The 278,946-nt window shown below is 52.6% G+C and overlaps 8 protein-coding genes and 2 long non-coding RNA genes across 16 annotated transcripts; 3 read left to right on the forward strand and 7 right to left on the reverse strand.

The window, feature by feature from the left end:
- Window positions 1-47,060: 47,060 nt before the first annotated feature.
- BAK1 (BCL2 antagonist/killer 1) lies at window positions 47,061-54,814 on the reverse strand. 2 transcript variants are annotated; one of them, XM_030803487.1, is made up of 6 exons: window positions 54,562-54,814; window positions 52,057-52,157; window positions 50,295-50,430; window positions 49,800-49,943; window positions 48,535-48,715; window positions 47,061-48,408 (listed from the first exon to the last, which is right to left on the reverse strand). In XM_030803487.1, the coding sequence occupies exons 2-6, from the start codon at window positions 52,124-52,126 to the stop codon at window positions 48,304-48,306; spliced, it is 636 nt and encodes a 211-aa protein (XP_030659347.1). In that variant the 5' UTR covers window positions 52,127-52,157; window positions 54,562-54,814; the 3' UTR covers window positions 47,061-48,303. The 2 variants fall into 2 exon arrangements, with proteins under 2 accessions (XP_030659347.1, XP_030659348.1); XM_030803488.1 differs by having other exon boundaries at window positions 50,295-50,368; window positions 54,562-54,813.
- A 1,219-nt stretch (window positions 54,815-56,033) lies between these two features.
- Window positions 56,034-61,594, forward strand: LOC100584476 (putative gametogenetin-binding protein 1). Its single transcript, XM_003281544.2, has 6 exons — window positions 56,034-56,368; window positions 57,024-57,133; window positions 57,511-57,660; window positions 58,186-58,317; window positions 59,267-59,385; window positions 61,544-61,594. The coding sequence occupies exons 4-6, from the start codon at window positions 58,221-58,223 to the stop codon at window positions 61,592-61,594; spliced, it is 267 nt and encodes an 88-aa protein (XP_003281592.1). The 5' UTR covers window positions 56,034-56,368; window positions 57,024-57,133; window positions 57,511-57,660; window positions 58,186-58,220.
- Window positions 58,704-65,934, reverse strand: LOC100585019 (putative uncharacterized protein encoded by LINC00336). The gene is made up of 2 exons (XM_003281546.2): window positions 65,593-65,934; window positions 58,704-60,437 (listed from the first exon to the last, which is right to left on the reverse strand). The coding sequence occupies exons 1-2, from the start codon at window positions 65,930-65,932 to the stop codon at window positions 60,181-60,183; spliced, it is 597 nt and encodes a 198-aa protein (XP_003281594.1). The 5' UTR covers window positions 65,933-65,934; the 3' UTR covers window positions 58,704-60,180.
- A 27,468-nt stretch (window positions 65,935-93,402) lies between these two features.
- Window positions 93,403-168,645, forward strand: ITPR3 (inositol 1,4,5-trisphosphate receptor type 3). Its single transcript, XM_030802735.1, has 58 exons — window positions 93,403-93,845; window positions 112,855-112,925; window positions 127,793-127,914; window positions 129,953-130,039; window positions 130,685-130,843; window positions 131,035-131,133; window positions 131,480-131,563; window positions 134,537-134,683; window positions 134,910-135,005; window positions 135,500-135,550; window positions 135,734-135,876; window positions 136,864-136,963; window positions 137,048-137,208; window positions 137,834-137,975; window positions 139,137-139,298; window positions 139,790-139,962; window positions 140,526-140,645; window positions 140,984-141,166; window positions 142,326-142,577; window positions 142,672-142,816; window positions 143,144-143,285; window positions 144,009-144,208; window positions 145,554-145,683; window positions 146,171-146,228; window positions 147,665-147,830; window positions 148,749-148,913; window positions 149,017-149,091; window positions 149,505-149,630; window positions 150,366-150,488; window positions 150,584-150,784; window positions 151,836-152,087; window positions 152,246-152,371; window positions 152,472-152,597; window positions 154,443-154,563; window positions 155,127-155,317; window positions 155,940-156,088; window positions 156,276-156,384; window positions 156,517-156,607; window positions 156,693-156,862; window positions 157,260-157,434; window positions 157,544-157,728; window positions 157,954-158,154; window positions 158,311-158,421; window positions 158,940-159,035; window positions 159,173-159,274; window positions 159,609-159,695; window positions 160,187-160,297; window positions 160,369-160,561; window positions 160,786-160,911; window positions 161,368-161,540; window positions 162,164-162,328; window positions 163,046-163,238; window positions 163,739-163,843; window positions 163,925-164,052; window positions 164,849-165,014; window positions 165,625-165,785; window positions 167,009-167,170; window positions 167,793-168,645. Exons 1-58 carry the CDS (start codon window positions 93,757-93,759, stop codon window positions 167,859-167,861), a joined length of 8,016 nt encoding a protein of 2,671 aa, XP_030658595.1. The 5' UTR covers window positions 93,403-93,756; the 3' UTR covers window positions 167,862-168,645.
- Window positions 103,403-105,908, reverse strand: LOC105739039. The gene is made up of 2 exons (XR_001114905.2): window positions 105,528-105,908; window positions 103,403-105,177 (listed from the first exon to the last, which is right to left on the reverse strand). It is a non-coding gene; the product is annotated as an uncharacterized LOC105739039 (long non-coding RNA).
- Window positions 166,380-183,837, reverse strand: LOC100586250 (ubiquinol-cytochrome-c reductase complex assembly factor 2). 2 transcript variants are annotated; one of them, XM_030802736.1, is made up of 4 exons: window positions 183,641-183,809; window positions 173,479-173,553; window positions 172,551-172,728; window positions 166,380-169,837 (listed from the first exon to the last, which is right to left on the reverse strand). In XM_030802736.1, the coding sequence occupies exons 1-4, from the start codon at window positions 183,776-183,778 to the stop codon at window positions 169,740-169,742; spliced, it is 489 nt and encodes a 162-aa protein (XP_030658596.1). In that variant the 5' UTR covers window positions 183,779-183,809; the 3' UTR covers window positions 166,380-169,739. The 2 variants fall into 2 exon arrangements, with proteins under 2 accessions (XP_030658596.1, XP_003281597.1); XM_003281549.4 differs by having other exon boundaries at window positions 169,650-169,837; window positions 172,551-172,620; window positions 183,641-183,837.
- Window positions 183,838-193,695: 9,858 nt separating this feature from the next.
- On the reverse strand, window positions 193,696-218,896 carry IP6K3 (inositol hexakisphosphate kinase 3). Of its 2 annotated transcripts, XM_030803008.1 has the most exons (7): window positions 218,669-218,896; window positions 211,046-211,174; window positions 207,262-207,639; window positions 200,113-200,326; window positions 198,755-198,930; window positions 197,466-197,641; window positions 193,696-195,221 (listed from the first exon to the last, which is right to left on the reverse strand). In XM_030803008.1, exons 3-7 carry the CDS (start codon window positions 207,458-207,460, stop codon window positions 194,754-194,756), a joined length of 1,233 nt encoding a protein of 410 aa, XP_030658868.1. In that variant the 5' UTR covers window positions 207,461-207,639; window positions 211,046-211,174; window positions 218,669-218,896; the 3' UTR covers window positions 193,696-194,753. The 2 variants fall into 2 exon arrangements, with proteins under 2 accessions (XP_030658868.1, XP_003281595.2); XM_003281547.2 differs by lacking the exon at window positions 211,046-211,174.
- A 24,323-nt stretch (window positions 218,897-243,219) lies between these two features.
- LEMD2 (LEM domain containing 2) lies at window positions 243,220-261,159 on the reverse strand. The gene is made up of 9 exons (XM_030802868.1): window positions 260,364-261,159; window positions 258,714-258,754; window positions 256,325-256,400; window positions 253,049-253,125; window positions 252,064-252,143; window positions 250,248-250,393; window positions 249,147-249,248; window positions 248,963-249,065; window positions 243,220-244,779 (listed from the first exon to the last, which is right to left on the reverse strand). Exons 1-9 carry the CDS (start codon window positions 261,097-261,099, stop codon window positions 244,629-244,631), a joined length of 1,512 nt encoding a protein of 503 aa, XP_030658728.1. The 5' UTR covers window positions 261,100-261,159; the 3' UTR covers window positions 243,220-244,628.
- Window positions 261,135-273,934, forward strand: LOC115832354. Of its 2 annotated transcripts, XR_004027825.1 has the most exons (3): window positions 261,135-261,204; window positions 272,381-272,821; window positions 273,388-273,934. It is a non-coding gene; the product is annotated as an uncharacterized LOC115832354 (long non-coding RNA). The 2 variants fall into 2 exon arrangements; XR_004027824.1 differs by lacking the exon at window positions 261,135-261,204 and having other exon boundaries at window positions 272,084-272,821.
- Window positions 266,639-274,905, reverse strand: MLN (motilin). Of its 3 annotated transcripts, none has more exons than XM_003281551.2 (5): window positions 274,854-274,905; window positions 271,961-272,084; window positions 270,034-270,150; window positions 267,470-267,572; window positions 266,639-266,802 (listed from the first exon to the last, which is right to left on the reverse strand). In XM_003281551.2, exons 2-5 carry the CDS (start codon window positions 272,075-272,077, stop codon window positions 266,792-266,794), a joined length of 348 nt encoding a protein of 115 aa, XP_003281599.2. In that variant the 5' UTR covers window positions 272,078-272,084; window positions 274,854-274,905; the 3' UTR covers window positions 266,639-266,791. The 3 variants fall into 3 exon arrangements, with proteins under 3 accessions (XP_003281599.2, XP_003281600.2, XP_012358709.2); XM_003281552.2 differs by having other exon boundaries at window positions 266,640-266,802; window positions 267,491-267,572; window positions 274,854-274,897; XM_012503255.2 differs by having other exon boundaries at window positions 266,640-266,799; window positions 274,854-274,897.
- Between the last annotated feature and the right edge of the window lie 4,041 nt (window positions 274,906-278,946).

Below are 278,946 nucleotides of genomic sequence, written 5' to 3' on the forward strand. Positions count from 1 at the left end.
CACCACTGCACTCCCGCCTGGGCAACAGAGTGAGACCCTGTCTCAAAACAAATTAAAAAAAATTTTTTTTTCAAAGAACAGAATAATCAAGTACAGCAAAAAGAGGACAGTTACGGTATGGCACTTATCTTCATAACCCTTAATAGTAAGAGTAGGGATTGGCCCAGCACTTTGGGAGGCCGAGGCAGGTGGATCACCTGAGGTCAGGAGTTTGAGACCAGCCTGGTCAACGTGATGAAACCCCACCTCTACTAAAAATACAAAAATTATCTGGGCATGGTGGCAGGTGCCTGTAATCTCAGCTACTTGGGAGGCTGAGGCAGGAGAATTGCTTGAACCCAGGAGGCAGAGGTTGCAGTGAGCCGAGATCGCGCCATTGCACTCCAACCTGGGCGACAAGAGCAAAACTCCATCTCAAAAACACACACACACACACACACACAAACAAAAAATGGCCGGGCGCAGTGGCTCACGCCTGTAACCCCAGCACTTCTTTGGGAGGCCAAGGCGGGCAGATCACTTGAGGTCAGAAGTTTGAAAACAACCTGGCTAACATGGTGAAACCCCATCTGTACTAAAAATACAAAAAAATTAACTGGGTGTGGTGGTGGGCGCCTGTAATCCCAGCTACTTGGGAGACTGAGGCAGGAGAATCACTTGAACCCAGGAGTCGGCAGTGAGCAAGATGGTGAGCCGAAGTGGCAGTGAGCCGAGATCGTGCCATTGCACTCGAGCCTGGGCAACAAGAGCGAAACTCTGTCTAAAAAAAAAAAATAGAGTAGGGATTGGTGTCAGAAATGAAACCCTCCGCTGGCAGACAAGGGCAGTTGAGAATATTGGTAATGTATGAAGGAGAAAGGGGGGAACAGAGAGGCTAGGAGGAGGCACTGGGGAATAAGTAAGGCTGTCATCTGGTGTGTAAGATGAAGTCAACCCCTAAACGGAGAGAGGTAAGAAAACCAAAAAAGAGGAAAAGGGGAATGGCCATGAGTGTGGAAGGCCTTGCTTCTTCACCACAGGCAGCAGACCAAGCAGAGGCCACCACGTCAGGAAAGGAGCATGCCTCCTTTAGGTTTGCAATTGGGTTTCCGCCTGGCAGCTTAGAGACCAAGAGAGAAAACAAGGACTCCACAGTCTTTTTCCCTGAGCTCTTCAGCATTTTTAATGTTGCAGGGAAGGAGCTGCAACAAGGAGATGCTACAACTTCTCACTCACCCATGCAAGTGAAGACTTCTGTCCCCAGCTGCCTGCAGATCTGGTACCATGATCTTTCCCCCAACCCATCTATCCTAATGCAGCATGATTAGTTTAGATTGGAAAAAATAAAATTCTGTTCATAGCGCTGAAAAGAGGAAAGGGAAGATAATGAACCCAACGCAGTCTGAGCCTTTCTGTCTCTGGGAAACAGACATGGCCAGGCAGACAACTAAAGAACTTGGTGGCAGGCCTGGCATGGTGGCTCACACCTGTTAATACTAGCACTTTGGGAGGCTGAGGCGGGTGGAACACCTGAGGTTGGGAGTTTGAGAACAGCCTGGCCAACATGGAGAAACCCCATCACTACTAAAAATACAGAATTAGCTGGGCGTGGTGGCACATGACTGTAATCCCAGCTATTTGGGAGGCTGAGGCAGGAGAATTGCTTGAACTTGGAAGACAGAGGCTGTAGTGAGCTGAGATCACGCCATTGTGTGTCAGTATTGGTGGGTTCTTGGTCTCACCGACCTCAAGAATGAAGCCGCAGACCCTTGTGGTGTTACAGTTCTTAAAGGCAGCATGTCTGGAGTTTGTTCCTTCTGATGTTCAGATGTGTTCGAGTTTCTTCCTTCTGTTGGGTTTGTGGTCTCGCTGGCTCAGGAGTGAAGCTGCAGACCTTTGCGGTGAGTGTTACAGCTCTTAAGGCGGCACGTCTGGAGTTGTTTGTTTCTCCCGGTGGGTTTGTGGTCTCACTGGCTTCAGGAGTGAAGCTGCAGACCTTTGTGGTGAGTGTTACAGCTCAGAAAAGCAGTTTAGACCCAAAGAATGAGCAGCAGCAAGATTTATTGCAAAGAGTAAAAGAACAACGCTTCCACAGTGTGGAAGGGGACCCTGACAACCTGCTGGGTGGGGCAGCCTGCTTTTATTCTCTTGTCTGGCCCCACCCACATTCTGCTGATTGGCCGATTTTACCTCTGTAAAATGGTTGGTCTGTTTTACAGAGAGATTGTTTTGTCTGTTTTACAGAGAGACCAGCTGATTGGTCTGTTTTACAGAGAGCTGATTGGTCCGTTTTGACAGGGTGCTAATTGGTGCGTTTACAATCCCTGAGCTAGACACAAAAGTTCTCCAAGTCCCCACTAGATTAGCTAGATACAGAGTGTCAGTTGGTGCATTCACAATCCCTTAGCTAGACGTAGGGTGCTGATTGGTGTGTTTACAAACCTTGAGCTAGATACAGAGTGCTGATTGGTGTATTTACAATCCCTTAGCTAGACATAAAGATTCTCCAAGTCTGCAACAGACTCAGGAGCCCAGCTGGCGTCACCCAGTGGATCCCGCACCAGGGCCGCAGGTGGAGCTGCCTGCCAGGCTCGCGCCATGTGCCCGCACTCCTCAGCCCTTGGGCAGTCGATGGGACTGGGCGCTGTGGAGCAGGCAGCTGCGCTTGTCAGGGAGGCTCAGGCTGTGCAGGAGCCCACGGCGGAGTGGGAGGCTCAGGCATAGCGGGCTGCAGGTCCCAAGCCCTGCCCTGCAGGGAGGCAGCTAAGGCCCAATGAGAAATCGAGTGCAGCACCGGTGGGCCAGCACTGCTGGGGGACCCGGCGCACCCTCTGCAGCTGCTGGCACGGGTGCTAAGCCCCTCACTGCCCAGGGCCGGCAGGGCTGGCTGGCCGCTCTGAGTGCGGGGCCCTGAGCCCACGCCCATGCGGAACTCGCACTAGCCCGCAAGCGCTGTGGGCAGCCCTGGTTTCCACCCACGCCTCTCCCTCCACACCTCCCCACAAGCTGAGGGAGCCAGCTCCGGCCTTGGCCAGCCCAGAAAGGGGCTCCCACAGTGCAGCGGTGGGCTGAAGGGCTCCTCAAGCACGGCCAGAGTGGGCACTGAAGCCGAGGAGGCGCCGAGTGAGTGAGGGCTGCCAGCACGCTGTCACTTCTCAGTTGCACTCCAGCCTGGGGAATAAGAGCGAAATTCCATCTCAAAAATAAATAAATAAATAAAATAAAATAAATAAATAAATAAAAAGAGCTTGGTGGCAAAGCACAGACAGGGCTACTCTGTAATGGGACAGGAAGTAAAACTCCACAGGGCAGGGCTTCAATAGGAGCAAAAATCACTGGGGTGCCAGGAGGTGACAGTCAAGACTCAGCACAAGAAAGTAAGAAAGCTTCCCATTTCCAGCAAGGGAAATAGCAGGACCCAGCATTAGTGGGAAGGATGAATAGCCCACTTTTCATATGGAGGGACCATGCAGCTTGCATGGATTTAGAAACTAAAGTCAACAAAACTGGAACCTTTAGACCAGACCACTACCAACAATGGGCAGCACTAGTGATTTTTGAGACAGTCTCAGTCTGTTGCCCAGGCTGGAGTACAGTGGCACAATCTCAGCTCACTGCAAACTCTGCCTCCCGGGTTCAAGCAATTCTCCTGCCTCAGCCTCCCAGTAGCTGGGATTACAGGCACCCACCACATGCATGGCTAATTTTTGTATTTTTAGTAGAGATGAGGTTTCACCACATTGGCCAGGCTGGTCTCTGCCTGCCCACCTCAGCCTGCCCAACTGACAGGATTATAGGCAGAAGCCACTATGCCCAGCAGCAATGATTTAGTTAGCAATGGATGAATTTAGGGTCAGAGAATCCCTAACATGGCCAGATCATACTGTGTCCAAAATTGGTGGGTTCTTGGTCTCACTGACTTCAAGAATGAAGCCACAGACCCTAGCAGTGAGTGTTAACAGTTCTGAAAAATGGTGTGTCCAGAGTTTGTTCCTTCTGATGTTTGGAAATGTTTGGAGTTTCTTCCTTCTGGTGGTGGGTTCATGCTCCCGCTGGCTTCAGGAGTCAAGCTGCAGACCTTCACAGCGAGTGTTACAGCTCTTAATGTGGCACACCTGGAGTTGTTTGTTCCTCCCAATGGGTTCATGGTCTTGCTGGCCTCAGGAGTGAAGCTGCAAATTTTCACAGTATTACAGCTCATAAAAGCAGTACAGACCCAAAGACTGAGCAACAGCAAGATTTATTGCAAACAGCAAAATAAAGCTACCACAGTAACAAAATGGACCTGAGTGGGTTGCCATTGCTGGTGCCGGCAACCTGCTTTTATTCCCTTATCCGACCCCACCCACATCCTGCTGATTGGCCCATTTTACAGAGAGCTGATTGGTCCGTTTTACAGAGAGCTGATAGGTCCGTTTTGACAGGGTGCTGATTGATGCGTTTACAATCCCTGAGCTAGATACAGAGTCCTGATTGGTATATTTTACAATCCTTTAGCTAGACACAAAAGCTGTCCAAGTCCCCATTAGATTAGCTAGACACAGAGCACTGATTGGTGCATTTACAAACCTTGAGCTAGACACAGAGTGCTGATTGGTGCGTTTACAAACCTTGAGCTAGACACAGAGTGCTGATTGGTGCGTTTACAAACCTTGAGCTAGACATAAAAGTCCTCTAAGTCCCCACTAGATTAGCTAGACACAGAGTGCTGATTGGTGTATATACAATCCTCCAGCTAGACATAAAAGTTCTCCAAGTCCTCACCCAACTCCAGAGCCCAGCTGGCTTTACCTAGTGGATCCCATGCCAGGGCCGGGGATGGAGCTGCCCCCCAGTCCCACAATGTGTGCCTGCACTCCTCAGCCCTTGGGTGGTTGATGGGAGCAGCGCTGCAGAGCAGGGGGCAGTGCCCCTCTGGGAGGCTTGGGCCACGCCCGGAGCCTACTGCCAGGGAGGGGTTCAGGTATGGCGGGCTGCAGGTCTGGAGCCCTGCCCCACAAGGAGAAGGGTGAGGCCTGGTGAGAATTTGAGTGTGGTGTGGGTGGGCCGGCAGTGCTGGGGGACCGGCGCCCCCTCCGCAGCTGCTGGCCTGGGTGCTGAGTCTCTCATTGCCCAGGGCTGGCCGGCCATTCCGAGTGCGGGGTCTGCCGAACCCGTGCCCACCCAGAACTCGAGCTGGCCTGTGAGTGCCGCACGCAGCCCTGGTTCCTGCCCTCGCCTCTCCCTCCACACCTCCCCACAAGCAGAGGGAGCTGGCTCTGGCCTTGGCCAGCCCAGAGAGGGGCTCCCACAGTGCAGCAGTGAGTTGAAGGGCTCCTCAAGCCTGGCCAGAGCGGATGCCGAGGCCGAGGAGGTGCTTAGAGTGAGCGAGGGCTGCCAGCACGTTGTCACCTCTCAATACCACCTTCCTGAAATTCTTTATCATCACATGCTGTGGAGATTCTTCTCGGAGGGGTGAGATAGTGCCATTCCCCATGAGTGGGGTGAGATAGTGCCATTCCCCATGAGTGAAGTACACAAGCACATCCTCACACACCTCAAAAATCACCCAATCCTGAGACAGATGATTTCTGCAGCTGCCAGAGAAATAATCCCTGAGGAGCACAACCACCTTCCCCAGAGTAAAAGGGCCAGCTTCAAGTTTGTGTTTAGTGTCCAGTGAGCAAGAAGAGCTGCAGAACAAGAGGCCAGCAACCAAGCCTAGGGAGACATTCCTCCAGCGGGAAGGGGACAGTCAGGGCTGCCAAGGGAAGCAAACAGGCTCCGCAAATGCCACTAAGTACACATTATGTGGCATTAAGTACATTCACTTGCTTGCACAATGGTCACTACCATACATCTTCAGATGTTTTCTTCCTTCCCAAACTGCAACTCTGTACCCATTAAACAGTAACTCCTGTTCAAAGAAAAACTTAGACAAATTAAATTTAACAGAGTCTAACTGAACAAAGGATGATTCCTGCATCGGCAGCCCCCAGAACCACCAGAGGTTCAGAGGACTCCATGCTGCCTCAGTGGCCAGAAAGGACGAGGGTGTATGAACAGAAAAAAGAAAGTAGCGTGCAGAAAGCAAAAGTGAGGCATGGAAACAGCTGGATTGGCTACAGCATGGCATTGGCCTTGTTTGAACCATTTGAACAGCTGGCTGCTTCTTATTGGCTAAAACTCCATGATTGGTACAAAACTCCATGATTGGTACAGGCTGTTTACACATCCAGTTAAGTTACAGTTCACTATGTACAGAGAAACCTTTTTTTTTAATTTTTATTTTTTTATTTTTTGAGACGGAGTTTCGCTCTTCTTACCCAGGCTGGAGTGCCATGGCACGATCTTGGCTCACTGCAAACTCCGCCTCTTGGCTTCAAGCGATTCTCTTGCCTCAGCCTCCGGAGTAGCTGGGATTACAGGCATGCGCCACCATGCCTAGCTAATTTTGTACTTTATTTAATAGAGACAGAGTTTCTCCATGTTGGTTAGGCTGGCCTCAAACTCCCAACCTCAGGTGATCCACCCACCTCGGCCTCCCAAAGTGCTGGGATTACAGGCATGAGCCACCACGCCCAGCCAGAGAAACCTTTATGCCAAACTTATACTGTAAGGAGGCAGCTTTAGGCTAAACTGAATACTCTTCATTCCCTTTCCCCAGCCCCTGGCGACCACCCTTCTACTTTGTGTGTCTATGAATGTGACTACTCTAAGTACCTCATGTAAGTGGAATCATACAATAATTTTGTCACAGGCTTATACCATTTAGCATAGTGTCTTCAAGGTTCATCCATGTTGTAGCATGTGCTAGAACCGCCTTCCTTTTTAAGGCTGAGTAATATTCCATCGCATGCACATGCCACATGTTTATCCATTCATCCATCAGTGGATGCTTGGGTTGATTCTGTCTTTTGACTATTGTGAATAATGCTGCTATAAACATGGGTGTACCAATATCTGAGTCCCTGCTTTCAATTTTTTTTTTTTTTTTTTTTTGAGATGGAGTTTCTCTCCTTTTGCCCAGACTGGAGTGCAGTGGCACAATCTCAGCTCACTGCAACCTCCGCCTCCGGGGTTCAAGTGATTCCTCAGTCTCCTGAGTAGCTGGGATTACAGGCGTCTGCCACCACGTCCGGCTAATTTTTTGTATTTTGAGTAGAGACGGGGTTTCACCATGTTGGCCAGGCTGGTCTTGAACTCCTAACCTCAGGTGATCTGCCAGCCTCGGCCTCCCACAGTGCTGGGATTACAGGCCTGAGCCACCATGCCCGGCCTCAATTCTTTTGAATTCTTTTCAATTCTTCTGAGTACATACCCAGAAGTGGAATTCCTGGATCACGTTGTAATTGTACGTTCAGTTTTTTGAGGAACCGTCATACTGTTTTGCGCAGTGGCTTGTGATATTGTGAAATATATATTTGCTCTCCTTGCATATAACTCCTAGAAACCTTGTAATCTTCAAAGTACAGTGTCTTTTTGTATGCTAATAAGTTGGCTGGTAGCTGGTAGCCCCTAGGTAGCTTCAGGATGGGGATTGGTCACCGGAAAGACCAAGGCATGGTTAGAAGTTTGAGACTTTTAGCACCACCCCAAACTTCCAGGGAGGGGAGAGGGCTGAAGGTTGAGTTGATCACCAAGGGCCAAAGATTTAACCAATCGTGCCTGAGTAATGAAGCCTCCATGCTGAACACCTGGAGGTTCTTGGAAGGGTGGGGCACCTGGAGAGGGCATGGAAGCTCCACATTCCTTCCCTCATACCTTACCCTATTCATCTCTTCATCTTGTGTTCATCAGTATCCTTTGTAATATCCTTTGTAAGTGAGAAAGAAACTTATGTGAGGAATGCCAGCCCCCTTTAAATGATCAGTTCCAGCCCCGGCACAGTGGTTCACGCCTTTAATCCCAGCACTTTGGCAGGCCCAGGTGGGTGGATCACTTGAGCCCAGGAGTTCAAGACAAGCCTGGGCAATATAGTGAGACCCCATCTCCACAAAAAATAGAAAAAAATAGTCAGGCGGGGTGGTGCACACCTGTAGTCCCAGCTACTCAGGAGGCTGAGGCGGGAGAATCACTTGAGCCTGGGAAGTAGGGGCTGCAGTGAGCAATGATCACACCACTGCATTCCAGCCTGGATGACAGAGTGAGACCCTGTCTCAAAACAAAACAAAAAATTAATTTGAAAAATTATCAGGCTGGGCGCAGTGGCTCACATCTGTAATCCCAACACTTTGGGAGGCTGACGCAGGTGGATCATGAAGTCAGGAGCTGGAGACTAGCCTGGCCAACATAGTGAAACCCTGTCTCTACTAAAAATACAAAAATTATCCAGGCGTGATGGCACGCACCTGTAATCCTAGGTACTCAGGAGGCTGAGGCAGGAGAATCACTTGAACCCAGGAGGCAGGGGTTGCAGTGAACCGACATCGTGCCATTGCACTCCAGCCTGGGTGACAGAGCGAGACTCTGTCTCAAAAAACAAACAAACACCCTCTCCTTTGTTCTCTGGGCCACTTCCCAGTGTTTCCCAGGCTGCAGTCCTCAACCTTGGCCCAAATAAACTTTCTATATCTATTTTGCCTCAGTTTCTTTCCTTAGATCAACATAATAAACTGGTAAACATAAACATGTGTTTCCCTGAGTTCTGTGAGCCACTCAGCAGATTAATAGAATGCAAGGAGAGGGTTGTGGGAACTCTGATTTATAGCCCCGTGGCTGGAAGCACAGGCTAGACAACCTGGAGCTTACAATTGGCATCAGAAGCAGGGGGCAGTCTTGTGGGACTGAGCCCTCAACCTGTGGGACCTGCTGCTATCTCCACAAAGACAGTGTTGGAATTGATTTGGAGGACACCCAGCTGGTGTTTGCTATAGAATTGATTGATTGGTTACTAGTAGGGAGAACTCTGCATGCACTTCTTAGTGACCAGAGGCCACAGAAGTCTTCTGTGTTGATCGTCATGAGAGAATAGCAAAAACAGTTTGGTTTGGTTTCTGTACCTATATTCTCAGAGGCTGTGTCATTTTACAGTTCCTTCGCTCATGACCAGCAATACACAAGGGTTCCAATCTACATCCTCAACACCTGTTATTTTCTGGGATTCTCTTTGTTTTATAACAGCCATCCGGGGCTGGAAGTGGTGGCTCACACCTGTAATCCCAACACTTTGGGAGGCTGAGGTGGGAGGATTGCTTAAGCCCAGGAGTTCAAGACCAGCCTGGGCAACATGGTGAAACACCGTCTCTACAAAAAATAAAAAAATAATTAGCCAGGTGTGGTGGCGCACCTGTAGTCCCAGTTACTTGGGAGGCTGAGCCAGGAGAATCACTTGAGCCCAGGAGCACAAGGCTGTAGTGAGCTATGATTGCACCATGCACTACAGCCTGGGCAACAGGGAGGGAGAGATGCAGTCTCAAAAAAAAAAAAAAAATAGCCATCCTAACTGTTGTGCAGTTAGTATTTTAACCAGGTCGCTTTTTATTTTTGTTGGATTGTAGGAATTCTTTATATATTCTGGATATCCTTGAATTTTTTTCTTGAAAAAAAAAATCAGATTCATAAAAGAAAGCAAACTGCACAGTCATAAACCTCCTGTCATTCCTGTTTCATCTATTGCCCTTGATGATCAAGAATGTCTCAATCTTTTACTGTTGGATCAGGAACCCGAAGATTTTTTTTTTTTTTTTTTTTTTTGGAGATGGAGTTTCGCTGTTGTCTAGGCTGGAGTGCAATGGCACAATCTCGGCTCACTGCAACCTCCGCCTCTGGGTTCAAGTGATTCTCCTGCCTCAGCCTCCCAAGTAGCTGGGATTACAGGCACGTGCCACCATGCCCGGCTAATTTTGTATTTTTAGTAAAGAGGGGGTTTCTCCATGTTAGTCAGGCTGGTCTCAAACTCTCGACCTCAGGTGATCCACCTGCCTCGGCCTCCCAAAGTGTGCTGGGATTACAGGTGTGAGCCACCGTGCCCTGCCTCCTGAAGATTTTTTTAAAGCTTTCTTTCTTTCTTTTTTTTTTTTTTTTTAAGACGGAATCTCTCTCTGTCACCTAGGCTGGAGTGCAGTGGGGCAATCTCGGCTCACTGAAACCTCCACCCCCTGGGTTCAAGCGATTCTCTTGCCTCGGCCTCCTGAGTAGCTGGGATTACAGGTGCCTGCCACCACACCCAGCTAGTTGTTGTATTTTTAGTAGAGACGGGGTTTCACCATGTTGGTCAGGTTGATCTCGAACTCCTGACCTCATGATCCGCCGCCTCAGCCTCCCAAAGTGCTGGGATTACAGGCATGAGCCACCGTGCCAGCCAAAGCTTTTCATATGGGTATAATTGTAGAGCTACAGGATCTTGGAGGTTTATATGTGGAGTTAAAAACCACCACAAGCTGAATATGAAGAATACATGCAAGACCAAGCCAGGGGACGAGTCTTTCTTAGCCCTTCAGAACATTACCCTAGCCCCTCTCACAGGCCACTGCAAGGGAAAAAGAGTTTTCAGTTTTCTTTCTTGAGATGGGGTCTCGCTCTGTTGCCCAGGCTGGAGTGCAGTGGCGTGATCTTGGCTCACCACAACTTTCGTCTCCCGGGTTCAAGCAATTCTCCTGCTTCAACCTCCCAAGTAGCTGGGACTACAGGCATGCACCACCATGCCAGACTAATTTTTGTATTTTTAGTAGAGATGGGGTTTCACTATGTTGGCCAGGCTGGTCTCAAACTCCTGACCTCGTGATCTGCCTGCCTTGGCTTCCCAAAGTGCTGGGATTACAGGTGTGAGCTACCATGCCCAGCCGAGTTTTCAGTTTTCTTCTATACTCTCACTTGTGACACACAATACTTCCAAACCATGTCACTTTTTTTTCTTTGAATTATTTTTTCCTCATCTTCTTTGTGAGATATCATTTCAGACATCAGATTTGGGAAGTGGAGTGGTCCCCACACCAAGCAGTTTTCCAGTTTTCTGTGGGTACCAAGAATTTGGTTATACGATACCATTTTAGCCAATGAAATGAGAGCAGAAGTCACTGAGCAGGGCTTCCAGAAAGTTCTTTAAAGCCTTGTTACTCCAAGTGTGGTACTTTGTTAGAAATGCAGAATCTTGGGCCCCAGCCCAGACCTACTGAATCTGAATCTGTATTATAACAAGACCCCCTGTTGAGTTACACATGTTGAATTAAAGTTGGAGAGTGATGCTTTAAGGGGAGCTGACTTAGCTTCCTCTTTCTTCCTGACTGGAACGTGGATGTGATGGCTGGAGCTAAAGGGGCCATCTTCCACATGTGATGTGACCTTAAGCCACAGGCTGAGGATGGCAGTGGAAAAAAAACAGAAGGATCCTGGGGCACTGATAGCCTCAGGGAGCCACCACACTGCCTGGAAATGAGCCTCCAGACTTCTTTAACACAAGCAAACCACCTCTACTGTGTACACTTACTACGAAGAAGGCCACTCCAGATGTACAGACTCAAAGAGAAAGCCCGAAGCAAGAGCAGACCACCCTGCAGGCTGGCTGTGGCTCTGCGCGCTTCTTAGCCTGCAGCTGGGGCCAAATCTGACCTTTCTTCACAGTCGTGTTTCAGATCAACAAGAATCCTAGGAAACGGGAGTTCAGATACCATTTTGTAGTATGAGAATTGGTAAATATGATATATTCTAGTTTTACATTATTTCCTGTTTTATGTAACATATTATTCTTTTCTAATTTTAGGTAAACGTGGACATGTTTTCCATCTATACAGAATGTCAGCCATTTAAGATGTCCTAATGAGTCACACGCTGATACACTTTCTGGAGGCACTATGCTTTAAAAATGTGTTTATTTCTTATAATACCTTCTGTCCCATATTACAAACCATTCCCTTTTATGCCAAAACATATATATTTTTTTAAATCACCGTGCTGTTTTGGGAGTTAAGATATCTAAACCCTGGAAATAATCTGGAATAGGTCAAATCTCAGACATACTCAATAAACAGTGTTCTGCTATGTTTTCAGAAATGCTTCCAAAAATTTGTTATATAAAGAATTTGAGAACAGGCACGGTGGCTCATGCCTATAAAACCAGCATTTTGGGAGGCAGAAGTGGGAGGATCACTTAAGCCCAGGAGTTCAAGATCAGCCTGGGCAACACGGTGAGACCCCGTCTCTACAAAAATTACAAAACTTAGCTGGGCATGGTGGTGTGTGCCTGTAGTCCCAGCTACTTGGAAGGCTGAGATGAGAGAATCACTTGAGCCTAGGAGGTCAAGGCTGCAGTGAGTCATGATTATGCCACTGTACTCCAGCCTGGGCAACAGAGTGAGACTCTGTCTCAAACAAACAAACAAAAACAAGAGGCAAGGCCAGGCACGGTGGCTCACGCCTGTAATCCCAGCACTTTGGGAGGCCGAGGCGGGCAGATTGCGAGGTCAAGAGATCAAGACCATCCTGGCCAACATGGTGTAACCCTGTCTCTACTAAAAATACAAAAATTAGCGGGGCGTGGTGGTGCGCGCCTGTAATCCCAGCTACTCGGGAGGCTGAGGCAGGAGAATCACTTGAATCCAGGAGGCAGAGGTTGCAGCGAGTTAAGGTCACACCACTGCACTCTAGCCTGGTGACAGAGCGAGACTCCATTTCAAAAAAAAAAAAAAAAAAAAGAGGCAAATTCATTATTTGCAGATATCTAATTATCTATACAGAAAATCAACCAGAATTGGGCCAGGCGCGGTGGTTCATGCCTGTAATTCCAGCACTTTGGGAGGCCGAGGCAGGCAGATCACTTGAAATCAGCAGTTTGAGACCAGCCTGGGCAACACCATGAAACCCCATCTCTACTAAAAATACAAAAATTAGCCAGGTGTGCTGGTGCCTGCCTGTAGTCCCAGCTACTTGGGAGGTGAAGATTGCAGTGAGCTGAGATCGCGCCACAGCACTCCAGCCTGGGCAGCAGAGTGAAACTCCATCTTAACAAAAAAAAAAAAGAAGAAAATAGGCTAGGTGCAGTGGCTCACGCCTTTGATTCCATCACTCTGCGAGGCCAAGGTGGGCGGATCACTTGAGGCCAGGAGTTCAAGACCAGCCTGGCCAACATTGTGAAACCCCATCTCTACTAAAAATACAAAAATTAGCCAGGCATGATGGTAGGCACCTGCAATCCCAGCTACGCGGGAAGCTGAGGTGGAAGGCTCACTTGAACTGGGGAGGCCGAGGCTGCAGTGAGCCGAGATTGCACCACTGCATTCCAGCCTGAGTGACAGGGTGAGACTCTATCTCAAAAAAATAAAAAAAGAAAAATAAAGAAAGAAAATAAACCAGAATCAACAACAATAAAAAAAAGATTAGAGAAAAATTATTATTGCTAATAAGAGAATTCAGCAAAGTAGCTGGATAAAAAATCAACCAATAACATTTATTTCCACATCAGCAAAAAATCAACTAGAAATATAACCCCCCCCCAAAAAAAATATTCTATTCACACTAGCAAAACTAAAAAATATTGACTGGGTGTGGTGGCTCACCCCTGTAATCCCAGCACTTTGGGAGGCTGAGGGGGGTGGATCACCTGAGGTCAGGAGTTGGAGACCAGCTTTACCAACATGGTGAAACCCTGTCTCTACTAAATACAAAAAATTAGCTGGGCCTGACAGTGCATGCATGTAGTCCCAGCTACTTGGGAGGCTGAGGCAGGAGAATCACTTGAACCCAGGAGGTGGAGGTTGCAGTGAGCCAAGATTGCGCCACTGCACTCCAGCCTGGGCAACAGAGTGAGACTCCATCTTGAAAAAGAAAAAAAGAAAAGAAAAGAGAGGCTAGAGACACATATGTGGGAGCTTAATACAGAATAACAGTGGCAGCACAGATCACTGAGACAGGGACGGACTGTTCGGATATAGTGCTAGAAGATTAGCTCACTATCCAGAGACACATAAAACTGGATCCTACCCAACACCATGTACAAGAGGAAACCAGATGGATTAAAAACTTAACGGCCGGGCGTGGTGGCTCACGCCTGTAATCCCAGCACTTTGGGAGGTTGGGATCACGAGGTCAGGAGATCAAGACCATCCTGGCTAACACGGTGAAACCCCGTCTCTACTGAAAATACAAAAAATTAGCTGGATGGTGGCGTGTGCCTGTAGCTACTCAGGAGGCTGAGGCAGGAGAATCGCTTGAACCCAGGAGGCAGAGGTTGCAGTGAGCTGAGATCGCGCCACTGCACTCCAGCCTGGGCGACAGAGCAAGAATCCGTATCAAAAAAAAAAAAAAAGGCTGGGCGCAGTGGCTCACGCCTGTAATCACAGCACTTTGGGAGGCCAAAGCAGGCAGATCACAAGGTCAGGAGATTGAGACCATCCTGGCTAACACGGTGAAACCCTGTCTCTACTAAAAATACAAAAAAAATTAGCCGGGCTTGGTGGTGGGCGCCTGTAGTCCCAGCTACTCGGGAGGCTGAGGCAGGAGAATGGCATGAACCCAGGAGGCAGAGATTGCAGTGAGCCGAGATCACGCCACTGCGCTCCAGCCCGGGCGACAGAGCAAGACTCTGTCTCAAAAAAAAAAAAAAAAAAAAAAAAAAAAAAAAAAAAACTTAAATGTAAGAGAAAATAAAAAATAATATTTTGGGTTGTGGTGGCTCACGCCTATAATCTCAACACTTTGGGAGGCTAAGGTGGGTGGATCACTTGAGCTCAGGAGTTTGAGACCAGTCTGAGCAACATGGCAAAACCCCATCTCTATAAAAAATACAAAGCTTGGCTGGTTAGGTATAAGCTGACAGACAATAACAAAACTAAAAAAAAAAAAAAAAAAAAAAAAGGCCAGGCACAGTGGCTTGTGCCTGTAACCCCAGCACTTTGGGAGGCCATGGTAGGTGGATCACCTGAGGTCAAGAGTTTAAGCCCAGCCTGGCCAACATAGCGAAACCCCATCTCTACTACAAATACAAAAAAAATTAGCCGGGCATGGTGGTGGGCGCCCATAATCCCAGCTACTCAGGAGGCTGAGGTAGGAGAATTGCTAGAACCCTGGGGGCAGAGGTTGCAGTGAGCCGAGATTGTGCCACTGCATTCCAGCCTGGGTGACAGAGCGAGACTTGGTCTCAAAAAAAAAAAATTAGCCAGGCATGGTGCCATGTGCCTGTAGTCCCACCTATTAAGGAGGATGAGGTGGGGGACTATTTGAGCCCAGGAGGTTAAAGCTACAGTGAGCCATGATTGTGCCACTGTACTCCAGCCTGGGCAAAATAGTAAGACTCTGTGTCGAAAAAAAAAAAATCGTTAATATTTTTGTCACTTAAGAGTAAAGAAGTTCTTAACCAGAAATGCAAAAGTACAGATCATAAGAAAAAGAAACATAACTGAATTTTATTGTATCAATATTAAAGATTTCTGTTCAATGTAGATATTGTGGACAAGATACTTGATGCTGGGGGGAAAAATGAAATATTTAAAACTAATAAGGAACAGCTGGGCATGGTGGTGCACACCTGTAACCCAGCCACTTGGAAGATTGAGGCAGGAGGATTGCTTGAACCCAAGAGTTCAAGGCTGCAGTGAGCCATGATCGTGCCACCGCACTCCAGCCTGGGTGAGAGAGCGAGACCCAAAAGGCCGTATACTGTGTGAGTCCATTTATATAAAATGTCTAGAATAGGCAAAATGGTAGAGACAGACAGTAAATTAGTGGTTTCCAGGGTTTCTCTCCTGAGGCAGGAGAATCTCTTGAACCTGGGAGGCAGAGGTTGCAGTGAGCGGAGATCTTGCCATTGCACTCCAGCCTGGGCAACAGGTGCAAAACTCCATCTCAAAAAAGAAAAGGGGACGAGAGGGAGTGGCTGCTAGTGGGTACATGACTTCTTTTGGAGATGATGAAAATGTTCTAAGATTATGGTGATGGTTGCACAACTCTGTAAATAAACTTTAAAACCCCACTGAATTGTATATTTTAAAAGGGTGAAGGCCAAGTGCAGTGGCTCACACCTATAATCCCAGCACTTCCGGAGGCCGAGGCAGGAGGATCGCTTGAGCCTAGGAGTTTGAAATCAGCCTAGGCAACACAGTGACACTCTGTCTTTAAAAAAAATAAAAAAACAAATTTCTAGAAAGGGTGAATGTTTTGGTATATGAATTATATCTCAATTAAAAAACTGACGAGAGATTAATATCTAGAAGCTCTCACCAATTAACCAGACAAGAACAACTCCAATGGGAAAATCGGCAAAGGATATGAACAGGCACTCTATAGATAAGGAAACCAAAAAAGTTAATCAGCAAATAGAGATACTCAAAATCATTAGTGATTAGAGACATGCAAAATTAAAATGAGATCCACTTTATATCTATGAGAATGGCGAGTTAGAAAGTGGGATGGTGCCGTACACTGGGGAGAATATGGGAATGCAGGGCCCTTCCGTGCTCCAGTGGGAAGGGAGAGCTGACTCAGTAACTAAAGTAAAATAAGTACCCACAGGCCCACAGGCCCTGTGACCCAGCAAGGCCACACCCAGGTACAGGGCCTAAGGGCACGTGTTGGGTTTTGCGGGTTTTTTTTTTTTGAGACAGGATTTCACTGTTGCCAAAGCTGGATTGCAGTGGCTCAATCACTGCTCACTGCAGCCTCAACCTCCCTAGGCTGAAGTGATCCCTCCTCTTTAGCCTCCCAAGTAGCTGGGACTACAGGTGTACACCACCACACCCAGCTAATTTTTTTTATTATTTATTTATTTATTTATTTTTCGTAGAGATGAGGTCTTAACTATGTTGCCTGGGCTGGTCTCAACCTCCTGGGCTCCAAATGATCCCCTCGTCTCGGCCTCCCAAAGTGCTGGGATTACAGGCGTGAGCTGCCCGGCTGGGAACTTGTTTGAATAAGTTGTAGCTTTGGGATAGGGAGTTGGAACGATCTTGGCACCCTGTCTGTTGTCCTGGAAAGAAGGTGGGTAAAGGAAGGAGGATATTTGCTGTGAAACACTTTACAGCAGTTAGAAACATGGGAAGGATGAACACAGAGCAACAAGGATTTTTTTTTTTAAACCACTTACCCTCAAATTCTGTGGGATGGTTCTCAAAGATGCAGTACTTGGGCAGCTGCAGCGGCTCATGCCTGTAATCCCAGCAAGTTGGGAGGCTGAGGCAGGAGGATCACTTGAGGCCAGGAGTTCAAGACCAGCTTGGGGAACAGAGTGAGACTTCTATCTCTAAAATAAAATTTAAATTTTTTTTAATACAGTACTGAGTGAAAAAGAGAAATGAGATTTATTTATTTATTTTTCAGAGACAAGGTCTCATTCTGTTGCCCAGGCTGGAGTGCAGTGGCTCACACCTTAACCTCCAACTCCTGGGCTCAAGCCATCCTTCAGCCTTAGCCTCCTGAGTAGCTGGGACTACAGGCGTGCCACCATGCCTGGCTAGTTTGTAAAATATTTTGTAGAGATGAAGTCTTGCTATGTTGCCAAGGTTTGCCTTGAACTTCTGGCCTCAAGTGATCTGCTTGCCTCAGCTTCTCAAAGTGTTGGGATTACAGCATGAGCCACTGCAACCAACATACTTAATATTTAAGAAAACTGTAGCGTCCTGTTGTGTATGTGTCCTTTTCCTCTTGTCTTCTTACTCTACTCTCCACGCTCTTCATACATAAGTAGAAAATTTTGGCCGGGCGCAGCGGCTCACGCCTGTAATCCCAGCACTTTGAGAGGCCGAGGCAGGCATATCGCCTGATGTCAGGAGTTTGAGACCAGCCTTGCCAACATGGTGAAACACCGTTTCTACTAAAAATACAAAAATTAGCTGGGTGTGGTGGTGGGCACCTGTAACCCCAGCTACTTGGGGGACTGAGGCAGGAGAATTGCTTGAACTCGGGAGGCAGAGGTTGCAGTGAGCGGAGATCTCGCCATTGCACTCCAGGCTGGGCAACAAAACCAAAACTCTGTCTCAAAAAAAAAATTTTGTGTATTGTTATTTATTTTATTTTTGAGACAGGATCTTGCGAGGTTGCCCAGGCTGGAGTGCAGTGGTGTGATTATAGCTCAGTGCAGCCTCAATGTCCTGGGCTCAGGCAATGCCTTCGCCTCAGCCTCCTGAGTAGCTGGGACTACAGATATGTACCACCACGCCTGGGCTCAAGTGATCCTCCTGCCTCTCCTCCCTATGTGCTGGGATTACAGGCATGAGCCACCTTGCCAGCCAGAAAATTTATTTAATAAAAAAAGCCACACTATTTAAGCTATCTTGTAAATATAGCTAAGTTAAAATGTCTGTGCCACAGTCCAAACTGGCAGACCTCACTGAAACTGGAATAAGAGTATGGCTAAGCAGATGCTTGTATATTGATACCACACAGTGAAATCCAACAGTACCCACCCTCTAGAATTTAAACTCATGAGGGCAGGGATTTTTGTTTTTTATTTTTTTGTTCACTGATGATCCCAAGCATCTTAGAACAGTATCTGGCACATATTAGGTGTGCAAGAAAAAAAAAGTCTGCTTAGGTCTGCAAAGTCACCTTGATTTAAAAAAAAAGAAAGAAAGAAAAAGAAAGAAAGAAAGAAAAAGAAAGAAAGAGAAGAAAGAAAGAAAGAAAGAAAGAGAAGAAAGAAAGAAGAAAGAAAGAAATAAAGAAAGAAAGAGAGAGAGAGAGAGAGAGAGAGAAAAATACACAGGCCGGGTGCAGTGGCTCACGCCTGTAATCACAGGACTTTGGGAGGCCGAGGTGGGCGGATCATGAGGTCAGGAGTTCGAGACCAGCCTGGCCAAGAGACCAGCCTGGCCAATATGGTGAAACCCCGTCTCTACTAAAAATACAAAAATTAGCCAGGCGTGGTGGTGGGCACCTGTAATCCCAGCTACTCGGGAGGCTGAGGCAGGAGAATTGCTTGAACCTGGGAGGCAGAGGTTGCAGTGAGTTGAGATTGTGCCATTGCACTCCAGCCTGGGCGACAGAGCGAGATTCCGACTCAAAAAAAAAAACAAAACAAAGACATACGTTAAACCATTTTGTAAACGCTTCCAAGAAAAAAGGATACTGAACAGGTTCCCACTAATCTATACATTCATCTAATAGTGTATAAAGCTGCTACAGTTTGTCAATTGAATACTGAAATGGTACAAAGATATGGATTCTTTCCACAGAAGGAAATGAGATGTAATTTATGGGGGAAAAGATTACAAGGTAGTGTGTATACACAAAGGACAAGTATGTAAGATGTGTAGGTGTCAGTCCATGGGGATGATGGTGAAGGGCACTCAGGACCCTGAGAGTGGTGAAGAGAGAAGATTAATCACCAGCAGAACCCATTCAGCTCCAGCTATCTCTAACGGTGTGGAGGAGGAGAACTGACATGATTAGGGCGTTGTCTTTGTTGTCTTTGATGTAATTTGGAAGGCTGCAATGTAGATAATGTTATCAGAACATATGTCCAAATACAATATTAACAGGCTACGACACAGCTTCTTGACTCCAGTTACTAGGATCAATCAATGCCCCTTTTTGAATTCTGTGATAGTTAGATTTTCTACATCCTTTCTCATAGGGAAAAGATGTGTGATCAACTTGCAGAATAGTCTTATTTACTTGCCAGATACATTTCTCATCGAAAATTGGCATGCTGGTTAATAATAACAGCTTGGAAGTTACATAAATGTCCAACAATTGGGAATCAGTTAAGAACAAAATTCATCGCAGTACATATATATATATAATACAAGACTTTGCAACCATTTAAAAACGATATAAAAGAAGCTGGGGTGGAGTGCTGCATGCCTGTAGTCACAGCTGCTCGGGAGGCTGAGATGGCAGGATCACTTGAACCCAGGAGTTCAAGACCAGCCTGGGCAGAAACATAGCAAGACCATGTCTCTAATTTTAAAAATAATAATAGTAATGTAAAAGAGCAGAACATACCATGGGAAAATAGAAGGCATTTTAAAAATCAGGATGCAAAACAGATGTGTCAAACGATCCCAGCTGTGTTTAGAAATACATATACTCAGGAAGAAAAAAAGGCCTGGAAGAGCCCTTACTAAATATGGGATTATATTTCAGGGTGGAAATAGAGATAACTTGTTTTATTTTGTAATTTTGCAAATGTATGTCTTTATTTTTCTGTACTTTCCAACTTTTCTATAATGAACAATTACTTCTATAATCAGAAAATAAGGCCGGGCGCAGTGGCTCACGCCTGTAATCCCAGCACTTTGGGAGGCGGAGGCGGGCGGATCACGAGATCAGGAGATCGGGACCACCCTGCCTAACACGGTGAAACCCTGTCTCTACTAAAAACACAAAAAATTAGCCAGACATGGTGGCGGGCACCTGTAGTCCCAGCTACTTAGGAGGCTGACGCAGGAGAATGGCGTGAACCCGGGAGGCAGAGTTTGCGGTCAGCCGAGGTCGCGCCACTGCACTCCAGCCTGGGCGACAGTGCCAGACTCCATCTCAAAAAAAAAAAGAAAAAATCAGAAAATAAAGAGCAACTTTTTTTTTTTTGAGATGGAGTCTCGTTCTGTCGCCCAGGCTGGAGTGCAATGGCATGATCTTGGCTCACTGCAACCTTTGCCTCCTGGGTTCGAGCGATTCTCCTGCCTCAGCCTCCAGAGTAGCTAGGACTACAGGCGTGTGCCACCATGCCCAGCTAATTTTTGTATTTTTAGTAGACAGGGGGTTTCACCATGTTGGCCAAGACGGTCTCGATCTCTTGACCTCGTGATCTGCCCACCTCAGCCTCCCAAAGTGCTGGGATTACAGGCGCGAGCCACCACGCCCGGCCAGCCACTTTCTTTACCTATAAAATGGGGATAATAAAAGCACATTCCCCTTAAGGTTGTCAGCAGGAAAATGCCTAGAATAGTGACTGGCAAGTAGGAGTTACTTAGTAAAGGTTAGCTAATATCACTGACATCTTTGCGAATAGGGTGGTTTGAGCCTTAGGGTCAGGCCTGTCTTACCTGTGGTGATCCCTCTTGCAAAGCCAACCTGAGCGGCTGGCAGGCTTTCCTTCAAGCCTTTTCCATTCATTCCAGCGTGAACAATAGGTAACAAAGACAGGAAGGGAAATTTAGAGCTGAGTTCACAAACTCAGAATTTTTAGGCACCAGGCGGGAATGGTAAACTGAGTGAAGCAGCTGGGAAAGAAACGAAGGGAGCTGTGGCTCCTGGAGAGGGAGCCTCTCTGGAAGCACTGTCATCGCCCTGTTATGACAAGGACATGTTCTGAGAAATACATTGTTGTGCAAACACCACAGGGTGTCCTTACTCACACCTAGCTGGTACAGCCTACAGCACACTTAGGCTAGATTGTCTAGCCTGTTGCTCCTAGGCTACAAACCTGTGCAGCACTGTACTGAATACTGTAGACAGTTGTAACACAATGGTATTTGTGTATCTAAACATAGAAAAGGTACAGTAAAAATATGGCATAAAGGATTAAAAAATGGTCCACCTATATAGGGCACTTAAGATGAATGGAGCTTGCAGGACTGGAATTTGCTGTGGGTGAGTCACTCAGTGAGTAGTGAGCGAATGTCACGGCCTGGGACATCACCATACACTACCACAGACTTTACGAACACTGTGCACTTAGGCTACACTAAATTTGTAAAGAAATTAAATGGCTGGGCACGGTGGCTCACGCCTGTAATCCCAGCACTTTGGGAGGCCGAGGTGGGTGGATCATGAGGTGAGGAGTTCGAGACCAGTCTGGCCAACATGGTGAAACGCTGTCTCTACTAAAAATACAAAAATTAGGCCAGGCCTGGTGGCTTGCCTGTAATCTCAGCACTTTGGGAGGCCAAGGCAGGTGGATCACTGAGGTCAGGAGTTTGAGACCAGCCTGGCCAACATGGTGAAACCCTGTCTCTACTAAAAATAGCAAGTCAAATTCTGTTTAGAAACTAAATCCAGGCTGGGTGTGGTGGCTCATGCCTGTAATCCCAGCACTGTGGGAGGCTGAGGTGGGCCGATCACTTGAGGTCAGGAGTCCAGCCTGGCCAACATGGTGAAACCCCAGCTCTACTAAAATACAAAAATTAGCCAGGCATGGTGGCAGGCGCCTGTAATCCCAGCTATCCGGGAGGCTGAGGCAGGAGAATCGCTTGAACCCTGGAGACAGAGGTTGCAGTGAGCCAAGACTGAGCTACTGCACTCCAGCCTGGGCTACAGAGCAAGACCCTGTCTCAAAAAAAAAAAAAAAGAAAGAAAAAGAAAGAAAGAAAAAACCAAATCCAGTAGAGTCCATCCTTATTTCCATTCATTTTCACCTCCATACTCTTATGAGGAGAGAGGTTGGTTGTTAATAATGAGCCTCTCCTGGTTTAAATGAAAAACCACACCTTCCAGAAAGCAGCATATCTATTTAAATAGCGTTTCCAGGACTACAAATCATTAAGAAACCTATCAGCATTGCCGACTTTTTAGAAGTCAGAGGTTACTTTCCCTGGACATAGTAGCAATCTCTGAAGTCTCAGAGTCTTGAAAGACTCTTTAAAAATAACCTCAGCAAGAGCAGTTTTATGACATTGAATATTTGCTTTCTGCAATTGTAGGAGAGGAGAGAATTTTTCCCCTTGTAATCTTGATGAGATTTTTCACTAGCATTTACGAAAGCCTGGCTTGGAATTCCGTTAATTAGTACCAGAGAAGGGAAAAGAGAGGCAAATCTGACAAGCTCAAGTCTCATAACTTGAGAAAAGGTCTGGATGGAATAATTATCTTTTATTTTTTATTTTATTTATTTTTTTGAGACATAGTCTTGCTCTGTCACCCAGGCTGGAGTGCAGTGGCGTGATCTCGGCTCACCACAACCTCTGCCTCCCAGGTTCAAGTGATTCTCCTGCCTCAGCCTCCCAGGCACACACCACCACACCAGGCTGATTTTTTGTGTTTTAGTAATTTAAGTAGAGACAGGGTTTCACCATGTTGGCCAGGCTGCTCTCGAACTCCTGACCTCAAGTGATCCGCCTGCCTCAGCCTCCCGAAGTGCTGGGTTATAGGCTTGAGCCACCACGCCTGGCCTTGGATGGGATAATTATCAAACAGAACACAGGAATATTTATAGATTAATTTTTTCTGCACTCTCCAGTTTTGGCTTTTATTTAACATTGACTATGTAATACTCTGATACTACCACATGCTTACAACCCAGAAAGGTATACTTTTATATTAGTGTCTATAAAGACGGATTTAAAATGTGTATTTTAAACACAGCAGTTGAGCTGAGTGCATTTTATATAATATGCTGAGGTTTACCTATTCTACTACAAATTCTCAATTCCCAAGAACACGGGAATACAGTGGAGTCACGTTTTCTGCCTGTAGAATCTGCAGGATGCGTGTTAGGTAGAACACACATCAAATGTAAGTTGAACTTACTTCAAGACCCTGGGCTGGCCTAATAACCCACATTGGCCCTGAAGCTGCCCTGAGTTTTGTCTTAACGTAGTCAGAAATAAAAAACAAGTTAAAGTGATGACAACTCTTCAGGAAGTTGCACAGGACAGCCACTCAATGCTCCATCTTCCTCAGGGTGCTTACAACTGGGATTCATCTATTTTTCATCATTCCTTTAGGCAGGAGGTAATTAAAGTATATGGTTTTCATCCTCACATAGCATCACAGGCCACAGTAATGACAGAAGCCAATTACATAACCAACCTGTGGTGAAAAGGGCTTCCTGGGCTGCACAGTTGAGGGGTCCTGAAGGTAAATTAGTGGGACTGGGTAAGTCAGAGAGAGAATGACTGGGGAGGGGGTTCAGGGAGCAGGAACCAAGACCAGGGCAAATGAAATCTATCCTAGAATTCCAGTGACCACATGGCTTACGGTTCCAATGGAGCTACTTCTAAGAATGAAAGGGAGTAGTATTAATAATTACACTTGGGTATACATAGGCATCGAGAAAATAAAAATAATTACACTGGCACATCGGGTCTTAACCGGCATTGTCTCCAGACAAATTGGGACATATGGCCACCCTACTAAAATGAAAGTGTTCCCAAAGGCTAGTGTAAATTCCAGCGCTTCACCTGAAAACTATCTACTTACGTGGCAGAAATAAATCTTCAAACCACCGTATGCTATTAAATAATCCAGAAGACCTATTTCAAGGGCTTGCTACACACAGGAGCTTAGAATTTTCCTCTCCGGGATCCTGAACAGAAAGCAGGAAAGCCTCTACAGCCAGGGCAAGGGCACTGGTTCGCAGAGACAGGGAAAAGCGTTTGAGAAGGAAACGGAGTAGAAATGAGTTCATCTTTGGCACACAGCCCCTGGTCCCTCTCTACAGGAGTGATACCACACCAGCCCTGAGCTCGGGAACTGTTGTCTGAGCAGTCCACTTGGAATGAACTGGGCCTGGGGCTGTCCCACCAGCCAGCTTCTGCTCCCCTTTCTTCATGGGACCCCAGGGGTTACTGCTTGGCCTTTGGCCCAGGAGCCACCTGTGTGGCAGTGACAGTGAGAGGTGACAGTGTGCTGGCAGTCCTCACTCGCTCTCGGTGCCTCCTCTGCCTGGGCTCCCACTTTGGCGGCACTTGGGGAGCCCTTCAGCCCACCACTGCACTGTGGGGCCCCTTTCTGGGCTGGCCAAGGCGGGAGCCGGCTCCCTCAGCTTGCGGGGAGGTGTGGAGGGAGAGGCGCAAGCGGCAGCCGAGGCTGCCTGCGGCGCTTGCGGGCCGGCTGGAGTTCCGGGTGGGCGTGGGCTCGGCGGGCCCCGCACTCGGAGCACCCCCGGCCCCGGGCAATAAGGGACTTAGCACTCGGGCCCGTGGCTGCAGAGGGTGTACTGGGTCCCCCAGCAGTGCCAGCCCACTGTCACTGCGCTGGATTTCTTGCCGGGCCTTGGCTGCCTTCCTGCGGGGCAGGGCTCGGGACCTGCAGCCCACCATGCCTGAGCCTCCCACCCCTCCATGGGCTCCTGTGCCGCCCGAGCCTCCCCGACCAGTGCCGCCCCCTGCTCCACGGCGCCCAGTCCCATCGACCACCCAAGGGCTGAGGGGTGCGAGCACACTGCACGGGACTGGCAGGCAGCTCCGCCTGCAGCCCTGGTGCAGGATCCACTGGGTGAAGCCAGCTGGGCTCCTGAGTCTGGTGGAGATGTGGGGAACCTTTATGTCTAGCTCACGGATTGTAAACACGCCAATCAGCACCGTGTGTCTAGCTCGACTGTACCAATCGACACTGTATCTAGCTGCTCTGGTGGAGATGGGGGGAACATTTATGTCTAGCTCACGGATTGTAAACACACCAATCAGCACTCTGTATCTAGCTCAAGGTGTGTGAACACACCAATCAGCGCCCTGTCAAAACAGACCACTCAGCTCTACCAATCAGCAGGACGTGGGTGGGGCTAGATAGAGAATAAAAGCAGGCTGCCCGAGCCAGCAGCAACGACGCGCTCGGGTCTCCTCCCACAGTGCGGGAGATTTGTTCTTTCACTTTTTGTAATAAATCTTGTTACTGCTCACTGTTTGGGTCCACACTGCTTTTATGAGTTGTGACGCTCCTTGCAAAGGTCTGCAGCTTCACTCCTGAGCCAGCAAGACCATGAACCCACCAGAAGGAAGAAACTCTGAACACATCCAAACATCAAAAGGAACAGACTCCAGACATGCTGCCTTTAGAACTGTAACACTCAACTGCGAGGGTTCATGGCTTCATTCTTGAAATCAGTGAGATCAAGAACCCACCAATTCCAGACACAACAAGAGTCTGTGATTACAGGCCTAAGGGACACATGAGCGGCTGGGACCAGCTGAGACTCAACTTATTTGATGTGTGTTCTACCTAACACGAATCCTGCAGATTCTACAGGTAGAAAACGTGACTCCACTGTATTCCCGTGTTCTTGGGAATTGAGAATTTGTAGTAGAATAGGTAAACCTCAGCATATTATATAAAATGCACTCAGCTCAACTGCTGTGTTTAAAATACACATTTTAAATCCGTCTTTATAGATACTAATATAAAAGTATACCTTTCTGGGTTGTAAGCATGTGGTAGTATCAGAGTATTACATAGTCAATGTTAAATAAAAGCCAAAACTGGAGTGTGCAGAAAAAATTAATCTATAAATATTCCTGTGTTCTGTTTGATAATTATCCCATCCAAGGCCAGGCATGGTGGCTTAGGCCTATAACCCAGCACTTTGGGAGGCTGAGGCAGGCAGATCACTTGAGGTCAGGAGTTCGAGAGCAGCCTGGCCAACATGGTGGAACCCTGTCTCTACTTAAATTACTAAAACACAAAAAATCAGCCTGGTGTGGTGGTGTGTGCCTGGGAGGCTGAGGCAGGAGAATCACTTGAACCTGGGAGGCAGAGGTTGTGGTGAGCCGAGATCATGCCACTGCACTCCAGCTGGGTGACAGAGCAAGACTATGTCTCAAAAAAATAAATAAAATAAAAAATAAAAGATAATTATCCCATCCAGACCTTTTTTCAAGTTATGAGACTTGAGTTTGTCAGATTTGCCTCTCTTTTCCCTTCTCTGGTACTAATTAACGGAATTCCAAGCCAGGCTTTCGTAAATGCTAGTGAAAAATCTCATCAAGATTACAAGGGGAAAAATTCTCTCCTCTCCTACAATTGCAGAAAGCAAATATTCAATGTCATAAAACTGCTCTTGCTGAGGTTATTTTTAAAGAGTCTTTCAAGACTCTGAGACTTCAGAGATTGCTACTATGTCCAGGGAAAGTAACCTCTGACTTCTAAAAAGTCGGCAATGCTGATAGGTTTCTTAATGATTTGTAGTCCTGGAAACGCTAAATAGATATGCTGCTTTCTGGAAGGTGTGGTTTTTCATTTAAACCAGGAGAGGCTCATTATTAACAACCAACCTCTCTCCTCATAAGAGTATGGAGGTGAAAATGAATGGAAATAAGGATGGACTCTACTGGATTTGGTTTCTTCTTTCTTTCTTTTTCTTTCTTTCTTTTTTTTTTTTTTTTTTTTTTTTTTGAGACAGGGTCTTGCTCTGTAGCCCAGGCTGGAGTACAGTAGCTCAGTCTTGACTCACTGCAACCTCCGTCTCCAGGGTTCAAGCGATTCTCCTGCCTCAGCCTCCTGGATAGCTGGGATTACAGGCGCTGGCCACCATGCCTGGCTAATTTTTGTATTTTAGTAGAGCTGGGGTTTCACCATGTTGGCCAGGCTGGACTCCTGACCTCAAGTGATCGGCCCACCTCAGCCTCCCACAGTGCTGGGATTACAGGCATGAGCCACCGCACCCAGCCTGGATTTAGTTTTTAAACAGAATTTGACTCTCTAATGTTTAAGTTAACTTCATAAGCAATAAAGCCTTAACTGTTTACATGTCTGGTGACTGAGGTTATTATGTGGCCTTTAGCAAACCCATGGAGAGAACTGACCCAAGAGGCCTGGATGATGGGGTTCACATCAATACTGTACTGTATCAGGCCCCAACCTCAGCAACCAGGAAAGTGTAGAAGAGTCCTGGGCTCCTGGCCCCCCAAACACAGGAGCCAGGGAAGGTCTTCATCTTCAAGAGGGCAAAACAGGCCAGGCATGGTGGCTCATTCCTGTAATCCCAGCACTTTGGGAGACCGAGGCGGGCAGATCAATTGAGGCCAGAAGTTCAAGATCAGCCTGGCCAACATGGCGAAACCCCATCTCTACTAAAAATACAAAAATTAGCCGGGTGTCGTGTTGCACGCCTGTAATCCCAGTGTCTTGGGAGGCTGAGGCATGAGAATCGCTTGAACCCAGGAGGCAGAGGTTGCAGTGAGCCAAGATCATGCCATTGCACTCTAGCCTGGGAGACAAAGCGAGACTCTGTCTCAAAAAAAAAAAAAAGGGGGCAAAACAGCTTTTTCTGTTGGGACAACTGCCTGGATTGTCTTCCCAGTCCCTAGGAATTCACTAAGGCACAGATGAGGAAGGAGGTTTGGAGGTCCCATTGCCATCACTCAGACACCCTTTTCTCAGTCTCAATGCCAGAAGAGGGGCCCCTGGATTCAGAGCGGTGCTTACTGAACATGAGAGTTTTTTAGAATTTGGAGGTTCCAGATCCAGAGTCCCATTCTCTACACTTCTTCCATTTCCAAAAAAACAAAGACACAGATACTAAACAACAAGAACTGTGAGAACGACCCTCTGCTCACTTTGAAATCCCAAGTCCACTGAGAACTGGGATTCCACCTGATGAAGGTGGAAAGAAACTCATCCTAAACATTTTCATTTAATTTTATTTTTTTAGACACAGGGTCTTGCTCTGTTGCCCAAGGCAGAAGTGCAGTGGTGCAATCATAGCTTACCACAGCCTCAAAATCCTGGACTCAAAAATCCTCCTGCCTCCTCAGCTTCAGGAGTTGCTGGAACTACAGGCATGCGCCACCACGCCCAGCTAATTTTTAAAATTTTTTCTAGAAAATGAGTTTCACCATGTTGTACAGACTAGTCTCAAACTCTTGGTCTCAAGTGATCCTCCCACTTCAGCCTCCTAAAGTGCTGAGATTACAGGCATAAGCTACCCCACCTGACCAAGAAACCCATCTTTTTCTTGTTTTTTTTTTTTGTTTGTTTGTTTGTTTTGTGATGGTGTCTCACACTGTCACCCAGGCTGGAGTGCAATAGCAGGATCTTGGCTCACTGCAAGCTCCGCCTCCCGGGTTCACCCAATTCTCCTGCCTCAGCCTTCCGAGTAGCTGGGATTACTGGCCCACACCATCATGCCTGGCTTACTTTTTGTATTTTTAGTAGAGATGGGGTTTCACTATATTGGCCAGACTGGTCTCGAACTCCTGACCTCGTGATCCACACACCTTGGCCTCCTAAAGTGCTGAGATTACAGGCGTGGGCCACCACACTCGGCCCAAGAAACCCATCTTAACCTTCCTTCATCGTAACCCTGAATCAGAACAAGGCCTGAGAGTGAAAGAATAATCACTGGTAATTGTAAAATCAATCAGGAAGACAAAACTAATTAAAATGAGCTTATGCTCTTAGCAATAACTCAGAAGCTTTTACAACTATTTGCCTTGATTAGTACAAGTCGAAAGTGGAGCAGACAGGGCCCCAGAGGCCTTCCTGCGTTTTCCTGTCTGGCTATCTCTTGGCATTGTGTCTGGTGTGGCTTTGTCAAGCCTAGATACACGAGACCTCTCCTTTCCAACTGGTTTATCACCTCAGGTTTATCAACTGAAAATCCTATTTGTGGACAAGGAAAAGGGTCTGAGTGTTAAGAACAGGGATCTCAGGCCAAATCTCTGCTGGTTAGCCCCTTCACTCCTGGCCCCACGAGAACTAGGTGTGATCTTTTCTGCTCCCACCCCTTAGCCCCTTCCCCCTGGTTCTAGACACTCCATTTGCTTCCTTAGGGGTGGAGCTACCCCAACCAATTATTTCAGGATTCCTTCTCCCCATGATGAGCCAAAGACTCCCTACCGCTCCACTTTCTTCCAGTCTAGACTAGCCTAAAAGGACTTCTCGGATAAACATTTTTCTAGCCTGGGCGCAGTGGCTCACGCCTGTAATCCCAGCACTTTGGGAGGCCGAGGTGGGAGAATCACTTGAGGTCAGGAGTTCAAGACCAGCCTGGCCAACATGGTGAAACCCTGTCTCTACTAAAAATACAAAACTGGGCGTGGTGGCTTGTGCCTGTAACCCAGCTACTTGGGAGGCTGAGGCAGGAGAATTGTTTGAACCCAGGAGGCGGAGGTTGCAGTGAGTCGAGATTGCACTACTGCACTCCAGCCTGGGTGACAAGTTAGTGAGACTCCATCTCAGAAAAAAAAAAAAAGTTTTTCTCTTAGTGACCACAGAAATACCGACAATGGCCGGGCGCGGTGGCTCACGCTTGTAATCCCAGCACTTTGGGAGGCCGAGGCGGGCGGATCACGAGGTCAGGAGATCGAGACCACAGTGAAACCCCATCTCAACTAAAAATACAAAAAATTAGCCGGGCGTGGTGGCGGGCGCCTGTAGTCCCAGCTACTCGGAGAGGCTGAGGCAGGAGAATGGCGTGAACCCGGGAGGCGGAGCTTGCAGTGAGCCGAGATCGCGCCACTGCACTCCAGCCTGGGCGACGGAGCGAGACTCCGTCTCAAAAAAAAAAAAAAAAAAAAAAAAAAAAAAAAAGAAATACTGACAATGGGTAGTTAAAGCTGAATCTGTTTCCTGCTTTCATTTTTAGATGATATCCTGAGAATCTCTTTTCTATCACATTCATATCAAGGGTGGAGTTAACCCCCACACCATCCTTTCATCCTTTTGTCCTTTCTCCAACAATAGGAAGACTTCTCTTTGAACTACAAAGTGTGAGGGGCTAGCAAACTGTAGATGGGAGTCTTCCACCTTAACGTCCCCCCAATTTTAATCTAATTAAATCATTCCAATACAAGAGTAGAGTGACAAAAAAGAGCTAAAAAATCATTTCATCTATTTGAGGAAGTTGGAGAAATAAGCTCTCTCAGGGCTCAGACTATACTCTGAGGTCTGGAAAACAATATAGTCCTGCTGGGCACGTCCTTCTTGTGTGTCTAGGATGACCTGAAGGACAGTGGCGGTGAGCGGCCACCCTGGAAGCCTACAGTCAGTCCCAGGGCTGGGCTCCTGCTGTGCAGACCACCCACAGAGACTCCAGGTGTGAGAAAAGCAAGCAACATAGTCACGCACCCCATTACCGTTTTGGTCAGTGACAGAAGGTGGTCTTATAAGATTATAATGCAGTATTTTTACTATACCTTTTCCATGTTTAGATACACAAATACCTACCATGGTATTATATTCAGTATTTATTTTTATTTATTTATTTATTTTTGAGACGGAATCTCCCTCTGTCACCTAGGCTGGAGTGCAGTGGCGCGATCTCAACTCACTGCAACCTCTGCCTCCTGGGTTCAATGGATTCTCCTGCCTCAGCTTCCCGAATAGTTGGGACTAAAGTCGTGCGCCACCATGCCCAGTCAATTTATAAACCTTTATAGAGACGCCTCTTCCTATGTTGTAAGTCCTTCCTGTGGTCTTGAACTCCAGGGCTCAAGCAATCCTCCTGCCTTGGCCTCCCAAAGTCTTGGGATTAAAGGTGTGAGCCACTGCACCTAGCGAGAATTATGGAGTAAGGACTTTCCTATGACTCACAGCCTCTGACTGGAGGACTTATCTGCAGTTTCTTACTAGCTGTGGGCTCTTCCCCATTCTTCCTCCCGCATGTTGTAGGATGTGTCAAACAAGACCTCTTAGCTTGTTATCTTAGTAAGCAGTCTTATTTCTGTGTCAGACAAAAGGCTTAGAATTTGCCTGTGCCAGGTCGGGCGTGATGGCTCAAGCCTGTAATCCCAGCACTTTGGGAGTCCAAGGCAAGTAGATCACTTGAGGTCAGGCGTTCGAGACAAGCCTGGCCAACATGGCAAAACCCTGACTCTACTAAAAATACAAAAATTAGTTGGGTGTCATAGTACATGCCAGCTACTCAGGAGGCTGAGGCAGGAGAATTGCTGGAGCCCGGAAGGCAGAGGTTGCAGTGAGCTGAGAGTGCGCCACTGCACTCCAGCCTGGAGGCTGGAGTGACAGAGCAAGACTCCATCTCAAAAGAAAAAAAAACAGAGACCTTCCCTCCCTCCCTCCCTCCCTCCCTCCCTCCTTCCTTCCTTCCTTCCTTCCTTCCTTCCTTCCTTCCTTCCCCTCTGTGACCCACGCTGCATGTAATCTACTCGGCTCGCTGCTGCCCCGCACCGCGGACTGCCTGGGACTGCCAGCGCTCGCCAGCCTCCTTTTTCTCCTTTGGCTGCAGGCGCCGTTTCGCCATGTTGGCCACGCTACTCTCCGGCTCCTGACCCCGAGTGCTCTGCCCGCCTCGGCCTCCCGAAGTGCTGGGACTGCGGGCGGAGTCTCGCTCACTCGGTGCTCCGTGTGGCCCGGGCTGGAGTGCGGTGGCGTGGTCTTGGCTCGCGGCAGCCTCCGCCTCCCAGCCGCCTGCCTTGGCCTACCAGGGTGCTGGGATTGCAGCCCCTGCCCGGCCGCCGCCCCGTCTGGGAGGTGAGGAGCGCCTCTGCCCGGCCGCCCATCGTCTGGGAGGTGAGGAGCGCCTCTGCCCGGCCGCCCATCGTCTGAGAGGTGAGGAGCGCCTCTGCCCGGCCGCCCATCGTCTGGGAGGTGAGGAGCGCCTCTGCCTGGCCGTCCTGTCTGGGAAGAAGTGAGGAGCGCCTCTGCCCGGCCGCCCCGTCTGGGAGGTGAGGAGCGACTCTGCCCTGCCGCCCCGTCTGGGAAGAAGTAAGGAGCGCCTCTGCCCGGCCGCCTCGTCTGGGAAGTGAGGAGCGCCTCTGCCCAGCTGCACCGTCTGGGAGGTGAGGAGCGCCTCTGCCCGGCCGCCCATCGTCTGGGAGGTGAGGAGCGCCTCTGCCCGGCCGCCCATCGTCTGGGAGGTGAGGAGCGCCTCTGCCCGGCCGCCCATCGTCTGGGAGGTGAGGAGCGTCTCTGCCCGGCCACCCATCGTCTGGGACGTGAGGAGCGCCTCTGCCCGGCCACTCATCGTCTGGGAGGTGAGGAGCGCCTCTTCCCGGCCACCCATCGTCTGGGACGTGAGGAGCGCCTCTGCCCGGCCACTCATCGTCTGGGAGGTGAGGAGCGCCTCTGCCCGGCCACCCATCGTCTGGGAAGTGAGGCGCGCCTCTGCCCGGCCACCCATCGTCTGGGAAGTGAGGAGCGCCTCTGCCCGGCCGCCCCGTCTGGGAAGAAGTGAGGAGCGTCTCTGCCCGGCCGCCCGGTCTGGGAGGTGAGGAGCGCCTCTGCCCGGCCGCCCCGTCTGGGATGTGGGGAGCGCCTCTGCCCGACCGCCCCGTCTGGGAGGTCTACCACGGAGGCCAGAAGCAATCTGGGGGCTGGATGTGGTGGCTCACGCCTGTGGTCCCGGCACTCTGGGGGGCCGAGGCGGGTTGATCACTTCGGGCTAGGAGTTCGAGACCAGTCTGGCCAACATGGCGAAACATGAAAAATACAACAGACAAACCAACCAACCAACTCAGTGACAACAAAACAGGTCTATCCTGGAGTCATACTCTAATTTTTTCTATTTTCCTCCCTTTCTGATCCTTTATCCCACTTTCTTTTTCTTCCTCTTCCTTCTCCTTCTTCGTCAAATAGAGGATTGAGTTATTATCACTGATCCATATAAAGTCCCTCTCTTATTTATTTTGATTCCCACTCCCCATTTCTATTCCCTGTCTTCCCATGTGCAACCTTCCTAATATGTTTGATACGCATCTTTTTGTTTGTATGTATTTTTAGAAAATGTTTATTGTTTTTGTGTGCAAAAAAAATTTTAAAAAAAATGAAAAAAAATGAAAAAAAAAGAGAGAGAAAGAGAATTTGCCTGTGCCCCTGTGCCCCTTATTGGTATGGCAAGCCCTCTGTTGGCCAGAGCACTGGTGGTTAGAGCTGTTCCTGAACCCCCTATTACCTGGGAGAGCCTTGAGGTCCTAGTGGTAAGATATTATTTCTACTTCTATACTCATGTCTGATTCTTTTTTTGTTTTCAGACAGATCTTGCTGTGTTGCCCCAGCTGGAATGCAGTGGCTCTTCTCAGGTATCTTAGGTATGATCACAGTACACTACAGCCTTGAACTCCTAGGCCCGAGCAGAGTCCTCCTGGCTCAGCCTCCTGAGCAGCTGGGACAACCTCATGACTAATTCTTATCTGTTGAAAGAGGGCAGTTCTAAGGCATCTCAGCTACAGTTGTGTGTTGCTTAATGATGGGGATACATTCTCAGAAACGCATTGTTTTATTTTATTTATTTATTTATTTTTAGACGGACTCTCGCTCTGTTGCCCAGGCTGGAGTGCAGTGGCCTGATCTCGGCTCACTGTGACCTCGGCCTCCTGGGTTCAAGCGATTCTCCTGCCTCAGCCTCCCAAGTAGCTGGGATTATAGGGGTGCACCACCATGCCTGGCTAATTTTTGTATTTTTAGTAGAAACGGGGTTTTGCCATGTTGGCCAGGCTGGTCTTGAACTCCTGACCTCAGGTGATCCGCCCACCTCTGCCTCCCAAAGTGCTGGGATTACAGGCGTGAGCCACTGCTCCTAGCCCCGAGAAATGCAGTGTTAAGGGAATCAGTCCTACCAACATTATGGAGTACACTTATACAAACCTAGCTAGTATAGTCTACTACACACCTACGCTATTATGGTAGACCTGTTGCTCCAAGGCTACAAACCTGTATAGCATGTGACTACTAAATACTGAATATAGGTGGGGCACGGTGGCTCACGCTTGTAATCCCAGCACTTTGGGAGGCCAAGGCAGGTGGATCATCTGAGATCATTGAGACCAGCCTGGCCAACATGGTGAAACCCGTCTCTACTAAAAATACAAATAATAATAATACAAAAAATTAGCCGGGTGTGGTGGCAGGCACCTGGAATCCCAGCTACTGGGGAGGTTGAGGCACAATAGTCGCTTGAACCCAGCAGGTGGCGGTTGCGGTGAGTTGAGATCAAGTGACTTCCTCTAGCCTGGGCAACAGAGGGAGACTCTGTCTCAAAAAAAAAAAAAAAAAAAGAAGCCGGGAGCGGTGGCTCATGCCTGTAATCTCAGCACTTTGGGAGGCTGAGGTGGGAGGATTACCTGAGATCAGGAGTTCGAGATCAGCCTGGCCAACAAAGCCCTGTGTCTACCAAAAATCCAAAAAGTTAGCTGGGCATGATGGCACTCGCCTGTAATCCCAGCTGCTTGGGAGTCTGAGGCAGGAGAATTGCTTAAATCTGGGAGGCGGAGGTGGCAGTGAGCCAAAATTGCAGCATTGCACTCCAGCCTGGGTGACACAGCCAGACTCTGTCTCAAAAAAAAAAGAGAGAGAGACAGTGTCTTACTCTGTCACTCACGCTGGAGTACAGTGGCACAATCACAGCTCACTGCAGCCTCAACCTCCTGGGCTCAAGCCTTCCGCCTACCTCAACCTGAGGAGTAGTTGGGACTACAGTCGCACACCACCCATGCCTGGCTAATTTTTGTATTTTCTGTAGAGACAGAGTTTCATGATGTTACCCAGGCTGATCTTGAACTCCTGAGCTCCACTGATCCTCCCGCCTCGGCCTCCCAAAGTGCTGGGATTACAGGCTTGCACCACTGCCCCTAGCCTAAATTAATCTTCAGTTAATGTTGTCAGCTTAAAAACAGATCTTCTTAGGTTTTTAAGTTTAACTTCCATATCCTGATATTCTATTTAGAAATCTTGCAGGTTTTGGATAAAAATAAGAGCAATAACTTGTTCTTTGATTAATACACAATTAGCCCATGGGCTTGACATATTTAATTTGCTTGAACATTACTCATAGCATTTACAAACTGAGTTAATTAAATTCTCTTAAATATTTAAACTACATTTACAAATTTAATATACTTGACTTTTTTTCCCAACCACTTCCAATTCCTCATAGGGTAGATTTACAAGTCAAACAAGAAGAAAGTACTCAGCATGTAAATAATTATCATAAACCTAATAATTCAGACTCTTAAATGCGGCAAGTCAAGTTATCTTAAAGATTCCAGGCCGGGGATAGTGGCTCATGCTTCTAATCCCAGCACTTTGGGAGGCCCAGGCAGGCAGATGACGAGGTCAAGAAATCGAGACCATCCTGCCCAACATGGTGAAACCCCGTCTTTACTAAAACTACAAAAATTAGCTGGGCGTGGTGGTGGGTGCCTGTAGTCCCAGGTACTCGAGAGGCTGAAGCAGGAGAATCGCTTGAACCCGGGAGGCAGAGATTGCAGTGAGCTGAGATTGCGCCACTGCACTCCAGCCTGGCAACACAGCAAGACTCCGTCTCAAAAATACAAAACAAACCAAACACACACACAGAATATCTCAGTCTTCCAAAATCTCTTTTCTAACCTTTACATTAAAAAAGTAACATATGGGCTGGGCGCGGTGGCTCACGCCTGTAAGCCCAGCACTTTGGGAGGCCGAGGTGGGTGGATCACGAGGTCATGAGTTCAAGACCAGCCTGGCCAAGATGGTGAAACCCCATCTCTACTGAAAATAAAAAAATTAGCTGGGCGTGGTGGCAGCCGCCTGTAATCTCAGCTACTCGGGAGGCTGAGGCAGGAGAATCACTCGAACCCGGTAAGCAGAGGTTGCAGTGAGCCGAGACCTCGCCATTGCACTCGAGCCTGGGCAACAAAGCGAGGCTCTGTCTCAAAAGAAAAAAAAAATAAAAGTAACATTATGCTGGGCTCAGGGCTGTGTGCCTGTAGTCCCAGCTTAAAAAAAAGAAAAAAATCTTGTGGTTTTTTTTATTTGATCATTTCTATTTTCCTTCCCAAAGTAATAAATTACTTTCAGTTCATATTTTTCTTGCCATAATTCTACAATGATCTTATTGATTTACCCCTACAACTAAAAAGAAGTCTGATAATTACCTAAATGAATTTTAAAATTACTTTTTTTTTTTTCGTCAGAGACAGGGTCTCCTTTTGTTGCCTAGGCTGGAGTGCTGTGACAGGATCATAGCTCACTGTAACCTTGAACTCCTGGGCTGAAGGGGTTCCTCCCACCTCAGCCTCCCAAGTAGCTAGTACTACAGGCATGCACCATCATGCTCGGCTAAGTAAAAAAAAATTTTTTTGTAAAGATGGGGTCTCACTATGTTGCCAAGGCTGGTCTCAAACTCCCAGCCTCAAGGGATCCTCCTACCTCAGCCTTCCAAAGTGCTGGGATTATAGGTGTGAGCCACTGACCTCAGCCTAGTTTACATTTAGAAATTTACATTTCTAAAAAAAATAAAATCTCAGAGTCTCTTCTTAGAAAGTGGGAGAAGGGGCTGGGCGTGGTGGCTCATGCCTGTAATCCCAGCACTTTGGGAGGCCAAGGCAGGCAATTCACCTGAGGTCAGGTGTTCGAGACCAGCCTGGTCCAACATGGTGAAACCTGGTCTCTACTAAAAATACAAAAATTAGCCGGGCATAGTGGCATGCACCTGTAATCCCAGCTATTCAGGAGGCTGAAGCAGGATAATTGCTTGAACCTGGGAGGCAGATGTTGCAGTGAGCCAAGATAGTGTCACTGCACTCCAGCCTGGGCAACAGAGCAAGACTCCATCTCAAAAAAAAAAAAAGGAAAGTGGGAGAAGGGAGGCATTTTTTGTTTTTGTTTTTAAGTAGTGCAGTGTCACAGTCTCAGCTCACTGCAACCTCCGCCTCTCGGGTTCAAGCGATTCTTTCTCCTGCCTCAGCCTCCAGAGTAGCTGGGATTACAGGCGTCTGCCACCACACCTAGCTAATTTTTGTGTATTTAGTAGAGATGGGGTTTCACCGTGTTGACCAGGCTAGCCTCAAACTCCTGACCTCAAGTGATCCACCCATCTTGGCCTCCCAAAGTGCTGGGATTATAGGCGTGAGCCACCGCGCCCAGCCTATTTTCTTTATATTAAAATATTTTTGGCTGGGCATGGTGGCCTGCACTTGTTATCCCAGTACTTTGGGAGGCTGAGGTGGGAGGATTGCTTGAGTACTGGAGTTCAAGACCAGCCTGGGCAACATCAGGAGACCCCATCTCTATAAAAAATTTAACCAGCCAGGCGAGGTGGCTCACGCCTGTAATCCCAGCACTTTGGGAGGCCGAGATGTGCAGACCATGAGGTCAGGAGTTCAAGACCAGCCTGGCCAACATGGTGAATCCCCGTCTCTACTAAAAATGCAAAAATTAGCTGGGCGTGGTGGCGGGCACCTGTAATCCCAGCTACTCAGGAGACTAAGGCAGGAGAATAGCTTTAACCTGGGAGGCAGAGGTTGCGGTAAGCCAAGACTGCACCGTTGCACTCCAGCCTGGGTGACAGAGAAAGATTCCATCTCAAAAAAAAAAAAAAAATAGCACGCCACCACCCATGGTTAAATTTTTTTTTTTTTCACAAAGGCAGTAAGTGGCAAAGCTTGGATTTGCACCCAAATATTTGGTGTCTTTAACCACTTGGATGTCAGAGTATAGCAACTAGAAGCCATTTCTTTTCTTTTTTTTTTTTTTTTTTGAGACAGAGTTTCACTCTTGTTGCCCAGGCTGGAATGCAATGGTGCGATCTTGGCTCACCGCAACCTCCGCCTCCCAGGTTGAAGCGATTCTCCTGCCTCAGCCTCCTTAGTAGCTGGGATTACAGGCATTCACCACCATGTCCAGATAAATTTTGTATTTTTAGTAAAGACAGGGGTTTCACCATGTTGGTCAGGCTGGTCTCGAACTCCTGACCTCATGATCTACCCCCCTCAGCCTCCCAAAGTCCTGGGATTACAGGCGTGAGCCAACACGCCTGACCGCTAATTTTTGCCCCACTAATTTTTGCCTCAGGAGGCTGAGACAGGAGGATTGCTTAAGCCCAAGAGGTCAAGGCTGCAGTGAGACTTGATTGCACCAGTGCACTCCAGCCTTGGTGATAAAGACCCTGTCTCCCAAAAAAATACTAGTAATAATCGCTGGGCGTGGGGGCTCATGCCTGTAATCCCAGCACTTTGGGAGGCTGAGGTGGGCAGATCACCTGAGGTTGGGAGATCGAGACCAGCCTGACCAACAAGGAGAAACCCTGTCTCTACTAAAAATACAAAATTAGCTGGGTGTGGTGGTGCATGCCTGTAATCCCAGCTACTGGGGAGGCTGAGGCAGGAGAATTGCTTGAACCGGGGAGGCAGAGCTTAGAGTGAGCCAAGATTGTGCCATTGCACTCCAGCCTAGGCAACAAGAGCAAAACTCCGTCAAAAACAAAAACAAAAACACACACAACAGATACACTCAGAGATTGTGCCCTGAAGTCATATACTGCACATGACAAGTACAAATACCGGAGCTAAATCCTAATACTCTCCCCATTCTATTTGAGTTTGTTTATTGAGGTTTCAAGGCACTCAATAAATGTTTGCTGATTGAATGAAAGAGAGCCAGAATTCTCATTTGATTTCATATTAGAGGAATTGGCCCTCAAACTATTTAAGAGGCAGACTTAAACTTATACACAGGTCCCAAAACTTAAGCCATGTCAAAGGACAACATTACAACAAATTTAGCTTAAAGATCTTAGTTGGCTTTATTTTCGATTCTAGAATCAGGCAACACTTCATTCCGTAAAATAGAATAAATGTTCCATGGGCTCAGCAGAAGAGGTTGGCTTTTTTTTTTTTGAGACGGAGTCTTACTCTGTCACCCAGGCCAGAGTGCAGTGGCGTGATCTCAGCTCACTGCAACCTCCATCTCCTGGGTTCATGCGAAGTTCAGGCGATTCTCCTGTCTCAGCCTCCCAAGTAGCTGGGATTATAGGCGCATGCCACCATGTCCAGCTAATTTTTTTTCTTTTTTGGATGCAAAAATAAATATTATTGTCCTCCTCATCCTTCTTTTGGCCTTCCAGCCCGCCCTCCCTTCTCCAGGCCAAAAAGCTCAGAATAATCACATACACAGGGTTAGGGTGCCTGAGGGTGTTTACTGGGAGTGGAGGTCTTAGAGGCCAGGCCTGGGTTGATCACACTTTTCTGGTGATGCTTTTGGGGGTGGCAAGCTCATAGAGGCGAGGGGACGCCTGGGCCACCAGGGAGGCTGGGGAGATGTAATAGGGGTTGTATCCCTCGTTGAGGACCTTGCGCACTTTGGGCTTGGCCAGGGAGGTGATCCGGGGGCTGGCCACCACCTTCTTGGTGACATCCAGCACCTCCCAGCGAGGATCTCGGTCGGGAACGCACTTGTCCGACTGAGCTTTGGGCCTGGCCAAGTGAAGGAGGCGGTTATAGTCTGACACATGTGGCTTGGGTTTTGGCATGGGGTCCCACTCTTCCAACAGGGTGGCTGGGGCCTTCGGCTTTGAAAACTGGAGGATCCGTGAGCTGGGGACTGCCATTTGGGCTGCCCTGGATACCTGGGACACCTGGGTGCAGGTGGGCTGAGTCTGAAAAGAGAGTCAGCCATGTCCAGCTAATTTTTGTATTTTTAGTAGAGATGGGGTTTCACCATGTTGGCCAGGCTGGTCTCGATCTCCTGACCTCAGGTGATCCACCCACCTTGGCCTCCCTAGGTGCTGGGATTACAGGCATGAGCCACTGCACCTGGCCTGAAGTTGGTTTTATAAAGAGAGAAGAGCTGAAGACAGCAGAAGTAAGGAAGAATGTATTAAGTTACTTTTCAAAGTTTTTTCTTTCTCTTTCTTTTTTTTTTGAGATGAAGTTTCTCTCCAGGCTTTGTTGCCCAGGCTGGAGTGCAATGGCACAATCTTGGCTCACTCCAAGCTCCTCCTGCCTCAGCCTCCCGAGTAGCTGGGATTACAGGCATGCGCTACTACGCCCGGCTAATTTTGTATTTTTAGTAGAGACAGGGTTTCTCCATGTTGGTCAGGCTGGTCTCAAACTCCTGACATCAGGTGATCTGCTCAACTTGGCTTTCCAAAGTGCTGGGATTACAGGCATCAGCCACCGCGCCTGGCCTTCTTTTTCTTTTTCTTAGAGGTAGGGTCTTGCTTTGTTGCCCAGCCTGGTCTCAAACTCTTGACCTCAAGCAATCCTCCCACCTCAGCCTCCCAAAGTGCTGGGATTATAGGTGTGAGCCACCACACCCAGACTTCAAAGTTATTTTTTTCTTGTAAGGTGGGGAAAGGGAAGCAAAACAATTGAAAAACAACTGATTAGTTAACATCGGGTTTCTTCAGGTTCTTTAATCCTTTTTTTTTGTTTAAGGATTAAAACAGAGAGAACTTCATTATCATGTGGTTAAGGATTTAAACTGATCGGCCGGGCGCGGTGGCTCACGCCTGTAATCCCAGCACTTTGGGAGGCCGAGGCGGGCGGATCACGAGGTCAGGAGATCGAGACCACGGTGAAACCCTGTCTCTACTAAAAATACAAAAAATTAGCCGGGCGTGGTGGCAGGCGCCTGTAGTCCCAGCTACTCGGGAGGCTGAGGCGGGAGAATGGCGAGAACCCGGGAGGCGGAGCTTGCAGTGAGCCGAGATCGCGCCACTGCACTCCAACCTGGGCGACAGAGCGAAACTCCGTCTCAATAAATAAATAAATAAATAAATTGATCTTTTTGAGAAATTGGCTATTATCCGTCTCTCCTTATTTTTCAGAAGGTTGGATAACAACTTAGTTTAGCATGGGTGACTCCATCTTGAGTTTTAGTTCTATCTGTTTTGGCCTAGTGCAGTCCTGTCCCTCCCTTCCTTCCTTCCTTCCTTCTCTCCCTCTCTCCCTCTCTCCCTCCCTCCTTTCCTTCCTCCCTTCCTCCCTCCCTCGCTCCCTTCCTTCATTTGTCTCATTCTGTCACCCAGGCTGGAGTGCAGTGGCACAATCACGGCTCATTGCAGCCTTGAACTCCTGGGCTCAAGCCTTCCTCCCCCTCAGTCCTAGCTAGGACTACAGGCATGCGCCACCATGTTTGACTAATGTATTTTTTTTTTTTTTGGTAGAGAAGGGGGCGTCTCACTGTGTTGACTAGGCTGATGGCTTTCTATAATTTTTATTTAATAAATGAAATGCTCTTTCCAACTCAACAAGGCCATTAACTGGCCAATGAGTGGATCAGATCCCAAGGGCCATTGGTGTTGAGAAGGGGAGAGACTGACCCACAGGGAATTAGCATTGGATGTTAAGAAATGGGAAAGCACATTGAAACAGAAAGGAGATGAGTCAGAGGAGACATTCCAGGTGAGAAGCAGATCCTGTAAAATGTCCTGTGGGTTGAGAGGAGGGGAGAGGTGGAAGGAGCTTGGGAGAGCCCAGAGTAGTGCCTGGACCATCTGGCTGTAGCAAAGGCAGGAGTCAGAAAAAAGTCTGGAAAGCCACCGAGAAGGCCTTGAGTGCCTGCCTGAATATGTTGAGTTTGTTCAAGGCAATGGTTTACATGTCCCCTACTCTGACAAGCCTCCCTGGGTACTCCCAGACCAGGCCAACCTGGCACATTTTTTCTGGGGCACCAAATTCCCTGCATCCCACTCAGATTACTGCTTGATGCCTCCTCCTCCATGGCTGTGTAAGCTGCCTGAGGGCAGACCCTTCAACACTCCTGTGCTCCCACCAGGGATGGGCAAGGAGGAGGCAAATGTAATGAATATCATGCACCTCATGGATTTTCAGTGGGGATCAAGACGAAGTTGAGAATACACCCCACAGCCTTGGCAGTGGCAATGGGAAGGCAGAGATGGGCAGCTAAGGAGTGACCGTCTACAGGAGCGGCCTCTGACTCAGGGTGGCCATGAGCAGAGGGAGGCACAGTGGCTTCGGAGACTGGTGAGCAGCAAGGAAGAGAAATTCATGTGAGGCAGGGACCTGCCTCCTCCCTGCCCAACCCTGTGTGCGCTCAGCTCTTCCTCCTCTACTCTCTACAAGTTACTTTTCCCACGGGACAGCACCCTTCGGGGTCTCTCCGTCAGGCACCTGGGTTTGAGACAAATTCCACAGCGTGACACAGCCTGGGAATGGGCTTTATTGGGGGAAGAGAAAACAACAAATCATCAAGAAAAGCAGCATGGGTTCCTTGACCCTCCTCTCATCACCCTCCCCACCCTGCGGGGGGTGGGGGTTTGCGGAGAGGGTGGGGAGGGCCCTGAGCCAGAGCAGCTGGGCGCTTTTCCAGTGTGCATTCCAGTGGGAGGGCATTCCTGCCATCATGCTGCCTTTGTGTAGAGCTGGCATGAAAAAGCAGCTTTGTCAGTGGAGGTACACCAGGCTGCTTGGCACCATGCAGTGTAGATTTGGGGTGCCAGCCCATTACAGGAGCTGTCTGAGAACACTAGCATTTGAACACCCTAGTCCTGTAGACGTCGCAGTGCCTCCCACTGGTGGAGGGGGCTGGGGAGAGGGAAAAGCATGCATGGAATACTCAGAAGAATCCCTAGTCTCCTGGTGAACTGAGCGTGGATGTGCCCCCTCTTGCCAGGAAAAGGAAGGGCTATTCCTGGTTAGCCCATTCTGCAGGCCACCCAGAATGAAAGTCCAAGGTCACGTTAAGACACTCATCCGGCCGGGCACGGTGGCTCACGCCTGTAATCCTAGCACTTTGGGAGGCTGAGGGACGGATCAGTTGAGGTCAAGGGTTCAAGACCAGCCAGGCCAACATGACGAAACCCCGTCTCTACTAAAAATACAAAAATTAGCCTGGCGTGTTGGCGTGAGCCTGTAATCCCAGCTGGAGACTGAGGCAGGAGAATCACTTGAACCCAGGAGGCAGAGGTTGCAGTGAGCCGAGATCGTACCACTGTACTCCAGCCTGGGCAACAGAGTGAGATTCCATCTCAAAAAAAAAAAAAAAAAAAAAAGACACTCACCCATTCTACTAGGCATTACAACCAGGGGGATCCCCCATGCCCTTACTAGGATAGCACTCGGCTTTTAACCTGCCCACAGCCGCTCTCACACATAGCCTGGTAGTAGTGTTATTTAGGTTCCTGCAAATCTGTTTTTTTGTTTTTTTTTTTTAGCAGACATGGTAACCAACATCTAAGTGCCTCTTGCACTCTAATTCACAGCTTCCAAATTTCAGAGACACCAGACATGCTAAATGCATTTTGCCTTTCCTCAGTATGGCCCACCTGAGACTTTAGCAAGAAAATATTCACACTCTTGAGGAAGCCTAACCATCCGCTGGAAATTAATTGGATAAGCTGCCCTCAGTGGGGTCAGAGGTCAGGTTAGAACAGGTCAGGTTAGAACATGAGAAGGTTGGTGAGCCCAGCCCCACAGAGCCAACCATCACAAAAGTCTGTGCCATGAACTTCACAGAGTAGGTTCACCTCAAGGTTCAGTGGAGCCTTCAGTGTGTCCTTAGCCAAAGCTGTTTGGAAAAAATTGTGACATTGGACACCAGGAATGATTCCAAGATTGCAAAGGAAGAGCTGAGATAAATGGAGCTAAGAGATGTATTGATTCATACTTTGATTCCAACAACCAATGCCCACTCACGTTACTCACCAGATGCCACATACACACTTAGCCACATGCACGTTCACACTCTCACATGCATCCATTTGGTGCCTGCCCACGTCCATTGCCAAATCCCATACTCCAGGTAAAGGGAGATTGTATGGTTTCAGTCTCTTCAGCTATGAAGTGGCTTTTCCTAGAAAGGTCCAGTTTTTGCCTGTTAGTCCATCACCTGATCTTGGTAATGGGGGCGGGGTGCCCCTTCACTGGACCACTCAGACAATATGCCAGGGATCTGCTTCAGTAGGCCAGATCATTACTTTCTGTTCTCTCTCTTTTTTTTTTTTGAGACAGAGTTTCGCTCTTGTTGCCCAGGCTAGAGTGCAATGGCACGATCTCAGCTCACTGCAACCTCTGCCTCCTGAGTTCAAGCGATTCTCCTGCCTCAGCCTCCACAGTAGCTGGAATTAGAGGCATGCACCACCATGCCCGGCTAATTTTTTGTATTTTTAGTAGAGGTGGGGTTTCTCCGTGTTGGTCAGGCTGATCTCGAACTGCTGACCTCAGGTGATCCGCCCGCCTCGGCCTCCCAAAGTGCTGGGATTACAGGCGTGAGCCACCAGGCCCGGCCTGTTGTATTATTATCTAGTGAACTGAATCCCCTCTCCTCTCACATCTTACTTTTATATCCCAGGAGTCTAGTGTTCACCTTTAACGTGTACAGCAACTGCTCAACACACCCCAGGAGAAGCTGGGTTTTGCTGATTCTGGTTCCTGACCTTTGGGCATCTCCAGCAACCTTCGATAACTCCCTTCTCTCTCTCTCTCTCTCTCTCTCTACACACACACACACGCACGCATGCACACATATACACACACACACACAAAATCATGATTATCCTTATCTGTTCAGCTCAGATAGAATTAAATCCACATTTGGGCCGGGCACGGTGGCTCAGCCTGTAATCCTAGAATTTTGGGAGGCCAAAGCGGGCGTATCATGAGGTCAGGAGTTTGAGACCAGCCTGGCCAGAATGGTGAAATGCCATCTCTACTAAAAATACAAAAAAAAAAAAAAAAAAAAATTAGCCGGGCATGGTGGCACGTGCCTGTAGTCTCAGCTACTTGGGAGGCTAAGGCAGGAGAATCGCTTGAACTCGGGAGGCGGAGGTTGTAGTGAGCCGAGATTGCGCCACTGCACTCCATCCAGCCTAGGCGACAGAGCGAGACTCTGTCTCAAAAAAAAAAAAAAGGAATTAAATCCACAATTTTACAAGCATCTTACAAAATGGGGCCTCTACATCAGAAGTGCATACAACTGGAGCAGGAGGGGCACATTTTTGTCACAAGTGAAAAAAACAAAACAAAAACAAAAAAACAAAACTAGTGGGTATGGTGGTTTAAGTTTAATGAATACATGTAAATTTATTTTAATGCATTCAGGTGACTATGTCATAATAACCTGTTCAATATACTGAGTGATTTTAGGCTAAGGAAGGATTTTTTCAAATGAAAGGGTTTGGATGGACACTCGGTGACTCTCTCAAATATACTCTTCAGAGGAGGTAAAAACAAATACGTGAAGGTAAAACGGCAGTGTGGGGGAGGGGAGAATGTGAAGCTGTTGTGTGCAAGGAAGGGCGGGTATTCATACTGAAACTGCAGAACTAAGCAGGTGACAGCTGCACACCGCTCCTTTCCCTGGCTGGGCTGCCCCAGCTCAGTGACATCACAGACTGTGACGAACCCAGACGTATTTGGTGGAAACCAAGCCACAATCTCAGAAGCAGCGCACAATTTGAGTAGAAATGAGTTTTTTTGGTTTGTCTTCCCTAATACCCGCAGAGCCCCTACTCCCGTTATCCTCGCAACCCCTGGCCGACTGTGTCCGACCTGACTTCTCACCACCTGGTTTCAGAACATCCTGGCAGCGGAATAGAGGGCGTTGGGGGGCGGTGCAGGCCAAAACTTTTTGGGCTGCCCCACCCATGCCTTTCCGGTTAGCGTTGCAACTCCTTAGACGAGTAGGCTAACCACAGCCCACCCGCCTTTCTTCCAGCGATGCAACGATCTGTTCGCCAGTCAATGCCGCATGCTGTTCAAAGCCCAGAGGCTGGAGCGGGTGCGCCCCGAAGGCCCCGCCCAAGGAAGGGCACGCTTGCGTGCTCGCGGCGGCGGCCATCTTGGACTCGGGCAGCCGCCCACCTCTATATGGCATCGCTCGGGGGTGGAGGCGACCCCGCACTCTGGGCCCCCTAAACCTGTGCTCGCGAGCCCCACATTTCCCTCTGGCCTCCACGTAAGACTCGAGCCAGTTTCCTGGTGGCAAGTCCTCACTCCTTGGGTGACTGAGAAAGCACCCGTTTCCTTATCTGTAAATAGTAGTTTGAGTACCCCCACCCTCGTCTCCTACCTATTATTTGGGCAGATGATGAACTCTCAGCATAAAGCCTGGCACACAGTATGTGTTCTATAAATGTTGTCTGTGAGCTTTTCCTGTACACTGCGGGGTGCCTTGTAGCAACCACCTTCCAGCCACCACTGCCTGCAGCTCCGCCTTCTCCCTTTTCCAAGATCGCGTCTGTACTAGACTCTGAAGACCTTGTGGAGGGAAAAGGGGCTTGGCAAGCCCACCCCAGGAGGGTGAAAGTGAAGTTCACGAGTTCTCTTGGACTTACATGTGACCGTTCTGGAAGGGCGTCAGAAACACAAACCAGGGTGCCCAGGACTGGAAAGACTGTAGATTTTGGAACATTTCAACGCCCCCATGCTTGTTATTTTTATCACCCCTGGCTGGGTCCCCATAGGGACTCCCAAGCAGCATAAAACTAGAATGAAAGCCCTGCGTGTGTGCTGACTGTGGAGACATCAGGAAGGGGGAGCTGGGACATTGTGTCCCAGGCAGAGCTAAATGTGGGGGAGAAGGGCCTTTTGGACCAGCGTGGGTGGTAGCCCCAGGGTGGGAGAAGAATTCAGCCCAGGTCAGAGGTGGCCTGTGGGGGTCCTCAGATATGTGCAGCTGCTCCACCAGCTCCGTAGTTAAAGGACCTCCCAGACTTCCTCAAGGGTGGGAAACTGCATGAAACCCAAAGAGATGAGAGAAGTGCATGGGGAGGGGCGAAGGCCTTCCATCGGGCTGGGGGCTGCAGAACCATACTCAGACCTCTATGGGATTCTGGAGGCCTAGTGTGAGGTGTTATTCAGTAATAAGCCAGATGCATGCCAGGCACGCCCAGGTTCCCACAGTCTGGCCTGATGGAAAGAGGGGTAGCAGAGAATACAAAAACTACTAAGTCAGGGTGAGGGGATTGCACAGTTTATTTCCAAACACTCAAGAGGATAGGGGGTGGCCTATGGGCTCCATCTGCCTCCCCTCCCTGCATTTGACTAAATCAAGAACTTCTTCCCCCTCACCCCCAAGACCCTAGGCTGTGCCCAATAGAGAAGGCACTCTCACCCCCACCCTGAGGAGACCTAGACAGGTGAGGAGCATGGAGGGTGGGGGGACAGAGTTCAAGTATTCACAGTTCCCCCATCTACACCCCTGGATTACACTGTGCCACAGCCGTGAGGGAGGATCCCACCTCAGGGATTCCTAGTGGTGTTGATAGTCTTTCTCCCACTTAGAACCCTCCAGATGAACTCCCTACTCCTTTTCCCTGAAATAACAAACCAAGTCCTAAGCCCTGTAGTCTGGGCAAGGAGGGGCCTTAGCAGGTCACTCACCCAAGGGATGGGGGTGAGAGCCTTCACCTGTAGTGAATGGGTTGGGAGCAAGTGTCTATAAGGAGAGAGGAAGGGAGATAACTGAGAGGACCTTGGGAGGCAGGCTTGGAGGCCTCTGACACGTGAGTTCAGACAGCTCTGGTCTGCGACTCCACCCTACCCCACACCCCAAGCCCAGAATCCCTGAGAGTCCAACTGCAAAGGCAGTATGGCCGGAGGGAGGAATGGGAGCAGGGGGAGAGTTGAGCAGGACCTTGGCCCCCCTCTCCTAGTAGGTCCTGCTCCTGGGACACATGATGCTTAGGGAGGGCCAGGACCAGGCTCAAGTCCTAGTCCCATCTCTTAGGGTGCTGATCTTCCAGAATAGCTGAATCCTGGGGAACATAGACCCACCAACCCCCACATCCCAGACGTCCTGGCCTCAGGTAGAATGGTGGGAATGGGCTCTCACAACGGTATTATAAAAAGCTAAAACCGTTAAACACTTTCTGGGGAGAAGTGGCTCCCAGTCTCTTGCCTCCCCAAGTTATCAGTCTCCCCAGTGCCTAGCAGACAGGGCTAAGGAGGTCCCAGAGAGCCGAGGGAGGAGGCCACAGCCCCTGGGCCCAGAGAGAGGGCCCACTAGCACCATGCAATGTTGAGGTGCCTCTGCAGCCTGACTGGCCCCCATGCAGGGGCCCTCCGAAGCTGGAGTGCACACTTGCTAAAGCTTCTGTACTCTCGAGGGGGGACCCCTGCAAGGGAGCGAAGAAGGCAAAGATTTGGCTTAAGTCCAGGCAGGGGTCTGAACTGGGACCCCAAAGGGCACCCTTGGTAGTCATGATTTGAAGAATCTTCGTACCACAAACTGGCCCAACAGAACCACACCCAGAACCACCAGCACGATCAGGATGGGACCATTGCCCAAGTCCAGGGCTGCCACCTGCCGGGAGAAACAAGGTGGTCACAGAGAGGCTGGCAGAAGATATAGGAACCCAAGGAAGGGGTGGGGCCTGGGAGAGAGGCAGCCCCAACAGCAGGGAGGACATTGCAATCCTTGGATACTCACCCAGCCACCCCTCTGTGCAATCCACCGGGCAATGCAGCGATGCAGCATGAAGTCAACCACGAAGCGGGTCACCTGGCCCAGGAAGCCAGTCAGGCCATGCTGGTAGACGTGTAGGGCCATACGGTAGCCGAAAGCCAGAAGAGCCACCACACGGCCCCAGTTGATGCCACTCTCAAACAGGCTGTGGGCAGAGCATCCCATACCATTGGTGGAGAGCCCCCAGGAAGCCCTTCAGACTGCCTGGCCTCTCCCACCCCTCTCCCAGCTGGAACCTAAATAGCTTAGCTGTGAATTAAGGCCGCAGAGGCTGCCCCAACCTGGCCTGTATTTGGGAACAACCTGGGTCTCTGCGAAAGGAGAAAGCTCAGGGGCAGATGAGCTGGATGCCACTGCTGGGGTTTACGCTCAGGTGCAACGGGGCACAGAGAGGGCAGAGGGCAGAGCAAGTGGATGGAGTCAGCGGGGAGATTACCTGTGGGTGTTGCTGCTGGCCTGGCAGCCCGAGGGACAGCAGAGAGAAAAGGACAGAAAGGATTAGGGTAGTTCCTGTCATCACAGTGGTATGAAGGCTGGCCTCTAAGTTCACGGACTGGATATTTTAGCTCTGAGCACTAATTCTAAAATCTATTACTTACTCCTACCTTCACCTCCAGCTTCAAATCTACCCCGACACTGACCTCCCTAACTCTGGTGGTAGCAATGGCTAACACTTTGTAAGGTGGACACTGATCTAAGCATATTTTCCCTATTTTACAAACCAGGAGACTAAGGGCTAGGAAGCTTCACGAAGGCAGTAAGTGGCAAAGCTTGGATGTGCACCCAAATATTTGGTGTCTTTAACCACTTGGATGCCAGATTATAGCAACTAGGAGCCATTTCTAGGACCTGGCAGAGGTTAGCACCCTCACCATCTTCAGTGTGATAGGTGGTTGGTTTCAAATTGGAACCACGAAGGACAGCTGTGTCCCAGCTGGGCTGGGAAGCTGTGGGGGACGTCCCCACCTCAGGCCCCCTCTAGAGTCCTGATCTAACCAGTGAAGACCTTGGAGTCAGAGCTCAAAACAGCTGTGAGCTAATGCCCAAAATACAAGTCTGGGACCCCGAAAGAGAAAAATAGGGGGCCGAAACCACATGTGAGTTCACAGCAGACATTGGACACTGACAGAAGGCATCTCCCCATGCCGAGAGTGCATCATGCAGGCAGGGTATGGTGTGGTTGTGACACGACAGAGTGACTGGAGCTGGCAGGGAGGTGGCTGGGGTACCTGGAGGCAATCTTGGTGAAGTACTCATAGACATTCTCTGCCGTGGGCTGCAGGTGCTGCAACATGGCCTGGAACTCTGAGTCGTAGCGTCGGTTGATGTCGTCCCCGATGATGGCGAGCTGCCGTCCCACCTGCCCCATGGTGCTGTAGGAGCAGGAGGCACGCAGGTGAGCCGGTAACCAGGCAGTCGGTGCCAGGCCCTGGCTCATGGCAGAGGGGTTCTGCCTGAGCTGTCCATGGCCCTGTGCACCCCTTCTTGGAGGTCCCCAACAGTGTTCTAAGACATGAGTGCTGGGCTCCGGGACAAGGGGCAGGCATGGGCTAAAAAGGATACAAGGTCCTGGATGGGGGTGGGAGCCCAACATAAAAGAGGAGCAACCATGAGAGAAGGGCAAGACCCCCCGGGCCTCCCCAGCTCCCAGGACCTGCACAGAGACCCATGCGAGCTACTGCCTCCCTGAAGATGTCCTTGTGGGCCCAGCGGTTGTGGCTCACCTGCTGGGTTGCAGAGGTAAGGTGACCATCTCTGGGTCGGCAGGGGCAGCTGCCCCTTCAGCCTCCTGTTCCTGCTGATGGCGGTAAAAAACGTAGCTGCGGAAAACCTCCTCTGTGTCCCGGGCTACCTGCTCCTCTGAGAATCAAAGCTGGGAGTCAGGGAGACAGGGCCGAACCCTGGCAGCCCCATGCCTCATAGGGGGTTCACTCTTCCTAAGGCCATAGCCGCCCTCACCCATGGAAAGAAATATCCCAGCCAGGCACGGTGGCTCATGCCTATAATCCCACCACTTTGGGAGGCCGAGGTGGGCAGATCACCTGAGGTCGGGAGTTCAAGACCAGCCTGACCAACATGGAGATACCCTGTCTCTACTAAAAATACAAAATTAGCCAGGCGTGGTGGCACATGCCTGTAATCCCAGCTACTCAAGAGGCTAAGGCAGGAGAATTACTTGACCCCGGGAGGCGGAGGTTGCGGTGAGCCGAGATTGCGCCACTGCACTCCAGCCTAGGCAACCGAGATTGCGCCACTGCACTCCAGCCTAGGCAACAAGAGCGAAACTCTGTCTCAAAAAAAAAAAAAAAAAAATGGCCAGGCGAGGTGGCTCATGCCTGTAATCCCAGCACTTTGGGAGGCCAAGGCGGCCGGATCACGAGGTCAGGAGATTGAGACCATCCTGCCTAACATGGTGAAACTCTGTCTCTACTAAACAAAATACAAAAAATTAGCCAGGCGTGGTGGCGGGCGCCTATCGTCCCAGCTACTCGGGAGGCTGAGGCAGGAGAATGGCGTGAACCCAGGAGGCGGAGCTTGCAGTGAGCCAAGATCACGCCACTGCACTCCAGCCTGGGCAACAAAGCGAGACTCCATCTCAAAAAAACAAACAAAACAAACAAACAAACAAAAAAAAAACAAGAAAAGAAATATCTCTACTTCAGCACCTTAGCCGCCCCTAGAGCTTATGCTGTGTGGAGAGTCGTTCTGGCACTTGCATTGAGTCCTCACAGTAGCCCTGGGAGCAGGCAATCCCCAGCTGGCAGGGGAAAATGGCACAGGGTGTCTAAGTAGCATGTGCAAGGTCATACAGCCGGAACAAGCCGGGGAGCCAGGACAGTCCCGGGCATTTGGGGTCCTGAGTCTACGTTAGTACATCTCAGCTCCGCAGCCCTTTGCATGCAGGGAAATGTGGGAAACAAAATCTGAAATTGTAGCCGAGGCCCAGAAAAGTCACACAGGGAGATAGTGACAGACCTGGGACCTGATTCCCAAGTCCAAGGAACAGCCCGCCATGAGGTGTGAGCTGGGGCTTCCCTGGCTGTCCCCTGGGAAGAGGGAAGGAGGGCAGCTATCTTACTTCCTCTCCAAGTCACAATAATTGCATTCCCTGTTGAGCAGACCTGACTGGGTGATTGGCCAGCTTACTTCCTTATTTCTCCCGCTGGAGGGATACAGCAGCCAGCCCCACTCTGCTTCCTGCCTGCCTCGCCCGTGACCCCGCCCTCTGCCCTGGTGGCACTGTGCCCACCTTACACTCACTTCCTGGCCTCTCCCAACCTCCAGGCCCTCCCCAGTCCAGACTCCTCCCCCTCCCAGGCTTAACCTTGACAGCAGCTCTAGCCTCTGAGCCCGTGGGTGGGGAATACTCTTCCCCACCCACAGTGGGTGAACCCAGGCGAAGGAGCCTGCCTGACTCCTGCTCCTTCCATCCTCACGACAGCACTCATGGTTATGGGATGGGCAAGGGGGCAGGAAGACCCTTACCAGAAGCAGAGGGCAGGGCAGGCTCTCCGCACTCCTGCCTGGGAGGACCTGGGCCTTGCCCCGAAGCCATTTTTCAGGTTTCAGTGGAGGAAGGGATCAGCCTGCGGGGATGGGCAAGAAAAAGCAGAGATGGGGGTGAGCACAGACCTGTGACTGGGGACCCCATACAGGTTGCCATGTCCACATAGGAGAGAGGATCCCGCATTCCCAGAAAGGCCCTCAGTCCTCTGGGACTTTGGCCAGGCTGGTCTCAAACTCCTGACCTCGTGAGTCTGCCTCGGCCATCCACAGTGCTCGGATTACAGGCGTGAGCCACCGTGCCTGGCCTCCTCTGGGACTTTTTATTCTTACTCCAGCATGGGTCCCAGTGAAGTCTGCTGGGAGGAAACAACTTACTGAACACTTCACTGGTGACCCTTCGAGGGAGGCAGGGTAAGAAGGTGAGGCAGCCAAGGGCCGACTGAGTATCTGCACCATTGAGGAGGGTGTGGCTGCAGCAGTGCCGGCTGGCTCTCAAGTTCATGCCACTCCTGGGGCAAGAGCCTGGGGGGTTTTTAGCGGTTTCTGGGGCCTCCTGCAGCCCACCCAGCAAATGCTTATTGCAAGTGAGCCACTGACCAGCCAATGGCCCATGAAGGCCGCCCTCAGAGGCCCTACTTCCCTCTGGCTGGCCAGAACACATCTGTTTTTTAACTCTGGGCTGTTAGCTGCAAATATTTCCTGAGAGCCTAAGATATACTCTCCCACTTAGGAGCTCTCTGTGGGTGTTGAACACTGAAAACTCACATGAACCCAGCAGGGTGAGTGCCATCATACCCACTTTACAGGCAGGAAAAGTGAGGCACAAAGAGTTGAGTGCCCGAGGTCACATCATTAGTCACAGAAAGTCAGGTTGTTTGTCTGAATCTCCGTGAGTCCATGTACTCAACACGCATGTAAGATTTCTTTTCCAGTTTGTGGACCTCAGAGGGTGTTCTTTCTCAGGGCAACTTTCCCTACTTACCTCCTGTCTGTGCCTTCCCCACTCCTGCCTTGCAGTGACCGGAGGGAGCCCTCAGGGTCAGGGCCTTCTTCGAAGCCCCATAACCTGCCTCGTACTCCCACCACACACCTGGCCTTCTGTTCCCAGCCCCAATTTTCCTCCTTGCCTGGTCCTGACCGCAGCCCCAACCTGCTGTGACCCCTCATCAGGGCGAGTGTTTCCTGGATGTCAGCTGTTTCACTTTCAGTTTGCAGCCCTCCCAGAGCCCCATTTCCCCAGGCAGCCTCCAGCCTGCAGCCTTCAGAAGGAGAGCGCCCTCCTCCTATCCCAGAGGGAGGGGGTGTGCAGCCCCACCCTGGGCCAAGCACACAGCCCCACCCCCACCGCCCAGGGCCTGGGGACCTTCGCCCACCCTCCTTCCGCTAGGCCTGGGAGTGTTTTCGAAAGTGCCCCAAGAGCTCTCAAGAAAGGGTGGAAGAGGGCTGGACCACCTGTGCCCTCACCCAGCTCCCCACTCCACCTCTCTGCCGGACAGGGACAGGGCGAAGGCAGACCCTCCTCTCCTCCACCTCTAGGGGCAAGGCCTTGTTAAAACAGAACTTTGCAGCCGGGCACAGTGGCCCACGAGGTCAGGAGTTCAAGACAAGCCTGGCCAACATAATGAAACCTTGTCTCTACTAAAAATACAAAAATTAGCTGGGCATGGTGGCGCGCGCCTGTAGTCCCAGCTACTCGGTAGGCTGAGGCAGGAGAATCGCTTGAACCTTGGAGGTGGAGGTTGCAGTGAGCCGAAATCTCGCCACTGCACTCCAGCCTGGGCAACAGAGCGAGACTCCGTCTCAAAAAACGAAAAAAAAAAAAAAACAGACCTTTGCTTGCCTCCCACCCCCCGTAGCTCCTTAAATAAGATGGCCTTCCTTCTTCCCCAGTCTCCAGGACCTGGCACCCCTAGGATAGTAGGGCTGGAGGATGCTGACTGCACCCCCAACTCCCTCTACCAACACCCCAGGCTCTACCAGCAGGTAGAGCCTCAGAACACCCCCCAAGGCCAGCAACCTATGCTGACTCAGGCCTAGCTCTGCCCCCCATCCAAGTGGCCTAAATTCCCGGTGAAGGGAGCCACCCCTGACTTCCTGGGCTTGCTGGGCCCTGATGAATGTTCCCCAGGGATAAATGCCTGGCCAGGCCCTGGACCCAGTCTAGGGATGTTGGGCAGCAGGAAGCACTGAGAAAGTTCTCTCTCTGCCCTTGACCTTGGCTCTGACCTCCACTCCCATCTCCCAGACTGTTAAAAGACCCAGTTCTCACAGTTCTCCAGCATCCAGGGCTGGGGCAAGAGGGGAAGCTGTGAGGGGCAGCCAGAGGCAGGCATGGCACGATCAGGTCCCCAGCTGGGGCGGCAGACCTGCCCAGGCAAGCCTTGAGCTTCCCCTTCCCCACCCGGCTCCCGGCAGGCTCCCTGCCCCACCCTGGGGCTGGGGCTGCTGAGATCTGGGAGGATGAACAGGACCCTTCCAGCTTACCTGCCGGGATCCTGGCCCAACCCGGGTGGCTCAGCAGGGCAGAGATGGAGGTCCCGAGGGGCGGGCGGCTGCTGCTCCCAGGGGCTGAGTGGGAGCCCGGCTTCCAGGAACGGGCATCAGTGCATTCCTGGCATCTGGATGTAGCCTTTGCTTGTCCCTGTGCAGCCCAAGGGACCCGCGAGACTCCAGTGATCATAGAGGTGCCAACGGCACCCGGCTCCAATCAGCTCCCTCTAGAGGAAGTTGCTCTGTGGCCACCGGATGCAGACGCACAGGCCGACAGCCTGTAGGGGTGATCTGGGTGGGCCAGGCCCAGGAGCAGCTCCCGCCCACTTTCCCCACCCCACCTCCCAGCCAGGCAGAGCAGTGTCAGTGGCTCACTGCTTTTCCCATCCCTGATTCTCAATCCTTGTCTTTGATCTTCTCCCCCACCTCTACATCAGTCGATACAATAAAAAACCCAGGGTGAGAAGTTTCTTAAGCACTGCTGCATGCCTGGCACTTTAGCAACTATTGTCTCATTGGATCTTCTCAACAACTTTTGTAAGTGAGTGCTTTTGACAATACCCATTCAGATGAACAGAGGCTCAGCTGGTTTAAGGTGCTCTCTCAAAGTCACTGAGCTGGGTTAATAATCAGTTCTGGGCGGGGCGCAGTGGCTCACGCCTGTAATCCCAGCACCTTGGGAGGCTGAGGCGGGTGGATCACGAGGTCAGGAGATCGAGACCATCCAGGCTAACATGGTAAAACCCCGTCTCTACTAAGAATACAAAAAAGTAGCCGGATGCCGTGGCAAGCGCCTATAGTCCCAGCTGCTTGGGAGGCTGTGGCAGGAGAATGGCGTGAACCCGGGAGGTGGAGCTTGCAGTGAGCCAAGATAGCCCACTGCACTCCAGCCTGGGCGACAGAGCGAGACTCTGTCTCAAAAAAATAAATAAATAAAAATAAAAACAAATAAATAAATAGACTTAGTGGGGTCTGTGCTACCACCCGGACACATAAAACCTGGATGTTGAGGCAAGACAGATACTGTCTGGCTGCTGGGAGTGTTCTTGAGGACAGAACAAACCCAGGAAGGACAGAGGTGTGTGCAGTCCTCAACAGCCCCTGCCCTCAGGGTTCAGTTCCCTTCCTGCCTCTCCCTGTTTGCTCCCTGCCAAGCTTCCTGGGGCTGTCACATCTTCTCCTCCAAGTCTCCACCCCCTTTCCCCCAAACCCCCTGCCTGCCCCCCACACCTCCTTCCCTGCTTCCTCAAACCCCTGCCCCCTCTACCTCCAACTAATCTCCCCCAACCCCCTGTCCTCCCCAGTCTTTGCCTCCCAGAATTCTGGGAAGTTTCCAACTGGAGGTTTTAATTTGAAAACTCCTCCTGTTCTTAAGCAGTTGGTCCTGGGGTGGCTGCTACAGGATCTGAGTTGGGGACCTTCTCAGGATGGAGGCCCCAGCTCCGAAGCCGCGATCATGAATTTCGGGCTGCTCCTCCATGTTCCGCTACCAGGGTGCCATTTCCCTGATGATGAGCCGAGCGGGACGTGTGGGGAGGAGGGGGCCAGGATCATCTGCCTTGCTGCCCCATGCCTTCTCTGTGGTCGTACCCAGGGGCTTCTCAAAACTGTCACGGCAGCCTCCCTCAAAGCTGGGCATGGGGGGTATGGTGACCTACACCCACAAGAGCAAGAAAGCTGGGGGCAGAGAGGTGAAGTTAGTTCTGCCCATAGCAAGCCCGGAGGTGTCGGGCAACCTGCCTGAGAAGGAGGGGAAGGAGCCAGCAGGGGACGCCTCTGGGAAAACAGGGGCCTCAGACAGGTGAGGGGCTGGAATTGGGGGGTACCCAGGTGGGCAAGGCCTGGGACAGAGGTACTGAGAAGAGGCCTGGACATGAGATGGGGGAAGGGCATGGGCCTGAGATGGGGGACCCATGCTGGGGAGGGTCTGGGGAGGGAGGCCTTGGATGGGTAAGGGCCTGGGACAGGGCACCTGGTGGGGAAGGACAGGGAGATGTGGGTGGGGCCAACGGACAGAAGCGTCTGGTGGGGAGGAGGCTGGAGATGGGGGTTTGGGTTGGGGAGGAGGCAGAGATGGGGTCCTCCCACAAGTGAGGGGTTGTTGATGGGGGATACCAGATATGAAAGAGGACAGGCTAGGGAGTAGAAAGGGAATGTGCCAGGGCCGTGGGGGCGGGGGGTCCTGTTGCTCCCAGCTCCTTCTGCAGGCCTGGCAGCCATCCCCTGTGAGACAGGGACCCACCTCTCTCTCTGACCCCCACTCCCTCATCACCCTACTTTTGAGAGCGATAATCCCCCTCTATGATGACCCCAGATGCAGAGCAGGGGGTGATGGGAGAGGAAGGCTGGAGAGGGCTGGCAGACCTGTGGGTGAGCCCTGCGGGGAGGTTTAGGGGGTCTCTGCCACATCTTTGAGCCCCACTTGCCTCCCTCACCTGACTGTGCTTTGGGATTAGCAGCCACTTTATCCAGATCCTGCAGTTGAAGGAAGAAAACCTGCAGAGAGCCACAAGGCCCCGTTAGGTCAGCCCTGAGGCCTCCACCAGAGAGGAGTGTCTGCTTGAAGGTGAGTGTGGTGGCCATAGGCATAGGGCAAGCACCAGAAACAGACCCTCTTCTTGTAGAACTTCTTAGGGGTGTGGGGCCTGGCAGGACACGGGACACATTTTGAGGGACTGCTGGAGTCGGACTGCCTGGGTTCAAATGCCAGTTCTAACATGCTGAGCCGTGCGATAGGTGGCAGCTTGCTCAACCTCTCTGCGTCTGTTTCCTCGTCTTTAAAGTGGGAATATAATAGTAGCTATCCTTAAAGGAAGTTGCAAGGATGAACTGAGATACTCTTTGTAAAATGCCCAGAGTGGTGTGTGGCACACAGTAGGCATTTGCTAAAGAAAACAGGGCAACCCCACCCACAACTCAGCCCCCGTGTGCTTGCCCTCTGAGGCCTGGACCACCCCACTTGCTGCCAGCCTGTCAGTGAGCACCACCCCATTCACAGGAGACCTTGTGTTGGCCTCTTCCAGGGTAGAGGCGACTCCCTGGAACCACTTCCACAGTTTGGACAAGGAGCTTCAAAACTCGGCCATGGCCAAGGTCTGTGGGTGATGGGGGCATGAGGCGTGGGTTGGGGCCTTTCCCACATCAGGCTGGGCCCCAGAATATGTGGCCTGGGCCCAGAAGGAGCAGTCCCCTTTCTTTTTTTTTTTTTTTTTTTGAGACGGAGTCCAGGTGGGAGTGCAGTGGTGTGATCTGGGCTCACTGGAAGCTCCGCCTCCTCCCGGGTTCACGCCATTCTCCCGCCTCAGCCTCCCGAGTAGCTGGGACTACAGGCGCCCGCCACCACGCCCAGCTAATTTTTTGTATTTTTAGTAGAGACGGGGTTTCACCATTTTAGCCAGGATGGCTTCGATCTCCTGACCTCGTGATCCGCCCGCCTCGGCCTCCCAAAGTGCTGGGATTACAGGCGTGAGCCACCGCGCCCGGCCGCACTCCCCTTTCTTAACCTTTTGGGACATGCTCCCTCCTGCTTCCTGTCTTGCCTAGGGGTGGGGTGGGGCTGCAGGCCTGGGGTCCTGGGCCTCCTCACGTGCTCAGAGACTGGCTGGACTCCTCTCCAAGGTTTGCCCAGTGAGGAGAAAAGCTAGGAAGAGAAAATGAAGGAAGAGGACAGCTCATTCAAGCTCTGTGTCCCAGGCATTGTTGCCCTCCAGTCGCCACTGAACAAGGCTTTCAGATCCACAGACACAGTGGGTAAGGGCTTCCGCCCCTCCCCTCCCACGTGCCCCCAGGCCCAGGAAGCCTCTCTTAGGCCGGCGGCTCAGGGGTGCAATACCAGCAGGTACCACCAGATGGTACCAGAGGACCTAAGATGACCACCCGAGACCGGGGAGCAGCGTGTGGCTGGGCTGGAGGCCACACTAGGTGTAACTGGGGTCTTCCTCAGGGTTTGGGAGGTGGTGACTGCGGGGGTGGTACTACTCAAGCACCACCCTTTCCCCCAGCCCAGAGGCTTCTAACGCCTTCAGTGGCTGCCTCCATCCCTGGTTTTCCCATCATGCACTGCTGTGACAGAGCCCCACAGGGTCCTCTCTCCCAGTAGAGCCCCGGGCAGCCCAGACATGGACAGCAGCTGGGTTAGTGATGATAGCATACATAATATGATGAAAATCGTGGTTCACATTTACACAGCCATTAATAGGGCAGACCCTCTTTAAGCACTTTTCATAAAATACTGCATTACGACTCTGAGGTAGGTCCTATTGCCATCTCCAGTTCACGGTGAGAACTTGCCCCATGTCACACAGCTAGTGATGGGCAGAGCTGGGACTTGAGTGCAGGCATTTTGGGTTCCAGATCCAGGCTCTTGAGTTGGCTGGTGGTGGGGGCAAATACCTGCCCCTCACATGCTGTCCCCAGAGGGTGAAGATGCAGGCTCTCATGCTGCTGCTGCCGGAGAAGGCCCTCAAAGAGTGAGCTTCCTGGGGAAGGCAGGGGCGAAGGAGGGGTGGTGCCTGGCTGGCTCCATGTCCTGGAAGAAGAAAGGGCTGTGGCTGAGGGTGAGCAGGAACCACACAGAGCTGGGATGAGGCTCAGGGAGCGGTTGCACCTCTGGGTCCTTGGGTTCCCAGCAGGCTACTCCACCCTACTCCTGCCTGTCCCCTGCCATCTCCCTGTCCCCTGCCATCTCTCTGGCTCTCAGGTTTCCTGGAGTCAGAGTTGAAGAAGCTTCTGGGAATGCAGCAAGAGTCCCACCTCTGGAAGCTAGGCAGCCAAGAGGGCCGAGAGCTGCTTACCTGGCCAGAGATCACCCTGGTGGAGGTGAGCACTGTGGATGGCCAGGTACGCTTGGCCCATGCCAGACCACCAGCTCCATCCTGGAGAAGGTGGGGCTGGAGGCTTACCATCCCTTCCAGGCCCTGGGCCCTGGCTCCAGCCCCCACTGTCTGGGTAGGGTAGGCATAATGCCTTCTTGGTGGTAGTATTTCTGAATTCAGGACCCTGGCCCCGTGAGTGAGCGCACACTGCATGCACATAAACACACACACACACACACTCTTCTCCATCAGTCTTTCTGTTTCTCACTTGACTCAGAGTCACAATGTCCATTTTTTTTGTCTGAACTTTGCTATTCATTTGCTATGTGGCCTTGGGCAAATCCCTTCCTCTTTCTGAGCCTCAGTTTCCTCATCTGTAACATGAGTGAATTTGTCTAGACAGGCTGTAAGCTTTCCTGTGCATCTGTAATTCACATGATGCTGCTGTTTTTCTAATCTGTCTCCCATTCTCGTCCATTCCAAACACACATAGGCTCAGGGGAGCGACCCCGCTGGGTCAGACCGAGTACCATCCTGCTGCTCCCCTTCCTTGACATCCACCTTTAAAGGTTAGGCCTGTCTCAGCTTCTCTGAGTGCACATTGATGGATCTGTTGAAAATGTGTCAATGACCTTTTTGGTTAATTTCCATCTATTCATCATCTCATGCTTTTATTCAGTGGACATTTGCCCTGACAGTCTATGTAGCTTACAAAAGGAAAGGGCATGGGGTTTGGAGGCCAGAGGTTTTAGTCTGGCATTAGCTTGCTCTGTGATGTTGAGTAGAGGCCTCAGTTTCTTTACCCGTGAAAGGGGACTGTTGCAAGGACCTCCTGAGATGACGAGTGTGCAGCTGTAAGCTGCAAAGGCACTCCCTTGCGGGGGCTTAGCACAGTGTGATTCACTTGGGAGCACTGCCTGTCAGAAAGACTTGCCACCTGGGGCTGGGTGCAGTGGCTCACGCCTATAATCCCAGCACTTTGGGAGGCTGAGATGGGCGGATTGCTTGATCTCAGGAGTTTGAGAAAAGCCTGGGCAACATGGCGAAACCTTGTCTCTACAAAAAATACAAAAATTAACCAGGCATGGTGGTGTGCATGTGTGGTCCCAGCTACTTGGGAGACTGAGGTGGGAGGATCACTTGAGCCCCGGCAGTAGAGGCTGCAGTGAGCTCTGAGAGTGCCACTGCACTCCAGCCTGGGCAACAGAGCGAGACCCTGTCTCAAACAAAAAGAAAAACATGCCTGCTGGGCACTGACGGGCATCCTTCTGATTGCCCCAAGCCCGCCTGCATGCCCATGTCACAGGAAGCCCCTGTGTCACCTCATCCATAGCCACATAGGTTGTCAGCACCTGGCAGAGCCCCTCACTTTTGTCTTTTCACATCGAAGGGTTTGAATCTTGGGATCTGCCCTCTCTGGTGCCTCCCTCTTCTTCCCATCCCCTCCCCAGCCAGCCTGCCCTGTCCCAGGAGTCACAGTCCTGGGGTTGCCTGAGTACCGCTGAGAGGCCTGGGTCATTTCTGGGTGGTGGCAAGTAAGGGCTCAGCCCAGTCCTCACTTTGGGGACAGAGCTGCCTGAAGAATACCTTTCCCCAGTGGGTGGTTTTTTTTTCTATTATCTTAGGTTTATTATCTTCTCAGTATTATCTTTATTATTTAGGTTCATTGCCTTCTTTTTTTTTTTCTCATTATTATACTTTAAGTTCTAGGGTACATGTGCACAACATTTTAAAGGTCCTGTCCTCATCACCATTCCCATCTCCCCTTACTGCCCTCAGGGACACTGCGCTGAGGTGGAAGGAGGCTACCCCCAGCCTTTGGGGAATGCTGGGGACCTACGGAGGGGCACAGAGGAAGCAGCAGCACCACCTTGGGCTTGAGGAGAGGCCGCAGACCCCCCTTGGGGTGGTGTCCAGAAGTGAGGGAGGGGAGAGACTGGCTGCGGTGCTGACTCCTGGGGCTTCCAAGGAACCCCCAAGTTGGAGGGAGAAGGGATTCTCCATTTTGTGGCAGGGAGGTGGCTCAGGGTTGGTGGAGCTGTGCCAGCCGAGGGGAGGTGGGGGAAAGGTGTCCTCGGGTGCTTGTCTCTGGGGGGCAGGGGGAAGGTTATGAGGTGCAGAGAAGACTGAGGCATCTTCCTTCACCCATTTCTGCCCCCCAGTGCCTGCTTCTTGAGGAGAAGGATGAGATGGGAAACTGGCATCCGGAGTGAAGCCGGTGCTGGCCCTGAGTCTGCCCTGCCCAGATCCCTGGAGCTAGTACATGGGGGTATCTCTCTTCTTAGGGTACATCTAAGGAGCCCCTGTGGCCAGCGGGTCTTGAGTCACAGTGTCCATGTGTCTGTAGGATGGGCCTGCCTCAAATTCTATCCCACCCAGCCAACTCGGGCCTGTGATGTTATTAATAAAAATCTGCTTGACTTTGGCCTCACTGTTGGCTGTCTTTGGACCCCGCCCCCCAATCTTCAACCCTGGAGCAAGCCCAATCTATCTGAGGTCTTGATCTCATCCCCAGTCGGTGCCCATGGGGCTGCTAGGGCTGCCCTCCTGCAGAGTGGAGGGGTCGCAGCAGGGCATCTGTGCAGAGAGGGCAGGAGGTCTGGTTGGCCTGACCTGGGGCTGGGGAAGGACCCAGGGCCCAGAGTGCCAGGGGACCCTGCTGCCCACAAGCCCTGCCCCTGTTAGGAGGGGTGTCCCTGACTTCCCTCCCTCCCTAAGTTCCCAGGCCATGCTGCAGCCTCCTAGGGAGGATCCGGGAATTCTCCAGCAGGAAGTTCCTGCCTAGCCAGCCCAAGGACAAAGCCAGGAAAGAGGCCCTGGGATGGGGGATCTGCCTCGGGAGGGCGGGCCTGGGTAGGCCAGGGGTCCCTGGTGTCCAGTGTTGCCTAATCTCAAAAGTAAGGGTGGGCTTGGGATGGGGTGCATAATGATGGGCCCTTACTGGCCAGGGACGGAGACCGACACACCTGGCTTCCCAGAGATGAGATGGGCAGCAGGGCCAGGCCTAGTTTGGACACCAGGAGGTGCTGTTCACCAGAAGGTCCTGCTGGCTTCCCTGTGGGGGTCCCCCGTTCCTTCTTTCTGCCTGGGTCCAGGCTCTGAGACCCTTCAGCAGATGTATGAGAAAAAGAGCTCACTGTCCCCAACTCTTTTCAACATGACTGCTATCCATGGACACTTGTCTGATGGTCCCCATGGGTCCCCACTATGTCTAGCCTGAGGCCTGTTGCAGAGCTGAACTTCAATATCAGAACGTGATGGCTATTCTTAGTAATCGCTGTGATTGATAACAACAGCTGTTGGTTGGATGGCCGGCCCTGTGGCCACAGACTTGGCGTGGGGAGACAGAAACTGTAGCAGCCTGGTCCCCTGCCCTGGCCCAGGCCAGCCCAGTGAAGGTGGGAGTCCCTGCCTCTGTCCCCCGGCCTGCAGGGTGTGGGTGGAGCCTGGAGAGGGCAGAGGGCTTTCTCCTGGATTTCCTGGCCAGAGCCCATGGAGTCCTTGACTCAGACTCTGAGCTGGGGCCGGGTGGAAGGGCCCATCTGGACTGCCCCCCTGAGTCAGCCAGGAGGCGACCTTGTGACCAGATGATTCACCTGTGCCCTAATTGCCCTGTTAATCATTTCCTCCCAGAGTGTTCTCTGTTGGGAAGGGTGGGGCCTTGCAGGGCTTCCCTGGGAGCACCTGGATGAGCGGGGAGGGGCGGAGGGGGGCAGAAACCTTGGTTCGGGGTGTGGGACCTGGGCTGGTCACCCTTCCTCTCTGTTCCTCATTTTCCCTGTCTGTCCAGTGAGGCCCATGGCACCTTCTTGTCCACTCCTGGGATTCCTCTGAACTGCGGGGGTCTGTGAGGCTGGGAAGTGTGGTGTGCTGGCGCTGTCCCTGGAGCAGGAGGGGGTCTGTGTGCTGGAGTAGTCCTGAGGGCCTCTTCCCAGACACACAGCATCCTGGGCTGGTTTCTGTGGAAGGGCCTGGCTTGACATTTCTGGGTGGTGAAGGCAGAGGTGACCCAAGGACCTGCTGTCGGGGAAGGCCCCGTGGGTGAGTGCAGAGGGCTGGACTCCGGTCAAGGCCAGAATGGTGAGAGCCCAAGCGTTCCTGAAAGGCCTCAGAGAACACTGCAAGGGCAGGCCTGTGGGGTGGGGCTGAGGACTGGGGATCCTGAAAGGCCTCAGAGAACACTGCAAGGGCAGGCCTGTGGGGTGGGCCCGAGGACTGGGGAGCATTGCAGCATTGCCTTCTCCCCCTTGCAGAGAGACATCTGGGGACAGCTTCCACGGACCCTCCTGCAGCAGCTCACTCACTCGGCCTAAGGGCCGGCAGGACTGAAGCCCAGCCCATCACACTCACTCACCAGGCCCTGGGAGGGGTAGCATCCCCCTGGAGGGTACCTTTCCTAACTTGCTCAAAAGAGACAATGGGCTGGCAGTGGTCCTGATTAGGTCCATGAGGTTTGGAGCATTGCGAAGGGACTTGCCATGTCTCTGTCACTCTCCTGGTCTCTCTCTGTTGGTATATAAGTGTGTCTCTGTGTGTGTGTTTCTGTCTCTGTCCCTGTCTCCCCCTGTCTCCCAGTGTCTCTGTCTCTCTCACTGTATCTCAGGTGGGATGAAGGCAAAAGCAAAGCAAAGAGGCACCCAGGTCCATTCTGAGAGAGTTTAGGGACTCAGTGGTGGCTGAAAGGAAGGCAGTGGGTTGGGTCATTTAGGAGCTGGGGGTCAGAGTGGGTGGTCCCAGGAAAATGTGGGCAGGGCCAAAGATGGGCCTGTCCACCTCAGGAGACTGTATGATCCCCCTCCTGTGGCCCCCTGGTCAAGACCTCCCAGGGAGATGGTGCCTCAGGACCTGCCTGGGGTAACTGGGGGTCAGCCTCGCCTACACTAGGGTGAAGGGAGGGCAAAACTGGAGATTTTGCTCCCCTTCTCAACTGGGAGATGAGCTGGAAAGCAGAGAGGCAGAGGGGAGAGACTCAGCTGGGTTGAAACCCGGCTCCCACTGCAGCAAGCTTCATATCATATGAAGGCAAACAAGTCTCATATCTCTCTGAATCTCAGTCTCCACATCTGTGCAATGGGTGAATCATAGGCTTCTCATGTGAGCTGAATGAAGAGCTGCTTGGCTCACAGAAGATTCTCAAAGAATCCGTGGGGCCGGGCACAGTGGCTCACGCCTGCAATCCCAGCACTTTGGAGGCCATGGCAGGTGGATCACCTGAGGTCAGGAGTTCGAGACCCACCTGGTCAAAATGATGAAACCCCATCTCTACTAAAAATACAAATAAATTAACTGGGCATGGTGGCGGGCACCTGTAATCCCAGCTACTCAGGAGGCTGAGGCAGGAGAATCACTTGAACCCGGGAGGCGGAGGTTGCAGTGAGCCGAGATCGCGCCATTGCACTCCAACCTGGGCGACAAGAGTGAAACCCCGTCTAAAAAATAAGAATCCATGGAACCATTTTTATGAAGCATCTACTACATCCTAGTCCTGTTCTAGGCACTGGGGAATAGAGCAATGAGCAAGACATACACAACTCCACTTTGGGGGACTTACATTATTGCTAGTGAGATAACAGATACTTCAGGGTGAGAGGTGCTATGAAGAAAGCTGAGACTGGATAGTTGGGGGGATATCACAGAGGGATGGGGAGGCCTTGCTGAGGAGGTCGTGTGCCGGAAGCCAGGGAGGGAGCCATCTGGGGGAAGGGCAGCCGCGGGCACAGCAAGTGCGTTGCCCTGAGGCAGGAGCAGGCATGGTGGGTTTGAGGAAAGGGATCCCTGGAGCTGGAAAGGCATAAGTGGGAGGGGGTGGGACAGGAGGTGAGGTCAGAAAGGAAATGTGGAGATGTGCTTTGCTGATCAGAGGTTTGGGGGTTTGTTTCTTTCTCTTTTTTTCTCTGTCGCTCAGGCTGGAGTGCAGTGGCGCGGTGACAGCTCACTGCAACCTCCACTCCTGGGCTCAGGCGATCCTCCCGCCTCAGCGAGGACTGCAGGCGCGCGCCACCGCACCAGGCTTGGGTTTCTCGGATCCAGTGTGGAGTGATGCGATGTGGTTTGCATTTTTAAAGCTCCCTGGGCTGCCGAGGAGGGAAGGCTGTAGGGGGCGGGGCCTGAAACAGGGTGGCAGGTTCCGAGGCTGCCGCAGACGTGGGGCGGGGTCGACTGGCTGTGACTTACTGCAGAGGGTATGAGGGGGAACCAAGAGGGTACTTACCACTAGGGGGAGCGCCTTGGCCAGCACCTCTGCTCAGTGGGGAGCCAGGCCCCGCCCCAGGTGGTACCTTCCCCCTTGCCCCACATGAGGGGCTTGTGGGGGACTTCGTCTCCATCATCCGCAGGGTGCAGCGGGGCGGCCTGGGACCTGGAGTCCGGGAAGAGTCGAAGGCCTGTGGGCGGCCGAGGTCACGCGTGGGCGCCTGCGGGGGGAGGGCGGAACCAAGAGGTTGGCACCGCAGTGCCTGTGTGCCCCGAAGCTCAGCAAACACGTCTGGGCCACGACTGCCCGGCCACCCCAGGCTCCAGCGGAGCTTGCGTACCCGGGCAGGCGCTCGCATCTGAGAACTGCCGAACCGTGCCACATTTCCGTTCCTTCTGGCCTCGCCCTCAGGGGTCGACCGGCGGCGGAGCGCGGGGTCTCCTGTGCTGAAGGCAGCTCCCTGGCCTCCAGAAACTCACGGTCAGTGGTGGGAGGGCCAGAACAGACACGCGCAGTTAAGAACCAGATGTCTATTATTTACAGAAATCACCCTGTGTCTTAATTTTACCTACTTGCTTGTTGGATGCTTGTCTTTATGTATTTTTCCACTTTGCTCTAGTGCTCTGATGCTGGGCAGCCATGCAAATGTCAGAACTACTTTTTATTGATGTCAGTTTGGAAAGGGGATATCTAAAATAGCATATATTCTCAAAGTTTTGTGAAGTTACAATAAACTTCTTCCCTATTAATATATTAAAAAAAAAAAGAACCAGATGATGATGTTGCTGTAGTACAGTTTGGAGACTGCAGAGAAGGAAGCAAGCAATGCCAGCAGGGAGGAATCCAGAAGGCTTCCAGGAGAAGGCACCATTTATGATTTGGGCTTGTATCAGGAGGAGGAAGTTGACAGGTGAAATAAGGGGAGGGCATGCCTGCAGGCGAACAGTCTGTGATTAGGAAGTGTCCAGTCTGCCCCATGACCCCACTGTCCACCTTCCTGACCAAGTAGGAACCATTTGGACTCCTCTATTGTCCTGGGCCTCCTTGTTTAGTCCACCCTTTTATTTTATTTTATTTTATTTTCATTTCATTTCATGAGATGGAGTCCCGCTCTGTCGCCCAGGCTGGAGTGCAGTGGCGCGATCTCGGCTCACTGCAGGCTCCCCCTCCCAGGTTCACGCCATTCTCCTGCCTCAGCCTCCCAAGTAGCTGGGACTACAGGCGCCCGCCACCATGCCTGGCTGATTTTTTGTATTTTTAGTAGAGATGGGGTTTCACCGTGTTAGTGCGCCTGGCTAATTTTTGTATTTTTAGTAGAGATGGAGTTTCACCATGTTGGCCAGGCTAGTCTCGAACTCCTGACCTCAGGTGATCTGCCCTCCTTGGCCTCCCACAGTGTTAGGTTTATGGGCGTGAGCCACCACACCCAGCCCACCCATTTATGTTTAGCTTATTTTCTCTCCGCCATCTGTCCCACTCAACACCCCCACTCTCACTGCCTTTGCTGGAGCCCTAAATCACTGCCCTAGCCTTCTGTCCTCTCACTGCATCTGCCTCACCACTGCCAGGGTGTTGTTGGCTCTCTTCCTCTCTCCCCCTCTATAACCCCTACCCATCCTGTACAGCTCAGCCATGGCACCTACTCCAGCCCTGGTTTCCTCACAGCTCCCCGGTTTTAGGGCTAATAGGATTCACTGCATTTCTTTACTTGCTCTCCCCACGGGAGACAAACACAGCATGAAGGCAGGCCCTGGGGGTGCGGGCAGGGGTTTCGGGGGAGCTTTGTTTCCATTGTCTGCAGTGTCCAGCATGGTGTCAGGTTCAATATATGGCACTAGACTGAATGAGCAGAGGGTGGCTTGCAGAAGGACGCTTGCGAATAGGGGTGGATGAGAGCTGGAGAAGCAGGCAGGGGCTGGATTACATAGGGCCTTACAAGCCAACTTAAGCAGCTTGGCATTCATCCTCAGGGCAATGGGAGTGAGGGCTGGAGACCTGGGAGAGTGGCCTGGTAAGATGTACAGCGAGGGGGCAGGGGCTAATGTGGAGGCCTTCACAATGGTCACAGTGAGAGAGGAGTGGACCTGAGCTGGGACAGTGGCAGGTGGAGTGGACAGGAAAACAAAGAAGTGGTTCTCAACTGGGGACAATTTTACCCCTGCCCCTCGAAACATTTAGCATTGGACAGCCCCCCATGACAAGGAATGATCTGGCATAAAGTGTCAACAGCACTGAGGGTGAGAAACCCTGCCCTAGAGGAAAACCCAGAGAATTGCCTGCTGGATGGAGGGAAATGGAGCGCATCTCAGCCTGAACTCTCGGAGCCACGCTGAGGCCTGGCTCTTCTGTATTTTAGCCATGTAACAACCCTGTAACAACTCAGCCTCTTTGCACATCAGTTTCCTCGTCATTTTTGGGGGGTTTTGTTTGTTTGTTTGTTTTTGTTTTTGTTTTTTCTGAGACGGAGTTTCGCTCTTGTTGCCCAGGCTGGAGTGCAATGGTGTGATCTCAGCTCACCGCAACCTCCGCCTCCCAGGTTGCAGCAATTCTCCTGCCTCAGCCTCTCAAGTAGCTGGGATTACAGGCATGCACCGCCACAACCAGCTAGTTTTGTATTTTCAGTAGAGATGGGGTTTCTCCATGTTGGTCAGGCTGGTCTCTAACTCCTGACCTCAGGTGATCTGCCTGCCTCGGCCTCCCAAAGTGCTGGGATTATAGGTGTGAGCCACTGCGCCCAGCCGGTTTCCTCACCTTTACTTTTTTTATTATTTATTTATTTTTTTATTTTTTTGAGACAGAGTTTCGCTATTGTTGCCCAGGCTGGAGTGCAATGGTGTGATCTCAGCTCACTGCAGCCTCTGCCTCCCGAGTTCAAGCAATTCTCCTGCCTCAGCCTCCCGAGTAGCTGGGACTACAGGCATGCACCACCATGCCTGGCTAATTTTGTATTTTTTTTTAGTAGAGATGGGGTTTCTTCATGTTGGTCAGGCTGGTCTCGAACTTCCAACCTCAGGTGATCCGCCCACCTCGGCCTTCCAAAGTGCTGGGATTACAGGCGTGAGCCACCGCACCGGGCTTTCCTCATCTTTAATAAAGGTATTGGGAGGATTAAGTGGTTGAATGCATGTTCAGTGCCTAGGAAGGAGACTGACACATAGTAAGCACTATGTCCCTGAACTACTGTGATTCTAAAGCATCAGGCCTCTGTCCAGACTCCTGCACTGACTCCACGTCGCCCCAGTCCTTCAAGGGCTGACAAGGCCCCTGGCATCTGGCTCTCCCTACGTCTACGACCCCATCTCCTATTGCTCTCCTTCTTGTTCTATGTGCTCTGTCCACCCTGGGTTCTTTTTTTTTGTTTTTTTTGAGATGGAGTCTCACTTGCTCTGTTGCCCAGGCTGGAGTGCAGTGGCACAATCTCAGCTCCTGGGTTCTGCCTCCGCCTCCTGGGTTCAAGCAATTCTCCTGCCTCAGCCTCCCAAGTAGCTGGGATTACAGGCATGTGCCACCATGCTTGGCTAATTTTTGTATTTTTAGTAGAGATGGGATTTCACCATATTGGCCAGGCTGGTCTCGAACTCCTAACCTCAGATGATCCACCCGCCTCAGCCTCCCAAAATGCTGGAATTACAGGTGTGAGCCACTGTGCCCAGACGCACTCTGGGTTCTTTGCTGTTCCTTGCCCACACCCAGCTTACCCTGCCTCAGGGCCTTTGCCCTTGCTGTTCCCTCTGCCTTGGAGGCCCTACCTCTGGGAGTCTGTGTGATTCACTACCTCACTTCCTGAGGCCTCTGCTCAGCTGTCACTTTCTAAGGGGGTATTTCTAAACCACATAATATTTTAAAAAAATAAATAAATAAGGCAATGGGTGCCGTGGCTCACACTTACAATCAGTCCCAGCACTTTGGGAGGCCAAGGTGAGTGGATCGCTTGAGCCCAGGAGTTTGAGACCAGCCTAGGGGCAATGAGGTGATTTTTTTATTTTTCAACAGCTAATTTTTGTATTTTTAGTAGAGACAGCATTTTGCCACATTGGTCAGGCTGGTCTCCATGCTGGCCAGACTGGTCTTGAACGCCTGGCCTCAAGTGATCTGCCTGCCTCAGTCCCCTAAAGTGCTGGGATTACAGCATGAGCTACCGTGTCCAGCCCATTTTGCCCTGCTTTATCTTTCCTCAGATCACTTTCATCATCTAACATATTATATATTTAATTTATTTATGTGCTTATTGTCTGTCTCTCTTAACTGGAATGTAAGTTTCATGAGGGCAGGTATTGTTGCCTGTTTTGTTTGCTGCTGTGAGCCCGGCTGCCTAGCCTTTATAAAGTTTTCCTTAAATAGAGCCAGGCATGGTAGCTCGCATATGTAGTCCCAGCTGTTTGGGAGGCTGAGGCCAGAGGATCACTTGAGCAAGACCAGCCTGGGCAACATACCAAGACCCTGTCTCAAACAAAAGTCAAACATAAAATATTCCTTAAATAGTGCTTGAATGAATGGAGTGAGTGAAAAACTCTACTAGGAGTCAGAGAAGTAGGAAGAGAATGGAGAGAAGATAGGATGGTACAAAGGAGTGCAGGGGCTGAGTGGACCCTGAGAGAGGCTAGGGTCCTGGCCTGGCCTGGGGCACGGAGCCTCAATCGTCTGCTTTCCCCAGGCCCTTCCAGCCAGGTCTGCTCTGCTTACCAGCTCCTAGACATGGCTCTTCCAGCCCAGGCAAATGGCCAGGCCTGAACAGAGTGTCCTTTCCCCTCTGATAAGCTGCCTCCTTTCATGGGCACGAAGGGCAGGACGTGTCCTGCTACTCAGGAAGTGCCCAAGGGCCTGGGTGGGCCCCTGGAGTGGGCAAGGGGCTGGGCATTTGCCACCTTGGCAGCTACCCTGGGTGGAGGCAAGGCAGAGAGGAGCAAGGGGCAGGGGCCAGGGCAGATCCCTACTCCTCTCCAACATGCCCCACTCCTCATTCAGTCAACAAATCTCTATTTTAATTTTTTTTTTTTTGAGACAGAGTTTCACTCTTGTCGCCCAGCCTGGAGTGCAATGGAGCGACCTTGGCTGACTGCAACCTCTGCCTCCTGGGTTCAAGCTATTCTCCTGCCTCAGCCTCCTGAGTAGCTGGGATTACAGGCGCCCCCCATCATGCCGGGCTAATTTTTTGTATTTTTATTTATTTATTGAGATGGAGTTTTGCTCTTGTTGCCCAGAATGGAGTTCAATGGTGCAATCTCGCCTCACCACAACCTCTCCCTCCTGGGTTCAAGCAATTCTCCTGCCTCAGTCTCCTGAGTAGCTGGGATTACAGGCATGCACCACCATGCCTGGCTGATTTTGTATTTTTAGTAGAGATGGGTTTTCTCCATGTTGGTCAGGCTGGTCTTGAACTCCCAACCTCAGGTGGTCCACCTGCCTCTGCCTCCCAAAGTGCTGGGATTACAGGCATGAGCCACTGCACCTGGCCAACAAATCTCTATTGAGAGGCTGTTGGGAGTACAGCTGTGAACAGTCCCTGCCCTAGCTGGGTTTCTATGATTGGCTGCAGCTCAGCTTCTTTTGAACCTGAGAGACCAGGTGTAGGTTTCCAGCCCCCCTCACCCCAACAGGCCTTTTTTTTTTTTTTTTTTTTTGGATACAGAGTCTCAGTCTGTCGCCTAGGCTGGTAGGCTGGAGTGCAGTGGCACAGTCTTGGCTCACTGCAACCTCCGCCCCCTGGGTTCAAGCAATTCTCCTGCCTCAGCCTCCTGAGTAGCTGGGATTATAGGCACCTGCCACCACACCTGGCTAATTTTTGTTTTTTTTTAGTAGAGACGGGGCTTTGCTCAGGCTGGTCTGGAACTCCTGACCTCAGGTGATCCACCTGCCTCAGCCTCCCAAAGTGCTAGGATTACAGGTGTGAGTCACCGTGCCCGGCCCTGAATACAATTTAAATGCTATGTAAATGGTTGTTATACTGTACTGTTTTAAAATTTGTGTGTTTTTTTTTTTTTTTTTCCCCAGATATTTTCAAACGGAAGTTGTTTACATCTGTGGATGTGGAGCCACAGATACAGAGGGCCGACTGTAGTAAGCAGAACATTGCCTCAAAGCCCTTCCCGGTTCATTCCTTAGTCCCTGCCTACCATGGCTCCTAGGCTAAACCCTTGCTGGACTGGACCCAAAGCTGGGCCATGGCTCACTGGGCTCTGAAAATACAATGAGGGAGTGAGGCAGGCTGCCCATCATTCCTCCAGCCCCCAGGGGGTAAACAGAAAGCACTTGGCCAACCCTGGTGGCAGTGAGCAGCCACGCACCTGACAGATGAGCTGCTAGCAGCACGTCCCACCCCAGTCCCTACTGTTTGGCCAGGACCAATATGTCCCTGATGTTTGCCTTTGTGCCCATGCTGGCCGTTAGCCAGGCCCTGCCCTCAGCCTCTGGCACCCCACGTCTCCAAGGCCTGAGATCCTATCCTTGGCCTACTGGCTGAGCAGGGTGAGAGCCGGATGAAGACAGGATGAGCCGTCACCAAGGATCCGGGCCTCAGGGAACTGAGGCCTTAGATGTGGCTGGGGCTGGAGTAAACACTAGAAAGACTGACTGGCAAGAGAAGGGCATGTGGGAGGGAGGCTGGGAAAAGGGCTGCCTCTAGAGGGAAGGGAATGTCTGGGGCTGATGGAGGGAGGAGATGTTTTTCTGTCTACTTTTTTTTTGAGATGGAGTCTAGCTCTGTTGTCCAGGCTGGAGTGCAGTGGCATGATCTGATCTCAGCTCACTGCAAGCTCCGCCACCTGGGTTCACGCCATTCTCCTGCCTCAGCCTCCCGAGTAGCTGATACTACAGGCGCCCGCCACCAGGCCTGGCTAATTTTTTTGTATTTTTAGTAGAGACGGGGTTTCACCGTGTTAGCCAGAATGGTCTTGATCTCCTGCCTGGTGACCTGCCCGCGTCGGCCTCCCAAAGTGCTGAGATTAGAGGCGTGAACCACCACTCCCAGCCTGTCTGCCTTTTTGTTGTTGTTGTTTAAGACGAAGTCTTTCTGTGTTGCCAGGCAGGAGTGCAGTGGCGCGATCTTGGCTCACCGCAACCTCCGCCTCCCAGCTTCAAGTGATTCTCCTGCCTCAGCCTCCTGAGTACCTGGGACTACAGGCGCGTGCCATCACTCCCAGCTTATTTTCGTATTTTTAGTAGAGACAGGGTTTCACCATGTTGGCCAGGATGGTCTCAATCTCTTGACCTCATGATCCACCTGCTTCGGCCTCCCAAAGTGCTGGGATTACAGGCGTGAGCCACCACGCCCGGCACCCTGTCTGCCTTTTTACCACTTGAACATTCCTTGTGACTGTGAAACTTGGTCCAAATACACACATACATGCTTACATGAACACGAAGATAGATGACAGCTGGGAGATAGCTGCCGCAGTTGCCCTGGATGCCCTGCCTGCATCCCTCAGCTTTCCTCTGCACCTATGAAGCCTGTTTACTGAGCTCTTTGGCAACTCTCTGCCCGAAGGTCTTTTTTCTGGCTGTGGGAGGTTGGCTGGTCATGGCCACAGGGCAGGCTGGAGGTGCCAGGGAGTTAAGGCCCCAGAAGCAGCCTTCAAGCAATGATCAACCAGCAGTTGATGAAAAACCCTGCTGGGCACGGTGGCACGTGACTAATCCTAGTGACTCGGGAGGCTGAGGTGGGAGGATCACTTGTGCCCAGGAGTCCAAGGCTGCAGTGAGCTATAATCCTGCCACTACACTCAGGCCTGGACAACAGAGCAAGATCTTTTTTTTGAGACTGAGTTTCACTCTTGTTGCCCAGGCTGGAGTGCAATGGCATGATCTTGGCTCACTGCAACCTCTGCCTCCCAGGTTCAAGCGATTCTCCTGCCTCAGCCTCCTGAGTAGCTGGCACCGGCTGGGCACGGTGGCTCATGCCTGTAATCCCAGCACTTTGGGAGGCCTAGACAGGCAGATCACCTGAGGTCAGGAGTTTGTCAAAGACAAGTTATTTATTTCCCAGATACAACGGTAGTACAGGCATTGGGTAAGCATTCTTATTCCCAAAGAGAGAAATTTACCAAAAGAAAGGGTCAAGACACCCCACACAAGTCCTAAATCCAGCAGGGCAGTCATTAAATTTTTTTTTTTTTTTTGAGACAGAGTCTCGCTCTGTCCCCCAGGCTGGAGTGCAACGGTGCGATCTTGCCTCACTGCAAACTCCGCCTCCCAGGTTCCAGCCATTCTCTTGCCTCAGGCTCCCAGGTAGCTGGGACTACAGGTGCCTCCCACCACGGCCGCTAATTTTTGTATTTTTAGTAGAGACGGAGTTTCACCTTTTTGGTCAGGCTGGTCTCGAACTCCTGACCTCAGGTGATCACCACCCTCAGCCTCCCAAAGTGCTGGGATTATAGGCATGAGCTACAGAACCCGGCCCAGTCATTAACTCTTAAAGCTCTGAAATAATCTTCTTTGACTCCATGTCCCATATCCTGGGTAGCTCTGCCCTTGTGGCTTTGGAGGGCGCAGCCCCTGTGGGTGCTCTGCATTGAAGCTGAGTGCCTGCAGCTTTTCCAGGCTCAGTATGCAAGCTGCCCGTGGCTCTACCATTCTGAGGTCTGGAGCATGGCAGCCTCCTTCCCACAGCTCCACTAGGCAGTGCCCTGATAGGGACTCTGTGGGGATTCCATTTCCACATCTCTCCTCCCCTGTGGCAGGCTGTACCTCTGTGGCAGGCTTCTGCCTGGGCACCCAGCCGTTCTCATACATTCTCTGACATCTAGGGGAAAGCTGTCAAGCCTCCTTCATGCTTGCACTCTGTTCACATGCAGACTTAACACCACATGGAAGCTGCCAAGGCTTACGGCTTGCACCCTCCAGAATGGCAGCCCAAGCCATACCTGGTGCCCTTTGAGCCACAGCTGGACATGGAGCAGCTGGGATGTGTGCAGCACTGTCTCAAAGCTGGGCAGGGCAGCAGGACCCTGGGCCTGGCCCAGGAAACCAGTCTTTCTTCCTAGGCCTCTGGGTCTGTGATGGGAGGGGCTGCCTCTAATGGTTTCTGAAATGCCTTCGAGGCCTTTTTTTTCCATTGTCTTGGATATTAGCACTTGGCTCCCTTTTATTCTTGAAATTTTCTCTAGCAAGTGATTGCTCCACAGCCTGCTTGTATTCCTCTTCTGAAAATGCTTTTTTCATGAGCCGGGCACAGTGGCTCACGCCTGTAATCCCACCACTTTGGGAGGCTGAGGTGGGTGGATTGCCTGAGATTAGGAGTTCGAGACCGGCCTGGCCAACATAGTGAAACCTTGAGTCTACTAAAAATACAGAAAGTTAGGTGGGTACCTGTAATCCCAGCTACTAGGGAGGCTGAAGCAGGAGAATTGCTTGAACCCGGGAGGCGGAGGTTACAGTGAGCCAGGATCATGCTATTGCACTCCAGCCTGGGCAACAAGAGCAAAACTCCATCTCAAGAAAAGAAAATAAAATGCTTTTTTTTTTTTTTTTTTTTTTTGAGACGGAGTCTCACTCTGTCGCCCAGGCTGGAGTGCAGCGGCGCAATCTCGACTCACTGCAAGCTCTGCCTCTCGGGTTCATGCCATTCTCCTGCCTCAGCCTCTCTGAGTAGCTGGGACTACAGGCGCCCGCCACCACGCCTGGCTAATTTTTTTGTATTTTTAGTAGAGACGGGGTTTCACCGTGGTCTCGATCTCCTGACCTCGTGATCCGCCCGCCTCGGCCTCCCAAAGTGCTGAGATTACAAGCGTGAGCCACCGTGCCTGGCCGAAAATGCTTTTTTTCTTTCTCTGCCACATGGTCAGGCTGCAAAATTTCCAAACCTTTAAGCTCTGCTTCCCTTTTAAATGTAAGTTCCAACTTTAAGTCATTTATTTGCTCCCATATCTGGTTATAGGTTGTTAGAAGCAGTCAGGCCACATCTTGAATGCTTTACTGCTTAGAAATTTATTCCATCAGATGCCCTAGTCATCACTCTTAAGTTCAAACTTCCACAAATCCCTAGAGCGTGGAGACAATGCAGCCAAGTTCTTTGCGAAGGCATAACATGGGTGACCTTTGCTCCAGTTCTCAATAAGTTCTTCATTTCCATCTGACACCTCATCAGCCTGGCATTCACTATCCATCTCACTATCAGCATTTTGGTCACAACCATTTGACCAGTCTCTAAGAAGTTCCAAACTTTCCCTCAACTTCCTGTCTTCTTCTTAGCCCTCCAAACTCTTCCAATCTCTACCCATTATTCAGTTCCAAAGCCACTTTCACATCTTCAGGTATCTTTATAGCAATGCCCCACTCTTGGTGCCAATTTTCTCTGTTGGTCCGTTCTTGCATTGCTCTAAAAAAATACCTAAGACCATGTAATTTATACAGAAAAGAGGCTTAATCAACTCACAGTTCTGCAGGCTGTACAGGAAGCATGGCACCAGCATCTGCTCCTGGTGAGGGCCTCAGGAAGCTTCCAATCACGGTGGAAGGCAGAGGGGGAGCGGGCATACCACATGGTGAAAGAGGAAGCAAGAGAGAGAGCAAGGAGAGAGGTGCCACATTTTTTTTTTAAACAACCAGATTTTGTACAATACCCAGAGTAAGAACTCATTCATTACCATGAGGAGGGCACCAGTCATTCAAGAGGGATCCACCCCCTTAACCCAAACACCTCCTACCAGGCCCCACCTCCAACATTGAGGATTACATTTCTTTCTTTTTTTTTTTTTTTGAGATGGATTCTAGCTCTGTTACCCAGGCTGGAGTGCAGTGGGACGATCTCAGCTCACTGCAACCTCTGCCTCCTGGGTTCAAGCAATTCTTCTACCTCAGCCTCCTTAGTAGCTAGGACTACAGGTGCATGCCATCATGCCCGGCTAATTTTTGTATTTTTAGTAGAGACAGGGTTTCACCATTTTGGCCAGGGTCTCCAACTCCTGACCTCGTGATCTGCTCACCTCGACCTCCCAAAGTGCTGGGATTACAGGCGTGAGCCACCGCGCCTGGTGAGGATTACATTTCAACATGAGATATCCAAACCGTGTCAGTCCTCTACAGTTGTTACTTCATAATCCCCACTTGACAGATAAGAAAGCTGATGTTTAGAGAAGGCTTTGTTCAAGGTTAAGAGCTATACTGGCCAGGTGTGGTGGCTCACACTTGTAATCCCAGCACGATGGGAGGACAAGGCAGGTGGATCACAAGGTCAGGAGTTCGAGACCAGCCTGGCCAACATGGTGAAACCTCGTCTCTACTAAAAATACAAAAATTAGCCAGGCACAGAGGCAGATGCCTGTAATCCCAGCTACTCAGGAGGCTGAGGCAGGAGAATCGCTTGAACCTGAGGCGGAGGTTGCAGTGAGCCAAGATCATGCCACTGCACTCCAGCTTGGGTGACAGAGCAAGACTGCCTCAAAAAAAAAAAAAAAAAAAAGAGCTAGGCAGTGGCAGGTTTGCCTGGAGAGCCTAGGCTCCAAACAGGGGTGGTCCCTAAGCACTGACTGCATTGTGGAGAGCAGAAAAGAGAGAGGCTAGAGGTCCTTGGCATGACCTTTCAGGAAGGAAGACATTTAAGCTGAGCCTTGAAGGATGGGCAGACGTTGGGAAGATGAAGAGTCATGTGGAGGGCCTTCGGCCTCAGTTTTCTCATCTGTCAAGTAGGCCTAATAATAGTACCCTTTCCATAGGGCCATTTGGGGATTAAGTGAGTTGATATAGACATAAAGAGCCTGTAGTAACTGTTCACTAAATGCTAATTATTATTGACTATGAATGGGAACAATGTGAGCTGTCGGGTGTGGTCCTGGTTGGAGGTCTGAACAGGTTCCAGAGGCAACCTTCCAGTTCCCGATCCCAGCACCCAAGCCCTGAAGGGAGAGAGCTGGAAAGGCCAAAAAAAAAAAAAAAAGGTTAATCACTCTGGAGAGTCTGGAGCCCCTGAACTTAGGATTTTAGTCAGGCAGGCTGCATTCCTGCATTTTCCTTTTTCAAAGAACATCACAACCTCTGTCACCCAATCTTCACATCTCCATTCCCAACAACCTGGAAGTCCTCCCTGCTGTCTAACCTCTTGGCTTCCTCCTGTGCATTTTGTCTGTGGGGCAAAGGGAGAGCTAATGAATTTCAGTGATTGGCAGTGGAGTTGGCTGGAAGCAGGGCAGGTGGAGCTTGTGTGTGGTCCACAGACTGTGGTGCCAGAGAAAACTCACCCTGGGTTCAAAGGCCTGTCTGGCTCAGGATGGAGGGAGTGGGCCAGGGGCCGCCACCGGAAGGTGGAATCAGAGATCTTGGAGGCAGCTGCAGGTGGAGGCTGGAGACAGGCTTGGTGAAGTCTCTGTCCCAACTTCGAGGCTCCTCCCAGCCACTGCTGGGGAAGTGTTTGGGGCAGGATCTGTGAGGGGTCCTCTGCCAGGCTGCTCTGCCTTTGTCTGGGCATAACTCTTGAGTGAAAAGAGATTCTCCTCCCAGATTCCCCAGCTGTGACCCTTCTGCAGCATGGAGGTGATGCCTCCAGGCTCTGGCGACAAGCAGACCCAAGTTTGAGTCACAGCTCTGTCACTTATTAGCTTGTGACATTGAGCAAACCCCTTCACCTCCCTGAACTTTCCTTATGTGAAAAATGAGGATGCCTTGCTGGCTATACAGCCTTCACCAACCTGTTAAACAGCTGAGTCTCCATTCCCCATCTGGAGCATGGGAATGATCCATTAGCTGTTTGATCAGCAGCAAGTCCCAACAGCTTGGTAAGCCTCAGTTTCCTCATCTGTAAAATGGGGACTAGAACGAGTTGACTAAGCACCAACACACCTAAGTACCATGGCACCACCTAGGGGTGGGCATCGGGTGTTGGAGATGGTTGGTTATTTGTTCCTCCTTTCTGAATCCTCCCCATGTGCCTCACCCTGGGTAGCTTTCCTCTCCGCTCTCCCAGCCAACTCTGGACAAACACAGAGAGCTGCTGGTATGCTGGGGTCACTCCTGGGAGTGGCTACATTTTGAAATAGAGCATAGAATGACAGCAGTGCCAACCACAGGAAGGAGCTGCTGATGTTTAGCTTGGCCCAATCCATGTCTATCACAGGCTTGCAGGGGGTCAGGAGCTGGGTTGCAACTGGGGGTCATGGCAACCAGGGGCACCAAGGCCCTTGGGGAGTCCTCCCCCTCATGCCCCTGCTTTGGCTGGGAGGGGAGAGGAGACTGCCGGCCCAATGGTTCTTCAGGGTTGGTTCACCCAGGGACTCAGGCTGACTGGGGGCAGTGCTTGGCAGGAATCCATCTCTGTCTTCTGGGAACCACCCTTTGGAGCTGAAGGAGACTGATCACAGGCCCTTCCATCCCTGGGGACCCCCTTCCAGGGACCCTGAGATTCCACACTTTGCTGCTTCCTGCAGCAAAGTGACAGGGATCCCAATGTTTCCTGTGAAATGAGCCCTGCACAGGGCTGGCACACAGCAGGCCCCCACTGAGGGTCTATGGGATGAATGAGTGATTGGAGATGCGGAGGAAAAAGCAGAGGACCTAGTTTGGCCCTCAGCGCCCCTCCGAGTCCTTCCATGGGCTCTGCTAGGCTGCTCCTCTGTCCTGGGCTTCCTCCCTCTCCACAGGGACATGGGAATGCTGGGATTAATGTCCCCAGTACTACCCTCAACCAAGAAGCACAGGAGTTAGTGGTTAAACAACCTGCTCCCCACCTTGGCTCTCCTGCCCCTTGGTGGGACAACCTGAAGCTGGAGGGCACAGCCCCTGAGAATGTCGCCAGCTGGGTAGAGCCCCTGTGCCAACCAGGCTTGTGCTTCCCAGGATCTTCTCCCAAATAAACTGTTATCCCCAAGTCCTGGCCTCAGCGTCCACTTTAGAGGAACACAAATGAGCCTGGGATCCCAAGCTTTGCTACTACCAGCTGTGTGACCATGAACAAATGAAATAACATCTCTGAGCCTCAATTCCCTCACTCATCTGGTGTCTCTATGATGGCTGCTCTCCACCGTGGTGAGGGTAGCAGGATAGCATTGCCTGGAAGGGTGGGGTGCAGTCTATGGACTGAGAGCACCTGGTTGGTTTCCTCTGGAATTGCTCTCCTGGGGTGGTGAAGCTGTCTGCATACTGTAAAAATGGATGCATGACATTGCACATTTTTCAGAAGCCATGGAACTGCACAAAATGAAAAATGAGCCCTCATGCAAACTGTGGTGTTTCATTAATGATAATGTTTCAATATTGGTCCCACAGTTGTAACACACTTATCACACCAGAGCACCAAGGTAATCATAGGGGAATCTGTGAGAGGGTGAGGGGGGTATATGACAACTCTACATTATCTGCTCAATTTTTCTGTAAACCTAAAACTGTTCTGCAAACTAAAGTCTCTTAATTAAAAAGAAAAAGAGCAATCTGTGGGCAGCCAGTGCAGGGCTTTCTTCAGAGTTGCTCTCCCAGGAGCCCCACCCACCCTGGATGAGGGTCAGAAGGGAGGAGGACGTTGGCTGGCCTGCCACATGCATCAGCTAATCAGCAGGATGATTAAGCCAGTGGACTCCTTCCCTGCCTGGGATTCCAGGAGGGACTGGCCTGGTCACAATGTGGACTCAGGAGGTTAGAATTTTCCTGTGAAGCAGGCGGATGCCCTGCCCGTCCCAAGGCCCTTGGGAGGCTGAGGAGGGGAAGCAGGTGTGGAGAGAGAATGAAAGCCACCTCCCCAAGCATGACAGCCTGTCTGGTTCTATCAGCTCCTACACTGTGACGTGCCCCATCACCCCCTCAGTCTAGGGGCCCCAGAGGGCAGAAAAGTCACCCTCACACCCCATATCCTGTCATCTCCAAGGACCGCTGTAATTTGCTCTTGACTCCCTTGAATCTGCCCACTTCTCTCCTTTCCTGTTTCCCTCCCCAACACCCAGCCCCAGCACCTGCTGCCTGGACCCTGTGGCAGCCCCTCCCAACAGTGCTGCACTCAGAGACTGGGAGTGGGCTTCAAAACCCAGCTACCAGCCAGTCCTCCCAGGCAAAAGCCCTCCATGGCTTCTCATTGCTTAAGACAAAGACCAGTCCCTTCCTGTGGCTCCAAGTCCTGCCTGGCCTTGGCCCCATCTCTTGCCGGGGCCCCTCCTGCTCCATTACAGCTGCGCTGCTTGCTCCTTCCTGGAGCATGTTCACTGTGTTCCTTCCTGCCTCTGGGCCTTTGCACTTTCCATTCCCCAATGCTTAGAATGTCAGTTCAAGTGTCACTTCCTCAGGGAATCCCTCCTGCCTCTCCCTGCCTCCCCACCCATCCCCTACTGCTCTAGCCTCCCTTGGGAGAGCTCCAGTCTTGTATCATCACACCCTACTCTCCCACAGCACATGGCAAAGTTGGAATATAATTTAGGTAAGTGATTCAGACCTGCACTCAAACTTGAATTCCAAGAGGGCAGGGCTGTGTCTACTTGGGGTCACTATGGTACCCCAGCATCCTGTACAGCAGTTGGCACACAGCGCAGACTCAATAAATATTTGTCAAGTGGCAGAATGCAGCCCTCCACACCAGACTGCTTGCCTCGAAAGTTAGAGGCTGGGTTTGGTCAACCACAGACTGGAGAGCCCCTTCCAGAGAAAACCTGCCCAACTTTGAAGGCCAGACTCTGAGGATTTTTGCAGCGCCAGGGCCTCAGGAAGGCAGCATTGCATTCAGCGCCTGGGGATGCTTCTGAGTGCCCTGGTTGCCTCGGCATTCTGATGCCTGGCCGGGGGTTGGGGGTTGCGCTTCTGCAGACCTCAGTCAGGTCTCCTCTGTTCTTAGGCTGGCCCGGCAGCCGGTGGGGCTGTGGGAGGAAGAGGCCGACTTCTCAGGCCAGGCCTGCTCTACATCTGGCCAGCAGCCTCCCCCGCTGCCCCAGGACAAGGGCCCCAGTGTCTGCTCAGCTTTTACAAACAGCAGGCCTTTCTCTCCCTCTCCACTCTGGAGCCTCAGCTGTGACCCCTCCCTGCCCCCTCGGAAGGCACAGCCCTGGATGCATGACCTTTTCCTTCTGAATGATTCGGAAACAGAGGCTGACAAACCCGGCGCGGGAGCAGGCCCTGTATAGTGGGTGAACCCCTCTATTTCATCTGTTCCCAGCTTTGGCTGGGCAGCCAGGGCAAGGACTGGCTGGGAGGGCCTTAGTCCTGCCAAGGTGGGGTGGGGTGCGGCTAGAGGCCAGGCCCAGCCCAGGTGGACTTGACGTCATGCTTTTCACCTCTGTCTCTGTCAGACAAAGCCTGCTCCTTCCTGCCTGGCCCTGCCCTGGGGGAAGTTTTCCATGCTGCTCTCCTTTCCCAACAGGATCACAGGGCTGATGCTTCCCCTCCCAACCCACCTTTCTTGTTGGCAGGTGAAGTGCCAAGATCTGGGCACACTCACAGAGACCTGCACCGCTTCCCTCCTGGTGCAGGGTCCCCCTTCAGAGTCTGGAGACAGGAAAAATGGCCAGAGGCCACCTCCTCTTCTTGGGAGCTCCTGCCAGGATGCCAACCTGGGCTTCAGGATGGGATGACCTCAGAGGGCAACTCCGAACTGTAATTAGCCTCCACTGTAATCCCCGCCACTCCCAACTCAGACTCAGAACTCGGGGGCTTGGCAGCTCAGCCCAGCCCCCCAGCTTCCTCCTCCTAGCCAACAGGTGTAACAGGCACTCAAAAACTGATTACTAAACAGGGAAGGGGACTTGGAGGCCTGATTTGTGGAGATCTTGATAAAATCTTGCCTTATACATGTCCTATTCTTGGTCATCCATACAAAACAAAATTCCAGCGTTAGATGGTCATTCCTTTAGATCTACACGCACTTGTCTTTTTTTTTTTTTTAGAATCCTCAGGTCTAGGCAAATAATGGCAATTACAGACAATATTTGTTGACTGAGCGAGGTGTTTTACAAAGTAGTTACTTATGCTAGATATTTCTATCTGCCCCTCCAGCTCCTCTGCCCACTCTTCTGCCCTGGCTCTGTGCCCCAAGAGGCTGACCTTTGTGGCCTGAATCACCCAGCTCCCTTGCCCTCTGGTTTCCCATTAAGCTGTGCCAATGGGAGGCACTGGTAAGAGACTGGAGGGCGGAGGAGAGAGAGGTGGGGGTATCTGTTCCATCAGGTCCCCGCTTCCAAGGCCAGGCTGGCAGTGTCTGGGCCTTGCCCTCTGGAAGGCTGTATTCCCCTCCTTCGCATTTTCAGGCCTGAGTTGTAACAGATTCCTGCAGTTGCCAGCTCCAGGGTGCTGCACTACCCTTGGTGCCCACACCTCTGCAAGTCCATCCATTCACTAACCTCTTTTTTTTTTTGAGACAGTCTCACTCTGTCGCCCAGGCTACAGTGCAGTGGTACGATCTTGGCTCACTGCAACCTCCGCCCCCTGGGTTCACACTATTCTTGTGCCTCAGCATCCTTAGTAGCTGGGACTACAGGCGTGCACCACCACGCCTGGCTAATTTGTGTATTTTTAGTTAGAGACAGGTTTTCACTGTGTTGGTCAGGGTGGTCTCGAACTCCTGACCTCAAGTGATCCACCTGCCTCGGCCTCCCAAAGTGCTGGGATTACAGGTGTGAGCTACCATGCCAGTCCACTAACCTCTCTTTAATCACCTGTTGGGGGTGTGTTGCCAACTTCCTGCCAGGACCTGGCAGATACAGGTCTACATTTTTATTTTACATAGAAGGAAATGGAGACCCAGAGAGACTGGGAGCTTCTCTACCCAGTTAGTGGCTGGAGCTAGGACTCCAGTAATTTTGCTCCAGGACTTGTTTTTCCCTCCCTCCCTCCCTCCCTTCCTTCCTTCCTCCCTCCCTCCCTCCTTTCCTTCCTTCCTTCCTTTCTCCCTCCCTCCTTCCTTCCCTCCCTCTCTCTCTCTTTTTTTTTTTTTTTTGACAGAGTCTTGCTCTGTCGCCCAGGCTGGAGTGCAGTGGAGCAATCTCGGCTCACTGCAACCTCTGCCTCCTGGGTTCAAGCAATTCTCTGCCTCAGCCTCCTGAGTAGCTGGGATACAGGCTCCCGCCACCACACCTGGCTAATTTTTGTATTTTAGTAGAGATGGGGCTGTTGGTCATGGCTGGTCTTGAACTCCTGACCTCATAATCCACCCACCTCATTCTCCCAAAGTGCTGGGATTACAGGTGTGAGCCACCGCGCCCAGCCCAGGACTTGTTTATCACTGTGACTGTGAAGGTGCCCTGGGAGATGCCATAGGTTACCTACCCTATGACCTATCCTCTCAGGGGAGAGGAGAAGGGGGCACCTAGTAATGGAGCGTTAGCCTGGGGAAGACCTGGAGTAGAGGCCCCTTGGTTTCAGGACTCCAGCACCAGGGGGCTTATTCCAAGGCCAACACCAGAAGAGGGCAAGGGGCAGGCTTTCTTCTGTGGCTGGTGGGAATCTCGGCAGCGGCTGGCTTTCATCTTTTGCTTCATCAAGCTAGGACCACGTGTTGGAGTTAGCTGGCTGCATTCCTCCAGTCCCTTGCATGTGGTAGGTGGTTAGCAAATATCTGAAAGAAATAGATGTGGCATTGATGACTGGGGCATGGGGGTGGGGGTGAGGAAAACAGAACAAGTTCTGTCTCCTTTCTGGCCTTCCCAAGAAATCGGGTGTGCCAGTGTGTCTGAGTATGTGGATGAGAGTATGTGAGTGAAAGTGTTGGTGTATGAGTGTGAAAGTGTGTAAGGGTGTGTGTGTGTGTATGTAGGCTCCTGGGGCAGGAAGCCCTGTACACTCTCCCTGGCTGTGGCTAAATGGTTACTGTGGGCTGGGGTGCCTGCCCAGGGCTGCTTATGGCATGGGGAAGGAATTCTCTGGGAACCCCAGCGGGCCTGGATTGGCACCCCACCCACAGCGGGTGACCCAGCCGGATGGCTGCTACACTGAGTCAGGCCTTCTGGCCCAGCCTCGCCCCACCCTGCTTGGCCCTGCTGTTAAATCAGGACTGAGGGTCAGAGGAGCCCTTGAGAACTCCCTATTATCTGCCCACAACCACGAGACTGTCTGCACAGCCAGCTGCCATAAAGAGGGTGTTCTCCTACGCCTCCCTATCACAGTCAGAGAGGGCCAGTCAGAGCTTAAAGAACAGTCAGAGCTAAGGGTGGAATATGGGAAGGTGATGTGAACCCTGTTTACAACGAGGTGGACACTGAAACTTAAGAGAGGTCTGATCCTTGTGCAAAGCCACACAGCAGAGCTGAGAGCAAGTCTCTAGAAGGTGGAGGGGAAAGAAGGACATTGGTAGAGGACGCCCAGGTTCAGAGCTGCTTGCCCCTCCCCAGATCCCAGTCCCTTTCCCCCGCCCCAGTGTCCTCTTCTGAGTCAGGGAGAAGGTCTGGGCACTGCCCGCCTTCCTTTCCTTGTCTTCTCAGTCCCAGGGTGGATGCAGCGTTTAGGAGGAGGGTTTCCTAGGGGCGTTCTGCTGGCACTTGGAGCTTGGGGGTAGTGCTTTGAACATCTTTATTTGTATCTATTTTTGGTTATAGGTTATACAGCCATATAGTCTGAAATGTAAAAGTTTTAAAGCCAGGTGTGGTGGCTCACACCTGTAATCCCAGCACTTTGGGAGGCTGAGGCAGATGGATCACCTAAGGACAGGAGTTTGAGACCAGCCTGCCAACATGATGAAACCCCATCTTGGCCGGGCGCAGTGGCTCACGCTTGTAATCCCAGCATTTTGGGAGGCCAAGGCCGGCGGATCACGAGGTCAGGAGATCGAGACCACAGTGAAACCCCGTCTCTACTAAAAATACAAAAAAAAAATTAGCTGGGCGTGGTGGCGGGCGCCTGTAGTCCCAGCTACTCAGAGAGGCTGAGGCAGGAGAATGGCGTGAACCCGGGAGGTGGAGCTTGCAGTGAGCCGAGATTGCGCCACTGCACTCCAGCCTGGGCGACAGAGCGAGACTCTGTCTCAAAAAAAAAAAAAAAAAAAAAAAGAAAGCCCATCTCTACTAAAAATACAAAAATTTTTTACAAAAAATTAGCTGGGCTTGGTGGTGCACGCCTGTAATCCCAGCTACTCGGGAGGCTGCGGTAGGAAAATTGCTTGAACCCAGGAGGCAGAGGTTGCAGTGAGCTGAAATTGTGCCATTGCACTCCAGCCTGGGCAACAAGAGCGAAACTCCATCTCAAAAAAAAAAAAAAAAGTTTTAAAAAGAGATAGGGTAAAAAGTGATCCTTTCACCAGTCTCTGGCCCCCAGACCTCCCACACAGAGACCCCTAAAATCACTGGCTTCCTGGGAATCCTGATGAGAGCTTCTTATTCCCTTTGGGAGGTGGGGCTAGTGGGTGCTGGGAGATACCCAGCCATTGAGGTTGGGGCCTGGGCCGGGCAGACTGGTCATGAAGGGGATGATGGTGACCTCCTTCCTGGGCCTGAACTTGGCCCCAGCTTAACAGCATTCCACTCAAGCCACTCAGAAGAGGTGCAGCCCATCAGTTCTTCCCAATTCCTTAGAGCATCTCTGGGAGCTCTGTATTCCCCACCCAGGGGACCCAGGCATGTGACACCCTAAGCTGGGGCTCCCACAGTCTCCTTGTGTATGTATCTCCTGGTGTAGTTTATATACTTTCCCCACTTCTTCCTCCTTGACAGTTCAATTCTGCACAGATTTATTAAACACTTACTATTTTCTTTTTCTTTTTTTTTTGAGATGGAATTTTGCTCTTGTTGCCCAGGCTGGAGTGCAATGGCACGATCTCGGCTCACTGCAACCTCTGCTTCCCAGGTTCAAGTGATTCTCCTGCCTCAGCCTCCCAAGAAGCTGGGACTACAGGCACCTGCCACCACACCCAGCTAATTTTTGTATTTTAGTAGAGACAGGGTTTCACCATGTTGGCCAGGTTGGTCTCGAACTCCTGACCTCAAGTGATCCACCTGCCTCGGCCTCCCAAAGTGCTGGGATTACAGGCATGAGCCACCACACCCGGCCTAATTTTTGTATTTTTATTTTTTATTTATTTGTTTATTTATTTATTTGAGACGGGAGTCTTGCTCTGCCACCCAGGCTGGAGTGTAGTGGCACAATCTCGGCTCACTGCAAGCTCCACTTCCTGGGTTCACACCATTCTCCTGCCTCAGCATCCCGAGTAGCTGGGATTACAGGTGCCTGCCACCATGCCCGGCTAATTTTTTGTATTTTTAGTAGAGACGGGGTTTCACCATGTTAGCCAGGATGGTCTCGATCTCCTGACCTCAGGTGATCCACCTGCCTTGGCCTCCCAAAGTGCTGGGATTACAGCTGTGAGCCACTGCACCCTGCCAAGCAAGCACTTACTATTTTCCTGACTTGGTCTGGAGACACGAAGTGAATTGGACATAGCTTCCTTCATCTAGCTAACAGTTGGCTCAGGAAGCCCAGAAAGAACAGAGTGTTTCAATCCAAGATGGCTCATGGTATGTTCTCTGATAGTGGGGGAATAAAGAAATCTCATGTTTTCTGTGTTGGTGAGGATACGGTTCACTGGGCACATTCCCATGTGAGGAGGAGGTTGACAGTGCACCTTCTCTATAATCCAGCAATTGTACTCTCTAAGTTTATACTCTAGAGCAGGGCTTTTCAGGCTTTTTGACAAGTATCCTCAATAAGAAATATATTGTGACCAACAGCACACATGCCACACAACAGACAACTTTCACCCTACTAGTTACCCTGATGATGTGTTACAAACATTGATATTTGCTAGTCAATTTTTAGTTTTAAAAATGCTTATCTTGGCCGGGCATGGTGGCTCATGCCTGTAATCCCAGCACTTTGGGAGGCTGAGGCAGGTGGATCACGAGGGCAGGAGATCGAGACCATCCTGGCTAACGTGGTGAAACCCCGTCTCTACTAAAAATATAAAAAATTAGCCAGGCATGATGGCGGGTGCATGTAGTCCCAGCTACTCGGGAGGCTGAGGCAGGAGAATGGCGTGAACCCAGGAGGTGGAGCTTGCAGTGAGCCGAGATCATGCCACTGCACTCCAGCCTGGGCGACAGAGCGAGACTCCTTCTAAAAAAAAAAAAAAAAAAAAAGCTGATCTTCACCCAATCCACTAAGTTGATTTCCTAACACATTAATGGGCCTCAATCCATAGTTTGAACAACACTGCCCTAGAGACATGCATGTCTGTGTATAAGGAGACAAGAATGTTTATTGCAAAATTGTTGCAATAGCAAAACTTTGATAAGTCTTTATCTGAGACCTGTCACCAGCAAAATGGATAAAGCGATTGTGATGTGGTCAGGAAGTAGACCATCACACAGTACTATGTATCAAAGGATGCACACAGGGTGATAACATTTATACAAAACATAAGACCCTGCAAAGTGATATTGAGAGGTGACAGTGTGCTGGCAGTCCTCACAGCCCTTGCTTGCTCTCGGCGCCTCCTCTGCCTGGGCTCCCACTTTGGCGGCACTTGAGGAGCCCTTCAGCCCACCGCTGCACTATGGGAGCCCCTTTCTGGGCTGGCCAAGTTGGGAGCCGGCTCCCTCAGCTTGCAGGGAGGTGTGGAGGGAGAGGCGCGAGCGGGAACCACCGGGGCGGCGCGCAGTGCTTGCAGGCCAGCTGGAGTTCTGGGTGGGCGTGGGCTTGGCAGTCCCCCACACTCGGAGCGGCAGGCAGGGCAGTGAGGGGCTTAGCACCCAGGCCAGCGGCTGCGGAGGGTGTACTGGGTTCCCCAGCAGTGCCGACCCAGCGGCACTGCGCTCGATTTCTCACCGGACCTTAGCTGCCTTCCTGCAGGGCAGGGCTTGGGACCGCCATGCCTGAGCCTCCCACCCCCTCCATGGGCTCCTGTGCGGCCAGAGCCTCCCCGACGAGCACCACCCCCTGCTCCACAGCGCCGAGTCCCATCAACCACCCAAGGGCTGAGGAGTGCGAGCACACGGCGCAGGACTGGCAGGCAGCTCCACCTGCAGCCCCGGTGCAGGATACACTGGGTGAAGCCAGCTGGGCTCCTGAGTCTGGTGGAGATGTGGAAAACCTTTATGCTTAGCTCAGGGATTGTAAATACACCAGTCAGCACCCTGTGTGTGGCTCAGGGTCTGTGAGTGCACCAATGGACACTCTGTATCTGGCTGCTCTGGTGGGGCCTTGGAGAACCTTTATGTCTAGCTCAAGGATTGTAAATGCACCAATCAGCACCCTGTGTCTAGCTCAAGGTCTGTGAATGTACCCATCAACACTCTGTGTCTGGCTGCTCTGGTGGGGCCTTGGACAACCTTTGTGTCTAGCTCAAAGATTGTAAATACACCAATCGGGCACTCTGTATCTAGCTCAGGGTTTGCAGGCACACCAATCAGCACCTTGTGTCTAGCTCAGGGTTTGTGAGTGCACCCTGTATCTAGCTGCTCTGGTAGGGCCTTGGAGAACCTTTGTGTCGTTACTCTGTATCTAACTGATCTGATGGGGAAGTGGAGAACCTTTATGTCTAGCTCAGGGATGGTAAACACACCAATCAGTGCCCTGTCAGAACAGACCACTCGGCTCTACCAATCAGCAGGACGTGGGTGGGGCCAGATAAGAGAATAAAAGCAGGCTGCCCAAGCCAGCAGTGGCAACCTGCTTGGTTCCCTTTCCATGCTGTGGAAGCTTTGTTCTTTCACTCTTTGCAATAAATCTTGCTACTGCTGACTCTGGGTCCACACTGCTTTTATGAGCTGTAACACTCACCGTGAAAGTCTGCAGCTTCACTCCTGAAATCAGTGAGACCACGAGCCCACCGGGAGAAACAAACAACTCTAGTCGTGCTGCCTCAAGAGCTGTAACCCTCACTGAAGGTCTGCAGCTTCACTCCTGAGCCAGTGAGACCACGAACCCACCAGAAGGAAGAAACTGAACGCATCTGAACATCAGAAGGAATGAACAACTCTAGGTGCACCACCTTAAGAGCTGTAACACTCACCGTGAGGGTCCGTGGCTTCATTCTTGACGTCAATGAGACCAAGAACCCACCAATTCTGGACACAATATCATACACTGTTTATGGATACACTGAAATGCAACAGACATAACCTGCATGAAATGTAAACCCACCCAAATCAGGATAGTGGCTGCCTGGAGAGAGAGAATGTAAGGGGGCATAAGGAACTTCAACTGATTTTTTTTCTTTTTAAGACAGGTTCTCACTCTGTTGCCCAGACTGGAGTACAGTGGCATAATCATGGCTCACTCACTGCAGCCTCCTTGACCTCCCTGGGCTCAGGTGATTCTCCACCTCAGCTTCCCAAGTAGCTGGGACTACAGGTGCACACCACCATGCCTGGCTTTTTTTTTTTTTTTTTTTTTTTTTTTTTATAGACAGGGTTTTGCCATGTTGCCCAGGCTCTTGGGCAAAAGTGATCTTTCAGACTCGGCCTCCCAAAGTGCTGTGATTAGATGTGAGCCACCTTGCCTGGACACAACTGAAATTTTTTAAGTTTTAATTTTTTTTTTTTTGAGATTGAATTGCACTCTGTTGCCCAGGCTGCAGTGCAGTGGCATGATCTTGGCTCACTGCAACCTCCACTTCCTGGGTTCAAGTGATTCTCTTGCCTCAGCCTCCCGAGTAGCTGGGACTACAGACATGTGCCACCATGCCTGGCTAATTTTTGTATTTTTGGTAGAGATGGGGTTTCACTATGTTGGCCAGGCTGGCCGTGAACTACTGACCTCAGGTGATCTGCCTGCCTTGGCTTCCCAAAGTGCTGGGATTACAGGCATGCGCCACCGTGCCTGGCCTAAATTTTAATTCTTTAAAAAAAAAAAAACCAAATTTGGCAAAATAGAAAGATTTGACAAAGCTAGAGGAAAGATAACAGGGCACTCACTGTATTTTTATCTATTACTTCTTAAAATATTTCATAATAGCACTTAAGAGATTGGTGCTCCAGTACTTTAGGGAAGAAGACTTTATTCTGACCACAGGAAATTGAAAAGGGGAAGTGCTAGAGAGAGCCACAGGAGCCCAGGCACGGGTGTATGAGTGGATGAGGTCCTGGGGAAATGAGAAGGGACACACTGAATCCTTCCTGCCTGGGATGCTGTGCTGACGTGTTGGTATGGTACTCTCTCCATTTAACAGATAAGCAAATAGGCTGAGAGAATGCCTGCTAGAAAGTGGCAGGGCTGGGACTAATCCAGGCCTGTAAGAGTCAGAGTCCTGGCCGGGCGTGGTGGCTCACACCTGTAATCCCAGCACTTTGGGAGGCCGAGGTAGGCGGATCATGAGGTCAAGAGATTGAGACCATCCTGGCCAACATGGTGAAAACCTGTCTCTACTAAAAATACAAAAATTAGCAGGGTGTGGTGGTGGGCACCTGTAATCCCAGCTACTCGGGAGGCTGAGGCAGGAGAATCGCTTGAACCTGGGAGGCGGAGGTTGCAGTGAGCTGAGATCGCGCCACTGCACTCCAGCCTGTGACACAGTGAGACTCCGAGTTAAAAAAAAAAAAAAAAAAAAAGAGCCAGAGTCTGCACTCTTGGCCAGTCCACAGCATGGATCCTTGAGGAGCAATTGTGTTTTCTGCAGAGGGTGGGAGGACAGCAAGACTTGAGGGTCCAGTGTGCTGGGCTCAGCTCTGTAGACTTCTGTGGGCAGTGAGGAGGCATAGGAAGGCTTCAAGCAGGAAGCAGGGGAGGGAACTCACTGGAGCTGTACCATCTGTTTCTTAAACTTTGGTCTTCGTTGTTGTTTAACCAACAGAACCTTTCTTGAAACAAATTCTAACTCAGAATGCAGGTATATAAAATAGCTTACAGTAGAGCTGATTTGGAAGAAGCAGGTGACAGGGGCCCAGAGCCCTCATCTCCGAGACCTCCTGGTTGGTGGAGAGACAGAGGCTCTAAGTACTCCTAGGATGGAGAGGGGTGGGGAGAACCAAGGCCATGTGCTTTAGTCCAGAGAGACCCAAAGTGAAGTGACCTTCATTCCTGGCTGCTACACCTTGGCTGAGTTATGGAACCACCTATATGGATGTCAGGGGAGGAAGGAGGTGGATTCCTGGGTGTGGCTGTGGCACAAGTTCTGAATGCAGCCACTGGAGGCAAGTTTTCAACTTGTCCCTCTTCATCCTCACGGTCTGGGGAAGGGAAAAAGGCAATTGGGCCCAGGCTGACAGCTTGATCAGAGCCTGGTGCCCAGCAGAGGCCTGACATAACGGGCCTTCAATAAATGCTTATGGAATGAAGGCATATTTTTCCCTTCTAACTTTTGGGGAAGATACAGGAGGCCTGACTCCTGGGAGCAAATGAAATTGTCCCAAGGGCTGCCCCTTCTCAGTGAGGTTCCAGTGACCCATCGCTGTGGCTCAGTTGGTGTGGGGTAATAGGAGAATACCGGGCTAAAAATCAGAGGCTTGGTTGGCTTCTGCCTCCAGTTGCCAGGAACCTGCTGTGTGCCCTTGATGGGTGGTGTTCCTTCTCTGGGCTTTGGTCATCTCTTTTTGGCACAGTGGACTGGATGAGGTTTTTTAAACTGCAGTTTGCAACCCATTTGGGACATTAAAAAAACCAATTCAGTGGGTTATAATCAGCATTAAAGCAACAATAAGAACACAACTGAAATAGAATAGAAAATATCAGCGTGCATCAAAGGTCATAAGAGTAACTATTGTTTGGGGAACTATTGTTTTGCTTATATATAGATGAAGGTGTGGACTGGTCTGCTGTAAAACTTGTTACTGTTTGCCCTGGTGAAAAAACAAAACAAAACTGTAAAACATGGTACTTAGCGATCCTGGAGGTGTCCTTCCCTCCCACATCTTTCCTGGAGTCTTCGTACAACAAACAAACAAACAAACAAACAAAACAAAATAACAACAACAACAAAAAAACCACTGCCTGGGGCTCTTCTCCTCCCAGGGTCAGCAGCTGTCTCTTTGCTTTTAGCTGTCTCCACCCCTCCCCTAGCCTCTCTTCTTCCTGCTTCAGTCACCGAGTCCCCTCCTCCCTTTCTCCCAGGGACAAACGCCCCCCCACAACTCGGGAAGTGGGGTTGGGGGGTCCGAAGGCAGCAAAAGTGATCGAATGGCGGTGGCAATGGGCACCCTATCTTAGGCGTTCAAATAAAGGACTAGGAAGCAAACACCCAAGCACCGGGGAACAGAACAGAAAGTAAGCGAGCCGGGGACGCGAATTTGAGGGCAGGACTTCGGGAGCCAGAGTCTGGCGGCGCTGCCGCAGCGGGTCACTCCCAGGGGGCCGGCACCCAGACTTGGCATCGTTAGCGCTTGGGTGCGCTATCAGCTAGCGAAGGTAATTTTCATCCCTGCTTTTTTTTTTTTTTGAAAGGAAAGACGGAAGGAGCCAAGAGTTTTGGAGCCAAGTCCTGGAGAGGGAGCGGCTGAACTGATTCGGAAGTTGGATCTCTTTGTACACAGGAATGCGGAGAGAAAAAAAACAAAACCCACCCCATTGCTTCATTTCCCCTCCAAGCCTGAGCACTTTCTATTGTGCAATGAAAAGGCTTTTCACGTTGAGAAAAATGAATCCCGAATTTGCTCTGCAAAGGGATGAGCGCGCCTCTGGGCGCCAGCCTGCTCTCAGCTGGGCGCGGAGACCGCGCGGTGGCCGCAGGGCGGCCGCGGCCAGGGCGCTCCAGGGCGCGTCCTCAGCGAGCGGCTCCGGGGTGACGCCAGCCGGAGAGCTGGACTCCCCCTTCCGCGGGCGCCTGCACTGGCTCTTAGCCAGCCGAGGGCCCGGGTGCAGATAGTCCCGGAACCCCGAGGGCGGAGAGCTCCCCACTACGCCTGGGCCTCCCAGGGATGGCAGTTCCGAGTGTCCCCTAGACCCGGTGCCGTGCAGGACGCCTTTGGGAATCAGGAGGGCTGGTGGCGCATTCGGCGTCCGGGAGGCCGGGCCCCGGACGCGCGAGGAGCGCGGGGCGCAGGGAGGCGGGCCGGTGCACATGGGTGCCGGCGGGCGGGCTGCGGGGGAGGGGGGGTGGGGTGTGGCCTCCCCGCCTCCCGGGCGGGATTTGCAAGTGTGTGGTGGCCCCAGACTTCCTGCTCCTTCTACGCTGCAGGTACGCGCGGGCCGGGCGGGGCGGGCAGGCGGCGGGCGCGCCAAGACGTGGGCACCTCCTCACCCGGACCCCGGGCCCCGCCGCGCCGCCTCCTGGCTCCCCTGGCCGCCAGCCCGCCCCGGCCGCACCGAGCGTCGGGCTCCGAGGTGGGAGCGCACCCCTCCCCGCTCCCCGGACGCCTCAGTGCTCCGCACTGAGCTTGGCCACGCGCCCCTCGGCGCCCCCCACACCCTGGGCCCCGGAGGGCCGCAGCCATGAGTGAAATGTCCAGCTTTCTTCACATCGGGGACATCGTCTCCCTGTACGCCGAGGGCTCCGTCAATGGCTTCATCAGCACTTTGGGGTGAGTGAGCCGAGCTCCAGAGGGGCGCGGGTAAAGAGGGGGCGCCGTGGGCTCTGGTGCCAGCTGCGTGCGTCCAGCAGCCGCCGTCCCCCGACAGAGGGCCTGGACGTCCCCCTAGTCTCAAGGAGCGGGAACGGCTCGCCTCCTTCTTTTAGAGAAAGGAAGTGAAGTGTTTGCTCAGGTAGGACTCGGGCGCCCTACTGGAGTTGGCAGGAGGAGCCCCCCTCGGCGCAGCCTCTACCCTCCCGCGCACGCCTTTGGAGGGGGCGGAGGGGCCGAGGCTTCCTTTGCAGGTGGTCCGGGGGGCGGGCAGGTGGGTGGCTGGAGGCTGAGTTGGGGAAGGGCAGCCGGGCCGAGACGTGCCCGGCTCTGAGGGTAGGGCGGAGCTGTCGGGAGTGGGCAGGCTCAGCTTGGAGCCCGTAATCCTCTATTACCGATCCCGTGGTGCCTTTGAGGGGTCGCACCTCCTCACAGCTCTGTCCCTGTTCCTCCCAGCTTTAGTAGGAGTGTCTTCTTAGCCCTCCCCTTCCAGGCTTCAAGGTCCTGGCCAGCTGCCCCTTCTCCCCGCCTCTCCCATTCAATTTCCTGCGCCGGTCATCTGGCGCCCTTGGGTCCTTGGTTCTAGCTTCTCTCCAGCACTTCACAAACATTAATTAATTCTGGCCGCCACCTCCCAGGGTCTGGATGAACAGGGAATCAATTCACGTCCCTGGAGAGGGCTAGGCCTGTAGCAGGGAGAGGGCAGGAGAGAAATTAGGTAGAGAGGATGGGTTTATCTTCAGAGGAGCAGCTGGGTGATTCGCTGGATGGGAGCATAGGTGGTTTCTCCAGCCAGACTCCAGGGCAGGGTTGGCTACCTTTGTCCCGTTTTCAGTCTGGGGGCCTGGGTTAAATTGTCTCATCCTCCCAGCCACACATGGCTGTCCTCTAGGGTACACCCACCCTCCTCTGCTGATCCACTCAGTGGGACCAGCCAGCCGTGTGGTGCCTTCTCTCTGATGGCCTTGGAAGACAACCTGGCACCCTCAGCTCAGTACTGATGCTGGACAGGGCCTGGCTCACCCCAAGCCTGGGAGGTGAGGGGTCACTGGTCTCTCCCAGGGTTGCTGGGAGTTTAGCTTTCATCTCGATGTAAAGGGAATGGATTGTGGGATTGGAGGGCTGGCTCTGCCAAGCAGGGAGTTCTCACCTGGCATTCCAGGTGCCCTGCTCGCCTTCTTGCAGAACCATCCAGGTCCCTACTGGTGCCCTCCCCTTCACACGTGGAATCCCTGGTTATTTGTCCCCACTTCCACTAGATCTGACTTCTTCCCAGCTCCCTAGAGGATGGGGGTGGAGCCACATCTGGGCCAGCATCTGTGCAGGCCTCCTCCAGAGAGCAGTGACTAGGCCCTGGCTGCCCTGAGGCCAGGGCTGCCCACAGTAGGTACAGAGTAAACACCTCTGATAAAGCTGAGGGAAGGAGGAGAGGGTGTGGGGGCTGGGAGGGACATAGGGAGATATCGTGGAAGTCCCCTTCTAGTGTCTGAAGAGCACCAGGGACTTTTGGGAAGTGACCACCTCTGTTGCTTAGTGCCTGGCTTGGGGCGGAACACATGATGATTTTCAAGCGCCTGTGAGTTTTTTTAGACAAGGTCTCACTTTCTCACTCAGGCTAGAATGCAGTGATGCAATCTCGGCTTACTGCAGCCTCGACCTCCGGGGTTCAAGCAATCCTCCTGCCTCAGCTCCCAAAACTAGCTGGGACTACAGGCACATCATCACACCCGGCTAATTTTTGTATTTTTTTTTTGTAGAGACTGGGTTTCACCATGTTGCCCAGGCTGGTCTCCAACTCCTGAGCTCAAGCAATCCACCCACCCCAGCCTTCCAAAGTGCGTGAACCACCATGCCCTGCCTAGCACCTGTGAGATTTAACAAAATCAGGGAAAGCATCTTATTGCTGCTTCCCCTGCCCTCGTGCAGGCCTCACTCCCTCCCAAAGGATTCCCTGTGTTGCCTCCACAACTTCCTCCCACCTTGGCCCTTCCCGCCCCAGGAACTGCTTCCTCCAGTCCACCTTGATCCTGGGGCAGATACTGGTGACCTCTAGAAAGCCCTTCTATGCCAGGGTGCCCCTTCCCTGTGCAAACACCTCCAACATCTCCTGATGTTCCACCAGCGGACGTCCACCCTCCTAGCGTGGCTTTCTAGCATCGGCCTGTGCAGGTCTGCCTCATAATTTTCTGGGGCTTTTTCACCTTCCCACACCTGGAACTCCAGGTGCACCACATGACTGCAACCTGTCGAGCGCTCTCAGTCTCTTTACCTTTGCTCTTGGGTTGTTCCCGCCCTTTAGCAAGTCTCCACCTGGGTAAATCTGTCCCACCCTCTAAGGCTTAATGCAAAGTGGCCTCTTTTGAGAAACCCAGCTTCCCCTACCCCAGGGCAGAATTAACCCTTTGTACTCTATGCTTTTGAACTGCTTTGTACAAACCACTCTCTGGTGTTCCACACATTGGAGGCTTCCCTGTAGGCCCATCTAATGCTGGGCACCTTGCCAGGATTAACACCATTCATATATTTAGCAGGTCCACAGGCACTGTACTGGGTGCTGGGGACTTGGTGGTGATTAAGGGAGCTGTGCTTCCTGCTTCCTTGGAAGTTAAGAGTCAAAGAAGGAATGATTTGTAAGTGCTGTAAGTAATAGTCCAGCAGCTTCAGCGTCACCAGGAAGCTTGTCAGAAATGCAGAATCTCAGACCCCATGCCCGTCCTACTGAATGAGAATCTGCATTTTATTAAGATCCCCAGGGCACTGGTGCGTTAAAGTATGAGGAGCGTTGCTCTGAGTGATTTTCTGTCTGCCCCATCCTCCTCAGAATCCTTCTGCCTTCTTTCTGAACTCTGCTCCCCTCTGCTTTTCCCGAGGCTGTTGGTGCCCATGTCTGTGAACCCACAGGCTGATTTGACTGAATTCCTGGGCTAACCCAGTGCCCAGTGTGTGGGCCCCAGGAGGTATCCAGTAAGGGCTGGATAAAAATGAATGTGTTGAAGGCAGGGGTGGCCTTGGTGGGCAGATGGGCCAGGTCACCTGGGAGATGGGAAGGGGGCATTGGTTGGGGAGGGAGGCAGAGGCAGCATTCAGATTCTGGCCAGAGCTCTTCAGTGCAAAGTGGAGGAGGCCAATTAGAGCCTCCTGGAGAATTTGAGGTCCTGGTGAAGATTGTACATTAACTCTAGGTGGGAAGGACAGGAGGGGTCTGGGGAGTGGATCCAGGAGCAGTTGAGACTGCTGGCCGGCAAGGGAAAGCAGGCCCACGCCTGTTCTTGGCAGGAGAGCAAGGCCAGTGCCACTGCTTTGTCCCTCACCCTAGGTGGGAGCAGCAGAGGCCAGGGCTGGAGTAGCTGATTAGGGCCAACAAAAAGTGGAGGATTGAGTGTGTCCTCAGGCCAGTGGCCAGGGAGAACTGGCCGTGGGTACACAGGGTGGACCCGTCAGGATCTCAAGTCATCTCTTGAAGATCTCTTTTTTTTTTTTTCTGAGACAGAGTTTCACTCTTGTTGCCCAGGCTGGAGTGCAATGGGGTGATCTTAGTTCACCGCAACCTCCGCCTCCTGGGTTCAAGCGATTCTTCTGCCTCAGCCTCCCAAGTAGCTGGGATTACAGGCATGCGCCTCCACACCCGGCTAATTTTGTATTTTTAGTAGAGACTGGGTTTCTCCATGTTGGTCAGGCTGGTCTCAAACTCCCGACCTCAGGTGATCCGCCCGCCTCGGCCTCCCGAAGTGTTGGGATTACAGGCGTGAGCCACTGCTCCTGGCGAAGATCTCTTTTGAGTACCTGGAGAGGTGGCCCCAGACCCACAGAAAGTAAACTGGGGGAGTGCAGGTGAACTGGGTCTTGGAGCTGAGCTTTCAACATTTGTCAAAGTGCCTCTGCCCACCCATGGCTCGGCCTTGGAGCCTCATTTGGAGCTGTCGGGGCCTCTGGACCTGGATCACCCAGGGTGGGTAATCATAGTGAGTAGGAGACGCTGCCTCTTACCCATGGGGTTCCCTGTCTACCTGCCAGCCTGACCTGCTTCACTGGAGGTCAGGACCCAAGAAGTATGGGGGTGAATATGGAGGAGCATATAGAGCATATAGAGGTGAATATAGAGCAGGTCTCCAGGCTCAGGATCCCTAGGTCGGAAACCTCAGAGGCATAGCTCTCAGGAAGGGTGTCTGTTTCATGTTCCATCACCAGCTTTTTGGGTGGTTTCTGTTTTGTTTTGTTTGAGATAGGGTCTTTGTCACCCAGGCTGGAATGCAGTAGTGCGATCTGGGCTCACTGCAGCCTTAATCTCCCAGGCTCAAGCAATCCTTCCACCTCAGCCACCCGAGTAGCTGGGACTACAGGCATGTGCTACCACATCTGGCTAGTTTTTGTATTTTTTATAGAGACGGGGTCTCCCCTTGCAGCCCAAGCTAATCTCAAACTCCTGGGCTCAAGTGATCCTCTCTCCTCGGCCTCCCAAAGTGCTGGGATTACAGGCATGAGCCGCCGTGCCTGGCCATTGCTGGGTGTTTCGGACAAGGCCCTGCCTTCTCAGAGTGAGTTTCTGTCAGCCTGCATTATCCTCTAAGGTGCTCTGGCTGTACCTGAGAATCGCCTGGGGATTAAAAAAAAAATTTCAGCTCCCAAGTCCCATGGCAGACCAATTGAATCACCATCTCTAGGGCTGAGGTCTGGGTGTTAGATTTTTAAAAAGTTCTCCAGGTGGTTTAAATGAGTACCTGGGGCCTGGATCCCTGATTTGAGGGCCCTCCCAGGCTGACAGGCTGTGAGGAAGCCTGCCTGCTAGGTCTACCTGCCCCTCAGCCCAGAAGGCCCATCTCTTTGCCCTCATCAGACTTCATAATGTCATTCAACAAACATTTATTAGGCATCTACCATGTGCTAGGCAAGGCACTGTTTTAGGCACTGCAGAATCAGTGGTAATCAAGGCACGGGTCCAGCTTGTTCCATTCTGTGCAGCGGGGCCCTTTGAGCCTTAAGTCTCTGAGACACATGTAATTCCAGGAGTGGGCGACTGCCTTTCCCTTGCTGATAGCATTCCCTGGGTGGATTTCAGACCTGTCTCGGCTTTCTTTTTATTTTTATTTTTTGGAGAGAGTTTTGCTCTTGTTTTCCAGGCTGGAGTGCAATGGCACAATCTCAGCTCACCACAACCTCCACCTCCCAGGTTCAAGCGATTCTCCTGCCTCAGCCTCCCAAGTAGCTGGGATTACAGGCATGTGCCACCATGCCCGGCTAATTTTTTTGTATTTTTAGTAGAGATGGGGTTTCTCCATGTTGGTCAAGCTGGTCTTGAACTGCTGACCTCAGGTGATCCGCCTGCCTCGGCTTCCCAAAGTGCTGGGATTACAGGCGTGAGCCACTGTGCCCGGCTTGGCTTTCATTTAATTGTGATTTCATTGGAAGAAGATGTTAGACTTCTGTTCTGTACCCCAAGGCAGATTCTTGGTCTTAGCCTAATCCATGCAACTCATTTTTTGAAAATATATATTTTTTTTTCAGATTAAAAAAATAATATATATTTCATGGAGAAAATGTGACAAACTCAAAAAAGTGATCTTTAATACCACTATGGCTTACCTGAACATTCCCTATGACCTTCTAGCCTTTTATATTCATAAATGAACATTTACAAACAATATCGAACTGCACGTATGGCTTTGTACCCTGTCCTTTTTTGGATATATATAGTGAGCTGTATTTTCCCATACCAACACACCATTGTTATGGCTGCACAGCCATGGTATGCTGTACCTTAATTTATTTAAGCAACTCTAGTATTCAGCATTCAGGCTGTTTGTAAATTTTTGCTGTTAAGAACAATTTGCCCTGAACATCCTAGTGCATACATGCCTGAACAGTTGTCTAGTTATAGTTACCCTCTCAGGTAGTACATTTCCGGAAATGGAGATCAAAGACAAAGTACACCTTTATAACTCTTAGGCTGTCTAACTTTTTGTGTTTCTGTGGTGGTGGAGGGGTATAGGAACAGAACTTGGTGCCACAGAGGGTGAGACACGATTCATGTCATGTGTGAGTGTTGCACTAGCATGTGGGGAGTAAGACCAGCCTCTGCCCTTAAGGTTAGGTACTAGGCACTTCCTGGGCAGTGCAAGGATGTGATGGAGAAGGGATGAAGTGGAGAGGGGGTGGCGCGGGGTTGGCTCAGCCTAGAACCAGTGCCACACATCCACCTTGGGACTCCAGGGTCTCAGGCTGCATCCAGCTGCTCGGCCTGAATCCTGCCGGCCTGAAAGAATCCTGCTGGAGCCACTTGCTCACACTCTGCCCTGCCCTACATTCCTGACCCCGTATCCCCTCCCTAGCTTGGCCCATTGGGGCGGTGGCTTGGGTTGGGGGCGGGGACACATGCTGAGTTTTAGGGTGGGGCCACACCAGCTTTCTGTTTTCAGCTTAGGGGGAGGTTTCTGGGTTTGGATGACCTCTGCACACATGCCTGGAGTCCCTGCATGTCCACCCCCAGCCCTGCTCTCTAGACTTCACCCCGTGTGGGGCTGGGGCACCCCTCTCTGGGAGTGAGGGCTGTGTGAGTGGAGGGGAGGAAACCTGGGGTGGGGGAAGGAGGAAAGCAGAGCCCAGATCTCTACTAAGTTCATCACAGACTTCTAAATTCGAGCTCTGAGCCCCCTGGGTATGTCAGGCTGGTCATGTGAAAGGTGCCAGTGGCACCCAGCATTTGTACCTGCAGTCACAATTCCCTGCAGTCAGGACCCCTGGCTTGGAGAGCTTGGGGTCACGCAGCAGGGGACTGAGGAGAGAAGGTTGTAGGGCCTTTCAGGCTAGGGACTGTGAGAGAAATCGTGGGTGCAGAAATGAGGCTGGGCGTTCACAACACAGTGAGTCCAGGGTGTGGGCTGGGGATGGAACTGGGTGGAGCCACATTACAGAGGGATTTCCACTTGGGGAGACAGTCAGGAGAGACTCATTGCAGAGGCTTCAGTGAGGGAGTAAAATGACCAGAGTGGTATGTTTTTTTGGTCAGCAGGTGGGCAGAGCCGGAAGGGGCTGTCAACACAAATCTCAGTCCAGGAGCAGCTGCAGGTGCTTGAGGCAGACACCTGTGCATATTTGGTTAGCAAATTGCTCTCCCCATCACTCAGCCAGCCAGCCAGCCAGCCATTAGCCCTTCCCGCACAGTGCAGGAGAGCCCTCTTCTCCAGTATGAGTCTAGAAATAGATGATGGGGGTGATATAGGTAATGGGAGGGACAATTAAGTCTGTGTCTCAAAGTTGATGATGATGATGGCAGTGGGTAGACTTTACAGATCACTTACATTGGGTGGCCCTGGCCTTTACCTATGCTCTCACAGCCTGAGGCATAAATATAATTCAGGCAAAGGAGCGAGAAGCATTTAGAACACCAATTTGCCTACCACCTAGACTTAATCATTGTTTACAGTGGTCACATTTGATACGTGTATTTTTTGCTGAAGTATTTTATGATAAATTACATACATTGCATCTTTTTTACCTCTACATATTTTATTATACATCCCTATGTAACTACCGTGCTGTGATCACACCAATTAATAGTTTCCTAATAGCATTCAGGGCCCAATCCATAGTCAGATGTGCCCATTGTCCTCAGTGGTACGATCAGAGTTCACTGTAACCTTGAACTCCCGAGCTCAAGCAATGCTCCTGTCTTGGCCTCCCAAAGTGCTGGGATTACAGGCACTGAGCCCAGGTTCAGTCTGTGTTTGACCGACCATTGGTTTCTTTTTTTTTTTTTTTTTGAGATGGAGTTTCCCTCTCGTAGCCCAGGCTGGAGTGCAATGGTGCAATCTCCGCTCACTGCAGCCTCTGCCTCCCGGGTTCGAGTGATTCTTCTGCCTCAGCCTCCAGAGTAGCTGGGATTACCAGTGCCAGCCACCACGCCCAGCTAATTTTTGTATTTTAGTAGAGACGGGTTTCACCATGTTGCGCAGGCTGGTCTTGAACTCCTGACCTCAGGTGATCTGCCCGCCTCAGCCTCCCAAAGTGTTGGGATTAAAGGTGTGAGCCACCACGCCGGGCCTGACCATTGGTTTCTTTAAATCAGGATCCTAGGCCGGGCACACTGGCTCATGCCTGTAATCCCAGCTCTTTGGGAGGCCGAGGCAGGAGGATCACGAGGTCAAGGGATCAAGACCATCCTGGCCAACATGGTGAAACTCCGTCTCTACTAAAAATACAAGAGTTAGCTGGGCGTGGTGGCGCGTGCCTGTGGTCCCAGCTATTTGGGAGGCTGAGGCAGGAGAATCGCTTGAACCCGGGAGGTGGAGGTTGCAGTGAGCCGAGATCGCGCCACTGCACTCCAGCCTGGCAACAGAGTGAGACTCTGTCAAAAAAAAAAAACAACAAAAAAAACCATCGAGATCCTGTCAAGGTACTCGTGTTACATTTTCTTATGCCTCTTCAGTTTCCTTTAATCTAAAACAGCGCCCCGCCCCCATCTCCTTTTCCACCATGAACACTGAGTTTCTGGCAAGGCGGGGTTGTGGTGTAGGCTGCTTCACTTTCTGGATTGATTTGTCAGGGCTGCCTTTGTTGCTTTGTTTCCCAGAGAGCTCTGCGGAGGTTTGGAGCCAGGGCGAGCTGGCCTGAGGGTCTGCCCTGCCGAGGGTCCTACAGCCTCAGTTACTCTGTCAAGTGAGAAAGACTGAGAGAGTCCAGTTCTGGGTTACGGAGAGTGGGAGACAAGCCTGGGGCTGGCAGGCCAAATATATGAGGCAAGGGCTGGCTGGCGGCCCATGGTTGCACCTTTTCTGCCTCTCTTCCCAGCTTTCCCTTTGGTCTCCTGCTCCCTGTCTTTCTTCTCCTTGGCCTTACAGATATGTCCTTGGCCTTACAGATATGCACCCAGCACCGCTGTAGAGACCCTAGGACTTGTCAGAGAGCCCACCTGACCCTGACAGCCAGAAACCCAGGCCTGTGGCAGAGGCAGGGTGGCACACTGGCCCCGACCTTTATTTCTACTGGGCCAAGTTTAGTTGTTCTTGCTATCTCCGTTCTTCCTGGAGAGACTATTTGGGTTCTCTGCGTGTGCGGCTTATTGTCCGTTCTAGACTTTAAGCTTTCTGAAGGCTTTAGCTGTACTTGTTTTAAAATTCCATATATTCCATATACTGCCTGGCCCCTTGGTTGGCACAGGGTGGATTCTTGGTAAAGATATGTAGAGGTAAAGGAAATTGTTGCTTTTGCAGGGATGCAGGAGTTAATTTCTTTTCTCTGATGAGCCAGGAGCCCCAACCAGTGAATCTGGGTTCCTCTCTTAACATTCCGCCTAGTAGGTGTGACTTTGGCTGTCTGGAGAAAGAGCCCCCCAGGCTTCCTACCCACCACCAGCCCATCCCAGTGTTCTGACAGTGCCTGCTGTTGGAGTGGCCTCCTTGGGGCTGGCCTGCATCTGTGGAGTGGTGGCCAGTTGTAGGGTCTAGCCCTACGGGGCTTAGTAGGTGTTCTCCCCATGTGCGGAGATGAGAGATTGTAATAAATAAAAGCACAAGACAAAGAGATAAAGTGAAAACAGCTGGGCCCCGGGGACCACTACCATCAAGACGCGGAGACCGGTAGTGGCCCCGAACGGCTGGGCTCGCTGATATTTATTGCATGTAAGACAAGGGGGCAGGGTAAGGAAGGTGAATCTTCTAAGTGATTGACAAGGTGAAGCAAGTCATGTGATTACAGGATAGGAGGCCCTTCCCTCTTAGGTAGCCGAAGCAGAGAGGGAAGGCAGCATACGTCAGCGTTTTCTTCTCTGCACTTGTAAGAAAGATCAAAGACTTTGAGACTTTCACTATTTCTTCTACTGCTATCTACTGCGATCTTCAAAGAGGAACCAGGAGTATGGGAAGAGCATGAAAGTGGACAAGGAGTGGGACCATTGAAGCACAGCACCACAGGGAGGTGTTTAAGCCTCCGGATGACTGCGGGCAGGCCTGGATAATATCCAGCCTTCCACAAGAAGCTGGTGGAGCAGAGTGTTCCCTGACTCCTCCAAGGAAAGGAGACTCCCTTTCGCGGTCTGCTAAGTAACGGTTGCCTTCCCAGACACTGGCGTTACCACTTGACCAAGGAGCCCTCAAGCGGCCCTTATGTGGGTGTGACAGAAGGCTCACCTCTTGCCTTCCAGGTCACTTCTCACAATGTCCCTTCAGCACCTGACCCTATACCCACCGGTTATTCCTAGGTTACATTAGTAATGCAACAAAGAGTAATATTAAAAGCTAAAGATTAATAGTGATTGCTAATTGTCCATGATCATCTCTATATCTAGTTTGTATTATGACTATTCTTATTCTAACTATTTTCTTTATTATACTGAAACAGCTTGTGCCTTCAGTCTCTTGCCTCGGCACCTGGGTAATCCTCCGCCCGCAGCCAGTGTCTGGGGCTGGGAGCCAGAAGACCTGGGATCTGGAACTTGCTGTTCCATTAACTTGTGTGACCTGGGCTGGTCAGTTTCCCCTCCATGCCCCAGGGACAGTTTTCTCATCCACAGCTGAATGGGGACCGGGGGTTGTTCAGGGTCCCTCGGGGATTTCCCCAGTCTGTCATTCCCCCAGTCTGTCATTCCGCCTCCCATGGTGCTCTGATGGTGGCCAAGCTGGTAGATGCAGGTTTTGAGTCAGGCTTCTTGATAGTCACCTGCCCCACTTCTATCTAGCTCCCTTCCTCCTCCTTATCTAATCTTTCCAGACAGCACTGACCCGCCCTGCTACCTTTCCCATGGCGCCCACCTGGATCTCAAAGTCCACGCAGGGTGGAATGGGGTAGAATGGGATGCAGCTGTCTTCCTCTCCTACCTCAGATCAAGGTCTTGGGGTGTAGACCCCATGGGCATTTCAGGGACTGTGCCCTCCTGCAACCCTAGAACAAGCTGTCAACCAGCTCCTCTCCAGAGGGCCCAGAACAGCCCTGCCTGCCCACAGGCCTCCAGCCAGGACCCTTTCCCTGTAGCCCCATCCTCCTGCTCCCTCTGCTGTTCAGACTGGTCTTGTGCCTCCCAGTGGATGGAAGGCGCACTGCAGGGACTGTCGTCTGGGCTCCTGAGCCTCTGCCGGGCTGGTCCTGAATGGAGGGGAGAAGGAGACACAGATGTAGACAGGGCTCCTGTCCTCGGCACTCAGCGTGGTCGCAGGAAATCCCGGAAGGTGGGGACCACACCCAGCACATAGTAGGCTCGTAGTGAGGTGTGTTGAGTAGATGGAGACCTGGGTTGTGTCTGTGCCATTCTCTGACCAGCTGTGTGGCTCAGGGGTTCCATCCACTCTGTGGGCCTCACATTGTACTGTGGTAAGAACACAATGAGATACTGGATGTAAAAACGATTGATAAACTGTAGAGTCGCGCGATGGAGGGCCAGTTTTTCTGTGATCTTGGCTGGGGTACCACCGGCCTCTACGTGAGGGGCGATGCCGGTGGTGGGCGTAGAGGGGCGTGGGCAGGGAACCACGCGGGAGCCTCAGCTTGGTCTTGAGATGGCAGGAGTGGGATGGGGCGTCATCCTAGTAGAGGCTGGACAGTGAGAGATCGGTGGGCTGGTAAAGGGTGGGAACAGGCCTTTTCCGGGGCCCGTGGGTGGAGGGACCTTGTTGGGAGGCGTTGGGGAGAGGGGGGTGAAGCGAAGCGGCCACTTACCCCTGTAGAGCGCGGCTCGGTTTCAGCGCCAGGTGCGCACTCAGCAGGGCACCTGTGGTCCGGCTAGTTTGATAAACACAGGTGCCCGCCATGAGGAAGAGTCGGGGTGGGGCGCTAAGGCCAGGGACGTCGGCGCCAGCAGGTGGGGAGGGGTCCCCCGGGGCCGCCCTCCGCGGGCAGATGAGCGGGGGAGAGCAGGAAAGCGCGGGCGCAGCGGCACGTCACCCGCCCCGCCTCCAGGCGCGTCTGGCGGAGGCGCGGCGTCCTGGCAGCGGCCGGCAGTCGGAGGCAGGCCGGGGCGAGGCCGCGTTGGCCCTCCCTTGGCGGCGGCGGCGCGTCGTGGGAGACGGCTGCACGTGGGGCGGCGAGTTTCGCTTCGCCGCGGGGGCGGGGGCGGGGCCGGGGCCGGACGCCCGGAGCTCGCGGGCCGGGCCAGGCTGGGGGCGGGGCGGGGCCAGGGCGGCCAGACCGAAGCTCCCCCGAGCCGCGCGGACCCAGAACCGCTCCCACCACGCAGCGATGGGGAGGTCTCGGCCTCGCCTGGTGAAGCTGCCTCTCCATCCAAACTTACCTAACTTGTGTCCCGGCCCTCGGGCCTCCCTCTGGCCCCAGGTCTCCCGACAGCCCATCTGATAAGAGCTTTCTTGCTTATCTGTTAATGACTTCACGCGACGCTCCCTCCCGTCCCCTCCTGCTCCCCTGTCGCCGGAGATCACCTTCTTGGGATCCCTTAGGCCTAATGAGTATGCACAAAGACACGGGTGAGGGGAGCTTGGGGGCACGGCGGGACCCTGCAAACATCTGCCCAGGGCCACCTTCTTTATCTACACACACCAGGTGGGGGCTGCGCTCAACACTAGCTGGAGAATAAAACAAGGAAGGCAAGGTGGCAAGGTGCCACCCCTTGGAGGTTCTTGGGGGACACAGAATGGAGCCTAGCATTCCCAGATGATGCCTGTTTTGCTGGTCCTGGCGGACCCAGGAGAAAATGCCCAAGGTCCCATCTCCTGCCTCCCAAGTCCTCACTCCTGACCGACCCTCCCTGCTTTCCGTAGCCCTGCCCAGGGCTTGCTTCTCTGCTCCAGTCCCTTCCACAGACCATTGTCGTCTGCTCAGCTGCACATCTGGGATGTTTTCCTTCCCAACCTTGTTTGAATTCCCCTCCGGGGTCCGTGCTCCCGTTCTGATCCGTCGCTCCCTTCTCTAAGTGGCTTCTGTTTGCACTCCTTGCTTCTTTGTGGACTGCTGGGCACTGGCATGGGGAAGGGCTGAGCTGGAGAGGCGGGGCTTCAGAAGTTGTGCCAGCGTGGGCTCGGACAAATGGACATCCACCTAATGACCAGGTGGGCTTGTCCAGAGGGGTGAGGAAAAACACTTTGGCCCCCAAATTTGCATGTCTTTCCTGCATGTGTGACCCAGACAAGGAGTTCCCAGGAGAGGCGTGGAGGGATCAGGGATGAGGATGATTTTTTTCCTCAGACAGGGACCCTCCGAGGAGGGGGACTCTGCGGCCTCTTCCTCTTTCCGCCGCTACAAGGCCCTGTGTGCTGGTCAAGATGCGGGCTGTGGGGACTGCCGCCAGCCTCTCTTCAGCTGCACAACTTCCATGCTGCCCTGCTGCTCCATCACCCCTGGTCAATGCTTGCTTTCTCTCACCATCAAAATTCATCCATCCTGTGTCCCCTCACTTCAGGGTTTTGCTAAGAGACAACCAGCTAATCTGATTCACTAATATCTTACAGGAAATTCTGTGAATTATTCAAGGCTCTGAGCAGCTCCTGCTTCTCCCACACCTTCTCTGATTGGCCAAGCAGTGACATCTCCCTTCCCTGAATTTGTACGAAACCCACGGCTGGTACCACCAGTCGGCTCTGACACATATTCTTTACATTATTTATCTTCTGAGTATGTGATTTGTCTTCCCAATGAGATTTTAAACTCCCTGAGGCAGGGACCTTGTCTTTTGCTTCTTGTGTACTTTACTGCACAGCTAGTAAAATGAATTAGTTAACTCAGTATGTATTTTGTGTGTCCCCTCTCTGCACCAGGCAGTGGTTTGGGTGCTGAGGATACGGCAGGGAGCAAAACAGACACGTCTGTGCCCTCACGGCACTTAACATTCCATGGGGTCAGGATAAGGGATAGTAAACAAAATAAGTAAACTAGCTAGCCAACCAGGTGATGCTAAAGGCTGTGGATAACAATTACACAGGGAGGGGCATACTGAGTGTGGCAGGAAGCAGTTTGCAATTTTTTTTTTTTTTTTTTTTGGGATGAAGTCTCGCTCTGTCGCCCGGGCCGGAGTGCAGTGACGCAATCTCGGCTCGCTGCAAGCTCCGCCTCCCGAGTTCACGCCATTCTCCTGCCTCAGCCTCTCCGAGTAGCTGGGACTACAGGCGCCCGCCACCACGCCCGGCTAATTTTTTTTGTATTTTTAGTAGAGACGGGGTTTCACTGTGGTCTCGATCTCCTGACCTCGTGATCCGCCCGCCTCGGCCTCCCAAAGTGCTGGGATTACAAGCGTGAGCCACCGCACCCGGCCATGCAATTTTTAATAAAAATGGGAGAGAGGGTCTCCATAGGAACAGGCTTGTTTGAGCCCAGATCTGAAGGAGGTGAGGATCCTGGAGGTAGAGGGTTCTGGGCAGAGGAAAGAGCCAGTGCCCACTCCTCTGGGGGCTTTGAGGAGCCTGGAGGGGGCTCCAGGGCTGGAGCAGAGGAGTGAAGGGAAGGAGTTTGGGGAGGAGATGCGATCAGAGAGGTGAGGGGGTGGACCACGAGGGTCTTTCAGGCCATGTAAGTTCTTTGGTTTTATTCTGAGATGGGTGGTTCTGGCGGGTTCTGAGTGGAGTGCAGACCTGATTTGACTTACCTTTTAAAGGGATCCCCTGGCTGGGCATGGTGGCTCACGCCTGGAATCCCAGCACTTTGGGAGGCCGATGCAGGCGGATCACCTGAGGTCAGGAGTTCGAGACCAGCCTGGCCAACATGGTGAAACCCTGTCTCTACAAAAAAAAAAAAAAATTAGCTGGGCATGGTGGCAGGCACCTGTAATCCCAGCTACTTGGGAGGCTGAGGCAGGAAAATTGCTTGAACCTTGGAGGCGGAGGTTGCAGTGAGCCAAGATCATGCCACTGCACTCCAGCCTGGGTGACAGAGTAAGACTCCGTCTCAAAAAAATAAAACATTAAAGGGATCTCTCTGCTTCTGTGTGGGAAACAGGCTGAAGGGAGTGAAGGGGGAACCCAGGAGACCAATGAGGAGGTAGTTACTGAAATCCAGGTGAGAGCTGGTGGGAGCCTGGACAATGTGGTGGTGAAAGTGACAAGAAGAGGTCCAATTCTGTACCTGATTGTGTATTTTGAAGATGCAGCCCACAGGATTTCCTGACAGGTTGTGTGAGGTGTGAGTGGAAGGGAGGAGCCAAGGTTAGGTCCAAGGTTTTTGGACCAAGCAGTTGAAAGGATGGAGCAGCCATCGACTGAGATGGGGAGGACTCCCGGAGGAGCATGTTCCAGTGGGAGGCCAGGAGCTCAGCTTGCACAGGCTGAGTTTTCGATGCCTGTGGACACCTAAGTAGAGATGCCGAGCAGGCAGTTAGATCTCCGAGGCTGGAGTTCGTGGGAGGTGAATGTGGGAGTTCTCAGTGAATGTATTGGAGGTGCTTTTAATTTCATGAGTGTGGTCAAGATGCCCAACGACGTGAGTGCAGATGGAGAAGGGAAGAGGGCCAGGGACTAAGCAGGTGCTGGAGGCGGGGAGAGGAAAGGAGACAGAGGACCCTCTGCCCTCCCTGTCATTCTGCAGTCCTGCATAGCGCCTGCTCTGACGCTGGGCTGCCTGGCTTCAAAGCCTGGCTCTGCAGATTGTTTGACATCTCCATACCCTGGTTTCTCTGCCTGCAAAATGGAAATAACAAAGTAGAATTAGAAACTTAAATAACAATATATGAAAACATGAGGCAGTTCTCCAGTGCTCTGGGGACACCACCTGGATGTCCTGCAGTTCAATTCAGTTCTGACACTGTCTACCTGGAGTCAGTGTCAGATCCCACAGGTGGAAAGCTCAGTCCCCCAAGACTAATGTCACCTCAGACACCAGTCGCAAGTCTGGGCCTCTGGTGCTTCTGACCAAACAGCCATAAATCAGGGGTTCCCACAACCCCCTCTTTATGTTTAATAATTTGCTAGAATGGCTCACAGAACTCAGAAAAACAGCCAGATGGAAGAGATTAATATGGAGCAGGAGATACAGAGCTTCCAGGCCCTCTCCAGGGGTGACCCTCTCCCAGTACTCGCATGTGTTCCCCAGCCCGGCTCTCTGAACCTGGTTTTTTGTTTGTTTGTTTTTTTAACGGAGTCCCGATCTGTTGCCCAGGCTGGAGTGCAATGGCTTGATCTCAGCTCACTGCAACTTCTGCCTCCCGGGTTCAAGCGATTCTCCTGCCTCAGCCTCCTGAGTAGCTGGGGTTAGAGGCGTGTGCCACAACACCCAGCTAATTTTTTTTTTTTTAGACGGAGTTTTGCTCTGTTGCCCAGGCTGGAGTGCAGTGGCTCAATCTCGGCTCACTGCAACCTCTGCCTCCCGGGTTCAAGCGATTCTCTTGCCTCAGCCTCCGGAGTAGCTGGGGTTACAGGTGTGCATGCGCCACCACATCCGGCTAATTTTTTTTTTAGTAGAGACGGGGGTTTCGCCATGTTGGCCAGGTTGGTCTCGAACTCCTGACCTCAGGTGATTAGCCTGCCTCAGCCTCCCAAAGTGCTAGGATTACAGGCGTGAGCCACTGGCGCCTGGCCCCTTTTGGGTTTTTACAGAGGCTGCCTTACATAGGCATGTTTTTTATTGTGTTTTGTTTTGTTTTGTTTTGTTTTTGTTGAGATGAAGTCTTGCTCTTTCGCCCAGGCTGAAGTACAGTGGCGTGATCTCCGCTCACCGCAACCTCTGCCTCCTGGGTTCAAGCGATTCTCCTGCCGCAGCCTCCTGTGTAGCTGGGATTACAGGTGCGTGCCACCACACCCAGCTAATTTTTGTATTTTTAGTAGAGATGTGGTTTCACCATGTTGGTCAGGCTGGTCTCGAACTCCTGACTTCATGATCCACCCGCCTCGGCCTCCCAAAGTGCTGGGATTACAGGCGTGAGCCACTGCGCCCGGCCACATAGGCATGATGGATTAAACCATTGGCCATTGGTGGTTTAATCTAACCTTCAGCGGCTCTCTTCTTCCAGGAGGAGGTTGTGATGGGGGTGGTGCTGAAAATGGGAACCCTCAAATTACACGGTTATTCCCCTGGCAGCCCCATCCTCGGGCTTTCCAGAAGTCACCTCATTAACATAAAACCAGGTATGGTTGAAAGAGGCTTGGAATGAACAAAATTCATGCCATTTCATCTTTATTGCTTCCGATCTATTTCAGGAACTGGATACAAAAATCTAAACATTGTAACTCTTCTTGCCTTTATCACTTAGGAAGTTACAAGGGCTTTAAGAGCTCTGGCCAGGAGCCGGGATGAAGACCAAATATGTATTTCTTATTATATCATAACACTTTGCATTGTGCAAGGTGTTAATCATTCCAAAGAAAACACACAGGGGCTCCGTTCTCAAGGAACTCACAGTGTAGACACAGCAAGTCAAGAAGTAGGGAGAGACACTGCCAGGACCAGGTGCCAGAACACGAAGGAGGGAGGCCCACAGGGGCTGGCCAGGGAAGGCTTTGCAGAGTAGGAGAGCAGAGCTGAGGGTGGAAGGATGGAGTTTTGCTAGGCCTGTGGCTTCATGGGGCCAGGGTGGAGTGAGTATTAAGGCACTGCAGGCTGCCAGGACTGCCTCTGGAGAGATGAGAGCTCCAGGGACCTTGGGATCAACTGGAGGTTTAGTAGAGTTGGGGCAAGGAAATAGTGAGGCTAGCTAGGGAGTAGGTAGAGGTCAGATCACAAAAGACCTTGTTAGACTGGGCGTGGTGACTCACACCTGTAATCCCAGCACTTTGGGAGGCTGAGGCAGGTGGATCACGAGGTCAGGAGTTTGAGACCAGCCTGGCCAAGATGGTGAAACCCCGTCTTTACTAAAAATACAAAAATTAGCCAGGCCTGGTGGCTGGTGCCTGTAATCCAAGCTACTCAGGAGGCTGAGGCAGGAGAATTGCTTGAACCCGGGGGGCAGAGGTTGCAGTGAGCTGAGATTGCGCCACTGCACTCCAGCCTGGTCGACAGAGTGAGACTCTGTCTCGAGAAAAAAACAGAAAAGACCTTGTTAACCAACCCAGGGAGAGGAGGTACAGAAGGAGCATGGGCTTTGAAATCAGCTCTGTGGGTTTAGGCAAGTTATTTAATATTCACATTCAGTGTTCTCCTCAGTAAAATGGCTCTAAAAACAAGCCGCTTGCTGGGAAGTTGGTGAGAATTCAGAGGTAACAGGCATGGGGGTGTTGAGACAGAGTTGGCCTTTGACATGGTGGGTGATCAGCATCACTTTATCTTAGAGGCTGGAGTGTCATTGACAAATTTTAAATGCAGGAAGCGTGGCTGGATGGGTAGATGGGTGGATGGGTGGATGGATGGGTGCATGGGTGGGTGGATGAATAGATGGATGATGGGGGGCTGGGTAGATGGATGGGTGGAGGGATGAGTGGATGGGTGGATAGATGGATGGGTAAATGAATGCCCTCAAGAGATGCAAGATTAACACCAGCATGGGTATAAGAGGGAAATTGTCCTAGGGTGAACCAAAGAGGAGAATATGAAATGAGGCCTGACCGAGGCTGGGAAGGCGTAAGACTCATCATCCTTCCTTGGAGACCTAAAGACTCATGCCGCTAGTTTGCTGTCTCCTGTGCTTCTCTCATCTGTCTGTCTCTGGTCTCTCTCTGCTTCTGTTTCTTATGCTTTTTGTCTTTCTGACTCTCTTTGTCTCCCTCCCTTCCACTCCTCTATGCTTTTGTTTTTCTCCTCCTCTCCTGCCCCCTTCACCCACTGCCCGTCCCATCAGGGCAGCAGGGTCTCAGGGCTGGAACAGGAGATACACCTGCAGCATGTGACAGGCCCTACTGGTGGCGGAGTCCCCCCAGGACAGCTGCAGCCCCAGTCAGGGGTTGGGGTGGGCTGGCTGTGCTTCTGTGTTCTTCCTGGGGTTCTCCCCACCCCTAAGAGACACCTTGCCTTTCAACGGTGGTGCCAGGAAAGAATGACTTGATGGTGGGGAGCTTGTTAGAGATGGAGGAATTATCTTAGGGGCTCACTGGTGCCCTGGCATCCCCTGCTGTAAGGGAGGGATGCTGTGGGAGATAGGTCTCTTCTCTTCTGCTGACTGAGCTGCCTTGTTCCCCAGGCTGGTGGATGACCGCTGTGTGGTGGAGCCTGCGGCCGGGGACCTGGACAACCCCCCTAAGAAGTTCCGAGGTAAGACCTCCGTTTCCTCTGCCCCCCCCCACCAGGCTGCAGGGTCCTGGACCTGCGACGGAATTTATTCAACTGCATTCAGCCCCAGTGGCTGGATTAGATGTGGCGCTGCCCTGCAGACCTCACTCCGATGTCGGCGGAATCCCCCTTGGCTTGCACTGCTGCCATCTTGGCACAGACGTGCCATTCCCTTCATTTTCCGGGGCCACACCCCACTTCTCAGAGGCACACCCACTTCTGGCCAGGGGCCCATTCTCCCCCCAAAATCCCCACAGCCACAGGGCTTTCTTTGTCTGTGTGACTGGATGTTTTCTGAGGGAACGGGTGGAAAAGAGAATTGTCTTAGACTTTAGGAGGCCCTGGTGACAGCCCTTCCCTGTGCCTCAGTTCCTCATCTGCATGGTAAGAGATTTGGACCCCATGGTTTCCAGAACTCTTCTGACCCTGGCTGTGTCCTCAGCCCCCTCCTGTGTGTGAGTCCTGCCCTGCAGGAGGCTCTAATGACAAAGCCCCTTGGTGGGAAGTTGGTGAGAATTCACCTTGAGCAAGCGACTTCATTCACGGGGCCTTGTCCTGAGTGGTCAGTAGGCTCCTCAGGCCGCCCAGCAGGCTGAGGGCCTTTGTGGGGATTAAACAATATCCTGGCTGTCATTATGCCAAGCCAGGGTGAGGTGCTATTGTTGTGCTTACCTGTGAGGGCTGAGGCCGACTGACAGTCAGACAGACAGGTCCTGGGCGTGTTGGGCAGGGTGGGAGCAGGCAGCAACACGCTGGGCCTGCTGCCACCAAGTCTGCCCCGTGGCTGCTCCTCTGGGGAAAGCTTAGCTGGGATTGTCCTCGAGGGGGATGCTGGAAGGGGAGCGGGATTTAAGACAATCCGGTGGCATCCTTGGCTGGCTGGCTACCGGGGGCCTTGCCCATCACTTGGAACCTGCAGAGAGGCCTCCTGTCTGCAATTCTGTTCCTGCTTCCATCACGGGGCTCTGAGTGAGGGTTTTGGCTGGTGGAGGTCTTAGGTGGGAACTGCCCTGGCCCTGGACGAACCTCACCACCATAAGGCCCCTTCGCCCTACACCGTTGGCCCCTGCTGCCTCTCCACCTCATCCTCTCCCCCTTGCCTCCTCCCACTTCCCTGCAACCACACCAGCCTCCCTGCCATTCCTCATAGTCACCAGCCACACACCCGCCTCCACATCTTTGCTGTTCCCTCTGCCCTGAGCGTTCTTTCTCCAAATATCCACGCAGCCCAGATGCTCAGCAGCTTTAGGTCTCACATCTTCGGCGAGGCCTTCCCTGACCACTCAATACAAAATCGCACTGCTGGGCCCACCTCCCTTCCCTGCTTTCTTTTTCTCTGTAGCGTGAATCTGCTGTGCTCAGTGTATTTTATTTATTTGTGTTTGCCATTTTTCTGCCCCACTAGAATGTCAGTTCTACCAGGGGAGGGATTTCTGTGTTTTTGTTGCTGTTGTTTGCTGTTTTACTTGCAGTATCTGCCACACGGTGGGCCCCCGAGCACATTTGAGTAATCAGTGCATGCACAGGGCCCCTCCTCAGTGTCCTCTTGCCCTGCTCCTCACTCAGGCCTGGCTGCCCCATGTCCTGTTGTTGTGACCCACCCAGAATTCCCCCAGTAGAGCCCAGGCTCTGTGGGTTTCATGTGCTCACTTGGAGGCACAGCTCTGACCTCGCCTGTCCCAGTTCCCTGAAGGACGGACGGATAGAGACAGGAGGCCTGGGCCTCTCCTGGAGTCGGAAATGGGAGGGCGTTGAGGCTGCAGATGGAGGGTGGATTGCCGTCTAGTAGCAGGATTTAGTGTAGTTCTTGGAAAGAACTTAGAGACAGAAAGAGAGAGAGAGGTGAGGGTCCCATGGGTGGGCTCTGCCAGGACCGGAATGGGAAGCTTTGCATGTGTGTTGAGGTGTGTGTGGGCAGCTGTGTGGTGTGACAGGCTGGTGACAGGGAGGTGGGTGTGACCAAGGAAGACTTGCCCTAGGCTTCTAGTGGACAGTTTGGGGCCAATTTTTGACAACAACAAAGCCACTTAGCAGAACAAATGCACCTTTGACTTCTTGCCCTCCTCTGTCTTCATTGCACCTTCCCCCTCCCTCCTCCCCCAGGCCCCTCATTGCTTCTTCTCCATTTTCCCAAAGCCTGTGAATGAGGCCCACCCCAGGTTACCTGGGCCACCCTGTGGTCTCGTATCCTTGCTGGGTCCATCCAGCAAAGTGATGTGGAAGAGAAAGGTTCAGACTCCATCTCCTTCCCCCTCTTCTCTGCCCCAGTTCCTGGTTCCTTGATGTCTTGGTGAGGTGGGTAGAGGCCCCTCTGGACTCCCTATGGCCCTGTTGGGACCTGAGCGGAGCCGACCTTCTGGGACAGACAGGCCTCCGTACACCCTGTGGCTGGCGAGTACAAGTTGGGGCATTAGAATGTGGGACGAGAGACATGGAATATAGCCTCTTCAGTTTTGATACTGGAGCCCAGAAAAGAGAAAGATGGGGCTTGGCCTCAAGCCAGGAGTCCTGGCTTTCAGTGTTTCCACTGGCCCTGGAGGGTGGGACCCAGCAAGGGGGTGGGGTTATGGCAGGCATTTTAGAAGTTGGCTGGTGGTCATCAGAAATGGCCTTGTCCTGAAGACTTCCAGAAGTTCTGCTCCCCACCATCTTGGGGTGAGCCTGGCCATTGCTGGGACTCCCAGCTCCCTGCCCGGCTCCCTGCCAGCTCCCCTTTCACTTGCTGACCTTGGAGGCTGGACTCACAAAGCCCCCACCACCCCCACGTCAGGAAGGAACCGCTGCATGGCTCCTTGCTTGTGGCTTCAGCTCCAGCCACCTTCGAAGCCACCCTAAGCCCCAACATGTTCAGGGAATTATTTCCAGAGCTGGGCAAGGCCCTGGGAGGCCCAGGCTGCTGATGCCCTGGTATGTGTGCCACCCATGCTAGGCCAGCCCTTGAACTCTGCCTGGCTGTAACGTTTCAGGCTGTGGCTGCCGTGAGTCCCGAGCTGCTGACTGGGCTGAGCCTGGGGCACATTCCCTCTCCTAGCCCTTTTTCCTTCTTTTCCTCCTCCTGTTGGGGCAAGGGACTTGGGTAGCCCTTGTCTCCAAGTCTACCTCAGGGAAGCTCAAAAGCCTGCACCCCCAGCCCCAGTGCCCCCAAGACAAGTGTGTGGGGGCAGGTGCCAGGGAGGAGAGTGATGAGGTGACTGCCCTCCGTTTGCGTGACTGGATGCCCCCTTCCCTAGCCTACACCTCCTCTACCTGTCCATGCTCCAAGGCCGGCTTATTGTTATTGTGATTAAGACATATTTCAAGTCTACACAATAGTAAAGAGAAAATAGGGCCAGGTGCGGTGGCTCACGCCTGTAACTCCAGCACTTGGGAGGCTGAGACAGGCAGGTCATGAGGTGCAGAGTTCGAGACCAGCCTGGCCAACATGGTGAAACCCTGTCTCTACTAAGAACACAAAAATTAGCCAGGCATGGTGGCATGTGCCTGTAATCCCAGCTACTTGGTAAGCTGAGGCAGAAGAATTGCTTGAACCCAAGAAGCAGAGTTTGCAGTGAGCTGAGATCGTGCCACTGCACTCCAGCCTGGGTGACAGAACAAGACTTTGTCTCAGGGGAAAAAAAAAGAAAGAGAAAAATAACACACACCCCATGCACCCACTGCTGAGCTTTGTCAAATCCATTTTGCTACATTTATTTCAGATCTTTTTACTTTTTTTTTTTTTTTTTTTAAGTAGAGATAGGGTTTCACCTTATTGTCCAGGCTGGTCTTGAACTCCTGACCTCAAACAATCCACCCATCTCGGCCTTCCAAAGTGCTGGAATTACAGGCGTGAGCCACCGCGCCTGGCCCAGATCTTTTTACTTTTAAAGAATTAACATAGCTGTAGCCGAAGCCCCCTACATCTTCCTCCCTTCCCCTTCCTCTCCTGCCTTCTCCAGAGGTAAACACTTGTCAGAAATTGGTGTGCATCATTCAAGGGCCTGTTTTATTTTTATTTTTTATTCATGCCTAACACAAAGCTTTGACCAGGGGTCTGTTTTAATGCTTTTGCTAATTAATGCACAGGGATATAACCGTGCACGATATGGGTTTTTTTTTTTTTTTTTTTTTTGAGACAGAGTCTTGCTCTGTCGCCCAGGCTGGAGCACAATGGTGCGATTGCAGCTCACTGCAACCTCTCCCTCCCGGGTTCAAGTGATTCTCCCACCTCAGCCTCCCAAGTAGCTGGGATTACAGGCGCCCGCCACCATGCCCAGCTAATTTTTGTATTTTTAGTAGAGATGGGGTTTCATCGTGTTGGCCAGGCTGGTCTTAAACTCCTGATCTCAGGTGATCCACCCGCCTTGGCCTCCCAAAGTATTGGGATTACAGGTGTGAGCCACTGCACCTGGCTGAGTTTTTATATTTTTTAAACCCCATATATTAAAGGTAGCGTTCTGGACAAATCCTTTTGCACTTTTTAAATTCTATACTGGTTCCTGGCCAGGCATAATGTCTCATGCCTATAATCCCAGCACTTTGGGAGGCCAAGGCAGGTGGATCACCTGAGGTCAGGAGTTTGAGACTAGCCAGGCCAACAAGGTGAAACCCCCGTCTCTACTAAAAATACAAATATTAGCCGGGTGCGGTGGTGGGCACCTGTACTCCCAGCTACTCAGGAGGCTGAGGCAGGAGAATTGCTCGAACCCGGAAGGCGGAGGTTGCAGTGAGCCAAGATCACACCACTGCACTCCAGCCTGGGTGACACAGGGAGACGCTGTCTCAAACAAACAAGCAAACAAACAAAAAAATTAATAAAATAAAAATAAATTCTGTACTGTTTTCGAGATTTATCTGAGTTGATACACGGCTGTAGTTCATGTGTTTAACTGCAATGTTGCATTCCATTGGGTGATAAACTGAATCCCTTCATTGGCGCTCCTGTTGATGGACTTTCAGCTCATTTCCAGCTTTTGGCAATTGCCTGCGATGCTGCAGTGAGCCTCCTTAGGCTCGTGTGCTCAGGTTCCTCTGGTATGTTCTGAGTGCGGGGATTACTAGGTGAGAGGGATGCACCTCCATGGCATGAGAAGTGACCCTGTGGCAACTGTGGGAACAGCTCCCTTCGCTCTGCCCACATCCTTGCCACACTTGGTCTTGTCCCACTTAAATTTCTTCCAGCCTGCTGGGTGTGAAATGGCATCTTACTGTGGTTTTCATTTACATTTCTGTGACTACTAGTGAGGTTGAGCACCTTTTCGTAAGTTTTTTGGTCACTGAAAATGTACTCTTTTTTTTTTGTTTCGTTTTTTGAGATGGAGTCTCACTCTGTCACCCAGGCTGGAGTGCAATGGCACGATCTCAGCTCACTGCAACCTCCACCTCCTGGATTCAGGCGATTATCCAGCCTCAGCCTCCTGAGTAGCTGGGATTACAGGCACGTGCCACCACACCCGGCTAATCTTTGTATTTTTAGTAGAGACGGAGTTTCACTATGTTGGTCAGGCTGGCGTCGAACTCCTGACCTCGTGATCCACCCGCCTCGATCTCCCAAAGTGTTAGGATTACAGGCGTGAGCCACCATGCCTGGCCGAAAATGTACTCTTACTCCTTTTTTTCCTTTTTATAAAAGTAAGAGAAATACATGATCTAGGATCCCCCACTCTACCCTGGTCCTCCACTCTACCCTCCTCACTCAACCTCCTTTCTCCTTCTCCAGGGGCAACCATATAAGAAAATCTAACTAGGTAATTTATTCATTCAGTTAAAACATCAAAACATCATACAAACACACACTGAGAGTCTGCTCCCACCCTCTTCCCACCCCCCCACCCCCTCCACCACTGCCTCTTTAGGTCATCACTGTCTTTAATTGCTTATGTCTCTTCCAGGGTTCCATTCCGCAAATACAAACATATATCCAGATTTTCCCTTTTCTTACAGAAAGATAGCATTCTATATACACTATTCTGTTTTTTGCTGGTTTTGCTTTTTAATCTTGCTGTAGACAGACCCTTCTGGAGATCTTTCTCTCTTAATATATAGAAGCTCAAACTTCCTCTCTCTCTCTTTCATTAATTATATTCACTTTAGCCAGGCGTGGTGGCTCATGCCTGTAATCCCAGCAGTTTGGGACACCCAGGTAGGTGGATCGCTTGAGCCTAGGAGTTTGAGACCAGCATGGGCAACGTGGCGAAACCCCGTCTCTACAAAAATACAAAAATTAGCTGGATGTGGTGGCACACCTCTGTAGTCTCAGCTACACAAGAGACTGAGGTGGGAGGATCGCATGAGGCCAGGAGGTCAAGTCTGCAGTGAGCCGTGATTGCACCACTGCTTTCCAACCTGGGCGACATAGTGAGATCCTGTCTCAAAAAAAAAGATGAAAAAAAGTATATTCATTTTAGTTGCATATCCTGGACAACCATGAGAAAATAGTCTCCTACAAATTACATAGTAATTTGTCTTAAACATTAAAAAAGATTATTTATTTATTTATTAAGACAGGGTCTTGCTTTGTTGCCCAGGTCAGAGTGCAGTGACACCATGGCTCACTGCAAGCCTGACCTCCTGGACTCAAGCAATCGTGCCTTACCTTCCAGAGCAGCTGGAACTACAGGTGCGTGCCACCATGCTTGGCTAATTTATTTATTTTTTGTAGAGACAGGCTTTCACTGTGTTGCCTAGGCTGGAAAATAAGCGAACTCCTGGACTCAAGCAATCTGCCCACCTCAACCTCCCAAAATATTGGGATTATAGGTGTGAGCCACTGTGCCTGGCAAAAGTCACTTATTTTTAATTGTGGTAAGATTCACATAACAAGGAGTTTATCATCTTAACCATCGTTAAAAGTACAGTTGAGCAGCGTTCTGTACATTTTCATTGCTGTGCAACCATTACCACCATCCATCCACAGAACTTTTTTCATCTTGCAAAACTGAAACTCAATACCCATTAAACAATAACTCCCCATTTCCTCCTCCCCCCAGCCCCTGCAACTACCATTCTACTTTCTGTTTCTATGAATTTGATTAGTCTTGGTACCTTATATAAGTGGAATCATACAGTGTTTGCCCTTTTGTGACTGGCTTATTTCACTTAGCATAATGTCCTCAGGGTTCATCCATGTTGCAGCATCTGTCAGAATTTCTCTCTTTCTTATGGCTACATAGCATGGCACACATAGAGTTATGTGGCTCTGTTGTAATTTGTTTCAGCAGTCCCCCGATGGACTCTTGGGCTGTTTCAAGTCTTTTATTATTCCTGTTGGTGCTGCAGCAAAGACCCTCTTCTGTGGTCGTTTTATGTAAGCGCAGGTGCGCTCCGAGAATGCAGGCCCAGCACTGAGGTTGCTGAGGCAGAGGGCGGGAGCTCTGTGATTGCCACTTGCCCCCCACTGCCGTTGTATCATTTTGCACCCTCGCCAGCAATGTAATAAGAGAAAGCAACCCCTTTTAACTCTTTTCATGGTTTCTTCTGCTAGCTACCCCCGTGTCTCCAAATGTTATGATTATTCTATTTCTTTTTTTTTTTTTTTGAGACAGGGTCTTTCTCTGTCATCCAGGCTGGAGTGCAGTGGCACAATCATGGCTCGCTGCAGCCTTGACCTCCCAGGCTCAAGCCATCCTCCCACCTCAGCCTCCTGAGCAGCTGGGATTACAGGTGTGCGTCACCACACCTGGCTAATTTTTTTTATTTTTTGTAGAGACGAGGTCTCACCGTGTTGCCCAGGCTCATCTCAAATTCCCGGGCTCAAGCAATCCTCTTGCCTTTGTCTCCCAGAGTGTTAGGATTACAGGCATGAGCCACAGTGCCTGGCCACTACTGCTTGATTTACCAATTTTAGAGTATCTGTTGGTGCCCTTCTAAGATAGATGATAATTTAGCTTTTATGGCCTGCTCTTCCACTGCCTCCCTCATCCTCCCAACAGCATCCTGTGGCCTGTAGAATCTCTAGGGTCACCTTTATAAACCTGAGAGTCTCAGTTACCCTTTTTTCTTCTTCCTCATTCTGTCAATTCCTCCAAGCACTCTGTCCATGTCTCCCTCCCACTACTGCCATGTGTATTTTTTTTCTTTTCTGAGACAGGGTCTGGAGTGCAGTGGCACAATCATGGCTCACTCCAGCCTGGACCTCCAGGGCTCAAGTGATCCTTCTGCCTCAAGCCTCCCAAGTAGCTGGGATCACAGGTGCATGTCAACAGACCCGGCTAGTTTTTAAAATTTTTTGTAGAAATTGGGGGTCTCACCAAGTTGCCCAGGCTGGTCTTGAACTCCTAGGCTCAGCGATCCTCTTGCCTTGGACTTCCAAACTACTGGGATTACAGGTGTGAGCCACCACGCCCAGGCTGCCACGTGTATTTTTTTTTTTTTTCCAAGACGGAGTCTCGCTCTGTCTCCCAGGCTGGAGTGCAGTGGCGCAATCTCGGCTCACTGCAACCTCCACCTCCCAGACAGGTTCAAGCAATTCTCTGCCTCAGCCTCCTGAGTAGCTGAGATTATAGGCTTGTGCCACCATGCCCGGCCAATTTTTTTGTATTTTTAGTAGAGATGGGGGTTTCACCATCTTGGCCAGGCTGGTCTTGAACTCCTGACCTCGTGATCCACCCGCCTTGGCCTCCCAAAGTGCTGAGATTACAGGTGTGAACCACTGTGCCTGGCCTATGCCACATGTATTTTTATTTTTATTTTGTTTTTGTTTTGAGATGGAGTTTCACTCTTGTTGCCCAGGCTGGAATGCAATGGCGCGATCTCGGCCCATTGCAACCTCTGCCTCCCAGGTTCAAGCGATTCTCCTGTCTCAGCCTCCCAAGTAGCTGGGCTTACAGGTGCCTGCCACCACGGCCAGCTAATTTTGTATTTTTGGTAGAGACGGGGTTTCTCCATGTTGGTCAGGCTGGTCTCAAACTCTTGACCTCAGGTGATCCGCCTGCCTCGGCCTCCCAAAGTGCTGGGATTATAGGCGTGAGCCACCGTGCCCGGCCTATTTTTATTTTTAAGTCATCAAGACTGAATGACCTTTCCATTCTCTTCCATAACCACAATGACATCTTGGGTGTTTTGTTCTATAGGTTGAGTCTAAACGTTGAAGATGATTGGAAGCAGATGCAGGCATTATTTCTTGCAGAGCTTGTACATTACTGCAACTGTATAACTTGCTTTGCTCTCTGTCCTTGACTTGGTCCTCTACTCTGGTGCTTGGTTGAGCAGCAGAACCATCTGGGGTAGAAAGGGAGTGGAGGAGAGGTGCCTTTAAAAATGCATATTCCTAGACCTCACCCCAGACCTGCCAAGATCTGTGGAGGGCCTGGGAGTTTGTGTATTTTAAAGCTATCCCCCTTGCCCTGGAATGATGGTATGCAGTGGCAGTGGGCATTTGGAGTGGTAGGCACCTTAGTATTGGATGAATGTTGACTGACCTTATTTAATAAATGAATAGCCTCTTGTCTGCAGCCTCATCAGCCCTGTGCCCCTTCATCCACAGGTACACACCCCAGGACACACAGTCCTTACTTCAGGAAACCTCCCTAGACCCTCCACCTTTTCTCATGGCCTTTGATGCTGCAACTCCTGTGTGGGCCCAGTCTCCTGGCTACCCATCCACCCTCCTCTCTGCCCTTCAGCCTTGTGGTTTAGTGGCAGGGAAAGCTCAGGCCCCTTCTGGGGTTCTGACAGGGCTGCCTTTGGGCAAGGAGCGCAGCGCAGTAGAAGCATGGGATGTGTATGGCGACGGGCCCCAAGTCTACCTACCTGTTTATTTGTTCATTCGGCATCTTCTGGCACGTGTATGTGTGGGCAAGGCTCTGAGGGAGGATCTATGTGAGAGAAAAAGTTGAATCCACAAGTTCCAGGTATTAAGTTTCCAAGAAAGATATGGAGGAGTCAGGAGCAGGGAGGGCTCTTTTTTGTTTTCTGACTTCATTGCTCTCCCGGGGATGCTTCAGGGTAGTGTGTCTCATGCAGGCACAGGTTCTGACCTGCTAGTGGGCTGTGAAGTCACTTGTATTGGCTCAGCCATCATTGACAGAAATGGATAGGATAGAATTGGAATGCATCCACCCTATAGGGCTATTATGGTTTCATTAATTCTTTAGCTCTGGCTATTCTCTGGTTAAATAAGTCCAGTGAGTTTTAAATTTTGGTTATTGAAGCTTTTTTTATTTCTAGAAGTTCTACCTGGTTCTTTTTTCAGTCTGCTGTGCCATTTTTTTTATCGTTTTCTGTTCTCTGCAGGGATCTTCAAGCTTTTTTTTTTATTGATTGAAGCAGAGAAGACATATCTGTTTTACAGGTGATGTCTGCGTCTGAAGTCTCTGCATGTGTCTGTTTTTAGCATCTATTTTGTGGGCTTGTTCTCCCTCGTGGTGTCTGGTTCCCAAGGATTCCTGCTTTTCTTTGAGCATATACTGGTTATTGCATTTGAAAAATCTGGTTTGAGTCTAGGATGAAGGTACCTTCCTCCAGGAAGGCCCTGCTGTTCCTTCTGCCAGACTCCTGAGGGTCTCGCCAGTTCAAGCCCACTTGAAGCCCAGCTCGTTTGGGGTTACTTGAACCATCTGGGGGATTCCAACTGGTATCTTTAGCTCCTGGCATGAGCTGTTCTACTGTGGGCTCAGCCCTTGTCTGAGACTGTATCCCTTTAGGGTCCTGGTCTCCTGTTGACCCCTCACCTTCTGTGGGCCTGGGCTTGGACCTCTGATCCTTCCATCTGAAGAAGCTGTCAAAATAAAAGTCCGTGCTTCCGGAAATCAGGAAGTCGCCTCAAGGCAAAAGTAGCTGGGTGTTTCCATATCTCTTTTGTTTTCCTTTCTATCTTCTCTTTTTGTTGGGTAATTCTTTACCGTCTTGTTGATTCTTTAAGTCTTAGCATAACACACATTAAAAAAATCCCATTGTTTTAGTTGCTTTCTGTCACCATAGATGGTCACCATGGTTTTCAGCCCTGTCGGACCTGGAGCCTGGTACCATGACCAGGGTCAGGGAGTCCTCATGCCGTTTTAAGCAGTGGTGATCTAAGTTTTATTTCTTAGGTGAGTCAAGGTCAGAAAAGCTTGAGACCCCTGCTCCAGGGGCTGTACCTGTCCCTTTCTGCCTTTTCTCCTGTCTGGACTAGGGGTCAAAGAGGCTGGTGGGCCATGTGGAGGCCAAGTAGCTGACAATCCCCAGGACCTGTGGGCTCAGACACAGGGCCCTGCACCTCTCAGCCCCTCCAGTCTCAGCTCAGCACCTCCCTTGCCTGGCCCCTCTTTCCTGCATGAGCTCCCTGCCCCTGCCAGGAGGAACCTCTGTTCTGTTTCTAGATGTGCCATATCCTCTCCCACCTCCTGTCCTTTCCTCCAGTTGTGTGCCTCATAACCTCTTCCTCCCTCCAAGGCTAAATCAAACCCTACCTCCTTATACAGGAGGAAGTCATTTCTGGGTTGATGTATGCATCCGGCAGATGCTTGCTGAGCCAACAGGTTAGGGGCTGGAGAAACAGTGATGAGCTCAACTAGGCCCTGCCAGCCTGCCCACCCCTGAGTCTGGTGAGGATAGCAAAAAACATAAAGTGGAATTCATAAATAATATAATCTATCCATATCCATATTTTTATTTTTTATTTTTTGGGACGGTGTCTTGCTGTGTCACCCAGGCTGGAGTGCAGTGGTGTGATCTCAGCTTACTGCAACCTCCGCCCCCAAAGCCCGGTTCAAGCGATTCTCCTGCCTCAGCCTCCTGAGTAGCTGGGATTACAGGTGCGTGCCACCATGCCCGCCTAGTTTTTGTATTTTTAGTAGAGATGAGGTTTCACCATGTTGGTCAGGCTGGTCTCGAACTCCTAACCTCGTGATCCGCCTGCGTCGGCCTCCCAAAATGCTGGGATTACAGGTGTGAGCCACTGTGTCTGGCCTATATATCCATATTTATATAATGCAAAATGGTGGCGGTCTAGAGCCAGGGTCTGAGTGAGCCTGGAGCCAGGGGGAGGGAATGAGCTAGTTTAATGTCCTAAGTGTGACAAAAAAGAGAAAAGAAAGGAAAGTAATTTTAAAAATATATATATTTTATTTTTTAGACAGGGTCTTGCTCTGTCACCCAGGCTGGAGTGCAGTGGCATGATCAGGGCTCACTGCAGCCTTGACTTCCTGGTTTCAAGTGATTCTCCTGCCTCAGTCGCCCAAGTAGCTGGGATTACAGGCATGTACCACCATGCCCAGCTAATTTTTTTGAATTTTAGTAGGGACAATGTCTCGCTATGTTGCCAAGGCTGGTCTTGAAATCTTGGCTCAAGTGATCCTCCTGCCTCAACCTCTTGAGCAGCTGGGATTACAGATGCACACCACCATGCCTGGCTAATTTTTTATTTTTTAAAATGATTTTTGTTTTTTCCCACCACTTGCTGCCTTTGATAATTTTTTATTAAATTTTTTTTTCGTCATGTTGCCCAGGCCAGTCTCAAACTCCTGGCCTCAAGTGATCCTCCTGCCCCGGCTTCCCATAGTGCTGGAATTACAGGCGTGAGCTGCTATGCCCAGCCCACTTGCCTTTAAATCATGAATGTGGCAGCCACACATGCACCCATTTGGTGTGGCCATGAGTGATGTATTTTCTGAAATAGCAGAAAACTCCTGGGAAAATTTGAACAACATAAAGGACAGCTTTCCCTCAGTTTATATTGGAGTTGCATTCCTGGAAAATTCAGTGTTTGCTAAATCCATGCAAAAAAAATTTGTGCCTCTGTGTATAGCTCTAGGCCCAGAACACTGGTCACAGATGTCCACCTATGCGTGTGGGCAGGACATTTGCCATCAGGCATCACCCAGGATAATCTCTGTGGTGTAGGTGTCTAGCATCCCTGTTCTGCTCACTAAGTGCCACTGTGACAATTGGTGGTACAACCCAAATCACTCCCTGCCCACTGAATTTCCGGAACATTCCCTGGTGTGCCCCATTCCTCACCACTCTGTTGGGAACTGCCTGCCTCTAACAAGGCAGTGAGATCCACAAAATGATGTGGGGAAGCCCTGGGAGTGCCAACCCAGCCTGAAGAAGCAGGAGGACCCCAGCTGCCTCCTGATGGCCGAGCCAAACCCATAAAGATGCACTCTCAGCCGGGCGCGGTGGCTCACGCCTGTAATCCCAGCACTTTTGTAGGCCTAAGTGGGTGGATCACTTGAGGTCAGGAGTTCAAGACCAGCTTGGGCAATATGGCGAAACCCCGTCTCTACTAAAAATACAAAAATTAGCCAGGCATGGTGGCGCATGCCTGTAATCCCAGCTACTTGGGAGGCTCAGACAGGAGAATTGCTTGAGCCTGGGAGGTGGAGGTTGCAGTGAGCCAAGATCGCATCACTGCACTCCAGCCTGAGCTACAGAGTGAGACTTGCCAAAAAAAAAAAAAAGACACACTCTCTCCAACAAACTGAGTGCTCTTTCGGAAGTGATGTCCACTCATGCTGGCAATGCTGAGGGGGGCCAGGCGGGGCAGCCCTTGGTGGCTCCATCTGCTTGTGGAATTGCCATTTTTCCCTTTCCTTTCTAGGAAGTTCTGTCTTCCTTGATCTTTGGTTCACTTGGTTTCTACTCCCAATGGTCCCATGGGGCTTTTGCCTCCTTATGAACTGGACAGAAAATCTAGTTTTTCTTTGGTCCCTGGGACTGGATGACCAGCTTTGACCAGAGAAAACACACAGCTTTCTTAGAGGGAACAGGAAAGGACCTGAAGAAGGGGTTTTGTTTCTGGGACCCTCCAGTGGCTCTCTCCTCTCCAGTCTCCCCGCACAGCTGTCTCCTTTCTGTTCCACACTGCCGGAGCATTGTGCGATCAGGGGCTCACACAGCTGCAGCATGAGAGGGATCTCAGGGCCACTGAGTCCTGCTCCGTGCCCAGGCTGTGGATCCCTCCTGTGATGGGGAGCTCACTGTTTCCCAGCCCAGCCCAGGCTATTGTTACGCAGGCCCAGTCACCCACACCAGCCCCTCACCAGCACCCAGAATCCTCCCTCCCCTCCTACCAAGCTTTCGAACAGGCTTTTCCAACTCCTGCCTCCTTTGGATAAGCAGAAAAATTGGACACCCTTCCTGCAGCTTAGGCTTATGGGAATGACACTTGTTTTATCTACTTGCCAAAATAAAAATTGTATTTGAGAACGTGTTTCTGGAATTTGGATTTGCCTTGTCTTAGGTCAGATTCCTAGAAGCAGAGCCTAAGATGGGTGAATTATTGAGGAAGTTCTCAGGAGAACACAGTGAGGGAACCTCTTTCTCTCTGTACACGGCAGGGGAAGAAGCTGAGCAAGGGTGTGGTTTCAGGGGAAGATGTGCCTCAGCCTGACCCCTCGGGGAGCGCCTCAGCCTGACCCCTCGGGGAGCTCAGGACTGTGAGCTGCTCCTTGGACTGTCCCCTCCAGAGGCTGGGCTGTTCTATGCCTGTGTCAGTCACTGGTTAGGGGCTGCCCCTGGGGAGAGGGGTATGTCATTTCCCAGGCATCTGTGTGCAAGATGGTTTCCATCAGCCAAGGCAATTAGCTAAAGGAGGATGCAGATGTGAGCTGTTAGCTGCCAATAATCACAAAAGCTGGGCACAGACATGGCGTAAGGGTGAGGCCCCAGCAGCCTCTGATAAATCTCCCAGGGGAAGAGGGCACGTGTCCACCCCACCAAGTGAGATGCACTGCTCTCAAACCTGCCTCTGAGCCTCCCCATTCTACTCAGTGTATTCCAGGATGCTCCAAATTCTGTGAGGTTCTTCCAACCGCTTCCTCTCTACCTGCAGCAGGGAACAGGGGTGGGGAAGGGTTGGGAGAGCAGAGCTGCAGGCTGGGGTTTTCTCCAGGGAGGGCCCTGAGCCCCAAATGAACCATTCCCCTCACCCCCCACCTGCCCCACCACAGACTGCCTCTTCAAGGTGTGCCCCATGAACCGCTACTCGGCCCAGAAGCAGTACTGGAAGGCCAAGCAGACTAAGCAGGACAAGGAGAAGATCGCCGACGTGGTGTTGCTGCAGAAGCTGCAGGTATGTGTGTGTGTGTGCGGGTGTGCATCTGTGCACATGTACCAGGAACCTGGGTACACAAGCAGCGGTGCTGCTTGTCGGATCCAGTAGGGGCTCTGTGGCTGAGCTGAGTGGTTTCTGAAACTCGGATGGGCGTGACGGTTCACACCTGTAATTCCAGCACTTTGGGAGGCCGAGGCAGGAGGATTGCTTGAGGCCAGGAGTTTGAGAGCAGCTTGGGCAACATAGCAAGACCCTATCTCTACAAAATATTAATAAAAAATAAAAATAAAAAAATAAATTTCAATATGCAAGAGATTGGTGTGAATTGCTGTGAAGGAGGGGATGTGGGGGGAGTAGGATCCCTTCCCAGTGACCCACCAGTCTGTATAACTCTGTTGTGTCAATGAGAAGAAAGTGCCCCTTCCTACAGGCTGGCACAGCCCTGTGCCAGGGTGCATGGCTCAGAGAGTGGAATGTCGACACCGTAGAGCAGTAAACAACCTGTACAGCTGTCCGTGGAGTTGCCAGTGGCTCCTGGAGACAGTGGCTCTGGGGAACCCAATTTGGGAGCCCTGGATCTAGTCTTAACCTCTCCCTTGTTTTATAGAGTTGGAGCCTGGGGCCCTTAGATGGGACTGGTCTGTCCATGGTCATCCTGTGAGTCTGCAGTAGAGCCTAAATGGCCCCCAGGTCTCTGGCTCACCCTAGCTTCCTCAGACATGTGGGTCGTGCCATGATGCTGGGATGTGGTGGTTGCTCATGAGCCCCTTGTGGGTAGTGGCTCAGTTCACATCCTGGGCAGATCTCGGGGTCCCAACCCCATTCCCCAAACCACGAAGAGAGTGGGAGGCTTTGGCTGTGGTCAAGAACTTTGTAGCCTGGGCCCCGGGCCGTGTTGCCCCACCCCTTGTCATACAAACCTTGCTTCCCTCTGTCCCCTTCCTCTAAGCCCCATGCCCAGAGGAGGTGGGTCTAGAATGGGGACATTGGGCTGTGCCTTATAGCTGTGGACTGGGCTGGAGAGAGGGAGCTGCAGGTGGGCTGCTTGAGCTCTGGTATTAATACCCCAGCTCTCTTTCTGGGGTTGGGGCTGCCACAGGCTTCCTTCCTGCTGCCGGCAGGTAGAGGCTGAGCTGGGGATCTGGCCTGGGGGGAGGGCATTCACCTATGCAGAGCCACATAATCAGAACCGCAAGCGGTCACACAGCCACATGCTGTTGCTTTGTGGAAAGTCACATGGTCCATGGCAAGGCTCTCCAGCTGCCACTTTCGCCTAGGCCTCAGTAAAGGACTGAGGAGGAGGAAAGGGCAGAGACCACTGCTCTCAGAGAGTGCCAGTCTGATGGAGGGGACAGGGTTCCTGCCCTCCAGGAACTCCTAATCTGGTGGAGGAGGCAGGGCACCTATCTTTAGGCAGCTTCCAGTCTAACAGGGACAGAAGAGCCTAAAAAGCTGTCTCTTAATGGGATGCAAACCAAATCCTGAAGGGCACCAGCAGTGGATCCATCAGATTGGGATGTGACCACTCAGGGAGGGCTGCCTGGAGGCAGTGGGCTGAATGCACACAGTTTTGGGAGGGAAGGTTGCAGAGGAGTGGGGGTGGTGATGGGAGCCAGGAAATGGCACCAAGCAGCCCCTGCCAGAGTTTGGACTGGGACCGGGGTCCCATGTCTGGGGCATCGGGAGTCTGGTGAGGTGGGAGTGGGTGGTGAGACACACACAGCTTTAGGTTCCTGGGGGTGTTAAGGGGATTGCGGGGGATGCTCAAGGTCCTACTGGCATGCCCTCTCCAGGGGAGGTGGCTGGGGAGGGTTAGGGATTTGGCTCCCTGGGCTGTGTGTGCTGTGAGACCTCAGGCTGCCTTCCACACTCGGAGTGCAGCACTCTGGGTGCAGCACCAAGAGCTGGGGCAGGGGTCCAAGGGGTCCTGGAGTCCAAGGTGACTGTGTGTGTGTGTGTTTGTGTGCATGTGTGCGTGCATGTGTGGGGCTGGGGTATGTCTCCCTCTAGGAGCAGCTTCTGAGCCCACCCTTCACTTGCGTGTGTGTCTACCCAGCACGCGGCGCAGATGGAGCAGAAGCAAAATGACACGGAGAACAAGAAGGTGCACGGGGATGTCGTGAAGTATGGCAGTGTGATCCAGGTGAGGCTGGCCTGCCTCTCTCCCGCCTGCCCCTCTCCCTGCCTAAGAGGCTGGGCTGGTGCCTGGTGAGGGCTGCCGGCAGGCATTGCCCTCTGTGCATGTGTGTCCTCGGGTGAATGAGTGGCCCTGGGGCCACCTGTGTGGCTGTGTATCTGACTGTGTATGTGTCTGTTGCTGTGTGGCCTGAGTAGCTGTGCCATGGGTGTGTTTATAGCATGGTGGCCATCAGCATGGAGTCTGGAGCCACATTGTCTGGATTCAAATCTTGGCTCTGCCACTCCTAATGTTGTAACTTGGGCAAGTTAATGTCCCCTGGCGCCTCGGTTTCCCCATCTGTGAAATCAGGCAGTAATAGTACTTCCCTCTTGGATCGTTGTAGGTTACTTGAGCTAATCTATGTAATGTATTTAGAACAGCTTCTTTCTTGTGATCACCAGTGTGTCCATGGGGTGTGCCTGTTGTGTGCATGCTTGTGTGTGACTGTGGTTGTGGCTGTGGGTGTCAGCCTGTATGTTTGTGACAGGTGTCTGACACTATGTGTTAGCCAGAATGTGACCAAGGGTTTAGGGGATCCCCCCATATCCCCTCCCTAATGGGCCGACTCCTGGGGCCTGGTGACCTTCCCGCACCCCACCTGACCCCCAGCTCCTGCACATGAAGAGCAACAAGTACCTGACAGTGAACAAGCGGCTTCCGGCCTTGCTGGAGAAGAACGCCATGCGGGTGACCCTGGATGCCACAGGCAACGAGGGTTCCTGGCTCTTCATCCAGCCCTTCTGGAAGCTGCGGAGCAACGGGGACAATGTGAGGCCAGGGCCGGGTTGGAGGGGCCTGGTGGAACTCCGGAGGGGCTTCTGTAGGGTCTTCGGTGTGGGGACTGGATAAGGTCACGCCTATTTCTTAGAAGGGCAGACTGAGACCAGAGGGAGGCCTGGAGGTGTGGCGACAAGAGGACCCTGCCCTTCCCACCTAACCTGTCCCGCCTGTCTGCTCAGGTGGTCGTGGGGGACAAGGTGATCCTGAATCCTGTCAACGCCGGGCAGCCTCTGCATGCCAGCAATTATGAGCTCAGCGACAACGCTGGCTGCAAAGAGGTGAGGGGGTGGGGGGGTCAGCCATGCAGTGCAGGGATGTCCACACACCCCTGGTGGTGTAGACACCCCACTCCCCGCCATGGTCTCTGCCTCCAGCCCCATCTGGCCTGCTGGACAAGCTGGGCCTCACGGCTTCTGCATCCATTTCCCAGCGCTGCCCTCATTCTCCACCCCACAGGCTGGTGGCCCCAAGGTAGCCGGGCTGGGGTCTGGGGACCCTGGCTATGAGAAGACACCCTGTCCTTGTGCTGTAATGGTGGCTGGGCTGCTTATTCCCTTCAGCCCCGCTCTGGCCCTCAGTGGCTGGGGTCTACCTGGCATCACGGGTCTTGTCACCCTTCCTCAGGTCAACTCTGTGAACTGCAACACCAGCTGGAAGATCAACCTGTTTATGCAGTTCCGGGACCACCTGGAGGAGGTGTTGAAAGGGGTAAGGACTGGGAACCCCTGCCCTGCCCAGCTGGCCACCTAGCCCTCCCCACCAGGGCCCTCTTCCTGCCTTCTTCACCCGCCAGGCCTCAGGCCCTTACCCTCTCCCCGGCTTTGCACCCCCCAGTCTCCCTCCACCTCCACAGGGCCCCACCCACATGGCCCTACCAGGACTGCCACTTCTCTTGTCTCTGGCCACAGCCCACTTCTCCATCCTCCTTGGGTCCTGCCTGGTCTTTGTTTTCTCTCTTGTTTAAGGGGGTGTCAGTGGACTGGGGGTCTCCATCTGCCCCCCCCCCCCACCCAGAGCCTTTGAGCACCTCCCTCTCCCCGACTCCTGCTGCCTGGATCCACGCCAGGCCCCTGCCCCTTGCCCTGTGCCCTCATTGGCAAGGGAGTGAGGCTGCCCTGTCGGCTGAGTTAGGGGTCACCGCCTGTCTCCTTCCTGGTCCCAGACATGCTGGTGTGGGCTCTGGGAGAGAAGGGGGGCCTGAGAAATACTGCAGTGAAGACTTCAGGAGGATCCAGGACTAAGGGCAGAGGGAGCTGTCTGGGGCCAACGGAGAGACCATTCGAGAAACCCTGAACACCAGATGTGGGCGAGAGAGGAGAGTTCAGATGTCTCTTGGGTGGGGCTGCAGGGGATGGAACCAGCAGACGGGGTGTAGACGGTCTTGAGGGAGGGCAGATTTGTAGAGTGTGAGGCTCTCCAGCTAGGGGAGCAGGCAGGAACATCGGTTGTGAAACCTGTTAGGGGGACAGGTGACAGGCCTGAGAGCAGCCACCTAAGGAGGCTTAGGTGCTCCTCCCTGCTCGGAAGCCTGCAGTGGCTCCCTTTGCCCTCCTCCCCCCACTGAGCTGCTCTGTTAGACTCTCCTGCCCTGCTCAGGCTGCCTCAGTCCCACCCTCCTCATCCTTCTTACCTCCTGGGCTGCTTCCCGTCCACCCATGCTGTGCCCCAATGCCTTCTCCCTCCCTCCCTCCCTTAAGTCTGCACATCATCCACACATTAATCAGGGTCCAGCCATGCACTACCCCTCCTGGAAGCCTTCCCTAATGTTCCAGCCCCGAATCTCTGCAGCACTTAGGAAATGAAGCATCTTGGCCGGGCGGGGTGGCTCACACCTGTAATCCCAGCGCTTTGGGAGGCCGAGGCAGGTGGATCACTTGAGGTCAGGAGCTCAAGACCAGCCTGGCCAACATGGAGAAAGCCCTTCTCTACTAAAAATACAAAAATTAGCCGGGCATGGCGGTGGGCACCTGTAATCCCAGCTACTCAGGAGGCTGAGGCGGGAGAATCGCTTGAGCCTGGGAGGTGGAGGTTGCAGTGAGCCAAGATTGCACCACACTGCACTCCAGCCTGGGCGACAGAGTTAGACTCCATTTCAAAAAAACAAACAAGCAAACAAACAAACAAATAAATAAAATGAAGCATCACTTGGGTCTCACTCTGTGTTGTACATAGAATTATTTCTGGGGAATCCGTCATGGCTCTGTGGTTCCAAGGCAGCTCAGAAGCAAGGCTTTCTGATGTTAAGTCCACTGCTTTTTTGCCCCTGCACTGCACTGCTGGGGCACAGAAGTCACTAGGTTCTGCCATAGTAACTGACCCAGTCTTTATATCGTCATTCATTCATGCATTCTTGCATTCACTGCTGCATTCACTCTGCAGGTATTCACTGAATGCTTTGTGTCTAGTGTGTGTTCAGTGGAGGGAAGACAGAAAATGCCATTAGTGATGATAGCAAGAGTGGCAGCCATGCATTGTGTGCCTTCTGGGTGGCAGGCTCTCAGCGGGAGGAAGGTGATGGAATGATGAAGGTGTAGGCCCTGGAACTGGGCCACAGATTCATGTCCTATTTGCCATTAGTTGCATGAGCCTCGGCAGGATACTTACCTTCTCTATGCCTGAGTTTCTCCACCCATAAAATGGGGCTAATGTTGTATTTACCCAGAGGGTTGGTGTGAGGATCAGGTGAGAAAGCTTACAAGTGCTCGCACAGTGGCTGGCATGCAGTAAGTGTGCAGTGTGACTTCATCACGCGTATTATAATCCTCACAATTTCTGCAAGGAGGTCATAGTATTCCCATTTTACAGAAGAGGCAACTGAGGCTCAGACATGTTAAGGAACTTATCTGAGGTCACACAGCTTTTAAGAGCAGAGACAGAGGCCGGGCACAGTGCTCACGCCTGTAATCCTAGCACTTTGGGAGGCTGAGGCGGGTGAATTGCCTGAGCTGAGGAGTTTGAGGCCAGCCTGGGCAACATGGTGAAACCCCGCCTCTACTAAAAATAAAAAAATTAGGTGGCACACACCTGTGGTCCCAGTTACACAGGAGGCAGAGGCATGAGAATTGCTTGAACCCAGGAGGCGAAGGTTGCCGTGAGCCGAGATCGTGCCATGCACTCCAGCCTGGGCGAGAGCGTGAGAATGTCTCTGAAAAAAAAAAAAGAAAAAAAAAAAAAAGACAGGATCCAAAACGTGGTATCTGTGTCCAAAACCATGGAGATGCCCTCCATGCTGCCCCCATCCAACAGGGGAGCGAAAGATGTGGGCACAACCTACCAATATTTAGGCAAAAAGGGTCCTGAGAGAGGGGCAGCCATGGCCCCGGGGACACTGAGGAGGTCCCCCTCCTTCATGGAAGGGGTGACTGCAGATGGGCCGTTAGAGGTTAGGCGGGGTGTCTAGAGGTACAGATAGGGAGGGAAGCGGTCCAGGATGGGTTTGAACATGGGAAGGCCTGGGAGAGCTCTGGATTTGGGGTCTGGGATGTGAGCTTAGGGCAGAGTGCCTGGGCTTTGGCTGTTCTCTAGGGGGCTCAGCTTGCAACCCCCTCTCTGTGTGCCGGCTCTGGAAGAGGGGCCCTGCCAGCAGCGACCCCTGTCTGAGGCAGGTGGGGCTGGGCCCTGGGCAGGTCCTTGAGCCTGGAGGGGCCGCAGCCATCCTGAGCCACACCTCACTGCCTGCAGGGAGACGTGGTTCGGCTGTTCCATGCGGAGCAGGAGAAGTTCCTGACGTGTGATGAGTACAAGGGCAAGCTGCAGGTGTTCCTGCGAACCACACTGCGCCAGTCTGCCACCTCGGCCACCAGCTCCAATGCTCTCTGGGAGGTGGAGGTCAGAAGAGCCCTGCTTCTGGCACCCCGGACTCAGCCTTGGATGCCACCCCTCCCTCTTCCCCACCATCCTGGAGGGTGGGATACCTCCCTCTGAGTCCCTCCAGAGTCAAAAGGCCAGGGAGGGTCCAGAACCCACCTACCCAGAGGTCTCCAGGCCTCCCTGGGGTCTGACTCCCCATGCCTGTCCAGTCTCTCCTTCTTGCCTCACACCTGCGTGCCCCTAGGTGGTCCACCACGACCCCTGCCGCGGAGGAGCTGGGCACTGGAATGGCCTGTACCGCTTCAAGCACCTGGCTACGGGCAACTACCTGGCTGCTGAGGTGAGCAGGAGGCAGAGGGCATCCTGGGGCTCATGTTGTGTGCATGTACACGTGGGTGTGCAGGAGTGTGTGTGCACATATCTGCATATGTGGCACATGTGCCTATGGACCCTGACTTCTCTGCACTCATGCATTTATCCAATATTATCAAATAAAGGCATGACTGTAAAGTCTAATAAATGTCACTGTGCTCCTACTATGTGCCAGGCGGTATTCTAGGCACAGGGGTACAGAGTGAGCAAAATTTCCCATCTGTCGGTAATGTGCACACTTGTGTGTGTTGGGGCATTGGTGTGTATGTGTGTGTGTGTTCATTTGTGGTTCTATGGAGAGGGGCCATGAAGGGCTCCTCTGGAATGATATGGGCACCCCTGGGAGGGTGCAGGTTGCCTGCCCAAACCCAGGGTCCTATGTAGGTGACCATGTTTTGCCTTGGGTCATGTGGGTATAGTTTGGTGTCCAATAGCTCCCCCACATCTTGTATCTCTGTCCAGGAGAACCCCAGTTACAAAGGTGATGCCTCGGATCCCAAGGTAGCAGGAATGGTGAGGAACAAAGCAGGTCTCCAGCGAGACCATGGGCCTGCCCTGGGGGTAGGCGGGGGCAGGGGAGGCCGTGAAACCCTGGGAGGTGGGCCGGAGGGAGACAACCCCTCAGATGGGATCCCAGGTGCTTCGCGGGCTTGAGAGGAGGGAGGGCCTTCTACCTGATTTGGGGTCCTCATCCAGGGGGCCCAGGGTCGCGCAGGCCGCAGGAATGCTGGGGAGAAGATCAAGTACCGCCTGGTGGCTGTGCCTCATGGCAACGACATCGCCTCTCTCTTTGAGCTGGACCCCACCACCTTGCAGAAAACCGACTCTTTTGTGCCCCGGTGGGTATGCGCCATGTGCCTGGGGGTTGACTGGTGGTGCTTAGGGCGGGCCCTCCTGTCTCTGGGACTCTGAATCCCCCACTCCTCCTCCCTCCTGAGGTCCTTTGGCCTCTGGGGTCTCTGCAGTTCCCATCCCTCTGGGGATCCAGCTCTGAGGTCTGTCGGCGGCTGACCACCATTGCATGCCTGCCTGGTGCCTGGCGCCTGCCCCAGTTGGTCTGGGTGCTCAAGCACAGGCTGCATGGCAGTTTGTCTAGGACACAGCAGCATGGGGAACCCAAACACTGGATGGGGAGGCCAGACTCTCTGGCCTTTGAGGTCCCACCAACCCTGAGATTCTAGGACGGAACATCAAGAAACTTCTCAAGTGTCAATCCAGGCTTTGGCATGTCCTAAGCTGTATGACCTCAGGCTGCTACCCACTCTGCCTCCGTCATTTTGGTGGGAACATCAAGTTTCCCTGTCAACAGGGCTAATGGGAGAGTCAATTGAGTCACTACACAGGCCCACAGTCCCTTCCCTGAAACTCTTGGGGGCAGATGGATTTGGTATTCAAATTTTTTTTCATTTTAGAAAGGTAAACTTGTATTTTGTAATCATAGACATTGAGTATTTTTGTGTAATGCATGTGTTTCTATGAAATGTGTGCATGTTGACATTCAATGGGATAAATAGTTAAATACCCTCATTTGTCCAAATGAATTTTGGTCCCAAGTGTACAAACAAGCTTTGGTTTTGGAAGTGTGGACAAGGCTGCCTGTGTCAGTGCAGTGGTCAGGAAGGGGCCTGGGCGCAGGGCTAGCTCTGGCTGTTCTTCTCTGGCTTCAGCCTCCTCATCTGGAGGAGCACCAGTGGCTCCTGTCCCACAGCTGTTGAGGGTGTGGAGTAGGGTGGCAGCTGTGGCAGTGTTGGGGAGGTAGGCCGGCAGGCAGCATGACGCGCTCTGTGGTGCACTCCCCGAGTCCTTGCCCTCCCATCCGCCTGCAGGAACTCGTATGTCCGGCTGCGGCACCTCTGCACCAACACGTGGATCCAGAGCACCAATGTGCCCATTGACATCGAGGAGGAGCGGCCCATCCGGCTCATGGTGCGGGTCCCTAGGGGTGGGGGTGGGGCTCGGGCCAGGGCTGGAGCTTGTTCCCAGGTGCCCTGCTGACCCCTGTACCTGCAGCTGGGCACCTGCCCCACCAAGGAGGACAAGGAGGCCTTTGCCATCGTGTCAGTGCCCGTGTCCGAGATCCGAGACCTGGACTTTGCCAATGATGCCAGCTCCATGCTGGCCAGCGCCGTGGAGAAACTCAACGAGGGCTTCATCAGCCAGAATGACCGCAGGTGGGCTGCAGTGGCACAGAGGTTTTCTGAGTGATCTTGCCCTCCCAGGTCCTGCATTTCATGAAGAAAGGAGTCATGAAGCAGAAGCCGGGCTAACTGGGGAGAGAGTGGGGGACTGGCCCCTGTGGGGCCCTGGCTAAGCCTGGGACCCTGGAGTTGGGTCCAGGAGTTGGGTGCCTCACGGCTCAGGTACTCCCAGAGCTAACCCTATGATGGAACTGGTTACTGTGTTGACCCTGGTCTCAAGGCCAGTTATGATGGGGCTGAGGCTCAGAGAGGTTACGAGACTCACACAGTTAGTAAGTGGCAGAGTAAGGATGAAATGCAGCCCCCTTCACACCAGACTCCCCGCCTTGTGCCCTGCACTTCCTTTCCAGGTTGGGATATTCTGAGATTCTGTGTCTTGGGGCCACTTTGGAATCCAGGGTGGGTGGGGATGGGTATGTTTGGAGAGCACTTCAGGGGAAAGCCGGGGAGAGGAACTGTAGGCTGAGGATAGGTTTTGTGCTTTGGGGGCCGATGAGTGAACTCAGGAAAGCCATGTTTTGGGAGGGACTGGCTCCCCACGAGGGGCACCTGCTGGGTGGGCATCTCACACTCGTCATCCCCGGGTCCCCTCACCCAGGTTTGTCATCCAGCTGCTGGAAGACCTGGTGTTTTTTGTTAGCGATGTCCCCAACAATGGGCAGAATGTCCTGGACATCATGGTCACCAAGCCCAACCGGGAACGGCAGAAGCTGATGAGGGAGCAGAACATCCTCAAACAGGTGCGTGTGCACTCATGAGGGGACGCGGAGGGGCCAGGTGCCCGGGAGAGGGATGCCTTCAACTGCAGGCTCATCCCCCACTTTAACGAAAATCAGTATATATGGGGCACGACCACGTGCCAGGCACTTTCCTAAGTACCCCACGTGTGTTGACGAATTTGATCCTCACTGCCTGGAGGAGGCACCGTGATTCTTACCCCGTTTGACTGGTGAGGAAGCTGAAACACAGGCCAGAGTTGCTTGGCGCAGGGCTCATAGCTAGGAAGCGGCAGCCAGGATTTGAGCTCGGGATGTCGGGTCCAGAGCTGTGCTTCAAAAAAAAAATTTTTTAATTTTTTTATTATGAGAATCGTCAAATATTGAGAAAGTATTGGAAGAATAGTACAGTGAACAAGGTGCCTCACCGTTTTGCTGCCTTGGCTTTATGTAGCTCTATTCACACATCTGTCTTTCCGTTCACACATTTCAAAATGGGCAGCATTTTACACCCAAAAGTTTCAGCAGGCATTCCTAACAATAGGGACATTGCCTTATATAACCATAGTACGTGATCACACCTAAGAAAATGACAACAATACCAAGTCCATATCACATTTCTCTAATATTCCCAGAATGTCTTCGTAAAGCTTGTTTTTTTTTAGAAACGAGGATCCAGTTAACGTTTTTTCATTCCATTCTGTTGCTCTGTCACTTTGGTCTCTGCTTCAGAACAATTTTTCACCTCTCCACCTAGCCCCAATCTTTAAAACATTTTTGTAATTATGTAACATTTTACTTTGACAAGGCAGGCCTGTGTCTCATCTCTTAAGCTCTGCCCACAGCGGCCCGGCCTGCCTTTTCTCTTAGCCTTAGACCCTGAGCTGCCGAGACCCTCTGCTCTTCCCCCAGGCCCCACATCTGAGCTGGGATTAGAATCCGCATCTGGGAGGGATAGGCTGGGGTCAGCTTTGGGATTCCAACAAGGAGTAGGGAGAGCTGGGGCTGGAATTGGGGCTGAGGATGGCTGGGCTGGGGTTGTGGTCCAGCTTAGAATCAGCTTGAAGCTGATGTCCGGGCTGGCTTTAGGGCAGAGTCAGTTGGGGCTCAGGGATGACTCCTGGGATGACTTAGGGGTGCAGACGGGTGTTGGGGAATCAGTCCTCACCCTCTGTGTTCCCCCAGATCTTTGGCATTCTGAAGGCCCCGTTCCGTGAGAAGGGGGGTGAAGGTCCCCTGGTGCGGCTGGAGGAGCTGTCAGACCAGAAGAACGCCCCCTACCAGCACATGTTCCGCCTGTGCTACCGCGTGCTGCGGCATTCCCAGGAGGACTACCGCAAGAACCAGGTGCGCCGCTGCCCCGCTGGCCCACTCGCTGGCTACACGTTCCTTCCTCAGCAAGCAATTTCCTCAGGTGCATGTACTGTGCCAGGCACTGTTTTGGGGCCTGGGGTCCGGTAGGGCACCAGACAGCAGGGCCAGGTTCATGGGAATGGGACCTGGCCCGGTGCTCACAAGGGCCTTGCACTGGGTTAGACGCTCTGCTGCTGAGCAAGGGTCTTGCTCTTTCATTCTGCGCTGGGCCCTAGAAGTTATGTAGCCAATCCTTCCACACGAACAAGGTCCCTGCCCTCGTGGAGGTTTCGCTTTGGTGGGAAACAGCCCACAAGCTAAATAGCTATGTAATCTAAGCCACTCTTCTGCTTCCTTTCCTGGACCTCCTCCTTTCTAGGGTATTGGGTCCTTACCTCGGGGTTTGGGGGCAGCGTTCCAGAGCAGAGCTGGGCCCTGTGGCCCGCCTGTGACTCTCTGTGACCCCCAGCCTGTCTGCCCCCCAGGAGCACATCGCCAAGCAGTTTGGGATGATGCAGTCCCAGATTGGCTACGACATCCTGGCCGAGGACACCATCACCGCCCTGCTGCACAACAACCGCAAGCTCCTCGAAAAGCACATCACCAAGACCGAGGTGGAGACCTTCGTCAGCCTTGTGCGCAAGAACCGGGAGCCCAGGTGGGTCCGAACCCCCTCCCCGGCTGGTGCCTGCCCCTCCCTCCTCCCTTGCCTGGGTAGAAAGTCTGCTGGTTGTGAGAATACTGAACTATTCCTGCACCTGTTGGTAACTGCCACCCCGAATAGCACTGGGTGGCTCAGCACTGGGAGGCCCTAGCCTCCCTGGCCCTTCTCTGGGATCCCCCCAAATTTGGCCCACTCTAGCAACAATGGGAATGACTCCTCGTACCACTAGAGGCCCCCAAGACCTTCTCCAGTGACAAAGTCAGAACCTGTATTGAACCAGGTGTTAAATATTTTGAATGTCATGTCGGCCCTTGCGCCTCCTCACCCTGTCCGCCTGAACCCCCATCTAGCCTTCCCGGACCCCAGGGTGATGCCCTGGGGCTTTCCCTCGCTGGGGAGCTGGGAGTCCATCCCACCCATCTCTAAGCCTTGGGAGGGAGCCAGTTCCAGGGTGGCGGTGCTGCCAGCTGGGGAAGGGGAAGGGGAAGGGTGGACTCTGTCCTTAGAGGGACCAGCCTCTGAGACCCTCTCCCCACTGCTGGCTGTCACCACCCCAGGTTCCTGGACTACCTCTCTGACCTGTGTGTGTCCAACCACATCGCCATCCCCGTCACCCAGGAGCTCATCTGCAAATGTGTGCTGGACCCCAAGAACAGTGACATTCTCATCCGGACCGAGTGAGCCGTGTGCCCCCTGCCCGCACTTGGGCTCCACGCTGCTGACCCCCAGCTGCCTTAGAGCTTAGGCCCTGTCTGGGTTCAGGCTGGAACTGGCACCCTTGCTCTCTGCAGCTGTGAACTCTGTGCCTGTTATGTGCCCTGCTGTGTGCCTGGCACTGTGGGGGAGTGGGGAAGGGGCACAGAAAAGAATGAGCCATGGACCCTGCCCTTGAGATGCATATGGTCTCTCTGGGTCCCGTGGTGGCTGGCACCGTGCGGCCGGGTGTGCTTAGGGAGGGGTCCAGGCGTAGCGCCCTGGACCTGGCTCCCTGTGACAGGTTGCTGGTGGTCTGCAGGCTTCGGCCCGTGAAGGAGATGGCCCAGTCCCACGAGTACCTGAGCATCGAGTACTCAGACGAGGAAGTGTGGCTCACGTGGACTGACAAGAATAACGAGCATCATGAGAAGAGTGTGAGGCAGCTGGCCCAGGAGGCGCGAGCCGGCAACGCCCATGATGAGAATGTGCTCAGCTACTACAGGTGCCCCGCCCCAGCTCCTCCCCTCCCTCTTCCTGTGCCTTTGGGCCTTCTCAGTAGGCCGTCAGCCAATCCCTGCTGAGGATGAGCTCTGACAGCCTCAGGTGGGGCTCCTGCCTCCTCGGAAGCGGAGTCCCTGCTGTCACTCCCCTGCCATGCAGTCTCATTCCAGGAAGGCTGAGTGAAGAGGACTGTGTGCCCCGAATAGCACTGGGTAGCTCGGCACAGGAACCAGGCTTCAAAGAAACCCAGACTGTTTCCAAACATGTATATTATTAAAATAATCTCACCAAATTAGCTGGCCATGGTGGCACACACCTGTAGTCCCAGCTACTTGGCAGGCTGAGGCATGGGAATCGCTTGAACCTGGGAGGCAGAAGTTGCAGTGAGCCAAGATCACACTACGGCACTCCAGCCTGGGTTACAGAGAAAGACTCTGTCTCAAAAATAATAATAATAATAATAATCTCTTTAGACGCCCTTCTTACAATGCTTGCCATGTAGCGGGCACTTTTTTAAGCACTTGTCCTGATCCCTCATTTGAGCCACATGACAACCCTTCTTGTAGCTACTACAGTTACTCCTGTTGTAAAGCTGGGGAAACAGTGGCACAGAGAGGTAAAGGAACTTGCCCAAGGTTACACAGCCATCAGTAGTGAGCCAAGGCCCACACCCAGGCTATCTGGCTCCAGAGCCCCCAGGAAGTCATGTCTGTGAGGAGGAGGCAGAGGGCCTGGTATTGCCAGGGCAGCACAGAGCTTCCTACGTTCCTCATGTTTGTATCCCCTCTATCGCGCCCCTTTCACCACCTACCCACCTGCCCCTCCTCTCTCTCCCATCTTGCCCTCACCCTCCCTGGCCAAGGCTGGCTCTTCTCACCTCACTGCTCTCCCCTATCTCCCACCCTTTCCCTCACCTTTCAGACGTCCCTCTTCCCATAAAGACCTGTCCTGGCTGAGCCTTAGCCAGGAGGGGGAGAATTGCAAGTACTCGTTATCACAGACAGGTTTTCTGTTCACCTTTCTAACTCAGAATTGCAGCTGGTGCATCTTTAACCTAATCCCTTTGCCACTTTACTGAGTCTTCACCAAGTCCAGTGCCCAGTGCCAGCAGCCCTCTGGTTGCCATCTGCCGTGTCCTCACGGTCCTCCCTGTCCTGCAGGTACCAGCTGAAGCTCTTTGCCCGCATGTGCTTGGACCGCCAGTACTTGGCCATCGATGAGATCTCCCAGCAGCTGGGCGTGGACCTGATTTTCCTGTGCATGGCAGACGAGATGCTGCCCTTTGACCTGCGCGCCTCCTTCTGCCACCTGATGCTGCACGTGCATGTGGACCGTGACCCCCAGGAGCTGGTCACACCGGTCAAGTTTGCCCGTCTCTGGACTGAGATCCCCACAGCCATCACCATCAAAGAGTAAGAGGGGTAGAGGCAGGGTGGGCGGGGCAGGGGCGGAGGCTGGGGTGGGTGTATCTCAGGGACCTTCATGCCTCATGGCCTCCACCCTCAGCTATGATTCCAACCTCAACGCATCCCGAGATGACAAGAAGAACAAGTTTGCCAACACCATGGAGTTCGTGGAGGACTACCTCAACAATGTGGTCAGCGAGGCCGTGCCCTTTGCCAATGAGGAGAAGAACAAGCTCACTTTTGAGGTGGCTGGGGGAGTGCCCAGGGGCTGAGGGTCCGTGGGGCTCTGGTTGGCCCCACACTGGCCTCAGTCTGCACCCAGGAGTCGGCTGTGGGATCCATGACCCCGCTTCCTTCTGTGTCCCCAGCCAGTGCAGGGGGACCGCATAGAAGGCTGGGATTCTCCAAGAGGCAGGCTCCCGTTCCAATGCCTGGGAAAGGGCTGCCTGTCCCTGCTCCGCTCTCCCTCCTGGGAACCCCGCCCTCATGACGCCCCTTTCGCCCTAGTTTCCCCGGCCCCGCCCCTGCGCGCTGTCCCCTCCCACCTCACCTCGGCCACGCCCCCTTCGCAGGTGGTCAGCCTGGCGCACAATCTCATCTACTTCGGCTTCTACAGCTTCAGCGAGCTGCTGCGGCTCACTCGCACACTGCTGGGCATCATCGACTGTGTGCAGGGGCCCCCGGCCATGCTGCAGGCCTATGAGGACCCCGGCGGTGAGGCCTTTGCCCGGCTCGGGCCACCCTGGCGGTCCTCATCCTCCTCCTAGCACAGGAAGTTCCCTCAGATCAACACCTTCCCCAGCCCGGCATTCCCCCCACCCAACCTGGCTCTGCCTCAAGGGGATATCTGGGGCCCAAGCCCCTCCCACCTCAGCGGGACCAGAGGGGTCCCTGCCCGGACTCCCTGGAGACCCCGGGTCTGTGGGAGTTGCCTTCCAACCCTGCTTGGTCTTGAGGGGAGATAGTGAGAGAGGAGCGAGACAGCTCTGTCATCGTGTGTGTGAGGAGGAGGGAGGCACAGCCTGTCTGAGGGTTGAGCGGCAGCCCTGCCCTCCCAGACACTCCCAGGCTGCATAAACTCATCTAAACAAAAGGTGCCTAGAGCCTGGCACTGGTTTTCGGGGCTGTCCTCCCGGCAGTGTCCTCTCAGTCCCCAGGCTGTGTAGCTGCTCTCATGGTTTCCTACAGACAATTCTCAGTCATCTCCCCACACAGCTCACCTTTGCCCTGACACCTCCTTCTTTTCCCAGATTTGCTTAAAGCTCATGTCCTCCAGGAAGCCTTCCTGGGTTAGCCCTGTCCCTTCCTTAGCAAGGCTTTGCCCTGCAGCTGACATAAACAGATTATGCATCCTCTGCCTCCCTCATCAGACCAGGGACCCCTGCTGTACACCCTCTACAACCTCCTTGGCAACCTCCTCTGCTCCCCGCTCCACAGGCAAGAATGTGCGGCGGTCCATCCAGGGCGTGGGGCACATGATGTCCACCATGGTGCTGAGCCGCAAGCAGTCCGTCTTCAGTGCCCCAAGCCTGTCTGCTGGGGCCAGTGCTGCTGAGCCGCTGGACAGAAGCAAATTTGAGGAGAATGAGGACATTGTGGTGATGGAGACCAAGCTGAAGATCCTGGAAATCCTTCAGGTGCCTGGGCCAGGACCGTGTGGGAGGTGTTGGGTATAGGGAGAGGGTAGTGGGGCAGGTACAGGGAGGCTGGGCAGGGTGAACCCCTTCAGATCTCAGTATTTAGTACTGGAAGTCTCCATCATGACTGGCTGTCAGGCTCAGCGGTTCCCACAGTGTGGTTCTTGGGCCAGCCTCACCTGGGAGCTTGTTAGAAGTTCAGATTCTTGGTTGGGCGCAGTGACTCACGCCTATAATCCCAGCACTTTGGGAGGCCAAGGTGGGAGGATTGCTTGAGCTCAAAGAGTTCAAGACCTGCCTGGGTGAGACCCCGTCTCTATTTAAAAAATAGTAATAATGATAAATAAAAAGAAAAACAGAAATGCACATTCTCCGGCCCCACCCTAGACCTACTGAGTCAGGAATGCTGGAGAGGGGCCCTGTGGGCTGTGTTGTGACAAACCCTCCAGGTGATTCTGAGGTGCACTGAACTCTAATTCAATTCTCCCATTTTACAGATGGGGGAAGTAAAAGCGGGGAGGGGACTTTCCGAAGGTCACAGGGATTTTGAAGCAGAGCTAGAGATTTAAGAACCTATTTCTTGGCAAGGTGGACGCAGTCATCCCTGTTCTGGTCTCATCTGAGACTCCCCAGCCACACCCCAGGAAGGGGCTCATCCCCGAGGCGGGATGAGGGTGCTTGCTTTTGCCTTGCTGTCACCAGAGGGCAGGAACGGTAGTGCAGTGACCTCCATGGGGGACCTCTGGCGGTCAGAGTGGAGGGAGCTTCTGACTCATTCTGAGGGCTGGGCCTTCCATGTCTGCATCCTGGGGCTTGGCCAAAGGCTCAGTGCCCCATGAGGCTGTGTGACTCACCCATGTCTGCAAGCCCTGCATCCTCACGTCTGCCCCTCAGCAGCCTCTCCTCCTCCCTCACAGGCCTCAGTTTCTCCTCCCATGAGTATCTAGGGTCTGTTTGGCTGAGCAGGATAGGAGGACAAGAGTCAGTTTTTGGACCTGGGGGCTTCATTCCCCTTCCTGTCAGTGTCTAGCCTGGGAAAGGGGACTGAGTGGGCCGGGCACAGGGGTGCTCACTGCCTCATGCTGAGAGGAGGCCCCCGTCCTCCATCACTGGGGCAGGAGCTGGGGAGAGGGCATCCTGGGCCTAGGGAGAGGGGTCTTGGTTTTTTTGCTGTGACATCCTGGAGCATCCCAAATGACTATGCTGAGGACCCCACTGCCCCAAGTGCTAGAGCCTATTTGGGGGCCCCCTGCCCCCCATAAAGTAGGAAGGGCCTTCTGACCTCAGATTAGTCCTCACCCCATCCTCACCTGACCCCTTCCCCGTTCTTTCCCCTCTTCTCCAGTTCATCCTCAATGTCCGCCTGGATTACCGCATCTCCTACCTGCTGTCTGTCTTCAAGAAGGAGTTTGTGGAAGTGTTTCCCATGCAGGACAGCGGGGCTGATGGCACAGCCCCTGCCTTCGACTCTACAAGTGAGTCCCTGCCCTGCCTTCAGGCTGAGGCTGTGCGACTCCCCCAGGGATACGCAGCAGTGGGGTGGAGCCAGCTCCTCAGCCCTGCTCCTTTTTCTAGTCTGCAAAGGCCTTTTCTTTCCATTGTCTCATTTAATTGCCTCAGTGAGGTGGAAGGGCAGGGATCCTTCCCTTCATTTTCCAAATGGGGAAACTGAGGCTCACAGAAGAGCAGGGACTTGCTCAAGGTGACAGCCAGTCAGAGGCTGAGCCAGACCGGGACCTGGTCTTCTGACTCCTAGCCTGGATCTCTGCCCACTTTGTACTGCCCTGCAGGGGAGTAGAGGGCTGTGGCTCCTCCCCTACTTGGTTCCTTCCCAGAAAGGGGCCGGCAGAGCAGCTGCTGTGCAGCCAGTTCAGGGAAGAGGGTGGTTTGAGTGTCTCCCTGTGCTTCCCTCTTTCCTGGGCTGGGCCTACAACCTGCTTCCATCTGCCCCTCTCCCCACAGCTGCCAACATGAACCTGGATCGCATCGGGGAGCAGGCGGAGGCCATGTTTGGAGTGGGGTGAGGCCAGGGTTGAGTTGCAGCGGTGTGTGGGGGTGGGAGGCTTGACACCCCTTCTTGGGCTGGTCTGGGTTCCTGGACTGGGGGCTGGCCCTTCCTCTCTGCCATTCCCTCTGCAGACCCTCACCGGGCTTTGTGCTCAGCCCCTCCCCTGCCTCCCCAGTCCCAGAGATCTGGGGGGCCCTTTGGTTCCCAGTCATCCCGCCATTCTTCCACCCCTACTCAGGGCAGGTGTGCCTCTCTTGTGCAGTGGGCTTGAGTCAGGTAGCTGGATAGCTGGAACAGCGTCCCCAGTCCCACAGCAGGGAGGAAGTGTGGGGACGTGCATCCCATCCACCCGAAGCCCTGAGGGGCTGGAGGCAGAGGCTCACTGGGGGCTCTTAGCATCTTGGGGCCAGGCTTGTGCCTGGGTCTAGCAGGGCTTATGGACTGCTTTTCAGAATGGTGATTGTAAACTCATAAAATAAAGCACATAACAAGACAAAGGGAACCAATGGCTTGGAGCGACAGTTATCAAAATATTGGAGAAAACAAATTAGTAGTGACAGTTATATATGTGCCTCTTTACTAACACGTTAAGTAGCGAGCCGCACCGACGGGTATAATTAGTACCATTACTTCAAGGCAGCGACGAATATAAACGATATTTGGTGATTTCTCTTAACAACTCTGAGGTGATGTGAAAACATCTGTTATATTTATTGGTGACAGACTTACAGGTGCCACAAATATTTCCTCATTGAAGGAAATGCTGTATTTTGGTTAGAGGTTGGGAAAAATAAAGATGTAACATTTTCTCCATCTCTGTTCATGGGCCCAGCTTCTATCCATGAATCCCCCGCATGGTGGCAGTGGGATCTGTGTTAAGAGTCCTTGCTTCTGGCTGGGTGTGGTCACTCATGCCTGTAATCCCAGCACTTTGGGAGGCCGAGATGGGCAGATCACTTGAGGTCAGGAGTTCGAGACCAGCCTGGCCAGCATGGTGAAACCCTGTCTCTACTAAAAATACAAAAATTAGCCGGGTATGTTGGCACACACTGGTAATCCCAGCTACTCAGGAGGCTGAAACAGGAGAATCATTTGAATCCGGCAGGTGGAGGTTGCAGTGAGCCAAGATCATGCCACTGGCTGCATTCCATCCTGGGTGACAGAGCAAGACTCTGTCTCAAAAAAAAAAAAAAAAAAAGAGTCCTTGCTTCAGTTGCTTAATCAAGGGGAGTCCCGAGAGATCCCAAGAGACATGGGTCACTCCGGGGATTCAGGGGAGTGGCTGTTAAACTGCTGAGAAAGTGTCAATATTTTAAACACATTTAGACTGGCCCTGCATCTGCTAATTGGGTGGCGGAGAGTGTGCTTGTGCCAGGGCCCCTTACCCGCCACGGACAGCAGGAAGCGTGCCAGTCTCACCCGTGCGCCCTGCACCCTTGTGCCCGCAGGAAGACGAGCAGCATGCTGGAGGTGGACGACGAGGGCGGCCGCATGTTCTTGCGTGTGCTCATCCACCTCACCATGCACGACTATGCGCCGCTGGTCTCGGGTGCCCTGCAGCTGCTCTTCAAGCACTTCAGCCAGCGCCAGGAGGCCATGCACACCTTCAAGCAGGTGACAGGACTACCTGGCCCTGGCCCTGGCCCTGAGCATGAGGCCTGCACTGGGCACGGGGGGACAGTAAACGATGATTAAGGAGCTCACAGTTCAGGGGGTAACTTGGGATGCCCATTTGGGGTTTTCAGCCTTGCTGAGCTCCTAGGTGAAGACTGAGTCTCCTGGCCTGGCTCAGTGCCTGCCATTTCTTATGATGTGGACAGCACTTTACAGTTTGCAAACTCTATTATATGCACCTATGCTAAATGCTTCGAATCATGCCTAGCATGCAGACAACCCTCACTGACGTGACTGGCATTTGCTATTGTGATGTCACGCAGTCCCGACCATCCCTGTGAAATATCAATACCAGTCGGTTTTGGCCTTTAAAAAAATAAGTGCCTGCCATGTACCAGGCACTGAGCACTGGACTTGCATTATTGCATGGCATTCTCACAGCAGTCCTGACAGTGAGGTTACTACTATCCCTCCATTTCCAGAGCGGGGAGAAATCCAGGCCCAGGGAGCTTTTCTCCATTGCCCACTGACCCAGAGCGAGGATGATGGCAGTTAGACAAAGGCCTGGGTCATTCAGGGTTCAGGGCTGCCAATATGTTTTGCCCTGCCTGTTTGGGGTCTCAGTGGATAAGTGACAGACCACAGCCACGTGTGACAATAGTCAGTGAGTAACTGAAGCCAGGTTATGTGGCAGCTCAGGGCAGGCAGTGCAGGGAGGCCTGTGGCCATCAGGGAAGGCTTCCTGGAGGTGGTGGGCTTCTGGCAGAGCCAGAAACATTGAGTGGGAATTGGCTCGGTGGAGAGGGACAGGTGGTGGTCTACAGGAGGGGAACCCTCGAGCAGGGAAGGTGCTGGAGGTCTCTAAGTGGCATGGACCTGGAGCCCATCTCACCAGCCAGGCCCATCCTCCATCTTCAGGTTCAGCTGCTGATCTCAGCACAGGATGTGGAGAACTACAAGGTGATCAAGTCGGAGCTGGACCGGCTGCGGACCATGGTGGAGAAGTCAGAGCTATGGGTGGACAAGAAGGGCAGCAGCAAGGGCGAGGAGGTGGAGGCAGGCGCCGCCAAGGACAAGAAGGAGGTAAGTGGGGCTCCAGGGGGCCAGGGCAGGGCTCCAGGGGGCCAGGGCAGGCCTCCCTGTGAGGGCTGGGCCTGGCTGACCTCCATCCTCTCTCTGCTTTCAGCGTCCCACGGACGAGGAGGGCTTTCTGCACCCACCAGGGGAGAAAAGCAGTGAAAACTACCAGATCGTCAAGGGCGTGAGTGGCCAAGGTCCTCGGGGTAGGGCTCTGCAGCCCCAGTGGTCCTGGGGGCTCCCGCTGGCCCGGCCACCTGTGCCTCTCCTTCTGTTGGCCACTGGCCCTCACAATAGACATCTTCCAGCCTTTGCTGCACATTAAAAACAGCCCTGCCAAGGTCCAGATGGAATTATTTTAAAGCTGAAGGAATTCCATGAAATTCCATTTCACAGTCATATTGTTCTATTTACTTTTATGGGTGGAATTGGTTTTTTTAGTGCTTCCCTGGCCTGTTGCGAGGGTCTGATTCAGCACCCGTGACCTCCTTCCCCCTTCCTGTCCCGGGTGCCAGCTGGAGCTTGGCTGTGGTGGGCTGGGCAGAGGGCAGCCTGAGAAGTAGGGAAGGGGCTCTGGCTCACCCACCTCCCCTGCAGATCCTGGAAAGGCTGAACAAGATGTGCGGGGTCGGGGAGCAAATGAGGAAGAAGCAGCAACGGCTGCTGAAGAACATGGATGCCCACAAGGTCATGCTGGACCTGCTGCAGATCCCCTACGACAAGGTGGCTCTGACTTCTGACCTCTGACTCCCCAGGGTGGCTTCCTCCTGAACCCTGACCTCTCCCAGCCTCGCCTGGCCTCTTACACTTCCCTGTTTGTTTGCAGGCACACCTTGACCCCTGAACCCTGTCTTAGTATCGGTTCAACCTTTGACCCTCTACCCCTCATCCTAATCCCCTTTGACCTTGATTTAACCCCAGCCTCATGTTAATTCTTGACCTTGACTCCCTTTTCTTCCCGCTCTCTAGCCTAACCCTGATAATCTCAGCTTCCTTACCTTGACCCATGTTGACCCTAACTGAACCCAACCTCTCCTTGACCCGTGAACATCAATGCTGGCCTTGTCCTGACCCCTGGTTTTGATTCCTCATCCTGACATCTTATGCTGACCTGTCCCCAGGCCCACCCTGGCTCCTGACTCCAATCTTAGTCTCATCTCCCCTTTTGACCCTCAGCCCCTTGCCATGACTGATCTTGATTTCAGTATGTCCCAGGCCTCACCGTGACGCTGACCGTGACCCTGTCACCTTGCCCCAACTCCAGCCTCATCTCGGCCATTGAGCTCCCACCCCTCACACATTTCCATCCTGACCTGGGGGCCCCACTTTCCCTTTACGCTGGCCTCTTCACGGTCCCAGTCCCAAGCCCGACCCACCCCTGCTCCTGTCAGAGCTCAGCTGGGGCCTTGCCTCCCTCCTTGGTGGGCCCAACACCCTCTCCCTGCCTCCTGTGCCCAGGGTGATGCCAAGATGATGGAGATCCTGCGCTACACGCACCAGTTCTTGCAGAAGTTCTGTGCAGGGAACCCCGGCAACCAGGCCCTGCTGCACAAGCACCTGCACCTCTTCCTCACGCCGGGGGTGAGGGTGCAGGGCTGGGAGCACCTGGACGAGGCAGGGGATGGGGGGTGGGGACGGGGCCCAGATCTCTTTCTGACAGATGCCCCCCACTGCAGCTCCTGGAGGCAGAGACCATGCAGCACATCTTCCTGAACAACTATCAGCTCTGCTCCGAGATCAGCGAGCCTGTGTTGCAGCACTTCGTGCACCTGCTGGCCACGCACGGGCGCCATGTGCAGTACCTGGACTTCCTGCACACCGTCATCAAGGCCGAGGGCAAGTACGTCAAGAAGTGCCAGGACATGATCATGACTGAGGTGAGGGCAGGGCTGAGGGGTGCTCAGGCGTCTTGGGGTGGGGGACCGGAGCGGAGGCTTGGCGGGAAGGCCACAGAGTTAGAGAAGTCAGACAGTGGATCACAAAAGGAACACTCAGCTGCTGACCACAGAGGGGTCGCAGAGGGAGAAGTGAGGCTGCAGATGTGGTAGAACTCAGCCTGTGGGCCTGATAGAACTCAAGCAGGGTCCCAGTAGCATCAGGCACCTAGCAGAACTCAGACAATAGGCCAGAAAGAAATCAAGCATGCATTCCTTCACTTGTCACTCATCATTGTTTATTTAAAATCAGGAAGCACCTGCTACATGCCACAGACTGTACATGCATGGGGGACATCAGCTGAGTGTCAGCTCCTGGGGGGCACGGGCAGGGACCCTGTCCTTTGTGGGCATCGTCAGGGCCCCGGTGTGTGGCGCATAGTAGGTTCTCAACAGACACCTGTTGAGTGAAGGCACAAAGGATAAAGGGCTGAGTCTAAATCTGGAACAGATGTGGTCTCTGCCCCTGAGCATCTGACAGTGTAGGCGGCAGGGGGAGAAAGGAGCAAACACTGAAGGGAGATTAGGACATCATAAACAAGACATGATGTGCTGGAACTGCTGTGCAGTGTTAATTATTAATTTCTATTACTATATTACTGCGAATAATGCAGTCGCTGGCACGAGAGGGATGCAGTGTGTGCTCAGCGAGGAGGGTTTAAGTAACTGCTGCGGGAGCACAGGGGAGGGAGGGGGTGAGCAGGGTGGGATTAGCGAGGCTTCCTGGAGGAAGCTGCCTCTGAGATGACCCCTATGGGGACTTCTTTCCAGTGGGGAGAAGTGGGGACTTTCTGGGTCCTGGGGTCAATATCTCTGCGGGCAGAGGGCCTGAGACATCAGCTGGGGAACCCCCAAATCCCAGCCAGGGGAGGGTTTTCCTGATTTCAGGTAAGGGCTGTGGTCAAAGTCCCAGTTTCTCCCTGGTAAGCAACGGAGAGGGGAGCCCAGGGCTTGCTGGACCGAGAGTGTGACACATGCCCCCTCCCGCCCGCAGCTGACCAATGCAGGTGACGATGTGGTCGTGTTCTACAATGATAAGGCATCGCTGGCCCACCTGCTGGACATGATGAAGGCCGCCCGCGACGGCGTGGAGGACCACAGCCCCCTCATGTACCACATTTCCCTGGTGGACCTGCTGGCCGCCTGTGCTGAGGGCAAAAATGTCTATACTGAGATCAAGTGCACCTCCCTGCTGCCGCTGGAGGACGTGGTGTCTGTGGTGACGCATGAGGACTGCATCACCGAGGTGGGGATCGGGGGACTGGGCAAGACACAGGAAGAGTGGGTGAAGCAAAGCCAGGGAAGTGGGCAGGAACCGGGAGGCCAGGGGACAGGAGCAATGTGGCAGGGAGAGCCTGGCCAGGTGGCCCTGTTTGCCCCCCTGACCTCCCGCCCGCTGCCCAGGTGAAAATGGCCTATGTGAACTTCGTGAACCACTGCTACGTGGACACGGAGGTGGAGATGAAGGAGATCTACACCAGCAACCACATCTGGACGCTCTTTGAGAACTTCACCCTGGACATGGCTCGGGTCTGTCCCCGTGAGGGGTGTGGGCGAAGCCCCCCAGGAGGGGTGGGAGTGGAGGGGCCCCATGTGAGGAGCCCCCAGCCATCCCTCTCTCCTGCCTCAGGTCTGCAGCAAGCGTGAGAAGCGCGTGGCTGACCCCACCCTGGAGAAGTACGTGCTGAGCGTCGTGCTGGACACCATCAACGCCTTCTTCAGCTCCCCATTCTCCGAGAACAGCACTTCCCTGCAGGTGAGCTTCTCCTCTCCCCCCACCCCTGGGCCGACTTGCCTAGCTTTTGTGAAGGGAAGGGGGGAAATAAGAATACTTATTTATATTTGCTTATACTACAGAAAGATGTAACAAAAGGATACGTAAGTGTATTGGTTATCTTTTTTTTTTTTTGAGATGGAGTTTCACTCTGTGGCCTAGGCCGGAGTGCAGTGGCACAATCTCTGCTCACTGCAAGCTCTGCCTCCTGGGTTCACACCATTCACCTGCGTCAGCTTCCCGAGTAGCTGGGACTACAGGTGTCTGCCACCACGCCCAGCTAATTTTTGTATTTTTAGTATAAACAGGGTTTCACCGTGTTAGCCAGGATGGTCTCGATCTCCTGACCTCATGATCTGCCCGCCTTGGCCTCCCAGTGTTGGGATTACAGGCGTGAGCCACCGCGCCCAGCCTAAGTGTATTAGTTATCTATACCGTGTTAACAAATTATCCCCAAACCTAGCAGTTAAAACAACAAGCATTCGCTATCTCAGTTTCTGTGGGCCAGAATGACAGTGGGAATGGTACCATCCAGAAGGAACTCCTAAGTCCAGTGGGTGTGGCGGATCCCAGAGTGGCAGCACTTACTCACCAAAGATAAGGTAGACGTGCCATCCATGGGATGGTACAGCCAAAGCAGGGATCACGACAGTCTCCCTGGCAGAGATCCTTCGTGCTGGCTAGTTGATCACAGTGATCTTAGAACTGAAATAGGCAGGCAGCCCTCTGAAGGCCTAAGCAGAAGGGCTCCAGGCCAGTGTACAGAAGCCCGATTTGAATCTCGAAAGATTCAAATCTCTGGCTCCTCGGTCAATCCCCAGATTCCCAGACTCGAGCCAGTGCTCAGCCCAGAGCCCCCTGAATGAAAGCGAGCCAGGTTCCCTTAAGGAGGGGCCTTGCTACATGACCAAAATCAAAGAAACACTGGAAGGATACAAAAGAAACCAACAAAAGGGGCTACCTAGGGGCATAGGGTCTGGGGTGGGGTGGGATAGTGCTTCTAAGACTGGGGGGAGAAATGCTGAGTCCCGCCTTCCCAGGAAGGGTGGTGTATTTTGACACACATTGTTTGGGCCCTGGGATCCCACTGGGATGATGGAACTCTGGTAATTGGTATCAGCTTTCCCCATCCTTGATCAGCTCCAGGGCAATGAGGGTGATGGGGGAGAGACTTCTCAAAGTGTTATTATTTTTTTTTTTTTGAGATGGACTCTCACTCTGTGTCCCAGGCTAGAGTGCAGTAGCACAACCTTGGCTCACTTGCAACCCCTGCCTCCCAGGTTCAAGCAATTCTCCAGCCTCAGCCTCCCGAGTAGCTGGGATTATAGGCGCCCACCACCACGCCTGGCTAATTTTTGTATTTTTAGTAAAGACAGGGTTTCACCATGTTGGCCAGGCTGGTCTCGAACTCCTGACCTCAAGTCATCCGCCCACCTTGGCCTCCCAAAGTGCTGACATTACAGGTGTGAGCCACTGCGCCCGGACTCAAAGTGTTATCTTTTAAATAACCTTTTGGTTTTTGAACCATGTAAATCCATCACCTTTTTATGACATTAATTTTTTTAAACATTTTTTAAAAGGGTCAGCAACATGGCTATGAGCCCACGGCCTTGGGGAGTTACAGGGCTGCCATGTGCAGTTGGGCAGGTCACACACTGCTGAAGGGAATACAAGTACCTTTTTCCAACTGGCACAGAGGCACATGGTGGCTAGTGAAGGCTCCGTCTCTCCACCCGTGCCCATTCTGATTGGGCCCTGGTTCCTGGACCTGGGGTTGCCCAGGGTGGGGGCCTGGGCTGCAGCAGCGGGCTCTGTGACTTCTTGCAGACACACCAGACGATTGTGGTGCAGCTGCTGCAGTCCACCACACGCCTCCTCGAGTGTCCGTGGCTACAGCAGCAGCACAAGGGCTCCGTGGAGGCCTGCATCCGGACCCTCGCCATGGTGGGTGAGTGTGCCGGGGCACTGGCCAGCTCCAAGCCACTCCTCCTGCCGCTCGCAGTGGGGACGCCTGCCTTCCTAATAAACACTTTATCCCTAAGCTCGCCCATCTCCTGCTCCCAGGTGGTTGTCAGTAAGTTCTTCTTGGCGTCTGCCTCATCCTGACAATTGAGAGAAGCTGTTTTCTCTTGTGGGTCAGTTCCCCAGAGAAGGATGCTCGCCGACATTCTCCAGCTAGAGTTTTTTATGGGTATTTGCAGATGGGCTCAGGCAGGAGGGAGGCCTGTGGATTGTTAGGGACAGTTGGGGAAGAGGAGAGGACAGGTGAGAGAGAGGAAGGGGAAGTCAGGGTAGAGCCAGGGGGGAATCAAAGAGGCAGAAACTCCTTTTACCCAACAAGGGGAAGAAAGCCTCTCAGTCCCTCAAGCATAGGCCAGGGTGGGGGGGCTCTGTCCCCAGACCCTTGGTCTAGTTCGCTCTGTCTCCTGGTGTGGCACCCCTGAGTCTGGCCTCTGGCTGGTTGAACTGCCCCCGCACCAGCACTCCAGCACCCCCTCCCTTCCCACCCAGCCAAGGGCCGGGCCATCTTGTTGCCCATGGACCTGGACGCCCACATCAGCTCGATGCTCAGCAGTGGAGCCAGCTGTGCAGCTGCCGCCCAGCGGAACGCCTCCAGCTACAAGGCAACCACGCGGGCCTTCCCCCGCGTCACCCCCACCGCCAACCAGTGGGACTACAAGAACATCATTGAGAAGCTGCAGGTGGGTGTGGGGCTGCCTGGCATCTGCCTTGGGAGCTGCTTGGTTGACTCAGCAGCTCCCCTACTTTGGAGGGGCAAGTTCTTGGGGAGTGTTTCTTCCTGTCCTGCCCACACTTCCAGGAAGGGGCTGGTTGGCTTCTCTACACTCTGGGGCTGCTAAGGGCCGGCCCAGCAGCAGGGGACTGGGGAGCCTCCTTCCAGAGGAAGCCTGGAGAACCCAGGGGCCTGCTAGTGGGGTTGGAGCTCATGAGGGGATTGGGACCACCCCTCACTCCTACAGTGCCCTCCTGTCTATGCAGCACATTTCTGTGCCCTATCTTGTTGGCCTGTAGAGGGGGTGTGGTGGATTATTTTCCCCACGTGGCAGGAGACTGAGGCTCAGAGAGGGTAAGGGGTTTGCCCAACGTCACACAGAGCTGGGAGAGAAGCCAGGCCTTGCAGCTCCCAGCCAGGGCTCTGAGCAGGCAGGCATCACACTGTGTTCAGGGTGTCTCTGTGGGTGTGGGCCCCTCAGACAGAGGCAGGGCAATCTGTGGGGCTGTTTGGCGTTTGGGTCGGGGGAATGGCAGTCACACCCAGGTCATTTCTTGGGCCTGGCAATGACCCTGCCCTGCCCACCCCAGGACATCATCACAGCCCTAGAGGAGCGGCTGAAGCCCCTGGTACAGGCTGAGCTGTCCGTGCTGGTGGATGTCCTGCACTGGCCTGAGCTGCTCTTCCTGGAGGGCAGTGAGGCCTACCAGCGCTGCGAGAGTGGGGGCTTCCTGTCCAAGTGAGCAAGACACTGGGGCGTGGGGGCAGCAGGGGTGCAGCGGCGGGCGACAGGGAAGGGCCCGGTGGGGACTAGACAGGCTCACAGGGTCAGAGGGCCTGGGGGTGTTCCTGCCTGGGATGGGTGGGGAAGTAGCTGGAGGCAGGCAGTGTGGGGCTGCCCTGAGCTGCCTCCTTGGCTGGCCCAGGCTGATCCAGCACACCAAGGACCTCATGGAGTCGGAGGAGAAGCTGTGCATCAAGGTGCTGCGGACCCTGCAGCAGATGCTGCTCAAGAAGACCAAGTACGGGGACCGGGTGAGTGCGCCGGTGGGGCAAGTGCTGGGTGGGCCGGTCAGGAGTGCCCAGGGGCTCAGGGTCAAGCCCGTCAGGCCAGTGGTCAGTGGTGGGCTGTACCCACAATGGGGCCTCACTCCCATCCTCCCCCAGGGCAACCAGCTGCGCAAGATGCTGCTGCAAAACTACCTCCAGAACCGGAAGTCCACCTCGCGGGGGGACCTTCCCGACCCCATGGGCACTGGTCAGTATCGCCTTCGCCTGCCCCCGGGCCCTCCCTTCCACTCTCCTGTCGCACCAGCTCTCCCTCAACCGAGTCCCCGCTCCAGGCCTGGACCCAGACTGGTCAGCAATCGCGGCCACCCAGTGCCGGCTGGACAAGGAGGGGGCCACCAAGTTGGTCTGCGACCTCATCACCAGCACCAAGAACGAGAAGATCTTCCAGGAGAGCATCGGCCTGGCCATCCGCCTGCTGGATGGTGGCAACACAGAGATCCAGGTGTGGGGGGCCTGGGGCCTGGACATGCCCTCCTTTGCCTCCCTCCCTTTTTGGAGGAGGTGGGCCTTGAGTTGGGCACTGAAGGCCGAGGAGGGTGTGAAAGAGGAGAGGCCTGGGCAGTGGCTGAGAGGTGAGAAGGGTGGGTGTGATGGGGGCAGGATGGTGAGGAGACGGGCTCAGGCCTGGCTGGGGCAGAGGGGTATGCGGGGGTGATGAAAGGACCATGTGACACAGGAGCAGACATCGGGCATGGCGCCACCCACGGGTGGCCATGGATGCTAGCCGCCAGCACCCAGGCCTGCAGCCAGGCCCCAGCAGTGTGGTGTGCCTGCCCCACGCCCTGAGTAGGAGCAGGGCCCAGTGCTGAGGCTGCTCCGTGGCCACTGTCCACCTCCAGAAATCCTTCCACAACCTGATGATGAGTGACAAGAAGTCAGAGCGCTTCTTCAAGGTGCTGCACGACCGCATGAAGCGGGCCCAGCAGGAGACCAAGTCCACGGTGGCAGTCAACATGAATGACCTGGGCAGCCAGCCACATGAGGACCGCGAGCCAGTCGACCCCACCACCAAAGGTCAGGGATCTGAGGCAGAGGCACGGCATGACGGGGCTCCCAGGATAAGATGTGCAGGGGGGTGGCCAAGGGGGTGGGCAGCTCCAAGCTCACCAGGTCTCGCCCACAGGCCGCTTGGCCTCCTTCTCGATACCTGGCTCCTCATCCCGCTACTCGCTGGGCCCCAGCCTGCACCGGGGACACGAGGTGAGCGAACGTGTGCAGAGCAACGAGATGGGCACATCCGTGCTCATCATGCAGCCCATCCTGCGCTTTCTGCAGCTGTTGTGCGAGAACCACAACCGGGACCTGCAGGTGAGCGCCTCGCCACACACCTGCCCCTTCCCCCGCCGGCCAGCCGGCATGCAGACCAGGCACTGTGGCCGGTGTCCCTCTATGGCATATGTGCCCTTGCCTGGGCACTGCTGCTTTGTGGCCAGTGGTTCCCCTACTCCTGCAGCACACAAGATCATGCTCCCCAGGCCAGCCTCCCTCTCCGTGCTGCAGCTGTGCTGTGCCCAACCCTTCTGTGCCCCGCAGAACTTCCTGCGCTGTCAGAACAACAAAACCAACTACAACTTGGTGTGCGAGACGCTGCAGTTCCTGGACATCATGTGCGGCAGCACCACGGGTGGCCTGGGGCTGCTGGGGCTCTACATCAATGAGGACAATGTGGGCCTCGTCATCCAGACCTTGGAGACCCTCACTGAGTACTGCCAGGGTCCCTGCCATGAGAACCAGGTGAGCTGTCCTGGTGGCACAAGTGGCAGCCAGGGTGGCAGTGTGGATGTGCGGGTAGATGGAGCCAGCTGGGGCAGGGAAGAGAGGCTGAGGTCTCTGGAGCTGCCACAATTCTGAGAGGGCCTGGGCCCTGTGTCCCCCACTGCCTCCTGCCAGACCTGCATTGTGACTCACGAGTCCAATGGCATAGATATCATCACTGCACTGATCCTCAATGACATCAGCCCCCTGTGCAAGTACCGCATGGATCTGGTGCTGCAGCTCAAGGTGGGGCCCAGTGGCAGGTGTATGAGTGCTGGGTGTGCATGTGATGTGCATGCATGTATGTGTGACTTGTGTGTCAAGTGTGCATAGTGGTGTGTAAGGTGTGGGTGTTAGCATTGTGTGTGTGATGGGGCATCATCTGGATGCACAAGTGTGTGGTGTGTGCAGGGTGTGTGTGTAATATACACGTTTATATGTACATGAGTGCACGTGTGAGCAAGCATGCTGGAACATACACTCACTCTGGATGCAAATATGTTCTGGTTTAGCTGAGGACTTGCTATGTGTGTGTCTGCTGTCTGGGGAGCTGAGTGTTTGCCACAGTGGGGGTGAAGGCAAGCCTATGGGTGGGCTGGCTGTGCAGGATGCTTCTCATTAAGCCGGGGGAGGGAGGATGGGAAGGTCATGGCACCTGACCTTTTGTGAGATGGGAGAGCTGTTATGGAGAGAAATGAGGGAGAAGTTGTCAGGGGCATGGTGTCCTAAGACTGTGGCCTGCCTTCCTCCGCCCCTCCACCCAGGACAATGCCTCCAAGCTGCTCCTGGCTCTGATGGAGAGCCGGCATGACAGTGAAAATGCTGAACGCATCCTCATCAGCCTGCGACCCCAGGAGCTGGTGAGGCTGGGCAGGTGGGCAGGTGGGCAGGCGGGCAGGTGGGCAGGACCAGGCGGAGTGTGTTGGGATGGGGATGAGGGCCCGGCTGGCCCTACCGCCCTAGGAAGAGAGCATTGGAACAGGCACTGCCTCTCCAGGTGGACGTCATCAAGAAGGCCTACCTGCAGGAGGAAGAGCGTGAGAACTCGGAGGTGAGCCCACGTGAAGTGGGCCATAACATCTACATCCTGGCGCTGCAGGTACCAGTTCCACCCATGGCCCTCTGGGTGCCTGACGGCCATCACCCCCTGGCCACCATGCCCCACCCCAGCTGCCATCACCCCCCAGTCGCCATCGTCGCCCTCCAGCCACCATGTCCCCCAGCCACCATGTCCCCCAGCCACCATGTCCTCCAGCCGCCATGCCCTCCCAGCTGCCATCACCCCCCAGTCGCCATCGTCGCCCCCCAGCCACCATGTCCTCCAGCCGCCATGCCCTCCCAGCTGCCATCACCCCCCAGTTGCCATCGTCGCCCCCCAGCCACCATGTCCCCCAGCCACCATGCCCTGGTGACTGTGCTGCCTTTTCCCTCAGCTCTCCAGGCACAATAAACAGCTGCAGCACCTGCTGAAGCCGGTGAAGCGCATTCAAGAGGAGGAGGCCGAGGGTATCTCTTCCATGGTGGGTGCTGGCCCCGAGATTGGGGTGGGGGCGGGGCCTGGAGCCCAGGGAGGACCCTCGACCCAAGGGCATGGCTTGGAACAGAGGGAGGCCCTAGAATATGAGCCAGGCTAGAATTTGGGGGTACAGCTCAGGGGGCTGATTGGGACTGGCAGCCAGGGGTGAAACCCAGACAGAAATGGAAGCAAGGCTCAGGTGGGTCTGGGGTGGGTCCGGAAGCTTCAAGCAGGACCCGGGCTACACTTGGGCAGGACTGAGGAGGCCCCCACTATCCTCTGGGATTCTCTGGCCATGGCTCCCACTCCTCTCCCTTTGGCACCAGATTCTCAAGGCTCAGTGGTAGTCGGGCTGGGCTTGGCCTGGTCTGGCTTGGCAGGGACACTCGCTGAAGTGTAGTTCAGAGCTAGGCGAAGGCCTGGGAGGGTGGGGGCTGAGTGCCAGGCTTGGATGTGGAGGCTGGGGCCTGACCTCCGCGCCCTCCCCACCTCCAGCTCAGCCTCAACAACAAGCAGCTGTCACAGATGCTCAAGTCCTCAGTGCCAGCACAGGAGGAGGAGGAAGACCCCCTGGCCTACTATGAGAACCACACGTCCCAGATCGAGGTGGGCCTGTGGGCAGCAGGGGCGGGCGCGGGGGCCTGCGCCGGGTGTGACCATGTGCTGTGTGTGCTCAGATTGTGCGGCAGGACCGCAGCATGGAGCAGATCGTGTTCCCAGTGCCTGGCATCTGCCAGTTCCTGACGGAGGAAACCAAGCACCGACTCTTCACCACTACCGAGCAGGACGAGCAGGGCAGCAAAGTGAGCGACTTCTTCGACCAGTCTTCCTTCCTGCACAACGAGATGGAGTGGCAGCGCAAGCTCCGCAGTGAGGACCCGCAGGCGGGAGGGTGGGGCGGTCTGGGGCTGCTCATTGATGCCCTGTTATAACGGCCTCCCTTGCCTGCCTGTGGGTGCCCTGCGCCCACTCCCGCCTCACCCCAAGGAAGGGCTCTTCCATGCGTGGCTTCCTCCTGAGTGGGGCCCCACATGCAAGCGGCAGGGAGTGCTCACCAGGGCCCTCCAGCAGCTCACCATTGCCCTCCTCTTCAGGCATGCCGCTGATCTACTGGTTCTCCCGCCGCATGACCCTGTGGGGCAGCATCTCCTTCAACCTGGCCGTGTTTATCAACATCATCATTGCCTTCTTCTACCCTTACATGGAGGGCGCGTCCACAGGTGAGAACACAGGGCTGGCCGGCAGGTTCCCCAGGCCCTGCCATGCCTCCTCCCTGGGTTGGGGCAGAGCCTTGAGGCCAGCTGGCCTCTGAGGGGACCAGATGCAGAGTGTGCAAAAGCACCCCCTGTGCCATCCTGCGGGCTCTCGCCCCATCATGGAGACACAGGTGCGGTCCAAGGGGATGGTCAGGGTATTTGACTTCATGGGAGATGGCGCATGCAGGCACATGCACATGCACAGATGTGTCAGCCAGAAACAAGACCTGGTTGCCGCAGCTGGACAGGGCCTCCCGCTTAGGCCTGAGAGGCAGGTGTAATGAAGGAGGCTAAAACCAGGCACCAGGAACTTAACCGGGAAGGCTGCCAGGAGAAGGTGGCTTTTCGGCACCTGTTGGACCTGCTCTGGGGCCGTGGTGGGCTTGAGGGAGCCCTGCTCACCCTGCCCCTGGCCCCCAGGCGTGCTGGACTCCCCTCTCATCTCACTGCTCTTCTGGATCCTCATCTGCTTCTCCATCGCGGCCCTGTTCACCAAGCGCTACAGCATCCGCCCCCTCATCGTGGCGCTCATCCTGCGCTCCATCTACTATCTGGGCATCGGGCCCACGCTCAACATCCTGGGTGCCCTCAATGTGAGTGCCAGAGGGAGCCCCCATTCCCAAACAAGCTCATGCTCACTGTGCATTCAGACGCCAAGCTGGCCTGCTGCTTCCAGGAGCCACTGCTCTGTCCCATCCCCTCCTCTCTGTTGGGCTCCCAAGTTCCTTATAGACTGGTGGCAGGGACTGTTCTGTACCTTCTTCCTTTCCCTCAACACCTGAGGGCAGCTGGCACTCAGAGACAGAAATTCAAGAGTCCCTTTGGAGCAACAGGGTCAGGGTGGCTGTGCACACTGTGCTGGCTGTGCACTGCCCAGAGGCACTGCTACGTGGCAGACGTAAAGATTCATATATAATGACAATCTCCTGACAGATGGAAATAAAGTGCTCTGAGCAAGGAATACCTTTCCCTGATAGACCCAGTCAGTGGTCTTCTCTGTCCCCATCCTCCTTTGCCTGTACCTCACTGTCTTCCTGGAACTGAGGACCCAAGGGGCTGCCTCTGTATTCTGAGTCCCAGGCGCCTAGATGCATTTCTGGAAGCAATTTCATTAATGCCGTGCCTCCCAGGCTCTGAGCTGGGCATTGGGGGGCATGTGTGCAGATTCAGGGTAGGTGGTAGGGCACTGACCCTCATGCCTTGCACTCGTCCCCAGCTGACCAACAAGATCGTGTTTGTGGTGAGCTTCGTGGGCAACCGTGGCACCTTCATCCGGGGCTATAAGGCCATGGTCATGGACATGGAATTCCTCTACCACGTGGGCTACATCCTGACCAGTGTCCTGGGCCTCTTTGCTCATGAGCTGTTCTACAGCATCCTGGTGAGGCCTTCTGGGCGGGCTGGGGCTGGATGGGGGGGCATGGGGTGGTTGGGGCTTCCCATGAGTTGTTGGCAGTTCCCCGGCACCAGTCTCTCTGTCCAGTCCTTTTGCTGCTGGGCTGGGAGCAGTGAAATTTCAGAGTCTTCCTCTGCCTGACTCAAGCCTGGCCCTCAAGGCCCTGATGGCCACTCCTGGTGGCCATCTGACCCCTTTCTCCTATACAGTGGTGGTTCAAGCCTGGACTCTGGAGCTGGACCAGGGGTTTGCATCTCAGCTGGGCTACTACTAGCTGTGTAACTGGGCAAGTTTCTTAACTGCCCCATGCCTCAGTTTCCTCACCTGTAAAATGGGGATAACAGCCTCTGCCTTCTAAAATAATTGTGAGATGAAATGAGCTAATGCATGGAAAGCACTTACACTGTTTCCTGGCATGTAGCAAGTGCATTGTAAGAGTTGGCTGGTATTCAGCCACCCGTTTCACCCCTCATGCCTTCCCCTGGGCCACTCCCTTTCTGTGACCTTAGAATTCCAGGTTCCTCGAGAAGCTCCCCTGACAGGCCCACCCAGCTTGGTTACGACTAAGTGCAGACCTCCCTGGAGGAGCCTTGGGAAACTGTCTGGAGCCCAGGCAGCCCTCAGGGTTCCGGTGGCATCCCCAGCGAGATTGGCCGGCCCAGCTCCTCAAGGCGCCATCCCTATCTCAACCCCATCCTGCAGCTCTTTGACCTCATCTACCGTGAGGAGACGCTGTTCAATGTCATCAAGAGTGTGACCCGCAATGGCCGCTCCATCCTGCTGACAGCCCTGCTGGCCCTCATCCTGGTCTACCTCTTCTCCATCGTTGGCTTCCTCTTCCTCAAGGATGACTTCATTCTCGAGGTCGACCGGCTGCCCAACAACCACTCCACAGGTCTTGGAGGCTTCCTCTCCTGGGCAGGTTGTGGGGAATGAGGTTGGGTCTCACAAATGTCTGGCGTCAGGACCAGGACCTGCAGCGCTTACCTCGCCAGGCTCCTGTCTGCTTCTCCTCTTGGCTTCTGGGGACGTCTAGCTAACAGCAGTCGGCCTCGCTCTTTTCTGGAACACACTGAATGGGTGGGAGAGCCTTGGGTCTCTGGCCCCTAAGGAACCCCTTGCTTGAGGGCTGGAGTCCCTTGAACTGTCATTCATGTTAAACCCAGTATTTGCAGAAACTGCCCGTGTGCCAGGCCTAGAGGTACAGAGACCTCTCCCTGCCCTTAGTGTGCAACCCAGTGTGGGGGAGAGGCGTGATGACCCTTCACTGTGGCCGGACAGTGGAGGGCTGGCAGGATCAGGGAAGGTTTCCTGGAGGATGTGACACTGGGGACAGAGCCAGGGGATAAGGCCAGGCACTGGACCTCCTGGTGATCTCATCCATGTCCCCTCCAGCCAGCCCCCTGCGGATGCCACATGGAGCTGCTGCATTTGTGGACACCTGCAGTGGGGACAAGATGGACTGTGTCTCAGGGGTCTCGGTGCCTGAGGTCCTGGAAGGTGAGGGTGGTGTGTGTGCAGGAGTCTGGGTGGGGTAGGGGGAGCAGGCAGCCCGGGCCTCAACATACTCTCCGCTTGCAGAGGATGGGGAGCTGGACAGCACAGAGCGGGCCTGTGACACTCTGTTGATGTGCATCGTCACTGTCATGAACCATGGGCTACGCAACGGTGGTGGCGTGGGCGACATTCTTCGCAAGCCCTCCAAAGATGTGAGCACTCCTGCCCACTCCCAACCCTGTGGGGCCCAAGCCACTGTCCAGATCAGCAACTGTGGAGAGTCCTGTCCTTGGCCTCGCATCAGATATTCAGGGTTGAACCCCCTCCCCCGAACTTGTATCCACTTTTCCCTGCTTTCCACACCTGGCCAATTCCATGACATTACTGCTCAGCTGCCCCCCTCACCTTCCCATTCCATAAGGAAAGACTTTGAGAACCAAACTTTGCCCCAGGGCTAGGGATGGTGACCACTGGCTTTCCTAGCCCACAGCAGGCAGGCAGAGGGCGGAGCTGAGTCAGCTTTATCAGGAGGCCTCATGATTTGGCTTGGGCAGCCACGTTCCCGAATGTCAGGCCTTCCCTGTTGCTTGGGAGTGAGAGGCCGCCTGCCTGGCCAGACAGAGGGTTTCTGGGATGTGTGAGGCCAGGCGTCCTGAGGGTGGGCAGAGGTGTTCAGAGCTGCCTCTTTCCCTAACCAATGTTAGGGGCAGAGACACGCCGAGACTCGTAGCCCTACGTCCCCGCCAGACTCCTGCAGGCCTTCACCGCGGCGTGTCCTGAGTCCATGCTTTCCTAACCCAAACTCAGGGCTTCTGCTTGCAATTCTTGCTCTGTGGAGCCAGGTTGGGTCCGCTCTGCCATCTGATGGCCCCCAAGCCAGAGGCCCTCATTTCCTTCTGCTGGGGGCTGGGTCCCCAATATCACAGCCCTGGCCCCAACCTGAGTCCCGTCTTGCCCGGGCGAATGTGGGGACCACCGGGCCCAGCCTCCCTGCCTCACCCCCTGCAGGAGTCTCTCTTCCCAGCCCGAGTGGTCTATGACCTCCTGTTCTTCTTCATCGTCATCATCATCGTGCTGAACCTCATCTTTGGGGTAATCATCGACACCTTTGCTGACCTGCGTAGTGAGAAGCAGAAGAAGGAGGAGATTCTTAAGACAACATGCTTCATCTGTGGTGAGGGTTGCTTCCTGCTCTGTGGAGGCCGCAGCGGGGCTGGAACATCATCTGATGCCAGCGGCAGTGGCGGTTTGGCCCTTCGTGCCCTGGGGAACCCTGGCCTGGGGCTGATGATTTGATGCATTTGCTCATCCCAGAACTGGGGAGAACATGACCCTGCCTGAACTTGGAGTCAGAAGGGAGCGAGACACAAGCCTAGTCAGTGCCTGGAGCTTCTGGTCTCAGTCTAGTGCTTTTCCCACCCCTGAAATGAAGTGCTAGTCCCCTCACCAGCCACCTCGGGCTCAGGCAGGTGTCACCTGTATGGCCTGTAGGACCTCGCTCATTCAGCCATTCGTGCTTCCCCTGAGTTCGGGGAATTCTGGCGTTTACTCCTAGAGTCCTCGGTTGCCGCTGCGGGAAGGCTGCAGCTGCGGCAGGGCAGGATCTCCACTAAGTGGCTGCTGCTTTAAATAGAAGTGACCCAAATAGCCCAGAGCGAGCTGTTGGAAGCCCTCATCCCGAGAACAAATGCCTCCACCCCCCGGAAGCTGGGTCCCCTCCAGCAGGTGACCCTGCAGTGGCTCTTGAAGGCTGATGGTTTCATTCCCGCCCTTTGCACCCTCAGGTCTGGAGAGGGACAAGTTTGATAACAAGACAGTGTCATTTGAGGAACACATCAAGCTGGAGCACAACATGTGGAACTACTTGTACTTCATTGTGCTGGTCCGCGTGAAGAACAAGACTGACTACACGGGCCCTGAGAGCTACGTGGCCCAGATGATCAAGGTGTGAGCAGGGGCTGTGCCGGGCCTGTGGACCCAAACCAGCCATTCCAGAGTCAACATCACTGTGCACCAGAGGCCTCATGGTTTTAGCTTCTGAGTACCCTGGGCTCTGGAGAGGAGTGGCCCTGTCTGTCTGTTGGCCCTGGGAGGCCAGGCGGAGGGGCTCGGACAGCTGCAGACACTTGTTGAAAGGTCAGCAGGGCGAGGAGCAGCAGCTGGAGGCAGCTCTGGGCTGCATGGAAACCCCCTGCTGCGGAGGGGCCTCCTCGCACTTCTGGGTGTCAGGAAAAATCCCACAGCAAACCCATCAGCCCTGAAGAACACGTGTGGCATCCCTGGGCCTGCGGTGCAGTGATGCTGAGGAGGGTGGAGTTGGGGAGACCCTGCCCGTGGCCAGTGATCTGTGGGCCGCTCTCAGGGAGTGTTTTTTTAGCTCAGTGGGAAGGCAGGCTGCTTCCTAAGAAGTCTGAATTAGATGGTCCTGGGCTGAAGGGGAGCCTGGAAAAACTTTAAAAATCACTTAGAGAAATCAAATGTCATCTGTCCAATTTCTGTAATAATGGAGTGAAGGCAATGAATCATAAAGAAGGAATTCTTTATCGTTTAGTCTGTATTTCAAACTGATCTCTGTGTACAGGTTTATCTGTTGGTCTGAGAATTCACAGCTAACTACAGGGAAGCTGAGAATTGCTTGGTGTCCCCTCCCTCCCCACTCCTCTGTCCTGGGAAACGTGGCTTTGCCTCCCAGACACGTGTCAGATGCCAGCTCTCCTCAGCAGAGCCTCCAGATCCCTCAATTTGCCATCTGTCTGACTCGCATCTTCCCGGGGCGTGGGGTGTGCTTGTCAGGCAGGCGGGCGGGAGGAAGGAAGGAAGGAAGGAGATCCAGGGTCTGTCTGGGTGCAGAGGCCTTCCTCCACCTCTCAGGGGGTGTTATGAGAGTAAACAGATGGTGCTGATACCAGCAAAGGACTCAAACTCAGCTGCCGACGCTGCCTAACGGAAGTCAGCCTGTCTCGGTGGCAGAGGGTTGACAGAGGTTGACTGCCAGCTCACTCTGGCCCCAGGGAGGACCAGGTCAATTCAGATTTTCCCATGACACATCCCTGACGAGTAATTTTGTCAAGGGTGTGGCAGAAGCCTCCCCCCACATTACTGTTTTTCTAAATGAGGCCTTTCTAGGCCAGGCCCACGCCTGCTTACCCCACTGGTGATGTTTTTCAGAACAAGAACCTGGACTGGTTCCCCCGGATGCGGGCCATGTCCCTTGTCAGCAACGAGGGCGAGGGGGAGCAGAACGAGATTCGGATTCTCCAGGACAAGCTCAACTCCACCATGAAGCTGGTGTCCCACCTCACTGCCCAGCTCAACGAGCTCAAGGAGCAGGTGTACACCCCGCCTGATCCCAGGCCCACCCTGGGCTCTATCCCTGGGCAGTCCCTGCCTGCCTTCATCCTTCCTGCCCCACCCTCTTCCCCACTGGCCTCTGGCCCTGGGCCTGGATGAGAAGGCAGGTTCCAAACCCACTCTCCCCTACATGGCAAGTCAGACTGGGGTTGACAACCTCTGCCTTCAGCCACTAAAGACAAGGCCAAGTGGAAACTTAGTACAGGGTGGTGGGGCCCTCTGTCTCTCATCCCCTTCCTCTTACAGCTGCCAGGTAGGTCCTTTGAGGGGATCCCTGTCACTGGAGATGGGGAGTTTAAGGCCCTCTTGCCTAGACATCCTCCTCTGCATCTGGCAGTGCCTGCATGAAGATGAGGCAGCCTGTCAGTGGGCTGGTTTCCCAGCTGCATCAAATCCAGGGTTTGTGACACGCTAATTGAGAACAAGGGTTTGGTGCTGACATCGACATCCTTAAAGCACCCCGAGGGGCCCTGGCCCACCGCCAGTGCTGAATAGCAGCTGGGCCCACAGGGGAAGACGGGTGCCAAGCCCTTCCACAGCACCCATGGAGGGAAGGTGCCAGGCGGCCTGACCAGGCCTGTTGGCATCTGCTTAACCCTAGATGACGGAGCAGCGGAAACGCAGGCAACGCCTAGGCTTTGTGGATGTCCAGAACTGTATGAGCCGCTGAGGAGAGCCACCGAGGGCCCCAACAGGGGATGCTCATCACTGGAGACTGCGACTGGGAAGAACACTGCCCCCTCCCTCGGGTTGGGTGGCCCAGCCAGCTGGCCAGCCTCCACTCCCACTCTGCCAGACACCCCGACACCCACCCAGGCTTTGAAGAGCATGGAGGGGGAGCCTCAGAGCTGACAGTCCTGCTTAGAGCCCTTAAAAAAAAGACTTGAAAGTTCCCTGGGACTCAGTTTACCTTAATGCCTTAGCAGAAGATAAATCCTACCTAGAGACCTTTGTTCCTTAAAGCAATAACTGACAACTCTTTGTAGTCCTCTTGTGGGTAGTTAAGAGTGGGGTCACCCCTTTATCTCCAAGCACTACATTTTGGCTGCTGCCGGCCTCTGGGGGAGGTGGCAGTAATGCTGTTACTAGTGATTTTAGGGCTTTGTTATTTAACTTATTCCAAGGGTGCTGTGCTCAGCCCTGCCCATGGCTGTGCAGCTCCCTCTGTGCCTCAGATCTGCTGTAGCCAGTGCAGACCTCACTGTCGTGTCCATGCCACCCCCGGCATAGCTCCAGGTGGCCTGATGACTCCATGATGGACGATCTTGCTCCCGGGACCTGCCTCTTCCCAGGCTTCCTGGGGAAGAGTTGTACACCCAGGAAACAAGGGCTGAGCTGCGTTCGCGTGGCTGTTTCATGACCGCTTGTTTTTCTCCTTTTGGTGTAATGTTTTACAAATCCTTTGGCCTGAGAACTAATATGTTAATTGCCTTAAATAAATTAATAGAAATCTAGTCCGTTAAAAAGGGATGTGTTTCCTGCACTCCCCCAGTGGCTGTGGGGATTAACAGGACACACTGGCAGAAGACAGGAACAAGAGCCCCTCCCTGTTGGCCTTGCCTCTCCTCAGGCTCTCAGGAGATGCGCTGAGTGACATCCTGTCTCAGGGGTCCTCCCCTGAGATTTCCCTACCCAGAACTGCATTTCGGCATAACTGGTTTCTACGGCAGTCCTGTCCATTTTATTTTATGCATTTCAGAACATCCTGAGGAGTCTAGACACAGACGAGGTTAAGAACCCACTTCCACTTTGTACCCACCAGGGGCGCTGTGGGCCCACCCCTGTCCCTCACGGTTCCAGACAGAAGGATGCTCAATATCAGTAAGAGCCAAGGTTCCATGGAATAATGAGGTGACCCTGTGTGTGTCCTCAGCCAGCAGGGCCTCTGACTTGTGGCCACCTACAGAGCCTGCCCACAGTGCTGAAGCCAACTGCAGCTGAGGCCCCGCCTGGCTAAGGCCTGTCTATAGCTTCCCTGTCCCTTAAGCCAACTGGGCAATGTGGGTTTTTGCAAGGTCAGGGACAGAGGCTTAAGGTCCGTCCTCTGAGTCAGTGGGGATGAGGGCCAAGCAGGCGTTTTGCCTCTCTCGGCCTCACACCTCTCTGCTGCTTTCTGTTTGCAACAGGATGCCCTTTTCAGTATTTACTGCTATTTTTGGCTTTCTCCCAGGAGCTCCTACAACAAAAGGGAGCCTGAGTATCTTGCCAGGAGACACCAGACCCCTGCTGGAGGGGCGGGGGCTCCTGTGGCAATGCAGGAAGCACCTTGTGCCTAGGTCCCATTACCCTCCCTTGTCAGGCCCAGAGGGAAACCTGCATTTCCTCTCCCCAGGAGATTTCCCTACCCTGAGCAGCAGTCACAGCAGATAGCTCAATCACCATCCCTTCTCAGGCTGAAACTTTCTTTACAGCAGCAAGGGTTTCCTTTCTGGGAAAGCTAGAGGAGATTCCCAAACCGTAAGGTCAGGGGGAAACTGGGGCAGTTTTATTGATGATGGCAATGTACAAGACTCCACACCTAGGTATGTGCACGGGGTAAGGCCCGCGCTCAGGCCTTATGATCCTCCTCAGGACCCCTGGGGGCAAACTTCTCCTGCAGTTTCTTCCACATGCTTTTATCCATTTCCTTAAGCTCTTCCAAGGTGTCTGCAAAAGGGGAAGACAAAAAGAGAGAGGGACTGAAGTCTAAAACTTGATAACATAGACTGGACCCATTGGGCTTTCCCGACACAAGCATGCCTTGCTTTTCACACAGTGTGTTCCTGAAAAAAGGGAGGTGTAGACCCAGCTTCTGAAGAGCAGATCAAACAAGGTAACAGAAGTGACCACTCGTGGTGACTGAGTACTGTGTGCCAGGCTCTGTGCCCAGCACGCTCTCAGTGGTCTCCTGCCCTCTCCTCACCCTCAGCATCAAAGCGGGGTGTGCTGCTCGTTGCCCTGCTCCGTATGAGGGCAAAGAAATGGCCCTGCGCTGTCCGCTGTGCAACCCACAGACCCAGATGCTTCATCTCAAAATTTGGCCTGCTCCACACAGCCCTTCCTGTCCCCAATTTTCAGGTGTGGAAACTGAGGCAGGAGGCGGTGAAGTAACCTGCTCAGGTTGCACAGCTGAGAAGTGAAGCAGGGATTTGAATCCTGGCGTGTGGACCCAGCACATGCTGTGGAGTTGAGCAGGCACTGGGAGGGGGATGGACTTGGACATGAATCCCAGCCCATCTCCCACTCTGGGTCCACTCAAGCAAATTACTTAACCCTCTACACTTCGGGTTCCTCATCTGTAAAATGAAGATAAAAACACATCTGCAGACAACTTGGGGAGAGGTGAAAAAGAAAGAAAAAAAACACACGTACCTCAAAAGTTGTAAGGATTAAAGAAAATCATGGAAGTAACTCGCTTGGCATACAGCCTGCACTCAATGAAAAGGCAGCCATCTCCACCACAATGCAGGCGGGAGGGGCTCTTGTTTAAGAAAATACACGTCCCCACACCCAGGAACCAAAGCAGGGTTTCTTGGCCTTAGCACTACCAACACTTTGGGCCAGATAATTTTTCGTCATGGGCTGGCCTGTGCATCACTGAAGGCTGTTTTGAAGCATCCTGGACTCTACCCACTAATACCAGTAGCACCGCTGACCCCACCACCAGTTGTGACAACTAAAAATGTCTCCAGACATTGCCACTTGTCCCCTAGGGGGGCAAACCCCCCCCACAGTACAGAACCATTTGTCTAAAGTCTCTAGGGCTAATGTTCCATGAAATCTAATTTTATGTGTATGTTAAATTTTAGATAGTCTTATAATATTGTTTTGCTTTACCGGCCTGAATTTTCATGTTAACAAAACTACTGGAGAAAAAAGAGTATCTTTTCTGACCAAAAAAGGTAACAGAAAAAAGCCCCCGCTCTGGAGCTTTTCCAGAAGTCCATGTTTCCAGTGTCCAGGTGGACACTGAGGGATCCTGTCCACCACCAAGCCCTGAGGCCTCCCTTAGGCGCTTTCCATGACCCCAATCCCAGGGTGGACACACATGTGACCCAGAACACAGTACATTTCAGACTCGCCAGGCCCTCAAAGCCTCTCACTACAAGGTGCTGCAGGTCTTTTCTTGTCCTGTCAGAGGAAACATTTGGTAAGCTTACGCCACACAATTTGCAACAAAAATATGAGGCTTGCTGTGAAAACAAATTCTCAGCAAATTTCCTGGAACTAAACTCGCAGCCAGAACAAGCTGCAGCGCGGACCAATGGCGGGACTATCTCTCAGCCTTCGTTGCTGCCTGTTTTCCACTTGCAGAGCCTGCCCTGAGGTGAACAAAACAGGGCAGAGGCAGGGCCTCTGGAAATTACTTCCACCCTCACTTCAAGTTCAAACTTTGCTCAAACTGTCCAGGGCCCTCAATAATGTGCATCAATGCTGCTAATTACATGGACCCAGGGATATAGGAGTAAATTTACACATTAAAAAAAAATTGCCAATAAAGTGATTCTGCCTGGCCAAAATATCTTCACCGCGGTTTCCCAGAGAGTACTGAAATAAAAATAGGGTTAGAGTTGACATGTAATAGCAGGTGACACCACCAGGTTTTAATCTCAGAAGAGAGTTTTCTAGAAGCCCAAATCCTCAAAACTAAGTTGCTGAAGGCTGCCAGAAGAAGAGGAAAGACATATTTCTAGAATACCAGAAGGAAATGTGTCAGGGCCATGGCCTCCCAGAAAAGGTTAGCCTATTTTTGTATATAATATACTTGGCAATAAAAATAGTAATTTTCCAGTACCTGCCTACTTCATCCCTGGCTCTCTGGCCCCCATCCTTAGGGACAGTGGAGATAGGGAAGTAAGGAAAGGATGGGCTTGGCAGGATGTTTCCTTTCTTGATAATCAGAGTTTATCAATGACTCTAAAACATACCTAGTTAAACTCATATCTAACCCACAGACCACGTCCCCTGGGTCAGATAACTCTTAGGCGGATATCCCCAAACACGTTTATTGAATGGCTTTTTGTTTTAATTAAAACCTTCATTGTTTATAAAGCCCTCTAAAGACCATAAAAATAAAACTATTTTCCTTCTATCCTGATTTCAACTACTTCCATTTGGCAAATATGTATTCCCCTGTTCCCTGCTGCACAGCCTTGAATTTAAAAGCACTAAAGATAGATTTTCTTTTTTAAATAACGCCTTTGACCTTCTCCACAGTATATGGTCAAAATGCATGAGCCCTGTAGCTTCACAATTTCCTCTGGGCTGTTCTACAAGACTTTCCATCAAGCAAAGCTGTCTTCTTAGACAATTCTCCTTGGCCACTCAAACTCATAATCATTTGCAAACCAATGAGAAAAGGCAGCTGTGCTTTCATTACCTGAGGACAGGATCAGCTTGTACTCTTCCAACGACAGGCCACTGAAGCTGGTGTCTCTGGGGCGAGGGTACTGGTCACCGGGGCAGAGAGGAAGTGAAGGAAGGGGAGAGATCAGCACACAAGCCTTGCTCTCTAACTGCATTTCACCTGGGCCCTGGGCAACCAGAGGCCAGGAGGCCTAGCAAGGAGAAGAGCAGAGCCATCTTGAGGTCAAGACTTGGCCTCGCAAGAACCAGTAGTCTCTAGCAGGCAGCTCCAACTATAACGTACCCATGAATCCTCCCTGGAAAACGCAGGTATGAGTGGGGCCCCCGATTCTGCATTTCTCACCAGCTCTCAGGTGATGCCCATGCTGCTGCTCATGGATCACATGTTAGTAGGGAGGATTTAGAAAAAATCAATTTTCCACATAGGCATATGGCCACATATGTTTGTGGAGTTACTGAGCATATTTCTCAAGTATGGGAAAAACCACTCTAAATGGAATTTGACGGTAATCATGTTGGGCCCAGCTCTGTAAAAGGATGGCACTTTCCCAATCATCCCATCTTTATCACCAGCGTATGGGGAGGTGTCAGTTCCATCAGAGTTCCATCAGGTGTCAGTTACATCAGAAAATAGGTATAAATCCAATGGCTGTCAGATCCTCCCAGGAGCACACACTGGCATATCAAATACATGGCTTCTATTCATAATTGGTTTTCTTTGTTTCTTCCCTATTCCCTATATTCACAATTTTAAATAGCTTTTATTTAGGTGGCCTAAAAGCCTCTACCAGGCACCTCTGTTGGCTTGGTTGAAATTACTGGTTTCATTTGAACGCAGCAAAGCCAAGTCTTTACAAAACGTTATATAGTCAGATTTTCACTCATTCTTATTAGTTGTCCCATCAGAAAGCTGGGGATATAAAAGACTGTGGCCCACTCACCTTGTGTTTGTAGTAGTTTGAATGGAGTCGCGCTAAGCTCTCGTACATCTGATCACAGGCCTCAGGCTCTGCAACCTGAAAAGCAAAGAACCCCAAAGGAGGTGAGCAAAGGAGTCCTGCCTCCCACAGTGTCTGTACCTTGAGGAAAGACCATACTTAATAAAGCGTTCACATGAAGCAGGCCTGCAGCTAGCACTGGCTTCTCCACTCTGCGGGAAGCAAACCTGGACTACAGCTCTGCTATTAGAAACTACTTTTTGGAGGCATAGCTCTGCCTCATCAACTCCCCAACCTGCAGAAAAATCAGATCAATTAATCAGCAAACAAGCATTTGTTGAGCATCTGTGACTTGTGAGCCACGACACCAGATGCAGTGGGAGATGCCACAATAGAAATGTAAGGTTGGAAAGGCATGCCTAACAAAGGGGGTACTGGGCAGAGTGGGCTACAGGGACTCAGTGGGGGAGTCCCCACATGCTCAAGTGGTCAGTGCATGATGGAAGTGAGACGATGCTAGGTTCTGAAGGAAGCACAGGGGTCAGCAAGCAGAAGGGAGAAGGGCGGGCCTTCCTGGGGGAGGAGATGCCGTCACCAAGGAAGAGGAGGCAGGAATCCTGTGGGATGCTTCAGGCCAGACCAGTAGATGCTTTTCTTTTTTTGAGATGGAGTCTCATTCTATTGCCCAGGCTGGAGTGCACTGGCACAATCTTGGCTCACTGCAACCTCCGCCTCCTGGGTTCAAGCAATTCTCCAGGCTCAGCCTCCCGAGTAGCTGGGATTAAAGGCATGTGCCACCACACCCAGCTAATTTTTGTATTTTTTTGTAGAGACAGGGTTTCACCATGCTGGCCAGGCTGGTTTCGAACTCCTGACCTCAAGTGATCCACCTGCCTCAGCCTCCCAGAGTGCTGGGGTTACAGGCGTGAGTCACCATGCCCGGCCTCAGACCAACAGATTATTTTAGCAAAGGCAAAGAAACAAATCATCTGAGTTCTCATCTGTGATAAGTGGGGAGCTGCTGAAACTCTACAAGAAGGAAAGAAACATGAAGAAGGCAACATTTAAGATAAAATGGGTAAACTGAGGAGAACCAAGATGGGACCACAGTTAGGTCCTGCTAGAAAGGAGATGGCCCAGAACACTGAGGCCTTGCCATAGAAAGGGGGATATAAGTCAATTCTCTGGTGCCAGAGACAGCGGTGCCCCTGCTGGACATTCTCAGGAAGACAGGCAGCGTACAGAGGAGGCGTGGTCTTTTCCCTTGCACCTCTTCTAACTTTCCCTTTACTCTGTCCTTGCTATTATTTATGTATAGTTCTTTACATTTTTCTGCCAAGAATTTTGAAAAGCTCCCCAGAACAAAACTTTCTCTTTTACATTTTTTTTCCCCCAGAATTCAAATGATGGATTTTTTCCTAACTTAAATCCTTCCTTGGAGAAGGCAGAGCATAAATAAATCAGTAGTAAAGCAGTTTAATAGGCAGCTCCACTGCTGTCTCTCTGTGCATGTCAAATGAGGTCCCTACTTTACAGCAAACAAAAAAGACAATCCATCATTTAGTTCTACCTGACCCATTCCTGGGTTCAGGCTACTCATCATGAGAATGTACAGCTAGATACATCAGAAGAGGAAGGATTATGGCCTGAGGAGGTGGCCAGTGTTTGCCGAATAATAATCAAAGTCATTATCTGAGTGGACAGAATGAATGGAAAAGTATGAGGCTGGTGTCTCCCTGCTGCTGGTCAGCTCTTCTGGGGAAAGTCCCGTTAGAATGGAATTCTGCACACATCTGGACAAACACATCTGGAACATTTCTTCAGCAGGGCGCGCACAGCCAAGAGCTAACGCTAGAGTGCAGTGGCGAGATCTCAGCTCACTGCAACCTCCCCTCCCGGGTTCAAGTGATTCTTCTGCCTCAGCCTCCCAAGTAGCTGGGATTACAGGTACCCACCACTACGCCCAGCTAATTTTGTGTATTTTTAGCAGAGACAAGCTTTCGCCATGTTGGCCAGGCTGGTCTGGAACTCCTGACCTTGTGATTTGCCCACCTCGGCCTCCCAAAGTGCACTCACTTACAAATTTAACAGACATTCATCGAGACCCTATAGCATGCTTGACCCATCTATAAGCAGGGGACGCTTGGGTGAATGAGTATCTCCAAGGCTGTAGGGAGCAGTGGAGTCAAACTGCCTGGGTTGAATCCTGGCACCATCCCTTATCAGCTATGTGATGTCAGGCAAACCATTCACTCTTCCCCCATGAAAGACACTTGAAAAAAAAAAAAAAGTTGCCACAGTTTATCTTTCTCTGTATCTGTACATACATATCTTTCTTCTGATCCACTTGAAAGTAGGAGCATAATGCCCCTTCACCCCATATTTCAGTGTGCATTTCCTAAGAACAAGAACATTCTCTTATATAACCACAGTTCAATGATCAAATTCAGGCCACTTAACATCGATACAACACTATTATCTAATGCACAGTCTATATTCCAATTCTGTCAATTGTCTCAATAATAATCTATGGAAACACAGGATGTCCTGCTGCATTTAACAGTCATGTATCTTTTAGTCTCCTTTAATCCGGGACAGTTCCTTGGCCTTTGTCTTCCATGCACTGAACATTTTTGAAGCATACTGGCCAACTTAACCTTTCTTTTAAAAGAAAATATAATAATAGCCCCTACTTCCCAGGGTGGTGTGAGGATAAATGAGGTAATGCTTGGGCTGCTCTGAATTCCGGGCCTAGAACACCGATAAATGTGAGTGATTAGTTTTTCTCACAGTTATTAGTAGTAAAGAGTTGTAGTAAACACAGGCCCCGTCTCATAAATTAAGAGGGGAAACGACAGAACAGTTCAGAACCACCATGGTGGGAGTGGAACGAAGGGGCACGTACAAGGTGCTACGGGCCTGCGGGGCCAGGCAGGAAGTGCTAGAGGATGAGCGGCTGAGGATGGGCGCATGTACCAGCAAGGGAGTGGGGTGCTCCAGGCACAGGACCAGGTGGAGCCCGTGCCCAGGGAATCCATGGGTCAGCATGTTATCAGTGGATCAGCATGGCTGGTGTGCAATGCCGAGGGTGGCGCTGGAAATGGAAGTAAGGATGAAAAACTGCTGAGGCTTCACTCCTGACTGACCCTGGTGGCCCTCAGCAGTCACTGAGCACTCCATGGTCTGCCAAGAGAGCAGCTGTTTGCTGCACCTGGTCTTCACCTGATGGCCGCTTATCTGGACCTTCCCGTCCTGCCACCATCCCCACCACCTTCCCAACCAAGCTCTTAGGAAAGGAGTCCACACGCTGATTTGCCTTCCTCCCATAGCCTCTGCCTCTCTCCTGGGCTCCTAACACTGCTTCCTGATAAACCTGCATTCCGACCAGATCCGCACCCTCAAACACCTTGTCAACTCAAGTTCCCTTCCTGCTCCAACTTCTCTAGCAGTGATAAGTCACCAGTAGGCTGCTCAGCAACCTTATATCACACCCTCAAGCAGGTGTGGTATAAGGTGCTGGCCTTCCTTGCCACCTAGTCCCATCCCTGATGAGCAGCAGTACAGACAGGAGGGGCACGGGGGCGGGTCACCCTTGCAGAGTGCTGCTCCTGTAAGAGCAAAGTGCACAGTCTCAGTGCAAAAAGCAAAGTGACCCTCAGGTACTCTCACTTTTTTTTTTTTTTTTTTTTAAGACAGATCTCGCTCTGTTGCCCAGGCTGGAGTGCAGTGGCACAATCTCGGCTCCCTGCAAGCTCCGCCTCCCGGGTTCATGCCATTTTCCTGCCTCAGCCTCCCAAGTAGCTGGAACTATAGGCACCCGCTACCATGCCTGGCTAATTTTTTGTATTTTTAGTAGAGACAGGGTTTCACCGTGTTAGCCAGGATGGTCTCGATCTCTTGACCTTGTGATCCGCTCGCCTCGGCCTCCCAAAGTGCTGGGATTACAGGCTTGAGCCACCGTGCCCGACCACTCTCACTTCTGAAGCTTCCTCTGTGTGAAAGAGACAGTCTCCTAGAGAGTTCCCAGAATTCCTGGACTCAGTTGTAATCTGAGAAAGAAAACCAAACACCTGAGTCCTAAAAACAGACTTGCCATCCAGTTTCCCGTCTGAGGTCAGAAGGTGTCTAACTGAGGCTGTAAAAGCAGCTCAGTGGAGGTGACAGGAGTTTGAGACATGCCCATTTCTAGCCAAGTTCTTACTGCCTCAGGAGTGATGAAGCCTTGGCCAATGCTGGGTTCCTAGCCACAGATAACTCAAGCTCAGCAATTAAAAAAGTCATGCTTACTACTTAAAAGGATGTCAGTGGAGACATCTGTCGAATTCCAGAAGCCTCACCACGTTCCTATAGCTTACACTCTATTCACAGACTCCAGCACTAACATTCCTGAGTTCTGAAATGCAGTTTTTCTGATGAAATGGACTGCATTTTTAGAAATATTCTTAATACAAGCTTTAAATTACCTGATTTTGCATTCAGGACTAATAACAGTGCTGGGTTTGAAAAAGGCAGCAGTGGGGACATTATGAAAAATTCAGCACTGCTCCCCAAATGTGAATAAAATAGACGTTCATCTGACGAGTGTCCTTTATAGTTCTATTTTTGCTCCTTTTGCATTTCCCCTGTTCAGTCGTCAGTAAATTTCTCTTTACCATATTAAACTTTTATACATACAAATCTACATCAGTGCTGCAGGCACTGATTTCGATTTTCCAAATTGAATTTTGGGTGGTGACAGCAATTGGTACAGCGGCCCCTATTCTAGTCACACAAAGGGACGCATAAGCACTTTTGGGAAAGGGTGTTGCAAATTGCTTTGCTAATTAAGGTAGAGCTGGATTCGGTCCAGGAGGATCTACAAAAAAAGGTTTTCAAGACTTGGTAATGAACTTCTGAAATGAGTTCATTCTGTTATGGGAGCCTATTCCCTTCTATTGGGTTGAAAATGTATTTCTTGAGCACCTACTATAGAAAGAGTGCTCCACTAGGGGACTGTGAGGGGCCATAAAGAAGAAGACCCAGGCCGGCTATGGAGAAGCTGGCAGGCACACTACAGAGACAAGATACACATGAATTAGAAACCAACCCTGCCTGGGGCAGTGTGCAAGCGAGAGCCAGAGCTGTGGAGCACGGGCTGCTGCACGAGTCCCGAGGTAGGAGTTGGGCACCAGGCTGTGCTGATGGGGAGGTGTGGCAGGGAAGGGCTGAGTTTCACTGCAGCGACAGTGCATAGAGTGAGGAGTGCCGACCTGGGCATGAGTGACACGGGGACCAGAAATGACTGGGGGGATGAGGCATGAAGAGGCACAGGACAAGGGTGTTTTAGGCAGGCAGGGCTTTTAAGGGGAACCCAAGGAGGGCTCCAAGAGCCTTGGAAGCCACCAAATTCTTGATAAACTCTGTGTTTGTTTTGGGGTTGTAGGGGTGCAGTGATCCACAGTGCACTTAAGTCTCAAAGGATCAGAATCGCTTGTACCATGGCCAGTTTGGGAGACCATGAGAGGATACCCTTGCTGAGCCTGGGGCTCGTGTTGGGGTGGTGAGAGGCAAGGTTGGAAACACAGGCTGGGACCAAGGATCAGAGGCACTGCAGGGTCTCACAAAGTTGCCTGCCACCTGTCCAGGAGGCAACGGGCAGACCGCAAAGATCTTTGAATAAAGTAGTGACCCACCAGAAGTGGCCAAGAATTTATCCCCTTCAGGTGGAGCATTGCAGCTTTACATACGCAGAGATAAACGCCACCCCTTGGTGTGAATACTACCCTAGCTCACACTGGCACCATTCAGAACTGAGAGAGAAAAAAAGATGGAGATGTTTGCATTCCCTCTTAGAGATGATTCTCCTTACAACTCCAGGTTTTCGATGGGCTCAATACATAACTAAAAATAGGATAATCTGTTCTTAGGACACTCTTCAAAAACATGACTTCAGGGGGCCCACAAGTGGGGGTGAGCAACGTTGAGATGGCTTCACTGTGGCCAGCATAGGCCAGGTGGCTTGGGAGCTAGCTCCCTGCCACACTGAGGAATGACAAGGACCAGGCCTCAACTGGATGACTGAGAAAACAGAAGCATAAAAAAACCTTTGAATTCTCCTCTGAGAAGGTGGAAATACCATTTACATTATTAGAAACCCAAGAAAAAGTTTAACTTCTTTCAAACTGGGCCAATGTTATTACACTTAAACTTGGATACAATACAGTTAGAACTCCCTGGTGGGCGAAGAGCAGCAGCTCTTCCAGGACGCCCCTTGGAGTTGCACCTTGTGCTACATAAGTGGGTGCTGGTGTGCAGTCCGGGATCTTTTAGGAAGCACCTAATGAACTCATTAGAAAGATCTGCTCCTTTCTCTGTTGTTAAGTCAACAATTACAGTTGTTGTGCCACCTTTCCCCACATTGCAATTCTTTTATTAAGCTCTCCGCGCTGTAGGAAACACGTGTTCTCAGACAAACTGTATTCAAAATGGGCAAAGCCCATAAACACTGACTTTTTAAAACTACACAATAGGATATGGGGTGTAAGAGGAGTTACATGTGTTCCTGCTCCCACCACCACCTCCCCACTTGGTGGGTTTAGGGTGGACCATAAGACTCCCCAGAGGGCAATTTGAGGTGGAATAAATGGAGGCAGTGGTTTTTTGTACTCTGGGTTTGAGTATGAATTATTAATTTGCCCTTTAGTTAACTCAGCTTTTCTCCACCTGGTGTCCCACCCAGGACCATCTTTCTTCCCATCTGGACTGGTAGTGGCTGGGGCAAAGAATAGGTGGGTAAACACAGGGAGTTCCATTTGCTGCCCAAACTATGGCCCAAAAAGCTTTGAACAGGCAACCAGGGGAAGGAAGTGGTTTGACGTTCATGGAATAAGAGGTTGTTCTAACAATCACTTGGAACAGCAGCTGAGGAAAGGCCAGGCACCCAGGAGATGATGCACACTAGGGCCAGGAGGGCTGGGTCTGTTTCTCACTTGGCTTGTCTCTTATGGTTACAGAACCCCCAGTGCGTTGTCTTGTTTTTCTGATGTGTTTCCTCATCTGTAAAATGGGAACAGTAACGGCTACCACTCAGCTGCACTAAGGATTAAATGAGATCATGCCGGCAAAGGTGTGTTGTGTACCTTTCGGGGTGATCATTAAGACGAAGGACGCCAAGAGGCTGAGAGGAGGACTCACTGTCCCTCTCCTCTACGGGAATGGAAAGACGGCATGAGCAGAGCTACTTTCCCCTCCAGTCCTGTCTTCTGGCAACCGGCATAATCATGCTAGTCAGTCAACTGGATCTAATCCCCACCTCCTGCTGCCAGTTTAATGAAGAGCCTACCAGAATCACATCACCTTGCTTTCTCAAGATCTTTATCAACGATCTGGGGGTGTCAGTAGGAGTGACTCGCAGTAGTGTTTTCAATTCCAGCGAGGAATTGCGCCCTTCAAAAATTACCACAAACATTTACTAAGGCCAGGTGCATTCTCAGGTGACATTAGGATGAGGTACCGCAACAGTGGTCCTGAGTAATGCACCTGCTGCCATCGTGATGCACTGGTTCACTCTACCAGGAATGCATTCATCAGCTGCTACAGAATCACTAACAGAGCCATGACTTGCATCTGCAGCTGGGACTCAAACCTGTGTGGGCCTTTGACTGATCAGGAATGATTGCCCTAGGTGATGACAACTCCAAAAGAGAAAACTCTTTCCTCCTTTGCTGGCTCCTCTTACACTAACAATCAAGCAAGTGAATGTAACGCTCTCTCACCTCCCCAAGGATGGAGCCTCTGACTGCCCAACTGTAAGCTCCTTGGTGGTGAGGACCAGGTTATGGCCTTCTTCCATAGATCCTGAAATTTCCCAAACATGGTAAGCTCTCAAATCAATTCTCACCACTCAGGACACACAAATATTCCTTTCTCACTCTTCACAACTTCTCTTCATCTAGTTCTGCTACATCTGAAAATATATTCAAATTATCTTTGTCTCATGAGCCACAACCAATTATTTACTTATCCATTCAGACATTTGCTGAGTGTTTTTTATGGGCCAAGAACTATGCTAGACACTGCTAGGGGAGAGGGGGAAAGATAAAAATGGCATCATCTCTATTTTCAGGAAGCTCATACTAAAAATATGCAGGGAGTACAGCTTTAGAAAGTTCACGGGGTTTGTAGAATTGGGACTAGATAAGATTCTTGCCTTAAAGATCTTTACACTTTGGGCCAGTGAAGACCACCATGAATGATGGGAGGGCCCTGGGTATCGTATAACCTGGACCAGACACTCCCCAGGCTGCCAGCCAATCTGCAGTCCAGTCACAATGATGCCACTGGGTGTGCTCCTGCTCCTTTAGGTGGGCTGGCTTGGCTCTGTTTTGGGTTAAACTGCAAAAAAAAAGAAAAAGAAAAAAGACCATGTTCCTTCTTTGACAAGTCTTGGCCAAGTTTCACAAGTCATTTCTTCAGACTGCGTGTATATGCATCTCATTTCATTTCTGGTCTCTTGCCCGAGCCCCAGGCTCAAATATAGCACTGCCTACTTGACATTGCCACTTGGAAATCGGTGTACTTGGCATCTCAGGTTTAACCTGCTTAACACCAAACTCAAGATAGTCTTCCTACACTTCACCTATTTCTACCTCAGTAAACGGCACCATCTTAGACCTAGATGCCCAGGCCAAAAAATATCTAGGTGCTATCTTTGGTTCCTCTCTTTTCCTTTATCCCACATCCCACATATCGGCATGTCCTGCTGACTCAACCTGCGCATAACCTGAATCCAGCCACTTCCATCTTCTGTGCTGCCGTCCTCATCCAACCCCCTACCATCTCTTGCTTGTAATACCATAATCGGCTTCTCTCCAGCCTCTGTTTTTTTGTTATTGCCCCCTATAACCCACTCACCACATACAACCAGAATAGTCTTTTAAAAAGTAAATTAGGGCACATCAGTCTCCTCACTAAACATCCCCAGTGACTTCTCACTGGCATTACAATGAGGTCTAACAGCTAATCAGAGCAGATAATATCCTACTGTGCCTGGCTCCCGACTTCCACCTTAGCAAACTCCACCTTACTTACTACCCTGCAGCCATTCTGGCTTGCTTTCTGTCCTAAAACACGTCAATCTGCCTCCTGCCTCTGGACATGTGCAGTGTCTGGAATGTCCTTCCCGCCAAGTGTACATGGCTAGCTCATCCTCTCTTGCCTTAGGTCTCACCTATGTGTCACCTCCTCAGAAAGGCCCGACTAATAACATTACCGTTTTATCATGCTACCCTATTTTCTATCGATCACAGTACTTATCTGTCTTACGTACACCTACCTGCTTATTGTGTCCTGAACTACCATGTAAAACTTCATGCGGGCAGGACTTCACCTGTTTAACACTGCTGTTTCCCTAGCACCGTTCCAGGCATATGGTAGGTGCTCAATAAATACGAGCTATATGAATGAATGAATCCCAGAGCTGCAGCACCAACCTGGAGGAGAGCAAGAACACAGGCCTACTACTCACACACAGCTGCGTGAGCTGAGGACCCAAACCCGCTGCACAGGCTTACAGGGGCTCAGGAAGAACGCAAACGCTTAGCGGGGACCTGCAGAGTTAACTGGGGATTACCTCAGTCAATACACAACACTGCGAAATAATGAGGTAATGGTACCGTGACACGTGAGCAAAAAGCTGAGGCTGTCACCAGCTGCCACTGGTGGTGTGGGTCTGAACTCTGTCTGCACCTTGAATCACCTGGAGAGCTTTTAAAACTCTGAGGTCAAAACCCCACCCCTAGAGATTCTGCATTTGAAGTTTTTGTTTGTTTTTTGATTTGTAGAGACAGAGTCCCACTATGTTGCCCAGGCTGACCTCCTGGGCTCAAGCGATCCTCCCGCCTCAGCCTCTCGGAGTGCTGGGATTATAGGTGTGAACCACCGCACCCGGCCCATCTGGAGTTTTAAAAAAGCTTCTTCGACAATTCCAAGGTGCAGCCGGGGGAGAGCGCTGAATACAACGGGCGTCGCTATCAGTAGCTCCCTGGGGGGAAAAGGGGGTCCGTGCTCACGTGCTGCCTGGAAAGAGGGCGCGCGCATGCGCAGATCCCTCTTCTTGCACGCTCGTTGGCCCCGACCCTGCCTCGTCCTTTCCTCCCCTCGTCCCAGCCGCCTCCCCGCCAGTCACCTGGGTATTCTCTCCCTCCCGAAAGGCTTGTGCTACCCGCTGTCGCAGGTAAGCGCCCAAGTCCCGGCCCCGTTTGGTCTCGTCCACTGGCCATTCCTCACAGAGCTTAAGGAAACGCCGGTACCGGCTAGCCGCCATTTTGGGCCCCGCGTCTTCCCGCCTTAGGGGGAGGAGTTGGCGCCGAGGGATGGCGCTTGCGCACTAAGTCTCGCCGCCTGCCTTAGGAGTGGGGCGGGAGGCCGGAGTGGGCATGCGCTACTTTGCAGGCGCCCTGCTACTCTCCGGGTAGGGGCGCTGCTCGCCTTTCTCTGCAAGCCGAGCTAATTCAGTCTTCGTCCTCCTGGAATCGGCCCAGCTTCCAGGGGCAAGGCGGACGTGGAGTACCCCACGTCCAATGACTGCGCAAGCTTGAGACTAAAAAACCCTCCTCCGAGGCCTCCGCTGTTTTGCATAAACCAATACATTTGCATGTAAATACAGGTTACTGGATGAAGATATGTTTGAACATTGTTCGTGGGTGCCCCTGTACCTGTCACTATCCCTTGGTACTCTGCCTCAATTCCTTCTTGACTGCTTCCTAGTTCTTGTTCCTCTCTACCCAGTCCCTGTTAGTATCTCTTCTGTTCCCCCCTTCCTACCCCTTATAAGCCAGACATTTTTCTCTGGGAGGCCCAGGTTTTCTAGCATGAGCAATGCCAACTGGGTTGATTCAGCCTAGAAAAACTTTTTTTTTTCTTTACAATTTATTATTTTGTATTGTGGTAAAATACACATAACAAAATTTACTATCTTAGCCATTTTTTTTAAACAAGGTCTTGCTATGTGGCCCATGCTGGTCTCAAACTCCTGGGCTCAAGTGATCCTCCCACCTTGGCCTCCCAAAGTGCTGGGATTACAGGTGTGAGCCACCACACCTGGCCTTAACCTTTTTTTTTTTTTTTGAGATGGAGTCTTGCTCTGTCACCCAGGCTGGTGTGCAGTGAATGGCGCAACCTCTGCCTTCCAAGTTCAAGTGATTCTCCTGCCTCAGCCTCCCGAGTAGCTGGGACTACAGGCACCTGCCACCATGCCTGGCTATGTTTTGTATTTTTAGTAGGGACAGGGTTTTACCATGTTGGCCAGGCTGGTCTCGAACTCCTGACCTCAGGTGATCCACCTGCCTCGGCCTCCCAAAGTGCTGGGATTACAGGTGTGAGCCATGGTGCCCAGCCAGCCATTTTTAAGTGTACAGTTCATAGGTATGAAATAGCACTGAATAATGTTGTGCAGCCATCACACCATCTCCATAACTCTTGTAAAACTGAAACTCTATACTCATTAAACAATAAATCCTGACTCCCCCCTCTCCCCCCAGCCCCTGGCAACGACCATTCTATTTTGTCTGTATGATTTTGACTACTCTAGGTACCTCATGTAAGTGGAATCCTGCAGTATTTTTGCAACTGGCTTATTTTGCTTAGCATAACATCTTCACTTCAAGGTTCATTCATTTTGTAGCATATGTCAGAATTTCCTTCCTTTTTAAGGCTGAGTAATATTCTGTTGCATGTATATACCACATTTTGTTTACGCATCCATTGACAGGCACTTAGGTTTCCTCCATGTTTTAGCTCTTGTGAATAATGCTGCTATGAACATGGATGTACAGACATCTCAAGACCTTGCTTTCAGTTCTTTTGGTATATACCCAGAAGTAGAATTGCTGGATCATATGGTAATTCTATTTTAAGTTTTTTGAGGAACTGCCATACTGTCTTCCACAGCAGCTGCACCATTTTACACTCCCACCACCAGTGCACAAGGGTTCCAGTTTCTCAACATCCTTACCAACATTTGTTATTTTCTGGTTTTTTGATAGCAACCATCGTAATGGGTGAGGGCTGTATCTCAATGTAGCTTTGACTTGCGTTTCTCTAATGATTAGTGATATTGAGTATCTTTTTATGTGCTTATCAGCCATTTGTATATCTTCAGAGAAATATCTATTCAAGTCCTTTACCTGTTTTTAATCGGGTTTTGTTGTTGTTGTTGTTGTTATTGAGTTTTAGGAGTTCTCTGTATATTCCAGATATTACTCCCTTGACAGTTATGTGATTTCAAAATATTTTCTCCCATTAAAATGTGTTTGTTTTGCCAAGTCTTCTCTTATATGTCTCTAGCTACATCACCATGTGGACTGATTTTTGTTCTCAAAAGACTGTCCCACTGTCTGCATTTTTCATAAGAAAGCCTCAGCCCCCCGTGTATCTCCACTGTCCTGTATTTAGCCAAGACCATCCAATGTGTACAAAACTTTGCTTCCTCCAAACCTTTTCCTTCTTGCCCTACCTACATTTTAAAGGTGAATCTAGGAGAGTCCTGCCTTCAAGAAGTTGACGGCCAAGTCTGGAAATGTGTACATAACCAGGATACAAAGTTACAGATGATGAGAGCTTTAACTGAAGTGTTAGACAATGCTAGAGAGTTTGGAGAAACACATGTCTGCTGTTCAGGGAAGAGTGGGAGAAGATCAGGGATGGCTCCAAGAACAGCCAGAGGCAGGCCCAGGGTGGCAATGGGAAAGAGAGGGAGGAGTTTAATTTGAGGAACGATCAATGGGTGATTTTAAACGGAATGGCTTTAACTGTTCCGAAGATGTTAGGAGTCAAGACCATTAAAGGAAAACCTCTGGGGACCAGAATGTGTGATGCCCACCTGAGGTAAGGAGAGTTCAGGGGGAGTGGAAAATGAGGCGCCCAAAGGCACCTCCTCCAGAAAGCTCCCCTGATTAACCCCACCAGGTTCCCAGCCCAACAGTCCCTCCCTGCTCCATCCTCACCTCATAGCCACGTACTTTTGATGAGAGCCCTAAGGCACAAAGGGCAAGGATTGTATCTATTTACTTACCAAGGTCCAGGCACCTAGGGCTGTGCTGGGTGCCCCGAGGTGCTGTCATAGCTGTGGCTTTGAAGAGCACCTGGCTGGTCCACATCTGTCTTGGGAGGCAGAGCCAAGGTCCCTCTGTCTTAGGCAACCAAAAAGTAACATTAGGTGGCAGCAAATGGTTTTCATGCCGCTTGAGGTACAAGGAAAATGAGAGGTTGAGAAGAACGCTGGGCTCCAGAGGAAGCGCAAACAGATGCTTCCTCCTAAGGTGCTCCCTTCCCCTGTACCCTAGCTTCTCTGTCAAGCTGTGGTTGTCTCTGGTTCTGACTGCCCTGCCCACCTCTCTTCCTCCATATGGAGGTTGTTTGGCATGGTGGTTAAGTAGTAGCGTTATGGAGTCGGACAGACCTGGTTGGAATGTAGCCTTGCTCATTCATTCATTCATTCATTCACTTACTCACTGATCTATAGCCCTGATCACTCTATCAGTATCATTTCCTGGGGCCCAGTGCAAAGTGAAAATGTAAAGCCCTTTGTTAAAAAATTATTAAGGCCGGGCGTGGTGGCTTGTGCCTATAATCACAGCCACTTGGAGGTGGGAGGATCACTTGAGCCCAGGAGTTCGAGACCAACCTGGGCCACATAGCGAGACCCGCATCTCTCCAAAAAATTAAAAAAATTAGCTGGATGTGGTGGTGCACGCCTATAGTCTTAGCTGTGTGGGAGGATGGCTTGACTGCTTTGAACCTAGGAGTCAGAGGCTGTAGTGAGCTGTGATTACACCACTGAACTCTAGCCTGGGTGACAGAGTGAGACCTTGTCTCTAAAAAAATTGTTAAGAATTTCAAGACGATGACAGCAGGGCATTAAAGCAAATGTAACCCCTTCTGAGTGCAGGGCCCTGGGCGACTGTGCAGGCCACACACCCATGAAGCTGGCCCTGAGTTCCTGTCATGTGGTGAACAAGACAGATGAGGGCCCTGCCCCTATGGGGACAGACAGCAACCAAGCAAACATATAATAATAGTAGTGTTCTATATGTATTAGCTCATTTGCTGAATGAACAAGATAATTTCAGATGTGATAAGTGCAAAGGAGAGATCAAGGCAGGGTGCTGGGTTCACAGTGATTGGGGCAGCGGAGGGGTCAGTGGTCTGGAGACCATCCCTGAGCAGCTTGTGAGTCACCTGATGGGGCAGCCACGGGAAGATGGGCATGAGAGGCTTCCAGGCACAGGGCAGCAAAGGCAAAGGTCTTCAGAGCAGCCAACCCCAGACGGGTTATTGAATTGCTATAAGCTTCAGTTTCTTCATCTTAAAATGAGAACTATGATGATAAATTAACACTGAGTATTTACTATGTGCCAGCACAATTTTTTTATTTTAATTTTTTATTTTATTTATTCTTTTTTAGAGACAGGGTCTCACTCTGTCACCCAGGCTGGAATGTAGGAGCACAGTCATAGCTCACTGCAGCCTCCAATTCCTGGACTCAAGCGATCTTCCTGCTTCAGCCTCAGCCTCCTGAGTAGCTGGGACTGCAGGTGGGCACCACGATGCCCAGTTAATTGTTTTATTTTTTGTGGAGATGGGGTCTCACTATGTTGCCCAGGCTGATCTCGAATCCTGGACTCAAGTGATCCTCTGGGCTTGGCCTCCCAAGGTGTTGGGATTATAGGCATGAGCCACTGTGCCCAGCCCAGCCACAATTCTAAATGCCTTACACGTATGGACTCATTTAGTCCTCACAATGGCTCTCAGATTTATGTACTACTGTTATCCTGCCATTTTTACAGAAACTGAGGAAACTGAGGCACAGAAAGGATAAGGTCACCAGCTGGTAAGTGGCAGAGCCAAAACTTGAGCCCAGGCTGGGTGGCTCAGAGCGGTGCTCTTGGCCACTCCCCCAGGTGCCTCTTCAGGCCCCCTTGCAGCATTATCATCGTAAACCATGTGCGTGGTGTGTTTATACACCTAGTGTAGCCTTGGCCAGTGCCAGCACAAAGTAAGCCAACACATCGCAGTGGCTCTTATTGATCATTTTCTAGGCCCCCTTTTCCTTTCCCTGTGCCTGCAGGTGGTTTCAGCCAGTCTGGACTGACCAGCTTGTCAATCACCCAGCGCCATTCCCAGCACATTAATAGGCACTGCCTGGAATGCAGCTGGGTGGTGCCAGCACCTTGGGGAGTTGATGACCATTTTAACACCCACCTGCCGGCTGTCACTCATTCCACACTGAATGCAGTCCCCTTGGCTCACTGAAAACCCCCACCAGGGCCTCACCTCCCAAGTCGTTTGGAAGGGGTATTTGGGCTTTATGGAGCTCTGATTGCTCTTTATAGAAACTAGGCACCATCAGGGGGAGGAGAGAGGAGGGAGGGAGCACTGCTTCGGTTTTTCAAGTTATAATGATCCCAGTAATTGAGACACCGAATTGCACATTTAAATGGCTTGCAAGTAAAAAATATCGTTTTGTAATGCTGGTGTTAATAATGTAAACATTAAAAAGGAATTAAATACTTAGCTTCATTGTGGAGCACGACTGCCTGAGTTTTCTTCTTTCACCTTATTCAACTAGAGGAAATGATTGGCTGCAATACCCAGATATGTTACCCAAAAAGTGGGTCTGGACTTGCATCAGAATAGTGAGTCATTTCATGCCCCCTGTTAAAGGTAGCTGGAAGGGTCACTCTGGTAATAGGCTGCTGCCTTATTCTGGAGGTGAGCTTTTTTTAAAGACATGTAAGTGTTTGAGGTGTGCTGGGATAGGCTCAGTGGGGACCTGAAGTGCAGCCGAATATATCCAAAGCCCCTCAGTTCTGCTGAGATGCCTGTCATCTGCCCCAGGGATCTGCTGCCTCTCTGCATCTGTTCCATAGTAGATGTCACCTGAGAGCAGCCTTCCTGACCCTCATCTAAAGTAGCAGCCTCTTCTCTCTTGTTTGCTTTTGCCTCAAAGCACTGGTCACTGTTTGACAGCAGGGCCTGGTACCCAGTCATCTGTAAATATTTGTTGTGTTAAAGAATCTGAAGAGAATGAACGACCTGAGAATATAACCCCAGGTCATCTGGCACCCCCCACCCCCACCCGGTCCCCAGCCTCAGCCCTTCCCCTTTAAGTTGCCGTCTTCGAGGGCTGGGGGAGAAAGGCTAAGGGAAATTGGGAGCAGGTAGATTTCCATATTTTGCTCTGGGATTTTTTTTTTTTTTTAGACAGAGTCTCGCTCTTTTGCCCAGGCTGGAGTGCAGTGGTGTGATCTCAGCTCACTGCAATCTCCGTCTTCTGGGTTCAAGCTGTTCTCCTGCCTCAGCCTCCTGAGTAGCTGGGACTACAGGCGTACATCACCATGCTGGCCAGTTTTTTTATTTTTAGTAAAGACGGGGTTTCACCATGTTGTCCAGGCTGGTCTTGAACTCCTGACCTCAAGTGATCCACCCGCCTCGGCCTCCCAAAGTGCCGGGATTACAGATGTGAGCCACCGCGCCTGTCTGCCTTGGGATTGATTCTCAAACTTTCTGTCCCATTTCAGGGCAGTTTAGTAGTGGAAGGGAGAAGTTCTGAGGATGCATAATAAAAATGGCCCAAGCCTGGCTGCAAGTCAGCCTGCCTGGCTGGCACTCGACTCAGTGTTGTCCCAGGCTGCTTTTCCCCCTCCCTCCCTCCCCTCTAAATCTTGGCACCGCACACTTTCATTTTAGTTCTTTTCCTCATCTTCTGTTTTATGTTTTTGGCCACAGAGGATGCAGATTTAAATCAAAAGTCTGTTTAGATCATTTTGAAGAGCTGCTGATGAGTGGTCTTGCCTTGCCATTTGTTTTATTAGACTGCATCCTGCCCTTTCCTGCGTGGTCTAAAAGCTCCATGCAGCTGGGAAGAGTGATGGGGCTGCCAGGGTGCTGTTCAGAGGCCCAGGGCTTCCCAATGACATTGCATTATGGAAAAGCTGTAATAACATTCCACTCTTTAGCCTCCTCTTTAATCACACAGGGGACACTGGAGGGATGGGGTGGCGGTGGGGGGTGAATATCTCCCAGGCTGCCCTGAGCCCCTGCTCCACGGAGATGGGAAGGATCCATGTTTGCTCTTCCACATCTCCTATCTGGAGGACCAAGTTAGAGTTCCCATGGGACAGAAGAGGAAACTGAGGTAGGGGAGATGCTTAGGAAATCTACCAGCACTCGGAGCACACTAATCATATGAGGACATGGACAGAGGAAGGATCTAGGTCAGAACCTGCAGCCCTGGCACTGCCAGGCCCCTGCCATCCCCTCACGCTCTCCACTTGCTCTGTATGTCTCTGTTTCTCCTTAGGTCAGGTATCGACTTGAGGTTTATGGAGAAAGAGGTTCTCATCAAACCTATTTCCTCTTTTTAGGCACACAGTTAATTTTATACGACACATCAGACCTCCTGGCATCTGGGTAGGGCCACATGGCTAGTTCTCGCCCATGGGATGTAGATGTGCCTTCTCCCTGCTGTCTGACTTTTACCCATCAACAGCAGCCTTGTAGATTGTGTTTGAAGAGGGTGGTGTCACATGATGGAAAGAGCCTGGATTCCTGAATTACTGTGTGGAGCAGGGGGGCTCTCCGCTAACCACATTGGATTGTAACGTTATGCTGCTGATACTTGGGGATTGTTTGTTAGCAGTTAGCCTGACTCCAACTAATACCTATTATTACTAATTCAGTTATTCAATTAGTAATTACTAATACCTGTGTACCTCGATTCAAAAAAGAAGAGGGCTCTTCCCTTACCCAGTTGGGTAAGGAAAGCCAGCCGAGAGGCTCTTACAGTCTTCCAGACAAGAGGGAGCCATAGAGGTAGAAGTTTCAGAGGTCCTTTTTAGTTTTCATGTTCTGGGGTTTCTCCATTTCCATCTTAATCTCTCAGTGCCCAAGTATATCAACCCCTTGTGGCCACTCCAAACCGTTACTTGCCATTCCTTGGGCAGAATGCTCGATTCCCCTTTCCCATGCTTGTTGATACTTTTCCTGGAACACCTGCCCCTCTTCATCACCTTTCAGACTTGACTCTTTTTCAAGTTGCAGCTCAAACACCACCTCCGCAATCACCCCGTGAGGCAGTGAGCCCTCGCTGCCGCTCCTCTCCGGTAGCACTGCACAGCTAAGCAGATGGTCCTCATCCCCTCTTGAAGCACCTATGAGATTTTCATAAGGAGGTCTGACTCCTCTGTTAAATTATGAGGTTCTTAGCAATAATGATATGATCCTCACACTTCCTTGTTTCCTGTATAGGCCTTAACACTGTGTTGTTTGTACTGGGCACTCAAGAAGGAAGGGAGGGAGTCAGGGAGGGAGGGAGGACTGATTAATGAAATCACAAACAAATGAATGAGCTACTTAGTCAGATTTTCAAGGTCTTAGCACTGTGTTGTATGTACCAGACACTCAGTAAATACTTGATGAGAAGGAAGGAGGGAGGGAGGGAAGGAAGGAAAGAAGGAAAGAAGGAAAGAAGGACAGAATAATGACATCACAAACGAACGATCTAGTTGACTAGATTTTCAAGTGTTTCCACCATCTGGGCTCATTCCATTTCTCTTCTACTACTTCCAACCACAAAACCCCCATTCCAAATGGCTTGTTCTGTCCATAGACTCATGGGCATGCTGGACTTTTCCTTTCCCCCACTCTCCACCCGCCCTCCCCTCACCCATCCCCCAGCCTTTCTCCACTTCTGTCACCCTTCAGGGTTCAGATGGAGCTCCGCCTCCCTCGACAGTGTTAGTGATGCCCCTGCTCTGAACGAACATCTTCAACTGTAAATGATAGGATTGATCATCTGCCCCACACAGGTGATCCTCTGTCTCACTTGGTCCTGTCTTGCATGGTTTGTGTCAGTTCATGTGTGTTATTCTTGCCTCCCTAACTAGAATACAGGCTCCCCAAGAGCTGCATCTTCCCCAGCGTGAGCTGGGAGATGAGCAAGGAATAGCTGCTCGGTGTACTCTTGCTGACTGCCAGATTATTTAGGGCTCCCTCGCTCTTTTTGCCATTTTCAAGTAAACACAGATTGGAGACCAAAAACATACACACCCCACCATCTCTTCTTTCCATGCCTTTCTCTTCTCCTGCTTCCCAGATTGGAGCAACTGGGTGGGCTCATTCAGTTTCTAAATTCACTGAGTTTCTGAATCTGCAGAGTCATGCGCAAATTTTCAGATCATAGCAACCCCTCGGAGTCTATTAGTCCAGTAAGAATGCGCTAAAACCAGTAGACAACTTGGTTCCCCCAACATTTTTTTTTAACAACAAATTACTTTTTTTAGGGACATATTTAGGAGGAGATGGGAACATGGGCTGGGCCTCAAATGATTTGGAGGAGGAAGAAGGCTTCATATATGAGGGATGCCATGGGGTAAAGGAATAGCTGAGAGAGGGGGCATCACCTGGGCAAGAATTGGGACCCCGGCCACAGAGGATAGTTGTGACACAGCTAATGACCTGGGTGGACCAGCCCCCAAAGACTTGGATTCCAGCTGATCATCTCTGTGCCATCCTCGGGCAAGTCCCCTCACACTGAGAGCTGAGAACAGGTGGAGAAATGAAAAGCTAAGCAGGGGGTTTGGACTTGGTTGATGTGGTTCCAGATTCTCAAGCAAGGAACTGGCCTGGAAAAGGCAGTATTTAGGGCTCTATTTTGTCATTAGCAAATATTTAGTTTTAGGCCAACTCCCTTTTGTCACCCAACATGCTCTGACTCAACTCTCCCACCTTGGGCACACAGCATGCAAATGAATCACATCATTGCCTTGGCCAAACATAATTTGGGAAGTTAACCTGCTTAGAAACCCATAGAGTGTGTTCTAAAATTAAACAAAAGGGTTTTTTTTGTTTTTTTGATTTTTAATTATCCAGTCCATTCTTTCTTTTTATTAGTGTGGATTTTGGAATGTGGATAGTAATTATCCATGAGAATAAAAAAATTACTTAATTGTGCATTGTATGAGATTCAAATAAAAGGACCACTTCTCAGGTCTGGTGCCTGCCTTGGAGATACATGCAAATATTTTGTTAGCCACTATTTCCACCCGAGTTCCCTGAAGGATTGTAGGAAATCAGTGAACTGTTCTTGTGGTATACACTAGTCGCTCATAAATTGGAACTACCACACAGTGTGATCAGAATAAACAAATGGAAAGGGTAATAAGGCACACCAATAATCACTGGTGACCTCAGCAATTTTATTAACAAATTTATTTCCCTAATTGGGTAACGTATCTCAGTGCTTGACTCAAGGGCATTGTAATAGGTTTCCGTACTGCAGAAGAAGGAATTAATTAGAACTGTTTGTTCTTATTCCATATTTACACTTGTCCACCAGTCTTGTAAACATTGCCTGTGGTTTCCTCAGTCCTCCAGGTTCTTCTGACTCCCCAACCCACCCCCAAAATAAATAAATAGAAAGCAGAGAGTAGAGCTGGACATCAGTGGTCCCTTTTAATGTGCGTTCACCCCCACTGCAAGCCGCGTCTCATGGTCAGAATGTGGCAGAATGGGGAACTCCAAAGTCTGCTAAGAGATTCCTCATTTTAAGAGATTTTGGGGGAAAAAAAAAGGAAAAAAAAGTCTGTAAAGGGACCCTCCTTTCCACAGGCAAAAATGGAGAATCTGGGGTCTTGCTTTGCCAGAGCTCATGCCTGGGCTTGGCTTTGTCCACTTAGAAGCTGGGTGCAGAGCAGGCGAGATGGGCAGATCTGTTCTGCTTCATCCTATCTCACCTAAAACTCTGCTTAGGAAAATAAGAGGCATTCATGAGCCCTGCCTGCCCTTGGAGCGGGCAGTCCATACAAGGAGAAAAACCATGAGCTCATGAACTCACTCTTCAAGGCTGCTTCAAGTCAAGTTTTCTGCCTCACAGCTTGCGCGGACTGCAGCATGGCAACAAGTAAACATTTTTAGATGCAAATATTCCAGAATGTCACAGCAATGCTGGCCTCTAACTTGGGCTGCCCCCTCCAGTGTACTCCAGAAGGTGCCACTTTATCGTAGCTGTCCGTTCTCCAATGAGCAGCATTAGAGCATGATGCCAGGGGATGTGGAATCACCTCCAGAGCTGATTTGTTCAGCAGCTGTTAATATAGTCTGCCATATATAGAGATGATTTTTGAAGGTAGATAGGACTATTATGAAGACATTTAAGGGTTGTCTGGACTACCCTAGCAACCAACAGGTCCGTTTTTGAGATCTATAGCCCAGAAAAATCCAGATAAGCCCAGGAAGTTTCATTCTCCCTCTTGGATATCCTGCAGGATCCTGATGAGGTTTTCCAGGCCAAAAATATAGCCAGGGTCTGGTCCATCGTAGGTGGTGTGCTCATCCCAGGAGCCCTTGTACGTGGTATGAGCAAAGTCAATCATGCGGATGTCAACCTTGGTGAGACCACCGGGAGAGCTACCATGGGCTGCCTTGGGAGCCTCGTGAGGATGCGGGCTGCCTGGGGCTCTTTCTGGCGGTTCCTGCCCATCATAAATGATGAGGAGAGAGCTGGAGTAGAAGCGATATGAACTCTGGCTCCTAATGACGGAGAGGAGGGCCTGGAGCTGGTGCAGGATGGGCTCCAGGAGCTCCCTCCGGAGGTGGTTTCCATTATGTAGGAACTGATAGAGGGCTTGTCTGAACCCCTCCACTGAGAGTTTTCTTCCATAGTACTTGTCTTTGCAGAGAAAGTACTTCTTATCTGTTTGATAAACCTTATATTAAAAAGAATAAAGAAAATGTGAAGATTGGAAACTTAAACAAATTGTATCTGGTACAGTTGCAGCATCATAAGCTAGGATAATATATGAGCAGATTTTTAGGAGATGTAGGGCAAGAGTGACTGAAATGAGCAGAAGATGATCTTCCATCAAGTGCCAGGGTAGCTTTTACAGTTTAAAATGCTTTCTGTGCAAGTCTCTAATAGTAATCCAAGGTCTAAAGATCCTTCACCCTACAGAGGTGACCCTCCACCCACGAGGAAAACGTTTGGATCTTCTTTCTTGTGAATTTCCAATGTCAACCTCCAAATCATGATTTAAGCCCTGGCTTCTGGCCCTCTTCAATTCAAATATTAGCAAACCCAAGCTAGAAAGCTTTAATAGGAATCTGAAATCACAGCCAATGGCCTTGGAAAGCCAGCTAGATTAAAATTTCCCCAACAAAGTTTATAAAGCCTTTTCTCTGCAGATTCCAAGGCAACAGTAATGCCTCTTGAAGTGGAGTGGGGTGAATTGTTTGAAGATAAAAAGACAGGCTAGGTCAGGTGTGGACAGAGTTTCTAGGCAGCCAGTGCGGTTGAGGGGAGCCTGGTGGAGGAGGGAGGTTCATGGCAGCTCTGTGGGGCTGGTGGCTCCTCTCCTTGGCACCATCTCTCCTCCCCTCCCCTGTTGTGTCTTGGCCACCAGAAGGGAGCAGATGGAAGAGAGATGCTGATGGGGGACAGTGGCAGCCACCCCCATTTCATTCAGATGGCACAGACAGCAGCTGAGGCTGAACCAAGGCCAGCAGTGGGCATGGCCAGAGGGGGGGTGGCACCCCTCTGCCTGGCATACCTAGAAGGGGCAGCCTGTGCCTGGCCAAGACAGTTTCTCAGGTCTTTCCTGCCTTCAGATTACATGATATGTTTATAGAAAACCAGTGTTGAAAAAAATCGGAAAGATATGATAGACTTAGTGTTGCCTTTGGAGGGCTGCAGATTGGCTGCTAAATTAGCCATCATAAATACATGACAGGCATCACTTTCTAAATAAATCAGGTCAATTTCAGAAGATTTGAGGTCCAGAGAGAGATTCCATTTACACCACAAATCATCACACTCCATTCTCTTGAGGACTACATTCCCGGCTTTCCAAAGGACATCTGTGCAACAAATTTATAGACTCAAATTCCAGCTTCAAGGGGTGGCGGTTTCAATTAAGGAAAGCTATAACGTTTACCGTCAAATCAGTGTCTGGTTTTGCTTTGAGTAGACAGACTATAAGAGGGAACGAGTAAAGGAAGTTTATTTTCTCCTGTTCTCCTGCCATAAGCCACATCAGAGCCCCAAAAAGGAGGCGTGGAGTCTGAGTTATAGAAAATAGCCATTCCTTTGCAGGGTTAGCAGGTTATGACCTTCCCACTTTATTAACCAGAACTGGTAGCAAAAAGCAGCAGAAAAGGTGGATTAAGAAGGGGAAATGGCTAATAGAAATTTAAAGAGCTGACTGCCATACAGCATCTAAGAAGGAGAGAATTCAGCTTTATCATTCAAGAGAAGGAGGACTCAGGAAGCCATGGGGTGCACCAAGAAGCCCTTTCTCTTAGTTCTTCCCCCAGCCCAACCTCACACACTGCCATCAAAGGTCTGCTCACAACATGAGCAGGAGCCACATGGCCACTGTGGAAAGTTTCAGCTGCCAAAGATTGTGAGACCAAGTTCAAATGTGATGGTTTTTGACATCAGTATTCTGAAGAGTGCTCTTGAAAAGATCCAGTGTGGGCCGGGCGCAGTGGCCACGCCTGTAGTCCCAGCACTTTGGGAGGCCGAGGCGGGCAGATCACGAGGTCAGGAGATCGAGACCATGGTGAAACCCTGTCTCTACTGAAAACACAAAAAATTAGCCAGGCGTGGTGGCGGGCGCCCGTAGTCCCAGCTACTTGGGAGGCTGAGGCAGGAGAATGGCATGAACCTGGGAGGCGGAGATTGCAGTGAGCCGAGATTGTGCCACTGCACTCTAGCCTGGGTGACAGAGCAAGACTCTGTCTCAAAAAAAAAAAAAAGAAAAAAGAAAATTTCCAGTGTGTCATAGACCAGGGTATGCATTTCCTCATTGGAAGACTGGCTCCTGGCCTCCTCTGTGGCTCCTCCAGAGTGAAGGGCTCTGCAGGGGGGCAGTGGCATCTGGATGGGAGACATCCTTGCCCCACCGTGGATGTGCTGGGATGCCCCCCTCTGTGGTGGGTCCCCTGCGACCTACCTGCATGCCGCAGATGCGCACACCCAGGCAGGCTGAGGTGCTCTGAGCACACTTCCTCATGTGGCGGGCCTTCTTCTCCTCCGACACGTCATCGCCGTGCTGCCGGGTCCCCATCTTCAGATCCAGGACACAGGGATGCGTGTACTGTGACACTACATTTTCCAGCAACAAGAACCCTAGTCACACTAAGTTAAGGAAGGCTCTGAGGACCTCAGAACTGCTGCTCCACCAGAGGCCGTTTGCATGCCTCAGAAGCTGCCTGGAAATTCCCTATTCTGGGCACCATTCCTCACTCCCATTGCCTTCCTTACAGACAAGCTCATCCTTGCTATTAAGAATTCGAAGTATTAGCTTTGCAGGCTGCTTTAATAAGTCCATTTATTTAGGGAGAGTTTATGAGTATGTGAGCTTTTTTTCCTTTTCCATTTTGCTCTGAGGTTGAAATTTAAATACAAGCGTGAAATCCCTAGCAGGCCATGCCCAATTTACATTTTACGGCAGAAAATCATAAGGCTAAAACCTTCAGTCCTGCTGAATGGACCAATACCTTTTGGGAGAAGTGGGTTGATGTTAGCTTTGGAGATGAGATGCAGGAATATTAATTTCAGTGGAGTAATTATCTTGCAAAAGCTTCTTAGGGATTATGATTGCAGATGTGTCTTGGTAAATACTATGAAACCAGCCACCCATTTGCAGGAAGGAGCACAGCAGTGGTGACGAAGGGGCATTTCAAACCTAAATTTTCTCCCTGAAAACTCTGTGGGGAAGGGGGACTTACCTTCTCCCATAGTCCACCCCATGGGCGCTCCCCTAAGGGAGGAGCCACACTTCCCTCTCACAGTGTGGGCCCCATGGGAAGATGCCTGTAGGGAGAATTTGGAGGGATGGAAGGGAGGTTGGGGCTGGGGGCCCATCCAGCTCCCTGAGCCCCCTGCTGCCCCCACGCAACATGGCATTCATCATTTCTGTCTAACCACAGACACTCCCATCCCAACCCATCTTTACTGCCAAGTGGCAAAGACACAGCCAGGGCCCCGCCAGGGCACTGCGCTCAGCGTATTTCCATCTTCCTTCCCCATACTGTCTAGCTGTTCTTTTGGAGGCACCTGATTTCTTCTAGGACCCAGGTTTGAGGGTTTGTGCCTTCCAGCTATCCCTCATATCTGTCTCTCCCTGCTACCCTCCATTGGCCCCGTGTTTGTGTGTGTTTCCTCTACCCACCTCTGCCACTCTGTGTCTCTCTGTCACCCCGCCCTTGGGACCACATGTGAGGGGGATGGCAAGGATACGATGCCGCTTGTTCTCTGGGTACTCGGAGCACAGGCGGGTCAGGTGGGCCTGGTGGCAGTGCAGGCCCCATGGGTTGAAGCTCTTCCTCTCAACCTGGTTCCCATTAGTGTCTTCCACCAGCGAGAAGGCTGGAGCATTGAGGTGGGGCTCGGACCTCAGAAGAGCCTTGGCCCGGCTGCGGCGGAGTGGAGCACAGGACGGTCAGAGCAGAGGTCTGGGGAAAGGTGCCGCTGCCTGTGGCTGACTGGGCTCTCTGAGATGGGCTCTGACAGGGTGGTCCCAGCTGCTCTCCAGGGCAGCCCTCACCAGGCTGGGGCACCCTCCCTGCCCAACTCGGGTCCTGGGGCCAGATTTCACCACACTGCAGCCCTCAAGGGGCTTCTCCAGACCCTGGAGAACTTATTAGAACATGTTGCCCCCTTAGAGGGCTGAGGTGATTTAAACTCACTTGTAAGTGATCTGGATTATTAACAGTCTTACTATTGAGGTGACACACTAAGGGGGCAGTGGCCCTATCCAGAATCACAAGCCTGGGGTTGGACTCTGATAATCCAGCAGGCAGGCCGTCACCTCCCTGAGACCTCAGAAGGACACAGGAGTGGGGTGAGGGCTGTGGTGAGCATGGACAGTGGCCGGCCCTCTTCTCCTGCCCTCTTGGCATCTTGGCGTGACCATCTGTGAAATGGAGATAACGCGCCCACTTCCTGACTCCAAGCCCAGAGGCTTAATGAGAACTGCGGCACTCCTTGGGAAGGGAGGTATTTTCATTGTATTAGCTCCCTTTTGTTTCCCATAAATATTTTAAAAAGCCCCAGGGAGGCTTTTCACCTGAGAAAGGTCAGCTGACATTGTCAAAGGCTTTTGGTAGGGACCTCAGGCGCCTGAGCCTCCTGCATCTCCAGGGACCCTCTGAGCACCTCATTGACCTCCCTCCTGGCCCCTTCCAACTGCTAGGGAAAGAGATGATTTCTGAGAGCAATTAGCCACACTTTTCCTCTACATACACTACTCTAGGGTTTCTGTTTTGTGCACTTCCTCCCCAGAGACACTTCATGGTCTCAGTGAAACAGATATTTAATTAAACAAATATGTACCGAATACCTACTCAGTAGACAACTCTGCCTGTGCATCAACTTCTGAGACAAACTGCATCGTAATCCTCCCTTCTAGGAGTGGCATAAAGAAAATCCATTCCTTTCTTTGGTCACATTGGTTATTCTAGACAGAGCATTCATCTGAATTTCTCATTTTCTCAGCACCAGCCCTAATGGGGAGTGGTTGGCCTTGGGCACAGGTGGGAGCAGTGCCGGTCCCTGCCGAGGGACAGGGTTTCTGTCATCCTGCCCAGTAGCCTCACCTCTCCTTGGGTGAGCCTGCCAGCTGGGCGTGCGGCCACTGGGCAAGGGCGCAGGCGCTGCCACTGCTGCTGGTGGTCTGCTGGAGCGTCTGCCAGATGGCCACCGCCGCCGACTCTGTGGAGACCTTGAAGGGCTCCCAGCTCTCCTTCACTGGGTTGGCAACCAAGCTGAGATGGCCTGTGCTGTCTTTCCAGAGGTGCACTGTGATGGTGCCTGCAAACACACAGGGAAGGGGAGGGGAGGAGCCAGATGAGAGGGCCTCCACGCCGACATGCAGGAGCGATGACAGGTTGGGAATTTAGCTTAATGGCCCTGGTCCACCTCCCCCATTCCCCAGCTCCTCTCTCAAGGAAGAGCTATGGGACTGGCCTGGTTTTGCCTGAACCGATCCTGTCCCAGAATGAGCCCTGGAGCTTGGAGAAAATAGCCTTGGGCTGATCTTGGCACATCCTCTGCTTTATCGCACTTCCCTTCCCCTTTGCGCTTTAAACAAAGTCAACTCCGCACATTTTGTCCTCGCATTCCAGTTCCTCTGTGCACAGTCACACCTCCCGGTCACTCCACAGCTGGCCCAGCTCTGCCTGACCTGGGGGCATTGGAGCTGGTCCTCTGCGAAGGGGCCTCCCACCTCAGAGTGCCAGTGAGAGAAGTTGGGCCCATCCCACCCCTCCCCCGTGCCCGTGCCTTCTTCTCCCTCCCATGTGTCTTTATTGGACCTGCTTCTTCCAGGAAGCCTTCCTCTCTCAGCCTTCCAGGGCTCAGGGCTCCCCTTTGCCCCTTCACTTGCCCTCCCCTGTCTGTCTGCCCTTGAGCTGATGGCCGGCCATTTCCTCCGGTTAGATGCATCTGCACATGAAGATTATTGGTGGAACATGGTTCTTTGATGAAACAAGCCTTGTGAGATTTCCCCAACTGTGGTACATCCTACCATTGGTGTTGGTCATTGAGGCACAAAAAAACACTGGTTGTGAAAGTGAAGAGTATCTGAAATGCCCTTACCCTACATGCTAAGGGGCGTCCTCCTGGGCATTGGCCGGGCTTGGGTAATTAGCTGTGGCAGGCACATTAGCAGCTCTGTAGCCACCCTTTAGCGTCCTCCCTCTGGTGGTGGCAGAGCCCAGGCCTTCCTCCGTGGAGCTTGGCCTCCAGTGGTGCCTGGCCTCGCCAGAGTCTTGGTAGTAGCACAGGAGATGGCCACCCTTGTGGTTTTGGGAGAAGTGGAGGTGAGAATACATGTCCTCTCTCCTGCAGCTGATGCGCTCATCCTCTCTGCGCCTGCCCTCACCAGCCCACTCTGCACCCCTTCTCTCCTGCTTTATGCTGAAGGAGTGACCTGATGGAGTATACCAGTGGCTCCCTTGCCCTCTAGTTTCCCAGTGGATTTGCACAGTTGGGGGCACTGGCAGGAGATGGGCGGGTGGAGGAGAAAGGTTGGGCATATATTCCACTGGTTCCCACTCCTCTTCACCATGTTCATACCCTGCTGTGTTCCTCTGTGGCCCTCCTGGCCTGGGGTGGTGACAGCTTTCCAGTGTTGCTGGTCCCTGGGTCCCCCCAATCCCTGGTTGTTCCCCCTGAATCCTGCATATATTTCTGCAAACAGTTCCTTTTTTTTTTCCTTTCTTTTTTTTTTTGAGACAGAGTCTCGCTCTGTTGCCCAGGCTGGAGTGCAGTGGCGCAATCTTGGCTCACTGCAACCTCTGCCTCCCGGGTTCAAGCAATTCTCTTGCCTCAGCCTCTCGAGTAGCTGGGATTACAGGCGCCCACCACTGCACCCGGCTAATTTTTGTATTTTTAGTAGAGATGGGGTTTTGTAATCTTGGCCAGGCTGGGCTCGAACTCCTGACCTTGTGATCCACCCACCCTGGCCTCCCAAAGTGCTGGGATTACAGGTGTGAGCCACTGCGCCCTGCCAAACAGTTCCTTTTTAAGTTTCTCTTCATTTAATCTCCTTTGAGTGTGCCTTTTGTTTTCTGCTGGGCCCCGACCGAAAGAGGGTAGGCTGCATGTTTTTATGCCCTTCAAGGTGTTTATTTCTCCCCCTAGCCACATGGTCACCTTCTCAGAGTAAGTGGCAATTTCTGCTGAGCCAGCTGTGAAGGCGGCTCATCTCTCGGCTTGCATGCCTGCCGGGACCTCCTGGGCTGGTCAGCGTGGACACTCATTTTCAGGGCTGCTCTATAATTTAGCAAGTCGCTTTCCAGAGCTGCCTGTGCCTAGCTCAGCGGTCTCCCTGGGCCAGTCCTGTCATCTCAGATTCCCAGTGCCCTAATTTTGCAGTCTGAGAGTGACATTCAGTTCTCCCCATCTCCTCAAAAGTGCTGCCTTTCCTCACACCATCCCAGCCTCCCGTGTCCTGTGAAGTCGTCATGATGATAATGATAATGCTGTCCCTGAACCTGGCATTTTACCAGTCACCTGCCACTAGTGTTCACCCCTAGGCCAAGCCCACTGTTGCTGTCCTGCTCGTGAGACAGGGGCTGACGGCAGGTTGAGGAAGGAATCACAGAGCGTCGTAGCCCCCCTGTCTTCCACCTGCTGGGTGGCATGTTGCTGCTTTTCCCTTGCTACCGCTAAGTCACAGTACGCCTGTAAGGGTGTTGACGGTGGGCGCCGAGGCTCGGAGAGATGGGATAACCTGCCCAAGGTCACGTGGTCGGTGTGGGGTGGAGCTCTGGGAGGGCCATGCCAGACGTGGGGATGGAGGAAGGGACAGGCTGTTCCGGAGGGTCTGGTGTTGTCACACTATGTTTACCCCAAGTTTGCATTAGGGACACCCCTGCTGTGTCCCCAGTCATGTTTATTCTGGTCATTCTGTTCCACAGGAGAGAACAGAGGGGCTGTGATTCCCTCCTCTCAGGGAGGGTCATCAGCGCTGAGGGCTGGAAGCCCAGGCTGCAAGGAGACAGTGTTTACATTTCCAGGCCTGTGTCTTGGGGAAGGAGGGTTGGAGTGCATTGTTCTAGGGAGGAGAACTGACCTTTCAGAAACCAGTGACTGTCCTGAGCCCATCCTTCCAGGTGCGAGAAGGGGAGAGAGCCACCAGCCTCATGCAGTTCCTGGGGAACCCCGAGGCCTCCTAGCTGCCTGGGGAGCCTGGTGTGCCGGTCCTGTGCAGGGCCCTTTTGGGTCTTGGAAAATTCAAACTGCCCTCCAGCACTCCCCTGGCCTCGCCACATGTGAGGCTATGGTGACAGGCCTGCCAGAAACCACAGTCTTGGGAGCCCCAGGCCCAGGAGGTCTCCCTGGAGGGACAGGAAGCGTGACCTTCACCGGCTCCTCCAGGCTCCAGCACTTGTCTGATCTCGTCAGTTCTGAGTGTCTGAGTAAATGGAGGAGAGCAGAGGTGCAAATAACCCAAAACCAATAAAATCCAAAAGTCATTTCCATTCCTCATATTGTCAGAGTTACACAGCCAGGCTCTGCATCTCTGCCTCTCTGTCTTTCTGCGTGCCTCTGATGGGCTGTGTCTGTCTCCAGCTCTTGTCTGTCTTTCCCTGTCACACCCCTCTGTGGCTCAGTGCAGCCCTTCCCTCTGAAGTCAGGGACCCCAAGCAGATAGCCTCCTTACAAACAGTCACCAGTTGCCTGCCCTTGGCAGAGCAGCATGCCAGTGGAATCCAGGCTTCTCGCTGCTTGACCTGTTCAAGAGCCATGCAAGCTCCAGCCTGGTCTCCAGCTTGCCCTGTGTGTCTGTGGGGACGAGGCCTTGGAGGCCCACGGATTCCCAGAGCTCTCCTGACCAGGACAGTGTGGGACCCAGCCAGAGTCTTCCTGCCTGCCCAGCTCTCCCCATGCATCTCGACCCGAGACCATGCCAGCTGGACAGACAAGAGAGCTTACTGCCACAACTGGCATGCCCAGAGCATCTCAGCAATTTTGGTTTGGCCAAGTAGCTTCCTGAGCCTCCGTGAATATTCTATCATGTATTTATTTTTAAGTTTATGAGAGCATTTACTTGCTGCCCTCTGTAATATGAATCGGGTCAACCGTTAACCAACTGGACCTACGAGTATGTCCTCATTCCCCAGTGCTGGCCAGCAGCCTGGGAGGAGAGGGTTGCAGCCCCAGGGCACCATCATGCCTGCGGAGCCCAGCAAAGGTGCCAGGCGAACTCTGACCCAAGAGGCTGCCCTCTGGAGTGGCATCGCTGCCCATCGTCCTCCCTGATGCCATCGTGGTGCAGGGTGGCAAGAAGGGAGAACGTGCACTCTGTGGCATGTGGTGGCCACTTCAGAAATGGCCCCTCTCAGTGGGGGCTGTTCCTATAGGGGAGAAAAGGGAGACCCTTGTGGGGATTCAAGTGCCCCTGACCTGAGGTCCTAGCTGAATGACCCTGGGCAAGTCACGCCCCCTCTCTCCTTGGCTAGATGACCCCTGAGCACTGACACCCAAGTCCACCCCTTTAGTAACAGTGTAGCTGAGTGGAGCTGGCCCATGTGGCCAAGAGCCCACAGTCGGGAGCCAGACCTCAGGGCTTGGAATCCTGGCTCTGCCTCTCAGTGTCCGTGTAGCCTCAGGCATGCCAGGTAACCTCTCTCTGCCTCAGCTTCCTCTTCTATGACAGGGGTGGATAAAGGTCCCTGCCTCAGTGTGCTGTGAGGATTGTGTGAATTAGTGCATGGAAGCTGCTTATAGTTGTGTCAGGCACAGCAGACACGGAGGTTTAGCAGATGTGGCTTTGCTTAGCAGCAGCCTACCCTACACCACCCGAGAGCCCTTTCAGGGACTCTTCCCATCTACGACCAGACCTCAGCCACCTGTCCTGCTTCCCCTACCCCAGACATCTGAGCACCTGAGTCCTGGTTCTGGGCCTTTTCCTACAGTCTCCTTAAATGTGCATATTTCATTAGTTAGTGCTTGGACAGTAGCCCTGTGTGAGCTGTGTTCTGGTCAGTGAGTGAATCAGCATTTCTCCTTCATCAAAACTTCAGCCCATGGGCTCTGTCTGCTCCCACCTGCAGGCAGAGTAGGTGGCCGACTCGGTGGTTTCTGAGGGGTGTCATGGGGTGCCCTGACCCAGGTCCCTCCTGGCTTATATAGAAACATTATCTCCTGTGTGAAGCCTGAAGGCAGGTGCTGAGGCATCCCCTGTAGCTATGGATACATTTAGCTCTGACACCTTGGCTCAAATTAATGTACTGAGTTAGCAGAGCCCCAAGGGGGCTGGCCCTGGGATGGGGCTGACCTAAGGGGGAAGCAGGGTGGAGCAGAGGCCTGGACAGAGACCAGTGCTCAAGGGCACTGAGAGTGGGGCCCTTGTGGGGCTCAGGGCCATGTGCAGATGGGGAGCAGAGGAGGGGATAAGGATGGCCTCCTGAAGGCCAGGCCAGCCTCTCTGCCTCTCCCAGTTAGCCTGCGGCTTGCCCAGCATCCATCTCAGCCCCAGAGCTGTGTGGAGCAAGCGTGAAATGGTGCTGGCAGGAGGCCATCCCACACACGATCCTGCCACCCCTCTGCTGGGCTAAGTTTAGTTGTGAAGGAACAGACATTAATTCCAGTGGGTGCTCTGACAAGATGGGATGTGACCCCACAACCAGCCAGGCAATACCAGCCTGCGGGCCGGGAGGACCCCAGGGAGAGGGAGGCCCACACAGGCAGCGCATGAACCATCTTCCCCTGTCTCTCCATGTGTGACACTGATCGGTCTTGTCTTAGACTCTCAGGAGGTCCTGGCAGGCCGGCCTGAAGTCCAGGCATGTGTGAAACAGTGCCTGGAAGTAATGCACAAGGCTCCAGGCCCTGGTCCCCCTACCGGCATTAGGTCTGGACCATGCTAAATAAGAATTCCTGGCGGGGCGCGGTGGCTCACGCTTGTAATTCCAACACTTTGGGAGGCTGAGGTGGGCGGATCACCTGAGGTTGGGAGTTCAAGACCAGCCTGACCACCATGGAGAAACCCCATCTCTACTAAAAATACAAAAATTAGCTGGGCATGGTGGCGGGCGCCTGTAATCCCAGCTACTCCGGACGCTGAGGCAGGAGAATCACTTGAACCTGGGAGGCGGAGGTTGCAATGAGCTGAGATTGCACCATTGCACTCCAGCCTGGGCAACAAGACCGAAACTCCGTCTCAAAAAAAAAAAAAAGAGAATTCCTGACCCTCACCCCAAGACCCAAGACGCCAGGTATTCTAATTCACAGGTCTGGCATGGGGCGTGGGGACCTGTGCGCCTTTGTGCACATACACCCTGGATTCTAGTAAAGTTGGTTTCCCAGGCCAGATTGCACTTGAGAAACAGCAGGCCCCATCCTTCCCATTTATCTTAATCATCGAAATGCAAATGTGTTTTTGACTGACTTATTTGGATATTATTGTCACCTTCACCACCAATACTTTGACAACGAGGGCAGCAGCTTGCAGTCATGGGGTCTCCAGTCCTCTAAAGGGTTATTTCTCTGAGCACTCACCTCACCACTGGGGCCGGCCGCCTGGCCGAGTGTGGCTGAGCCCTGTGAGCCCCACTTTCAGAAGGCTGGGTGTGGACAAATCAGCCTGTCCTGGGGAGCCCGACCCCTGCCTGAAGGCCAGCAGGCAGCACCCTTCCCACCCACTTTCTTTCCCCAGAACCCACCTTGTGCTCAGATCCAAGACACATGCTGCCCCATGCAGAAGTTTTCCAGCTACACGCAAGCGGCAGCCCGTATCCCTGGCTTTGACTCTTCCTGGGTGAGGGAGAGAGTTCTGGCTTCCCAAGCAAGCCACATCCCAGCATCTCCAAGCCATGTCCCAGGCCTGAGGGTCCTGCCATCCTCCTTGGCTTTCAGAGGGAGGTTAAGGAGGCCCCATTTTGCCCTGTGTTTATAGCCAGCATCCGATGGCTGGCTATGGCACCCAGAAGGCACAGACCAGAATGCCACCTTGGAGACTGGGTGGGACCAGGGTGTTGTTTTATTCTCTCCATCCCTCAAAGCCTGGTGGCTTGAGCTAATTTATAAGGAAACCAAACGGTATTACACTCCAGACCTGGAGGCTTGAAGAGTTCAGAGAAACTAGGACAGCGAAGGCCAGCCCCGCTGGGAGAGGGGCGCGCCTCCATGGCAACCCTTACACACACCCACAGCACAGGAGGACGTGGTGGGTGCATTGGATGAGCCAGCCCCCGTGTGGTGGCACCCAGACATGGCCTGGCTGCCCAGACACTCACCTTTGTACTGTGGGGTGAACCGCTTCATGGCCAGCGGCAGGGATTCATAGAACCTCTGCTCCCGGGAGACGAGGGGCTTGCACACCGTATGCTCATCATACTTCATCACGCTCATGTGCCCCCCGACCTGGTGCAGGAAGGGCTCCAGCTGCACACCTGCCCTCATGTCCCCGGCGTCTGCGCTGTTTTGCACAACCATGGTGGCACACGGTGGTGGTGGGGGGTCCCTGCACAGTCTGCTAGAGGAAGGTGTGAAGTAGAAGGGGTAGCTCCCAACAGCACACAGGGCTGTCAGCGGTCCTCAACTTTCTCTTTCTTGGCCTTTATTGCTGTCATAGCGCAGTTGTCCTCCTGTCTGTGGGTTCTCAGCAGGGTCCTCTGGGAAGCAGGGGAGGAAGGAGGAAGTTATATGAGGGAGGTGGTGGCTGGGGCAGGGCAGTGCTTGGAAGGGCCCACACAGCCTCGACCCCAGAACAGGTTCCTCACTGGTACCTTAAACAGGACTGTAAATATCCATTGATTACTTCTGGAATAATCTGTCATGAGAAACCAGTTACAGTGGTTGCCTCCGTGGAGCAGGGATGAGAAGGAGACTTATTTATTTATTTAAGATGAGGTCTTGCTCTGTTGCCCAGGCTGGAGTGCAGTGGCATGATCTTGGCTCACTGCAGGCTTGACCTCCTGGGCTCAAACGATCCTCCTACCTCAGCCTCCAAGTAGCTGGGACTACAGGTGTGTGCCAGCATGCCCAACTAATTTTATATTTTTTGTAGAAACGGGGTCTCACCATGTTGCCCAGGCTGTTCTCAAACTCTGGGCTCAAGTGACCCACCCACCTTGGCCTCCCAAGTGCTAGGATTACGGGCGTGAGCCACTGTGCCCAGCCAGACTTTAAATAATGTTTTGTACTTTTTGAATTTAAATATTAAAGCATTTTAAAAATTCAAGCAACACACTAAGCTTCTAGGGTGCAGAGACTGTATCTTAACTTCACCTGACATGTTGCCTGCCTTCATCTGGAACACTCGTCCCAGGCCCAACAAGAAGCAAGCTGAGCCACTGCTGCTGGGGCTCTCACTGTCCTGCAGGGGATTACGGGTACGGGAGTGCTTGCTTGCTTGCTTGCTTGCTTTATTTATTTATTTATTTATTTAGAGACAGAGTCTCACTCTGTTGCCCAGGCTGGAGTGCAGTGGTGTGATCTCAGCTCACTGCAACTTTTGCCTACCAGGTTCAAGCGATTCTCCTGCCTCAGGCTCCCGAGCAGCTGGGATTACAGGCGCCTGCCACCACATCCAGCTAATTTTTGTATTTTTTAGTAGAGACGGGATTTCGCCATGTTGGCCAGGCTGGTCTTGAACTCCTGACCTCAGGTGATCCGCCCTCCTCCGCCTCCCAAAGTGCTGGGATTATAGGCATGAGCCACCACGCCTGGCCAGGAGTGCTTTATTTTTGTACAGCATGGGTGTGCATCATTGATTTACATCATGACACCATGACATAATTGCTGTGGGACCTCGGACAAGTTACTGAACTTTTCTGGGCCTCAGTTTCTCCTTCTCCTTCTGTAGAACAGGATAATAATGATACCCACCTCATGGAGTTAGGGACATGGTTGAGATAAGGCCCGTGGAAAGGATAGCCCAGTACCCAGAGCAAAGCATTCAGTAAATGTGATCATTGTTTCTAGCATTGTTGCCATGCTGGTCCTATTTTCCTCACAGCTCTGGGTTGTAAGACAGGCAGGCCACTTTGCGAATGAGGACAGTGAGGCCTACAGTACCACGCGCAGGGTTACGGCTGGCCAGGAGAGTGGGAAGTAAAGCCGGGGCCTGCTCTTCTCTAGGCCTGGCCCCCTCCTCCCCCTCTCATTCCTCTTACCCTCCCTGAGGGTGGGCCTGTGGGTCTCAGGCAAAAGCTGGCGCTCTGGGCTGGAAACACAGCCCCTAAAGATGCCCTGACTTTGTCTCAGGAGAGTGCAAAGGAGACATGGCAAGGAGAGGCTCTTCCTGCCCTGTTCGACCTGTCCTGAGAGCACATTCCCACAACGGTGCCCGTCACCACCGAGTTATTAATACTCTCTCCCTCTGCTGGACTCACTGCCCAGGCTGGGCAGTGCTGGGCATGATTAATGCTCTAATTGACCTTCAGTCCAGGCCACGAGCACAGCCAGCTGGATTCATGCACAGCAGTGCCCATCAATTTGTTCAGGCCTCTGGCTCAGAGAGGCTCCTGCCAGCCGCCCAGACCTCCAGCTCACTCGGGCATTGAAAACCTCAACACAGCCTGTTCATTCCCCAACACTGGGCCTCTTCCACATTGGCTACTGCCCTACAGGCCAGAAGTGCCTCTATAGGAGGGAGAAGGAGTGTGGCTTTTGGCTGGTACGTAGGATGTGGGGTGAGGCTTCTGTGGCTGGCTGCGTAGCTGGAGTGACTGGGTGAACCGGGGCTGCTGGGGAGGGAGGATGGAGGCCTAATGGTGAGGGAGCTGGGCCTAAGACTCCAGCCTAGGCATTGCCCCAGCTCTGCTCCAGTGTGGCACAGAGGTGAGCCCCATCTGGAAGCTGTTTCAGGACCTGAGAAAAGAAGTTGGTGACCGGTATCTGGACACAGAGGAAAATTGGCCCACAAAACAAGCTGATAACTTCAGTTTGCTAACCCTTTGGCTATGGGACAGGATATGCCAGTTGCCTGTAAACCCAATCCTACTTGCAAATTTGGAGAAGGCAAGAAGGAGTAGAGCAGAGAAGCCAAGGCAGCCTGATGCCTCTCCTCTCACTGGGCTTGCTGGCATGTCGGCCTTTGCCAGCTGACCTGTCCCCAGGCAGAGGCACTTTTGGTGACCACAGGGACAGCTAGTCTGTAAAGTTCATTTATAGCCACTCCTGGAAGGGGCAAGACTCCTGCCCCGCACACTTATATCCCCAGGGCTGGCCCTGCACTAGCCAGGCCTGGCCTCAGCGGATGCCAGCCCAGCTCCACAGCCGCGTCCCAGCCAAATCACACCTGGGCCTTGTGCTGCTGCACTGGGAAGTCCACGCCCCTCGTCTTTCCCTAGCTCACATCCCCAAAGAGCTCTAAGGACATGGACATCACCGTGGCAAGGTGTGGCAAAGAAATAATGGCAATAAATGGTTACATGCATATGGCGCTTGCTGTGGCCACGTTCTAGTGCTTTGTATAGGCCTTCCAATCCATAATAACCCTATGAGGCAATTCGTGTTACCAGCCCCGTTTTACAGATGAGAAAATGGAGGCTCAGAGAGGTTAAGTAGCTTCCCTATCTGCACCTAGCTAGTATGGGAAGAGCAGGGATTTGAACCCAGGCATGGTAGCCCCAGAGTGTGCACCCCGGCCACACTGCAGGGGGCTGAGGGTTGTTGTTTATATACTTTAAACTTCAGGAAATTGAGCCACAACGAGGCTGGGACTTGGCCAAAGTCACCTATAAGTCACTGGCAGTGCTGGGGCAGGTTTTCCTGTCTCCCAGGCCTGGTCTACCCCCTGGCCTGTCCCCTATCCCACCTGATGACATTCAGTACATGTGCTAGGAGTGGGTGGGCTGGAGAGGGGAGCACATCTGTCTCCTACCTCTGCAGAAACCACCACAAGGGATCAGGCTGAAGGCCCACCTAGAGCAGGGGTTGGTATTGACCTTCCCCACAGCCTCCTGGCTGGGGGTGTCAGTGAGACCCGAGAGCGCTGTCCTTCCCAGCAGGGAACTGGTTCCTGCTGCAATCTTCCCCTCTGATCTCAGATGTTCTCAGGAGCCCTGGCTGTACCTCCTCAGAGAGCACAGTGTGAGCAGGGAAGACCCCTGCGCCTTCAGCACAGCCTGTGGCACAGAAGTGGAAACTCCCCTGCCCCTGGACTTGGGCGGATTGGCAGCGATTGTCTACCAGGTAGCCAGCCTGTGAAAAAAAAAAAAACCTGGACTTGGCAGCTAGGGAAACTGAGGCCCTTTCTCTTGGGGGTCAGCCTAGGATGTAGATTAGGTGACACCTGCAGGGCCTCCTGCACCTGAGCTGTGTGGTCTGCAATTCTGACACAGGTTGGTGGGAAGGGGCAGAAGGAGGAGGGAGGAGCAGTGGCTTCTGACCCTGGAGCTTCAGCTGGGGCTGGGCAGGGTGGGTTTCGCTGCTGCTCGGGAAGGCAGTTTGTGGCTTGCCCTTGGCACTGATGCTGACCTCAGATTCCCAAGGAAGATTAGGGTTCTTTATGTGTTTTTGCCTTTGTGTGTGGCCTCCAGCTCTGTGGGATTGAGCTGGGGAAGGCCCCTGTTTTTCCCATTCCTCACAGGCAAATCCCAATTAAATCATTCAAGTTGGCAGGACCTTTCTCAGCCCAGACCTTCCTTTTGCCACATGCAGGCACTTCTGCTGTTGGCATGGGCCCTGCCTTTGACCAGTGCCCTGGGCCTGTTCTGTTTCCTAAGAGCCTTGGGCAAGAGTCAGAAGTCCAGGGTCTACTCCAGGCGCTCCTGGAACTTGCTGAGGCCTGAGATGAACCGGGGAAGTGCTCTGAGGCTTGGCTTGTTGCCCTCTGCCACAGCCTTGTCATGATACTCGGATGACAAAGTGCAGACACTCCTTTGTGGAGTCCTACTTCCAAGCATTGCCACCACACAGGGTCTGTCACTGCCTGCGTTATTCTCAGGACCGACTCCCATGAGTCAGCTTGGGTGCTGCATGGCAGGTGAGGCGCCTGCTGCCAAATATCCTTGGCTCTCTTTAGTGCTTTGAAGGGAGACAGTTGTCCCTGTCTTCAGCCCACATCTCCTCCCATATCCCTACAGCTCAGACCCCTTGCCCAGCATCCTTCCCTAGGGCTCCTTGGGGAGGCATAGGGGGAGTAAGAATGAGGCAGGGAAGAGGATGAGATGCCTCTAGCCAGAAGAGCACAACTTAAAGGCTGCCTAACCCCTGCCACCACCAGGAAGTGGACAGATGGCCCCAGGTCTCTGTGTCCTCCTGCCCTGTCGTTGCATCATGTCCTGAACGAAGTAACGCTGGGCCTCACTCCAGGAGACTCCAGGGCTAATTTCTGCTGATGGGGCGCAGCCACCGAGCTGGTTGTTAAATGAGGCCCTGGGCTGTCTGTGCCAGTACAGACCCTGCTCCGCAGCCCCACAGGGCCTGAATGACTGCCAGCCTGTGCTAGCCCGTGAGACACTCCCCAGTCTGAAAAGAAGGTCACTGACAGCAGGGCCGTGAGTGGGTTTTTGGCTTCCGGAGTGGAGACAGATGATAATACCAGTGATTCTAAGACCCCAAGACCTTGCTGATGCCAGACACAATGACAGATGCCACCCATCAAGCCAAGGCGGATAAGGGCATCATAACTTGTCACAACCCGTCGGCACATTTTTATTTCCGGAGAGTCTTTGTATGTTATAACCGCTTTCCACATGCTAAATCTGAGTTCATTAACATTACGGAAGATGCATCTCTTTTAGGACTCACACTCCCATTTTAGGGAAGGTGGCAGACGAAACCACAAATCAAACTTGTAGGGGTTCAAAATAGGAATAGATTAGTCATGGACTATATCTTATCAAAGCCTGTTGGCTTCTTATATCCGCAAACAGACTGGCTGACTGTGGCCATTGTCAGGGCTGTTCACGACATTCTGTTTTTCCCTGTGGGAATGTGGTATGATTGCAGCTTTGAGGGTAAGTGTGGCCCGCGTGATTTGCTTTCGCCAGCATCACGTGGATGGGTGCCATGTGTTACTTCTGGGTGGGAACTTCAAGAGATGTTCCCCCCATTCTCTTTCCCTGGCCATAGTGATCTTGGAAGCACATGCTGAGGTGTGGCCTCTGTCAGCAGGGTCCCTAAGCGACTGTACATACTGGATATATAGCATTATGGAAATAAATCTTCACTCTATGAAGTCACTGAGATTTGGGGGTGGCTTGTTATACAGCAGGACCTAGTCCATCCTGCCTGATGCACTAACTCACAGCAAGGCACCCAGTATGGAGCTCTTAAGTTGAAAGTAACTTTACTTCGCCTGGCATGGTGGCTCACGCCTGTAATTCCAGCACTTTGGGAGGCCAAGGCAGGTGAATCACTTGAAGCCAGGAGTTCGAGACTAGCCTAAACCAACATGGTGAAACCCCGTCTCTACTAAAAGTATTTTAAAAAGTAGCCGGGTGTGGTGGCGCGTGCCTGTAATCCCAGCTACTCGGGAGGCTGAGGCAGGGGAATTGCTTGAATCTAGGAGGTGGAGATTGCAGTGAGCCAAGATCATGTCATTACACTCCAGCTTGGGCAACAGAGCGAGACTCCATCTCAAAAAAAAAAAAAAAAAGAAAAGCCGGGCACAGTGGCTCACGCCTATAATCCCAGCACTTTGGGAGCCTGAGGCGGGCAGATCACCTGAGGTCAGGAGTTCGAGACCAGCCTGACCAACATGGAGAAACCCTGTCTCTACTAAAAATACAAAATTAGCAGGGCGTGGTGACGCATGCCTGTAATCCCAGCTACTCAGGAGGCTGAGGCAGGAGAATCGCTTGAACCTGGGAGGTGGAGGTTGCGGTGAGCTGAGATTGTGGCATTGCACTGCAGCCTGGGCAACAACAGCAAAACTCCATCTCAAAACAAACAAACAAAAACAGAGAAAGAAAGCAACTTCACTTGAGTCAGGTACTCAAATAGTTCATTGCACAAACATATCCTATATCATAGCCACTCCTAAGGGTCAACTCTGGACCCCTGGCTTTACAATCACACCTCTGTTTCTCCAGATAGGAATTTTCAGATGGAGACACTGAGGGTCAGAATGGTTGCAGTTTTCCTGGGGTCCAGAGCTATCAGGCACCAGTGCTGGGACTCGGCTGTGACGAGTCTGTCTCACTCTAAAGTCGACGCCCATTCTGACCACGTGCAGTCCCCTTGGATGGGGAGTGGCTGCTGAGTTGCTCTGGCTGTCTCTGGGAGTCTCAGAGACCCAGGACCAAGACCCAAGTCAGGCTCTTAGGGCCAGGGTGCTGTCTGGGGCCCTCTTTATGCTGTTTGCCTCAGTAACCTGTGTCAGGATAGGGAGCCTTTCAGAAACTGCACCTGACTGGGCAGCAAGAGCCGCACACCCAGGGGCAGCATGCTGCTGGTGGGCAGTGTCTAACGAAGTGCTTGGCAGTGTGGATTCTTAGGGCCCTGGGTGAGGGCTCCCACCCGGGGGCCTGCCAAGACCTTACCCAAATCCTCACCACTACAATCTGCAGAGTAGGAAAGTAATCCCCTAGAGGCGCGATAATTCTCAAATGTATGTAATTATGTTGGTAATTAACAAAATACAAATTCATTTAAAGGCATTATTGAATTCCTAGTAGTTTTTGTCATCATCTATTTTTCTCAATCAACACATCCTAAAAGTATAATGAGTATTGCATAGGGACTGGTAGGGAAAAAAACTATGTTGACAAATGGGTCCTGGAGAAGAGGTTAGGAGAGGTACTGCTCCTGGCTGAGATCAGGGTGGTTTGAGGGGTCTGGGAAGGAGTCCAGGAGGAGGGGAGATGTTGGCTCAGCCTTGGGGAGCTTGGGGAGGGTGTACTTTGGGGAGCGTGTGTACAAGGAGCAATAGGGAGGGGCAAGGAGAGGGTGGGAGGCGATGGCTGGAGGGGAGTGTTGTGTGGAGGAGGAGGATGCGGGAGTGCTGGGCTGGCCTTGCCAGTGCTGCAGCATCAGGGCGCCTGCAGAGGCAGCGGGCAGTGGAGGGGGACGGAGAGTGAGCCTAGCCTGGCCAGCCAGAGAAGATGCTGGCCTGGGCCCCAGCTCAGTGCAGGGAGGTGGTCCCCTGAGATCACTAAGGTGCTGAAGCCTTCGGGACCACATCCGGATAAATCTTAGGTGGTGGGGAGAGGGCTTTCTGGGTAGAAGATAATTAAGAAACAGCTTGTAGCCAAAGAAAACTGTAATATAAAATGTGGCAGGCGGCAAAGCAGCATGGTTTATGGCCTGCCCTCTCACCTCTGAAGCTCTAACTTACATTTCACAGGCCTCTCGGAGCCAGAGGTTTGGTACAAGTACCATTCAATGTCTTTGTGATGCCCAAGGGAGCATTTTTTAATCCATTAGAGATGAGAGGACCCAAAAACCATTTAAAACCACTTAGGTTGTAATGGGCAGGAGAAATTTGGAGTATCTCACATGGCTGAGGGGTTGTGCATCATCTGGGGCCATCCAGGTTGGAAGGCACAAGCTTATTTTCCAGGGGGGAAAATGGAGTTTTAAAATCCCTTCTAAAAATGACTCAAGGGCTGTAGGATGGTGCACCTTCTGTCCGCATGGCTCCCCGTCTAGGTGGCATCAATACCTAGTGCTGGGGGACTTCACACATCACTTTCCCAGTCGTGGCTGAAATATGTGGCTTAGGAGAGCATCTCTTTCCTGGAGAAGGCTTGGTTTCTAGAATCACAGAGCAATACTTCATATTCCTCAGTCGTAGAAACTTATTTAGGGGCTGATTTTATCCTTTGAGAGAGTTTTTTTTCTTCTTTTTTCTTAACATTTAAAATCTCCCAACATTTCTCCAGCTTGAGGACCAAATACGATTTTAATACAGCGATTATTAGTTTAGAAGCCCTTCGGCCACTGACAAATGTACTTAGCAGCACCAAGAATGTGCTGATCTTGCTGTCAAGTTGGGAGAAACATGGGGGAAAGATGACTCATGAAGTCGAGTGCCACTGGAAGGGCTGCTCTGGGGGAGGCAGAGGCTGCAAGGGGTTCTCCCTCTTGGCCCCCTAATAGATCCTGACCCCTGGACATGCAGCTCCTCAGCCATGGTTAGCAACTGCTTTGACAGCCCCTCCCAGCCATGCTTTTCTCCTCCGGACTTTGCCTCTTGGAGCTGCACCCAGGATTTTGGCTATTGCTAAACACCCAGACCTGCCTACACATTTCCCAGCCTCCAACACCCTGCCCCACACCTGCCGCCTTCCTCTAAGTAATATGATCAGCCACCACCTGTCTTGTGCAAGAGGCCTATGAGCCACAGACGTAAGGTGTTGCCAGCGGTTAGCATGGCAGTTTTATGGTTGCAAGATGGAACAGCTCTTTAAGGTCAAAATGCAATAGTGGGACGGAGTGTGTGTGCGTGTGTGTGTTTGCATGTGTGTGTGAGTGCATGTGAATGCTTGTGCGTGTGTGGGAGTGTGTGGCTGAGGGAGAATGCAGGCAAGGTCTTTCCCCACCAGAGGGCAGCAGCACACACGTTGGGGCCCCAAATGCCTGAGAGGGATTAACTGAAAACTAAAGCCTGCACCCACCTTCTCGCCCAGCGACCAGGGGACACATTCTTGGAACTGCCCTAGGTTTGCCTGGCTTTGCCCAGACCTGTCCCAGAGAGCCCCGACGGCAGCTGAAGTTCCGCCTCCACCAGGCAGGTGTTTTTGAAAAGCTCAGAAGCCATCATTGAGGTTGGATTCTCCCCATAACGTTCTATAACATCTCCTCTTGCCCTCCCCTCCCGCTGCTTAACCAGGGTCAGGGGCTGAGCGGGAGGGGGTGGGAATGGGCTGGGGGTGGTGGGGCACTTGAGAGCCCATCTGGGCAGAGCAGAATGAGGTCTCCAGCGATCTCCACCCCTTCCGTCCGTCCTGCCCAGGCTGTGGCACCCTGGTGGGTGGGTGAGGCCTCTCAGCTGCCAGCTGAACCTCCCAGCCCCAGATGATTTGCAGTAACTAATATTGAGGTAACACACTGCAACTGCAGCCCGCGGGCCAGCACGCACTCCCACCCTTCACCTCCCCAGCCAGTGCGCAGGCTTTCCTCCCTGAAGGACCTGATGCTCATAAAGTTTATTGCTATTCCCTGTGGCTGCTGGTGAACAAGAGAGCAACCATCCAGGTTTCTGCCTGGGAAGGATTTATTCAGTGCTCTGTGGAGGGCAGGAGAAAGCAGGAGATGCCGCTGGCCAGGGGATGGGCTTGGCCTTGCCTGTGACCCCCGGAAGCAGCAGGGTGAGGACGGGGAGGGCCCCAGAGGCCACAGGAGCACTGAGGGGCAGGGATGCAGGGAAGTGGCCCAGGAGGGGACAGGAGACCTGGTTCTGCCTCAGGCTCCCTGAGCCTACCTCTCTGGGCCTCAGCTTCCCCTATCTGTACTGAGAGCTGTCTGACCCTGCTATGTTCTTACCATCCTATGGGACAACCCCCCCTTTGATTCAGCAAGGCAAAGCAGTGGGGAAAAATCATCATGGTGGGGGGTCGGGGGGTTGGCAGGGGCTCTTCCTAATTGAAAGAGATTTAAGAGACCTGCTGACCCAATGCCTTTAGACTGGATCCTTTTCTAACAAAACATTAACAGACATTTAGGGCCAGCTGGGGAAAGGAGACCGCAGACAGGATGCAGACACTCATGGGTAGTTGTTCATTTGGTAGTGGACAGTGGGTTATGTGAGGACCTACTGAGGACTTTGTGGCAGGGGAGAGGCATGCTGTGATGTCAGAACACTCTAGCTGTAGCGTATTTGATGAAACAAATATGACAAAACTCGGGCCACTGCTGAAATCAGGCGCAGGATGTACAAGTGTTCATGAGATCATTCCCTCTATTTGTATGCTTGAAGTTTTTCATAATAAAAGGTTGAAAAATAAATGGGTAGCTTTTTACAAATGTAGAAGGCAGAGTCCCTCCCCATGGGATCAGAATTTCAGGGGAAGGGGCCCGGCATGGGGGGTTTAAGGTCCGCAAGGCAAGCTCAGTTCTCAGGTTCACTAGGGTGCCTAGAAGAGTCATGGGTGGGGGCCAAGACCCTACCACTGCCCAGGGCATCAGGGACCACCGCTTGGTGGAGACATGCCTCCCATCCCCATGACCGCCATCCCATGGTCTACCACCACCCTGCACCAGGCCCCAGGCCCCAGGCAGCTGCTGTAGACGCTGACGTCATCCAGCCTTGTGCCGGCCTCCTGCCCCCTCCCGTGGAAAGCTGGGGCTGCTGGGCTAGGACATGCTGTTCCTGTGCCCAGAGGATGCTGCCCGCGTTTCTTGGACACCTGCCTCTGTTAAGGGTTAACGCAGCCCCCAGTACTTGCCCCTCCCCCCAGTTTCCTCTGTAGTCCCAGTCCACCCTGAAGTGAGAGGGCTCCAGGCACCCCTGGAAGAGGAGGGGTGGAATTCCCCTGGGAGAAGGGAGCGGGATGAAAGAGGAACAGATGCCAGAATTCCTATACACTGAACTGTCCCAACGCCCTACCCCACCCCCGCCACACACAGATGGACAGACCTCCACGAAGACGCTGGCACCTCCGTGGGGCAGACTCCTGGCCAACCCGGAATGGAGACGAGACCCCAGGGTATAGACAGGCCCTGTGGACACAAGACCCTCTCTCCCCTCCGTCAGGCCACGTCAAAGAAGCTGGCCCTGCCCATCCCTGCCTATAAGGCAACACTCACCAGAGCTTCCTCCGAGATCGTGGGGAGTGTATGGAAGGCAGGGCCCAGGAATCTTGTCTCTCAGTGCCCACCATGTACAGGCATCAGGCAACGGCCCATCCCAGCGTGGAGCATTCACTGTTCACCAGAGCCCTGGTGCGCGAGGTCTGCCCGGGAGGGCCAGGCTGCCGTGGCCTGGGGAGGGAAGGGTCACCTGACCCTCTGGGGAAGGGCTGGTGGGGACTGGCATGTCCAGCTGTCAGCTGGGTGTTCTGCTGCTCTGGGGCAGGGCCAGAGGGGCTGGAAGGGAGGGGACAAAGAGGAGGAGAGAGAAGAGGGGAGGAGGAAAGGAGGAGTGGTCTGAGGCAGGGGAGAGTTCAGCTCAGCTGCCCGCATAGATGTCAGGACCTGGGCACCAAGGGCCTATCACCCCAAGGCCCTGGTTATTTTTTGATTCCTAATTCAAAAGAAAAGGTGTGAGTCTTGGGTTGGGGGGTTCATGCTCTCCCTTCTGCTGGGCTTCTTGCCCCATCCTCTCTGCTAGAACCTCACTGCAGCTTACCCCAAGCTGTGGCTGCCAGAGAGAAGCAACGTCAGGTGGCAAGACGTTCAGTCAGTCAACAGTCAGTTAGACTGAGGACAATCAGTCCATCAACAAGCATTTTTTGAGGCCCTCTGCTAGGGCTGACCAAGCACCCCCAGTGTCAGGGGATTACAGTTGGGGGGGCTCAGCAAGTCAGAGGGCAACTCCAGGATAAGTGTCTGATGAGAGAATAGAGGACTTTGCAGAGTGTGAGGAGGGCGTCCTGGAGGAGCTGACCGGCTGAGAGCTGAAGGAGAAACAGGATCATTTGGTTGAGTGGGGGAGGGTGGTGAGAAGGGGGCTCTAGCTACAGGAGAGGCTGTGCAGAGGCCCAGAGGCAGGCAGGAGCAGGGTCAGGGAGGTGGAAGCTGCAGGGAGTGGGACTGGGGAGAGATGGGGCAGGGACGAGGTGGCCTCACCAGCCTCTGTCCTCAGCCTCTGGGAGGAACTAAGTTGCTTTATGCCAGGAAGAGTCAGCTCAGGCTTGTGTTTAAAACTCTCAAAGGTGGGCAGACAGATGCTGTCCTCTGGGAGAGTCCTAGCCTGGTCGGGAGAGGGGGCAGTGTAGGGAAGGAGAGGGCGAGTTCCTGAGATGTTGAGGAATCAGGCTGGTGGACTGGGAGAGAAGGGGTGGGAGCAAAGGACAGGGTTCATCAGGGGACAGGCTTCAGGTCCAAGTAACCCTGGACCAGTATTAGGAAGATCAGGCTACCCTGGATATCTGGCTAAAGTTCCCCTGGGCACTGGTGCCCCACCTGCCTTTCCTGGGCTGCTCCATGTGTGGATGAGGGGCTCAGCCTCCTCTCTGGCCAGAGACGCTGCTTGCTCCGCTCGGGCCCAGGTTGCCCACTGGTCTGTTTCAGCCTCTCTCGGAATCATCCCCCCAAGACCCCCTTACCCATCTCCTGGTCCCCCCAGACCTGTTGGTGCAGTACTTTCTCCATTTCCACATGTCCATGGAGAACATGTTCCAGGATGGCCCCTTCTCCCTCACTGCTCATTTCACAGAGGCAAGATTGGGCAGGCAGACTGGAACCCACTCTCCTGGCCCTCACCCGCCAGCCATTGTCCATTCAGTGCCCTCTACGCCCACTCCAACGCTCGGCACAGCAGGAGCCGCTCAGCAGATGTGTTAGCAGCAAGAGAACAAGGGGTGGCTGGGCACGGTGGCTCATGCCTGTAATCCTAACATTTTGAGAGGAAGAGGCAGAAGCAGAGGCACAGGCAGAGGCAGAGGCAGAGGCAGAGGCAGAGGCAGGAGGAATGCTTGAGCCCAGAAGGCTGAGTCTGCAGTGAGCCATAATTTATCACGCCACTGCACTCCAGCCTGGGGGACACAGAGAGACCCTGTCTCCAGAAAAGAACAAGGCGTGACAGGGAGGCTGCAGCCCATGTGGGGCTACCTACCTGCCCAGCTGCCCTTGGGTGGCTGAGCTCCTCTCCCATCTCCACTGTGTGGATGGATGTGGGCCTCCCCACACCCAGAGAGGGCAGAGCCCCACAGAAATAACAGGAATTCCTGGGGTGCCCTGAAGCCTGGTTTAAAGTGGGGTGGGGATCCCATCCTCCCCTCCCTGCCCCCTGACTCCCCCCTGCAGGGTGACTGACTGATCACATTTCACCAGGGAAGGCACATGGCCTCCTGCGTGCTCCGTCCCTCCCCCTGCCCAGCTGTGTGCTGGGCTCCGGTTACCTGGCCCTGGAAGAGGGTATGACCTCCTTTCCCCCCAGCCCCGCCCCACCTCTCCTCACCCTATCAGGCTGGACTCACATCCCTATTCTGGGAACCCCAGAACCACTACAGGGATGAGCAGGAGGCCCTTCAGGTTCTAGAGGGGGAAGGACTTCCCACTTGAGCAAGATGGCCAGTGAGTGCCCTGGCCCCCAGGTCTCCAGGAGGGCCTGTCCACATTCCACCACCTGCTTTCTGTGTTTGTTTTGCTACTGTTGTAAAGAGCAAGGTTCCATATTGACTTCTTATCCTTCTATTTATGTAACAACATTTTTGAGCCCCTAATATGTGACCTGAGACATACAGCAGTAAACACACACAGGGCCCCACCGTCCAGAACTGGTGATCTGGTACTTTCCTTATGCAATCAAATAGGGCACTTTATTTCTGTTTTCCGACTTCAGCCAGTTTCTCTCCATGGTCATTTCCCCAAAGCTCAGCTTCCCCTCCAAGATGCCTGCTGCTATGCGTCTTTCCATAGCCATGTCTCGGACCCACCTTGCTCCCTGCTGCTTCCTAGTCAGTGGGGCAGATGGCCCCACTGACTAGGAAGCAACAGGGGTGTCACCACTAAGGTCCTCAGGGACAGACAACCTCTGCAGGCCGTGTGTGTGTGCGCGCGCGTGCGTGCGTGTGTGCGTGCGTGCATGCGTGCGTGCGTGTGTGTGTGCGGCCCCGGGAATGGGAGGTGCTGAGGGGAGCTACCATGCCCACCCTATGGCCATGATCAGTAGAAGCAGGTTAGGGTCACTGCCCTGAGCTCTTCACACACTTTATCTCATTTGGTCTTCACAATAGCCCTGTGAGGGAGGGGCCCTCATTCCCCTCATTTCACAGCGGAGGAAACAGAGTGGCCTAGCCTGGTCCTGGCTTCTGGAAATCAGTCCTGACCAGCGTGGTGCTCACGCTTCTGTGGACTGGAGCATCCTAGGCCAGCCCTTAGATGCCACCATTCGGAGGAGAAAACCCCTGGGGCTCATAGGCATGCACTTACTATCTGGTGGGCAGGTCTCTCTCTGGCCAGCTCCCTCTTGGCCTCTCCCTCCCCAGCCTGGACTGACCTTTGAGGACTTCCCCCTTCACTGCTGCCTTCCCTGGCTGTTCATCCATCACTGCGTCCTGTGGATTTCATGTCCCAAACATTTCTCAAATTGGTCCCCTTTTCTCCATCTCTATGGCCCTGGCCTGGCCCACCATGTGGTCATGGATGACTTCAGCAGCTCCTCATGTTCTCCCACATCTCTTTACAAGCCTGCTCCTACAAGCCATTCTCCCAGAGTGATGTTTAGAAACAATTCAAGTCACGTCACTTTGCTGCTTAATACTCTTCAGTGGCTCCATCCTTAGAATAAAGTCCAAATTTCCCCCCCAGCGTTCAGCCCCTGCCCACCTCCTCAGCCCCACCTCACACCTGGCTAACTCCTCTTTATCCTTCAGATGCCAGCTCCAGCTCCAGTGTCACCACCTTTGGGAAGCCCTCCTGGCCCTTTCTGACACAGTCCACCACCTCGTCCCTTTTTTTAGAAGTGCTTATGCCAGCTGTAGTTGCATATTTAAAAAAAGAAAAAAATTTTTTTTTTTTTTTTTTTTTTTTTGAGACGGAGTCTCACTCTGTCCCCCAGGCTGGAGTGCAGTAGTGCAATCTCGGCTCACTGCAAGCTCCGCCTCCCGGGTTCACACCATTCTCCTGCCTCAGCCTCTCCGAGTAGCTGAGACTACAGGCGCCCGCCACCACACCCGGCTAATTTTTTTGTATTTTTAGTAGAGACGAGGTTTCACCGTGGTCTCGATCTCCTGACCTCATGATCCGCCCGCCTCGGCCTCCCAAATTGCTGGGATTACAAGCGTGAGCCACTGCTCCCGGCCTTGTAGTTGCATATTTATGTGTGTGACTTGCTCCTTGCCTGTCTCTCCTCCTTGGGGACGGTGACTTGGCTCATTTTGCTCAACGCTATGTCCTCAGCATGTAACCCAGCGCCAGCCTTCCAATACTTGTTTGGTGAATGAATGAATGAGTGGATAAACACGTGGACACATTCTGGGTCTCTGGCTTTCCCTCCTGGGCTCGCCATGCTCTGGCTTGCACAACAGTGGTTTCCTTTCCTCTCCCTGACCCCAGTTAATGGGGGCCTTTGGCTCGGTTGCTGTGGCTCTGTGGCATCATCCCTCCTCAACAGCTGCCCCCGTCCCTGCTCCCATGACCCAGCGTTCCTGCCCTAGAGACAACAACCTCCACCTCATTCTAGGACATGTCATCACCCCTTCCTACAGTGTAAACATGGGTGGCGGCTACAGACCTGCCCAGGTTCCAGTAAAGCCCCTCCTCCCATGCTGGGCTCCCCTCTCGCTGCACCCCAGCTTGGCATAGCACCTTCCCCTTCCTTGTCCTCCCCGCCACCCCACTCCCTAGAAAGTGCAGGATGGAGCATGCCCTGAGAGAGGTCACTCACTGTCCAGCCCTTCGCAGCAAAGGCGGCCTTGAGGCTGGGCGGCTTCTGACTTCCCTAGCATCACATCCCTGCTAGCCTGACCTGGCCCCCAGCTCCCAGCCCCACCCGGGAGCTTCCAGCCTGGGTGTTGGATCCAGTTCAGGGCGTTGCATCAGAGCCTGCCCAGTCGGGCTCCGAAACAGCTGAAGAGACTGGGGTAGGAGGGCCGGCCCAGACCACTACAGCCAGGAATCTGGGAGGGTGAGCTGTGGAGCCACAGACTGCAAAATCTGGAAGATGATAAACTCCCTCTGGAAGGCAGATGGCCCCACTGACTAGGAGGCAAGGGTGTTACCACTCAGGTCCTCAGGGACAGACAACCTCTGCAGGCCGTGTGTGTGTGTGTGTGTGTGTGTGTGTGTGTGTGTATGTGTTCTACCCTGGGAATGGGAGGTGCTGAGAGGAGCCACCATGCCCACCCTATGGCCATGATCAGTAGAGGCAGGTTAAGGGCAGAGGCCCGGCCCTGCCCTGAGCTCTTCACACACTTTATCTCATTTGGTCCTCACGGTAGCCCTGTGAGGGAGAGGCCATCATTCGCCTCATTTCACAGCGGAGGAAACAGAGTGGCCTAGCTGGGATTTGAATCTGGGGCCCCCACTCCTAACGTGGATTCATTATCCAGCAGCCCTCGGTCACACCTTGGTGCAAAGACAAATCTCCACCCAACGGGGAAGGCACAGGCCTCCCCTCCACTTCCCCAGCCAAGCCCAGGGCCATGTTTGGGCCTGGGCAAGGCTGGGAGGAGGGGAGGAGATGGCTATCCCTGCACATGGACACAGGCTGGGGACTTGGCACTGGGCTCGCTCTCCCAGCAGCACTGGGTCATTCATCCACATCCCCCAGACCACACCACATCTGGCTGAGGCCCAGGGAAAAGATATCCCTGCTGAGGGCCACATGGGGAGCTGGGACGCAGAGGACCCAAAGCTGCCACCTCCCAGGCCAGCACAGCGCTCAAGAAGTCAGGTTCTTGTGGACTTTTAATCCACGCAAGAGCCAATGTGTGACATTGAGAAGCCAATTACACGCCATTGATACTGCAGCCCATGTCTCCTTTGTCCCACAAACAATCTGTGTGTAACATTTACGAGGACTTCACAGTGGCTGACATCAAGGACTGCAGGAGGAAGGTGGCCATCCGGGGCCCCGCCCTGCCCACTGGTCCTTGGAGAACTTTGCTGCCCTCTCTAGGGTGGAGGGCCGCTTTCCTCAAGAGAACAGGCTGCCACCTGCCTTCCAGGCACGAGGGGGAGACTGGGAGGACCCTGCCCTGAGCATCTCCCCAGGGCATGCCTGAGCCTGCCACTCTTGTTGGTTTGGCAGCTTTGTTGGCTCTGCTCAGAGCCGTCTTTTAGAGAAAGAAAGAAAATCCTGGAACACCACAGCTGGAGGGACCTTGAGAGGCCACCTGATAACAGTCCTTTCATTTTCCAGGAGAGGAGAGACAAAGTTAGGCTGCAAAGAGGTGAGAGACCCTGCCTGGGGTTGCAGGGTGGCTAGTGGATGAGCCAGAACTAAACCCCAGTCCCAGAATGGCCAGTTTCTTCTGCTGCACAGAATCGAGGCTGGACTGTGGATGTGGACTCACTTGGGCTCCATTCTTCACTCTGCCATTTCCTGGTGATGTGACTATGGATGGGCGTCTTAACCTCACTGGGCCTCAGTTTCCTTATCTGTAAAATGGGGATAATTTTCTTTGGACTGTTGTGATGTTTCAATGATATAATGCAAGTAAAAAGCATTTAGCATAGTGTATCACACAGCATTCCCCCAAATCTTGAGTATTGTTATTTTTTAATTTTTTTGTATTTTAGAGACAGGCTCCTGTTGTTGCCTAGGCTGGATTGCAGTGGTACAGTCATGGCTCACTGCAGGGCTCAAGTGATCTTCCTGCCTCAGCCATCTGAGGACACAGGATTGTGGGTGTGCACCACTGTGGATTTTTTTGTAGGGTTGGGGGTATCACTATGTTGCCTAGGCTGGTCTGGAACTCCTGGGCTCAAGGGATCTTCCTGCCCTGGCCTCCCAAAGTGCTGGGATTACAGGCATGAGCCACCATGCTTGGCCTATTTATTTTATTTTATTATTTTATTTTATTTTATTTATTTTATTTTATTTTATTTTTTGAGACAGAGTCTCACTCTGTTGCACAGGCTGGAGTGCAGTGGTGCAATCTCAGCTCACTGCAAGCTCTGCCTCCCAGGTTCACGCCATTCTCCTGCCTCAGCCTCCTGAGTAGCTGGGACCACAAGCGCCCGCTACCATGCCCGGCTAATTTTTTGTATTTTTTAGTAGAGACGGGGTTTCACCATGTTAGCCAGTATGGTCTTGATCTCCTGACCTCGTGATCTGCCTGCCTCGGCCTCCCAAAGTGCTGGGATTATAGGCGTGAGCTACCGCGCCCGGCGGCCTGTTATTTTTAATAACATGGATTCCACAGATGAGGACATAGAAGCCCCCAGAGGGAGCGGCCCCGCAGATACACCCAGCTGGGCCGGGGGAGAGCCAGGTGAGGACCCAGATGTGCAGACTCTCCTGCTGGGGAGTTGGACTTTCAGACGTGGGTGGTGGGAGCTGGGGAGGCACAGGGCGGCATCTCTCTGCTGGAAGGAAGGTGCGGGGCTGGGGCTGTGATTGCTGGGCAGGGAATGATAGCCTGGGGGGCGGCCATGCGTGTTATTTATGGCTGTTTATTTGAGAGTCCTTCAGGGCCGCTAAAGTAATTGAATAAGTGAGGGTGAGCAAATGCGGGCGATCATTTAATTGTGGCAGAAAATGAAGTTGGTTGCAGCTGGGGGCTGCCAGCCCATTACTGTCGGCCCTGGTTTCTGCTGAGCTGGGCTGGTGGGGCTGAAGCTGCTATCCATCCTTGGCCTGCCCACACACTGTCCCCTGGCAGCTGGCCCTGCACCTGGGCAGGTGGGTGGTCAGGGAATTTGTTCTCTGGGCATCCCACTCCCCGTGGCCCCATCTCTGCCCCAGGAAGGCCCCGGGGGCTGCTGTAGACAGTGGAGGGGACTGGGAAGACCCAGGAGGGCAAGGGATGCCTGGAGCCTGGTGGCAAGAGTGGGGGTTCAGATCACAAATCTGTAACGACAACGTCAGCAGACACATATAAAGCCCTTATTAGGTGCCAGGCACTGTTATAACCATGAATATGTATCAACTCAGTCAATCCTCCAGTAACTTTGTGGGGAAAGTGCCATTATTATCCCTTGATTGCACAGATGAGGAAACTGAGACACAGGCTTCTGACTCCTCACACAGGGCTGAGAATCCCCTGGGAGGTGCTGAGATTCTGGGAAATTCCCCGGGAAGCTGCCGCAGCCATCAGGTGAGACATAGTGAGACCTGGCCACGAGGGTCCCACAGGGCCGTGGAGCTCTCCTGAGCCCTGAGGACCCTTAAGGCCCTGCAAACTTTCTCCCTCACACCTCTCTCTTATTTTAGCCTAGCTGTGCCCCAACTGCCTGTACCACCAGACAAGGCCAGGGCAGAAACCCAGACCCCAAGTTCTGAGGCCGGAGGAGGCCACTTGCAGGCCTGGGCCTGCTCAGTCCCCAGAGCTCCTCTGGTGCCCTTTCCAGCCCCTGCAGGTGCAGATAAAATTAGGCCTAGAAGGTGAGAAGCCAGTTCACCTTCCCAGACTGGGGCAGTGACAGTGTCTCTAAGGCAGTGCCGGGAAGGGCAGCCTCGAGCAGATGGGGAGCGTGGGGGCAGGAGTGGGAGGATGGGTCTAGACTGAATTGTCCAGACCGAATTGGAGGTGACCGCAGGAAAGTCCCTAGAGCTAAGGTGGCCAGAGAGCAAGTAGAAATACCAGACGCCCAGTCACATTTGAATTTAATCCCATGCGACTCAAATTTCAGTGGGGTCCTGTGTTTTGTGTGGCAGCCCTCCCTGCAGCTCCAGGCCTGTTTCTTCACCTGTCAAGCCGGATGTACAGGCTGCCTGCCACACTCACTGGGGGGTCCCCCCACTGTGAGGCTCTGGGGAGACATCACCACATCACTCATTCCGCACACATGGCTGTGCTTCCTCTCCGGGCCAGGCACAGATCTGGGTAGTGGAGTTAAGCAGGGAACAAAATCAATAAAAACCCTTGATGTTAACTGGCAGACAGCTAAAACTTTTTTATTTTTTATTATTTTATTTTATTTATTTTTTGAGATGGAGTCTTGTTCTTGTCACCCAGGCTGGAGTGCAATGGTGCAATCTCAGCTCACTGCAACCTCCACCTCCTGGGTTCAAGCAATTCTCCTGCCTCAGCCTCCAAAGTAGCTGGGATTACAGGCATGTGCCATCATGCCTGGCTAATTTTGTATTTTTAGTAGAGACAGGGTTTTGCCATGTTGATCAGGCTGGTCTCGAACTCCTGACCTCAGGTGATCCACCTGCCCTGGCCTCCCAAAATGCTTGGATTACAGGCGTGAGCCACCATGCCTAGCCTAAATTTTTTTTTAAAGTAAAACAAGTAGAAGGTAGATGGTAGTGTGGCAGAGAAAAAAATGCAGCGAATTAATGGTAGGGTGTATTGGGGGTTTCAGTGTTAAAGAAGTGGGTCAGGGAAGGCCTGGCTGAGGTGTCTTTTGAGCAGAGACATAAGGAGGTAGGATTGCCAGTGTGTAGATGTGGAAAGAGGAAGCCAGGAAGAGGCGCTGCAAGTGCAAAGGCCCAGGGGCAGGAGCCAGGAGGCCAGGGTGGCTAGAGCAGAGGAAGCCAGGGGAGAGAGGTAGAGAAGAGGGTCAGGGGGTGTGTATGAGTGTGTGTGTGTGTGACACAGAAAGAGCGAGAGAGAGAGACTCTTTGGCTTCTCCTTTGAGTGGATAGGGGTCAATCCTAATCTAAACAATCTGTGAAGCCCAGTGCAAAATGAAAGCTTGGGGCCCTTCTGAGCGTGGAACTTATTTCGTGTATCACGAAGCCAGCCTTGAGGTCAAGGAATGAAACGGGGCCAGTGAGGATGTTTTGCATTTGTCAGGCTGGAGGTGATAGGGGTGCAGACAGTGGAGGTAGAGAGATGTGGCTGGACTATCCCCATTTTATAGATGGATAAACTGAGTCCTAGGGGCTTTAAGTCACCAGCCTAAGAGCACACATCTAGTAAGTGACCAAACCAGGAAGAAAACCCAGTTTAAGGCGTGCCCTTGCTGTGTTTGCAACACCATCTTGGTCTCCAGCCCCACAGCCCCCCTGGGGGGCACTTGCAGGTTCATGCTGGCTGCACTTTTCCCAGTACGGGGGCCACAGGTACCTCTAGGTTTTCCTCTCCTAACTTCTCTCTGTCTCTTCACTGCACTGCTGCTCATCTGCTGCAAGGCCCCTCCGGCCACTGCCTCAGCCTTCACCTCTCACGTGGAGGACACCTTTATCCTCTGCACACCTGGCCTCTCTGAGGCACAGCCTTCCTCATGCCCCTACCCAGGCTGTGGCAGTTCCCCTAGTGAGGGGGGGAGTCTGGCCCCAGTCTGAGAGCCCCTCCTCCCTCACCTCCCCACCTGCTCCCTGAACTTGGCTGCCAGATATCCTTGTCCAGCGACTCCCTCCATCCACCTCTCTCCTCTTCTTGGCCTTCCCATGTTTTACCCTGATCAGCAAGCCATCTCCTCCAGGGAGCCCTCCCTGCTTGTGCAGCTGATGTACTTGCCCTCTGCTGAGTGCTAGAGGCGCCTTGGTGCCACAGCCACCTACGGCACGTGCCCCACACTGAGTTTTGGCGAGGTTTTCTGCACATTTGCTTTCCCTTCCCTCCAACCTGCATCCTCCACCCAACTGGGCAGTGAGCTTTTTGAGGGTAGAGGATTGTCTCTTTGTCATTCCTTCATTTGTTCATTTATCCATCCATGCAGCGCCTGCTAGGTACCAGGCACTGTGCTAGGTCTTGTGGGATTTATAATAAGAAATCAGAGATGTGCTTCCAGTTAATCCCCACCGTGAACTAAGCACTGTATCCAAGAACCCAACTATATGATAGCAAAGGATGAAAAAGTGTGTGCCTGCAAGAACAGGGAGAATAAGCCAGAGAAGACTGCAGACGAGAGAGCGCAGCTCAGAGAGGTGAAAAGGGACAGACAGGTGGTAACTAGCTCCCATCCAGCTTTCTCCACTCTGGGGCGGGCTGGCCATCAAGGGATCCAACAAGAAACAAGGTAAAAGTCTCTCAAACTGGAAGCCTCACATACATCCGAGGCAGGGGGATCAGCTGAAAGCTCTCAGATAATGCCCTCCACCAAAATGAGGACAGAAGCCAAGAAAGAGAATGGCATGGCGTCTGGGAGGCAGGGAGTCCAATTCTGGAGAGTGGTGGAGGCGAGTCCCAGGGCCTCAGGGCTCTGCAGGCCTGGAGAGTGCTCCAGGGAGGGAAGATGCCGCCAAAGAAACAACAGACTGATCAGATTACCAGAGGTATGTGACTGCCTGGAGAGGAGGTTTAAAGTCTGGTCAGAGAGTTTGGGGATAAACTGATGAAGGTGCATAGAAAGCTCAGGGGCCGGGGCTCGGTGGCTCAGGACTGTAAATCCCAGCACTTTGGGAGGCCAAGGTGGGAGGGTCACTTGAGCCCAGGAGTTTGAGACCAGCCTGGGCAATTTAGGGAGACCCATCTCTTCAAAAAACAAACAAACAAAACAAAAAAAAACTGGCCAGGTGTGGTGGCGTGTGCCTATAGTCCTGTAGTCCCAGCTACTTGGGAGAATCTCTTGAGCCCAGGAGGTTGAGGCTGTAGTGAGCCATGATGGTGCCACTGCACTCCAGCCTGGGTGAGACCCTGTCTCAAAAGCAAAAACAAAAACCTCAGGGAATAAACAACAACCAACAGGAAAATTAATTAACTTTAGGAACCAAAAAGTTTTTGTTGTTGTTGTTTGTTTTTTTGTTTTTGAAATAGAGTCTCACTCTGTTCTCCAGGCTGGAGTGCAGTGGCGTGATCTTGGCTCACTGCAACCTCCGCCTCCCAGGTTCAAGCCATTCTCCTGCCTCAGCTTCTCAAGTAGCTGGGATTACAGGCACGTGCCACCACACCCGGCTTATTTTTGTACTTTTAGTAGAGACGATGTTTCACCATGTTGGCCAGGCTAGTCTTGAACTCCTGACCTCAAGGGATCCACCTGCCTTGGCCTCCCAAATGCTGGGATTACAGGCGTGAGCCACTGTGCCCTGCCCAGAAAGTTTTACGTTAAAGGAAATATAATCCTAATATGCTGTATGGCTCAGCTAGAATAATATTTACATGTTGTAACACTAATGTAAACATGGGATGCTGAGTTAATAAAAACTGTAGTGTAAGTACAGAGGCAGGATGGGGGAGGAAGAGTGGGCAGTGGGCCAGTTAAATCCTCCTAATGGGAAGTTAAAATACAATCTTTGCTAAGTCAATAGATAAAATCAAAAATAAAAGAACCATGAATTTGTCATGTATGCATATTACGTAGAACTGAGTCGGCCAACAGGTGGAAGTAAGCCTGGGGGTGGGGCAGGGACAAATGTTCTTTCTTCATAGCCATGAAGTCCTATTTGACTTTTAAAAATTATGTCCACGTAACTTTTTTCTTTTTTGAGACAGAGTCTCGCTCTGTCACCCAGGCTGGGATGCAGTGGCGCGATCTTGGCTCACTGCAACCTCTGCCTCCCGCGGAGAGACTACAGGCACGCACCACTACACCTGACTAATTTTTTGTATACACAGGTGTTTGCCATGTTGACCTGGTCTCGAACTCCTGAGCTCAAGTGATCCACCCGCCTTGGCCTCCCAAAGCATGGGGATTACAGGTGAGAGTCACTGTGCCCAGCTATGTGTCACTTTTATAACAAACTTTTTTTTTTTTTTTAAAGAAGGGAGGGGAAGGCCGGGCGCGGTGGCTCATGCCTGTAATCCCAGCACTTTGGAAGGCCAAGGCAGGTGGATCATGAGGTCAGGAGATGGAGACCATCCTGGTTAACACGGTGAAACCCCGTCTCTACTAAAAATAACAACAACAACAACAGAAACTAGCTGGGCGTTGTGGCGGGCGCCTGTAGTCCCAGCTACTTGGGAGGCTGAGGCAGGAGAATGGCGTGAACCTGGGAGGTGGAGGTTGCAGTGAGCCAAGATTGCGCCACTGCACTCCAGACTGGGCGACGGAGCGAGACTCCGTCTCAAAAAAAACAAACAAACAAAAAAAAAAGTGCGGGGAGGGGAAAGGAAAAAAAGAAGCCCCTAGTATATGGATCCATGCACCAATGTGGATCCCCCACCTTGCCCTGCTGAAGCACCAAAGGATGCGCAGTGCAGGTGGATCAGCACAGGTGGCATGGCTAAGGACTCAGAGAGGGACTGACCCTGCGAGCCCGCAAGCCTGAGGGAGGTCAGAGACAGATGCCGATGTGAAAAACTAATCCCCGCTAAGGGGTCAATTGCTCCACCTCTCAGCTATCACAAGGGCTCTTCAGCAGCTTGCTGACGCTCCATATATATTCGCTGGCTAGAAGCTTTGACCCTACATTAGAAAGCAACCCCTGGGTGGGATGTAGCTCACGGCAGTCACCCCTGGAGAGGCGTTAGGAGTGCTCAGTGGAGACTGCACCCCTTCCCTTCCCCCATGGGTCATCTGGGCTCAGGGTCTTATGTTTCCCAGGTTCCATGTTGAATGCATGACCTGAAGGGTGAGGGTGCAGGTTTGCATATATAGTTTCTCATATGCCCATGTGTGCACAGGTGTGCACATGTTGACATGTATGTGAGGGCATATGCCTGTGTGAATAGTGTCTTCAGTGGAGGGGCGTGCGTCTGTTCACTCCCTGCACACAGGAACAGAATGGGGAGACTCAGAGCCTCCTTCTCCTATTTGTTTTGTTTTGTTTGAGGTGAGATGGAGTCTTGCTCTATCGCCAAGCTGGAGAGCAGTGGCACGATCTCAGCTCACTGCAACCTCTGCCTTCTGGATTCAAGCAATTCTCCTGCCTCAGCCTCCCAAGTAGCTGGGATTACAGGCGCCCACCACGATGCCTGGCTAATTTTTGGATTTTTAGTAGAGACAGGGTTTCGCCATGTTGGCTAGGATGGTCTCGATCTCTTAACCTCATGATCTGCCCACCTCAGCCTCCCAGAGTGCTGGGATTACAGGAGTGAGCCATCGCGCCTGGGCCCCTGCAGATGTTTTTAGAGCTGGCCGTTAGCCAGAGCTGTGTAGCCCACAAAGGAAGTCCTGGGAGCCCCCACCTGCTCTCTCGATGGGCCTCTGCCATTCTTCTTCACCACGAGACTATGCATCCTCTTCTTCTCTCCTTTGACAAACCTACTTGTAGGTGAGACTCTGAGAGGTTTGCATTTTTAAAAAGGACAAAGTGTTAAGCTAAAGGAATGAATCTTTAATGGTGGGATTTCAGGCCTCTTCCTCTTAGGAGAGGTTTTGTTTGTTTTGGCTCTGGCTTGGTTTTGGCAGGGAACCTCCCCTGTGTCCCTGGAGCCACCCTGAAGCCCTAAGATCCCTCCTGGACACTGTCAGCTGGATCACTCTCCCCTTTCGACAGAGCATTTCCTGGGGTGGGTGTCGAGGTGGGGGACATCAGCTTCATTAAGCTCCAAAATAGCCCACCTGCCAGGGACCCATGCCCTCTCTGCTCAGCCTTCAGCCCGTCCCCTTCTCTCCTGCCTGCCCTGCTCTGATACAGCCTCCCCCAGGGGAGGCCAGGAAAGATCCACCCCACTCCTGAGGGGCCGGGGCTGGCCAGGCCACAGTGGGCAGAGGGCATCCCAGCCACCTCTGCATCTGACTCCACAGCTGTGAGACAGTGCCAGCTCTTACCTGGACTTAGCCCACCTCAGTCGCGGGGCTGCAGCTGCTCTCTCTGAATGGGAGCCTCCAAGAGTCAGATGCAGAAATAAGCCCCTCATCTTCTGCTGGGGCCCCCAGTAGTAGGCTCCAGGGGCTTTGTGCACCAGGGCAGGCTGCAGGGATGTATCAGGCTCTCCCCTCCTCTCCAGAGTTGGGGACAGTTTCATACTCTGCCTGCCACACCCCTTCTCTCCAGGGCAGCCCTGTCTCGGGCCCCATGCTCTGCAGGCCTGCAGGGCCAAAGAGGGAGAAGCCTGGGAGTCTCTGTCTGGCCGTGCCAGCTGGGATGAGGGTTTGGGGACAAGGTTGCATCCCTGGACTTCCCAGGGCCCAGTCTCCTCATCCTCAGTCTCCTGGCCCCAGGAGGCCCCCAGTGGAGCTGAGAGGGCTCAGTGCTGGGGATGGGGCTCGACGGACCCTGGCAGCCTGCTCTGTGGCACTCAGAAGGGGAAGAAGATCTCAGCCCTAGCACAGAGGGCTGGGAGGCTCTGGCACAGAGCCTGGTCAGCAGGCCCCATGTTGGTCACACGAGTGACCCTTCTGGGGGCCTGAACCCAGAGCTCTGTCTCCTGGGACGCCAGCAACCCTGCTCCAGCCCCACAGCCTGCCCGGAGCCCCTGTGTGTTCAGCCTGGGGCTCCTCACTGGAGGCCTCAGAGCTCCCCTCTCCCGTGGCCCCAGCCCAACCTGGCTGCTGTCCCTGCCGTGGCCTGACCCCTGCAAGACACTTGTAAGAAGCTCTCAGCCTGGGCTTAGGGCCAGTGACTGGGGACTCTGCCCTGAAGCAAGGCAGCCTGACCCCAGTGTCACTCCTGTCCCTGAACTGGTGGGGAGGTTGGCCTTCCTCCCCTCCTGCTGCACTGCTGACCCCTGCTGGCCACCCTCGCACACCCTCCCCACACAGGCATTTCTCCACAAGGACCTGCGCTTGAATGCCCCCAGCACAGGGGGCTCAGCACCTTGCACAGCCTGCTCCAGTGAGAGACACTTCTGCCTCTCTGAAAAGTTCTTTATCATTAGCTGAAGTCTGAATATTAGTTACTTCTTTTTTTTTTTTTTTTTTTTTGAGACGGAGTCTCGCTCTGTCACCCAGGCTGGAGTGCAGTGGTGCAATCTCGGCTCACTGCAAGCTCCGCCTCCCGGGTTCACGCCATTCTCCTGCCTCAGCCTCTCCGAGTAGCTGGGACTACAGGTGCCCGCCACTGCGCCCAGCTAATTTTTTTTTTTTTGTATTTTTAGTAGAGACGGGGTTTCACCGTGGTCTCGATCTCCTGACCTCGTGATCCACCCGCCTCGACCTCCCAAAGTGCTGGGATTACAAGCGTGAGCCACCGCGCCCGGCCTGAATATTAGTTACTTCTATCTGTTGTTCTTAGTTATACTGTCTGTAGTCACATATTTTCATAATAACAATAACAACAACAGATACTGTCGGTGTGCCAGGCGCCGTCCACTATGTCATTTAATCCATTCAGCAGCTTTGAGATTGGTGTCTGTGTCATTCCCATTATACAGATGGGAACATGAGGCCCAGAGAAAGTGTGTCATCTAAGGCCACCCAGCCACGAAGTCAGGAAGCCACTGAACTTGGAATTGGAATCCAGGGCCCAGGCCTTGCCAGCTGTGCTGTGGACGGCACTGCCATCCCACACCCACCATCTGCTTGTCCCTCTCTGGCTGGTTCTTATTTCCCCACCTGGCCCTGCGGCCCCAACATGAACTCACTCCTCCTCCTCCTCCTCCAGACCTTGCAGCTGGATTGACTCTGCCTCCTGGAAGCCCTCCACGGACAGCAAAGGGTGAGGAGTGAACCAGCTGCCCCCTCCCTCCTTATCTTCTGACAGGAAGGGGAAAGGAGGGAAGGGGATAATGGGGTCATATCTGCATGTGGTGTTAGTGGGTCTTCAGTGAAAAGGGGTCTGATCCTACTTCTCCCCTCCCCTCCAGACCTGAGATCCTCACTCAGAGCCTGGCAGGGCCCCAGGAGTCTGCATTTGGTGGGCTGGTCTGGGCCTGGTTTCACACTGACCCTTGGCAAGATGGCCATGGCTGCGGCAGTGGGGGTGACAGCTTCCTACAGGTTCGTGCCCCAGCCCTGCCCAGCAGACACCAGGTTCTTTTGGGTCTCAGTAGTGCTGAGAGGGCAGGGCTGGGGTACAGACTTCATTGCCCCTCAGAGGACAAGGAACAGGGAAGGGCATGGAGGGGCTTCCTAGGTTCCAGCCTCCCTGGAGCACAAGGTCACATGCGGAGTGAGGAGCTGTGTGGGAGCATGAGGTGTGGGACTCCAGGCAGTTCTGGTTCCCAGAGGTCTGGAGTCCCCGTTCCTTTTGCGACCCTTGGCCACACTCCAGGGCCACTGTGCTCTGGTCATGCTCAGGAACCCTCAGCCCTGGCTGCTACCTCAAACTCCTTTCATTTCTCAATTTAACACGGAGACCAGGCAAACAGCTCCCCGGAGAGAGGTACCACATTCAGGAGGATTTGGATTCCTGTGGGTGGGAAACTTGGCCCAGCCTTCATCAAAAGCTTGCCTAGAATCACACCATCTCAGTGTAGGGCAAGACCTCAGTGCATGCATCCGGCTCTATCTGTCCATTCAGGGCTAGCATCCCTGCTGAGTGACCATGTAACTCTGCTTACATATCTCCAGTGACAGAAGCCTCACTACCTCTTAGGGCAGCCCAAAGCCTTCCTCCTCCTGTACAGCTGGGGCTTGTTTTCGGAGGCTTTCACTCACAAAGCCCAGCCCTGCCCCTTTAGGCGTCCTCAGAACCACCCTAACCCTCCCTCCTATGTTTAGAACAAGTGACCATCTTCCTGCTGAACCTTCTTCCCAACCAGAGCCAAGAGAGAGGGCCAGTAAGAACCCCCTTGGAGAACTGGGAGGTGCCCTCCAGAAGGGAGAGAGGAATCTAACTTATCTAACTCCCAACGCTCAGCTGCTGCTGAAACTCCAAGCCCAGCCTTGTCAGCTTTGGTGGGAGAGTGGAGAGAAAGTTCTTGCAAAACTGACCTGTTTTCCCTGCACTTTGGGGGATCTCAGAGGCCCAGGCCAGACTTGCAAGGGAGATGTGTAAAGAGAGAGAGGGCTGGCGGTGCCCGGGCCACAGGGAAGGAGAGACAGAGTGTGGAAGAAGCTGTGTCCCTACCCAACAGATCCTGGGCTTCAAACCCAGGTGCCCTGACTCCTGAGCCCGCACTGCCCTCCCCAGCCTGGATGCTACACCTTTATTGATGCAGCCGCAGACCAAACCTGCCCCTGCCAGCCCCTGCCAGCCACCGTTGCCCATAGAACTGACCATCATCATTAAACCGCCAAGCCCACACCGACCTCAGCCTCCCACCCCCTCCCCACCTCAGGCCTGTGCAGTCAGGTCTGTGGCCCCGACGGCGGCGGGCGTTTCACTTTTATCTTCCTGTGAGCCTCATTCCTCCCAATTCCTCAGCACGTGGAGGTGGGACACAAATAAATAAATAAGGTGAAATAAACACACTTGTCCCTGTTAAGTTTCATCTCGTTAGATCTACCCCATCGCTCCGGCCTGTCAGCTTCTCTTTAGATCCCAGCTCTGACATCTGGCGTATTTGCCATCATTCCCCGAAGCTGTGTGGCATCTGCAAATTTGATAAAGTACATGGAGCATGTTTGTCTCAGAGGAAGCCCCTCCCCACACTGGGTGGCTGGAGCATAGGCGTGTGCGTGCGTGTCAGTGTGCCCACATGTGAGCATACACACACATGCACACGCACGCACTTCCCTCTCTCTGGCCCGGGCTCCTCACTCCTGTCCAGTCACCTTCAAGATCCTGGTGGGGCCTGTAATCCCAGCACTTTGGCAGGCTGAGGTGGGCAGATCACGAGGTTAGGAGATCGAGACCATCCTGGCTAACATGGTGAAACCCCATCTCTACTAAAAATACAAAAAATTAGCCCGGCGTGGTGATGGGCGCCTGTAGTCCCAGCTACTCAGGAGGCTGAGGCAGGAGAATGGTGTGAATCCGGGAGGCGGAGCTTGCAGTGAGCTGAGATTGCGCCACTGCACTCCAGCCTGGGCGACAGAGTGAGACTCTGTCTCAAAAAAAAAAAAGATCCTAGTGGGGATCGTGGGCACCTGCTCCACACAGGGCCTGCACTGAGCAGCAGCACGCTGTGCACATGAGTCCCTGCGTGGGATGGGACGCTCTGAGATGTCCATCTACCTCACTTCCACTTCCACTGACTGACCTGGTTGGGCCCTGCTGGCTTCTTCCACCAAGCTTTGGTCAAGGCTGACTGGCTGGCAGGGGCCCCGGCTCTCCTGGGACTGCTGTATGGCCCTCCCTTCACTGCTAACCTGCCTGTGCAGCACCCAAACGTGCAGCCTCATCCTCTGCTGTGGCTCTGGCTGCTGCTGGTGGAGCCGGCATGGCTGCGTGGCATGAGGACTCCTTGCCTCTACACCTACTGTGTGCCGCTTCTTTCATTCTTCTCTTCAGGGGACTCCAGACCTTGTGTAGGTGATAATTGCACAGCAACGGTAGCCAGCTTGGAGGGATTGGCTGCAGTGCCTCACTACAGAGTCTGCCAGACACTGCCCTGGTCTCTGCACCAAGGCTTAGCAGAGCCAAAACATCCTAGGGCCTGGATAGGCCTTCTGGAGTCTTCATATCCATTCCCCACCTTCCAGGCACTGAATGTTGGTGGGTAGAGGACTCAGGTGTTCCCCTGCCTCCCCTACTGCAATGTGAGTGTGTGTCCTCCCCTCAGGGAAGATGGCGATAGCTAGTTACCTGTGCCGGCTATCACAGGCCAGTGGATGCTGCAGTAACAAACCCTCGATTCTTGGTGGCTTATGACAACATCGGTTGGTTTCTTGATCACACTGTACATTGTGGGGCAGCTAGAGCTCCTGCTCCCAGTCGCTATTGCTCTGGGGCCCAGGCTGAGGGGCAGCCCCCAGCTGCAGCACCACACCCTGACAGAGGAAAAGAAGGGGCTCTTAATGGCTCTATCTTGAAGTGCCATTTGTCGCTTCCATTCACATTTCATTGGCTAAAGCAAGTCATATGGCCATGCCTACTTTCAAAGGGGTGGGGAAATCTAATCTTTTCTGGTGCCAGAATTTTGGCAAATGGCCTCAGGGACTACTCTGCATATGAGCCGTTCCTATCCCTCAGGGTTGCCCCCAGTTCCCACAATACCTCTTGGGTGCTTATTCTGGGTCCAGTGTAGAATGTCCTTCCCCTCCCACCTGGGGTCTGCATGCCCAGGGTTTGCCCTGGGTGCTCTCCTTTGCTCTGCAATGCATATCTCCCCTCTCTTCTTCTGCTCCCAGTGCCCATCCCTTCCTTTGAGGGTTGCTCCTCTTCCCTGTGCCCTTGTGATTCTGACCAGCTGCCAAGCATGGTTCTGTGCCCTGACCCAACAGAGGCATGAGGCTCGGTCCTCCCCTGCCCCTGCCCCACCACAGTGCTCCCTCCCAGGGATTGGTTGGGAGGTGGGTCCCTCCTTCGTCTCATTTGTGTCCTCTAGAAGGGACCTCTAGAAAATGTGGCTCATGCCCAGGACCTGATACTTCCCGTGCCCCTGGGTGGAGCTGCTCTGAGGCCTGCCACCCTACCTCTAGTGGATTGGTTTATGTGAGCCAGCACATTCACCTTGTGCTAAAGTTTGTCTGAGTTGTGTTTCTGGGGGATCTTGTCCATTCTTGTATTAATTATCTATTGGGAGTAACAGTCTACCCCCAAACTTAGTAGCTTCATGGTATAACATTTCATAAAAACTGCACACACACACACACACACACACACACACAATTGATGAAACCCAAATATGGCCTGCACCTAAGTTAATAGGATTGTATCAAGGTCAGTTTCCTTGTTTTGATGGTATGTTGTGGTTATGTGGGATATTATCATTGGGGGAAGCTGGGTGAAGGGTACACACAAACTCTCTGTACTATTTTTGCATCATCTTGTGAGTTTTAAACTATTTCAAGTTAAAAAGTTATAATAATAGGAATTTGGTGGCATAAGACAACCATTATTTACTTATGCTTCCACCCTTTGGGCAGTGTGTGGTGGGAACAGCTTATCTGTTCACATAGTGCAGCTGGGCTGGTACAGAGTGGCTGCACTCACGCATCTGGTGTGTCAGCTGGGATGCTGGAACGGTGGGGCTGGTGAGGCATCTCTCCTCACAAGGCATCTCCACCTGGGCAGCTGGACCTGTTTCTATGGAGACTCAGGGCCTAAGAGGGCAAAAGGGGAGGCAACGAGGCCTCCCGAGCCCTCAGACCAGAGCTGGCCAGTGTCCTTCTCACCACATTCCACTGGTCAGTGCAGTCATGGGGCCAGCGGAGATTCGAGGGAGACAAAATAGACTCCACTTCTTGATGAAAGGAGTGGCAAGGAACGTGTGGCATCTTCAACCCACCACCATTGCCAAGTATGTCAGAGACTTCTGAGTTTGTCAGCTCAGATCTTGTCCAACTTTCTCACGTGGGATGAGGAGATGGCAGCTGGAGACGGCAAGAGGGTCAGCCACATGGGAAGTGTCATGGACTTAGGAACAGAGCTGGATTTCCAGCCAGGGCTCATCCACCCTCACCCCATCCAAGCCCTCAGCTCCACGGGTGGGGCGGCCTCACCAGCCTGGCATAGCTGCTGGATTCCGTTTTGCACATGTTGGTGTTTGCAATCAAAAAGTTCAGCGGTCCTTCCAGTGTGCTTAAATTAGTCCCCATGAAAACCAAATCATTTCATTTGCAGAGAAGGGCTTAATTGCAAGGGGAACGAGGCAAAGGGAATTCTGTTGCCTGTTTTCATTGAAGAAAATTACTGTACTTTCCTCTGTCTCCTTACTAAACAGAAGCAGCTTAGAAATTGGGCTGTAATCATCAGTGATACCTCCTCTACCCTTTCTTCTCGGAGGTTGTTGTTCAGCTCTTTCCCTGTTCCAAGACTGTACTCGGGACTGTTCCTGCTTATCTGCCTGGCCAGGGCAGCCCAGTCCTGGTCCCTTAGTGGGTAACACTTTCATGGTTTGCAAAATAGCCCTCTGTCCGTGGAATCTCACCACACCTTCACGATGCTGAGACAATCACCCTGACTTCATGGAGGAGCCTCAGTGATGAACTGGGCCACACTCTTGGCAGAAAGAAACATCCCATCACTTTCTTTAGAAACCAAGTTAAACCTGCTTCAAGCTCTCACTCACAGGGCTGGTGAGAAGTCATGTTTTAGAGGGCCTTCCTGGCCAGCGTCTTATACAAATCCTGGGGTTTGTGTGGTTCCGTGCCCCGCCTCTAGACCATCTTCACCACGGCTTCTTCTGTCATGTGGTGCTAGGGGCTAGGCAGGTCCTCGGTGCTCCCCTGGCTGTTCCACTCAAGGACATGCAAGTAAACACAGCTGCTCCTGGCCGATTTGTCTGGCTAGTCTGGGAACCTCGTCCCATCTCACAGTCCAGCCTGGTCCCCTCTGTGGTCAGAACAAGGCTGCCTTCCCAGAGATAGCCTGCAGGGGGCGGGGTGCATGCTGCAAGACAGTGGGAGGGCTGGGGCTGTGGCAGATCAGAGTCACTCAGATTGGAAAAAGAAACACGAGTAAACAAAACCAGCCTGAAAGGAAACTGGAGGAATCCAGACGTTAGAAACTCCGTGCCAGGTCGGGCGCAGTGGCTCATGCCTGCAATTCCAGCACTTGGGGAGGCCAAGGCGGGAGGATTGCTTGAGCCCTGGAGTTTGAGACCAGCCTGGGCAACGTAGTGAAACTCCGTCTCTACAAAAAGACAGAATTAGTCAAGCATGGTGGCATGTGCCTGTGATTCCAGCTGTGCCTGTGGTCCCAGCTACCTGGGAGGCTGAGGTGGGAGGATTGCTTGAGTGACGGAGGCTGCAGTGAGCTGTGATTGCACCATTGCACTCCAGCCTGGGCAACAGAGCAAGTCTGTCTCAAAAACAAAACAAAAAAACCTCATTGCCAGGTTCTCCTCCTTCTGGAATCGAGGTTTCCATTAATCTATTTCTTGAATATTTATTGAGTGCCTCCTGTGGGCCTGGCAGTGTTCTGACTGCTGGGGACACAGCAGTGAATGAGCCAGACAGAGGCTCATGTAGTAACTCGCCTAGATACAGGGATAAAGTGATTTGCCCAAGATCCCAGGCACTGAAGGCCACAGCTGGTCCTGAGGATGCTGAGCCCTAGGCCTCCACCCCCACCCGTGTGCAGCGTCACTCCTGGGAAAACATGGGGGCACCAGGTGGCATGGTGCCCACGGGGTCCTCCCACCTGCCCTCATCCCCTGCCTCTGTGTCCCTGCACATCATGGGACCCTCTGTTCAGACTCTCTGCTTGTGTCTAGAACTTTCTCTGCGGATGGGTGGAGAGGCTATCCTGGCTGCCCGGGGAGGACTGTTTTGGAACAGTTGGGTGACTTACCGTATAAGTGCTCTCCCGCGCCTTCCTTTTGGGGGAGGCCGACAGGATAATGGATTTGAGTCCACACACCTGCCTCAGCAACGGGATTTTTTTTTTTTTTTTTTTTTTGAGGCTCAAAGTCAATGGTGTATTAATTAAGGGGAACAGCTGCTACCGCAGTTCTTATGATAAGTCAGTGACAAATGGCCATGTTTACTGTCTTCTTGAGACTCTGGAAGGTGGCCTGGAGCTCCTTGGTGGATGTCCATGGCTGAGATTTGTGGGGTACAGCCTCCCCTTCCCTGCCCCTGAAGCTTCTTTATCGGTGTCCACTGTGACCCGAGAGGGCCGTTTATCACCGAGAAAGACAGGTCTGCAGCCCAGGGAGCTCTCAGAAGGGATTTGGGCAGAGAAACTGGGACTTCTCAGCAATCGCTCCAGCCCACAGATGCCCTTGGACAAACCCACCGCCCCATACTGTCCCTTGTGAAATAAGAGCTGCTTGAAAGGGGACTTGGCCCTGAGAAGCTGAGGAAGGTGGAAAGCCTGCTCTGAAATGTCTGCTGTCTGAGTGAGGCCGAGGACACACCTCAGGGCCTCTGTGCTAAGGCACTCTGTGTTCCAGAAAGGAAGGAGCTGGGCTGGCAGGGGCCTTTTGTTATTTAGTTTATTTTGATCTCGCTCCTGCTCTCCAAACAGCTTCACAGAAATAGAGCCCTGCATTAGCTCCCTTCTCGGCTTAAAACAAAACGTGGCAGAGGGAAAGTCTTTCATGAGGAACAGAAAAGGGAAAGACAGGCTCATTTTTTCCCCGAGTTGCATTTCCAGGTCCTTTGACTGTGGACCCAACTGTGTGACTCTAGCGACGAGGATAACAGGCTGGTGCTCACTGTGAACGGGAAAGGTGACCACAACAGCCTACAAGCCCCATGGGGCATGGCAGGACTGGCTGCCTTCTTCTTGGGGTGACTGACCTTGGGGCCTCTGCAAAAGGAAGCAGCCCTGGCAAGGGAACCCTCACGTGCCTGCCAGACCGCATGGGTGGGCAATGAGTGGTCTTCCCTATGGTTGGGTCTCAGAGGAGACAAAGAAGTCGGCCTCATGAAGGGACGCTACCGGCTGCTGGGAAGCCTCATCCAGCCTCACCCTGTTCTTTCTTCCTCCTCCTCCCGGGGCTGGTGCTGAGCACCCGAGGGGAACCTCTGGGTCTTGAGGGGAGGCAGAAATGGTGCCAAAGGAAAAAGGCCCCACTAGCCCCCACTGGGACCAAGCAGGCACCCTGCATGTTGCAATCCTCATAGCCACTCTGTAAGACAGGGTCATCACACGTTACAAATGTGGAAACTGAGGCTGTGAGAGTTATGCAGTTTACTCGAGAACTGGTCACTGGGTGGCAGAGGCCAGAGGTCTGGGAGGAACTGCAGAGCCCGCGTCCTGTCTCTCCCACCTTCCCTTCCAGCCACCTCCCAGAGCTGGTGCTTAAGAAGTCCACACATTGCCATTCCTTAGACATAGCTTTGGGGGGAAGGGAAAGAACCATGGGCAAGAAACATCCATTTTTAATAAATAGTTTATTCATCCAGCAGTTTCAGCCCTGATACTGAAGCCTGTTGCGGTGTTTCTTATTTTTCTGGCTGGAGCCTGATTATGAGAACATGGCCTCACCACGGGGCCAGCGCTCAGATTCCTGCCCTGCCAATCATCCAGACATCAGAGGAAATTAGAGTATTGCTCAAATGAGGGAGACTGGAGCTTTATTAAGGAAACAAAAAATACCAATAAGACCAGACAGGGGTGGTTGTTTCTGGAGGCAGCTGTGGAATTTCCTGTTTGCTCCCCCTCTCCTGCCTGCCGCAGATGAGGACACACGGGGAAGACTCGCTGGAGAGGCTTCTCGCACTTAATAAGGCCCCCGGTCGGGGTGTTTCTGGAGCCTGCCTCCCAGGGAGCGTGCTGAGGAGCTGGCTGGAGGGCCGGTGGGCGGCGGCGCGGACGCTGCTCCCTTGTGGCCGGCAGGGGGCAGCCTGCGGCCACTGCGCCTCTCCCGCCGCCAACAGCCGCGGCGGGGGCAACAGAAACGCCGGCTGCGCTGAAGTTCTTGTTAAACAGCCCCGAGTCGGAGCTGTGGTCACAGTAAAGCAAGGCGATCTTCACACACAGCAAGTGCGAGGCTCTCGGCCCTGACGCAGGGCTCCCAAGCTCCCGGAATCGGCGTTCTGGCTGCAGGCCTGGTCTAGAGTCGCAGCTTCTGTGAGAAGCAACACTGAGGCGGGCCCACCCTGGGGCTGCCTGACCCTCCTCTCTGCTCTCAGCCCCTGTCCCTACTTCGGGATCCTCCCAGGAGGCTGTGCCGGCTGCTCACTCCTCCTGACCTGAGGGACCCTGTGTCAGGGCCTGGTGTTTCTAGACGGTCCCCACTACAGTCACTTGTTCTAATTCCTAGCACCTTCCCTCTTCAGGATAGAGGCCCAGCCAGCCAGAGCACAGGCTTTCTCCCTTCACCCTTGAGCTCCCAGGTAACACCCCCCTGAAGGCACATGGACCAAGCTGCTCCCCATCCCACCACCCAAAACGCCATCCCTGCCCCACCTCCCAGGTGACAGACTCCCTGGTGTGGCCATGCCCCAGCCCATCAGCCCCACGCTTGTCGGCTGGGCCTGACAGCTGCTGCTCTTGTTTTCTATTCATGAAAACTAAACCCTTCTCCCCGTTTCTGCCAGCAAAACAGGGCAGAGTCTGGGCTGTCACCCTGGCTTCTCCCCCTCCCTTTAAAGGAAGCCCACATTTTCCTGTGAGCCGAACTCCTCTGAAGAGTCTGGCAGACCTTTGGAATCGTGTCAGGACGAGGCTGAAAGTCAAGGCAAGTGTGAATTCAGCACCAGCAGGCCTGGTGACCCTCTCGTGCCTCTGGAGTGGGCTGTCCTGGGACAGGCTGACCGGGAACAAGTCCCTGCCCGGGGCTTATCGCTCTGAGTCGGAGAAGGAAGAGGGCTTAGTCCATCTCCACACCAGCATGTCCTCTCCTGCAACGCGGTGGGACTCTGTCTGGATCCGGGATTCATTGGAGGCCAGGAACTCCACAGCTCGGTCCCAGACGCGCTTCATGCGCCGCCTGCAATGAGAGGGACGGGGCTCTGCCTGGCACTGCTGAGGTGAGCCGGCCTGTGGATGCCCCTCCTACAAAGGGGACACATTTCCAAGCTCTGGCATGGAATTTATGTAAGGGAGGAAAAGCTGGCAGGTACTAACATGACAACTGCAGAGGAGAAAAACGTCTTGGGCCATGGAGAAATGATTCCTCAACCTTCACTGATCCAAACACATTCAATTAACGGGAGCTAAAGGGCCGAGGTGTCTGGAGCACCCCCAGGTCTCCAGTTGTGCAGGGCTGTGCTAGGCTAGCTGACTCTTGCTGGGACCTGTTGCCTGCGGCAGCCCTTGCCAAGCCAGTTCCAGTACCCCCGCCAACTGCATCTTGATGCTGCTCTGGGTGGGCTCATTGAAGAGTGAGCACTGGGCTGTTTCATCTAAGCTCCACAGCACTCCAGGGGATGGGATGAGCTAAGCATCAGATGGGGGAGGCCAAGAAGTTGGAGCTGCTCTAGGGAACCAGAGCCACAAGGGAGGGCCCCTTCAGTGGCCAGAGTCCCTTCTCTGCTGGGTCTCTAGGGCCTTGCAACCCCTGGACAGCCTCCCCCTCATCTCTTCTTCTCCCCTTCCAGACTGGACCAGAAGGTTCTAAAGCCATGGGGGAGGGTCACTTTGATCTTTTCCCTTTGTGAAGCATGGTACTGCACAGCCCCCAGCCTTTTCTCATCACTGCAGACCTCCTCCCCATGACCCCACATGTGGAGAGACAGTGACTGTGAGTGTGTACGCATGGGAGCAGAAGGGGAGGACAAATGGAAGTGGCCAGTGAGTCAGGAGGCAGGGAGGGGGCTAGGGCTTCCCCAGGGGTCAGGACCTGCCACCAACCAAACCCCATGGGCCTATTCAGCAGCCCCCACTTGGCTGGTCTGTCCGAGGCCACACATTCCCTGGGGACTGAGCTCCAAGGTGCTGGGTCCCTGAGCAGGAAGCGGCTAGTGTTGAGTGAGCAGTGCCTCACTCCAGCCCCTTCTTCCCAGGCCAGTTCTTCCCATCTCCCTCAGTCTTTCCCAAGCAGGCCCTCATCTACAGGGCAGACCTGACTGGCTAGCCAATGTCTCCTGACATGGGGAGCTTGGCCTGGACTGACTGGGTGGCTTGGGAGGCAAGTCAAGAGAGCAAACAGGACATGGGCGTCTGGGGTTCACATGTCTCTGACCCTGAGGGCCGGCTACCTGAGTGGCAGCAGCTCTGGGTATCTATGCTAATGCACGAAGGCTTGGGTGGTAGCTTTGGCTGCAGGCAAGCTGCGATGCTGTCTCATGCTCTTATTTAAGCGAACATGTGTGTGGAGTATCATTTAAGTCTAAGGCATAATGGCTACCCTCAGATGATGCCCATGTGCTAGGCACTGACTTTTTTTTTTTTTTTTTTTTTTTGAGATAGAGTCTCCCTGTGTCACCCAGGCTAGAGTGCAGTGGCACGATCTCAGCTCACTGCAACTTCCGCCTCCCGGGTTCAAGTGATTGTCCTGACTCAGCCTCCCGAGTAGCTGGGACTACAGGTGACTGCCACCATGCCCGGCTAATTTTTGTATTTTTAGTAGAGAGGGGGTTTACCATATTGGCCAGGCTGGTCTCAAACTCCTGACCTTGTGATCTGCCCACCTTGGTCTCCCATTTTTTTTTTTTTTTTTTGAGACAGGGTCTCGCTCTGTCACCCGGGCTGGTGTGCAATAGCGTGATCTCGGCTTACTGCAACCTCCACCTCTTGGGCTCAAGCGATTCTCGTGCCTCAGCCTCCCGAGTAGCTGGGATTACAGGTGCATGCCACCATGCCTAGCTAATTTTTGTATTTTTAGTAAAGATGGGGTTTCACTATGTTGCCCAGGCTGGTCTCGAACTCCTGACCTGAGGTGGCCCACCCAACTCGGCCTCCCAAAGTACTGGGATTACAGGCATGAGCCACCATGCCTGGATACTAGGCAGTGACTTAATGAACTTTGAGGCCACCACCCTGATACCAACCCCCCTTCCCTTAGGGCTTGTCACTACCTAATATCACATCTTTTCCTTATGCATCCTGTCATCTGTCTCCTTCCTGAGAACAAATGCTACAGCTGGGCAGGGATTTTTGTTTCTTCCACTTCCTGCTGTCTCCCTGTGACCCAGTAGAGTGTCTGGCATGTAGTAGGTGCTCAATAAACATTTGTGGAGGAACTGAATAAATGAATGAATGAATGATAGTCTCTTCATCACAGCCCTGTGCAAGGCAGCGGGATCACCTGCATTTTAGGATAAGGAAACTGTGGCACAGGTTGACTGAGATGCTCATGGTCACATGATACTCCTGCCAGGGCCAGGAATTGGGTGGGAGTTTAAGTACCCAAGTCACCTTCCCTGGGAGGGAGAGGGCCTCACGCGGAAACCAACAGCAAGCGCTCCTCAGAGCAAGCACAGCCCATGCTGCTGTGAGTCTGCTCACCCTAAACTTCCTGCCTGCCACCTTTCCAGGGGTGGGGTGAGCATGACAGATACCAAGCACCTTCATGTTTAAGATGGACCCTTTTTTATTTTTTTAAGAGATAGGGTCTTGCTCTGTTGTCCAGGCTGATGTGCAGTGGCATAGTTATAGCTCACTGTCGCCTCGACCTCCTGGGCTCGAGTGATCCTCCTGCCTCAGCCTCCTGAGTAGCTGGGACTACAGGCATGTGTCACCATGCTCCACTAATATTTATTTTTTGTAGAGATGGGGTTTTGCTATGTTGTCCAGGCTGGTCTTGAACTCCTGGGCTCAAGCAATTCTCCCACTTTGGCCTCCCAAAATGCTGGGATTACAGGTGTGAGCCACTGTGCCTGACTTAAAGTGGGCTGCTAATGGCTCTATTTTTCTGATTCCTCTTGGGTTGCAGATAGGGATGATGTTGACAGTAGAGCCTGGTGGTGGGAGCACAGAAATGCCACTAGCCATGGGACTCTTGAGCACATTCCTCCACTTCCCTGTGCCTCAGTTTCCTTATATGTAAAATGGCGCCACTTCTGTTGTGTGCGTGAGCCACGGTGAGGACCAAGTGAGTGAGTTTGCATCTGTGGAGAGCTCCAAGTAGTGCCCGGCTCCCAGCGAGCACTCAGCAGGGGTGAGCTCTCAGCATCACCCAGCAGATGACAGCATCTGGCCAGAAACCACAGCAAGTGTCTGCTGGGGAGGGACCACAACACTGGGGGGGGCCAATGCTGGGGGGGCCCTGCTGGCTGTCTCCTGGGACTCTGCCCTCCCCCACCCTGGTTTTGTCAGGACCCCAGTGTACAACTCTAGCAATCACAGCCCATGTGGAAGGTGCCCTGCAGCTGCACATGACAGTGGCCCTGCCACCCCTTCCCATGAAGCTATGTGCCCTGGAAGCTGACCCCATTCATGTTGTGAAACTTTGCTTTCAATTACATGTATATGCATGAGTGTGCACATGCATGTGTGGGAACTGGACCATGATGTTGCAGGTAACAGGTGTTTCTGACTGCAGGTCATGGTTTAAAAAGTTTGAAAAACAATTTCCTCCTCCTTGCCAGTGCCTGATTCATAAACAGACATGTAACAGATTCTGGTCAATATAGCCTCAAGGAGTGTGTCACTGGAGGCTACTAGGAACATGTTCTCTTGCTTGTGAGACGACAATAGGAGGCCCACTTTTCCCCTGCTGGCTGTGACAGGGCAGACAGTGCCCCAGCTGCTGTTGGCCACCATCTGCAACCATGAGGGACCCCAGTCTGCTGATAACATCCATGGAGAAGTGTGGGACCACAAGAATCACAAGAGCAATGGAACTGGAGACCTGACTGTTCTGTGCCTGGAGCCCATGCAGCTCTGAACTTCCACTTACAGAGACTGAGGAGATCCTTCACTACTTGTGCCCTGGGGGAGGGGGCTGCTATTACCTGGAGCCCAAGGCCTCCTAACTGGTATCACCACTGCCAGCGTTCTCTCTACAGAGGTGTGGGATTGTGCTTTTGTATGTCTTCTCTAGCTCATCCTGCCATCAAGAGCCGAACATGCTGGGGAGCTGCAGGAGGGGGAGCAGAGCCACTCTTGGCCCTGGGGTCTGCACTGCCCTCAGCTGACATCTGATGCAAGGCTCCAGGCTTCCTTTTGGGGAGCTCAGTGGGGTCGGACCCCATCTTACCTCACACCCAGCGCCCCAGCCAGGGACTCACCGGCTCTGTGGAGGGATCAAGCTGTCGCGCACGTGCAGGATGCCTACATATGGATAGCGCTCCATGTCCTGCTCCCAGTCCACGTAATGGTCCTGGACCACGTCTGCAGGAGAGAGCACACCATTTAGGGCAAGGACCTTCTGGCTGGTGTCGACAACCCTTTTTTCACCAGGGGGCCACGCACCTATAATCTTCTTCACCATCTCATACATGGCCTGTTCCTCCTCTTCTAACTTTCGCCACCGATATTTTAGGAGAATTAGGAGCCCCCACAAAAAAGCCAAGCCTGTGAGGGAATAAAACACTGTTAATCCCTCACACCTCCTTTGGCAGTGGGTCTCACCATGGACAGGATGCTGTGATGGGGGCTGTGGGGGATCCGCCACATGGGTTTGGGTACCTACTACGTGTCAGGCTCAGGGCCAGCATGCGAGAAACAAAAGATACAGAAATGCAGAGAGACGACAGATTATTAAGGGATCATCTTCCTCCCACCGGCTGTCACCACAGTGGCATCCCCAGCCGTCCAGATCTCGGCTCCTCCCAACCTCATTCTGGGGCTTTCATCTCCTCCCTTGTGAACCAGAACGTGGTGTTTCATACATATATACATGCCGGGGCCCTTTGTATTCCGAGATGCTGCTTCCGATAATGATTTCTGTGCCTGATGGCACGGGGGAGGGAGCTGTGTGCACACCAAGGCGGTCTGTGATTTGTAGCTCCAACTGTCTCTGGAGAGCCGTGGTTTCTGTGACTTGGCCTTTCGCCTTCAGAGACGCCCTGAGGTCTCTGCTCAAAGGCGGCCCCCGATGTCAGGGGATAAGACTGGTGCCCTCCTTTCAGTGCAGCACCCTGAGTCCTTCTTGCTTTCATCAGGTATCTGTAGCTCTCCAGAAGTTTATATTTTTCAGGGAGTAAAATTAGGCCAAGCCCCTACTGTGCCTCCTGCTCGAAGCTGGTCCACACTGGGATCCCTGCAGAGCCCAGAAGGGGTGGGGCCCAGCTCCTGCTCAGGCCAGGCTCCTGCTCAGGAAATCTGACAGTCCCCTGCCCTGAATCAAGGACATTTTCTAGTTATCCTCACGGATTCCTGCCACCAATCTCCAAAGGTAAAGACAACCCAGGGCAGAGGCTGACTTGTTCATCTCCTCTGTTTTATGAGACAGACCTCAGGTTCACTAGACAGAAATGAACCCTCCGGGCCTGGAATTTCTCTAGCTCATCACTCATGCCTAGGAGCGCGCTTGACTGCACAGAAGGGGAGGGAAGGCGGCCGAGGACTTACACCAGAAGAAGATGAGCACATTGGTGACAGCAGTGAGCAGGGCCCGGCTCAGGCGGCAGCCAACACCCATGCGGGGGCGGGCAGATTCCAGGCAGACCACCTTGTCCACGGTCGTCACCAATTCAGACTGGTCTTCTCCTTTCAACCTGAAACAGGACACAGGGCTCTAAACATGTTGGAAAGCTCCAGAGAGGCAGTGCAAGCCCCACTTCAAACAGGAGGAAGCGAAGGAAAGTGGGGACGCAAGGCCTCTACTTGCTTATAGAATAGGCCTGGTATCCTGGCTGCACTCTTTCCAGAAATTTCCCACATTGGCTACTTAGAATGAATAAAGCTTTAAAGACGGCAGCAGGCTTGAACCCCTACCGCTAAAGCGACGTCCCCCTCTGTCAGGTCTTTGACAGCCTCTCTCAGCGTGCAGGAGATTAAACTGTAAATTGGATTCCCACCTCCCAGCATAGAGAAATGGAAATGTTTACTGAATCACTAGCTTTGCAATTGCATGGCAAGAACTGAAAGACAGAATCTGGGAGGTTGCGCTTTTCCTCCGTGATGAGGAGGCACATAAGCTGTTTAAGCGTAAAGATCATGAGGCATCCGTGAGGCTCATGGGGAATGAAAACCACCAGGCTCTCCGAGGCCAGACCCCAGCCACGGCGCCTCCACCATGGTCTCTGGCCAGGAGGTGTCAGGACCTGCAGAGGTGGGGACACCAGCGCCTTCTTCCAGCTAGGTGACCCAGGGCGAGAATATCATGCTCTTGAGGCTGCATGCTGGAATGGCTGGCATCCCAAGTGTCCTGATTTCTCAGGACCCACTTTCAACATGGTCATCCTGAGCAGCTCTGCCACTCTCCAGGCTGCCTTCCCCAACATGAAAAGGTGAGTGTCATCATTCTTCTGTGTTAGCAGCTTCATGAGCGCTGCTGCTGAGGATAAAATCCGTATTCTCCTCCACCTTTTCTAACACAGGAAAATTGCTCAGCTACTCAGGGCAGCTTTTTTTTTTTTTTAAAGCCAGCGAATTTTAATCGTGCCATGCATCCAGTTATCCAGCTTGAGGTTGAGCTGCCCGAGGGGCTTCTGCTGGATGCAGTGCTGATGGAATTAGTAATTTGGGTGGATTAGAGAGAAAAAGAACAAAACTCTAGAGGACGTTTTAATATCAAGAGCTATAACCTGAACAGAGACCCCCACAAACACCAAGAGTGGGAAGGGGGGAGGTGATGTTGCTCTTCCAGCAGGGGACAGGTCTCTGGAAGCTGCCTGGCTGTTGGCTGACACGCCCCTCCCCCTGGGCTGAGCCGCCAGATACAGCCTTTCAGCCTCATAAAAGGGTTTGCTACCTTTTCTAACAGTGCTCACCAGTGATAAAAATGAGGCAGAAACTGCCTGGTCAGAATAAAATCCAGTATTTCCTTATGCGATTTCCATAGTAAGAATAATTTCATCTACAAATAAAAACTAGCTCCCGAGGAGGGGAAGCGCAGAAAAATGCCTTCCCCAACAAACCATGTGGTGTTGATGAATGAGAAAGGCACAGACTGAGTTACCTGAGACAGGATTTAGCTGGAACACCAGGCTAACATCCTAACACCTGGATTTTGTGTCTCATCTTGAAGCTGCTCCTTATACTGCATTCCAAATGCTTCTTGCTTTTGTTGCCCCACTTCCATCCTAACCCACATGACTCAGCTGGGAGACCCAGCCTCCAGCTTCAGACCTGAGACAGCTCTGTTGGAGCACGGGTGTTAGCTGACGAGCGAGGACAGTGGCTGCAGGCACCCATGCTGCGTTGCCACCCTGCCCACACTCACCAGATGCCCACGTCCTTGTTACTGCTCAGTATCCAGGTCAGTGCGGCTTCAAACTTGGCGGAGGAGCTGCTGGTCACATTCTGTGGGAGTGCGCAGGAGAAGATTAGTTCTGCATCTGGGCGGAGCAGCTGGAACGTTATTCTGCTGCTGGATTAAGGAAGCCCTCTCCCGTGTCCTCCACAGCCCCAAAACCCCGTTCTGCTAAAAGCACAGCAAACTGGCAGGAAGGAAATTTGGGGTTGATGAAAGCCAAGGAAGAGGCTATAACCAGAGGAGGTGATGCGGAAGCACAAGCAGGAAAACAGTGTGGGTCTGAGGCGGCCAAAAGAATATGATTCTCTCGAGGATGGAAGCATCAGGCCAGAGAGCTGGAATCTGGCAGCTCATCTTGGGGTAAAGCGAATAACAGCGTTGGGGCTGGGGGTGGGTGAGCCCAGTGGCCGGTGCAAGTTCTCTGGCCTCAGGCAAGTCCCTGACCCTTTCCAGGCCTCAGTTTCTTCATCTGTGAAATGCAAATGGAACCAGATGACCCCTAAGTTCCTGGACAGGCAGGCGACCTGGAATGCCAGCTCCACAGTTCTATAATCTACCATCCTGAGGCCACACAGGAAATCAGACGGCCCCTGGGCAGTCTGAATGGTAATCATAAGGGGGAGAAGGGACAGCATGTTTCTCCTGAAAGCCTAAGGCAAGAGGAGCAAAGTGAACCAAGGGAGAAGCAGATAACAGGCACACCTACAGTGCAGCAGGTCAGGAGTGAGCCACCCCACTGCACATGGCGGCCTGGCTCTGGGGCAGTCACTACCATGGCTGCCTTAACTTAAGGTAGTCTAGCACAAAAAGCCACAAACCAAACCTTAACTTAAGGTAGCCTAGTACAAAAGCCACAAAGCAAACAAAAAACAAAAACCCCAACAGGGCTTGAAAGACCAATAGGAAAGCGCTAGGCCCTCCCAGGAATGGATAAGCACTGAAGCCTACTTACGGCTATATATTCTTGGGCTTCCATAACAGGAATGCATTTGCTTTTTAGATTCTCTGGATTTCCACACTCAAAATTACCTAGGAGAAAAAAAACCACACACTCAAACACAAAGGAAAAATCACTCTGAAACAGACTAAAAAATGCAGCAAGAATCAAGCCATCAGCTCTAATAAGGAGCATGTGGCCCAGCGGCTCCTGGCTTCTGTGGGGCATCTTCACTCTGCAGCAAGATCAAAAGCCACTTAGCTTGGATCGATTCCAGATCATTAAAACCTGACCTGCAAAGCAGTGTGGCGATTTGCATTAAATGACTAAAAAGCTGCCCGATACCAAGGTCTCTTTGCAATTGATCCCTAAAAGGATCAGACAGATAGCTTCGGAAGGTACCGGAATGGCACTATAAATAAACACAGCCTGGGAAAAAAGGAAGGCAGGGAGGCCATGGGCACCACGGGGATTCTGACTCATGACACCGGCAGGCGACCTGGAATGCCAGGTCTATTGTCTTGAGGGGTCCCTTGGAGGAAGAGGATGTCTGTGTGCTGGGCAGTGGGGCCTCAGCAAGGCCGCCAAGGGGCAGCTCCCCCGAGTGGCTTTGGAGGCCTGCTCCCATAGGATGGAGCTGGCAGCCTCCCGCTTAGTCCTGCCCAACCTCCCCGGTCCAGCCCAGGGGCCATCTCCTCTCGGAAGCCCTCAGCCCCTGGGGGCCTTTCGTTTGATGAAATGGCCCCAGATTTGGTGACCTGCCACAGCCCTTGATCCTCACTCCTGTGCTGTGGTTTGCCTGACTCCCGGAGAGCAGGGAGGGTACAGGGCCAGGCACGCACACGCTATTTAACACGTGTGCGTGGCCTGACTACCCTGACCCAGCACAGCCTGGGGGACTTCGGGTGGCCAGTGAGTGTGTTTCTGCATGCTGGGGAAGGGAGCAGCTGAAGGTCGTTATTTTAAAATTTTGAAACTGAACTGAAGCCTGTCCCCCTCCGCCAACACAACCAGATCCTCCTACTTCAAACTTGATCTCGACCCCAGGGGTCCCCTGAGACACAAGTGGCTTCTAGCATCCTCCTTTTCCCACTAGGACTCTTCCTGCCCTTGCCAGGCCTGCGTGGACCACGTAGATGGCCTCCCGATTCGGTTCCTCCTCTCCCTTTCCCAATCCAGTTGTTTTGTCAATAATGCTTGAAAATGATTCTGCTTAAATGCGCTACTCAAGCTGCTGCTGCATTCGCCTTCCTGGCACCTGGCTCTCAGCACGATACTCCCTTGCTCAAAGCCTCTCTGGCCCTCACTGCCTGCCAGATCAAGCTCTGGTGGCCTGGCATCCAAGGCCATCTATGCTGGGGCCCAACCAACACTTCCAAACTTCATTCCCTCATCTTCCCCTTCCTCCATGAAGGTGCTGCTTCCCACCCGAGATGTAATTTCCTGCCACTTTGCCTTGTCCTTCCCCACATACACATAACCGGTCTTACCTGGGCTTCAGGGCCTGGCACAGATGCTACCTTCCCTGTGACACTCTCCTGACTGCTCCAGCTAAAAGGCATTGTGCCTCCCAAAACTTCTGGCTTCTTGGTTCTTGTCTAATCACACTTTATATCACCCAGTGGTCAGGGAGGTAGGTGGCCTGTCTCTTCTAGTAGACCCCAAGCAGGGGTTAGGCCCTGCAGGCAGGACCTGGAGCTGAGTCATCTCACTGCAAGGGCCTGCACAGTGCCCAGCCCACAGCGGATCCCTAACAGGAGAGGCGGGGAGGGGTTGGGGACTACTAGGGAGCCTCTGTGAGGCACACTCCTGTCTCAATGAGATATGTACCTTCAAGGCGGCCCCCCAGGCTCGTCGGAGGGCAACAGGTGCCAGGGCCCTTGAGGGCATAAGGCAGGACCACATATGGAGGGTAGGATGGAGGAGAAATATCTACTAGGACCCAATTTCGAGCAGTGCTTCTCAACTTTAGGGTGCACTCAAATCCCCTGGGGATTTTAAGATACAGACTCTGATTCACTGGGTTTGACATGAGACCTGAGATTCTGAATTTCTAGTGAGCTCCCACGTGATGCAGATGCTATGGGTCCTTGGACCACAATTGAGACACAAAGGTTTGGAACACCCTCTTAGGTCAGAATTGACATCCCAAGCACCTGGGCCGTACAGAGGAATTCCTATGATGCTGTGAGCAGGAGCCCCCCCTACCTGTTTCTCCTCCAAGTGCTCATGGATGCCTCCCCTACCATCTCAATCTCTCACTTTCAAGAGGGAGGAGGCAGAAGAGCTGATGCTCATGAGATTGACCCTGAGGACTGAGGGCCCAGGAGAAGTCCACCCGACCCTAATTTCCCAGTGAAACCTTAGACAAGGGTTGACCTCACAATCCTAAGACCTGTCCTCTGACCCCAGGGGTAAGAGGCGCCTCTTGAATATCCCTTAAGATAGAACTGCTCTGTCTGGTTCTTGTGTCCAGCACATTCAACACAAGGCGCACACGCTGATATTCACCCATGTCAACTGCAAGTGATTTTGAAAGCCTCCTGGATGCCAGGCGTCGGGGAGGACATAATAATGCAGGTGATATCTCTGGCCTCAAGGAATAACTTCACCAAATAAAACAGTAGGGGATGCATCTTCTGGATGCATTTTCAGGGGCATTTCACAGAAGTGCTGAGAATGCCCTCCTTTAGAGGACAGCACTTGACTCTCATTTGTAGAAAACAGATAGACCCAAGAGCCCTTGGTCAGACAGGGAGATGAAGACCCTGAGAGGATCAGGGACTTTGTCCGAGGTCCCACAGCCACATGGTGATCAGGACCAGATGTAACACCAGGGCCCACCACACAGACTGCTACTTGCACAGGCAAGAGGCCTCTCCCAGGCCCAGCCAACCACCTGGTTCAGAGGGTCCCTCTAGGGTGGAGTACACAGATTCTGACAACACCTGGGACTTGGCCCCTTCCCATGCCAACAGAGACCCCCAAAGCATTAGGTAGTGAGCATCCCCAAGAAGGGAGAACAGCTGCAGGAAGGCCTATTCACATGCCAGGACCTCCCTTAAGGAGGAGCAAGAATCAAATATGTTTTGTTCAAACACAAGGCTTATAAAAAGATGTGCCTGAGTGAGGAGGCGAGAAGGTGAGACTCGGCTTCTGAATATGCCTTCTGGGAGACAACCAGGGAGTGTCTCGCCGGCCAGCCGCAGTGTAACTGATCAGCCTGATGAACCAGGTCAGCCGCCCATAGCTCTCACAAGAGGAATCTCAGGACTTACGTGACTTACTCACCAGCTTGGATGGCCAGGAAGTTGTAGAGTTCATGCAGCAGCTCCAGCAAGGCTGCCTTCTGCTTGGCCTGACAGAACTGGAAAGGCACGGGACAAGTGGTCAGCAAGGGAGGGGTGGGTGGGAGGGGTCCGTCTGTCCATCTTTACTTCTCCAGCCACACTGTCAAATACTAAACAGCAAGGAATATCTCATACTTTTACAAAATAGAAAAAAATTCTGCCAAGTGCTGGGCCTAGGGAGAGAGTTGATAAATATTGGGTTAACTGCCTGAGAAAGACCCTGGAGAAGCAGAGGCAAAGCTGAAAGCAGACACTGTAACCAAGGGGCTGCATCCCAGAGGCTCCTGGCTCCTGCCTTTCCCTTGGAATGACAGCCAGTAAGAGGGCTGAGCAGAGGCGACGTGGTCGGGGGATGATGCAGTCACTCAGCTTCCTCAGACGGAAGAGCAACTGCTGTCGGAGTTTGCAGAGCTGAGAGAGCTGGAAGAGCTGGGAGAGCTTGCAGACAGGGCAGAATGTCAGCAGCTGCCATCTCATCTCCCGTTAGGTGGAATCTCAGGGCCCTCATCTGAGTAAGGATTGTGGTAGGATTCAGTGCGAACTCACACAAACCACTCAGCAGAGGCTGCTACCACCTAAAGGAAACAAGAGGACAGACGGTACCAGACAACGAGACGGCCTGATTAAGACAACACACCCACTCCCAGCCTGTCCCGTTTCCAGCAGCACAAAGGCAGAAAGAAAAACACAAAAGTGTCACCGTCTTCAACGGCCGAAAAGGGAAAGAACATGAATCTGAAATTCAAATGCCCGTCTGTGATCTCGGTAAGCCTGGAGCCATGCAAAGAATAAGACTTTCAGCAAGAGTCTCACCAAAGCCAAGAAACACGTCCCCACCTGCTTGTTCCTGTGTCCACCCTCCAGAAAGGCCAAGGGTGCCCCATGAAATCTCAGCTCCACAAAGCCTGCATTGAGATGGCCCAGCCCCTGCTTTCTGATGCTCTGATGAAGATCTGAATGGTTACAAATAGGAATATCTGCATCTGAAGCCCTCGCTGGCAGGTGCTGAATGCCGTCTGCCCACGGAGCACATCTGTAGTGAGGACCTGGAGGGTACCCGTCTGGGCTCACTCAAGTGGGGCCTGAGTGTGTCCAGATCAGAGAAGGCCAGGGAACAAATGTGCATTCACTTGTGGGTCTGATTCATTTAGAGATGTGAAGGACCAAGAAATAGAAACCATGGAACCTTTTTCTAATTAAAAGACAAACAAAACTAACAGCACTGAGAAGTCTTACAGAAAGTTATTTTTTCCTGTTTTTGTTTTAAGTCTTCAAATTCCAGTTTCCCCTCTGGCTGCCTGTGTTTCTGGGCCACTTCCCCTCATCATCAACTACAGTTTTTATGATAGAAGGCAGATTAAACTTACTATGAATCTGTTTTTACAAAACAATTGGGAAGCAAAGATATTTGGTGGATGAATGCAATAAATGGATGTAATAAAACACCCCCAACTATGACACACCCAAAGCCAGGATGCCCCCTCATTTACATGGGTAAGACAGTCAATGCAGGGGCGGCCAGAGGACTATGCGTCATTTTCTTTCCCAGCCCCTGGGCTACCAGAGATGTTAACTAAGGACTCGGGAGGCCAGGCATTGCAGACTTAATAATCAGACTACTAAGTCATGCCCTCTGGCAGCACAAGACTCCTCCTGGTACAATTTATGACCTGAAAATTTACTGCCCCATATCTTCTCCAGACTGTCACCAGAACCAGCATCCCAGCTCCTCGATAATGCTGCTTTCATGATTCACAAATGGATGGGGCTGCTCGCCTTCCCCAAATATTATTTGTAGGGATTATTAGAGCTTCATAAAACAAATCTAAATGTAGACTAATAAGAGGGCTAATTCCACTCAAGATGTGTTCCAAACAAACTCCCTATGTTTCAAATCAGAACAGCATTTTCAGAGCCACAGCTGCACCACTGGAGAGAGAGAATGTGGAATTGAGAACTTGGCCTCCTGATGCTTAGAAATGCCAGCCCTTCCTCCCAGTGCCAGGGAGTTTGAGGGTCCTTCAACAACAACCTACTGCATCCCCCTAGATTGACTCAGGCAGAAGATCAAAGTCCCCGATGCTACATTTGATGGGAAAGTGTCCATAACAAGCCCAGGGTTGGATTTTGGGAGGTCAATTCTATTTCAAGTATTCCTTCACTGCCACAATTGAGCCTGACACGAACATCACAGAACACAATGTGACTCTGGTACGTTACAGGAAGCACTCCCTGAAAATGATCCTATTCTTTTTCTGGGGAAGTTTACCTCCTGATGGAGGCTAATATCCTCAGGAAGAATAATAAAAACCAGAGAAACTCAAACTCACCTCATCTGTTTTTCTCTCACAGTCCACTGGCAATAACTTCACTGAGACCAAGAAAAGAAACACAGAGGAAATTAAGTGTGGGTTGAGAAAGGAATACAAAAAGAGACTACTCACAACATTCGGAGGGAGCAAAGCATTCCCAAGCCAAGGGTGGGGATTAGAAAGATGTCATCTAAGGAAGGCACTTTCAAAATGCAGACAGCAAAATGTAAGGGTATCCAAATCCTGGATTAGGAATTAAGATAGCTGGGTCCTTGTCCCAGCTGAAAATGATTAGCTCAAGTTTCTTGGGCAACTCAACCACTCTGAACCTCTGTTTCCTCGCTGTAAAATGGGATCAAATGGGCCTTCCCTGCTTAACTCAGGGAGTTAGGCCCAAAAGAAACAAAATATAGGCGTTTTGTAAACAATGATATGTTAAACAGAGATTAACACTATAATGGGAGGGGAAGTCCAGGTAAATACCAGCATACATTCTAGCGCTGTTGTCTTGAAGCATCTCAGCAGTGAGTACCAGTGTGATACTGTTTGACGTCACCAGTGTAGTTATAGTACCATGACACTCCCAGGTCTGCTTAATTTCTCTAGCACGTCGACAAACTATTCACATAGTTGATAAATGCTCTCATAGTGGGGAAATCATTTGGGTGTTTGCACACGGGTCTGTTGATACCCTTGCCCACAGACTTGTACACTCCCAAACATCCATCTGCCACACCAGCTAAGACATACTTTAGCTTTTTCCTGTATTTTGGCAGTTCCTGCTAGGCATGGAAGGATGTGGCCTTGGCTGGAAGCTGGGAACAGTATTAGTCACATTCGTGCTTTGTAAAGAGTATTAAAAGTTGGTGAACTACAGTGGCCCTTTATACCTAAATGTATAATGAAATGATCTCTACGTTTCCTTTCAGAAAACACACAATCCTCAGCTATTCCAGATACATACTGTATTCTGCAGACCTCTCATTGGCATATCTAACCATGTAACCTAAACGTGGCCAGAAGGATGGCTGTGAGGATCCTTGAGTCATAGTCTCTCTCTTAACACACTCCAGGAGGGTGCTACAAGCAATGATAAGCGCCTCCAGTTGCTATCAGTTTAACCTGTCTGGCAAGCAAGGCTGGTAGATTCTCCTGTTGACAAAGCGGCGGCCCTGTGATTCAAAGAGGTGGAGAGTGGACTTTTTGGTGCTACAAAGCTGGGACCCCCAACCAGATCCTATCTGTGGGCCAGTGAAATCTGGAGTGCCTTCAAATAGGCACTAAATGTGTGAGTAAGCCAGAGGTCAAAACGGAAGAACCCAAACGGATGGGGTGAATCTGTTAGAGGGGGGTGTGGCTTCCTCTCCAGGGAGAAAACCAGAGGTTGGGGGAGCAGTGACTACAGCTTGTGATTGAAAGGGAGACGTTAGAAGGGAGGGCTGGGGCAGAAAAGGAGAACAGGAGAAAGTGAAGGCAGAAATTATTGCAGATGCAGGAGGCTTGGCCCTCTCTTCCCACAGCTGGAAGAAGGCAGGCCTGGAAATGAGAAGACAGTCAGAGGCAGCTGACAAGGCGGGAAGTGCGCGGCCTGGCGCCGACAGGAACCGGGGGTCCTCCGGCGGACACACGCGCGCCCAGGGCCCTCCCCTGCGCCGGCCCAGGACGTACTGTTGTCCTCCGCCTCCTGCGGCGCTGAGGGCTTGCCCATCTTCACCCAAAGGATGCCCAGGAAGACGAGCAGTAGCCCCAGGCTGGCCCAGAGCAGGAGCCGAGACAGCCAGCGCTCCAGCCGGCGCCCCACCTCAGGCCGGGCCCGCGCCGCGCCAGCAGGGCCCGCTCGAGTCGCCCGCAGGCCCGGGCGCGGGTCGGGGCCGAGGAGGGAGGAAGGCAGCCGCGCCGGGGCGGGAGACGCTGCCCACCAGCGGCGAGCCGCGAGACCCGGGCCCTGCGTGGCCCTGTCGGGCGTCCGGGCGTCCTCGTCCTCCTCGGAGCTGCCCCGGACCGAGGCGCGGCGCCTGAGTTGCGCCGGGCGGGCAGGATAGGCGAGGCCGCGGCTCCCTACCCAGGAAGCCGCGGAGGGCCGGATATCACCGTAGGCCCCAGGGGTCGCGTAGGCCGAGCCCGAGGCCGGCTGGGAGAGCCAGGGCTCCGCCCGCGGAGAGGCCGCGGCGGGCCGGGCGCGCAGCGGCACATCCTCGCGTAGCCGGGCCTCTTCCCGTAACCGCTCCTCGCCCCGCGGCCGGGCCTCCTCCCGCAGCCGCTCCTCGTCGCGCAGCCGGGCCTCGCCCCGCAGGCGGCGCAGCTTGTTGCGGTAGACATCCCGAGTGGTGTCGGTGATGGGTCCTGGCTGGAAGCCCAGGGCCTGCAGCTCCCGCCGCAGTTCCAGGTCCGACAGGCCGGCCATGGCCAGGACGCCGCCCCCCGCCCGCCCCTGGCGCGCACCGCACCCGGAACTGCACCCTCCCGCAGGCGCGGCGGAGCGGGCGGGGCCACGCGCCATGATGGGAAGGTCGGTCGCCATGTTGGGAAGGTCTGCACTCGGTGTGGGTTGGCCATGATGAGGAGGTCTGACGTGGCTCTTTGAGCCGCCATGGTGGGAAGGTCCAAGGGGGATTAAATTTTTTGTTTTGTTTTGTTTCTCCCTCTCTCTCCGCTCTCCCACTTCCCTTTGTTTGTTAGATCAAGCAGTATTAATCTCTGAGTCCTCCAACCCTAGCTCTGCCTCTGACACGTGGTAAGCGTTCAGTAAAGTCAGTGTTGATTTAATAGATGAATTGGTTAATGGTGAACGAAGCCACTGCCACGAATGGAGAGACAGGATCATTTGCCTCTCTGGGCTTGGGGACTGATGTGTGATCCGGTTTTATTTGCGCCGTAGAGTACAGTCGTACGCTCCAGGCATGCTCCAAGACCCTGTCCCGACTTCGGGCTTGCTAACTGGGCGACACTGAGCACCAAGTAGGTGCGATCCCTGCCTTAGGACAGACACTGGCCCCCAAGGAGCTCCAGCCTGGAGGAGACGCAGCTTCCATGGTGGAGGCAGAGGAGCAAAATGCCCTTGGGCTCGAGTGGGCAGTTGAGGCTTCTCTGCGGAGGGCCTGTGTCTGCGTAATGGGATTTTTACAAGGAGACACGGGAGAGAGAAGACTCTAGAGATACACGGTCTTGCAGCCTCACTGGTGGTTTAGGATGTGGGCTTTGGAGCCAGACAGTTCGATTTCAAATCCCTACTCACAACTATTAGATGTGTGATCGTATTCAATTAACATTGTTAGCCTATTTGCCAGTAAACCTCAATAGAGTTGCTGTGAGGATTAGAAGAGGTAGTTTGGCTAAGGTGCTTGGGACAGTGCCTGGCACACGTTCATGCGTGTTTATACTTAACCTACATCTTTGCAGTGTCAGTGCTGTGTAGAGCCTCCCACAGGGCAGGTGATTCTGTTACATGAAGGCTTTTAGCAGGAAACCCCTAACGGAAGCAAGGGAATGTGGCAACTGGAAATAGAGCCAGGTATAATCTTCCTTCCACATCCCTCAACTCCCATTCCCAAACATTTATTGCCGGCCCAGTAGGTTCCATCCATTTCTACCCCTGCCATTCCATTCTCCCCTTCCCCCAGGCCCCTCCTCCCTGGAATTGCCCTGTATCTGTCCCAACAGCCCCCTTGCCCATTCCCCACTTTATTCCCTCCCCTCCCTAACACCCTGGGCAATGCTATGCTCCTCTGTCTGGGTTTTGCATTCCTGCCACTTGCTCAACCTCAGGGGTATTCAACACTGGCCACAATTGCTGGGAAAATGACAGCCTGGGCTTGGTCACCTTCCACTGTTAGCCTCCCCATCTCTCCCGACTTAGCTGCTGCCATGTGGTGTGATTTCTCTCACCAATGTTGTTTTCCTTTTCCCTGCCTGTGTTTGCATGGAATGCCATGAATTTGATATAGTGATTGCCTAACACATATACCACATAATAGTATTTTATTTCTTTCTGAAGCACTGTTTGCATGACAAATGAGTTGGTAACATTTGTGCAACTCCTTGCAGCTGTGCGGTTCAATATATAAAGAATGAGCCTTTCGGCATCAGTACTGGCCCCACGTATTCTAAGAGGGCTTGAAACTAATGCTTAAAGTTATTGTTAGAGCATTTCACAGAGTTACGGTCTGTTTTATCGCAATGGATCTCAGGGCGATTTAAAAATATGGACTGAACTGGAGCCACCCCCAGTGGTGGCACGCAATGTGGGCTTTGTCAGCTTCCTTGTGTTTGGGGACACTGCTGCCGCTCCACACACCTAGGGTCAAGTGGCCCACAGCCCCTCCCCCAGAACCCTGTTGTCTTCCCTGTGGTGTAGAACCCACTGTGCTTGGAGTTGTGGCCTTTGGCCACCCATGGTCAGCCCTTCTACCTCCATGGTGGCTTCTGGCTGTCGATGGCCTTGTCTTGCAGGATCTTACAGGCAGGCCTTTGGGTGTGCACCAAGGGGCACCCAGTGACCACTTAACTGCGAATTTGCTGATCAATGCTCCCCTTCCCCACTCCCTCTGAGAAGGAACCTCACAAGTTAGTCAGGCGTTCCTCCCAGTTTTTGGGCCTTTCCATTTCATCCTGAACTCCCAGCTCCAGTCACGTTCCTGCCCAGATTTATAGCCCCTCTTTAGTTTAGTGAAGTTGGCGTGTTGCTTTTTGCTTTTCTCCACACAACCATCCACATGCTCCCCTCCGCTTGGAAGGGCTCGACCTCAGCTCTTCTTTCCCACTGCTGCCCCTTCGGGAGCTACCCACGAAACCCGCCAGGGCTTCTGGGAGCCAGCCTTTCTGTGCCTTCAGCCTGGCTCTCCTGCTGGGCCTGTCCATGGCAGGAAGGCATATTGTAAAGAAAAGGGCAATATTGCGAAGTCAGAGGCTGCTCTGCATGCCCTCCTTTCTCATCACTTTGCTGTGGGTTTTTTTTTTTAAGGTGAGCAGCAGCTCAGGCTGTGGTCGGTCTTCCTGATGTATTAAAGGCAGAAGAGGAAAAACAAGCTCCAATATCTAAATCTACTTAGTAACCACATCCACACATTTAGCAGAGGTGAAGGGCTGCTCGGAGCACGCTCTGGATTGCTGGGGGGCTGCCATACTCCCTTCCGTCCTGCTGACCTCTGTCTGTCTTGGCAGAGCCTTATAATAATCACAGCCATAAATCTTTTAGTGGGTTCCATTCTCCTCCTCGTCCTGCAAAAAGCCCTGCATACATTTATCAGGTCCTCAAAGATACTCAGGGACCACGGACTCGTCCTTGATCCACCTCATGGAGGGCCTCACGTATTGCCTCAGCTATTCAGGGCTTCCTTCAAACTACATCATAGGTGGCATTACAGTGGGGGCAGGGCACCGGGAGATTGTGGTTGAAAAGTGGGGGCCATTTGGGGCTCAGATTTTGACTGGAATGACCCAGGAACACCCAGCTTCTCACTGCTCCATCTCAGTGCCTTATGGAAGAGGAGGGCACTCTTTTCCTCTCTCTAGGTCTGAGGGTGCATCAGCTAAGGGGGAAAATGGAGTCACAGAGAAATGCCAGAATGGCATTTCATAATCTGTTGAAAATTAAACAACTGTCTCACTCTTTTGACTGCTCTCACACTTTGATATCCATGAGTAAGAGTTCCTTCAAAGGCATGGAATATATTACCCAATGTCAATAACAAATTGTGTATCAAGAAAAATGTAATGCTTTAAGAATATTTTCTTTTGGGCTTTGTCCATGATTAGATTACACTGAATTACAGCATACAGATATCAGGCAATTACTCTTTGCTTTTAACTATTCAATTTCATGGCAAATCCACATAGCTCAGTAATGCTAAAATCACACCGATGTGGTTACCAAGAAAATACCTCATCATCTCCATTTTGTGAAGCTAGGTTCAAGTTGCACTGTAATGACCTGTAGTCCTGTTAAGTGTAAAGTACATTCCAGATGAACACGGGGTAATCCGTACCTCTCTGTAATTGCCAGATATCTGGAGAGATTCTTGCAGATGTTGCTGGATAAGCCTGGGTGAGGTGTGAAGAGGAATGGCATCTTTGCTCTCCTGGTTACTCTGGCTACCCTCCTTGTCTCTGATCCTGGTTGGTCTCTGGTCCTACTCATTCTGTTGCTTTAACCAGGAGCATGTCTCCTTTTCTTCTGTTTTGTGAAAACATGGTCATTTTCTCTTCACTCAGCTCACAGAATCCTTCCCAACCTCCTCCCAATTTTAATTTCTTCCAAAGCTGTGGATATCCCATAAGCAATCAAGTCGGCTGTCCTGGAAACTGGAGGAGCTTGTTGGTGAAAAAAGAATTATTTGAGCCGATTGTGAGAAATCGAACAGTGGCAGGAGGAGGAAAACGAGAGAAGAAAGGAGCCGACACATCTAAACAAGCAGGCAGGGCACTGTGCATACAGATGTAGGTGGTAGCTGGGTCCCTGTTGCGGCTTATTACCGAGAAGCACATCAGAGGCCGCGGGGTGAGGGTTGGGGCTGCCGGGTGGCAGCGCTGAGCTTTGAACGGGGCTTTTCTGCAGAATGGACAGCACCCTCTCCCTTCCCCAGTGCTGTAGTTGCTGAACCAGTTCCCACCTAAACAGTGCAGACCTCCTGGGCAGAGTCTTCTGGGGGCCCCATGTCCCGCCATGGTGGGTGTCTATTTTAGCGAGAGGCTCTTCAACACCCAGAATCTCAGGGAAAATTCCCCAGCCAGTGCTGGGGCCCCGCCCCAGAAATGGGCACCCCCTCTGGTGATAGGGGAAAGTGGTCTCGCTACAGGGGCAGATTCCAGCAGAGGGTGAGGGAAGGACACAAAATGCGTTTTCCATGGGGAAAGGGACCACCATGAGCACCTCGTTTCTCTGCTTCGTGGAGTGTGTTACAGAAAATGGGGTGAACTGGCGTGGTGGAGCTCGGAAGGGCAAGGAGGAGCCTTGGATCCAGATCTTCCCAGCAGCAGGCTTTATAGATTTGTGTGTCTCCCCCGCTGCCCCCCGCATGCCCTTCTGCTGCAGCCCTCTCTCTCTATTACCGGGCATCTTGGCAGCATTTCCCGGGAACCTGCAGCTGCTCCGGGGCCGATCAGTATATGTGCTGGAAATGCGTGTGAATGTTCAGCGTGGCAGGGTTGGGAGCCCATGGAAGGTTTGAGTGTTTCTCAGGAGAATTCAGAGTACCTCAAATGAGGGTCCCTTGTTCAGCGTTGGAGTTCTTGTTCTGTTAACTACTTTCTGTGGCTAAGCCTGGGTGGAAATGCAGAATGGACAGTGTATCTAATTGCTGGTAACCTATGGATGGCAGGAGCTGCAGTTCCAGTGTGGCCCCAGTTTATAAATAAATGAACATTCATTAATGTAAAATTAAATTAGAATGAAATTTCCCATCCAGTTTTGTTTAGAAGGCAGAAATAAGTGGGTTGGCTGTGTAATTTTGCTGCGGATGCAGGAGCTGGTAGTCACAAGGTGCTAATAGTAATTTGCTCTTTGCTTGTGCCTCCATCCCAGATCTCAAGGCAGATATTACCACCTTGGTTTTGCACAGGCTCATTGAGGTTAAAGGGCTGGTTGGAAGTTACTTGGCAAGGGGTTGAGTGCAGAGGCCCTAAAATTCTCTGGCCCGTTAGACCTTGACCGAGTCGGTAAACTAGAAATGGACCGAGACCCGGGAGACCTGAATTCCAGTCCTCACTCTGTCACTGACTCAGTGTGTGGGCAATGATCAGTTTCCTCACCTATAATGGAAGGGCCAGTGGTACTCTTCCACTTGTTTGGATCTGAGTTAATATTTGAACTTAGAACTCACAAAAGGCACACAATGCTAATGTAAGCATCATTTATGGCCAACTTTCTCTGAGCTTTACTTTCCTCCTCTTTTTCTTGCGACCTGAGTTTGCCCTTTGGGAATTAAAATATTAAATAAGAGTCATTTCTGTATATTTCATGCTTTATTTGCTGGAGGGGGATTTGCTTTGGAAAGGGTGTTTTTCTTCCAAGCCCAGCTGGCAGGCTGTGTACATTCCCAGGGCCTCACTTGGGCGGGAGGGGCCTCCCAAATCTGTTCACCTTCTCCCCAGCGTGGCCATCATTTGGCTGCTGGAGAAAAGCAGAGGTTTGTGCTCAGTACCATCATCAGGTCTGCTTATGAAACTGCCCTCTAAAACTTGCTTGCAGGTCGGAGGGAAGAGGGGGCACCAGGGCAGCCTGGGCGGGAAGGTGGGAGGTTTTGCAAGGAGCCTGGAAGCTGTCTGTAGACTGGGGCAAGTCATTTAACCTCCCAGTTTCTCCATCACTAACAGCACTTCCTGGAGTCTCTCCTCTCCTCCTGGGGACTATGAGAAGTAATTAGTGGCTGTTTGCCAGAGGAGATGTAGCTTTGCTCAAGTAATTCGGGCAGACCTTGAACTGGGCAAGGCCAAATGGGGCTCAGGACTTCAATTTGCAGAATGAATGGGGGAAGGGAAAGCCGCACCAAGGTTTCCTTCAGAGCAGCCGCCCTGTGGTGATGTTGTGGAAGGGAATGAAAATATCTGGAGCAGGGGAGTGGGGTGGGTAGCTGGGAACCCAGCCTGAGACCCGCCTCCCTGGAGAACTGCTGCAGCCACCAGCAGGTATCACAGCATAGCCCAGGGAGAAGACAGCTCCACATTCTCAAGTGCAAAGCAGCCAAACAAATTGCCACCCTGAAACCCTGCCTCTGGAGTATTAACACCAGGGTGGGCCGAGGCCGGCCAAGCCACAGAGACGCCTGCCCTCCCCGTACCGTGCTGGGGAAGCATCTCACTCAGCAGCCCTTCCAGGGCGGCCCGGTACTTTTCCAGCTGTCTGGAGTTCATCCTCATTCCAATTTCTAGAGGAGCAGTCAGCTGTGAAATAAGGCAGCGTTAACAACAAGGGAGAGGTGTGGAGAGGGCCCTTAACCCCTGGGTGCACTACAGGTGACAGGAGGGACCCACGGGAGCCACACCACCCTGCAGACCCCACTGGAGCCTCTAAGGATGGCTGGGAATTCTGCTACCTTCCCCTAATTCTAACCAGACGGCTGGATCCTGAAGGTCACTGAGTCCTGCTGAGGGGATCAACACACCTTCTCTAACTGGGAAGCTGGGACAGGAGTGGGGGGTCAGCAGGAACCCCAGCAAGCTTTTCTCATGGGGAGGGAATTCACTCCCTGCTCAACAATAACAGCCAACATCATGGAGCCTTACCCTTATTCTAAGCTTTACACTTATTCTAAGTGCTTTATGTATATTAACCTCTCAATAGCTCTGTGGGGTAGGGACGGTTAGTGTTCCCATTTTGCAGATGAGGAAACTGAGGACAATGAGATTGAGTAACTTGCTCAAGGCCACACAGGTGGTAAGGAGCATGGGAAGAAGACAGTACACCCAAGGGGCCTGGCTCCAGGGTCTGTGCCCACAACCACCAGACTACCTTTCCCCTTGTTGGTGGAGACTCTCCACCAAAGAGGTTAGCTGCAGCCTTGAGGCAGAGCCTAGGGCGCTGATTGATCTCCCCTCGCCCCCCCCCAGAGCTTCCTGGATCAATGCTCTTGCTGCACAAACTAGCCAGCAGACTGGAAGACTCCTGGCCTCTCGGGAGAGTTGCTGTGGAGGAGTCCCAGCACCCCCTCCCCTGCCTCCCACCGGGCTCCCTGGGTTCCAGGAATGGGTCTCCTAGACCCTTGGGGGCTCAGGGTGCCTGAAGGACATCTGAAGGGCCCCAGTCCAGTCCTGCCTGTGCTGTTCCTGGCTGTGGTTATGCCTCTCCCTCTAGACCCTCTAGCAGGGTCCTTACTTAACACAAGGAGGCTGGACTGGACAATCCCAAAGGGCCCTCTCAGCTCTGTATGTCGTGGTTCTAGGAGATGGAAAGAGGTGAGAGATGCCCCACCCAAGCCTCCCCAAGAAGGGGATGTCCCCGGGGCAACCTTGGAGTTAGTGCCTCAAACTCTGACTCAGGTGCATTTAGGAGGTGATTCTGAGTGTGCTCCCTGCTCACCAGCTGCTGGATTCCCTCCCAGCTCCCTCCTTAGGAGCCCAGGGAGTTCGGAGTGAATGTGGGGGAAAAGGGGCCCCACCTCCCTGAGTGCCGAGTGCGGCGACAGCACCCAGGTTGTTTTCTGGGTCTGACAGCACTGGGAAAGATCACTGGCCTGTGTCCAGTGGGAGGTGGGAGTCCAGCTGGGTTCTGCCCTGACTCCTGTGTGACCGTGACAAGGCCCCTGCTCTGTCTGGATGTCAGTCTTCTCGCCCCTCAGGCCCCTTTATGTGGAAGTGACCCACACTCAGGCCTGGGCCTCTTCTCCATCCACACCTATCCCCTCAAATGGCTCACCCAGGCCTAGCTTGAAATTCCCTCTCACCACAGATGCCTCCTACGTGTGTGCCTCCAGCGCTCACCTCTCTTCTGAACTCCAAACTTGTATGTCCACCTGCCTGGGCAATGTCTCTGCCTGGATGCCCAAGAGCATCTCATGGTGTTCAGGCCTGGTCTGACTCCCTGATCTTCCTCCTGCCATCCTGCTGCCAACCACAGACTACTCTGTCTCCGTGAGTGGCAAATCCGTCTTTCAGTTGTTCTGGCCCAAACCCTTGAAGTCAATTTTCACTTTTTCTTTACATCCTATATCCATTCTTTCAGCAAATCCTGTGGGCTTCTACCTCCAAAATATTTTAAAAATCCAACCTCCTTGCCCTGCCTCCACCAAGACCGCCTGAATTGGCGCCCTCGCCACCTCTCTCCTGAAGACTGCAGCGCCTCCTGCCTGGTCTCCTGCCTCCACTCATGCTGCCCCAGCTCTAAGAGGGTTCCGGTGGCTTTCCTGCTTTGAATCCCCAGTGGCGCTGCATGCAGGCCCTGCCTGGGCTGGCCATGCTGACGTCTCGCCCACTCTGCTCACCCCTGCCACAAGGGCCTGGCGCCCACTGGTGCTCCTCAGTGTTTGCACTCACTGTTCCTTCTCCCGGGAGGCCCTTGCTCCAGCTCTGTGCACAGGTGGCTCCTTCCCTTCATTCAGGTTTCAAATCAAATGTCACCTCCTCCAAGAGGCCTTCCCTGACCCATCTTAGGGACAAAGCAGTCCCCCAAACCCCACTCAGTCACTCTCCTACTTCCTTATCTGGTGCCTGAAATGGTTGATTTATCTCGTTGTTGGAGTCCGTCTCTCCCTACGAGAATGGAGCTCATTGCCTGGATGTCTTGCTCACTGCAATATCCTAGGACACTCTGAGGCTCACTGTGGCTTGCGGGCCCTGCCTTCAGGCCAGGCAGGGGAATGCATGCCCTGCTCTGAGTTTCTCTCCCATGTCCCAGTTGTCTGCTCACCTTGATCATTTCGTTTTCTTCTTCCTCGATGGGCTCCGCAGGGTCTACAGGACCTTCCTCCCCAGACCTCTGCCATACACTCAGGGATTTCTTTTGCCCTTTATTCCGTTCCTTTTCCTAGGGGCAGAGCAGAAAATTGCACAAAACCGCCCTCCCTCAACCCACCCTGATGGCCCCTTGCCTGTCTCTATCTGCCCAGGGTGCTACCTGCCCTGAGCTCCCTACAGACTGAAAGAACCCTTTCCCCCAGGAGCCTCCTGCACGAGGAATCTCAGATACTAACTAGTGGCTCATGGATGGCCCTTGAGGTTGCCCACCAATAGGTCAACTTGAAGAGGAATCCATTCCTTTGTAGTTAAAACATTGCACCCAGATTGTTACTGTTAATTAACTTAAAAAGCTGAAAATAATGGCTGCCCTTCATGCATATTAAGTGTGAAAATGTGTCTTTCTTAGCAGAGAGCCTATAAAAAAGGTAGCAAGACAGCCTAACCTGGGAGGGCGCCATGGGGTGGCCCGGGAACTCAGAGTCCCTGGGAAGTGATTTATAAGAGGCAAGACAAGAGATAAATTATGGAGGAGGGAGTTTGTAGCTTCTTCATAAAAATCCAAGTGCCTGGCAATTATGAGGAGAAAAGCCTTGGAGCAGATTAATGCAGTGTCCTTTGCTTGCCATTTTGCTAGTTTATGTTCCATTTGGTTTGACTGTTTCTGTCCAGCCCCTAGTCTTGCCCGGCATGCTGCTGGCCAGGTCCCTGAGCACTGAGATCCTCATTCCTTTGCTTTCTCTAGTGACACTCTTGGGACTCTGCTGTTGGCCTGCCCTGAGACATGGTGATTCTAGAACAAACAGTCATCCTGTGGGGAGCGTGCCGGCATGGAGGAAAGTGTGTTGGGGCCTGCTGCAGTACCTACCCAGTTCCCATGTCTGCTTGAAGAAGGGGAGCTGGATTCAGCCTTGCCTCTAAACAGAGCCCTGTTCACTGGGAATGTGGATCCCCACACACCTCCCACATAGAGTGGGCAGCTGCAGGCAGGCTGTGCCCCAGAGCCTCGAGACCTCCCTGGGCACTAACTCATGTATTCATCCCTATTGGAGTCTCAGTTTCAGACAGGGTGGAGCATGAAAGTCCCTTTCTTCATCTCCTTAGGTTAAGGGGAACCAAACATCTGCATAGATACTCAGCATCCCCTGAAGTCTAAAGTAAAAGGCAGCAGGGAGGCAGAGCCAGCAGTTCCATTTTCCCTAGGCTCCGCTGCCTGAGTTCCATGAGGCCTGCCTGGTTTTCTTCTGGGCCCTAAAGAGGAGGCTTTGGCCACTGTTACATGGACCGCAGCCTTGTTTCCCGCCTCTGGGCGCTGGCTCCCATTGGTCCCTTGCTCTTGATCTCTCAAGGCCCCCAGCTGAATTCCACCTTTTCCCTTCAGGCTTCCAAGCACGCTCCAGCCCTTGGTGATTCTCCCTCCTTGAACCTGAGCACTTAGCATCAGCACCACTGATGGGGCAATTCATCATGTCCTGCCTGTGACATCTCTCTTTTGTCTTCGACTCTTAGTTAATTTTTCATATGTTCGTGTCTTGGCACCCCAGCCTGCTCCCTGGAGATGGGGAGGTGCTGAGATTCTTTTGCATGCTTAGGCCCATCGCCAGGGTGGCCTCTTGTACTGCAGAGCAGCTCAGTAAATATTTATTGGCTTGTTAATTTAAAATTTCCTCCAAAGGATAAGCAGGGATGGGAAAGATGTTGCTCATATGAGCCACTGACATATCTGAGTGATGCCAGTGAAGGCGCGAAGGTGGCCAGAGAGGCGGCTGGGACTGGGGGTTATCTTGGGTCCTGGTCCTTTACACTTTCCTTGGTATCACCGGCATAGGGTCATAGTGACCTCAGCCTTGCTAGCGGGGCAGGCAGCAGGGGGTTCTTACCTGCATCCTCTGGAGTTCGCCATAGGTGAAGATGGGGACGAAGGCTTCCGTCTGGGAGGCCAGCATGGCAGCTGCATGCACCACCAGCAGAGCAGCCACAGCCTTACAGGATACCATCTTGGAGCTGGACAATGACAAGGAGCTCTTGTCATTAAGTTTGGGGTACAGTGGCAGACTGCTGCGTCCGAGGCAGGGGCCCTCAGTTCTGGCCCATGCCCCACCTCTAGCTGTGTGATCTTCAGCCAAAGCTCAGCCTCTCTGGATTTGGGCCTGGTATCAGAGCTTGAGCAGATGAGCTCTGAGCACCTTTCTGCCCCAGAGCTGTGGCAGCTGGCCAAGCTCCTGGGAAAAGCCACCCAGTTCCCTACTACACACCAGGGAGGAATCATTTCACTTGTCCACTCTTCTCTTTTGTTACAGGTGAGGTCTTCTGGGGTCAACTGGACTCATAAGGCAGGAGGGACCTCATTTTTCAGAGAAGGAATGCCTAGATTATCAACAGAACTGTGCCCCAAGACCCAGGGAGACCTCCCTGCCCCAGTGCCTATTAGAATGACAAAAGGTGTGGACCCAAGCCCAGATGACCAGGGCTCTGCCTGGAAGTGCCAGGCCAGGACCCTGGGTCTGTAGAGTCTCTGCCATTGCAAAGGATGAGCCAGATGGAAAAATTCAGCATGGAGCTGTATCCCTGAGCCAAGAGGGCACCCCCTTCCCCGTTGGGGGAGCGATGGCTTGGGAACAAGCCCCCCGCCCCATGCTCCAGTGCATCTAGCTGCCTTTGGCCACCATCCTGAAACAGCAGGGAGCAGGCTTCCTCTTTCCTCACACCCTGGAACCCAGTGATTGCTGACCAGGAAGCAGGTATGTGTGGAATGGCTGGCAGGACATTGGGCTTTAGTGGGCTTTTGGAGCTCGGGTCCTGGCGGGGAGCAGGTAGGCATGGTGACTGCAGGGGTGCAGAGCCTTGAGAAAGGGTCCACCGGGCAGACTTTGGGCAGGGACAGGGTGGTCCTGGGGTGGGGGTGGGATGGCCTGAGTGCCAGCCACGGTTGACTCATTCAAAGGCAGCAGGGGCTGGAACCTTGGCCTTTTGAGGCCCAGTGCTTTTCCCAATACCCCACTCTACGTTGCCTTTGCCCGTAGCAGGCAGAGGAAGGCACAGGGGGCAGGCCTTTTGAATGCATCTTGGGCACCACTGTTCCTGCGCTGGGTGGACTGCTGAGTGCAGGGGCCAGGCCTCCAAGCAGGGAGGGGAGGCTGGGACAGCCCCTCTAGCAGTAGGGGTAGGGGTGGAGGTCGTTACAGATTTCAGATAAAGCGCTCCTCCAGTACCCCAGCAGCCTGGATTCTGTCGGCAGGAGAGGGTCTGCCCTGGAAAGGCCTCGGGGCTCCTCTGCAGGTCTCAACCTGGCTCCCTCTTTGAACAGAACCTTCCAAGCCTTAGGCTTGCATCCTGCCTCTCAGCCAAGACCTGTCTCCTCAGTCATCTGAAACCACCCTACCACGCCAGACTCTCCCTCTGTCTTCTTGCTATTCCAGCTCTCTCTTCTTCCCACTTCCTATTTTCTCTCCATTTTGTTCAAACTCCATGAACAAGAACAACAGAGCTCAGACAGCGAAAGCCTCCCCATCCCAGCTGTATGCAAATTCCCAGCAGGCTGAAAGGACCACCCGCCCACCCAAGACCACCTCCCAGGAAGCCGAGGCCTTGTGCGGAGCCCCAGAGGCGCTTGAGCTGATTGGAGAATGGGTTGAGGTGGGTGGGACCCATCACTGTTCTTCCCTTCTCATTCCTGTGGTTCCCTGAAGAGTCTCTGGGGCCTGCTTTTCCCCCCAGCAGAGACGGATGTGTCACATTTATGGCGTCCCATTTCCTTCACAGAGAGGCTATAGATCCTGTTTCATTCTGGTGTATTTAATTCACTCCATAGGAATCAATAAAAACTTTAAGTAAAAAAAAAAGGCAAAATCCAATTGCTGCTCATTTTCTTGATCCAACTGGCAGTCGGCATGTCACCTACGTTCATGTGTGTTCTGGTGAGCTGGAGGTGGGAGAAGGAGCTTTTCATTGTACAATGAGACACTAACTCTCCTTTCCCATCATCAGAGATGGGGGGCTTCAGCCTTCAAATGTCCAGCTCTGCGTGAGGTGGGTGACTGTCTGCCCTCCCCTGCAGCACTCCTGGCCGGGCTAGCCTTGCCTCCCCATGTGCTCTCCCTCGGGGTCAACTTTTTCTTTTTCTTTTCTTTTCTTTTTTTTTTTTTCTCTGAGATGGAGTCTCGCTCTGTCTCCCAGGCTAGAGTGCAGTGGCGCAATCTCGGCTCACTGCAACCTCTGCCTCCCGGGTTCAAGCGATTCTTCTGCCTCAGCCTCCTGAGTAGCTGGGACTACAGGCGTGTGCCACCTCGCCCGGCTAATTTTTTATTTTTAGTAGAGACAGGGTTTCACCATCTTGGCCTGGCTGGTCTCAAACTCCTGACCCTGTGATCTGCCCACCTCAGCCTCCCAAAATGCTGGGATTACAGGCATGAGCCACTGCAGGGCCAAATTTTTCTTACCTTTCCAGAGCAAAGCCACCATGCCAAGAGGGGCCCTGCACCCATGATGAGCTCTGGCTTGGGTTCCCGGCCCACCGTGGATGTGCCAGACCCACCCACAACAGCCTCTGCTTTGCCAGGAGTTGCACCCACCTGCTTGCCTCCAGCCTCTGTGCCTCAGCCCTGCCTCTGCTCACTGATGCCCTGGGAATCAGCTCGGGCACTCAGAGCGAAGCCCGGCTGGGCACTGGAAGGTGGCAGAGGGCCCTGGACCAGGCTGGCTCTGGCTTGCACCACCGTTCTGCTTTAGGGCTCATGCTGACCACTCCCCACCCACTTTCTGAGGGCTACTTACAACGTGATGTGGTCTGAGTGGGTCTGGAGGAGTCTCTCTGTTTGTCTTCTGGTGTCCGGCTGATCTGACGGGTTCTTATACACCTCCCAACCCTGGGAGCTGCCCTTGGAGCCCATCAACCTTTGACCACAGCTTTGGGGGCCCTCGCTGGGGGAGCCTGGATTCTTGAAGCTCGTGGAAACCCCGGGCAGGGCTAGCCACGCTATGGGCTTCCAGGGCTTTCCTGGAAGGAACAGCGACAGTCAGGGTTCGGTGGAAGCCAGCCCCCACCCAGATGGCATTCTCCCATCCACCGAAAACTCAGCTGCCTCTCAGAGGTCATTTTAACAAAGCCTTTTCTTTTTTTGTTCCTTAAATATATGACATTGGTGAGCCTCTAGTGATCAGATTTTCTGTCGGCCTGTCAGAGCGCTGTATTAGAAAGACAACTTCTCTTCAGTCTTCCCCCTGAAGCCCCTCATGAAAGAAAGTGTTCAGGAGTTTGTGACAGCGTTTCAGTGGATTAATGAAAATAAAACTACTGAGTCCAGACCCAGGGCTGTGTGGGGCCAGATGCCGTGAAGGAACTGAGGAAATGCAGAGGGGTGACAGTGTGGGAGGTCTGCACGCTGCAGCCTAAACGGGGAGAAAGACACCTACCTGGGCAATGTTTCATGGTAATCATGCAATTCAAACAGTATGTGTAAAGATTCAAAGTGGGAAGAGGGAAGAGGTGAATGTGATCTGGAGTCAGACCTGGCTTGCTGTTGCTGGGGCTGGGCAGGGCCATTTCCGGAGTGCAGCATTACCCAGGAAATGCTTAACACGAACGTTCTGATTAAACGCAGCAACCCCGTGAGGTGGGTGTATTTATTTCCCCCATTCAATAGATAAGGAAACGGAGGCACTGCTAAATAGCTCATCTGTGACTCCTTTGCAAGGTCTGTTTATACTAGGGTGAAGGCCAGACGTGGCCAGGTGCAGCAGAGGGCAGGAGTGAGGGCTTCTGGGGATTTGGGGTACACACAGGCTTAGAATGGTGCGGCGGTGTCACAGGAGGTCCCCTGTGTGGGCTGGGAGCCGCTGAGTCGGGTCTGAGTGTGGGGACCCTTAGCAACCAAGCAGAAGGATTTAGATTTGATGGAGGAAATGGAATATTGGGCATTTTCATGATACCTTGAAGGGGATGTTAGGGCAAAAACATCACTCTGGAAGATCTCTAGTTTTCTGGGTACCTGTGATGGACCAGGCAGAGACTGAGGTGGGGTACAGTCTGGGTGTGGAATCCCGAGGGTCTGGGTGGGCAGTGGCTATTTTCCCAGGAGACATACATTGGCCAGTAGCACCTTCCAGAGACGCTGCCCCACACATCCAGAGGGGCACTTCTTCTTGCCCAGGAGACCCTGCCCAGCCAATCCTTGGGTCTACTCTGGCCCTTCCCCTCAGAAACAAATGTTTGCAGTGCTTCAAACCCGACACACATAACTTCTACCTTCCCCACTCAGCAAGGCTTAATGAAAACAGATGGCAGCTCAGTGTCCTGGCTTCCTGCCAGCAGGGTCTCTGCGTACAGCACCCACGGTTAGAACTCCAGCACGCTGGACCAGTGGCTGTTGTGAGATGTGCGGTGTGGCTCTGAAGTCTGAGACTTATCTCAGGAATTAGAGCTCCAAATGCCGGGGTTTGCAGCAGAGTTACCATCCCTTAACCTTGGGCTTCATTGGAGTCTTACTGTCCCTGTTTCAAGAGGGGCTTTTAGGGAGAGGTCGCTAGGCTGGGCAAGGTGGCTCACACCTGTAGTCCCAGCTTTTGGCAGGCTGAGGCAGGAGGATTGCTTGAGGCCCAGGAGTTCTAGACCAACTTGGGAAACATAGCAAGACCTCATCTCTACAAAAAATAAGAACAATTAGCTAGATATGATGGCATGCACTGTGGTCTCAGCTACTTGGCAGGCTGAGGTGGGAGGATCATTTGAGCTGGGAGATGGAGGATAGAGTGAGCCATGATCATGCCACTGCGCTCCTGGGAAACAGAGTGGGACCCTGTGTCTGAAACAAAACAAAACAAAACCGAAAGACAAAGTCACAGACTTTGGTGGGGGCAAAGTAGTCCCTTGAGAGTTGGGAAGTAGTCTATCAGCTTCTCAGGCTTGGGGATGCTCTGGGGGGCTCCATCCATAAGTATGGGCTGCTGTGATGGGGCACATCACACCTGCATCTCTAGCACCTAGACCAGGACAGGCAAAATGGGCCAAAACAGCCTGCCACTTTTTTTTATAGTCTGTGAGCTAAAAACTGTTTTCACATTTTAAATAATTAAAATATCAAAAGAATATTTAGTGATGTGCAAATTTAATTTCCATGTTCATAAATACAGTTTTATTGGAACAGGTCCGCTCATTCATTTATGTGTTACCTATGGCTGCTTTGGGGCTGTAACAGCAGAGTTCACGTAGCTGTAGCAGAGACCTATGGCTTACAAAGCTGAACATATTTGTTATGTGGACCTTTATGGAAAATGTTTGCTGGTCCCTGACCTCAACAGTGTCTGGAGCATGTGATAAATAACAGCCAGGTGTTACATGTATCTGCTTTTTAAAACCTTACAACAGCCCTGAGGTTCCTGTGGTTATTATCCCAACTTACATGTGGGGAAACTGAGGTGGAACAATGGATCCAAGGTCCCACAGCTATTCAAATGGCCAGGCCAGGATTCAAACTCAGGGAGTCTGGCTTCAGAATCAAGTTTTTATTTATTTATTTATTTATTTATTTATTAAATAACTGTGTTCTTCTGCCCCTCATTGTTTGGTGAGTGTGCATAGGGATGTTTACAGCTGGGGAAGACACAAAACAGTGGCCTGGTACCAATTCTACAAACCTGCCACTCTCTCCTTATGCCATCCCCTGCGAGGTCTCTGAGCATGAGGCAGCATGAGCTGACCAACTGGAACAAGTGCCGCTTGTGCTGTGTGTCCTGAGGCTTGGAGAGGCCAGGCTTGGGCTGGGAGGAGGACTGCAGATGGTGGACCAGGCCTATCCACTGAGCACAAGGAGACATCTGAGGCCACTTTCCCAGGGCCTCTCCATACTAGAGCTCTGAGATCCGTGCCCTGCCTCTGCTGGGCCAGTCTGGGCTCTGGTCCTGAGATGCCTCCAAGACACTCTGTCTGAGAAATGATTAGGAGCCTCCAAGCCCGAGACAGGCCTGTAGTGAGAGATGGGGAGAAAGGAAGTGCGGGAAACAGTAAATAACCCAGGATCAATTTTCTGGGCGTGAATAGCACTAACCTGGATCGCTCCCATGATTCAGTGTTTCTGACCCAAGTAATTTGCAGTATTACAGTGTGACATCTGCAGTTTGGTGTGGAAGGAAGGCAAACCAAGGTTCACAATGAGCTACACCTGCTAATGCAAAAGGAGAATGTAGACTCACAGGGGGCTCCAGGTCTGCTTTGGGGTCACAAGCTGCTGGGATGCAGTGGCCTCCCCTCACACCCCTCTGGGCTGCAGGCCATGTGGGCCAGCCCTTTGGGAACCATCCCACCAGGAATACGTCTTTTCTCCCCTGTTTGTGCCTTGGTCCTCTTTGGGCATTTTCCACTGCCACGATTAGTGCTTTAGAAATGGAGCTGGGTAGATAACAAGCCTAATAACCACTCCTTTTTCTTTACCATGTACCTTGGCTCTCTCTACAAATGCTCAATTAGTGGCTGTTTCTCTCCTGCTAGAAACTGGACAAAAATAAAAGGAAGGCATAATCTGATGTTCTTCATTTTCCAAGTGGGAATTGCCACGGATATGCAGCAGCCGAGGCAGAGGGGAGGCGTAGAAACCTAACCCCAGTCTGGGAAAGGAAGTTGGCAAAACTCAAGAGGAAATGGCTCAAACCACATGTGAGCACTTGATTGCTTCTTTCTCCCACAGTGGGCAGAGTTATTAGCAGTTTAGCTCTCCTCTCCTCATGACCTTGAAAATATTGTTTGCCAGGTACTGCCGTAACATCTTCATTAATGGTCTGGAACAGGGAGGCAACGGCATGTTAATTAAATTTGCAGATGATACTAAATTGGGAGATGTAGCAAACATCAGGGAGGACAGAAATCTAATACAAG

The sequence above is a fragment of the Nomascus leucogenys genome, chromosome 22a (assembly GCF_006542625.1).
Source record: "Nomascus leucogenys isolate Asia chromosome 22a, Asia_NLE_v1, whole genome shotgun sequence".
NCBI classification, from domain to species: Eukaryota; Metazoa; Chordata; class Mammalia; order Primates; family Hylobatidae; genus Nomascus; species Nomascus leucogenys.

Bases quoted from the DNA above. Each gene is read 5' to 3' on its own strand.
- BAK1 (XM_030803487.1), bottom strand. From the start codon at position 52,126: ATGGCTTCGGGGCAAGGCCCAGGTCCTCCCAGGCAGGAGTGCGGAGAG. The intron at 49,944-50,294 runs GTGAGCCACAAC...CTGCTCCTACAG, and splicing joins TTACCTCTGCAACCCAGCAG to CACCATGGGGCAGGTGGGAC. The intron at 48,409-48,534 runs GTGAGTATCCAA...TTCTCCCGGCAG, and splicing joins TTGCACAGAGGGGTGGCTGG to GTGGCAGCCCTGGACTTGGG.
- LOC100586250 (XM_030802736.1), bottom strand. From the start codon at position 183,778: ATGGCGGCTAGCCGGTACCGGCGTTTCCTTAAGCTCTGTGAGGAATGG. The intron at 173,554-183,640 runs GTGACTGGCGGG...TTTGCTTTTCAG, and splicing joins GGGAGGGAGAGAATACCCAG to GTTGCAGAGCCTGAGGCCTG. The intron at 169,838-172,550 runs GTAATGAAAGCA...CCCCTTTTGCAG, and splicing joins CAAGCTGATCCTGTCCTCAG to ACACCTTGGAAGAGCTTAAG.
- IP6K3 (XM_003281547.2), bottom strand. From the start codon at position 207,460: ATGGTTGTGCAAAACAGCGCAGACGCCGGGGACATGAGGGCAGGTGTG. The intron at 200,327-207,261 runs GTGAGTGTCTGG...GTGTGTTTGCAG, and splicing joins GTTCACCCCACAGTACAAAG to GCACCATCACAGTGCACCTC. The intron at 197,642-198,754 runs GTATCCTTGCCA...TAGTGTGACTAG, and splicing joins CCCAGAGAACAAGCGGCATC to GGTTCTTGTTGCTGGAAAAT.
- ITPR3 (XM_030802735.1), top strand. From the start codon at position 93,757: ATGAGTGAAATGTCCAGCTTTCTTCACATCGGGGACATCGTCTCCCTG. The intron at 135,551-135,733 runs GTGAGGAACAAA...GTCCTCATCCAG, and splicing joins ATCCCAAGGTAGCAGGAATG to GGGGCCCAGGGTCGCGCAGG. The intron at 164,053-164,848 runs GTGAGCACTCCT...CACCCCCTGCAG, and splicing joins TTCGCAAGCCCTCCAAAGAT to GAGTCTCTCTTCCCAGCCCG.
- LEMD2 (XM_030802868.1), bottom strand. From the start codon at position 261,099: ATGGCCGGCCTGTCGGACCTGGAACTGCGGCGGGAGCTGCAGGCCCTG. The intron at 252,144-253,048 runs GTAAGTAGGCTT...GCACTCCCACAG, and splicing joins AAGCCCAAGAATATATAGCC to AATGTGACCAGCAGCTCCTC. The intron at 244,780-248,962 runs GTGAGTCCCTGG...CTCTCATTGCAG, and splicing joins TTGATCCCTCCACAGAGCCG to GCGGCGCATGAAGCGCGTCT.
- MLN (XM_003281551.2), bottom strand. From the start codon at position 272,077: ATGGTATCCTGTAAGGCTGTGGCTGCTCTGCTGGTGGTGCATGCAGCT. The intron at 270,151-271,960 runs GTAAGAACCCCC...CTCTGCCCCTAG, and splicing joins GCGAACTCCAGAGGATGCAG to GAAAAGGAACGGAATAAAGG. The intron at 267,573-270,033 runs GTGAGCAGACAA...CTTATTTCACAG, and splicing joins AAGAAAACGAAATGATCAAG to CTGACTGCTCCTCTAGAAAT.
- LOC100585019 (XM_003281546.2), bottom strand. From the start codon at position 65,932: ATGCGAGCGCCTGCCCGGGTACGCAAGCTCCGCTGGAGCCTGGGGTGG. The intron at 60,438-65,592 runs GTAAGTACCCTC...TATTTTTTGTAG, and splicing joins CCAAGGCGCTCCCCCTAGTG to AGACAAGGTTTCGCCATGTT.
- LOC100584476 (XM_003281544.2), top strand. From the start codon at position 58,221: ATGAAGGAAGAGGACAGCTCATTCAAGCTCTGTGTCCCAGGCATTGTT. The intron at 58,318-59,266 runs GTAAGGGCTTCC...TCTGGCTCTCAG, and splicing joins CAGATCCACAGACACAGTGG to GTTTCCTGGAGTCAGAGTTG. The intron at 59,386-61,543 runs GTGAGCACTGTG...TCTGCCCCCCAG, and splicing joins CAGAGATCACCCTGGTGGAG to TGCCTGCTTCTTGAGGAGAA.